Source organism: Scleropages formosus, chromosome 17 (assembly GCF_900964775.1).
Source record: "Scleropages formosus chromosome 17, fSclFor1.1, whole genome shotgun sequence".
Taxonomy (NCBI): Eukaryota; Metazoa; Chordata; class Actinopteri; order Osteoglossiformes; family Osteoglossidae; genus Scleropages; species Scleropages formosus.
Genome location: NC_041822.1, coordinates 8,305,384 through 8,553,549, shown reverse-complemented (window position 1 = coordinate 8,553,549; position 248,166 = coordinate 8,305,384). Strand labels below are relative to the sequence as shown.

At 41.7% G+C, this 248,166-nt stretch overlaps 8 protein-coding genes across 32 annotated transcripts in view; all 8 read left to right on the top strand.

The window, feature by feature from the left end:
• Positions 1 to 3,411: 3,411 nt before the first annotated feature.
• Positions 3,412 to 16,388, top strand: LOC108938480 (ectonucleoside triphosphate diphosphohydrolase 2). 3 transcript variants are annotated; one of them, XM_018759044.2, is made up of 9 exons: positions 3,412 to 3,707; positions 9,888 to 10,005; positions 10,565 to 10,715; positions 11,104 to 11,263; positions 11,409 to 11,636; positions 11,799 to 12,068; positions 12,351 to 12,470; positions 14,572 to 14,706; positions 15,044 to 16,388. In XM_018759044.2, the coding sequence occupies exons 1-9, from the start codon at positions 3,597 to 3,599 to the stop codon at positions 15,251 to 15,253; spliced, it is 1,503 nt and encodes a 500-aa protein (XP_018614560.2). In that variant the 5' UTR covers positions 3,412 to 3,596; the 3' UTR covers positions 15,254 to 16,388. The 3 variants fall into 3 exon arrangements, with proteins under 3 accessions (XP_018614560.2, XP_018614559.2, XP_018614561.2); XM_018759043.2 differs by having other exon boundaries at positions 11,760 to 12,068; XM_018759045.2 differs by lacking the exon at positions 12,351 to 12,470 and having other exon boundaries at positions 11,760 to 12,068.
• A 1,537-nt stretch (positions 16,389 to 17,925) lies between these two features.
• Positions 17,926 to 20,671, top strand: phpt1 (phosphohistidine phosphatase 1). Of its 2 annotated transcripts, XM_018759062.2 has the most exons (4): positions 17,926 to 18,143; positions 19,144 to 19,271; positions 20,118 to 20,183; positions 20,444 to 20,671. In XM_018759062.2, exons 1-4 carry the CDS (start codon positions 17,990 to 17,992, stop codon positions 20,591 to 20,593), a joined length of 498 nt encoding a protein of 165 aa, XP_018614578.1. In that variant the 5' UTR covers positions 17,926 to 17,989; the 3' UTR covers positions 20,594 to 20,671. The 2 variants fall into 2 exon arrangements, with proteins under 2 accessions (XP_018614578.1, XP_018614579.1); XM_018759063.2 differs by lacking the exon at positions 20,444 to 20,671 and having other exon boundaries at positions 17,938 to 18,143; positions 20,118 to 20,426.
• Positions 20,672 to 21,468: 797 nt separating this feature from the next.
• On the top strand, positions 21,469 to 29,758 carry nelfb (negative elongation factor complex member B). The gene is made up of 13 exons (XM_018759050.2): positions 21,469 to 21,695; positions 22,571 to 22,731; positions 22,812 to 22,911; positions 23,034 to 23,264; positions 23,753 to 23,938; positions 24,205 to 24,317; positions 24,664 to 24,766; positions 25,154 to 25,249; positions 27,222 to 27,364; positions 27,660 to 27,766; positions 28,259 to 28,400; positions 28,726 to 28,834; positions 29,010 to 29,758. Exons 1-13 carry the CDS (start codon positions 21,594 to 21,596, stop codon positions 29,166 to 29,168), a joined length of 1,752 nt encoding a protein of 583 aa, XP_018614566.1. The 5' UTR covers positions 21,469 to 21,593; the 3' UTR covers positions 29,169 to 29,758.
• Positions 29,759 to 37,303: 7,545 nt separating this feature from the next.
• Positions 37,304 to 41,164, top strand: LOC108938516 (P2Y purinoceptor 2-like). Of its 4 annotated transcripts, none has more exons than XM_018759101.1 (3): positions 37,304 to 37,368; positions 37,466 to 37,522; positions 39,668 to 41,164. In XM_018759101.1, exon 3 carries the CDS (start codon positions 39,704 to 39,706, stop codon positions 40,745 to 40,747), a length of 1,044 nt encoding a protein of 347 aa, XP_018614617.1. In that variant the 5' UTR covers positions 37,304 to 37,368; positions 37,466 to 37,522; positions 39,668 to 39,703; the 3' UTR covers positions 40,748 to 41,164. The 4 variants fall into 4 exon arrangements, with proteins under 4 accessions (XP_018614617.1, XP_018614616.1, XP_018614619.1 ...); XM_018759100.1 differs by having other exon boundaries at positions 37,310 to 37,368; positions 37,449 to 37,522; XM_018759103.1 differs by lacking the exons at positions 37,304 to 37,368; positions 37,466 to 37,522 and adding an exon at positions 37,665 to 37,752.
• A 3,189-nt stretch (positions 41,165 to 44,353) lies between these two features.
• On the top strand, positions 44,354 to 65,416 carry arrdc1a (arrestin domain containing 1a). Its single transcript, XM_018759428.2, has 8 exons — positions 44,354 to 44,554; positions 59,526 to 59,636; positions 60,446 to 60,496; positions 61,537 to 61,691; positions 62,847 to 63,029; positions 63,173 to 63,349; positions 63,674 to 64,163; positions 64,467 to 65,416. The coding sequence occupies exons 1-8, from the start codon at positions 44,437 to 44,439 to the stop codon at positions 64,568 to 64,570; spliced, it is 1,389 nt and encodes a 462-aa protein (XP_018614944.1). The 5' UTR covers positions 44,354 to 44,436; the 3' UTR covers positions 64,571 to 65,416.
• Positions 65,417 to 68,484: 3,068 nt separating this feature from the next.
• Positions 68,485 to 97,804, top strand: ehmt1a (euchromatic histone-lysine N-methyltransferase 1a). Of its 5 annotated transcripts, none has more exons than XM_018759132.2 (29): positions 68,485 to 68,529; positions 81,177 to 81,267; positions 81,818 to 81,847; positions 82,002 to 82,070; positions 82,836 to 83,278; positions 83,506 to 83,653; positions 84,051 to 84,184; positions 84,858 to 85,031; positions 85,127 to 85,201; positions 85,537 to 85,654; positions 85,868 to 85,990; positions 86,989 to 87,134; positions 87,263 to 87,406; positions 87,631 to 87,857; positions 88,903 to 89,079; positions 89,526 to 89,608; positions 89,855 to 89,961; positions 90,533 to 90,655; positions 91,449 to 91,550; positions 92,231 to 92,335; positions 92,842 to 92,996; positions 93,289 to 93,456; positions 93,697 to 93,841; positions 94,002 to 94,079; positions 94,233 to 94,348; positions 94,673 to 94,759; positions 95,090 to 95,168; positions 96,234 to 96,409; positions 96,671 to 97,804. In XM_018759132.2, exons 5-29 carry the CDS (start codon positions 82,865 to 82,867, stop codon positions 96,855 to 96,857), a joined length of 3,591 nt encoding a protein of 1,196 aa, XP_018614648.1. In that variant the 5' UTR covers positions 68,485 to 68,529; positions 81,177 to 81,267; positions 81,818 to 81,847; positions 82,002 to 82,070; positions 82,836 to 82,864; the 3' UTR covers positions 96,858 to 97,804. The 5 variants fall into 5 exon arrangements, with proteins under 5 accessions (XP_018614648.1, XP_018614645.1, XP_018614646.1 ...); XM_018759129.2 differs by having other exon boundaries at positions 85,534 to 85,654; XM_018759130.2 differs by lacking the exon at positions 82,002 to 82,070 and having other exon boundaries at positions 85,534 to 85,654.
• Positions 97,805 to 105,019: 7,215 nt separating this feature from the next.
• On the top strand, positions 105,020 to 231,388 carry cacna1ba (calcium channel, voltage-dependent, N type, alpha 1B subunit, a). Of its 15 annotated transcripts, none has more exons than XM_029259353.1 (51): positions 105,020 to 106,022; positions 109,858 to 109,963; positions 113,419 to 113,558; positions 150,285 to 150,376; positions 150,867 to 151,019; positions 153,626 to 153,813; positions 164,949 to 165,052; positions 172,440 to 172,555; positions 173,079 to 173,168; positions 175,163 to 175,249; positions 176,482 to 176,691; positions 177,690 to 177,802; positions 177,997 to 178,109; positions 178,419 to 178,550; positions 181,971 to 182,043; positions 182,250 to 182,367; positions 182,563 to 182,630; positions 182,966 to 183,072; positions 184,989 to 185,051; positions 190,906 to 191,673; positions 192,161 to 192,369; positions 192,707 to 192,833; positions 193,312 to 193,441; positions 193,744 to 193,803; positions 194,339 to 194,445; positions 195,960 to 195,971; positions 197,351 to 197,371; positions 200,527 to 200,623; positions 201,409 to 201,569; positions 201,925 to 202,062; positions 203,486 to 203,687; positions 205,719 to 205,883; positions 206,226 to 206,336; positions 207,984 to 208,067; positions 208,745 to 208,750; positions 210,444 to 210,560; positions 210,999 to 211,064; positions 212,417 to 212,508; positions 213,580 to 213,730; positions 214,185 to 214,312; positions 216,526 to 216,622; positions 219,009 to 219,114; positions 220,558 to 220,665; positions 222,455 to 222,597; positions 222,920 to 223,059; positions 223,313 to 223,448; positions 223,625 to 223,735; positions 226,666 to 226,704; positions 227,923 to 228,139; positions 228,964 to 229,172; positions 230,114 to 231,388. In XM_029259353.1, exons 1-51 carry the CDS (start codon positions 105,754 to 105,756, stop codon positions 230,624 to 230,626), a joined length of 7,113 nt encoding a protein of 2,370 aa, XP_029115186.1. In that variant the 5' UTR covers positions 105,020 to 105,753; the 3' UTR covers positions 230,627 to 231,388. The 15 variants fall into 15 exon arrangements, with proteins under 15 accessions (XP_029115186.1, XP_029115187.1, XP_029115196.1 ...); XM_029259354.1 differs by lacking the exon at positions 216,526 to 216,622 and adding an exon at positions 215,678 to 215,774; XM_029259363.1 differs by having other exon boundaries at positions 230,119 to 230,201.
• Positions 231,389 to 238,823: 7,435 nt separating this feature from the next.
• LOC108938514 (collagen alpha-1(XI) chain-like) overlaps positions 238,824 to 248,166 on the top strand; it is a 15,353-nt gene continuing 6,010 nt past the window's right edge. The window contains exon 1 of the mRNA XM_018759098.1: positions 238,824 to 239,080. Coding sequence (XP_018614614.1) covers positions 238,840 to 239,080 — 241 coding nt within the window. The 5' untranslated portion in view covers positions 238,824 to 238,839. The remainder of the gene's footprint in view (positions 239,081 to 248,166) is intronic.

Genomic DNA, 248,166 nt, shown 5'->3' with positions numbered 1-248,166 from the left:
CTTCTTCAGCGCCAGGCCCTTACAGACACACAAAGGAACCGTAGGCGGGGGTGAGCGGGCCGTCTGGCTTCGGAGCTTTTCGACATCAGAGGCATAGAGCGTTTTCTGTGTTACGCTCAAAAAAGGCCCTATTGATCAGCAAGTCGGTCGCTGGCACAATTTCCCCTCTGCCTTCAGACACATTGTACGCCAGTGAAGGAAGGGATCCCCCTACCTTGGAGCAGCTGCTTTCCGCACACTGGCCCATGGTAAGAACCACATTGTGGCAGCTGGCAAGGTTACGGCATACAATTAGGCCCGGAACTATTAATATCGGAAGTATTCGTGCTAGCGTCAGCCGGAGAAATATTTGACATTTTAAATGGTGTGAATGTACATTTTGAAGCTGCGTGCATACTTGTGCACGTATTACTACGCCTGTCCCCACTTTTTACACCTCTGATACAATCGTTCCGATTGATTCGGAGAACATGAACCAGGGTCACGTCATGCAGCACCGCCACGAAGGGCAAAACGACAAAAAGGAGCTGAGACAGAACACAGATCCCATCCACAGAACAGCAGTTGGGCCTTTTTAGCACATCATCAGTGGAAAGAGACACTAACCAGCGGAATTTTGCTTAATGCCTTACTATGCGGGCTAATGTGTTAAATGGAGTACAGATTATTTTCTCTTTAAACAGCAAGAACGTAAAACTTTCTTATTCTGTGTCGTTTTACTGCACTTCTAATGTTAAAATTCTGATAAACTAGGACACCTCGGTGCTGCTATTGGAACCCGAAAAAGAAGAAAAGTTTTGGCCCCGTTTTCGAGCCTGGCATTAGAATCACAAGGCCACATTTGTTGAAAAGCGTCCTTTTTTCTCCGTATTGACTGCAGCATTCTGGCTCATTCAAGTAGGTGTGAATGTGAACGACTCCCTCCTCAGCCTATTACTGCTCAGTAACTCAGTATTAACTGCTTTTCCAAGTCAGGATCTAGAGTCTATACCAGAAACAAAGGGTCCAAAGTAGTGTACACCCAGGGTGGGACACCAGTCCATCGCAGGGTAGTCAAACATACAGTTAGACTCGATTTAGAGTCATCAGTCCACCCAAGTCATATAAACAATAACCACAATGAGGACATGTAAACCCCTCAAAGCCTTAATGAGATTTGAACCTATGCCCAAGCAGAGCTACCCATGGTGCCGCTGTATCACTGAACCCTATTATTTGTAAGAATAAATTGTGTAGATGAAAAGCACCATTCAATAATAACTCTGGGACTCTTTTCTAATGAAGAGATGCAACTAGTGGATAAAATCTGGATGTGTGGACACGAACGCATTTAAGCATGTTTTTGTTAAAGAGTAAATTAATTTATTATGGACACAAAATAAGATAAATTCATGAAACTTCAGGTGAAATCTATTACTTCTCTTGGAAATGGATTATTTTTTCATCAAGATTTTAAATGATCAAAATTAATTAATTTTGTCTGATGTGTTACCACACTTATAATTATCTAGTTTGATTTTGTGTTTTAATAATTGCCATAATACAATGTATCAACAGCTCTCTGCCTGCCAGAGAAGCACTTATAAATGTTGCACACCATCCATTGTATTCTGACTAATTCGTCTCCTTGAAGAACCTTCTTTCACAGGGAATGTTATTGTCCTGTTGTTCATTATTGTCTTTAATGTTTTTCCCCATACTTTATTTCATACCATAAGAAGAAAAGTTAAAACCCTCCAATATTCTACATCACAAATCACATCCAAATATTTCAGCATGAACACATTTCTCAACATAAACATGACAAACCTTAGTCCATCCAAGCATCATCTAGTTTTTCTAACGCAAAGAGTACTAAACATGAAGAGTTTAAAAAGCAGCTTACTTAACACCCCTCAAGCTTTTCATAATCCCCATAAGTCCCCCCAGTGGTTGAACGCTTACATTTCGGATTTTATCCAGAATCCAACTATTTTTAATAAACATTTTCCTGCTCAAACACACGGTAACGCGGGTCGTTACTACGCATCAAATGATGCATTATGTTAAAGAAAACTTTCTTATACAATAGCCCTATTTGAAAAGGTACAGTGTTGTGTCAAGTTATTCAAATACTCTTAAAAAAAAACACTAAAGAAATGGCATCAATGACAGAGAAATGTCTGTGATGATGAATGACTGTTTTTCTTTTGTCTCTTATAATTCCAATTTTTTTCAGCCTGCTTTTATAAATCCTAGTTAATAACGATCAGCAGATTTATACTTAGTTCATCACTGCTATGTGGATAAGTGTGTGGCAGTTAAGGATATTACACAGAAACCTGGAGGTTACAGCTGTTTGTCCCTGATCAAGGTGCTTACCCTGAACTGATACAGTAATAACACACACACACACAATTGCTGAAGCTGCTTGTCTCAAGTGAGGTTGCGGCAAACTGGAGCCTAACCCGGCAACGCAGGGCACAAGGCTGGAGGAGGAGGGAACACACCCAGGGCGGGATGCCAGTCCATCAAAAGGTACCCCAAGCAGGACTCGAACCCCAGACCCGCCAGAGAGCAGGACCCAGCCGAACCTGCTGCGCCACCGTGCCCCCAGTAAGAATACCATCCTGGGTAATTGGGTAAATTACTGTAAATGAGTCTGGATGAACAAGTAAGCAAAAAATCGGTTGCTTTTTGTCAAGCAACCATTAATGACAATTCACATTTACATTTTACATTCATTGGTTTAGCAGATGCTCTTCTCTAAAGCAACAATTTCTCCTTGCGTTTTTTTTTCCCCCCATACTTTATTTGATACCATAAGAATAAAAGCTAAAACCCTTCAATACTTTACATCACAAATCACAAACACAAAATAACATCCAAACATTCCATCATAAAGACATTTCTCAACAAAAAACACGACTCATCCAAACATCTCATTTTACTAATACAAAGAGTGATAAACATCAGAGTTTTTTTAAAAAAAATACAAATATCCAGTATGACAAAAAAACCTGGGACTTTAGAACCCTTAACCATTAGAAGTGTTTTTTTTTATTATTATTATTAAAGAAACATCAAAAATACATGTGTTCCACCCACAAGAATGAAGAAAAGCACCCAAGCGCCCAGGTCAAACTTTTACACTGGTTTTGCTCTGTCATTAACCACCATAAACATTCATATAACACACAACTAAAAATAAAAACATCCTATGGTACAAAATTCTACACGTTCAAAATCGATCGTTCAGACAGTTTTTCCAAACAAAAATCTCCGTCCTCGCAGCTGTGTCAGGTGGGACTCTTCCCCGGCCCCGACGAGCTGAAACCTTCTCCTTTTTTTTTGCTACAGCTTTTTTCTACCGACGCCCATCGGAGAGGGAAGGAGGGGTCACAGGTGAAATGCTGCCGAAGCGCAGTGTGTGGGGGAACTGAGTGTGTGTGTGGCGGGGAAAGAGGGAGGCGTGAGGCGGAGGCAGGTCCCGCTCTCAAACTGAGATACAAGCCCATCTCACGAGCCTCCTCGGCTTCGTTTCGAGCCACACGCGCGCTCGCGCCTCGCACGTGAAGCCGCGGCGGTTTCGCGGCGAGCCCGTGGCCATCATCATCATGCAGTCTTGCGGAATCGTCGCCCCGGTCGCGCTCTTGCTGCTGGGAATTGTGGGCATTCTTTTGCTCGTCATTCCAACACTGGACATGAAGGAACAGCCGGAGTTCTCGGTAAGAGAGTTCGCGCCCTCGCGCTTCCTTCTCGCTCACTGCAGTCACGGACTCTCGGCGTGGAAACGGAAACGGCTGCGCGAGAAATTGAGCGGCAACTACCGCGAATCCGATTTTTGCGAAAACTGTTCCGTGACAATTAATTATTTCGTTAAAGATGCGCGGGGACCAGCCGAAAAAGTACACAAGCAGGCAGCTAGAAACATGATAAAAATGTAAAAAAAATCATGGTCATTCACCTGAGAGGACGGTGCTGAGCTGTAGTCGTTGAGATCAGTCGTATCTCATTCTCACTCACGTAGTTACAAGTTATACTGTTCTTATGCTGCCTGTCTCTGTCAGTTCTGCAACAAAAACACCGAACATCACGACGGTCGAGCTATTAAATAAATGCTCCGCTTAAAAGGCAGAGTTTGTTATGAATATCACTCTTTTTCAGTCGGTTGGTGTGCAATGAACTGTTAACGTTAAACTAGATGCTTAATTTGTTCCCTGAGTCACACAGAAAAGTTTATGATCTGGAGCAAAAAAACCCCATAATCCACCCATGACTTGTAAGAAATATCACACTGTAGGTCACGTAATATTGTATTCTTTCTAAAATCAGTCATTTTTAAACGCATCTCTGTCGCAGTGTGTGCTTCTCTTGCGAGAAACTGAGCAGCGGGTGTGTTTTCATGCCCTACGGACTTCTCCATCATCATCATTCTGGTCCTTGACTCCTTCTCCAACCAAGTGGCTCCAGCATTTCTTCCTCTCTGACTTCCTCTGTATTAAGTGATGAAAGTGGCTCGTTGGCTCTCCTCCACATTGGACTGCTGCCTCGGCACAAACGCAAAGGATGCCAACATCCTCCCCGGAGCCCGAGTAACAGAAACCATTAATTTAAATGTGCTTCCCACTAGAGATTGATACGATGGACACTCATCCCATCCGCGGTGTACCCTGGCTAGCCTTGTGCCCCCCGCTCCTGCTATAGGCTCCGGACCACCGTGACCCTGAGCGCTGAGCAAGCATAGGTTTGGATCCGGTTCAGTCTTGGTGTGTTGCATGTTCTCTTTATACCTGTGTTTCCTCCAGGAGCCCTAGTTTCCTCCCACGGTCCGGAGACGTGCAGTTCAGGTGAATTGGCGACGCTAAATTTCTCTTACTGTGTGAATGGGTGAATAAGTGTGTTTGGCTACCCTGCAATGGACTGGCATCCTGCCCAGAGTGTTCCCCCTCTTGCTTTGCTCCCAGTGATTCCAGGATGGCTCCGGAAAGCAGTTAACCTGACCAAGTCAAACGGTTATTGAAAGTTAGTAAGTACCTACGTGATCCAGCATGGTAATTGCAAGTAAACATGTGTTATAGAATAGGCAGCAACTGGAGGATAAATTTCTTTTTGTAAAGCCACTGCTCATTTGTACATATCAGTCATAAAGGAAATGTGCTGTTCAGATGTACTTAATATATTTTACTATAAAGTTAAAAATATACTTTATTTTAATAACAAATCACACTAAAAATTGGTCACAACTATGAAATTGCAATTCCAAAAGAATGCAAATGCAAAGAAAGGAGTAATGCAGCAAAGGGTGAAAGGTTACTGTTTTTTTTTTTTTTTTTTTTTTTTTTTTTTAAAGCAGGGATGGTCATGTAATACTGTTCATTTTTCCAAAATGTGGCCAGATCCTCTAAAATTTCTTAAAATTATGATACAGGTCAAAAGTTGGCTTTTCTGTTTGAAGGAAGGAGTCTGAATTTTTGTGGAGGAACCTTCTGATGCGGACCATAAACAGTAGGATGAATTTCCAAGATGTTTAGCAATAATCAGCCTATGTTCCATATCTTAAAATCAAAATTTGTGGTAGTTTGCAATATTTTTAAAAAGCCTGCAATTTTGTAAATAACTGGCAACTAGAATATATATTTTTAATGAAAAACATATGTACCTGGAAATGTAATGCTAGTAAAATGATTACATTTAACAGCATTTATTGCATGATACAGCCAAATACTACATACTGTTAAAATGTACATAGGATAATGTGGTATTACTTTGCTAGGAGGTGAACTTCACGGCCTTGCAGACTGACCAATCCACCCGAGAGCGACTGCTTACAGAATTGCTACCATAAATATTTCCTAAATGTGGTTCGTTTAACATTGTGGGTAATTCTTAAAAAAGACTTTATTTATTGATAAATATAACTGTCAGGTTATTAATCTGTTCCTTTTAAAAGGAGAATTGACTGTACCAGATTGTGAATTTTACAGGAAATGGATTTTCAGGGTTAATGTGTTGGAGTGGAAAAGTCCTGCGTCATAATATAAAACATGCTGTAACATATGCTGAGTCGCCTCACGTATGCTTGAGACCCTAGTAACCAGAGCCCAAAATGTGCTGCAGACTGATGAGTGGAACCCTGTCTTTTTGTGTAAAAAAGCACAGTCCGCACTGCTCGGGGAGTCACTCCGCTGCATTCTCTTTCAGCGCTCTGCTTGCCACCATTGTACTCGCCCAAGAATCAAGGCCAGGCTGCACTGAACCCGAGATGCGTGCAAAATTTTTCAACAGCACGTTGCAGTAACGATGGTGAAATCTCACTGTTATACAGATGTTCGCCGTAAGTGTGTAACACGTGCCAAAAATGGACAAAAACCATTTTGAAACGGTGGCAAGCAAAGAAAAAGAAAGAAATGGTGCAAGTGGGAAGCAGCGTGCAGTTCGGTGTGCTACGTTTGGATAACACCCAGCTGAAGAGCGCTTACGGGTGGGTTCAGAGTGACGTTGCCCTGCGAGGGGGGTGGTGAACGGCACACTCGGACCTTCTACCTGCCGTGACTGATAACGCGCGATTTATTGCAGCTCGACTGGCTGCCTTGTCTTTATAAGGACACACGTGAACTGCATATTACTGCTGCCTCCCAATGCTCACCTGGCACAGTCAAACAGCGAACCCAGCATGACTCCATACGCTACAAACTGCCTACAGTTCACAGCCCGTATCCGTGTCCATGTCCTGTCCTGTGTATTTATTTACTGTATTGTACTCCTGTTCCGTGTTGCACCATGATCTCTGGAGAAATGACATTTCGTTCCACTGTATACAAGCTATACGCACACACACACATGCACACATTTGCTGAAGCCGCTTGTCCCAAGCGGGGTCGCGGCGAGCTGAAACTTAAACCGGCAACGTAGGGTGTAGGGCTGGAGGGGGAGGAGACACACCCAGGACGGGACGCCAGTCCATCACAAGGCACCCCAAGCGGGGCTCGAACCCCAGACCTGCCAGAGAGCGGGACCCGGCCAAACCTGCTGTGCCACCGCACCCCCGCGAGCTATATATAAAGGAATGACAATAAAAAACAACTTGAACTTGATATTATTGTACTTTTCCTTTGCAGCCCTCAACTGCTGCACTATATTACTGCTAATTAATATTTAATTAAATGTGGTGCAGCGATTACAGGGATTTGAAGTATCCAAACATTGTTTCAGGCTGAAGAGTTTTTCATTTTTGTAATTTTAATCAGCGTCTGAAAGACGAATTGCAAACCACATGAAAAGTGAGAGTATGGCCTGTATAATAGGGTGTTGCCAGCTGGATGGTTTTTAGTGTCGTGCAGTGGGATTAAGTCGTAAATGTGCTTGACCTGTGCATGTGATGGTTACGTAGGGCAGCTGTGACCCAGGTGTGTAATAATTAATGTTGACATGATGGGGGGGAAGGCTTATTTTTAAATAATGATGTTATGGTTGTTTCATCTCCATGAAACAGGTGTGTAACTATCCTCAGGCAAAATCGTTAATCTTCCCTTTTTTTCAGTAAAACAGGGAATCAAAAGCAGTGATGAAGGTAGAAGAAGGGCAAAAATACTGTGGCATGTTATTACGGAAGAGCAAATTTCCGTAGGCTAAATGTACTACAGTTTAACAGAGTGCGGTAACTATTGTTTGTTTGGCACTGAAGTGTCTCGTTTGAAGACTTGCTTCTATTCAACAGAAAAGAGGATTCCGTGTGTCTTTTTTTGATGTTGACCAGCGATGTGCAGGTGATGCCATAAAGTTATATTTGCTGTAATTTGACAAGGAAAATTCTTTCCGGTCGTTGTGTTATCACATTTAAGATTTCACATTTGTAAACAAAGTATACACAATGTAAACAGTCTATCGGGCTAGTTTCATTTGTAGAATTTATTTTCTAGTTTATTGCAACAATTTAAACCACTTCAAAGTACAACATTCTGTTATGGTTGCATTAAAGAAAGATACATTAGCACTCCACACATTTTCAGCCAGTCATTAAGTAAAGGAAGGAGAAAAAATAAATCAATGTTCATTCTGCCAAAATGAATGTATATGAACAATTTTTATTTGCTTCTAATTTATCAGGGACTATTGGTTAGTAGTGGATTGACTTCTACCTTTGCACCTAAAGGTTGCAGGTTCAATTCCCACCTTCAGCTGTAGTACCCTTGAGCAAGGTATACTTACCCTAAAGTGTGCCAGTAAAATTACCGAGCTGTCTGAATGACTAAATAATTGTGAGTACCATAACATTGTAAGTTGCTTTGGAAAAAAAAATCGGCTAAATAATAAATAAAAGGGCAGCACGGTGGCACAGCAAGTAGTGCTGCTGTCTTACAGCTCCCAGGTGGTGCAGGAGGACGTGGATTTGAAGTCTGTGTGGAGTTTGCATGTTCTCCTCGTGTCTGCGTGGGCTTCCTCCAGGTGCTCTGGTTTCCTCTCACAGTCCAAAGATAGGCTGTTCAGGTTCCCCCATAGCGTGTGAGTGACAGACAGTGTGTTTCACTGATGTATGGATGAGTGACCCAGTGTAAATAGTGTATCTTGCAGTGCAAGTCACCTTGCTGAATAAGGTGTGTGGACTCATAACACTAGATAGTTCATTGGAAGTTGCTTTGGAGAAAAGCATCTGCTAAATAAATGTAAATATGTGTATGCATACATACTTATGCACAAAATGGGTCAAAATGGAACAAAAGTTTATTTCCCAATGCTAATCAGAATATTGCCATGTTACAACCCCAGATACAGACAGTTCTTCTTTAGGCGGCCAAAGAATTGTTTATGTCTGCATTATTGTCTACTAAGCATGTATAGGTCATTTTGACCCATGTTGTGCTTTCTAATAAGTAAATAAGTTGTCTGTTTTTTGTGTCCCATAATTTCTTCTGGGTCCATTAAAAAAGAAAAATAAACTTTAAACACAACTTTCAAATTCTAGAATTTCACTGAAAGCATTTTGTTCTTTTCATCCTTTGTTTGAGTCAAACTCTCATTCCAGCTGTTATTATTAGCTAAGATAACAACTCGGGGTCTATATGGTCCGTCCATCCATCCATCCAATTTGAATAACTGTTTGTCCTGAGCAGGGTCGTGGTGAACTGGAGCTTATCCCAGAAGCATTGGGTGCAGGGCTGAGTGGGGCTGGACAGGATGCTAGGCCATCGCAGGGTAGCCAAAAACAGTCACTGAGCCGTTCACCCACTAACAGTAATTTTAGCATCACCAATTCACCTGAACCGCATGTCCTCAGACTGTAGGAGGAAACTCGCGCAGACATGAGGAGAACATAGAAGCGGCCATTAAAACCACATTTTCTCGCACCGCCCAGGCACCGTGAGGCGGCAGCGCTGCTCGCTGTGCCACCGTACTGCCTTTTTTTTATAGACCCCAATAAGAAATGTATAAACTACAACAAATTGTTCTGCATATGAGTATCCACACACACACATACACCCATCATTTAAAAAAAAAAAAAAAAACTTAAAGCTAACATTTATTTTAAATTGCATTCAAAGGTCTTTGAAAATATATGTACTTTAGCAGGGCACAGAAGTCTCTGCAGGTAGACGACAGCGTAGTGAAGGGTGATGCCCGAACTCTTGTTGAAACCTGTTAGTACACAGTGTGCAGCATTTATGTAGGGTGGTGTTATGTTACATTCTTCCTGTAATTAACTATTTATTTCCATGCTTCATACCCTGTGCCTATAAGGCTCCAGACCATCGTGAACCTGCACCAGACACATGGTTATAGGAAGCGGATGAATGGATGTAATGATGCAAATTCCTAGATCTGGCTCTTCATATGTGTTCTATAGAATCTCTGTGTCTTGATGTCTGTCTTTATTATGATTTTTTTTGCCCTCTTTTGTGCTTTCGCAGTATGGCATCGTCCTGGATGCAGGTTCTTCGCACACGGCGATGTACGTCTACAAGTGGCCCTCAGACAAGCAGAATGGCACAGGAATCGTTACCCAGCACAGCGAGTGTCATGTAGACGGTGAGAGAGACTTACTACCAAGTTAAAAACCCATGACCTTGGTCACCATATGAGCCATACTGCTCTGGATTCTGTCACCGAACTTTGGACTTTTCACACTATTTTTCCATAATAACATAAGTGACAGCTCAGTTATAACACTGTCAGCACTTTGCAAGCATTTAGGGGAAACTAATTCGCTGATGCCAGCTTGTCTGGCAGGAACGAGGGTTGTCCTCAGAATGTGGTGCCTTTGCAGCAGATATGTATTTCAAAATTGATGCCATTATATTTTTAGGTTCCTGTTTTTTGAGGTTGTCTGAACCCCTCTAGCCCTTTGTGGTCGTTCCCCTTTTTCTCTGTTTCTCTTTAAATGCTCCACGTTTCTAGGGATGTGCCAACGAGCGTTGTGTATAAAGTGTATGGTTTTGCTGTGCAGGGATGTTTTTCAGCCTTGCAAGCTCAGTCTCGATTGGTTTGAAGCTGTCAGCGGTTACAAAACCTGTGTTCTGAGTGTTGCAAAGTGCGGTCACACAACGAGCACATCCTATTTCACTCGCTGCTGTATGGCCCTGGATAGGAGGTGGCATCTCCAGCTATGCAGGAACTCCAGATGGTGCTGGGGCCAGTCTGGAGACGTGCATGAAACAGGCTGTTCGAGACATTCCGAAGTACCGGCACCATCTTACTCCCATTTACCTGGGAGCTACCGCAGGCATGAGGCTGCTAAAGTGAGTTGCTATGCCTGTCGCACGAAAGAGCCATTGTCATGTTAGGTCTTCGGACAGCTCAACGATTAATTAAAACGGGAGAAAATCAGCTGAACGTTATGTGAAAATTACAGTTATTCTCTAATTACAACACCTAGGCTGAAGTGTGAAACGATCATGCAAAAATGTCGTTAGTTCTTCAAGGTGATGTGTTTATCCTGAAAACCGGTCCAAAGGGTGCACAACTTTTTTTTTTTTTCCCATAACCTCTTTGATTTTTGTTGGTCGTATGTTGTAGCAGACGCACAGAATCACCTAATGGTGCCGAAAAAAAGCTGGATTTTATGTGTATATTTATTAATTGATCATCCAGTGTATTTTGTCTCCCTGTCATTCTTTTTCCCCGAAGTATGACGAGTCCAAGTGAGTCGGACAAGATCCTGCAATATGTGAAGGACAAAATTCGCTCGTATCCGTTTAGCTTTCGTGGAGCAGCCATCTTGACCGGACAGGAGGAGGGGACTTACGGCTGGGTCACGGTCAACTATCTACTGGAGAACTTCATCAAGGTTACTCAGTTGTCAAAAAAGACGTTCAGATTACAAAGCAAAAGCACTAAGTGCTACATTATTTATAGCCCCAGGGTATTTTGGCAGTCTGTGTCTGATGTGTCTCATTCCTCGAGGTGTTAATCTTTATGGTTCTTGTCCCCAGTATGACTTTGTAGGGCGCTGGCTGAGTCCAGGCAAGAAGACGGTCGGTGCCCTGGATTTTGGAGGGGCCTCCACTCAGATTTCTTTTGTGACCGAAGATGCGGTGGAGGATAAAAAAAACAAGATGATTCTGCGTTTATATAGTCGGAACTATACCCTGTACACGCAGAGCTTCCTCTGCTATGGCCGAGACCAGATGCTGCGCCGCCTTTTGGCTTTTTTGATGAAGGTATGGGACACCCTGAGCCACAGATATCAGCTCTAAAACTTTACTTGGTGGTGCTCGTATTTGGAGCGTTATGATGTACATTAAAATGAGTGTCAGTAGGTCAGTCTCAGTCTGTACTTACAGGTGCTAGTGCCTTCCTCTCTTCCGTCTTCTCCCATGCAGTCTCAAGAGTATCGCAGCTCCATATTTCACCCCTGCTATCCAGCAGGGCACAATGTCTCTATCACCTTGGACAAAGTGTTTGAGTCCCCATGCACGCTGAAGGAGAAGCCTAACCCCTACAACCCTCACGCAGCTGTAATAGTGATGGGCACTGGTCACTACCAGCACTGTCTAGGCAACGTGAGCTCCATCTTCTCCTTCAGCAGTTGCAGCTTCTCCAAGTGCTCCTTTGATGGTGTCTTCCAGCCGAAGGCGACGGGCAGCTTTATGGTAAGAGTCGATGGTTGGCAGGTCATGCCTTGGTCCTAGCTGATTGCGTTTTGACCAAAATGGGACTGTCTTGCTGTCCATTAATGAGAAACATCCACCTTTTAAACCCTGCAAACTGCACTGCTTAAAGTTTACAGATATTTTGTTGGGAAGAGAAAACATTGCTACCCAAAGATAAGTGCAATGCCAAAGTGATCTGAACTGCATGTTGTTCCTCATGGCAACTAGCAACTTCTTGGCACAGAAATAATTTTTTTTTCTCTCTCCCGCTTTGCCTGTCAGGCATTCTCTGCCTTCTACTATACTCACTACTTTTTGCAGCGCACCACAGGCATCACAGCTGCATCTCCCTCCCTCCTGGAGGGGGCATCCCGTGCCGTCTGCAACATGACCTTTGATGAGGTACATCTTAGACAAATCTGTAATTGTTCGCCATTAACGCTGAACAATACATTTTGCTGCACTGCTTTCATCATTCCTGCTATATACATATTTGCAGTTGTATTAGAGCTGTCATGGCTGAACTCAGGAAACCAAGCTGACGGACTCAAGTGCAGGTGCATTTATTCCGATAAGGGGCAGACAAAGAGCGTGGTCAAGGACAGGCAAGGGTCGATCGATCTTCAGATGTCGTTCGGGGAGCCTCTTTATACCCTGCCTCCTGAATTTTCCACAGGTGTGGTCATCACGCACAGAGTTGGGGGCGTGACAAGAATGCAAAGATTTATAGTGAAATGTAGTTGCTGGTCTGTATTATCATCAGAAGAGTCACCACCCATTCTTTGCCTTTGATTTAAAAAAAATATATTTTAACTGTAGTCAGATTCTCTTGCTTTGTACAACTGAGTTCAGTTTCCCATAGAAAACTAAGGACTTTGCTTGTGTTGGTTAAGCTATGCAAATCCTTAGTAAATATACCTGGTTTAAATTGGTGAGGTTATAGTTACACTAAATTTGTGTGAGCATTTATCATCAGTCTTGGGAAGGGATATAACTTTTTGTTTTCATGTAAAAGTTATACCAGGATGTTCATATTTATTATAGCTGCAAAGTCAAATTCCTAATCTTTTAAATCTAATCTAAATATAATCTACATGGTCATGTTGACATTCTGTTTTGGGAGAAGCACAGTTTTCTGCACCTGTGGTTTCAGAAATTATAAGGACAAGTTGTTATGGAGTGTACAGTATATGTCAGAGTCCACATACTGGCAGGCCTCATGCACACAAGTATTGCTGCTCCATTCTAAAGTGTTTTTTTAACTCTCATGTGAAGTTGAAATGTTCAGAAATGGGGACAGGTCAAAAATATCATAACTGTAAAGTGGCCTCCAGAATTATTTCTCACCCTTGGTAAAGATGAACAAAAAATGCTTGATAAAATTCCTCTATTGTTTATGAATGTTCAGCGATATGTCAAAATAATATTGATGGAAAAGCATAAATTCATTGTCAAAGCGAACAGAGGACACGAAGGAGGCTGGACCCAAGTCCGGGATTGTTTATTTAAATCCGAAGGGTTAGACTGGTTCGTGTGGTTGGGGACGATGACGAAATGGTCGGTCGCTCGGCGATCAGGGCTGGAGCGAAGATCCAAAGTCGAAGACGAGGAATGAAGCGAATAGTTGGGACGAGGGAGACGTGAAGGTGGGCTAGGGAGCGAAGAAGAACAGGACATGGAACACAGTAGGCTCAGGGGCTCAGAGGGGATGGTTGTCTCTAATGAGATTCTTCAAAGGGTCGGTGGTAGACTGGCTCCTCTTATACCTGGTCATGTGACGTTATTGTGGGAGGGAAAAATAATTCATGTTTTATTTATTGCCATTACTCCATTTAGTAGGTTGTGCACCTTCCCTTCGCCAAGATTGCAGCACTCAGTCCTCTTCTCTAATGACGATGCTGTGGGAGAACACATTACAAGAGATCGTTCCGCCATACTTAATCTCTCCATCTTTTTTAGACTCGTCACTTGTGGACTCTGCTCTTCACCTCATACCACAGATTTTCAGTGGGTTCAAGTCAGGGATTATGGACTGGGATGACCATTGCAGAAGCTGATTCTGTTGTTGGGTGTACATATTTGTGTGGATTTGGAGGCATTCTTTTGATCATTATCCAGCTGGAAAATCTACCCACAACCCAGTTTTAGCCTCTTGGCAAAGGCAGTCGGATTGACATAAAATATGCAGACTTTGATGCAGTCCATACTGCAGAAAGAGCTCCAGAAAAAGAGCTCCACAACATTACAGATCCACCACTGTACTTCACTGTGGGCATCAGGTTCTTTTCTGCATCGCCATGCTTTTTTTTTTTTTATTTATTTAAAATTAACACCCCAAACTCATCTCTGGTATTTATTGCCAAAAAACTCTTTTTGTCTCATCATGACCGTTAAACTTGGTTCCAATCAAGATGATTTTGCAAACTCCAGGTGCTTAAGTTTGTGGTTTCATATCAACAGGGGCTTTCTTCTTCTTCCATCTGTTTCTCTCCTTGTTTGTCAGATGCTGAAGAAGGCCCCGGACCAGGAAAAGCGCTTGCAGGACTACTGTACAGCCTCTGTCTTTCTCCAGGTGCTGATGGTGCGTGGCTATGGGTTTGACGAGTTCTCTTTCCCGCAGGTCTCCTTCCAAAGAAAGGTGGGCTCCTTGCACTGTCACAGACGTATATTCAAACCTGGTTATCATCAGTTTTGAAAATTAACTGTTTTTACATTGGTGTGTCCTCTTACATACAGTTTATTTGCTTGGAAGATTAAATCTGTTTATATACAATGTAGGTTTTTTTTTTTTTAAAAACCTCATAAGGCATCAGTCCTGAAGAATTGTATTCTCCTCGTCTTTTAGTTGTAGTTGGAGGGTTTCCTTCCTCATTTTTGCCCACTGGTTACACTTTGCACTGCCCTTTGGTTCATTTCCGTGCTCATGACACTCGGTGTGTATGTGTGTGACTCTGTTGTGTGGCTGTGCTGTGCAGGTGGGGGACACCTCCATAGGCTGGGCACTGGGCTACATGCTAAGCCTGAGTAGCCTGCTGCCAGGGGAGAGCGTAGCACTCAGGAAGGCGCTGCGGCCGGAGGCCTGGGTTTGCCTCCTCTTTATCTTCGCCCTACTGCTCCTCATAATGGTGATGTACCTGCTGTCACAGACCTGCCGCAGGAAAAAGGGCAGCAGCAATGTCATCTAGGGGCCAAAACAGCTCATTCCTTCATGCTGAGCTGCTGATGTTAGTGTTCAGCATGTCACAGTTCTTAACCAAGTCCAGCACTGACTGCCTAATGAAGATTCTGATCCAGGAGACCCGTCACGTCCCTTTTGTTTGTTTTTTTTTTCCCTAGCTCATGGCTGTTATTAACCTCATGAAAACAGAAACCTTTATCAGGATGGTGAATAACTTCAGGGAGTCTTTCTATAATGACACAACTCCGCTCTACCGCTCTGCTTCACTCTCCTGGGCTCATGTTTACTAAGGTTCACGTGTTTACTAAGTGCGTGCTCTGAATAACACAGCTGTTCAATGCCTACACACACATACAGCATGTGTTTGCATATACATTTCTGATCAATCTGTTTGTAACCATCCATTTTTGTGTCATAGTTCAAATCACTCTCAGTAAGTGACTATTTTGATCAGAAAAATTATCAAAATTATCTTGCAATAAGGTCTCACACTGTTATCAATGGCTTTCATAAGTCTTTAAACGTTTTGGCAAGTTTACATTTTCTGCATCCTTGGCAATATTTTGTGGTTTGCTACCAAAATCCCAGTGTCAATGTAAGATACAAGGTACTATGAGTCTGTTTTTAGTAAATACTGGATCCTCACACTGGTTTTTGTATTTGACTCTGTTTTTAATAGTTTCGTTTAGTTTAATCCTGTCTAATGCCTTGTCCTGCATGGTGTTATCTACATTTAGGATGACATTGTCATTGGTACCGTGTAACCTTGAAGGTATTCTCTATTACTATAACCCTGTCATTTCACAATGCCTTGGAAGTTAAGTTTTCTAATATCTAACATTTTGGCACACATTATTATTGTTTACGTGTAGATCGGTTATGTTTACAGTTGTAATGTTATCATAGGTGCTGACTGTTTACTAGAAAAACAGTATAATCAGCAGTAACGCATTATGCATGTTACGTCGACTGTAACCCATAAGGGATGCAGAAAAGTTGAGAGACAAGAGTGAGATTTGGGATACCACAGTATTTCAAGCATCACCTTTATTTTGTTTTTGACAGTTTTTGGGGAAATGCCGTTTAGTTTGAGACAAGTTGTGTTTGTGTCATTCTTTTCTTCTCTTAACTGCTGGTGTATTCTTCAGTGCTAATTTCCAAAATATTTACTATTTTAAAATGTTATTTTTTAAATGTGTGTACAATGAAATACTGTTTTTAAAATATCTCCTGGCCTGTCGTTTAAATTTGCACCGTTATGTTTTTTTGCTAACTGGTATCGCCTTCTCACGTTACAGATCTCGGGTTACATGTGCCACAAGACAACTTGGAAGCATAACAATAGTGGTCCTGCTGAATTTCCAGTTTCTGGTGCACATTTGAAACTGGTGGTAAAAAGCACTGCAATAACAAGATAATCAGATGGCTTTGGCTGGCTGCGAATATGTATTAGGTCGTGTTTTCACTGACTTGCAGGTTAGTTCAGAGGCGTGTATTCTTATCATTTGACTGTAAGCAGATCAGTAGGCCTACATCACGTTAGCCTCAACTCCCACACACACAAACATCTTTCCTGTGTGTACTAGCATCAAGGTCTCTGTTCCGCTTTGTTTGTAGAGTTGTTTTGTGCGCCTTAGTGGTAACCACCAAACAAAGGGATTGCTCAAGCAAATTTTTGTTGAGATAGGTTTGATTATCTTCCTCTTTCAGAAGAAGTAATGCCAAGGCCATCATACAGTCACTGTAAGGTGGAGAGAAGCAGTAAGACTTGGGCTTCAAGGCTCGGTCTTTAACCGCTGCACTACCTGCCACCCTGTATGCTTGTGACTGGGCTGTTTGCTCTATTAGTAACACTTACATCACATTAAAATAGAAACTTCAGCCAGAAGCTCACGAAGATCTCCGCTGGCTACGAAATACGCCACCCGTTGCTGTGAGAACACAAGTCAAAAAATGATCTTTTTATCTTCTGAAACAAAACACAGTTTGCTGTTGTGGCCCTGTGCTGTTTATAAAACCAATGTAGAAAAAATTATAATGATTACAATGACCACATCCTTTCCTCGGTTGCTTGGTACGTATTCATCAACCTTTTTAAGTCCCAGGTTGATGCGTTCTCTTTCAAGCTTTATAAGTGATCACAAAGGAGGCCATTTTATTTACACAAAAACACCTTTAGCGGTTACACCCACACAAAGTATTAGCCTGCTTGAAAGTATGTCAACCCTGTAGGGATGGTCATCTTGTATAAAATATTACAGTAAACTTAACTGTAAATCTAAAATGAATAATAATGATTTACACACATGATTTTAATTACCCATTTGGTTTAACCAGTACAACTTGGGGTTCACTTATTTTTGCACCTGCACTATTTCCCCTCATTCGACTACACACACCATTTCCTGTAAAGCAACATATTGAACTGGTCCTTGTACGCCTTATGTCACATGAGAAACGCTTCTCATTAAATAATCATTTCGCGGTAAAGCTAAGACACAAAAGGAGCTCATATACTTTGAAGCAGCGCTGAGTACATGCACACGTACAACAATTTTATTAAACTAAAAACTGGTTGAGCTCTGAGTTGACGTTTCTATTTCTGCAGTACTACTCCAGGCCACTAAGTGTCGCAGCACGTTTTCCCTTTATTGAAGTCTGTAAATGACGACGGTGAAGAGAAAAGAAGAAGAGGAGGCGGAAGACGACATCCACGACCCGGAAGAGGATTCGATGGACCATCATGGCTGCCGCCGCGCGATTAGCAGCGGTTCCCGCGGTTGACATCGACCCGGACGGCGTGTTTAAATATGTTCTCATCAGGGTGCACAGCACGGAGGAGGGTGACGATTCTAGTGTCGATATCGTGCGGGGTTATGCGTGGGCAGAGTACCATGGTAAGTAAGAGTGACTGAGTAAGTGTTTCGAGAGGCACCATTTTGAATTGGCACAAAATATATATAATACTATTATTACTCCTAGTTATAGGTTATGTGTTGTAAGGTCACTTACGATAATGAACTTAGTTAACTAGGTTACCATGATTTATTATGCTGCAAGAGGTAATTTTTATTGTATCGATTGGTTGTAGCCTCCTGATCCACCTGGGATTAGAACCCAGAACCTTCCGGTCGTAAGTGACAGCACCCAGTGCTGGCTCAGAATAATATAAAACACGTATTGAAAACTATAGTTAACATACCATTTTTGATTTAGAGGAGTAATGGTTAAGAGCGAGAGTAGTAAAATCCCAGGTTGTAGCTTGATTCTCGTAAGCCCCATGGAAATCCAGACAACATATTATCTTTGTTCAAGGGAACTACAAGCAGTAGCTGGAATCAATTTAAGTCTGCAGCATCGTGTCCATCATGTGCCTCGCAGAGTGAAAGACCTAGGCAGTGATCAGTGAACTTCTTCTGTGTACCATGATGAACATCAATGAGTCAAATGATGAAAATGTTACTGTGCAGAGCCTCTTCCGATGGGGTCTCGTACCCTGTGGTTCTAGGGTAGATTCCAAACCGCTATGATTCTGTTTGGGACAAGGAAATACTGACAATGAATGAGTTAATGAAAATATAGCATTAGAGGTTAAGGTGAAGGTCATATTTTTGTTTTGAATATCATGAAATATGTTGGTGACTGTTTTCATTTAGGAAAAAAATACCTTTTATTCTGTTGTTATAATAAATTTTACATGGCATATTTTTCATCCAGGAGCCAATACCCCCATAATAAATAATGATACTTTGACATTTCACATTGGGACATTGTCCAGGTGTGAAACCTTATGGAACAGGGTGATTGTTCCATAAGGTTTAACACTTGTATGAGGAATGGATGTGTTTTTGAATAACTATTTGCTGTTTGCTGTGCCTCTGTGTTGGTTCTTTCTAGCGGATATTTATGACCGGGTTTCTGCTGAGCTGGAGAAAGGAGGGGCCCTGGACTGCATGTGTTTAGGAGGAGGCAGAATCAAGCATGACAGCAAGGCTAAAAAAATTCATGTTTATGGCTACTCTCTGGTGAGTGTTTCTCCCAATCCTCTTGGTATCAGGATTTGTCTATCCTGTGTTTTATGCACCTACTCGAACGATGAACCTCAGTGCAGCAAGTGGTAGGTAACCAACTAGGTTTATTTGAGACTTTCATGTCTGCAGCTATGTCTCTTTCTCAATGTAATGCATAAATTGTACTTTTGCTGGGATGTACGTCGTTTTGGGCAAAAGCGTCTGCTAAATGAATAAATGTAAATGTCCTTGGGAATAAATGTCTTAGCACATTTCAGCACAGCAGAATATTTTAAACAACCAGAAATATACAGCAACAATTGCTATAGCTCAGTTTTAAAGTAAAGAATAATGTCACTGTTAATAGTGTTGTGGGTGATATTTCTCTGGCCTTGATTTACATGTGCATTTCACTGGGCATTAACTATGTAGACCTAACAACACTGATGACAGAAATGGCTTTTTCAAAATGCATATTTAAAAAAAAAAAAAGTGTTAATGGTTATTCAGTTGTCTGCTGTACTTAAAGTTTGTTGTAGTCATTATGCCACTGTCTGTCGAGAGATCTGTTTGCATCTATCCTGTGTGTTGGTGCAGAACTTTTCTGAATGGTCTAAAATGTATGACTTTAAGAAGCAACAGATATGCCTTTACACTTGACATCTAATTTTTTAATGCGTGAAGAATGAAGAAGCTATGTGGCCTTTAATTAATCAATTTAGTTTTGAATTATAACCAGTCAGCAGGATCAGAACATCTGGAATAATCCCTTGTCCTTTGGGAAAAGTTCTGTAACTGGCATCTAAATCGAACTTTTGCAAACTGTCATTGGCAAATAACAGAATTTTAACATTTTTGCAGGGCTTTGGGAGAGCTAATCACTCAGTTTCCACTGAGAAATTGAAGATTCGGTATCCTGACTATGAGGTGACCTGGGCAGATGAGGGCTACTGATGCACTGGGAAGGGTGGGAATGGGCCACTTGCAACTAGTTCTCTTGAAGCGCATAGAGATCCAAACCAGGGGTCTGGGAGTGCACTCATTGCTGAAGCCTTTACCACTATCGAATGATGACCATTTTGTTTATGACCTTGAGATATTTACTTTTTTGTCACTAATTTTAGGTAGGGATGAAATAAAGCATTTAATGTCTAAAGTTTTTCTTCTGCTTGTTTTTCATTTAACAGTCATCATTGAGGGATCATGTGGCTGACAAGAAGATGCTACACAGCCCAACAGCCAAAAATTGTATTTTACATGTTAATATGTTAGGTCTTTTTAAAATGCATGTTATTTTTATAGACAGCAAGGTACGTGTGGCAATGTATGACTGCTGAGTATGCCATTAAGATGTGCTTATAGCCTGAAGCAGGAATTGGGATTTCTTGCTATACCTCAAGCACACTGAAAGTAATTACTGCTTTGGAGCCTTAACCATTTAGACTCCCTTTGCCCTCTTAACCAAACATGTTCTAGTTCATAGAGAACTTCATGTCAGCCTTTGGGAGAAACAGGCCTGTTGTGACCAGCAGAAATGGCCAGTTCACAGCTGAAGGCATTTCTGCCACAATATATTTCTGAAAAATACAAAATAAGAAAAAGCTCAAGTGCTAAAAGGATTACAATATACTCTAATATTTTAGCAAATGTTTACCAAATTTCTCTTTTTCTTACCAATAATTAAATCCTGACTGCAACATCAACTGACATAAACTGCAACTACACTAAAGTTGTATTTAATTTTCATTTAATAAATGTCTGATTTATACTAAATGCAAACTGTACTAATGTATTTTAAATCTCATATTTTGTTCATGAAGGGTATGGGGGGCTTTTCATTTGGTATAATTGTATATTTTGTTTGCTCTGCTCTTCGTGCCATTATTTTTACTGAATTTTTTTAACACCTGTTACCATAATACACAACTACCATGTTTACTTAGACTAATTTAGTAGGATTACAGTCATGTATTAGTATAGGGGTCACTAAATTATAAAATTACATGAAAATGCTATTTAAATTTCCTGCAAAATACACGTATTTCAGATATCTACGTATACATGATTAGTTGTTTTGCATCAAATAGTTTGGTAAAACTGAATAAAGAAAACACGCAAAGCAAAGCGAAGTCAACTGTCCAGTGAGAGGCATTCAGCCAGAGCGGAACCAATATTCCGACTCTTGTTTCCGCCCTCTACGAGGGAATGTTTATAGCAAAGCACACACAGGAAGTGGCACAGCTTCGGGCAATTTTGCTGTGAAGTTTGAAACGGTGCTGCTGTGGAAGTGGCGGCGAGCTGCAGATCGAGCGGGTTCTAAGTGTGCGGCAGTGAAACATGTTTGCGGGTCTGCCGGAGCTGGGCATCTCCAACGGGGAGGACCTGAAGGAGACGCTCACGAACTGCACGGAGCCACTGAAAGCTATCGACCAGTTCCAGGTGCGCGTCCGGTCAGTGCACAGCCGAGCGCCAGCAGCGTTCCGCCATATCGTCACACACGCACGGCTTACGGCGCCTGCTGTCAGTCATGGAACACTTGTTTCGCGCGCCGCATTCGCGCTTCTTCTCGCACGAGGCGGCGCGTGAGGCGCGCTGCAGTGAAGGAAGGCGCGCGGAACCGACTGCTGTCAGTCCAGCTCGAGCGACGTTCACCTATTTCAGTTTTTTTGCGTCAACTATTAATAATTGTTCACACGAATCTTAAGCAGTCACCTCGTGTGAATAGTTTTATTTATTCGTAATTTATTGTCTCTCTGTGTTTATATTGTTGATGCAGATAGTCAGTCTGATAAGTTTTATGTTATGTAGCTACTGAATTATGAATATCGCGGAGAAACTAAGAAAAGTTAAAGTTAAGAATCACACCCGTCTGCATCTGCGTCTGTCTGTACGCATTCACATTTTCTATGAGATGTAGTACGTCGCTTTGGAGAAAAGCGTGTGTGCTAAATCAATAAATGTAAAGTATAGAAAAGAATGAGGTAAATAAAAGGAAGAAAAAAATAAAGTACAAAAACTAAAGGTATGAAAACAACAACAGCTGAGGCTCAGCCTGAGGTGATTATTTACCGTTTTTTGTACCCGAACGGTGCAGACAGGTTCTGCGTTCCTGTTTTCCCTCCACTTCTGTTCGTAAGGTTTCCATTAGAGATTTACATGATAAGTGTTAGATTTAAATGTTATAAATGTTGCTTCTGTTCCCCGCTCAGGGTAAACTGTGCACCCTTCAGCCCCATGTTAATGTGTGTGGTGAATCATGTGGTGGTCTTCACCACGGTACAGTGAGATGTGTTTGCGCTGTGTGTCCTGCCTAGACGGAGAACGGCATCCTGCTGCCCACCCTCCAGTCCGCGCTGCCTTTCCTGGACCTGCATGGCACGCCGCGCCTCGAGTTTCACCAGTCTGTCTTTGACGAACTTCGGGATAAGCTGATGGAGCGCGTTGCCTTCATCGCGGAGGGGAAGGATGAGGACCGGTGAGATGCGTTCCCTTCTCAGACAGGAGCGCTCTTAACTCCTGTTTCATTCCTGATCGCTGTTTACTCTCCCTCCGCAGGTACACGAAACTGGAAGAGCTGCTCGAGAAGAGCTTTCCTTTGGTTAAGATGCCCTCCATCCAGCCTGTGGTCATGCAGGTCATGAAGCACCTGCCCAAGGCAAGACCCCGTCTGGAGCCGTTAGCGCCTTATGTCCTCATCTCCCTTGTGCAAAACGTTTTTCATCAAGCGTACCTTCCTCTATGGCTGAGTCCTTCCTCCCCTGTGCTGCTGCTCTCCAGGTGCCAGAGAAGAAGCTGAAGCAGGTGATGGCTGACAAGGAGCTGTACAAGGTGTGCGCTGTGGAGGTGAAGCGACAGATCTGGCAGGACAACCAGGCCCTGTTTGGAGACGAGGTGTCTCCGCTGCTCAAGCAGTACATTGTGGAGAAGGAGGCTGCCCTCTTCAGCAGCGACCTCTCTGTACTGCACAACTTCTTCAGCCCCTCACCCAAGACACGCCGCCAAGGAGAGGTCGGTGCACGTAGATCACAATGTGTTTAAGTCAGAATTCTGCTTGTAGCTGTAGTGAAAATAACAATGATATTACTTATAAGTTAAGAGCAGGCTCCTTTCCAGGAGCTGAACTGACAACCTTGAGGTCCATGTCCTTAGCTGCTACGTACCATGCTCCCCAACATCTCAGGCCTGCCTTTAACAGTTATGGCTTTAGGTCAATATAAAATGCACATTGGATTGTGGCGAGTGATCAATAAGTTTCAAAGGGTGTGTGACAGACGTTTCTTTAGAAATGCTGTTTTATTGACAGTTGGTAGTTCAGAACAGCTTAGCAAATCAGCTTTTACATCTGTTCATCTGTGGCTACAGATGTAAGGACCAATAGTCTCTATCCAAGAAAGAAGAAATGTCTTGCTAATGTCAGTCACAGATGTGCCGGTTGAATGGGAAAAGGACATGTATGTGTGCTGTTGTGGCTGAAGTTCCTCCGGTTCCCTCCGTAGGTGGTGTTGAAGCTCACGCAGATGATTGGCAAGAACGTGAAGCTCTACGACATGGTGCTGCAGTTCTTGCGCACACTTTTCTTGCGTACACGCAACGTCCACTACTGCACTTTGCGTGCAGAGCTACTCATGTCCCTCCACGACCTGGACATCAGCGAGATCTGTTCTGTGGACCCCTGCCACAAGGTGGGTCCTGTACCTCAGTAACCTGCCCCTCCTCAGCTGAACATTGCCAAATCAAACTGACAGAAAGGCAGAAGATGCAGGACAGTGTGCTCGAATGTGGAAGTGCTCAGTGGCATATAGACACGCAAACTAAATAAACAAATTGTGGCAATCTTGGAGCATTCATTTAATTTTTTTAAATCATATGTTTGTATTAGTTTTTGACCTTTAGATTTTGTTTTTCTGTTTCAATATTTGACTGTATGCCTCTTTTCTTTCTTTGGTAGTTTACCTGGTGTTTGGACGCATGCATTCGGGAGAAGTTTGTGGATGCTAAGCGAGCCAGGGAGCTTCAGGGTTTCCTGGATGGGGTCAAGAAAGGCCAGGAGCAGGTGCTCGGGTGAGCATTGTATGAGGAGAGATGGAGAGTGGCGATGAGTGTGGAATATCCTCACAGGTCGCCACTTTAAGTTGCCCTGAAGGGGTGAGCATTAACTGGTACTTGGACCCCCAAAGTTTTTGTCTCTTTCTTTTTGGATTGGGAGTTTTTTCCTTTCCGCTTTTTCCAGTGGGCTTATTCCGTTGTTAACTATATCTGTTATACATGTATAATAGTGTGAGAAGAGTGGTCCATAAAAATGAACTGAATTGAATTGAAAAATTGACAAAAGGAGGTGATTGTCTTTGCAGATCAGACACCAGCTGGTGGTGAAAGTTCTGGTTGTGAGTGTGTGTACTCTTCCCAGGGACCTCTCCATGATCCTGTGTGACCCTTTTGCTAGTAACACTCTGGTACTGAGCACTGTGAGAAACCTCCAGGAGCTGGTGGGCCAGGATGCATTGCCAAGGGTGAGAGACAGCGGAAGGTGCAGCTAGCAGTGGCCTTGTGTTCACTGGCATGGATTTATTGGGCTGCAGGAAGGTCTTAATCTGCTTATTAATTAAATATCGTTTGTGGTAGTACAGTAATTCTTCATTTTGTTCACGTGTAGCAAGAAAGTCAGTATAAAGGAATGTTACCAGAGTAATTTACATGATTTGTGTAAAGTGAAATGTGATGGGTAGGATGAAGTAGAAAACCGCTTGCTTATTACACTGTTGTGTGTGTTTGTGTGAATATATTATGTTTGTGTGTGTGTGTGTGTGTGTTTGTGTGTGTGTGTGTGTGTGTGTGTGTGTGTGTGTGTGTGCGCGCGCGTGTGTGTGTGTGCGCGCACGCACGCACGCATATAACAGGACAGTCCAGACCTGCTGCTGCTGCTGAGGATGCTCTCGCTGGGCCAAGGTGCATGGGACATGATTGACAGCCAGGTCTTCAAGGAGCCCCGACTGGTATGCCTATCAAGAGGTTACCCAGCATTCTGAGGGACAGCCGGTGCCATAGCTCACACCTGATATTTGTGTACATTACGGGTTGCACAGATTAGTCGACCAGTTGATTTGTCAACTGCTCTGCGATGACTCTTTAAGCTTGACGTCAACTAGTCACTGATCATGTGATTAGGACACTAACAACATGGATGCCTCCGAGAAGACAACAGGTGAGGAGCTTGGTGGGTCATTGCAGCAGACAAGCAACGGTTCATCAAATGTGTGGAAACATTTCACTAAAGATGAAGCCTGTGCTACTGTCACTTGCAAAATATGCAAGTCCATCCTGAAGTGCAACAAAAGTACAGGTGCAATGTACACACTCATCTGAAAATCCGCTAACACTAGCAGAGGAACGATCCAAATCGGTCCGTGTACGTTACGTTAATTTGTTTTCTTACTCTAAATGGAAAAAACAAAATGTGAATTATGATGCCATCATTCGTCTTTTGTTTTAAAAATGCAGAACAAATTATGAATTAACTAGCAGAAAAAAAAGAACGGCTTTCTATTGTTTAAGCACACACAAAAAGAAAGCAAGGTCTTGTTTATTAATTTTCTCTTTTTGTTTAATCATACAAAGTGTACAAATCAAAATCTCACAATACCAAGCATGATGAATGCCCTAAAGTGCGCAGTATTTCCAGTCTAACAGTACGGTGACACAGCGAGTAATGCTCCGATCTCCCAGCGCCTCGGTGGTGCGAGAGGACATGGGTTCGATCTGTTACGATTCATTCGTATCAATCCATACGTTGTGTGGAGTTTGCATGTTCTCTCTGTGTCTGCTCTGGTTTCCTCCCACAGTCCAAAGACATGCTGTTCAGGTTCCCCCATAGTGTGTGAGTTACAGAGAGAGAGTGTGTTCCACTGATGTATGGATGAGTGACCCATCGTAAGCAGTATAAGTCACCTTGGTGAATAAGGTGTGTGGGCTGACAACACTACATAGAGTTCATTAGAAGTTGCTTTGGAGAAAAGCATCTGCTAAATAAATTAATGTAAACGTCTAATAAGTAGCATAACCTGGATGTAAAAGTGAGCTTTACTTGCAGTCTGTTCTTCGGAAAAAAATGTTCACTCTGGAGCCATTTGCACAAATGATAAATACTACGAACTAGAGCAGCATATTCAGAGATTGCAGACAATCTAGTACAACGTGGTGCTGTGTGGGGTTCTTCTACAATGAGTGTATGAAGATTTTGTGTGCGGCACAACATTGTAAGAAGAGGACACACTGTCGCTGCTTTTGAAAAGCACCTAGTGACCCATATTAACTTATGATCAATAACTTGGAGCAAAGCCAGCATGTTCGATGAAGCTACTGATGGATTATGTGCGGTTTCAATTCGTTTACATGCGGGTTCTTCAGGAATACCACAAAACTAAATAACTTAAAAAAAATAAATGAATAAAAAATATTATGGCAATAAGCTATAAATGAGACATATTTTAAATATTTTACATTTTGATCAAAAAATAGTTTTTAAACAGTTAATTCATAATTTGTTTTTAATTTTTAAAACAAAAGGCTTTTTTTAACCCAGGTACGATGTCCCATCTTATCTGTTTTTTGTGTGTGTGTGTATATACATATAAAGCATATGTATGAGCTGTCTGTTGTCAGCATATGCATTCAGTTAGAGAATACAGATTGTCAGTTGTTGCAAAACATTCCTTTTTCCTATGTTTTTATTCATGATGTCATCAGCGACTAGTCGACATTGACTCGACTTTCCTCGCATAACTGTCGACTTTAAATATTCTGAAGTCGTGCAACCCCTAGTGCACATACCTGACCTTAGCTGTTTAGACAAGTTAGTTTAAACCACTATTCCTACCAAGTAAACAAAATATTTTATTACACTTGGGGGCTTTCATTTGTGGGCAATTTGTACTTGTGCATCCCTGTTATTTTTTTCTTCTGCTTCAGGATTTGGAGGTGGTGACACGTTTCCTGCCTGCCATGATGTCAGTGGTGGTGGATGACTACACTTACAATGTAGAGCAGAAGCTGCCTAGTGAAGAAAAGAGCTCCCTCTCCTACCCCAGCACTTTGCCAGATGCCTTCACCAAGTAAGTAACCAGAAACAGTGAAAGCACTGCAAATTTTGGAGAGCATTGGACTACATTACAATTTCAAATTGTTTTACGTGTGAAATGTTGCACATTTTATAATTAATCATGTGGTTGCAGTCCAAAAGCATGTACACATACTTCATATTGTAAATGTCTGCAAATGATGAATTTGGTTATTGAACATGGCTTTAATGAAACTGAAGGATAAAATGGGGATAAAAAGCATACTGCTGCTCATGATTTATTTGTAGACAGTGTGGTTTAACTTGTTTGTATTAATCGCCCTGCTCAGGTACCTGCAGGAGAATAGAGTGGCCTGTGAGATGGGCCTGTACTTTGTGCTTCACATCACCAAACAGAGGAATAAAAATGCCCTGCAGAGACTGTTGCCTGCGCTCGGTGAGGGTTTACCCTGTGTGTCACACTCAGTATTGAACCCGAATCTCAGTCTGTGTACTGCTGGGTTTCATATGCAGCCAAAGTCTATGCAACACTGTAGTCGTTTCGATTCTCTGCCCAGGTTCTGCTCAAAAAGAAAAAAACTCACTTGGTCTCTTGGAAATTTTTCTCACTTGGTCATCAGCATGTAATTGAATTTACCTTAATGTCAATAACAATGCCATAAACTCAGTACCAGTTGAGTTTGAGTGCTGCAGCAGTTTTCAGAGACATAGGACACTTGTGAGTAGCTTTGCTGTCACTCTTGTATGAAACAGTTCAAACAGAAATGTTGCCCAGGTGAGCAGAAACTTTTGACTGGTACTGTGTTTTCATATAGTACATATTTGGAAACCATGATTTGATAAGATATGTTTTGAATGAGTTAAGTGTTCAGTCACTGTGGTAAACTTATGACACTGACATGACGAGGCTGTCTTTTTACTCTCTCAGTGGAAACGCACAACGATGCAGCATTCAGCGATATCTTCTTGCATCTCCTCACGGGACACCTCACCCTTCTGTCTGATGAATTTGGTACCGAGGAGTTCTGCTCGGCCGTTTTTGACAGCTTCCTCCTCACCTCCTTTTCCAGGTCTGACTGTAGAAATAAGTGATAAGTGTTTTACCTTTCTCTGGATGGTCTGAAATGGCTCGAGTCATTTGTGAGCATGGTGGTAATTCGTTGACGCTCGTGAAGTTGGTGTATGATGATCATTTAGCCTTGCAGCATAACCAAAATGTCTGAAATCCACGTTTGCATCTATTGTGTGGAAGTGTATTTCTTGAGAGCTTCTCTCTTTGTGGAAGGTACACAATGGTGAAAGCCAGTAGGTTTACATAGGTCACATAAGTTGAAACCTTTTTGTACTGTCTCCCTTACATTGCAATGTGTGTCTGTTGTGCTTGGCTTCTTTCAGTAAAGAGAATGTACACAGACACACACTGCGCCTGCTGCTGCACCTCCACCAAAAAGTGCTGCCATCTCGTCTGGAGACCCTTGTCAAGACCCTGGAGCCCCCAAAGCAGGTTGGCTGTTTTGGAAACCTTAGTTTGATCAACCAGTAATTTGTGTTAGATTCATCCAAGCTTTTGGAGATGATATTGGGGTATTTTCCTCCAGGTAACTAAATCTGGAGGCACTTTAACTCTCTTTAGAGATGAACTGTTGTTATGACATGCTATATGCCATGTGTGTCCACAGAGCAGTGATCCTGTAAAGGAGCTTTACACCCAGCTGACAGAGAAGCTTGAGGCTCAGAAGAAGAGTCCCCCGCAGGCAGCCGATGCACCCTCCCTGGATTTGGGCCTGCACCCGGTCACGGTGCCCACCACGGCTGCCACACCCACCACACCGCTCTGAGGGCCATGGGGTGGGGGTCACTGTGTTCTGAACTGTGTTGTGTTACATTATCCCCCACTTGTCTGCTCCAAGTTCATAAGTTTCTGGGTTTGAATGAGTTCCGTACAGCATACCTTTCTTCGAACAGATTATACACATGGCCACAGATGAGTACCTTTTTGCCATTTTGAAACATGACTGTCGCGGTAGTACTCAGACACCAATATTTGATTGTGTACATTTTTTTCAGAGAAAAACAGCCTTACTTAAGTGGACAAGTTTAACATTTTTTCTATCAGACTGAATGTGAGAACCATAGTTAGCAGTGTGTCTGTGGTTAGGCGATATGTAAATAAAGGAATGAGTAGAACGTGGTTGACAAAAACTTTTCTATTGTGACTTTGTGTTGAAAAGATTTTCTGTTGGGAAAGATTTTGTTTTTCATACTGTATTGTGCTACCAAAAACAAAGTTGTTGAGCTGGGAATGGAAGTTGCTCTCAAATGTACAATCTGTTGCTGTTTGTTGAAAGTAGAGAAAACAAGGAAAGTAAGGGAATAAATTCTTTGGTAATCATTATTACCTTGTTAGCTATAAAGGGAGAGTCTAATTGCTCATACACCAAAACTGTACTTGTTTTAGAATTAAAAACTACAGATAAAAGCACATTTTAGAGACTCAGTCAATGTAGGTGTATATGCCTCTTATTCCTGTTTAGCATAAACCACGTTTAGAAATGAATTGTCTAACAGCAATTACAAGCAGTTCTAATGAGCCCTTAGAAACGATCAGCAACTCAAGGTGTTGTAGTTTTTGTCAAAAACTAGTCCATAAAACATTGCATGTGTTCGGTATTTCGTTATGCAGCGTTTACAGCTGACTTGTTGCAGAAAGGCAGCATGGTGCTAAGGTAGGTGAGGGACCTCTTCTCACTATTATTCAGGTACTCCAGAAGAATATTGTTCAAGTATCTGAACTGCTGTTCTTTCTGGATCATGTTTTCTCATTGTACCTATAGGAGGCTGGAGTATTGTAGTCTTTGCTGATTTTTACAGGATGACTTTTGAGAAACACGTACAGAAGCCAGAGCACTAAAACCATTGAAATGGTCTGCATTAACAAGATTGATACAAATCTGCCACGATGAAGTCAAATTGTGGATTTGGAAGGATTTCCACAATCATGTCACAGGCATTTATACTATATTTAGGAAAACATAAAAATATCACATTTTTGGCATGTGGAACTCTTACACATTCATACAGTATGTTGATATAATCCTTTTCCAAGTTACTGATTCTATGTGTCTGTAACAGGAAAAGGAAGGTTTCCAAGTGCTAATTCTGTGTGTCCTGACTTTTGTGCAATTAAGACATTTAATAAGGATTTGGTGGATTATTTATAAATGCTTGCCTAATTATGACAGACTGCAAAATAAGTATATTGTATGTGTCATATTTTAGCTTTATTTGCTTCATTTATACCCTTACAGTGATTCAGTCAAACCCAACAGTATTAGCAATGCATTAGTTCCTAAGAGGGGGGTGCGGTGGCACAACGGGTTTGGCTGGGTCCTGCTCTCTGGTGGGTCTGGGGTTCGAGTCCTGCTTGGGGTGCCTTGCAACAGACTGGCATCCCACCCTGGGTGTGTCCCATCCCCCTCCTGCACTGCACCCTCTGTTGCCAGGTTAGGCTCCAGTTCACCGCAGCCCTGCTTGGGACAAGTGGTTTCAGCCTGTGTGTGTAGTTGCTCATATTTACTCTACAATACTTGCATAAATTGGGGGGTGCGGTGGCGCAGTGGGTTGGACCACAGTCCTGCTCTCCGGTGGGTCTGGGGTTCAAGTCCTGCTTGGGGTGCCTTGCAACGGACTGGCGTCCCGTCCTGGGTGTGTCTCCTCCCCCTCCGGCCTTACGCCTTGTGTTACCGGGTAGGCTCCAGTTCCCCGTGACCCCGTATGGGACAAGCGGTTCTGAAAATGTATGTATGTATGTACTTGCATAAATTAGTATGCGAGCCACAGCATACCTATCTTCCCAGGTTAACTTTTTTCCTCCGTCTATATGTTGAATATTGTATGATTTGAAATAATATATTGCTCATAAAGGTAAGATTCTAAAATAGGGTTGCTGTTTAGCCATTCAAGAATATCTAGGGGAACATTACCATGACGACATTATACCCTAGCAACGTCAAGTGTCTCCATGGCAACATCCTCTTGGAGTTTTCATCAATGGTACATCAAGCTTGTTGGTTTTCTAAAGTACACTCATTTATTTCACTAGCAAGCATTCTGGAAAATGTTTTCTTCTTCCAGTACCATCCAATGTAGCCTGTATTGGAAAAAACTTAGAAATGCACTTTGTGTATAGTTTTAAAATTTTCTGTCATTGGAAGTAGGTAATCACATACAGCTATATGTAACAAATATGTAATCACATACAGCTATCAGAAATCAAGCAACCAATAAGTTAGCTGTGTTGAATAATATATGCAGTTCATCAGCTGTATTTTTCTATTTGGTTGCTATAGTGACAGCATCACAAACAGAAGAAGCCGCTCAATAATTGTTGACAAAGAGATAAAATCGCTTACTTATAAAGAGAAATTTTTATTTTAGCCAGGCATCCCTCTCTAGGATGTAAATGCTGCTCTTCCCACGCATTTATAATTCATGCAGCTCTTCATTCCCCTTCCTTTCAACCTCCCTCCCTTGCATCTTCAGTCTGTCCTTTCTGTATGCTTTCGAAATCCATCCAAGCGTACAGGATGGATCCTGCAGTGCTCATCTTCCTCCTGTACGTTATGATAGCGCATGAGCTGGTATGCGGCTGGATACAGTATCAGAGAGAGGCGGCCAAACCTCGGAAACGAGCCAGCCCAGTGTGGAACTCGAGGTGGGTGCTTGCTTACTATTGGGCTGTACTACAGTACAGCAATTAAAATTCACATTATATTATATTAATACTTTTCTAAGAAACTTTCTGATGAGCAACAAAGTTCTATGTTTTTTTTTTTTTATTTTATTTTATATAACCGGCATTTTAGGATTTCAGGTAAGAACCGCTATCGACCTCTTTTTTTCTATTTCCACTTCCGATGGTCAGCTTCCACATCTGTCCTGGCAGTCTGAGGGTCAGCAGCCAGCCTGTGAGGATGGAGAGACTCAGAGACTGGAGAAAGAGCGGGAGGATTGTCAGGAAAGCCTAAGAAAAACAAAAGACAAAGAAAGCAGTGGCGTGAACTGCAAAGGCTCAGCAGAAAGGACCACCTTAGTCTGGAGACTGTTGCTAAAGGGCACTTAGCTGAGTGCTGCATAAAAGTCCATGTGATTTTTGCAAGTCATCTGCGAGATACTTATACTTTTAGGGAACAAAGCCATGTTCCTTTTTTCTTTACCTGGAACTCATGGACCTTGTCTACGATCCACAGCCCTTACGGTAAAACCAGGCACTGAGTAAAATATAGACGGGAAGGATCAATCTATAGCAGATTCAGACCCTTACCCTGGAGCCTTTCACACAAAGGACCCAGGTTCGAATCTGTCCTGTAGTACCCTTGAGCATGGTACTTAGCTTGAAATGCTCCAGTAAATATCACCCAGCTGTATAAAAGTGTGAACAGTTGTTAGCGGCTTGGTATACAGACCAAATATTGTAATTCACTGTAGAAAGAGGTGTCTGCTAAATGGCAGTAGAAATAACAACATACAGCGTATGCTATTTATGACAATGTTTTTCTGATAAGGACTGAACTTATTAAAAGAAATACTAAATTAATGTAATATTAACTGTTTATAAATACCTAATTTTCTTGGAAAAATTGTCATCTTTGGTTGTGACCTTCCCTGAATGTTACATGAATACATTTGTACCTCAGCTTATGAACTTCATTTAGGAATGGAAGTCTGTGTGTAATGCAAGTCATCTGTAAATTCAACCGCTGTGTCACAATGTCACACTCACTTTTGTTAACTGCTTGTCTGGGGTGGCATTGCCGCAGTTTGCAGGTCATCCCAGAGGCTCAAGGTGTAAAGCTAAGGAGGAGGGAAGGCCAGGCCATCACAAATTAGCTGTGGGTGGCACAGCAAGCAGCGCTGCTGTCTCACAGTGACTGGGTGGTGCGAGAGGATGTGGGTTTGATCCCCTGCTTGATCTGTGTGGAGTTTGCATGTTCCGTCTGTGTGGGTTTCCTCCCACAGTCCAAAGACATGCTGTTCAGGTTCCCCCGTAGTGTGTGAGTGACAGAGAGAGTGTGTGTTCCACTGATGTATGGATGAGTGACCCAGTGTAAGTAGTGTATCTAGCAGTGTAAGTCACCACGGTGAATAAGGTGTGTGGGCTGGTAACAATACATGGAGTTCATTGGAAGTTGCTTTGGAGAAAAATGTCCCCTTAAATAAATGTAAATGTAGCCAACCACACACTTCTTAAATTTAGATTCACCAGTCTCCTTAACACATGTCTTTCAACTGTGGCAATAAAAGGGAAACCCACACAGACAGAGGGAGAACATGCAAACTCTGTTCAGACTGAGCTGGATTGGAACCTATGCCCAACAATCCTAGGTATGATGAAGCCGCAGTGTCATCAAGCCACCAAACTCAATAATACAGCTTAATCCATACATTTATTCATGGGTTAGGTTTTGTCAAAATATGACATAAAGCTATAATGAATGAAAAATTTGGTGTAAGATCTTATTTATTCTTATTAAAAAAGCTCATGCAATACAGGTTCTCAGTGTTCCTCGATACTACAAACATCGATCATGAGACTGGGAGCCCTATGAGCAGAATATTATAAAAGGTATCTTTTATTAACATGATGCAACATTAATGTCTATTTGAATTAAAAACTGAAAAAAATATACAATGTCCACAGCCTCCTATTCAGCGTGTTTTGTTCTGCTTTATATGTATATGTTACTTCCGAGTGTGGGGGGCACGGGAGCATGAAACAAAGGAGGGTGAGGTGCAGTGCAATGGAGGATTGTGTAGGGAAAATATTTTCAGTGTTTCAAGGTGAATGTCAACCATGTGTCTCGTGGAAAAGTTCCACTAAAGCGGCTACAAGGAAGAGACAGATGCATCTTTGTCAGTATCTGGTCAATTTCAGTTTCCAATCAGAAAAGAGTGAGAACAGACACATCTCTGTTCACTGGGTAGCTTTGTTACGAGTGTGGGATACGCCTATAACAAATAGGAAAGACAGTAGATGAAATCGATGCTGGCCAGCTTTGTGAACCTGCTGTCCTACCCGCTATGGAGTTTCTGTTCTATCTCAGCGTTTTTCTGCCATCTAATGATGCAAAATAGAAATGCTGGCCTTTCTTATTGCTAGAGAGAAATGTTAGAAATGGAGTTGAAATGTGCAGTGGTTTCCAGTCCTGGTCCTGGAACGCCCAGTGTATACTGGTTTTCGTTCCGGCACAGCCTTTAAATAGTCTTAACTGATCTGTTCACTATTGACTGTTTTATATGTGCAATACTTCAATTGCTGGCAGGCGGTGAGCTTATGGATATAAGTTTAATTGTCTTAATGTTAACTTTTCTGCAAATCTATATATTCTACATGTAGCAGTCAAATTTCACATGTGAAGACTAATAAAAGCATTTTTCTGTTCTGTTTGTCAGTTTGCTTTTTAAAACTATTCCTTGCATTTTACATTTTTCATAGATTCCTTTAGTTTTTGACATTTGTTCCGTTTATAGACAGTTTTTTCAGTAGTTGATATAACTTCATTTTTGTGAATCTCATGTTTTTTCAAAGGGAAGCACAGTTTAAGTTAAAATAGTATGATGTTAAAAATAAGAGCAGAATAAGCAGTAATTCGTGTTTCAGATAACTGAGAAACTACTTTTGCAGACAAAAATTTTCTTAAAATGTATTTCACTGAAAGCAAGACACAGTGAAAAGGGTGAAAAGCCAAAGTGCAAGTGCTTTTCTGTGTTTTACTTTTCTGTGGTTTACCTTCATATTATACTTCAAATGTGAAAAATTGCAGTCTGTTTGGTAATGATTGTATTTGAAAATTCTTGCACACTGATATATTGTCTGATAAATCAGCTGTTGTTAAAATGAGTACCCTTCAATACATAAATTTTCAAAAAGCTTCACACAAAAAGTAAAAACAGGGAAATATGTAAATACAAATTTTGTCCCCATTTAATGTTAGGCCTTGTTTGTGAGTGTTATTAGATTTACTGAATTTTATTTTTACAGTGACATATTTTCAGTATAAAATCTAGACAATCATAAAAATGTCTGGCCATTTTATACCAGGTCATCAGTGAATACTTGGCAAAAAATTATTCAGCTCTCCCTGGAAATACCCTCCAGTCCTCTCCGGTTCCTGATTTCTTGACTACAGGGGTACCAGCTTTCTGTTGGTTGAGCCTCTAGTTTCACTTTACCAGCTGAACTTCCGCTGCAGGCAGCAGGAGAAATCCTCTAAAGATCCATTGAGTTGGACGGAGGTTTAAATAGCTCCACTCTGCTGCCCAAGCACCTTGTTCTGCTGTATAAATAGATGATTGCGGGATGTTTATCCATCGTAATCCGGCTCTCTTAAATATGACGAAATGCCTGGTAAGCTGGAGTAGGGGTATTAAATAAATCTTATTGTAAAGTTAAATTCTCATAACTCACATGGGTATCTCTGAGGGTATGACTGTATATGTAAACCACTAACACAACCAGGAGAAAACAGGAAACAAAAAAGAGACCTGAAAAATAAAGTAATAATAAAAAAAGTACCCAATGCCAAGAAGTGAGTAAACCTGGGAATCATGGAAACTGAGCTCAATTGTTCCCAGGTTAAACAGTCTGGTGAAGTGGTTTACCACCAAAGTGGAGCTATGGCGACTGAAAAACCCTAAATGGGCCACGAAGACGTGGGCAGCCAAGGCCCGCTGGCCTCTCGAAACAGGACGAAACCCTACCCAATGTGCCTCCCGAAGGGATCGATGTAAAGGGCATCATCTCAACATTGAGAGCTAAGAAGAAACTACAACACTGTCCAGATCATGGAATTCAGTAGGCACCCCAAGCAGGACTCAAACCCAAAACCCGCCAGAGAGCAGGACCTCGCCAACCCGCTGTGCCACCGCGTCCCCCAACAACAATATAAACTCTTTGAATTCATAGCCATGTAAATATTTCTGTTTTTAGATCATCTCCTAAGGAACCTTGGTGATTAAGGTGTGTTGGCTGGTAACACTACATAGAGTTAAGTGGAAGTCGCTTTGGAGAGAAGCATCTGCTAAATAAATAAATGTAAATGAACAAAGAGGTTTACATAAACGTTCTCTTGTCTGAAAACGGGTTTTCCTGGGAGTATTGTATTTATTCACATCTGTTTTATTATTACTTTTGAACTTTTTGCCTCAGGTTATGTTGGGAATTAGAGAATGTCTGTCAAATGTTGCGTGTGAGTTTGTACTGAGTTCAGTTTCTACACAGTCCAGAAGCTGAAGTCCAAATAATTGGAAATACAGTTTTTCCAAGTACTAGTAAAACACGTATTTAGTCATTTTGAAGTGAATGAAAATCCTTTACAATTATTTTTTTAAATTAAATTTGACTAGTAGATTGATGGGATGGCATAAGACACAATTACTAAATAAAACAAAATTACAGAAATTATATTTTGTCAAATATTCATTTTCATTCATGGGAAGCGCACACTTATTGATCATTTGGAACTTGAATACTTTAAATATGTATTGAACATCTTCACATTTTCAGTGCTGTATTGTATGGTATGTAGTAAAGATGAAGCTGGTGTGCAAGCAACCGTCTGAGAACAGTAAACATGACAAGTAAAATTGCAAAAGAAACAGCTTGATGACCTTTATGATGCCACAAATAAATCATGTGGAAGAATTACAAGATCTCATGGGTTGAATTTGATTATGCATGCCATGGCATGTTAAGAGAAGTTTATTATATAAATGAATGAACGTAACTTTGTACTGGTATTATATTTTTAATTACTTAGGGGTAAGGGTTAGGCGAAGGGTTTCACTGCTCGCTGCAGACATTGACGTTAACGCCTCAGTCAGACAAAAATCTTCTTCCTGCGAACGACGACAGCTTGTTCTACTTCTTAAACCCACATGTGACAGTGCAGTGGGTGTGAATGATTGTGACGAGGCCGAAGACGTTTGCGGCAAAGGTCAGCCTGAGCCGTCGGCTACAGCGCGAGGCGATTCACCGGTGTAGGTCTCGCGCGTGTAGCTCCGGTGCACAACACGCATGTCCGTAGCATGTGCCTTTAGTCTTATGGTCACCTATGCAGAGTCCCGTCTTTTCCAGATCAAGTTTGTGACACTTTCCGGATGCTTCTCCCAAGATGACACTGCTGGAACTCAGGTCAGTGCCTCTCAAATGCGTTTTGAGACACAGCGGGGACGGGCACGTGCTGGCGGTGTGTGTTTGTGCCCCCCAGCGCGACGCTGTGTGTGCTCTACATTTTTCTCCCTCAAACTGAAATCTCTCACAGCAGCTGCTTCTCCACGATCATGGGCGCATCCTCCGAAAAAATGACTAGAGAATCGCAGGCGTTACTTGCAGGTCCAAGTAGCTGTATGAGTCACGGAGAAGTGAGTGAGTCAGTGTGCTCGAAAGCCCTATTCTATTCGTTTGTGTCACATACATTTATTTGCATTTATTCGCGTTAAGCTGTTAAAAATACCACAGTTTTTTATTAGATGTGCCCATGCATAAGGTACCCGTGCAGTGAGCGCAATTAAATGAACTGGACTACTTCCACACTCGTTCGCGCCGTGTGTGTAAAAAGTCGCACGCGCACGCCGGGTGCGCGAGCTGTTGGCTGAGCGCTCCGCTCTCCTCTTCGCGCCAAGAGCACAGAGCGCGCTTCTCTTCTGCGCGCACATCCCGGGGCGGTACAGAGAAATTTCGTGCGTTCAACGCCGCTGAAGAGCTCTCTCTTGAAGCGGGAACAGATTTTGGATGTGAATAGCTGACGTGAATAAGGGGGCTGCTGGGAAATGTAAATAGTCGTGCAACCATAGACTGGTCTGCTATGTACGGGAAGGGGGTCTGAGCGCTTGTGACTTGTAACGTTATCTCTGGTAAAATGTGAGTTGTAAGTGTGAGTTTAGGAGGAAGTGGGGGAGACGATAGAGTTTCTCAGAAGAAGAGCATTATCTTCTTCTGTAATTCTGTACTAAAAAGAAGAGCAGTCCTATATGACCTTTTAGTTCAAATACCCTGACAGTGTGATGTCATAAGTCCTTTAACAGTTTTTGTTCTTAATTGCCTTTGCATCTACCGGTTGCCTTGTTTATTGACCCATCACATTTTGAACACTTTATCAAATAGTTCAGATGTGCAGTGCAACACCTGAACACATACAGTATGTAGCCAGTTCATCCATTGATCCATGATATGTTTATATTGAGGTGCTGCATGCTTTATGTTTAAGTTAAAGAGCAAAACTAAGAATCTCTAAACTCCAATTAGACTATAAAAACTGTAAACACATCTGTTCCTCACATAATGGTTTTAATCCAATTAGTGAAATGACCCTGTAAGGCAAATTCCCACTGTGACATTAGATTCAGCTAGAAAATCGTGACATTGAAAACGCTGAATGTCAGAAATCTTATGGGTTTGAAAAACCAAGTATGTATCTGTCCCAAAACGTCTAACGCGAGTAACAGTGCCATTGTGCGTCTTTGGTGGAGGTGTCAGAGAGGAGGATGCTGAGGAAACTACTCAGTATTATGGATAATGCCTCTCATCCCCTGCATGCCACGTTAGAAGTAGAGCAGAGCAGCTTCAGCCGTAGATTAAGACTACCGAGGTGTACCACAGAATGCCATAGGAGGTCTTTTATACCAGTGGCCATCAATTTGTATAACTCTTCCCCCTTCTGTAGGGAATAAAGTGGTAACATCGAGACATTGAGTGTAATAGTATAATTATTATGTGCAATATCATTACTTCTTTCAACATTACTAGCAATATAACCATCCAATATCATGTGCAATTGTTTCAAATTTTAATATAATAATGTAATATAAGGTAGTGGGGGTGCGGTGGCGCAGTGGGTTGGACCGCAGTCCTGCTGTCCGGTGGGTCTGGGGTTCGAGTCCCGCTTGGGGTGCCTTGCGACGGACTGGCGTCCCGTCCTGGGTGTGTCCCCTTCCCCCTCCGGCCTTACGCCCTGTGTTGCCGGGTTAGGCTCCGGTTCCCCGTGACCCCGTATGGGACAAGCGGTTCTGAAAATGTGTGTGTGTGTAATATAAGGTGTAATATCATGTGCTGTGTCACTTTCTACCTTCCACTTTGCTTTCTTACTTTTTTGTGTACTTTTTTATTTTTTTACATTTAATTGTTGTGGTTAATCTGTTTGAGCAATCTCTGGCACAAGAATTTCCTTCGGGATGAATAAAGTTCTATCTTTTCTTATCTTATCTAAAGGACAGGGTATGGAACCCGCTTGTACGAGGCCTGTGTGTAATTCCTTTAACCTTTCCTCTTTCCCCAAAGGTGAAAAGGACGTTGTAATCCTGAACTCTTTTCAAGATGAACGGCTCCAATCCTCCGTCCCTGCAGCTCGTGAACAATGCAACAAGCAGCCCCAGCAACGTGGAATCCTGTCCGATCGAACCTCAACACCTCTCCATCACTGTGTTCCTCTGCTTTGTCTTCCTGGGTGGCTTTCTACTCAATGGCTTTAGCCTGTGGGTCTTCTGCTGCCGCATTTCCAAGTGGAGCTCTGGCAACATATTGCAGTTTCACCTAGCCATGAGTGATGCCATTATTGCCCCAGCTGCGCCTTTGATTGGGGTCTACTTTGCCATGGGCCAGTGGACATTGGGTCCCTTTCTCTGCCAGCTGAAGATTGCCTTGATTACAATCCACTTTTATGGCAGCATTTTGTTCCTCATGCTCATTAGCATCCATCGCTATGTGGCTGTGGTACATTACAAGAAGTCCACGCCCATGCAACAGACGAAATTTGTTCATAAGCTTTGCGGCGGAGTTTGGCTTCTGTTGCTGACAAGTGGGTCAGCTACCTTCGTCCTCTTCCACGACAGTCAAGTGGGCAACCACACCTTGTGTCTTAGCGTTCACCAAAGTGAATACATAACAACCTACTTCACAATTAACTTTTTCCTGGTTGCACTTGGGTTCCTTGTACCTTTCTTAGTGTTAGTGGTATGCTACACCAGCTTGGTCAATTCTGTTTCTCGCATTAAAACTAACACCGCCAAAGGCCAAGCCATGAAGTCCAAGTCATGCAAGATGGTGGCAATGTGTTTGGTAATATTTGCAGTCTGCTTCATGCCACTCAGTGTGGTTCGGTCTGTGTGCCTTGTGGTCAAAATGTTTTTCCCCAGTTATTGCACAGTTCTTTTGCATTTAGAGACCGCATACTATGTCTCCTGGATCCTTGCAGGAGCAAATTGCTGCCTGGATCCTCTACTTTACTGCTTTGGATCAAAGAATTTCAACAAGACTATGCGAAGATCCCTTAAAATTATTCCCAAAAAAGATGTCTCCAATGAACAAGGGCAAGACAGTCAGGACTTGACAAGGGTTACCCATTCAACCGCCTCAGTTTGAAATAGCAAAAGTTTGAGCCTCCAGATCCTTATTTTGAATTGTTCAAACGTGTTCAAAACCTGTACTACCTATACATATAGAGGATTGTGTCAATGCACGTAATGTACAAACGCTTGAAAAACTAGACAACCACAATGTGCTCTTATAATGCATGTTTTGTTTTCTGTTCTGCAAATGATGTGCAGATGATGTGCCTCTTTTCCTGTTATATAAAACATCTTCTTGTTTAGCAGATTGATTTTGTGTTTGCCCTACTTCCTACATACACCCCTTTGTGACGAAGGTAATGTTTTTACACACAGCTACTAGCTGCAGTATATTGCCCCCTATTATGTCACATGGTAGTATTTCTGTCAAGTACTTAAAGATTTTAGGGTCAGTAGTATTCTGAAATGCTCAGGGGTTTTAGAGTCAATAGTACTGTAAAGAGTGTTTTTCATAAACAGAGGATTTATAATGACTTCCATGGTTTGTTTTGTCATGCAACAGAAATTCAGCAAATGTAATAGAAAATGTGTTTTGTACTATGTTACTGTCCTCACTACTTTCTCACTCTCTTCTAATTAGTATGTTGTTGAAAAAGGTACTAGTTTACCAGTTTGTTGTATACTGTACATACTGTAGAATAGTTCTACTGCAGCTTTGAGTGTAGACATACAGATGTTGATGTTGGTATTGTGTTCAAACAGAGCATGATGTCTGCATTGCTGTGTCAGTTCTTATGGTACTCTGGGGGAGATATAGGGAGTATGAGCTATCATGACTTGCAGTAATGTTGAATGGCTTTTCACGGATCCTCAAGTTTTCCCCATCTGCTTCTCTCGGCAATGAGGAACAACACATTAACGTTGCAGAATTTAACCACCTCCACTATGCCTTCAGAGGGTATTTATAGGCACAGTCTAAGGTGTGGTTTAAATGTAAGGCAGGTCTTGATAGCTTGAGATGTTTATTTTTGGAAGGTGATGGGATAAAAGCTTTTTAGAACAATATTCAGTTATACAAAACATCACTGAAATAAACTTTGACTTGTCCCCCTTTATATTTCTGTTACATCACAACCTGTTTTTTGACAAAGCTATAGAAAATATGTTGATCTGTGTATACTTGGCCAAACATTTTTCTTTTGCTATGATACACTGGTACCAGAAGCTACCGCCTATATGTGGTTCGCTCAACAATCTCTTCCAGTAGAAAAGTTAATTGTTGACCTAAAAAATTTTGGAAGATTTTGTCACCTACAGATCCTTCATGACCAGTTCTGCTGAGTATTGTTACCTTTTGCATCCATTCCATTTTTCATGCATTACGATTTTTCAACATAATCTCAAATTCTTGCTCATTCTTTTGTAAGCTGTCCAAATAAAGTGTCTTCTGTCTTTTCCTATTATACTAATTCTGCCAATTTTGTTGTTGTTGCTGATACGTATTGTTAATTAAAAGTCCCAAAGCTTCTTTTGATAAAGGAAGCTCTATTTCCCTTGTATTTTGTGAAAGGGTTAATATGTTCTAGAAAAAAATTAATAAAACTATAAAAATTATCTATAGATTTTCACATAGTTTTTAATTTTATTTTTTATTGAATTTATGAGCAACACACAGTCATACTATACAGGTAGAGACAGTTCACCAAGGGATTGAAAATATGTCCACGCACATATGACTAGGGCTCAAGGTCAAAAAGTTACGGTATGATCACAGAAAACTCCTAGAAAGGTGTCCGCACACTGCAGGATTCATTAAAATTGTCGTGCAAATCAAATGTCAAGATTTCCTGTGGAAGAAATGTAAACATTTCAGTCATCCACATTATTTCAGAAGGAATTTCTGGGCTGGGCATACATGTCTTTGCCATATATGTAAAATTAGTTATCCTAAGTATGATAACATCAGAAAAAAAAAGTGCATCGTGATTAAAAAAGGAAATACATGGAGACGAATCAAACGTTTTGTTAAGGCTTTTTAAAATGTTTGGGTAAACCCCATTCCAGTAAACCTTTATTTTATCACATTCCCAGGATGAATGTGTCAAAGTGCTTAATTTCACACTTTCTTAGTCCTTTAGTAACAGTACTTGAATTTTCTTGGACTTGCCTGCTTGGCGCTTCTGCAACTGTGAATTCACAATCTGAGCTGTAAGAACATTAAAAGACTTCTAAGAGTTCTCAGTATACAATCTAGATAATGATTTTTCCCGACAAAAATAAATCATCTCAAAAGACAGATTCTGCTCTAAGCCTCTGTTCGTTTTTACTGACCATATTATGCTGAGTTCTGGGATCTAATCTAATAGCACTATTTTAGAGAAATTGTGTTCAACTTCCTTCCTTTTTACAGTGCTATTGCAGGTGGTAATTGTGTGACATAATCTTACAGCAGTGAAGGGAATTGTTTTAAATGCTTTAACCAATTAAAAATGAATTTTTAACAAAATATTATCAATTAGACTGCCGCCCTACCGCAGCCACCAGAGCGATCAAATCTGACAGTGACCTATAGATGGCGCTGTGAGCGCACTGTGGATCACAAAGAAGGATGCGTAGTTATTGAAAAAAATAAAGATGCATCAAAACAGAACTGGATGGTACTGGAATATGTTATAGGACTGGCTCTAAAGACTTTACAATAAGGGCCTCCATATACTGAGTGAACTAAAGAACTCCATAAATCCTACATAGCACTGCAGACTACCAATAATCTAAAACATTGTTAATATTGGATCCTTTGAGAAAGACAACTTTCTCGCTACATAGCAGAAATGCAATGAGAAGATTTGATCTAAATAGGAATACAATGTTTCTAGGCATCTCATATATCCTTAAAGTGCACTTTGAGAGCCAGTGGGTGTAAGGCTTCAGAAATGATCCTGACCGGCAATATTTCACAGGGAAAAGTGTGTTTTTAATGCACAGCACGCAGTGATGCCGGAAGTGGATGGTAAACCAGCACTCAAGAAAATGAGTTTGCCACTGTGGTGAAGATTTACCAGCCTAAAATGCTTTGCGTACCACCTCGACTCCTTTTTTTAGCCCATAAATAAAGGTGGTATAAATAAGTTGTGCCTTTGAGGAGGCAAGCAGCTCGTATGAGTATATGCAATGTTCTGGACACGGCGGGTTAAAGGCTTAGGCAACTTGTTTGCCATTTGGTCAGTAACCTGTCGTCCTTCTGGTGCGAATGTACTCCATCACTTACAGTACCATGAAATGATGTACAGGACAGACTGTCACCTAACAGTATTAGCTACCCTACTGACGTAATTATAAAAACAAAATTGTGTCAGTGTTTCACACAATTAAAATGATATCAGGGCAGCGCTGAAAATGTGGTAATAAATTAGTACTGTACCCTTTAAACAAAAACGAACGCTCCTGTGCATATTTGCACTCGTTAAAAAGGTCAAACAGTTGCATTATAAAGAGAAATATATAGTCTCTTTGCAAGTTTCTCAAAAGAAACGCAGGGGGAACAGAGGTTTCATCGTTTTGCAACAGCAGGTGGCGCAGTGGTTAGAGGCTGGGCCTCGCAACGTGCCCCGTAAATGAGAGCGCGAGAGAAGAGGGTAGCCACACCCACTCTGTGACGTCACCACGGGAGGAAGGCGGAGGCAGCAGGTGGGAACCCGGCTGGCAGAAGGACTCTCGCTTTGTTTGTTGCGCTTCGTGGGAAGCGAGAGCTGCGGGAAGGCGATGGGGAAGCTCCAGGAGTTCGGCATCTCTTTCACCAACAACAAAACTGTGTACAGCCCCGGGGAGTCCATTTCTGGCTCTGTGAGGATCGTGTTGGGCCAGCCTCTGCAGTGTAAAGGTACGAGGAGGAGGAGGAAAAACTCGACTCGTGTCGTGTGTGTTACTTTCCCCGGAGCAGGCAGTTCCGCCTTCAGTGACACAGTACATGATCATAATGTCTTTAATTTTCAGTGCCGTGCGTTCCGCATTCCTCCCTGAGTAAAACTTAAGTTGGTCGTACGTTTTGTGAAAAGAGCCGCGTGTTGTCGATCTGAACTTAGCGAGATCCAAGAAGATGATCTACACGAAAGCGTGTTTCACTTTTAAAACGGAGCACGTGTTTTCTAGTTCTTAAATTACTTAAATTAGTCAAAAAGGAAATACACGGAGACAAAAAAAAAAAAAAAAAAAAAAACTGAATATTCCTGTAGGAGCCCGACCGAATGTGAATGGAGCTACATCATGATGTGCTTCGGCTGATGATCGTGTGAGCAAAGGTCTCTCTCACACACACACACACACACACACAGCGATCATAGCTGTTCTCCCCTCTCAGCGCAACGTGTCTCACTTTTTCTGCCTGACTGTCCTGGAGTCCTTTCTTTGTGTGTGTGTGCGCTTTGTAATAAATTAGATGTCCTAAGTTAGTGTGTGTCTGTGGTCTGTGGAATCTTTTGTGTGTGTGCGCTTTATATTAGTCCTCAGTGTGTGTGCTTCATAGGTACTTTCTTCCTCTTCAGTGCTGCAACTTCTCTCTTCTGTTTACCAGCTTCTCATCCTAAGCAACAAAGCAGCCGATTGTGATGATGACGACGAGCTTTGTACCCCACGGCACCCATCACAAGTAATTAAATCCCAGTACACGTTTTTTTTTTTTTTTTCGTGACATGTTTTTATGAAGGAAAGTATTGATCTTTATCCTCGGGGGCCTCTGCGGTTCCAGGCACGCGCCGGTATCCCAGGGACGTCCTCCGATGCCCGCAGACAGCACAGGCTTGAGGCTTCTCGTGTTTCCGTGTTACTAGTTTATGAAGAGTTCATGATTGCCTTGGCTTTGTGCTGCAAGAAACTGCTCTGAATGTTTGGCGAAGAAAATTGTTCCATGTTTCGTAACTTATCATTTTTTTACAGTTTTGCCGGCTCCTTCTTTCTAAATAAATTTTGTCGATGTGTCCAGCAGGTGTTTCTTCGAACCATTTCGCGTTAAGCGTCCAGTTCAAGATTTTTGCAGTAGACCCGAAACTCACCTTCCAAGTTCTGAGGCTGTGGCCTTGACCACCCTGCTACTACTAGCCTGCCTTTCGTACGTGGGAATGCACATCTGTTTTCAGGTGTATTCGAAGCCAGGCGAAGTTGTCCTTTGAAATGCCTGATGTTGCTGGAAAGAATGTAAACGTTGCTTTGGTATCAGCAGAGCTGGTTTTCTGCCCGCAGGACAGGATCGTGCTGTGGAACTTCTAAATGTGTTTTGCGTTTTTGCTTGAAGGCATTTTACAGTTGTGTGGTCACACTGGCAGTTATTTATGTTGCGCGATCGCTTACTGAAGTCTGCGGTTAATGGGTTGTCTATTATAGTTTGTAAAACCGGAAATGAACTGAGTTTGCCTGTCGATGCAGGCCTCGCCACTATTCAGTTTACAGGCAGTCCTCGAGTTACAAACGTCCGACTTACGTACAAACTGTAGTTGGGAACAAACCCCTTACTGACCCAAAGTTAATTTTTTGTCACCCTTCAGTAAAAATCGAGCGAAAACTTCATAATGAAGCCTATTCAAAAATTCGAGTTACTGTACGTACCATGGTTCGTAATTCCAAACAGACGCTACATTGCGGCGCGCATTAAAATTGCACGTCTGCAGTGGTTCGTTGGCTCTTGGGTGGGGCGCGTGAGCCCGAGGTAGGACAGACTTCGTTCTTTTCCCGTTAAGTGTCTTGTGTTGCTGTATTTGGCTTTCATTTTTTTGTTGTTACCCACCTAACCGTGGCACCAAAGAGTAAATGTGATACAAATGATGGTGATGCATCCAAGAAAAGGGAAACGATCACGATTGAAACTAAAGTGGAAATAGTAAAGCGAAAGGTGAAACGCCAACGAACACTGGAAAAGCGAACATTAAAGTTTCTTTAATATTTTGCGCGTGCACACTCTCTTTCTCTTTCCCTGAGAGAGCACTCACCTAGACACTTCTCAACCTCTGTGGAAGTCCTGTCCCTCATCGTTCTCCAGTCCCGTTCCACGTCTCTTTGATAACGACCGCCACCTTGTCTCTCGTCCGCAATTTCGGATCCTCGTCTCTGTTCAGTTTGCTGGTTGATCGACCGTCCATTTGTTCGTCCCCGACCACAAGAACATGTCTTATCCTTTGGCTCTGAATAAACATTCCTGCACTTGGGTCCAGCCTCCTCCGTATCCTCTGTTCATCATGACGGTAGTCACATTCATTATGATCTCGTTGTATGTCTCTTTCTATTATAAATACTGTATTTACATTTATTAGTTATTGTTGTTATAATTATTATTACATTGTATTATTTTTATTGTATTGTTATATTAAAGTGTTTAATGTTTTTTATGCTTAAAAAGGTATACGATATAGTAAGAAACATTTGACCAACTGATGTTAGATACCCACCACATCTAACTGTTCCGACTTAAAGACAGACTGAGGACACGGGACTTGTTCGTAACCCGGGGACTGCCTGTAATTCACTTCAATCTATTTTTATAGAGTGCTCTTCTCACGCAGTGACATAGAGCTCTGAACAAAGGCATAAGACAAACAAGACAGTTGACTTTATACTAGAGTAATACATTATCCATGCAGTTATTAAAGTTTTAAGTATGCCTACTGGCCATGGAGGAAAGGAACAAAAAACTCCCAACTGAAAGCTGAGGGAAAAGAAATCCTCTGGGGGTTCAAGTACCAGTGGCTGCCCACCCCTCCTGGGCATTCTCGATTAAAAAAGACTTAAGTCAATTTACATCTAGTAATCACGTTGTAGATGAGCGTTAACTTCATGTCTCAGTTCACATAGACATGTCACGTCCATCATGGCAGGCGGTCATCAGCTTCAGTCAGCATGGAGTGCTGGTATCACGGCTGGCTGGCCTCCTTGTTGAGTGAAACAGTGCTCAACAAGAAGGAAATTGATAGTAAATGATGACTTAATATGGTTGGAGAGGTTAATACAGAAAGAAAAAAGGACAGCCAACAAGAATTACACTGGTTATTTATATGCCACAGTGAACATGTAAGTCTGTAGCCTGGATTTAAAGGCAGAGACAGACAGGGCATTGCTGACAGTAACTAATAGACTCTTTCAGAGTTTAGGCATTAACCATTAAGGTTAGTGCTCTTTAAACGCAGGACAGAGAAACCCAGCTGACTAAGAAGAAACTCATAATTTGCTCCATGGCATGATTTGTGAATTTTACAGCTGGGATCTGAGTCACCTTTCCTGTATATTCTTGGAAGTCAAGGACCTAAGACCACAATATGTATTGATAAAGAGGGTAAGGTACACCAGGTGTAGCACGTCATGATGTTCCTCTGCATTACGGCTTCCAAGTAATCTGCCGACTGCCAGTCATAATACACAAACAAAAAATTCCAGAAACACCTTCCATGTGTGAAGAGAAAAGGATAATCTGTAAGCTTTTTTTTGTTTCAGTTAATCAACCCAAATAAGGCAATCTTCTTGTGAAACTCTCTTTGCATGTTTACTCGTGTCAATTTGAAGAACTCGTGGACTTAATGATTGGAGGAGAACAAAGGATGGAGAAAAATCTAAAATTGGTTCTAGTTTTCCTTGCCCACAATTCCTTCTCTGCACTGGTACAGCAGTGTGGTATATCACATTTGCGTTTTAGTTGAGCCTGCTGCGTATGCGGTTGGAAAGGCCGCTCAGGATGTGTTTGTGCAAGTCAGTTCAGAAGTTATGTTTTTAATCCTGGAAGTAGGCCTACAAAAACCTTATCATGTCAGTACTTGGTTTCATTCCTAAAACACACTGCTGGATTCCAACCTGTGCCGAGGCACCTTATCTGTAAGTACATTGAGGAAGAACTGAATTGTTGTTTGTCTAAAAGCCAGTACCAATTTCCTGAGTTTCACATGTGACTTGAAAAGCCGAGACTGGATGGCTGACATGATTTCTAATTTGAGGTTTCACAGTTCTGATGTTCTGGTTGCAGCAAATGCTGTTTGAATGCAGACTATATGGTTGACATTACTTGCACTGGGTCACTCATCCATACATCAGTGGAACACACTCTCTCTCTCACTCACACACTATGGGGAACCTGAACAGCATGTCTTTGGACTGTGGGAGGAAACCAGAGCACTCAGAGGAATCCCACACAGACACGGAGAGAACATGCAAACTCCACACAGACTGAGCGGGGATCAAACCCACGTCCTCTCGCACCACCCAGGCGCTGCGAGACAGCAGCACTACTCACTGTGCCATCCCATTAAAGCACGTTTATTGGAAATGGAGGAACGTGATTAATTTTGAAACCCTTTGCGCTGGCACTGTCCACTGCGGGGATGTGGCAACGGTGATACATTTATATTTATTCATTTAGCTTCTCTCCAAAGCAAGACAGATTTCGGAAAACGATACAAGAGCGCATTACACCGACAGACGGAGAGGTCTACATGCAGACACGTGATTCTTGAGCACAGTCAATTTGTTCTTGTACCACCTCGTAAACCAGTACACATCACACGAGCAGGCACATACAGTGTTTTTTGTCAAAAGATAACATGTTTGCTCAGCACGTACGTGATCAGGGAAGAAGCGAGTCCGAAAAAGATGCATTTTGAGACCCTTCTTGAATGTTTAGAGATTCAGCACATCTGAATGAGAAAGTGAGATCATTCCTTTGGGCTTTTGATTTGGGACCACCATGTGACCAGAGGTGGTGGTGTATAGCTGTCTGGCTGGAGCATAGCGCAATTGGTACTCGTAGGTATCGGGAACCGGATCCATTGTTGATTTTGTAGGCCGTAACCGGAGTCTTGATCTCCATGTGGAGAGCTACATGAAGCCAATGGAGAGAGACGAGGAAGAGGGGTATGTGGGAACTCTTCGGTAGGTCGAACACGATTCGTGCAGCAGTGTTGTGTATCAGCTGGGGAGGTCTGATGGCAGAGACGGGAAGACCAGACAGGGGAGAGCTGCTGTGTTCCAGACGGGGTATCGCCTTGGCCTGGACCAGGAGTTGTGTAGAGTTCCTACTAAGATAAGGGCAGATCCTGTGGATATTATGCAGGGTGTATTCTCGGGATTGGGTTACGACACGATGACGTACTTTCATGCAGCGAAACTCGCACACCCGTTGAACCAGTACAAACTGCAAGTTGTTGCTCCGAGAAACCAACTTGCCCAACAGTGACTCAACATTTTTTATATCGGTGGTGCCCATACTTGCCGCGTATACCTTGTAATCCTTGTGACACCTGAAAATGACTAAATGTTCCTGAACTGCAGTGTGGTATTTTCTGTCAGGTATTCTATATTCTGTGGAAACAGCTATTTATGTTCACTTTTTTTAGTCTTAATTGGCTGAAATGTCACACAGTTTGAACAGCACCATACTTACACTGGAATCGCTCTTAAAAGGTAATGTGTCCAGCCAGGATTCGGAACGTCCGTCGTGAAACTGCAAGAACTCTGTGTGGAAGTGACTGACCCGCAGACACCGGTGCTGCTCTCGTCATATTCTTGTTGGCGTTCGTGTGCTAGAGCCACTAAAACTGCTTTTCCCTCAGTTGTTTCGAAACACCGGAAGCATTAATCATGCTGCACTTTATTGATATTTACTCCTGCAAATCATGGCTGATTGTGTCTTCCAGTTATCACCTTTGATTATTATAGGTTTATTGTCCCAAGGTATGTTTGGAGCCTGTTGATGAAAAATTTTTTCCAACAAAAAACTTTTTTAAATTAATACATTTATAAGCACTTCAGCAGTTTCATCAGATGAGCCTTGATTCATTAGCTTCTCACCCAGTTTGAGTCCCCCCCCCCCCCCCCCCCCCCCCACTGTTGATTTGGTGTTAAGGTGTTAAAGAGATGATGATTTGCCAGTGGCTCAGGGCCACTGTGAAAATAGAGAAGTTAACCTTATTTGTTTGGCAGGACAGCATATAAATAGAGTTAATGCTCCTTCATGAAAATAGTGATGCAATTCAGCTTTCTTTGCTTGCAGAAATCTCCTGAAAACATCACTCTTTGCTCCTAGATTTTATTTATTCATTTAGCAGATTTTCTCCAAAGTGTCATATAAGTCATAGAATATTCTCGCAGATTTTATTTATAGGTTCTTATCATATTGTCATTCTTTATAATTATATTACGATTTGTCAATCAGTCTAACAGTCAGGGTAATTGCTTTCAATTATCAATATTGTAATTGGTTTTGAGTGTGTTTTAGTGGAACAGCAGCTGCATAGTGTGATGGGAAATGGTGTTAGTGTTACAGAATACATTTTCTATTTTCTGTGACTTGGATTAGTTCAATGCTCTAATAAGAAGCTGTGTATGTGCCTTGGTTGTTCTCAGTCTTTTACCCATTAACAGCACACAATGATTTTCAGTTCCTGGATAAAGTCTTTGTTATTAGTACATTTATTACATGTACATTTAATCATTTAGCAGATGCTTTTTTCCAAAGCGACATACATCTCATAGAAAATACAACGTGATCATTACATTAGGAGAAAGAGACAAAGCTGCAGATGTGACTAAGTACAGTTTTTCCATCACCATAATCACCGATGTTCATCACACAAGTTGCTGCATAGAACTTTACCAGATATGTACAGTTTTACCGGTTTTTATTAAAACGGCAGGTTTAGGCCTGTAGAATGCACCATTGTAACCCATCGGTTTATGGCATTTGATATACAGGTAAAGAGCAAACCAATTAAATATCAAAGTATTAGTGCCGCGCTAGTGCTTGCACTCGGTCAGCTCATTAATGAAAATCATTCTTAAATGTGGAGATGTAAACAAAGTAGTGGTTGTTCGTATTATTCTATAAATATTAAAACGAAACCCACATTTGTGTTGTGAAATTTCGAATTTTGTCTTGGTGCGTGGTCATAGGGCAGTTTTTTAGCCGCTGTGTTTGTCAGTGCACGTAAGACACAGGCTACCTGCCCTCACGTGTTTCTTGAATGTTGAGTCGTGTCGCGTTGAGTGCGAGAGCGCAGATTGCTGGAGATCCCTCCATTGGGCCCATGTCATGGTGAGCGGTGCACAGTCCTCAAGCTGTGTGGGCACACCTCTCTCCTGGGTCCGGCTGTGGTTTTTGTGGTCATTCCTTAATGTCGATGAATTCAAGTATCGCCTACTGCGTGTCCGACAGCTTGCTGTAAAACCTTGGACCGCATTCAAGGTTCACTTAATTGCCATTGCACACTTCATAGAAATGTTCCGAAGAGAACAAAGTGCACTACCTCCTGGGCCGTGACGCAACGGACTACTTGATCTGCAGACAACATAGCGTCACAAAACCCCACGGAACGACAAGGCGATGCGGTCAGTCGGCAGCGGTGCTGAGCGCAGTGCGTTTGTGCTGCACTCATGTTTAAGACAACATATATGCATATTATGTCTAAAGGTTTTGCATTTTTATTTGCTTTCAGGTTCATTCACTGGTGCATTTGAAGTTGGGTGACGGAATACGGTGACCATTTGAATGTTAGCAACCTGAGGGTTGCTGAATAGGCCATGTCACCGTGGCTGACGATCAATGTTCCTTTATCCCCCCACATCAGGTTGCTCCCTTCACAAAACCTTTCCGCTTTCCTGCTTGGGTTCGCAGGCTTACAGAGGAAAGACATTTTCCGAGGTGATTTCTCTCAGTGGTCACAAAGTTGCAGTCTTATAGCATTTTGGATCAAAATGTCAACTCACTGAAGTCCATGGCTGACCTTTTGAGCACAGAATATTAGAAGGTATTATAGAGCCCATGCTATTTTTGAAGGAAGGCATGTATTGATGGTGCGATCTGAGAAGGTAGTGGATGGGGGTTGGGGGGGTGGGGGGTGGTTTCCATGCTGGAAATGAACTCCAGTGACCTTTCCTTGGCAGCTGTGCAGTTTCCAGCTATAGTCGTAATCCTTGCTGGGCCCTGGCCACCATGACGTGGGCCCAGTGGAGGGATCTCCTGCTGGCATTTGCCTGCAGATCGCTGCATGTGTGCCATCTGGGGAAACCCGCTTGAATTTTGGGTGCACCTTGATTCAGTGTTTCTTCTGAACTTCTCTGTTGTCCGTTTTGGGGTCTCAGAATGCATATTGACTTCGTTCATCAGAAAAAAGCAGTACGTTGCAGGAGTTGTTATACACACACACACACAAGTATGACATTGAAAGGTGCCATATCTTCATTAACTAAAATGGAAATTGGGCATCAGGGTTGAGTAGTAGTGATGCCAAACAGTGGTGTGCCAAACAAATTCCTGAGTCTGCTACATATTTTAGGTTTCTTAATTTTTAACTTGCTGTTTCTTTTTTTCTGCTTGAATATTTGACTGTCAAGGGGGCGCAGTGGGTTGGCCCGGGTCCTGCTCTCTGGTGGGTCTGGGGTTCGAGTCCCGTTTGGGGTGCCTTGTGATGGACTGGCGTCCCGTCCTGGGTGTGTCCCCCTCCCCCTCCAGCCTCATGCCCTGTGTTGCCGGATAGGCTCCAGCTCCCTGTGACCCCGACGGTGTGTGTGTGTATTTGACTGTCATAACAGCTCTTTGTTTAACATTTAATTAATTCATACCCTGTTGAGGGTGGACATTTGGTGTTAGTTCCCACACAAACAGTGACATAGGTAACCCCGTATGAAAACTATTATTTGTTTTGGACACATGGGAAATCGGCATGTTTGTATCTGTGGAAATGCTTGTAGCCACAGCGTATATAACCTCGTTCTCTCGCTCACTGTTGATAACCACTTTAAAAAAGGTAGCAACACTTTCTGCCTTCTAGTCATTTCCACAGGCTTAAGTGACCCAAGCCATCCGAACACTTCAGGTTCTACATCAGTGCAGCTGATCCATTGCAGAGTCACCGTGGTCCGGAGCTTATCCATAGGGTCCTGGCTACACGGGGCGCACTCTGAATGTGACTCCAACCCATCGCAGTTTATATCACCTAGATGTGTTAACTCTGATGCTAATCAACAGCAAGCGCTCTTACACGAGAACTCGCCTGCCAGTCACAGTGAATAAAACTCTTTTCTTGGCCAACTGAAGGAAGTGTGGTTAAATTCAAGCTTAACGGCAAACACTTTGCAAACAGTATCAGACAATGTTTTTGTAAACATCATGCATGGAGAAAATTGTCTGTCTGGCATCCTTAATTTTTTTGCAATTTATTTAACGTTTTGGTCGGAGATTAGAATGAATTTAACTAATGTAAAGCCAGAGCGTGATTGTCTGTCTGTGCCTAGGCGCAGAACGTGGTAATTTTGTTTAGTCTGCTGTGTGGATTGTTGTAAATTTTGTCTGAGTTGGAAATGCCTGTGAGCTGCTTGACCCTCCATTTGGAGATCTGATGCTAGATTTCAACAGAAGAGGGTCTAGTAACCCAGCCTTATGCCTGGGGTGTCATGTAGTTCAGCAGTTTTTTGGTTGTCTTCAAAGCTTTCTGGTAGATGGTTATCCAGACGATGAGCCACATAGCAACTCGTACGTTTTTCTCATGGCTCTTTACTTCCTCGCGGACTGTTTCCGGTCTGAAAGATTGCCGTGACTCCGCTCCACAAGCCTCAACTGTGCGGTGGTGGATTCGGGTCGGTTTTATGACGGTGCCCTGGTTCACCGAACTGTAGCGATGCGTTTGCATTTTATCGTTTTAGCCTTTTTTTGAAAGAAAGAAGCTGCCAGTCCCTTCCGTTGCTCTTAGCGAATGTTTAAACCGCCATGAGCTATAGCTACTTCAGTAAGTTCAACACTGGTGTCTGTTGCATCTGCTCCGGTCTCTGGGTGTTTATAGCGAGATCTTTTGGATATAAACGCTTTCTTGAGAAAAGGAAGTGCTTGCTTGGAGCATAACACATGCCGCACTTGGCGACATTTGAAATGTTTAGCGCGTCATGTAGGCTGGTTACGTGTAATTTTTAAGGCCCGGTTTGCGTGCGGCTCTGCCGAGGGGAAAGAAACACTGTTGGTCGATGCTTGTGCCGGCGCCCCGGACAGTGCGCGTTGGAGAGGAGCGCTGCTGCCTGGCACGTTTGGTGAACTTGATGGTTCTAGTTTTCAGATGACTTGGAAGGAGTCCGGGGTGTTGCGCGGGACGCGGACGCAGCGTCTTGCCGCTCGCTGGGCGGGAGGCCGCACTTAATTGAGAAACTTCTTAAAGCTGCTCAGCGTTAAATAAGATTAAATAAGATTGAAGGTGATGCGCAGCGCTCTTTCTATCAAAGAGCCAAGTGAAAACGGTGCCAGTTGTAGTTCTACCGTAGTCCATGGAGGTAGCAGTGCTGTGCAGTTCACTGTTCGAGGCCTCGCAGTAACTGATTCTGGGTTTTTTTTGGAGAATCAAATGCTATCTGGAAAGAGAGGAAGTCGCAGTGGCAGTTGTTTAAGGGTGTGGTGCAAACGGCTAACCCAAACAAGTAAAACGTAACCACTTTATACGGCTTCTGTTTGCCGTGCTGCTGTTGCGTGGTCTGGGTGCACAGCTGGGTTACGTCGCCTGTGTAGCTGCTAGTGTTGCAGTACTGCCTTTACCCCATGTGTTTATAGTAACGGCACTCATTTACTATACCTTAGATGTTGCCGCCATTGTCTACCAATTTCTATGAATTTTTTTTTCTCTGCTGTTATGAGATGAATATCCATTTTTCTTCTGTTCCCCCCCGTTCTGGTTTTGTTCATTACTGAATTGGCGTTATGCAGCACTTTTACTGTAGTCGTTCCTCTCACGGGCGTTAATTCGTTCAGTGAAATCACTCTCGTTGGACAAATTCCTGTTGTGAAGGTGTCAACTTTAACCATTATTTGTTATGGGGGAAAAAATAGTTGCTAAAAAGATGAAAAATGTCACTTAAGATCAGTTAAAATGCAAAAATGAAATATATTTTCATTCATGACTATGAAAGCACTAACATGATTTATAATATTGGAAGTAAAATTTTCTAGCTTGCCTTTAGTTGTATATTTTGATTCGTTCGTTCGTTTGTTGATAGTGAGCACTTGTCCGATGCAGCGTCACGGTGGTTTTGAATTGTGCCCCGGGAGGCTAGGGTGTGAGACATGGTATACCCTGGATGGAGACATTTGATCAATTTGGCGCATGGATGTTTATGATTTAAAGTTAATAATAAGATCACTGCCTATGTCTTTCACTTAGGTAAGGTTTAGTCGCACGTGTTTATTGGTGCCGTACAGACATCTTTGGCTGAAGGTTAGCTAAAGGACTTTCAACACTGGAACTCTGGGACTTTGGGCTGAGCTCTTGGCCTGACTGTCGATGTAAATAGCTGAGTAAATACTTGCGTGTTTATAGTTTTGTAAGGATGCGGAGGACCCAGGTTTGAATCCTGCTCCTGCTGTAGTACCCTTGACCAAGGTACTTATTCTCAGTTGCTCAAATGAAATCACCCAGCTGAATAAATCAGTTAATTGTAAATAGCATAAAAACTTCTCATTGTAAGTCACTTTGGAAGAAGCTAAATTAATAATAGTAGTAATAGTAATAATAATAAAGTTTTCAGGAGGAGTGAATCTGTTTTCTGTGTATGTCAGCTGTTAGTGCTTCTGTGTTCCATGAACACGGGTGTGAGGTGTGTGCTCTTACAAAAAATAATTTTTATTTTATTCTGCCTCATTGGTTCAGTTTCAAAAGGCTGCGGGAAGGACCACCAGACCCATCTGTTCTTCATGCGCTGTCTGACTGGATCGCAGCAGTTTCTGCTCTGCTGCTTTTAGAGTACACAGTATACCCTGTTTATTTATAGTGAAGGCAACAAGCTGGAAGGTAATTAACAGCTTTAAATATGTAACATTTCTTTTATTAGCCTACTGTCTTGATGGGATATTCTGACCATAACTGGTTGTTTGACTACCAACCAGCTGCACTGATGTAGAATTCAAAGTGTTCAGATGGCTTGGATCATTTGAGGCCTATGGAAATGACTAGAAGGCAGAGTGGTGCTCCCTTTTTTTTTTTTTTAGCTGATCATCCCAGAGACACGGCATCCTGTGCCAAGCCTTGGCAGCTTCTCAGCCAGCAGAGCGGGTCCCCCTCCGTGCTTTGTGTGGCTTCCGACCCCTGCAGAGATTCCCAGTACAGCTGCAGTATGGGGCGCCACTGTTTTTGTTTACTGTGTACTTTGAAAGGTCCATTCAGCAGTGTTTGTGTTTCTGAAAAATAAGACCAAGAGCTTTGGGCCAATTCCTTTTATCCAGCCCAGCTCTACTTTCTAATGGACAACTTTAAGAATGGTTTCTAAAGAGACTTTTCATATGTTTACTTATGCATAACCTTGTTTGCATCTGTAGTATATATGCATATATTTTATATAGTTCTATATGTCATATACGTATAATATATAGTGTGCACTATATATGTCTTTTTAAAAAGAATATGTCGAAAGTTAAAAAATTTTGCTTCTTGTGTGTTCGTGCTGTTTTGAGATTTTGTTTTGCGTTGCCATTCTGACCTCCTTGAGCGACAGAGGAAATGAGTGCAGTTATTCCGCAAAGCTACACAACATCCGACACCCCGTTGCGGTTTCGTGAAGATCGAAGCAGCGGGGATTTACTTTTGTTTCACAGCACTTACGTTTCCAGATAAACTGCTGCTGCTGTTGTAAGATCATTCATGTTTCAAGTTGTTTTGGATTGACTGAATTGGTATTAACACGTTTATAATTTGTTTCCAAAATTATACAATTATATGACGTGCGGTTTCGGTTGTCAGATAGCTTTTTGTGTTTGAGAAAGAAAGATTGCTGCGCTCGGTAAGGGGGATAGCGTGAGGAAGAATGGCGGAGGATTTTTTTTTTTATAATTTTTTTAATTTATTAAATAGGGGTGTGCATGTGGTTGTTTTTCTAATAAACCTCTTTAAAAATATCATCCCTCTCCATCCAGTACCAGCATTACAATGAACTAACCTACACTCTGTGGAACCCTGAATTTACGCTTATTTCTTATTACTACTACTAATAATAATAGTATTTAGCTGACACCATCCAAGGTGACTATGATAGACACATTACAGTAAGCGACTTAGTTATGCACCCACCCACCCACAAAGCAGAGCAATGTAACCCACGCACTTGCACTTTATGAACCATTTAGCCACATATCCACCCGAAACATGTCTTTGGCCTGCGGGAGGAAACCAGAGGATGGTTAGTAATGGAATGTGAAAACTGGGTTAAAGTAGAAATTCCGTTGTAGACTAAATTGGGTGGAGCCCACGTCCAGTCACACAGCCCAGGCCCTCGAGGCTCCGCCGTTACTCGGTGCAGCACCCGAGTTCACTGCTGACCGACTAAGTGTGGCTCCTGCTTTCGGAGGGTCACGTGAGCGAAAGAGTTCTTGCCTCCGTGTTCACGTACAGTGGCACGTTACGGTGTCCTTATTGTCTCCCTAAAATCCTGCCTCTGGAAGCTGGAAGGAATGACCGTGAATGCACCGCTTCGCAGGGAACGTTTGATGCGTTGTTATGATGGTCCGAAGCATGGAGCTCTCTGAAGATCGTAGAGAATATTGGTGGTCTTCATAGCTCGGGTTGATGGTTGAGCTATCTGTAGAGCGCTGTGCAGCGCTCAGACTGCGGCACCAGCTTTGCGTCAGCCTGTCGTTTGGAGCCGAAACCTAAATGAGTCGTCCACGCGAAGGCCGCGATGATCGCTCTCGCGCGTCGGCTGTTTTCTTCAGTGGTCAGTTTTGTGTGTGCGTATGCGCGTTTCCCCCGCCCCTCCCCGAGATGTGAACTGTAAATAAAGAGGTGGGCGGTTGTGCCGTGATGCTGCTCATGTGCTCAAGGTTTGCAGGGGTGGAAATGGGAAAAGTGTCAGAACCTGACAAACCTCTTAATTACCTGTTCAGCTCATCCACTCTGCAGTGAAAAGAAAATTTCATGGAACGGCTCCAAAATGAATGCAAATCACAGGAAACTAGATAAACATTGTCAGGCACTAGTGAATGAAATATACCAGTGCAATAAGTCTTTATGTGAGATGTCAATCAGTGATCTTATTTATTACATTTTAAAGCTTCTATATACTACTGTGTGGGACTTCATTTTTTTTCCTCTATTATTTATTATTAAGTAAAGATATAAATAAGTGTTGCCTTTGATATTTTTGTACTTTTTTTCCCTCTACTTTCACAAATAGTGTCAGTAAGGAATTGATGTGCTGGACCGCATTATTTACACTGTCCACCTCCACCGAGTTAATAGGGAGGAGGACCTGGAATGGTTCACTGAACGTGTTGTTTGCTGTTGAAATGTATCTGTTCGGTGAAAGTTGAGCTCACCCTGAAATATTAATAATCATTTGAGACACACATATTTGCTCTGTGCCTGCACAGCAATGACCATCAATACCCGTTGACTTCTAGATTTAGGAAAGTCTAGTATGAGGGGAGGGGGGTGTGATGACGCAGCGGATTTGACCGGGTCCTGGTCTCTGGTGGGTCTGGGGTTCGAGTCCCACTTGAGGCGCCTTGTGGCGGACTGGCGTCCCGTCCTGGGTGTGTCCCCTCCTCCTCCAGCCTTGCGCCCTGTGTTGCCGGGTTAGGCTCCGGTTCACTGCGACCCCTCTTGGGACATGCGGTTTCAACGTGTGTGTGTGGTATAAGGGGTTTAAAAATTTTAATTCTCTCTTCAGTGCAGTAACCTTCTATTACACAAGCCCATTATAGTTAGGGTTTTTACTTTTCAATCAGTATTGTGCTTTTGCTTATCTAAATATATGTGCTAGAATGACCTGGAAAAAGCATGTATCTGAATTCAGTAAAAATACTGGGACTAAGAGCGGTGCTTTCAATGGGGGGGTGCTGTAACCTGTGTTTCTCTGTGCAGCTGTCAAGGTGAACTGCCTGGGCACCTGCGGCGTGTCCAGCCGGATGAATGACACCACCTGGGACCTGCAGGAGCAGTACTTCAGCAGCACGCTGTCATTGGCGGATAAAGGTAGGTCGTCCTGTCGTTCAGATTGGCAGAGGCGGACGCCACCGATCAATTGAAGACGTCTGTGGAATGCATTACCCGAATTGAGACAAGGCGATACACATTTTCAGTTATACCTGTCATTGTTATCACCTGTTTATACGGGTAGATATTTTACTGGAGCAAATTAAGTTACGCACAGCAAGAGATCTGTAGAAATTTGAGCTCCAGGTCTACATCATTAGCCGCCGCATGACCTGTACAGTTAAGCTCATTCAAAATATTTACAAGAAATTTCAAGTTTGGCATTCAACTAGCTGTATAGGAAGAAGAAAGGCGTTTCTCATGTGTAAAGAATAATGTTTATTTCCTTTTGAGTTTTTTCGGCAATGTTTTTTTTTTTTTTTTTATTATTATAAAGGTACACAACTTGTAGAGATTACTGATTAACCTGGAGAACAGTGTATATTTTGTCATGATTGTCAAGTGTCATCTCAATTCTCTGGGGTGTTAATTTCCTTTCTTGCTCTGTTTCTTTCAAACTTTTCGAAATTTAGCTAACGGCATTCCCCCCCGTGTTTCATTATAAAATTATGAGAAAACAATCTCTGGACATGTCTGAGTCATTCAATTTCAGTTTATTTTTATAGAGCTCTCTTCTCACACAATGACACAGCGCTTTAACACAAGCATAAGGCAAGAAAAATAAATCAGAACAAAGAAACATCTTACCTAGTGCTGTCATTAATAGAGTGAAAGCCATATGCTGATAATCAAAGACAAGAGTTTTCAGGCTAATTTTTCTTCTTTTCTTATTGCATTGTTCCCTCCAGGCACGTTAACAAAAGGAGAACATAGTCTTCCATTTCAGTTTCTCATTCCAGGTGAGATGATGTTATCTGATACGTCTGGGCAGACTTGTTCTTCTGCATTCCCCCTTGTTAAGAAGTGACAGTGTCTCGTGGTGCCGTTGACGGGAATAACTCAATTTCTGGCAGAACCGCGTTTCACTGGAATAAAAGAGGCCCTTGTTCCGGTACTGTGACAAGTCAGTCGGTGACTGTAACCGAAATTTATCTTTAGCACTAAACCAGCTTTTAGTAGTTAGAATGGATTTAAAATAGGTCTACGTGATGTTTTTTACAGCTTGACATTTTTGCCTTTAATAGAGGTGGGTGGTGTTTAACCACTGCTCTTAGTGAGCTTTGGCCAGATGTTTTACATGACTGTAGCGCGGGTTAAGTGCTAGTTAAGCTATTTGGCTAATGTTTTTCTCATAGAGAGAAATCAGCTCGTCCTTTTGGATAATGGACAGTACAGTAGCTGACCCCATTCGATCATGATAGTTGTCATGTGATGAGGTGATGTCTTACACCTTGCTGGTTTCTAGTTCTTTGTCAGTCGGCATTGTGTAAAATATACAGCCATACACCACATGCACAATACTTTTGTAAAAGTGTGGATTTCAAAACACTTTAAAGCTTTTTTTTTTTTTTTGCGTATAATACTAACCAAGTCAAGTGGTGGGCAGTCAGCTGCCCTCTGACCCCCAGAGGCTGTTATCCTGTGGATTATTGTTATAACTAACACGAACGCATATGTAACATGTAGTACTTTCTGCTCTTACATCTAGTTCTCTGAACCCGTCTGAGAAGGGAACGTAAAGGGCAACACAACAGACTGCATGTAATTACTAATAAGTGTCTAGTAGGTTCGTTTGAGAAATATAGACCTTTTAAAAGTTGGGAAAAATACTGTGTTTCGTGTTTCAAGTGCCGTCTTTCGAAACGTTACGTGCGTAAGACATTAGAGATTTGCCAAACCTTTAAGAGGGTTTAGAATCATAGTGTATACTGTGTATTATGATGAGCTGTGTCTAGTTTCCCGTGTGCCAAGATCTCTTGTGTGTCATCTCCACATCTAGTTTCTGCTCCAACGTCCTATGAGGGGGCATTTGGAAAGATTGTTTACAGACTGAAAGCCACCATAGACACTCCTCGCTTTTCTAAGGACTACGAGACCCAGATGGTCTTCTTCCTGCTCAGGCACCTCAACCTCAACGAAGTGGCTCACATTGAGGTAGTAGGGTTCATGAAAACACCTACCTGAACCTACCTTTGCGCGGTCCTCAGATTTCGCCTTTAAAGTCTTTTCCAGTACCTCTGATATTCTAACACAACTGGATTTTACATCATGTAAAAATGTTAGTTGGTAATTCAACACTTCTGGCAGGACAATTTGAATAGTGAAGAATACCACAGTATTTCCTAGTATTCTCTAGTAAATATAGAATAATGCAGAAATACTATGCACTCGCAAAGATTGAATTGATGGTTTTGTATCTAGCAGGTTAGACAGTTGGGAGAGAGGAAAAAACACTTCACACGGGACTATTGTAGTGCTCCCATAATGAAGCCCTACAAATATGGAATGGAATGAACAATAGGAGCTTATTAGTATTAGAAGGAGCTGTGCTGACATGCAGTTGGACATCTGGAAAGTGTGCTGAGAAGATCTGAAAACACTTATATTATGGTGTAATACATTTACAGTAAACGTATAGGAAATGGCAACTTTTCACTTCTGAGCTCTATAAAATATATGCACATTTAATTTTTTTTAATGAAAAATTCATGCAGCTACAGAATCACACATACAATAATTTATCGTATTTTTGCAAATGTTTATATGGTATCAAAAACATGTGAATGCTTTGTTTTTTAACCAAAAAAATATTATGCAGCTCACAAATCAGTTACAGTAATACAGGGCAAAAAAGTCACAACAGTGGACGTACGTATCGGTACCACTTACGTGGATTTCGTATGTTTGTTCATATGTTTCATATGATGAGCGCAAACATTTTAAATGGAGAATGAAAGAGATAAAGATCATTGTAATAATGACTTGGCCATTCCTTTAGATTTTCCATCCAGTTGCCAGCCTTCTGCTCAACTTGTCAGCTTGCAGAACCCATGACTACGTTTTGAACCACACTAGCAATTTCTTAGGCCTGACTATTGATTTTTGTTTTTTCTTTATCATCAAAACTCTTATAGATGCTTACGCTATAACGATACTCTATACTCTCACAAATAAAGGTAAACAAATTGATTTTTAATATTAAGCAAAATGCAACCAATTTGAGTGTTTGGGAACCGGCATGACACATGCTCAGAATTGTGATTGGTATTATATTCTAGCCTTTGAGGATATTTCTCCTCATCTCTACAGCAACCCAGCTCGGCTCAGACAACAAAGAAGTTCACGTATCTTCTGGTGAAGACGGGGACGATCGTGTTAAAGGCTCAGAGTGACATGCGAGGCTACACTCCTGGCCAGGTCATCAAACTGACTGCTCATATTCAAAACATGTCTGGCAAGGACACGGGCTACATGGTAGCCAGTCTCATGCAGGTACGGGCTCATAGTGGACGTTTAAAAGAATGCCGCACTCACGGTGTCCTGAACTAGATGAAACCGAGAGAACTGCACAACTGGCAAAAATCCTCAGCGTCAGCAGTGTGTTTCGACCTAATGTCTCTATAACTCCCTTGTAGAAAGTGACTTACAAGACTAAGCGTCCCACCTGTGATGAGAGAATGGTCGCGGAAGTGGAGGGCGCAGGGGTCAAAGCGGGCAAGAACGTCGAGTGGAAGGAGCAGATCATTGTGCCAGCCCTCCCCCAGTCAGGGCTCGCGGGCTGTAATCTCATCACTATAGACTACTTCGTCCAGGTCAGCAGTGTTATTGGAAAGTGTCTCCTGTGTATCACTGAGCACTAATGGTTTCTTTTTTTGTTTTGGGGGGGGAAAATTGCAACTTATCAGTTCATTATGAAACCTTATGTATTTTGGATTTCAGCTGCGGTTAATTGCAAAGATTACACTGCAAATTTGCATGCCTCATTTTTGTAAACTACTTTGTGTAGTGTTGCTCTCGGTGCCTGTTTTTTCTTATGTAAACTGATGATAAAAATTCAAGGTGAATTTTATATTACAAATGACATTTGAAAAAAATGGTTTAGTCAGAGAAAGCTTTCTCATTCTGCCCCCCTGCAGGTGTCTGTAAAATCACCTGAGGTGTCAGTAAGACTTCCCATCTATATTGGAAACATACCAGTCTCCTGCACCCCCAGGACTCCCGTGCAACCAGTCCTACCCACCCCGGCCCCATGCACGACACCAGCCCCAGTTCCACTGCCCAGGTCCAGGTCCCATGGGGTGGCTCCCACTGCCCCCCCCGCCGAAGAAGCAGTATCTTTAGTAGCAGCGGGTATCGCCACGCAGGAAGTCTCCACCAAGAACCACTCCCAGCAAGACCCCTGGGGCTGCCAACCGGTCATGTCACCCAGCTCTTTCACACACACACCCAGTCAGGTTTGCACTCAAGCCCAGCTGCAACGTGGCACCTCAGCCACCTCTGGGCCCTTGTCCCACGTGTCCACGGGACCCACCGCGCCAATCTTCTCCGAAGGGAATTCCACACCCGTCCGCACTGTGAGCCCACTCATCCTGCCTCCGGAGTACAGCACCGCGGGGTACCCACAAGGTGACTTCCTTAGACATCGCATTGCTGTAGATCAATGAGAGAGTCTGCAAAGTAAAGTAGTGCATGCAGTCTTCTGTCAAGCACACTGTGCAAAAGTTAGTTTATAGGAGAGCTCAGTCTCACAAAGTTGTCCATTCAAACCAGTGGTAGATTAGAACGCCATGACAGGTCAGAAACAGAGACTTTGGGGTTTTGCTCTGGCAGATCTCCTGCCCCGATGCTTTGGATGGTGGTAAGATTGTGGAATTGTCCTTGTTATTCCCAGTTGGTTTTATGGTATAATGTATGTGCTCCCTGTTGCAGAGCCCCCTCCCACGTATGAAGAGAGTTGCGACAGCAACGGTGGTTCTGGCATCAACGCAGGAGGGGGACCGGCAAGCCGGCAGCGAGAAATGAGCCGTAGATGATTCACCAGCGTAGAGCACCACTACTGGAGAGTTCGGACAACGCTGTTTCCTCTTTAGTTGGGGAAAGGATACTGCGTGTTGTTGCCCTCACCTCCGTTTCTGTGGTTTCAAAAGGAGCTTGAGTGATTTTTGCTGCCGCCCAGCCTTTCCACTTGACAAAACACGCAGGTGTACAAAAGTCACAGAACTGGAGCTGGACTCTGAGACTGCGCAGTTCATAGAATGTACAGTGTATACTTTTTAATGCACTGCATAATAGCATCTGTGATGCATCAGCTCTACTTTTTTAATGCCCAAGGGTGGCCTTTACATCAGGTGTTAAAACCATCTAAACCTATTTTATATATGATTAACATATCCAGTATAACAGCACAAACTACCTGCTTTGCAAAACAGAATCTCATCTCTATGCCTTTGCTCCAAAATACCTTGTTGCAGCACTAACTTTTGTTCTAGTTTTACTTGGACATTCTCTAATGTGTCTATGCTTACTTTTCTGTCGCAAGAGCCATTTAAGTAAATAGCAGCCAGCTGATCTTTATGCCAACTTTTGGCAAAGGTTTTACCAAGGAGCATGAGTCATTAAGTTACTTGGAGTGATGTGAGGTCTAGAGTGGTCATGAGGCTGCAATAAAACTGATTGCTTTGTGGATACTGATGGCAATACCTACATTTCGGTCCTGGGACTGTTGGACTGAAATGGAATTGAAATGAACTGAAATTTAACCTGCGATGGATCGGAAACGCCACTTTTGAATAAGGCCCCAGTCGCGAAGCAACGACCATCAATGCCTTACATTCTTGCAAACAGAATATTTTTTTTTTTTTTTTTTTTGTCTTTTTGTCTTGCACATTTTAAGCATTTTTTTTAAAAACTGGTATCAAATTGAATTTTATAGGTATTGCTTTTGTTTGTAGTTACAAGAACAGACCAAATAGCACTTTGAAAAGATTAATAAGTTTTTAAGTATGTTGAATTTGTCATTGTTCCTGTGTTACTCCTGTATTTATGAATAAAGTCACTGGTGGTTGGGTTAGTGTTGTCTTTTAGGCTGTTATACAATATTTAAATGACCACTTTTTGTGGGGAGAGCACAGGTTTCGTTTTATCGTATTTCTGTGTCACACTAACCACTATCTTGACTTCCTGTCTGGTGATTTCAGTTCTTCTCTACTCGTTTCGTATTTTGTCATACTTTAATCAACCCCCATTTTTTATTATTATTATAAATCTTGTGACTCAACAGAACTGGCAACAGAATGCTTTGATACAAAAAAATAACAATTTAGATTTTTGACAGATATTCATGTTTTAAATTTGACTTAATTCATGCATCAGTTTCAAGTTTATTGTCATAGATACAAGTACCATGTACATGTATCATGAAAATCTTCCCGAATGCTTCTCCTCAGACTATGGGCAAGGACAATAGAAATACTGCACAGACAAATTACAAACAAAACTGTGTCAATGACAGTAAACCATATGGTTAAACTTGTTCAAAACATTTTTGTTTAAATAGAAACTAAAGGGTAGTAAATGTTTTACCCAGGCATGCCTTTAATTAGTACCTTTATTTGTTTCATTTTCCTACACAAATGAGGATTCCATGGCTTTATGCACACCAGCTTGTTTTTTGCACATTTTTGCTTTACGGTACAGTTTCCGGTTCCCCGCGACCCTGTATGGGACAAGCGGTTCAGAAAGTGTGTGTGTGTACATTTTTTTTTTTTTTTTTTTTTTTTTTAAACCCATTAGCAGTCATGTTCACATAGTGTTGAGATGCATCTAGCCCTATCATGAATATTCATATTGTAGCATTTCAAGTTCTGTAGTTCTGATGTTATCCAAGTTGGATTTGTAGTGTAGAAGATACTAATATTTAAAATATAATTTTAAGTATATATTATGTATTCATACTTGATTTTAATATTTTTTTTAATTTTGTATGAAAAGTATATATTTCTATTAAAATTTACATTGTAAGAATTTTTCCAGTTCATACAGAAATCATATGCTTTAATGACAGATAAAATATATAATTATTCAATGCATATAAGACATTCTATCTATGCATTACCAAGAATCCCTTTCAAATAAAGGCAGTATTTCAGGTTAGTGACTACTTTTTTTTAGTTTTTCATAAAAAGGGGTTTGGAGATCGTTGTTAGCATATAGTATACTAGATGTAAAATAATTGTCATATATTTGTAATGATTCATTCTTTTGTACTTCCATCCATCCAATGCAGAGTTATGGTGATCTGCAGCCCACTGAAAAACACAGGATGGGAAGCAGGGTATGCCCTGGATGGCCATCACACGTCAGTCACACACTCATTTACTCATGCATACACACAATTTAAAGTCATCATATAATCTGAAATATGTCTTTAGACTGAGAAGAAGCAGGAGCACCTGGAGGAAAGCCTTGCAAATACAGGGAGAAGATGCAACCTGCAAAGAGGCTGACCTGGATTTGTACTGGTCCTACAGACCCATCGATACAGGTCCTCTACCACCACATTTAGACTGCCCAAGAGCGGTGCTCAACTAGTGGCACATAGACCAGCAGAGGTTCACTTTTCCCCCTTTCTGTGCAGCTGGGAGTTTTTTGTTTTCCTCTCCTCAGCTGTCAGCTGACTTACTTGTCAAAGTGCCACACATTATCGCTACTCTTGTCACTTTCCTGCTTCCTGTTGTTCAGCACTCTGAGTCACTTTGCTGAGAGGAGTGGTTAAGAAGAATAAATAGAACTGAGCTGAATCTGAACCAACTGGCGAGAAACCTGCTACGGGACCGTCACCTTGGTGTGGTGGTACAGCTAGCGTGTCTCCGTGAACCTCAGAGCTTTGGCTGGAGCCTGGTGCTGGGGGCAAACAAGTCTGACGGGAGAGTCTGGACAAAGCATGATCCATTCGTTCATTCCAGCCTATTATCCCCTCCTTTCGCACATATGTACATTAAAGACTCTGGTTGTAATACCTCACAAATTAAAAAAAAAAAAAAATATATATATATATATATATATATAAAAATCAGGGTTAGGTTTCCCCACCAAAGGCCAATAAGAACCCTAGTATTTGTCATCAGTTCACTGCCTTTCTCATTGATTATCACGTTACTTGTCCTAGGGCAGGGTCGTTGTGGCCCGGTGCCTATCCCAGAAGCACAAGACACGATACCCCCAGACGGGACACCAGCCCGCCGTGGAAGACCCAATTTTAAAGATAAATAACCAATTTAAATATTTTGTTCTAATAATTACTCCACTAATATTTGGCATTCGCTTTAATTTATTTGCCGTATGCTTTTTTTTTTTTTTTGCGTTCTTCCTTCCTTTACTTTCTTTTCTCCTACTGCCTCCCAGTGGTGGAATGACATGACTTAATTTCGTTTCATATATATGTATACCTCGCGTTTTAAATTTGTAAAATGCATCGTAACACACATGATTATAAAACCATAGAAACGTTTAGATTTACGGGAGTTATTTGTTTCAGACGTTGCTTTCCTGTTTTTCTGCACAACTTCCAAACTTTTTACACTGGTTGCTCCACTTCCTAACTGTATTTCCGACACTTGAGCTGCTGAAATTAAGCAAGTAATAATTTTATACACAGACTATACTGTACAATAATACACTCACTACTCATATACTCAATATAGTTGCAGAACACAGAACTTTGTAATCATTTAACATTTGCACCATTGGCTACATGAAGTGCACTGCAAGCTTAGCTAGTCGCTTGGCGTTATCGGAGAAACTCTCCACAAAAATCAGACATTTGCGGTTATATCAACGACTGGGACACAAAATATGCGCAGAAATTCACGTTTTTAGCGTCGATTTCTGATTGTATCGCGTACACGAGGTTGGCGGATAAACGTTGTGACGTCACGGACAGGGGGCGGGACTCCGTGTGGGCTGGGGAGCAATGGCTTCAGTGGAAGCGGAGGTAAGGCGGAAAACACAAACGTTAACTTTATACACTACTTTGTTTTACAGCTTTTTATGGCCTGCGTTTGATTTGGAACGTCGTAGCGCACTCCGAAACACGTTTATTCTTGAACGGATGCCATGAGCTGGGTTGCCTGAAGTATTTCTGCCTCCGTTCGAACTACCCGCCTGCCTTCCTCAATTCAAGTGTCCCCGCTTTGTCCGTGCTAGGCTCCGGGGTCAGCGGTGAATCCGTGCCGGAACGGGGCTGGCCTCGCGAACGAGCAGTTTCAAGGCAGGGCCCCGTCATCTGTATAGGGCATAATGTGACCGTGTGTTTATACGGAGACTGCTGCGGGCATACAGAGTGCTGGGCCACACACCACCACTACCCGGCTGTGCACTTTCCCTTCTAGTTTCAGTAGAGTTGCTTGTGCACGGAATATTCATTTTTAGCGCGTTCGCTCGGCCGTAACAAGACCCGGAAACGCGTTTTTAAAACTATTCTCGCTGTGCCCGCAGTCTTGTTAGCAGAATCCAAGTTACACAGTTTTGCCTTGTAAAAAAAAAAAAGACTGAGGGGTCTGCTCAGCCTCAACTAAGCTAAGGGCGACGGACGTGGTGGAGTTGTACTGTACCGACTAGCCGAGGCAGTCATGGACACCGGGGGCCGAGAGTGGACCAGTTGTGTGGAGGGAAACCCTTGTTGTTTTCCAAGCCAAGGTGTGTGTCTGAGTGAAGTGTGAGCTCGGCTTTGGATGCGGTTCCGCTCTTCACGACTGCAAGGCATCGACTGTATCTATGTAAATCTCCCAGAGCACGCGAGGACAGCGTCCTTATTTGGCTAATTTGTGTTAAAAACTCAAAGCAAGTTCACACGTTCCAGGGTTTTGTGTTAAAAATGAAACGTGTGCCGAAGTTTGAAGCCTAGCTTAGGGACACTGCTTCGTCAACAGGTGGCGCCTGTGAGTCGCAGGAGAGCAGTAGTACTGTAAGTACTGGAGCGCGTGAGGGAGGTAATGGTGCCGACGGAGTGAAGCTGTTATACTTCACGCACTATGTGAGCTTCAGTGCGCATGCGCAGAACGTCGCCGTTTCACCATAAGCGAGGGGTAACAGGTATGGCAGTATGTACTGTACCCCGGTATGCACACACTGTCACTTATCCGGGCTTTGACAGTTTATACCATCATCCTGCTATAAGGACTCTCCCCAGTTATTGTAAGAGTTTGCTCCTTTACTGTGCCAAAGGTGGGCCCCCCTGGTAGCTTCAAATTTTAGCTCTAGATGAATAGATATTTTGAAATTAATCCCTGATGCATCTAGGTTTTAAGAAAGATTGTTCAATTTATCTCCAGTTTCTGAAAGTCTTAGCATTCACCGGAGTGAAACAAGTGGAAAATGAATGAATTTGAGTAACCGTTACTGCTACACGCATTGAGTTCTCCTGTGACACTGGAGCCTTTGTTTGCAGTTACTGCACAGATGACTAGGTTAGGAGCGACTTTGCGTGGTCACTTTACCGCAGCACTTAAGAAATATGTGGTGGTTCCTTTTAATGCCTTTGTGCATGTGTTTTGTCTATACTACTGCTGTGTTTGAACTCCTTTGCAGATTTAACTTGGTATAAGCTTGTTATTAAAAATGACTACTTTGCTTACACTTTTAGAATCTGAAGGCATTCGGGTTGTTTACAGTTCATTTGTACTGTACAGCTGCAAATGCGTTAAAGCGTTTCAGTTGGGTGTTTTCAACGTACATTTATTAATCTAACAGATGCTTTTATCAAAAGCAACATATAACTGAGTGTAAACAAAAGCACATTCCACAGCACATGAGGAGTTATAGTCATAGAGGAGTTATATACATGACTTTCAGTGCACAGTTTGTCCAAGTCCACTGCTTTTGTCCCTCGCTTGTTACACAAGTACAGTTAAGCCACTTGCAGACGATTCACTGGGTTATATTTATTAGGGTTTTTTTAGTATCCTGGCCTTCAAAAATAAAGACGGAGGAAAAAATTGACTTAAGAGCTAAATAGTGCAAAATTGAATAGAATACACACACACACACATCATCTGAACCGCTTGTCCCATACGGGGTCGCGGGGAGCCGGAGCCTAACCCGACAACACAGGGCGTAAGGCTGTTGGCGGGGGGGACACCCAGGACGGGGCGCCAGTCCATCGCAAGGCACCCCAAGCGTGACTCGAACCCCAGACCCACCAGAGAGCAGGACCCGGTCCAACCCACTGCACCACCGCACCCCCCTGAGTAGAATACGTAATGTGGTGGTAATTTCACTGATTTGTTTATTTAATTGGCTTAAAGAAGTTTAGTACAAAATGCATAATGTAACATTTTTTCAACAAAATTTGATAACCAAAAGGATTTCTTATTGTTTGGATTGTTTAACATCTCTAAGTTCTTACAAGAAAGTGATTCTACAAGAAGGTATTTGTACTATTCCAATTCACTGTAAGTGTCTTGTTCAAGGGTGCTGCAGCACAGTAGGGCATGGGGGGGCTTGTCTTTCTGTTTTAGTGCTTCCTTACAGTGCTGCCCCAAGAACGTTGTCTTAATGACACCGCAGTGACTGCTTGCTTTTTGAGCCAAACTCTGTCCTACACACATTTCCTGAAGCTGTCAACTTTGCAGGAAGCAGCCCAACAGGCTTTTAAACTGAGCTAGTGTAGAGAGGCCCTGAAATGAATACAGGAGTGAGTGCTGTGTGTCAACCTCATTAGAGAACAAAAAGTATTAATAGGTGCACCTTAGGCTTCTTGTCAACAGCACAGCTGCCCTGAGGGCAGTAGCAGTGTACTGTGGCATTGTGAACACACCTGGCTCCTGCACAGTTAAGTGCTGAGCGCACTTGGTGAACTTGGGCTGTTCCCCTTTTCTCACACTGTCTCACTGGTACCAGCATACTCCACATTGACTGACACATTTATCTCTTTACATTTGTTCATTTAGCGGATGCTTTTCTCCAAAGGGACTTACAATGTTAAGGTTACAATTATTTACTCATTTATACAGCTGGGTCATTTTAGTGGAGCAATTTAAGGTAAGAACCTTGCTCAAGGGTACTGAAGCTGAAGATGAGGCTCAAACCTGTGACCTTTGGGGCCAAAGGCAGTGACTCTGACTATTACACTACCAGCTGTCCCCAGAGTATTACATCTAGCGTATATTTGCCAAAATCCACATATACATGGGCTGAGAACCAATAATGTAGAGGAACTCCCCGTGGCCTTTACAACTTTTTAGGAGAATAACGTACGGGTGGTCCTCGCTTTACAATGGGGTCCCGTTTCACGAAACCCATCGTAAGTCGAAAATGCATTTAATGCACTTAATACACATCTCTGCGTGACAGAATGAGAGATGCGGATTGCTGCGGCTGCCCAGCATTGCAAGAGAGTATCGCTACGTATATTGCTTTCTTGGGAAAAATTCCAGATTTGAAGTCCTGTTTCTGCTGAATGTCTTATTGCCAGCTCACCATCGTAAAGTCGAAGAAATCATAAGTCGAGCCATCGTAAATTCGGGACCACCTGTACATGTTAGCTGATATTTGACTGCACATGAAGAGTTTTTCGATGTGTGCTGTAGGACTCGGAACTAACCATTTTAGGTCTGTATGAGCTGAGCAACTTTTAGTAGAGATTTATCGTTTATGATTATCTGGATTTGTCTGTCCACTTGAATGTGTTTTACTACACAGTTAAAATTCCTGTGCAATGTAATAATTTTAAGTAATTGGTTTCTCCAATATTCGAGGACAGTTGTAAAAATCAAAACATTATCTAGGTAGTTAATTTATTGACTTTACTAAACATCTTCATTTGGAATTGATATTGTCAAGGCTGTCTTTTTAGTTGTAGCTACCTTGGAAATTTAACTTAAAATTTCAAGCACCATTGAGCTAGTGTTAGTAACCAGAACTAGAGATTTGTAATGTTTGAGCCTTGACTGCTATAGTGATTTTGTTTGTTTAAAAAAGAGGGAGGGGACCATGATGTATTTTATTAGCCACCTCCCTAAGGCTATGCAAGGCAAACGCAGGAGATACTGACATGGTGAGTACACTTTGAATATGAGGTCTGTTCATCTGTGAACGGAACAGTGTAAACAAGTGTTGAAAATGTTGATTCCTTTTTGTCTGTTGTTTTAACTTGGAGAAATATCTGAACCATTGCCTTGTACTGTGAGTCATCAAGTTTTGGATACATTCATGTCATTTGGTTTGTGTGCACACATTTATTTGCAGAAGTTGTGCTGAGGTCCCCAGTAATTTAGGAACAATCTAATTACCTGGGCCCTTTGTAACTTCCTCATTTTCATCATTTATTGTTTCTAGACACTGAACTTTTATGATTAATGCATTTTTTGAAATATTTCTGTAAATAAATTTTATGTCCTGGATTTTTCTTCTGACATTTGTACTCTTGAATCACGTGTCTGGATCCAAATATCTCCTCCTGTTGGTTTAATGCACTCTCTGTATTTTTCTGAGGTGCACGCTGTTTTTGAGAAAAACGTCTGCTACATGAATAAATGTAAATATAATTTTAACAATATAGAAAACACAAGGGCTTTGCTGTTGATGACCACAAGCTCAATCAACAAAATAATGTAGATATATAAAACTGCTGGTACTTCTCACTTTTAAACTAGAAAAAATACACATTGCATGTAATGCAATGTTAGAAACAAGGTTGAACAGCTGAAAATGCATAGCGTTACAAGGGGCCCTTATGGCCAGCACTTGGTACAGGCTCACAGAATGACTGCGTTTATTTTCTTCGGTATGACAACGGCAGTAATGTTTGTGAGCATGCCTAGTGCAGTGTTGGGGAGTTTTTAGCACAGGCCTTAGCCGTGTGACCCTAGCATTTGCTATGCTTGTGTCGAAACCAAACTAGTTAGTGTGGAGCTCTCCTCTTATTTTTGGTCAATAGATTGGTACTAAGTAAAATAAGTAACTGCTGTGATAGTGGAGGAGAACGGTAAAAGGATAGATGATGCGTTTGATTTTCCTCATTTTCTGTCCACTAAGGAGTTGTCTGTAGAGGTGGAATCTGTGTCTTAATTACTGGTCACAGGTCCCAGTATTTTGAATTAGATGGATGAAACTTAGAATTTGTATTTCACAGTCTGAGCAAAGACATACTTAATGTATTGCTCCTGTTTTTATTAGGTCTGGTCATTTGTGTAACTTACAGAGAGGTTTGTATGTACTGTTCTCTCAAACTGATATACTGTAAATTGTTTCTTTGTATTGATTTGGTTTATAGCAGATGGTCTTTTTACCTTCAAATTGTTTTTCTGTTTAAATTCATTGAAGTGCTGTTTTAATAGCAAATATTTGATTTCAGTGTTAATGGAGACGGATGGTTGTACTTGATTCGTAGTGAGTTTAGTCTTGTCTCCGTGGCTAAAAGTAAAAAAAAAAAAATATCCACTGTTTGAATTATTTCTGTAACCGCTGAAAGATTTGAGAGGGATTATCAAACTGCTGCTGCCTGAAATTGGTCTCTGTGATCAGAACTGGAGAGGCTTATGCCACAAATAGTGGAGGAATAACAAAGTTGGACATGGAATCTTTAAAATATCCAGTCTACCAACTGAAGATGCAATATTAGTCTGCTGAACTGCTGAATACAACATTTATTAGGATGGAGCAACGTGATCAGATGAGATTGAAATCAGTTTGGCCTGTTTTTCTTCACTGAGTTAAACTTGCCGATTGACAGCTGCTTCTCTTCTTGTAATGTTTCCAACACTGGGTGCAGACAGTGCAACAATTCAGAACATTTTTTTCTTTTTTGTGTGTACTCCTACTGGAGAGCAAGATTAGGTGATATCTTGTTTGTGCTCCATGCATTATTTAGGAGAATAACTTCCACTTTATGGCCGCGTCAGATTGCTCTCAATGGATTATTTTGCCTCTTTTTTTGAGGGCTGTGTATAAAGAAAGTTTGCTCTTCCAGCTTGGTGGAAATAAGATCAGTTTCTCTTCTGGTAGAAAATGAACCACAATCTGGTTCACATCTTTCACCATTTGCCTGTGAGGTCCCCCTGGGCGCAAAGGAGTGGTCAAAACAATGCAACGACTAGGAATAATTTGAGCTACAATGCCCCATTGTCAGTGACAGTTCTCTGTGCCAAGTACAGGTGGTCCCTGATTTACGATGGGGTTATGTTCCCCAAAACCCATCATGAGTTGAAAATGTCATAAGTCGAAAATGCATTTAATATACCCAATACACACCTCTGCGTGACAGAATGGGAGATGCGGATTGCTGCCACTGCCCAGCATCACGAGAGAGTATCGCTCCGCGTATCGCTTGTTTGGTAAAAAAAAAAAAAAAATCAAAATTCGAAGTACAGTTTCTACTGAATGTCTATTGCCAGCTCACCATCATAAAGTCAAAACAATTGTAAGTCGAACCATCGTAATCGGGGACCACCTGTACAGACAAACCTTGACTTAGGTAAATCGGGATTTACGTAAAAAATTCTCGGCATACACGTTATTTACGGATAGCGCTTTTATTTTATGCAAAACATCTGAAATACGTTACGTGCAAATCAACCAGACAAGGCAGGAAACTGCATGTTCCCAGTTCTTGCGTGTTTTGAGCCATGAACGCATCTCCTCTCCGTAGTGTAGTGCTTTTTTCACATATTTTCTACCCTTTTCATTATTTACACTGCCTGGTGGTAAACCTGCACTTGAAGAAAAACGAGAACTGTCTTCCAAGCGTACAGCAATTCATTTGGAGATGAAATTAAACATAATATGGAAGTATAAAGGTGGACACAGATCATCTTCTATAGCACGGAAACCAGGTTTAGCCATATCGACTGTGAATACGATAGTGAAGGATGCTACGTGTATAAAGGAGCACGTGAAATGAACATCTAGCATGAAAACAGCAACAATAATAATGAAGAGACTTCCAAGGTACAATAACTGAGGTGGAAAAATTATAAATTAACAGCAGCACCCTCTTGTGTGTTAGCATACTACTAGATATAAGGTAAGCACGCACAGTACAATACCATATGCGTACTGCATGCAGTATTTTTTTTAATGTGTGCTTTATGGAAATGTAAAAATTTATTTAATTGACTAGGCCTACATTGGTCAGCCAAAACATTAAAACCCACCTGCCTAACATTGTGTAGGTCCCCCTCGTGCCACCAAAACAACTCTGACCCATCGAGGCATGGACTCCACAAGATCTCTTAAGGTGTTCTGTGGTATTTGGCACCAAGATGTTAGCAGCAGAGCCTTTAAGTCCTGTAAATTGTGAGGTGGGACCTCCATGGATTGGACTTATTTTTCCATCACATCCCACAGATGCTCGATTGGATTGAGATCTGGAGAATTTACAGGCCAAGTCAACACCTTGAACTCTTTGTCATGTTCCTCAAACCATTCCTGAACAATTTTTGCAGTGTGGCAGGGCGCATTATCCTTCTGAAAGGCCAGTGCCATCAGGGAATACCATTGCCATGAAGAGGTGTACGTGGTATGCAATAGTCTTTAGGTAGGTGGTACATGTCAAACTAACATCCACATGAATGCCAGGACCCAAGGTTTCCCAGCTGAACATTGCCTAGAGCATCACAGTGCCTCTGCCGACTTGCCTTCTTTCCACAATGCATCCTGCTGCCATCTCTTCCCTAGGTAAACGGCGCACATGCACCCAGCCATCCACGTGATCTAAAAGAAAACATGATTCGTCAGACCAGGCCACCTTCTGTTGCTCCATGGTCCACTTCTGATGCTCACCTGCCCATTGTAGGCGCTTTTTGTGTTGGACAGGGGTCAGCATGGGCACTCTGACCAGTCTGCAACTTCGCAGCCCCATACGCATCAAGCTGCGATGCACTGTGTTCTGACACCTTTCTGTCATGGCCAGCATTAAGGTTTTCAGCAGTTTGTGCTGCAGTAGCTCTTCTGTGGGATCGGACCAGTTGGGCTAGCCTTTGCTCCCCATGCGCATTAATGAGCCTTGGGCACCCATGACCCTGTCGCCGGTTCACCGGTTGTCCTTCCTTGGACCACTTTTGGTAGGCACTAACCTCTGCATACTGGAAACATCCCACAAGACCTGCCATTTTGGAGATGTTCTGACCCAGTCGTCTAGCCATCACAATTTGGCCCTTGTCAGAGTCGCTCAGATCCTTATGCTTGCCCATTTTTCCTGCTTCCAACATATCAAATTCAAGAACTGACTGTTCACTTGCTGCCTAATATATCCCACCCCTTGACAGGTGCCATTGCAACAAGATAATCAATGTTATTCACTTCACCTGTCCGTGGTTTTAATGCTTTGACTGATCAGCGTATGTCTTATTCCAGTATTTAATGTTTGTTTCAGTTTTATGCACCTACTCGTGCGATGAACATTGGTGCATAAAGTGGAAAGAAAGAAACTAAGTTTACTTAATCACATGCCTGCAACTATGTCTCTTTCTCATAATATAATGCACAAATTGTCTTTCTTTGAGATATACATCGCTTTGCAGAAAAGCGTCTGCTAAATGAATAAATGTAAATGTCTGACATTTACTAGAGAATTATATTGTGTAATTTTTTTATACCAATGTTTGAAATAAATGTGAAGGAATTGAGAAGCCTTGGCTCTGTAATGGAGGGGGAATCCGACATACATAAATTTTGACTTGCGTAAAGGGGTTGAAGAACGGTTTATTTGTGTAAGTCGAGGGGTGTCTGTACTGGTGCTCAAACACTAAACGTACTCCAAATTCAGAATCAGCTGTGCCTTACTATAGACCATGTGCTTATGTCCACAGAGAGCTAGTGTACTCCAAATCTTGGCCAGTGAAGAACTGAAAATGTCACAGTCTCCAATTTTCTGCTTTATGTGTAGATAAGAATCAATTATCCAGATTTTTCATGTGTACTGCCTTATTGTCAGCTGTACCTAGTTTACAGATTTCCTCTAGTCATTAAGAAAAAGCATTCATTGTCCTGGAATGGACACAAATAATCCGATTCTTCAACAGGAGTCTTGTGTCCTTGGCCTAAGGAATGGAGGGAAAGGAAATGCAGACAGGAAGTCGTGAAGGATGGTAAAGTGAGGACAGTTGCTGGTGTACTAGTGGTGTGTGTTTTATCCCATGGCAGAACTGAGGAGACCTTTGGACATTGGCTGTACATGTGGGGTTCTACCCTAGTGCACAGATCGGTCGAGAATATTGCAGTTACTTAAAAAAAAAAAAAAAAGGATGGTGCTCCAAAGACCCCATTGAACTAGAATAAGTCTTTGAGTTCTTACATGCTTTGCCATTTTTTGTTCTCACCTGTGGTACAAAACACCTTAATTCAGCATAGATGTATTAGTTTTGGTCCACTGCATTGCACCATATTTGCAGAACTTCAATCACTGTGAGCCCCTCTGGCTTGTAGGCTAGAAATATGCTTCAGTAGTATTTCTGCAACACGTGAGTTTCCCAGTCTCCTATATGTAATAGAACAATAATCCCAAATGTGTGTTTGCATCGTAACAATGCATCTTTGTGACACATTTTCACTCTAATAGTGGTAAAAAGGATTTTTCTTGATAGAGCATGATTAGTGTTATTACTGTGGACCGCACACAGCAAGGCCTGGAATCCAAGTGCAATTAAAATTGTAACTGTTTCAGACATACAGAGCAGAGGTTATCAAAGTAATCATGGCAGAAGTCAATACAATAGCCTTTACGTCAAAGGATGAATTGGTGCTTGTTTTGAATGGGGATGTCTGGGTAAGCCAAGAATAGTATTCAAGAAACAGTCAAGGGTGTCTGGATTACCCCTTACCATGCCATGAAGTGTAGGCCTGAGCTTACTGTGGTCCTCAGTAGCCCTTTGCTATTCCTCAAGGGGCAGCACACACTGACCATGTACCATCCAACCTGTTCAAAGTACCCAGCAGAGGGAGCAGCTGGGTCACACGGCCAGAGCTGAACATATCCGTGGTGGAGAAGGAAAGAGGAACGATGTGTTTGAACCTTCAGCTCTCTCATCCTTTGTCTCGATCCCAGTGGAAGCCATTAAGAGACAGGAAGTATGATGCTGTCTGCTTAACTGAACTAAGTTGGGACAGAAGAGGTTGGATCGTACTTCTGATTTAACATTTGCTTGATGTTCTGTTGTTCCTCCTTGGTACATTAAGCTTCAGTGTTCCATATGTTCTATCTTTTTTCCCCTCAGTGTGAGATTCAATCTGGTAGGTGACATTTGTTGTTCTGGATTTTAAATTTGCTGGTTTATAGCTTTTGTAGTAACTTACGAGACGTTCTTGAAACCTGGACCCTCTGCATCATACAGTTAAGGTGACAACATTAAGTCTTTGTTTTTGATGCTCTTCGTAAATGAAAAGCCAGAGTGTATCGACATAAAATTGTGGCTGGGCTGGCACCACCACACAGAGGACATACAGGAGAATTGTGGGATCAATGGACATATGAAGTTCTGGGTGGTGAACCCATGAGGGGTTTTATCTCTAGCCTCTTCAACTTTGCGGTCTCCCTTCAGGTTGTAGGTTCTTACCGCTGTCGTGGACATGATGATCTAACTTTCATGAAATGCCTAAAAGTACATTAAATAGGATCAGACATTGTTAAAATACGTAAAGAGTGAGGATCCAGGTCTTTCTGTAGCACAAAACTCAAGGACAAGCTTTGGTAACGTACATACATCTTATGTGAAAGTTCCTCAGTGTTTCAATTTTTTGACCAGCTTATGACAGTATTTTCCAGCTATACAACTGCTCATTGTAATTGGTTTTTCTGCTCTCTTACATGGAATGTTTCACTCTTTACCCTAGAGAAGGAATGTAAGAAGCTAGGTTACCCACAGTATTGTAGGTATACTGTAATGTATGTAAATAACTTATCTTGCTGAAATGTTTTTTCTGGATTAGCTGTGGTTTGTTTTCATGTCTGGTTACTAAGGACCTGTGTTGTAGGTCTCTTTGAGCAAAGGTAGATGTTGAATGCAAGACAAACTGAGTTGTTTGGCTTCTGCTAGCTGGTGTGAAACTGAAGCAGACTACACAAAAGCACTTAATATTTTTTGGAGAATAATTGTGTTTTGGAAAAACAGCTAGTATGCTTGCTGCTGTCATTGTGAAACTGGTATTATTAATTTTTAAAATTACTTTTTCTGACTGAAACTGAGATTGTAGCGGGGAATTTGTGACAGAGCAGGTCTCCTACAGTGAAGTGTCTGCAGGAAACTGATTCCAAACTCTTATAACGCACACACTTAATTGGTTATATTGTTGTCATACACATGCACACAAACTGCCATTCTGTTATACTGTTACATTTGTGTGTTATGCTTAATGTGTAGTGTTTGTATTTTGTGTATTGCGTATCCAGTCAGCATTGTTTATTGGTACGCCTTGCAAAAGACATTCAAGTCATATTCATGCAGCAAACAGAAATAAGACTGCCCTGCAGACTTACAGTAAGTGATGCCTGGTCAGTATACCCTTAAGAGAGAGAACTTTTTGTGAAGCATTTCTCTTTTTTTGGCAAGGTATAGCATAGTTGTTTGTCATGAACTGAAAATGCAGAGGTGTGGATTGTACTTGAATAAATGTACTTGTGCTAATCAGTTTTCCTGTAGTCAAATATTGGTTATACTGTAACTTTGTGAATAACCATAGAAAATGCTGCTCTTTTTAAGGTCTCTAAAGAATTGTTTCACTAATCGTTTTTACTGCAAGTTCAAAATGTATAATTTGATCCGGTGGTTAGGGAGGTTTAACATCTGGAAGACTGGACACAGTGGTGTGACACTGATGAAAATGCAATTTTGGAAGAGCTTTTTTTTGGTATATAAATTTGAATTAATAGCTGTACTGTTGCCACTGATCTCTGTAAGGGTCTGTTCATGTTCCTATGAGGAAGTACCCAATCTACCAGTAGGCAGAGGGCCATTGAGAATTATTTTGAGAGTAGCAGCTTGTAACATAGTGGTTAGAGCTGCTGCCTTTGGACCAAAAGGTTGCCTCCAACTTCAGCAAGGTACTTAGCCTAAATTTCTCCAGTAAAAATGCCTGGCTCTATAGATGGGTAAATAATTGTTGGTAGCTTAACATTGTAAGTTACATTGGAGAAAAACATCAGTTAAATGAATAAATGTAACATTTACTCTTTGTTAGTCATTTAAATTTGTTGGTTACAAAGATAACATGAACTAGAGTTAATGTCAATGCTCTGTTATTGTATCAGTTTGTTATGTCCTTGAGCATTTTAAATGCCTTTTTAACTTTGCTGTAATAAAGCATCTTTGGCAGAATTGCTGAAATCACTGTGGTTTTTTCTTGGGATTTGGTGTCCTTCACACCAATGACACATCACCAGAGAGCAGATTCTTCAGACTGAAATATCCAAAGCAGTAAATCCCATCTTATTCAACTGAATGCAGACAAGCTGAGCAGCACCTTGCCTAACAGCTTGAGAAGCCTAATTATGCGATTATCCTAGCTATTCTTTCATAGAATATGTGTTAATTGGATATTTTTGGAGTGTCACCGTCTTATTTGTGAGTTCATGATGTAGCACAAAGAAGTGTATTTATTGTTTGAGCAGTTTCATTCATTTACTCTACCTGTTTCTCTTTCAACCAGTTGTGATTCAGAGAGACCTTTACTCAGTGGATACTCTACAGAGAAGCTGTAGATCCATCTCTCTGTGAACCAGCTTTGTCTCTGGTCATTGGTAAGTTCTATTTCATATATATTATGTCATTTTGGTAAAAATATTGGGTGCTGTTGCTTAAAAGATATGTAGGTTTTAATAGGAAATCCAGGTAAGATTATCTTTAGTGGAGTGATACTGTCTCGATAAAATTTTGAATGGATAGTAGTATATGACAGTTGCAAGGTAATGCAAAGTATATTTCTTACAAATATTTTATTGTTCAGCTGTGAAGAGCAGCCTGGTAGTTCTGTGTAACGTCTCTTCTCCTTGGTCTCATCTTCCTACTCAGCTCTCTGACGTGTCTACTCTCCTTTCCCTTTTCTTTTAGTACTGATGCCTTATTCATCTGTACTGTATTGTAATCACAATGCTTTGTTGCACCAATGTCCCATGGTGCACTTAGCAGTGCTCCAAGTGAGCCTCGCAGCACACTGCTGGGATCAGAGCTGAGTTCCTCTGAAATGGGGTATCGGTTTTGATGGTAGGGCAGTCAGCCAGGTGGGACAGGTTTGTGGAACAGAGGCTTCATATGGCTGCTAAAACTTGTGCGTTTGGTTTTAAATTACAGGGATCCTCTATGTGCAGTACCCCGAGAGAGGTAAAGAAACATATCACAGTGTGTTACAATGTGTTTTTTTTCAGCCTGTGCCCTTTAACTTTCAGCAGTTTTTGGTGGGCTTCCTGCCTAGCTCTGAAACTGAATCTTTGACCTAAAACTAGGCTGTGAACTAAAGCCTTGTCATTACACAAAGGGAATCCCTCTGATTTGCATATGCGGTGGCCACCTGTTTGGCAGTTGGTGGAGTTACAAGTTTTAGAAGGTACATTTTCCTTGTTTAATTTAAAATTGCATTTTCTTTAAAAATCAACTTTTTTTTAAATGTCTTTGCACAGAGAAGTGGAAAAAAAAGAGTTTTTGCAACAACTGACTGGTGGCAGTAAACACAGCCAAACAGAATAAGTGTGGTACCTAACTAACTTCAGTGTTTACAGTTACATTTGTTCCGTTAGATGCTTTTTATCCAAAGTTACATATAATTCAATATATATAAAAGTTAATTTTGCAAGAGACAAAACCCATTAGATCCAAATGCACGATCGTTGAAGTAGTTTGTATGTTACCACTACCAGCTGCCCCTTACTAAATTGAAGTAGAACACACATCAGAGGCCAGTGGAATATGTCTAACATTTGCTAAATCTACCACTCTAAAGGCCAGGATGAGCCAATATGAGCAGAGACTTCTCATTATTTGTAGCCTTTGGTTGGAAGTAGTATTCTGAATTTTGCACTTGGTTAAACCAGGTCAGTCATACTAGTTTGTGCCACAGCCCATTAGTTTGGCCTAGAAACTTCTAGAGTTGGTAGAGCATCAAAGATCACTTTAATTATTGCTCAATGTCCAGGGTACAGTTACCTTTGTTTTCACTACCAGTCATACTAGATTTCCCTTTACCTTTAATTCACATTTTTCCATTTATGATTTACATTTGTAAATTATTTTTGTGTGCCTGCGTTAATTAAATGGGCATGTTGAGTATTTCTTTATGGTTTAGTGCTAAATACAGATGGTGCCTTTCAACCAGGGTGAGGCAGTGTGGAGGAGCCAGGGGATATGTCCAGCAGCGAGGTGCAGCAGAATGGGTCCTGTGATCGAATGAAGTCAGAAACAGGAGGACTGGGCAACATGAGCAGCCGCCTACGAGTCGGAAAGAATGGTCTAGAGGAAAGCAGCACCCCACATGGGTCTGTCACTGGCAGCAATGGACTAGCACTCAGCAAACAGCTTGACGGACTGCCCCCACGCAGGGCCACTGTGAGCTCTTTAACCGGACATGCTGCCAAGTCACTCCCATCTCCTGCCGAGGCTCTGGCCCGCTACCCTGACATAGTCAGGAGGTCTATCAGAGAGACCAGAGTGGAGATTCAGAGTAAGACCACCACAGACCAGGAACCTTTGCCACCTGTGCCTGTATACAGAGCATGGAAGACCATGGCCAAGTCGGCTTCTGGCCAGAACACACTGAAGGTATGCTGTTTGCTAATTTAATGAACATCTCCCCTTGCTGTTTCTGATGGTCTCGTAAGATAATGCTGCGTTATATCGATGGTTTCATGCTGTATGGAACGACCGCTGTTCAGATGTTTCCGTACATTTGCTCAAATTTCGTATACGTCTTTTGAAATATTAAGGAAGTCCTGTTTAAGGTTCTTTGTATTTTACATGTAATTAGTATTTTTTTAATTTATCTGTAGTTTTTACACAAAGAATCAAAAAAGAGTTGTAATGATGAGAGTGGGCATGAGCTGGAACTGAGGAAATCGCAGCAGATGGCCCCATCCCAGCAGCAGCTATCTCAGAGCCAGAACGGCATGAACAGTGGCTCTGCTAAGCCACAGACAGGTCAGTGCTCATGGTGTCACATGCTGAGAGATCTTTTTTCAGGGCAGTGGTCTGTGTCATTTTGCTCTCAGGTCCATGAGATGGTGTGCAGTGTTCCATCTCATAGAGAGTTTTTGAGTTCAGTCCACATTGCTTCTTTCTGGGACTTTAAAAAAAAAAAAAAAAAAAAAAACATCAAATATTGTTGTTTAGAGTAATGGCAGCGCTTTTTAGAAGCTACATAAAGAGTTTATTCATTGCTTTTGGTCTCGCAACAAACGGGGGAGTGTTTAATTCATAGCTGTACATTAGTTCGATTTAACTTATCTTTTGCTGAGAGAGATTTTGTCGTTCACAGAATCTCTTGGAAGGGTCTTTTTAAACTTGTCTTCTTTTCAACCACTCTTGGTCTCATTAGCACCTGTGATTCGAAAGAAGAGGAGGAAAATGGGGACATACAGCTTTGGCCCCAAGAAAAAATCCAAAGGGCTGAAGCAATGCTCCCTAATGGAGATCTTCAGTAACATCTCTCAGACCAGCGCAACAACTCAGGTCTGGCCCCAAATCAGTTTCCTTGTTACAAAATTTCAAGGATAAAGATATTTAGGTTTATTTTTAAATGCACTTTTTCCAAAACTTTTTCTCTCTTTTCTGTAAAAGCGACCTGCGTTAATTAGCTGAGCTGAAAGCTGTCAGTAATACCCAACTAAAATAGCAGTTTCGGACTGTATTCAGCTCATTTTCATTTTTACAGCCATGGACAATTTAAAAAATGAGCAAATATGCATGTTTGTGAAACAAATCAGTCAACATTCAGCACTTAACAGTGTTTCTGGAGACATTTTCATGTTTTCATTTAAAATTAGTTTAATCTTTTCAGCGCAGCTCAAAGTTACTCAAAATGTTTACTTTTTAAAATAAAAATTCTTACAAAGTATTGGTTTACTGTGGCTATATAGAAGACTGTTACAGAACCTAACCAGGAACTAAATTGAAAGAGATCTGTGTTAAGTTTTTGGTTGCTTTACCTTACCATAGTGACTTTAGTAAGGAAGAGTGACTTCAGAATTTCAAACAGCAACAAAACTGATTAAGAAACAGACTTCCAGTCCCAGTTGATGAGCCAGTGTACCTTAAAACTTTGGTTTCTAGGAGGCTGTGTTGAGCTGTCATACTTATTACCTGCCATTGATTTTTTTTTAAAAAAAAAAAAAACCTCTCCCAGAAAGAGAGCCCATATGTGAATGGGAATATAGGGAGAAACGACTCTGAGGAGGAGTCTGAGGGCGGCAGGCTGTCCGATGATGGAGAGCAGAAGGAGGAACATGTAGGAGCTGGTGGAGAGGAGAGGAGCACTGCTACCCAGGAAGCCAGGACAGGGGATAGCAGTACCCTTCAGGTCAGTTAACTTCACTTCCAAATGATTTTGACCATCAGCCCCCAAGTGCTGAATGAAAACAATGCAATTGTGCCTTATAATTCCTTACTTTCCAGGCTGAGTTTGGGAAAGGACAAAGATCAGATGAATCAACTGAAGACTGCAATGAAACAGGAGACCTCTTAGATCTGGTAAGGTTTTTGGAGCTTTGTATATGTATTCTCTCTGGCAGAATCCATAAGTTACAGCAGATTTGAAAATCAATGTGTACATTTGAACATAGAGATGACATCTTTCAGCTTTTAGCCTTCCATGTTCTGACTTGTTTGCCTTGATGTCTTCCTTTTGCAAAGGGTAGAAATGAGGCAAATGGAAGGAAAACTGGTGAACTATGTTGAGTTCACCTGTCTATTTTAAGAGTAGAAGATTCGAAGAGGCTAAGAAATACTCACTATGTGAGCTGCTCTTAGTATTATAACTTAAGGAAAAAAGTGAAAAGTACCACATCTTCTGTTGACTCCAGCAGAACTCAGAGGTGGTGCTGAAGGACAGTCTGAAGACAAAGGGAAAGGGTGACAACCCCTGGGTCAGATCCCCCAGGAAACGCAAAGGAAACACAAAGTCTAAGGCTGATGCGATAGCTGGTAAGAAGAGATCTCTTATTTACTGTGGCATTTCTGTAAAGGCGCAGTTTGATATTTTTTTATTTTTGATATTTAGTGTTGATTACTACTATTGGCACAACTTTCAAATGCCTTTAAAAAGGCAGCTTTGCCCAGTGGCTCAACTCCAGTCAACTAAAGTTGTTACAATGCCAGGGAAGTGTCCCAAGTTTGTCTCTCTTTTTCTATGTTCAGTCTTCGAATCAAAAGAGGCTGAAACTCACATCCAAGCTCTTAGAAATAAGGAATACACTGAACTGCCCCTGGATTCACTGGATCTAAAAACACAGGAGGAGCTGTTTTTGTCCCAACACACAGGTGAGAGGGGGCCCAGGGGTAATGTTACAGCACACACCTCATAGCCAGTTTCCCTTGAGGCTCTTCTAGTTGCCTTTATTATGTGTTGCTGAAACAGATGATTTGCATCATGTCTTTAATTTACATTTGTTCATTTATTGTTCCATTGAACATTGTGTAGTTGTAACCCTAAGTGTATTCGTCCAAGGTGATTTACAATGCTAGATGCTCTACTTACCATGAGTCACTCATTCATATACCTGTGAAACACTCTTTCTTTCTCTCTCACACACACACACACACACACACATCCACCCACTATGGGTGATTTTAGGGTCACCAGTCCACCTGACCAGCATGTCTTTGGACTGTGGGAGGAAGCCGGAGTGAACCCATGTCCTCTTGCACTAGCAGGCACTGTGAGACAGCAGCCCCACTCACTGTGCCACCGTGCTTTAATTGGGTTTTTTGGCCCTCAGAAGCCATACTGTCTCAATAAATGCAAAACTACCAGCTTATGTCAGTTATTGCTCAATTGCAGAGTTATAGACAATTCTGTCTCTATTTAGGGAAGGGAAGTCCTTCAACATGTCCAGGGATTTTATCATCTTGCTAGATGATTCTGTCAGTATCATCTCTGATTATAATAAAAGCAACATTGTATTAACCAAATACATGACACGTTAAACATTTGGATGAATATGTGAATGTATTCTGAAATGCAAACAAAAACAATTTACTTGCACTTGTAAGAAAAAGAAAGAGTTTGAGCTCTACCGCTTACATATACACTCATATTGATTTCAAGGTGCACAGAGCTTGTATGCCTTTCCTACAAGAAAGAAAAAAATCCACATCAAACAGTCGGTAAAAGTACTAGTGTTTTAGGAGATCATGTGGACATTAATAGTACACTGACCACTTCCCGATAGAATTAACACCATCTGATCTTGTTCAGTTGGGCAGAGACTGATATCACTTTGCTTTTTTATCCATTCATTTACATTGCTTTCTTGCAGATGTGTCCTGTAACTTGGAAGGCGTGGAGACTGATTTGGTTCATGAGCTGCCTCTGTGTAGCTGCCGCATGGAGGCACCCAGGAGCCGTGAAATTCTCATGATGGCAGACAGGAAGTGCATGGCCACAGAAAGCACAGACGGGCAGGTAGGTAACGTCCTGTTGCTGTTGGCCCTAGTGATCACCTGGTTTTTGTCTACCGCTGCACTCTAGCAGAGTGTAATGTCTGCATAACATAGTCTTTGTTTCTCTCCCTCTCTCTTTGTGCCTGTTAGCTTATTTGCTGTCAGAGTAATGTAGTCAAGCATGAGATGATGCGACCCTCCAACAAAGTCCAGCTCATGGTTTTGTGTGAAGACCACCGTGCTGGGATGGTCAAGCATCAGTGCTGCCCTGGCTGTGGATTCTTCTGTAGAGCAGTGAGTGGGAAGCTGTGACCAACCAAGTGTTTTAGTCTTCACCATTGCTTATTACTGAAATCCATTTTTAAGGTTACTGTAATATAACTTTTAATGTTTTTTTTTTTTTTTTTATTTGTGCTTCCATGGTTTTTTTAACCTCTGAACTGGACATTTTTCTGAATTACAACTCGGCAGATAGGAATGTGAAATTAAGCTCTTTGCTGATTTGTTGACTGACACAGGGCACATTCATGGAGTGCCAGCCTGACAGCAATATCTCACACCGCTTCCACCGGGCCTGTGCTTCCTCCATGAACGGTCAGAGCTTTTGCCCCCACTGTGGGGAAGAGTCCAGCAAAGCTAAAGAGGTCACCGTGGCCAAAGCTGACACCACCTCTAGGATGTTGTCCACCCCGAGCCCAGAAGCAGTGTCCTCCTCTGAGGGCAAGGCTGACACCACATCTGGAGGGTATGTCTATTCAGGATTGTACATCCAAGACATCATAATGCTTTACATATTGCATCAAATCACAAAGAAGATATTAATATAAAGCATTTACAGATTTACCAAATAACACGTCAAATTATTCGAAAATAATTTACTCCTGAAAATGTGTGTAATGTGTTCCTACGCCTACTCAAATTCACTTGAAAATGACCGAAAATGTGACCCAAAAACATGGACAGCATATAGTTCTAAGCTTTGCGAAGAAGAGTCTTCCTTGTCAAGCTAGTTGTTGTTAGCAGTTCCTATTATAGTATCTCATAACATGTTGCATTTGGTGTATTTTGACATGACTGAAGTTGGTGCGTTATGTATATTCTTATATTTCAAGATAATTTTCACAGTTCAATGGAAACATTTCCGCAAGACCAAATAGTAATAGCTGTCTTTATTAAGGAATGTATTAGTGTAATAAAGAAAATTGAAATTGAATATCAAAGTAAGGAATAGAAACCCTGCACACCTGCTTTTTTTAGGTCCACGATGAAGTCAGAATAAATTCAAAGTATCCACTAAAAGCTGTGAAAATACGGATGTGCGCATGAGATCGCAATGTATTGTTCCCTATAAACACAAATTGAGACGACACCCACACCCATCATTCTTGGCCTGTTTGTAGTCATCTGCTGGGGCTAGTTACTAACCTGAGCGAGTTACTCAAATGGTTTACATTTATTTATTTAGCAGACGCTTTTCTCCAAAGCGACTTCCAGTGAACTCTATATGGCATCAGTGGTCTGAAATTGTTCACGCCAGATTGGGTGCACTTATTAGACAAAAAAGTTAGGATCACCAGGGGATGGAGTCCTCATCCCAGAATGAGTTGTACAGATTCAAGTTCAGATAAGTGATTGTCTATATAACGAGTGTCCAGTCAATGGATCTATGTTCTTTCCTTCTGTGGTTCTCAAGAAAGTTTCAGATGCCAGTTGTTTCTAAGCCACTGTGGCTGGTTAGTGTTGCCAGTTGGCTGGGCTGTTATGTGAGGGCTGTGTTTGTTGTGTCTCAGCCTGCTTCACCTTGGAATACGCAGTGAAAAAGCAGATGGCTCTTTGCCCAGGAGCTTGGACACATCACACACAGTTTCTCCCAGTGGGTCAAACATGGGCCCTGCAGCTGTTGCTTTGGGAATGGAAGCAGCCAAAGAAAATCTGGAGACTATTCTCATGTCTTTGGATGCTGAAAAGTAAGACTGTTCATGATCACTGACATGGAGTGTAACTTCTTTTCTGCTCTGTTACAGTCTTTATTAACAAAATTTACTCCACAGTTTTATATACCTAGCGCATAATCCTTTCTAAATTCAACTGATGGTTTCTTTTGGACAGTAGAATATACAAAATTTTAAATGAATTTTCAGGTACTACAACTAGTAACACTGTTCACTACATCCAAAACAACTCAAAAAAAAAAAAAAAAAAAGATCAGGTCATAGATATGTTACAAAATAATGTAGCAATACAAATATTTTTTATTGCAAGTAAAGTAATGGGCTTGTAGGTAAAAAGTAATGGGAGGTTTCAAGTTTGTCTATAATCTGAGCATTGATGCATGTGAAAATTGTGCCTACTACAATTGCAATTTGATGCCTGACTCGACGGCATATGTCCACCTTTCTGTTTTCCTCTGTAGACCTAAGAAGCTCAGGTTTCACCCGAAGCAGCTGTATATCTCTTCAAAGCTGGGAGAGCTCCAGAAGGTCATACTGATGCTGGGTAAGGCCACTGCTGGGCTCTGCAATCATGCAGCCACTCCTTGCCTCAGCCTGGGTTTTTCTCAGCAGTATTACATGTCTTACCTCAAGTTAAATGGTCACACATGGTCTTGTGCTCTGATCAATTTATAATTTAGTGTTATGATTTTTATCTTAAATGTTCAGTGGAATGCATATCAAAATGTAACACAGCTTATAGTGACCTAAATGTGTTCGTATGCTTCAGAAACTGTTCATTCCTCTCTAGTTGATGGAATAGATCCCAACTTCAAGATGGAAAGCCAGAGAAAGCGCACACCCCTACATGCAGCTGCAGAATCAGGGCATCGAGAGATCTGCCATATGCTGGTTCAGGTGAGGGGGCATACCTTGCTATGTTTTGGAGATGAATAGCATACATGCCACTGTTTTCAGTAAAGATAAATTTACTGATTATTTCAAAGCTAATTGAAAATGTTAACTCCTCCTGTTGATGTAATGCATTCATTGTATATTTCTCTGAGATGCACATTGCTTTGGAGAAAAGCCTCTGCCAAATGAATAAATGTTTCGTTTATTTAGAGTTTCATAGGTTCAAGTACAGTACGTTTTAGTATTTTGAGTTAATTTTCAACTGTATCATACTGCTTTTAATCAGGACTTCTCCACTTTACTACAAGTGATTTTAAATCTGTGAAATGTTTTTTCAGCTGAGCCTAACTCAGATTTGCATTTACATTTATTCATTTAGCTGGCCCTTTTCTCCAAAGCAGCTTACACGTCAGAGAAAAATACAAAATTCACTATAGATATTTATAGAGATTGTTGGATTTAGGTTTTGCTACGTTCCTAACATTGATATGAAATGTAACCTGGCTCATTTTCATTCTACGTACGGTACTTTCATATACGTTTTTAAACACTTGGAGTTCCTTGTGCTGCTTAGGCTGGTGCCAACCTGGATGCGTGTGACGATGACCAGCGAACACCTTTAATGGAGGCCTGCGAGAGCAGTCACTTGGAAACGGTCGAGTACCTGCTGAGGGCTGGAGCTATCATCAAGCACAAGGTTGGTCTCAGTGACCAGAGTTGTGTTACTGCTCTGCCTCCGTATACAAGACAGGTTTGCTCTTATCTTACTTTTGCTTCTAAACATTATAGGACTTCAGGCCCTTCCTTTTAAGAAGCTTCTTCTGTACTTAAGCATTCAAGAGTAGTGAAACCTCATGTCATTCAGGTCCCTGTTTTTAGGTGTAGATTTGTGTGAGTTGTTGCTGGGTCAGTACTGACTCCCAGACACGGGAATTATTGTGTTCTTGGAAAAATAGTGCCTACTTTACCCGTTTTATTTAATGTTCGTGTGGAACTGGAAAATACTCCCATCAGAATTTGTATCATATCAATTATTTAAGAGGACAACACTCTTAATGCATTTGTTATATAACAAGTAATACCTTCAGTTCACTTAAGGATTGCCACAGACCATTATTCAGATACGCCATTGCGACTGAATAGTCTGCAAGTGCACAGAGTAAGACAAGTTGCCTGTACCAAGTCAGTTCCTGAGTGGTAGTGTCAACTAATTTTGTTTCTGCCTGAATAGCCAGTCTGGGTCTGAGAAAAGTTATAGCCTCTACTGTCACTCCATCAAGCATACATCATTGGCAGCTGCACACAGTGGGCTTAACAGGTTTTATATGTATTATAATTGTGATAAAAACATCAACAACGTTAAGCCCGTGCGCTGCATTTGTACCGAAAAATAATAGTCTAAATTGTCTATTGTATGAGCTTTCAGCCCAATTGCATACAGACTCTCTGTGAGGGAACTGAGTGAAATATTCCTGTTGCCCTTATTCCAGGATGCGGATGGTTCTACTTGTTTACACCTGGCTGCTAAAAAAGGTCATTACAACGTAGTGGAATACCTCCTTTCCACTGGACTGATCAGCATCAACTGTCAGGTAAATGGATTTGTTTTCAGTATGAGCCTTAGTGAATAATCAAGTGCAGTTATAAAATGTGTCATATTCAAACGCCGGCATGTTTACGAAAACTGACCTGTGGCTCAGTAGGCAGGTTGTATCCCTATGATGTGTAGAGAATTTTGGGTCCATGGAAATGTTACCACAGAACTCTGGTGTGCCAGCAGGGGTCTCTCTAGCCCTCATTTTGTGCTGTGGGCCTGGGTTGGTACAAAGAGTTCTGTGCAGAGTCCAGGTTTCTGCACTGGTCCAGACTCTGTGCTGGGCGTCTCCTTGTTGCGGGGAGCCATCTTTCTGTGTCATCGTCAGCGCCAGGGTGGACTGCTGGGGTCTTGGCGCAATTAGTGAAGGCTGTAGAACCTGCTGAGTGTGTTTTGACATGGATCTCTGCCCAGCTATAAAGGGAGGAGGCATTAATGTGATTTATAATTTACAAACCACACTTATAGGTTTTAATGGTTGTATCATTAGATTTACCAGCTTTTCAAACTGAAAAAGTCAACTTTGCATAGTATGCCATTAAGAACATTAGTGTGGTGGTTTTTTTTTTTTTTTTTAAATATGTTTCACTTGACAGCTACAAAACACACTGATTTTCCTAAATGTTTCAAACTGGAGAACATGACTAGATGTCCATAAAATCCACTGTTTGGTTTCAGGATGATGGTGGCTGGACCCCATTGATCTGGGCTACAGAGTACAAGCACAAAGAGCAGGTCAAGCTGTTGCTCTCTCGAGGGGCCGACGTGAACATCAGAGACAAGGTCAGGGCCAGTGAATGCCCTCCACAGCCCTTATAGCTGGTCTGTTCTCAGTCCAGTTTCTTTGTGTATTAGACAGTAGGACTCTTCTGCCTCGTTGAATGTTATTTCAGGAGCTGAAAGTTTGAATCCGATCAAGAAAACTACTCTCTTCCTGTAACTTATCTGTGTAATTCATATTTGCAAGAATGTCTTATATGTTACAGTCCCCCACAAGCATTTGCAAGCAGATGATTTTATTGCCCACAACTTCATGCTTTAGGGGTAGTGGTGTACTTTGTGTAAATGCATTGTGCAGTTTGTGCATTATTTAACGTACTTTTTTTTTTCTTTTTTTTTTCCCCTTGAAGAAAACCCAGCTGCAGTTTGTTTTGTGACCATGCAGATTTTTAGGTTGATTTTCTGTATATTACAGACTAGCTTTTTTTTTTTTTTTTGGGAAGTCTTTTAAGTATAGCTTGTGGTGATTTTTGATCAGATCATGTTGATAGTATTAATCTCCTATGCAGGAAGAGAATATCTGCCTCCACTGGGCTGCATTTTCTGGTTGCATGGAGATCGCCCACATTCTCCTTGATGCCAAATGTGATCTCCATGCAGTCAATGTCCATGGGGACTCGCCCCTGCACGTTGCTGCACGGGAGAATCAGCTGGACTGTGTAGAGTAAGTGCTCTGAAGGCCATGGGGTCAGGACATCATCCCAATGTACTTCACACTTACAAATCGTTCACAGAAACAGTCTGTCTTCATACATTGTAAACCACTAGATGTGATAACTCCTGCAGGCTTTAGGGTCTAGACCTCATGTGAATCTCTTATCAATTGGATAACATTGAAATTGCTGACATAGAGTAGAGTGAAGATAGGAAACATTCTGATACTGATTTGTTGTGTGACAGGAAGGTATATACCTACAGAGACTCATTAGGCTCTGGTGTTCCCTTTGCCCTGCCAGGTTATTTCTGTCACGTGGGGCAGATGTGAAGTTGAAGAACCATGAAGGGCAGACCCCTTTGGAGTGCGCTAGCCAGAGCTCCAAGGTATGGGCAGCCCTGCAAACTAACAGGAAGTTGAAGGAGGCTGGAAGCATTCTGGGACAGCAGTGGGAGAAGCTCCTCAGCAGGTGACCACATTTTTGCCATGGGTTAAAGAAGGGACTTCTCCCAGTTCCTATATATGGCGCCGTTTCAGCACACATTGATGATGCTTGTGCTGGAAGTAGCATTGTTGGTATGATAGTTGAAAATTATTCAATGGCTTCTGAGTATATAATACTGTACAGCTCAATCTTTATGCATCACTGGGTATTCAGGGTTTTTTTTTTTTCTTCCTTATTTTTAATATTCTTTTGTGTTTTTTTCAGGGATATCTCACGGGGATACGAGAAGATCCCAATCCCGTGTGTGAATGGGGTGGATTGTGAGCCCTGTCCGGACAACTACAGATACGTCCCGGAAAATTGTGTCACCACCCCTCTGCACATTGACAAGAACATCACACACTTACAGGTACACCAGCACCATATATGAAAGCAATTCTTCTTTAAGAACTTATTTCCCACATTTTGCATGCATTTACCCAGATAAGATGAGTGTCAACTTTTTAGGAATTTTGTGAGGAAAATCCTGCTGTTCCTCTGATTTACTGGTGACACTCTCCCCAATACAGTACTGCACGTGTAAAGATGAATGCTCATCTGCCAGCTGTATGTGCGGCCAGCTCAGCCTGCACTGCTGGTACGACAAGGTAGGTCATAGTACAGATGTGCTGTCTGCAGTGTGTGGGTGCAAAGGGGAAAATAGAGAAGTACTTGGTACTCAGTGGTCATGAACACAACGGTAATATGATCTGCTCTGTTTGTGCATATGTGGGTGTGCGTGTATGAATACGTGGGTTCAGGAAGGGTGTCTGCTCCGGGAATTCTGCCGGGAGGAGCCCCCCCTTATCTTTGAGTGCAATCATGCCTGCTCCTGCTGGAGGACTTGCAAGAACCGCGTACTACAGAATGGGCTGCGGTAAGGGGGCCTTCTCAGCCTACTTCACGTGACACAGACATGGTTCTGAAAAGACTGATTAAAAGCTTTGACACTTTGGCCGATTTTTATGTATTTGCATATTCTCAAAATACGTATTTCTAGCATTGCATGTTTTGTTAGATTATCCATCTGAAATGTTCTATGTTACAGAATAATTGAAATAATTATATAAACTAAAGCAGTGTTTATGTCGCAACAGTCGGGATAATTGAACACAAGCAGACAATACAAAAAACTGAACGGAAGAAGTGCAGAGACGGAACAGTGCTGATAAAATATAACTGTGACTTATTTCACCCCCAGGGTCCGACTGCAGCTCTTCCGTACCCGAAAGATGGGCTGGGGAGTGAAGGCGCTGCAGGATATTCCCGAGGGTACCTTTGTGTGCGAGTGAGTCCTAGCTCTGCTTGCAAATGGAGCTTTCAGATGGAATCTATGAGTGTGGTGGTCTCGCCATAGTGCTGACAGTTAATTACCTATTTGCAAGCAATAATGATTCTAGACAAAAAGGGATGCATTTTTAGAAATTTACAGTTGGAATATAATGTTCTCATCCTGTAGCCCTATCGTGTCTTTTGAACTGAAATCCAACATTTGAATTAGCAACTCGGTATATGAGATACAGGAGTACGGTATGATAGAATTATGAATGCTTCAAGAAATGATGATTCTTTTCTTCATACTTTGCATTTAAACTTAAGATTTTTCCCATCTACGTAGGTACATAGGAGAGATTATTTCTGATGCTGACGCAGATATCAGAGAAGATGATTCCTACCTATTCAATTTGGACAATAAGGTAATACCTGTTGTGAGAAGTTAGGATATAACATATAAATGGTTTGCAGACTGTTTAACATGGTATTCCTGTCCATGTCTTATTTTATATCTTCTTTATTATGAATATTTCAGTTCTCTTCTTAACAAACCATTTCCTGTTGAGTTTTTGTATTGCACTTTCAGCCTCCGCATTAATTTCAAGAGTAGAATTAAACCTTGCTAACACTTAGATTTAAGCATTTTATGATGTGTACATCCTGTGGCGTGGGATTGAGTTGTGGCATCGGGTCAGGCCCTTTAGTCCTCAAAGACTCAGTCCCATACATTTCAGAGTACTGGTTTACTTATGGCTGATATACACCTACAGCACAAGGTGAAGGGTTGCTACCAAATTATTCCTTTAGTGAAGAAGTTTATTGTTGAAGTACAGCGAAAAACCAGAATGTATTAAACACCAATCCTGCTTCAGCCTGTGGTTCAACTCCGTTCAGGCAGATCAATGTCAAGCATTAATTTCTCAGTCACTCCGGACTGTGAAGGAGCAGCAAGTGAGATGTGTGGAGAATAGGTATCAATTCACAGAGGGTAAACCCCCCCCAAAAAAGGACAGATTTGCATTGACAGGAGCTGCTGGCCAGTGCACAGGTTTGCCCAACACACACTTTGGCTGGGTTGCTTTTACTAGTACTAGACTATCATGTCATATTGATGTGGTCTGCTGGTTCCTTTCTCTCACACAATACATCCTTAACTGATAGTGTACACATGATTAATTTTTAAATAGAGGTTTTCCTCAAGATAACTAGGCTGCTGTAAAAAGGTATCTTGTTCTTAAGTTATCATATGTTCTAGGCATTTTGGGGCATAGGTATTAGCACAGTGGTACACAATGAAGATACATTTGTTGTACAAAATGATAATCTGCTGAATCATACTCCAAAACATCTCCATCTCTGGTGAAGAACTGCAAAAATAGATGGGACTGAAGGTAAAGCTGAAAAATGTCATCAGGCTTTCTTTTAATATTTTTGGAAAGTCATTGTAGTTCTGGAGATTTTATATTGCTGTATGCACCTTCTCACAGGTGGGTGACGTGTACTGTGTTGATGCCCGATTCTATGGCAACGTCAGCAGGTTCATTAACCACATGTGTGAACCCAACCTGTTTCCTGTCCGGGTGTTCACCACACACCAGGATTTGAGGTTCCCCCACGTTGCCTTCTTTGCCAGCAAACTAATCCGTGCAGGAGATGAACTAGGGTAGGAGTGAAGTCTTCTTTCTCTCAGCTAAGCATGGTCTTTTTCACAATTGTTGTCTGTTCAGAAGTCTCTGGTATTACTGCAGCCAGGGACATACAGCAATTTAATGTTTAAATCTGGAAAGATGGCTAAATACCTTTCTTTCATGTTGCTTATCTCTAAATCTTGGAGATGCTGAGTGTGTTTGAACTGCTATCTATACATTACTGAACCACTTGCTACAGGCACCATGTCTGACATATCTGTGTTGCTTCATGTCAGGTTTGACTATGGTGACCACTTCTGGGAGATCAAAAGCAGGTACTTCAGCTGCCAGTGTGGTTCACCTAAGTGCAGGCATTCCCTAGCCACTGTGGCTCAGAGGCAGACCAACAGCATGCCCGGGAGCCAAGGACCCAGTACGCTGCCTGACACCAACTCTTGCATGGTGCCATCCAGCCCCAGCTGAGGAACTCATACTCTAACAGGGCTCAATCAGGCCCTGCACAAGACGGGTTGGACCTCTACCAGTCCCTCCACACATCTTGCCTTTTGCTACACTTGCCATCCAGGTTCTCCATGGATGTGTGATGTGCACTAGTATCGCTGACAGTGACAGATTTCTGGTGCCCCCCCACGGATCACAGCCTGTGACGTCATCTGCTCTTAGTCTTTTCAGAGTGAGAAGGCTACACTTTTATTCTTATTTTGCTTATTTGAATTTACTTCCGCAATTTATTCAAAAGATGTTTTTTTCACTATCATTCCTGCTGGAAATTACTGGATGACAAAGTATTTTTTTAATGAACAGAAATGAAATTTCACTGCATTTTTTTTTTTTTTTTTTTAAATCCACTGTCACACTTTCCCAAATTATTGCTGTAGTTCAAGGGTATTTTTAAAAATACATCTTCCATAAATTTTGCCATTGACATGTATGGAAACTGTTTTGACTATCAACAGTTGATGCAAGTCACATACAGTGCTGTGAAAAAGTATTTACCCCATCCTGACTTCTTTTGTTTTTGTGCATATCTCATGCTAAATAGTTTTAGCTTTTCAAACGAAATACAACATAAAACAAAGGCAACCTGAGTAAACACAGAATACAGTTTTGAGCTTTTATTTTTTTATTGAAGCAAAAAAAAAAGCTTTCCAGCACCTACCACCCATGTGAAAAACTAATTGCCCCCCTAAAATCTGGTTGTGCCACCTTTAGCAGCAATAACTGCAACCTTATGCTTCCGATAACTGGAGCTTAGTCTTTTGACCCATTCTTTTTTTGCAGAACTGCTTTAGTTCAGCCACACTCGAGGGTTTTTGAGCAAGGACTGCCTGTTTAAGGTCCTGGCACAGCATCTCAATTGGATTCAAGTCAGGGCTTTGACTAGGCCACTCCAGAACTTTAATTTTGCTTTTTTTGAGCCATTCAGAGGTGGATTTACTCCTGTGATTTGGATCATTGTCTTGCTTCATAACCCAGTTGTGCTTGAGTTTCAACTTATGGACTGAAGACCGGACATTCTCCTTTAGGATTTTCTGGTAGAGAGCAGAATTCATATTTCCCTCAATTATTACAAGTTGCCCAGACCCTGAAGCAGCAAAGCATCCCCACACCATCACACTGCCACCACCATGCTTAACCGTAGATATGATGTTCTTTTTGTGGAATTTGGTGTTTGGTTTACGCCAGATGTAACAGGACCCCTGTCTTCCAAACAGTTCCACTTTTGACTCAACAGTCCACAGAACATTCTCCCAAAAGGTTTGAGGATCATCAAGGTTTGTTTAGGCAAAATTCAGACGAGCTTTAATGTTCTTATGGTTTAGCAGTGGTTTTCACCTTGTCACTCTTTCATGGATTCCATTTTTCCCTAGTGTCTTTCTGATAGTGGAGTCATAAACAGTGACCTTTATTGATGCAAGAGAGGCCTGTAGTTCCTTCGACATTGTCCTTGGCTCTTTTGTGACTTTCTGGATGAGTTGTCGCTGTGCTCTTGGAATTTTGGAAGGTCAGCCACTTGGGAAGGTTCACTACTGTGCCAAGTTTTGCCATTTGGAGATGATGGCTCTCGCTGTGGTTCTTTGGAGTCCCAGAGCCTTTGAAATAGCATTGTAGCCCTTCCCAGACTGATGTATTTCACTCACCTTCCTCCTCCTCATTTCTGGAATTTCTTTCAACTTTGGCATTGTGTTACTGGGTAAGACATTTTAACCAACTTCATGCTGTTGAAAAAGTTCTATTTAAGTCTTGATTTGATTGAATAGGACTGGCAGTTATCAGGCCTGGTTGTGTCTAGTGCAGCTGAATCCCATTATGAATGCAGTTTCATAGATTTGGGAAATTCTACTACTGGGGAAATACATTTTCACACAGGCCCAGTTGGTATTAGATAACTTCTTTGCTTCAATAAATAACATCATTTAAAAACAATATTTTGTGTTTACTCAGGTGGCCTTTGTGTCATGACGGCTCGGAGGCAGGACGGACTCAAGCGCAGAGTGCGGTGTGAGAGAGGTTTATTAGTTAAGAATCGTTATCCAAAGGCAGGTCGTGGGACAGGCGAGGGTCAGGCGATCAGCAGACGGGGTACAAAGGGCGAAGGCAAAGATCAGGGTCGAATAGTACAGGCAGCGGTCAGACGCGGACAGAGTTCACGGGTACACGTCGTTTGGGAAACGAGGCAAAAGCTAGGTTCCGCACCCGTTTGCACGTCGTCTCCTTTTATGCAGCTTCCATCAGGAATCTGCAGGTGTCGCTGATGAGGTGGGTGCGCGGGGCGTGACACTTTGTTAGTTTTAATTTTTGAAACAATTTAGTATGAGATATACACAAAAACAGGAGAATTTAGGATGGTGACATTCTTTTTCACAGCACTGTAGTAGAAGTCACAAGTTTACATACACTCACCATATGTCTAACTCAATACCATCCATTCCACATACTGTATACTGTGCTGCCTGAAGTAACAGAACCACTTTCATAATGCGCAAGTACAAAAAGCACAATTTCAAAATGTGAAACTGAAGATGAGGCAAATCTTTATACCATTTCAACTGAAAATGCTGTATAAACTTGAAAGGTTAAAGATTGTAGTGCTGACAAAGCAGTATTTTTCGTCCGTTGTAAAGTCCACTTTTAACATTTATTTTTTAAAAACTTAGACTTATGGAACATATACAGTTGCTGTGTTGTCAAAACCTTGCTTACCTACTTTTTCAATTCTGTATGTGGTTGTGTGTATCATGCAAATTTAAGAAGAAAAATAAAATGAAATTTCTCTAAATTGTCATTTATTTCATGAAAATGCAGTGATGCTCTGAGTGAGCTTCCCCCCCAATAACTTTCCCTACCACTGAAAGTTGTAATCCAGAGCAGTAGCACATATACAGTACAAGGAGGCGCAGTGTGGTATGCTGCAAGAAGGAATTTATTTTTACGCAGACTCCTCAGCTTTTACAGTTGGGCTGGACATCGGTTCCTAAGTCGACTTGTTTGTAAAAGTTGCATTTACCACTAAGTCAAAATCAATAAAAGCTTAATAATACAGATGTCCCTTGATTTATTTATTGGTTGGTACTGTAAAAGCATTTGATGTGGCTGCGTATAATAAAAACGTTGTAATATTTTATCTTTGAGCTATTGTAAAATTTATTAAAATGTCTCTACAAACAATCTTGATTTTGATTGCTTCATCCTCTAAATATTTGTACCATGTGTCACTTTATGATCACCAGCATTCACCAACTCCAGACACAAGTGTAAACAGTGGAACCGAGTTGAATGAAGCCAGTCCCACAATCCTGTTTATTTCAGTTTTGAGGAATGGGTAAGCAAGTTCCCTCCCCTACAGGTTTTAAGAAAATTGACTTTTTTTTTTTTTTTTTTTTGGTTTTCACACATCTGCATGTTTTGATTCTTACAAAATGAATGATCTTTGTGTTGCCCGTAGCTTAGATGTTTGTGAACTGCGCTAACGGCTGTCATTTCCACATTCTCAGCGGTTTCACCCCTCTGTGCCAGCTGCCTGGCACTTTGTCTTTCCAACTGTCTGCTGTGCACACAGGTGGCCTTCAGGGGGAGTAACAGAACACTTCAACTGTACATCTCCTCTTGCATAACTACTGTTAGACTGGTTTGCATTTTTTTGTAGGCTGTGTTTCAAATGCGCACACAATGATCTGTTCAATATACATGCTTTCCTTCAATATGGGGAATTTCTTGAAAATTAGTCTTGTGTTTGCAGAGTTCATTGCCGTCGTAGGGCGTAATGATATATTTACTGGGAACTTGAAAGACCAGTGAAAACGAATGAACCAAAAGAAAACAAGTTTTTGTATATCTCATGTGGGAATATAAAAATGCTCTCCAAAATTTTTTGCATGCAGTAGACTGTTTGAACAGGTTAAAACGAGGAAAGGGGGTCCACTGCAATTTGGCTATTTCAACAAAGCATTCAGATCTCAGAAATAGTACAAATAATGAAAATTATGACACTGTACTGCAATAGCACACACACACACACATTTTCTGAACCGCTAGTCCCACACGGGGTCGCGGGGAACCGGAGCCTAACCCGGCAACACAGGGCGGAAGGCCGGAGGGGGAGGGGACACACCCAGGACGGGACGCCAGTCCGTCGCAAGGCACCCCAAGGGGGACTCGAACCCCAGACCCACCGGAGAGCAGGACTGCGGTCCAACCCACCGCACCCCCTACTGCAATAACAATGGAGTCATATTAACTAAGTCTCTTGCCTGAAATTGAGAAAACATGGAATCAGCAGTTTTTAGCTGTTTTTTTTTATCCAAGTCTGTTCCAGTGTGGTCCATCGGTAGGTTAAATTTACTGTATTTCCTTATGCGGATATAAATGTAAAAAAAAAAAAGGGTTTATAGCGAGGTGATTTGCGTTCCAAATAATTTAGGTGCAATCACGATCGGATGTACCGCACATCCAGCACAGCCTGAATATCTCCGAGGACGGAACTGCTGACCTCTGGCTTAGGTCACAGAGTTTTTTTTTTTTTTTTTTTTTTTTTTGCCTGACTTCATACAGAACGGTTGACCAGATTTTTCCGGTAAGCTTCCATAACTAGCCGAGTACCAGTGGGAGTGTGTTCTTTCTGGGAACGTCCATTAGGTTCCAGCTGGTGCTATGCCCAGACTGAGTGTGTATCATCCTAAAGTGGGAAGCTCTTCCTTACCACCGAGTTCTCTCACCTTTCAATTTGGTTATTCGCTCTCAATCAATAGCAGCACTTGAAGGAAAAAGCGGTGTCCGCGCCGGGCAACAATTTTTGGAGTAATAACTGCGCTCGTGTACTAGGAAGTGAAACGAAGAACGGCCTCAAAGCTGAATTGTGCAAACTGTTGTTGGAAATGCTGCGAAGCGACCTCTTGAATTAGACGTTAGGGAAATTTTTGACATAGACTGATGATACGCGACCCATTTTATATTTGTTGCAGGGCACTTATGTAACAGTCTGTCTCGCATTGGATCAGACTGCCTTGGCATTGATGCTCTTTTTGTATTTACTTCATACTGCATCTTAAATAGTTCTGATAAGTTCTCTCTGGTGGCTTACACCTTTCTGTGCACTTCTTATTGAGCAGCACTCAGTTAAAATGTACCGGTGTGGGTCTGACTATGGTAAAACCAAACCCATGTTCTGTGTGAAATTAACGTTGTTCTTGAACCCAAATGATCTATGGTTTGGCAAACGAAAAAAAAAAAAAAAAAAGGAGCCACGCGTGTGCTGTGTGGCTCACAGGCTGTGCCCAACACTTTGTAACATCTTGTATTCTGGCTCCACGACTCTCCGGAGCCTTCCGTCTCCCTTTCGAAGGCGCAGCGAGCAGATGACTCATTGCGCTGAGGAGCAGCGCGTGAAAGGGTGTGAGCGAGGCGGTCGAGGTACTGAGGCTGCACTCAGTTCCCCCAGCGCACTCATCGGTGGCCTCTTGGTGACATAGGGTGACATCTCCGCTCCAGTGAAGGCAGCACAGTCCTGCTGTACATTATGTGGGAAGGGTCTCAGCATCGTTTAAGGTGACTGTGATGCTGAAAAGTTGCTTTTAATGCTGATGTACTAGTGATTACTCTTTTGCGTTAAATGTTTTGTTTTATTGTATTTTCATTTATTTATGGCACGATCTCTTGGTTGTAATGCAAATTTCAGTGATTTTGGATCCAGGAAAAGTTGTGCATAATGAGCTTATGTACTATGTATGTATGTTGGGGGGCGCAGTGGCACGGCAGGTCCTGCTCTCTGACGGGTCTGGGGTTCGAGTCAAGCTTGGGTTACCTTGTGATGGACTGGCGTCCCGTCCTGGGTGTGTCCCCTCCCTCTCCAGCCTTGTGCCCTGTGTTGCCGGGCTAAGCTCCAGTTCGCTGCGACGCCCCTTGGGACAAACAGTTTCAGACAGTGTGTGTGTGTGTGTGTGTGTGTGTGTGTGTGTTTTCACTATGTGTGTTGACTATGGTGATCACGCCTGAAGGCCGACATCAGCCAGACAGGTTAAAACCCATGCTGCTTACACTTAGAGTATGAGTTTTGATCAAGTGGTAGTGTCAGTTCTTTAATTCTTCTTTTTTCTTAAATTCTTTATTCTTTAAGCTGTAGTTTTTTCATTCTAAATCAGCATGTAGCTTAACAGTTAGGGCTGTCGCTTTGCATTAGGAAGGTACCAGCTTTGGATCCCTGCTGCAGCTCTAGTGCCCTTAAGCAAAGCACTTTCTTTCAATTGATAAAGTAGAAATTACACAACTGTATAAATGGTTAGGTAATTGTTAGTACCGTACTTTAGTATTCAAACCTAATGTTATAAGCTGCCAGAGACAAAGACGTTAGAAAAATAAAATAGGCTAAAATTATTTTAATTTTTATCATTTTTCAATTATAATAACACTGGGCCAACAGTGAAAGTTATACATTCAGGAAAATTGCATAAAATTCTGTCAGGTATCTTTTCTCCCATGGCTTTAAAACTCAGGAATTATACTTTGGCTGCAATTTGTTTTAAACAAAACCTAATTCTGAATGAAACTTACAACATTTACATTTATTCATTTAGCAGATGCTTTTCTCCAAAAGTGACAAACAAGTCATATTCAACAAAAGTGCATTTCACAACAGATGGAGAGACATGGACACAGACATGAGAAAGTACAGTCTGATGTCACTGTTCAGACCAGCATACAGCTGGGAGAGAGTACAACTTTTTAAAAACAGATATCATTTACAATAACATTAATATGAATAGCGCTAATAGAATTGATGGGAAATACAAACATTTGTGACAACTGGCACAACGTACATTTATGGAATGGGGGGTGCGGTGGTGCAGCAGGTTTGGCTGGGTCCTGCTCTCTGGTGGGTCTGGGGTTCGAGTCCCGCTTGGGGTGCACTGTGACGGACTGGTGTCCAGTCCTGGGTGTGTCCCCTCCCCCTCCAGCTCTACACCCTGTGTTGTCGGGTTAGGCTCCTGTTCGCTGTGACCCCCACTTGGGATGGCTGGCTTCAGACTGTGTGTGTGTGTGCCTGTCTGTCTACATTTATAGAGCACATAGATCTGGAGGGAAGTGAGTCCATATGAGGTGTGTTCTGAGACTTTTCTTGAAAGTGTAGAGAGATTCAGCAGTTCTGAGTGAGAGAGGGAGGACATTCCACTACATTGGAGCCAGAATGGAGATCCTTCATGCTTTTGAAATTGGACCTCTTGTGCGTAGGACCAGCATGCGGGCAGAAGTGGAGAAGCGCAGCAGTCTTGCTGGAGGGTTTGCTGTGAGACAAGGCCAGATTCTGCAAATGTAATACAGGATGTATCTACAAGACCAGGTTCTGGCATCAATATTTTAAGAAAAGAGTAGATCTGAGTTACTCCCAGGCTCTTAACCAACAGAGTAAGTGAAATAAGTGAATTGTCCAGTCTGACAGTGAGTTCCCGACAGGTGAACGTTGAAACCATTACGTAGGTACTTTCTGTTATTGGAAATCTGTCTTACCTTAATATTGTTTCTACCACATAAAAATATGTTTTTTTTTTTAAATATGTTTATATGCTTCCAAGAAGGAGAAAAAATTTACTTTGAATATAAGTAGTTACATAATGCAAGGTTGCTTCAAAAACGTAGCAGTGGTACTCAGTGGATATGAAATACTGGGGGGGGGGGGGATTAGACTTGCTTGGACACTGGGGGGGGTCATGCCTTCTTGCACCTCCCTTGTTTCATCTGTGGTAAACTAAAATAAAAGACATATTCCACAGGCCAGTGTAACAGAAAATACTGATCCTGACAAAAAAAGGGGTAAATATCGACATCTAAGTCTGAAAGATGCGATTTATTTATGTATTTACACCAATTTACCACCCCCTTCCAACTCGTCATGCTCGCAACGTTTGCGGACTTCACAGGATCCGACACAACCTTTCGAAAAGTGTCCCGAGAGCCGCGGCGAAGGGGAAAGCGCGCGCGCGCGCGCTCTCCGCGAGGACGCCTTTCGCAGCCGCTCGAGGGAAACGTGCGCGTTCTTCTCGCTCGAGACCGAGCGTTCCGTAGCGGCACAGGTGGCGCAGCTGATTGGCCCGCGTCGGTCACGTGCGCTAATTCATAAGGAGCAGCTGCTGTGGAAACTGGTTACATTTAATATATCTGTACCCAAGGATGAGGGAAGTGGCGGGAGCGGGACTTCCATTGTTTTCCTTTTGACAATGTGCGGGAGAAAGGAGCAGATGGAAGAAAAGCCCGAGTGGTTCTCGCATTCGCCCGGAATAAAGCGGAACGACGACGAGAGGAGGGAGAAGAGCTGGAAGCCCCGTCCCAGCGGCGCTCGTCGTTCTGTTGTGAATTGAATGATAATTGTCAGATGCGCGTCAACATGCCGCATGCACCTTGGCTTGCTCGTGTTTGCTTGGTGCTCTTTCGGTAAGCGATGGGCCTTTTTGTGATCTAGGAGCAGGGATGAAGAAGAGTTCGTCTTCACCCTGTAGCCCGGAGCGCATCTTGCGAGGATTGTATACAAGAAGAATCTGAATTTTAAACTTTTTCTCCTTTTTATCAGCCACGACTTGGGATCACGCAACAAAAGAAGGGAGCTATATAGAAGAGTGGCGATTTTCCAGGTGTAAAAACAAACAAACAAACAAGCAAAAAAAAAAAAGAGAAAACGTTAATAAAACTGAATACAATAATTCGTCCGGTGTAAACGAACAGTAGGTTCTCTGAGCGGACAGGGGCACACAGTGACACACCGATGCGGACTGCGAGCTGGGAAAACGGCGCGTGTTGTGATGCTTCTTCTGCCTGTCGTGTCTGATGTCACATTGCTGGATTTCTTCTCCGGGATCTGCGCGTTTCTAGAATGGCTCGTTTCGGAGACGATCTACCCGCCCGCTACGGAGGCGGCGGCGGCGGCGGTCCGGCGGGCGCCGGCAGAGGGGCGAGCCGGCAGGGAGGCCCCCCGGGCGGCCAGAGGATGTACAAGCAAACGATGGCTCAGAGAGCCCGGACAATGGCCATATACAACCCGATTCCCGTCAAGCAGAACTGCTTCACCGTCAACCGCTCTCTCTTCATCTTCAGCGAAGACAACATCATACGGAAGTACGCCAAGAAAATAACGGAATGGCCATATCCTTTACTGCGCTTGTGAAGCGTGCGCTCCCGACATTACTGATCATTCATTATTATGTGTAACTGTGTCTCATTGCACTTTATTCTCAGTTTGCATCTCTTCAATAGGCGCCCTGCATCATCAGTGCAATAACTTCCCCTATTTAGCAGCGACAGCCTCATCGAAACACGTGCGGTAATTCTGCATCCCCCCCCCCCCAGTGCCACTTCCTGAAAAGAAAAGGTGTCGTTGCTTTGGTGCAACTTGCTCTTCTCACTGTGGCACGATCCTTCCAGGCAGCAGTGGAAGAAATGCGCAGGGAAACAGACGACTGCGCAGTCAAGTTAAAGGGGGGGTGGAATCTGTTTGGGTGGTGGCTGTGCAGGTAATTTCATTGGGCACAGCGCAACACTGCGAAGTGTGGTTTGGCACCCAGGGGTTTTGGGCATCACACAGTACGCATCGCGCTGGATGGCCGGGGTGGTTTCCTTCGTCTCGCATAGCAGCGCAAGCGCTTGCCTATGTGTGTGATTTTAATGTACTTTGTAAAGCCTAAGGGCTATAACTGATTTGTGATGTGTTATAGTGTATATGCTTGGTTGTGTGTCAATATGTACACATATGTATTTGTGTGTGTAAACAAGTGTGTATATATAGCAGTACTGGGTGGAGGCACATGTCATAATGTTCTCTTGTTCTGGTCCCCGGGAGGCTGTGGTTTTCTTTCACATCCGATCACTGCCGTATCGACCCCTTTTGTATTAAGCAGCGGGTCTCCGGTCGCTCCTAGCAACCGACCTGGGCTTGCAGGGAGCGCTGCCACTCCTGCGTCTGCGGCCAGCGTCTCGAAGGACAGGGGATGGTCATGGAGAAAAGACCTGCAGCGCTCTACTCTTGCCTGGTTCCACCCGTTGCATCTAGCTCGTCGTGTGTACTGTACTGCTGCTCTTTCCACAGAACCTCCTTTGCGGCTGAGCAGCTCAAAGAACCTGTCTAAGCTATAAGTGATATTGGAGAAATTTTACCCCGGATATATCAGACCAAATAATCAGGTTTCTTCTCATGCTGCATTAAAGTAGACCAGCAGAGAAGATAACCAGGACCTTCTTTTGCAAATGACTTACTAGCTAGTGGGTGCAAGAGTATTTTTTTTTTTGTGTCTTTGTAGTGTGTGTGGCCGAGTGTTTTTCACTTAAAATGGAAAAGCATAGAAAAGACTAATTTGAGGGAGTTTTAAATTTTGGGTTGCCAAATTTTATCAAAACCCAAAGTACCTCCCAGCACCCCCTTCCCTTGCTTTCCAGGCGTTTCAGAATGTTTTATTTGGAAAAGCATCCACACATACACTCAACATCCACTAAAACTCACAGTAAATGATAAGATGGCCTTCAAGAATGTTATCCAATGGTCTTTGGCACACAAGTTGAGCAAGAGTGACTCTTTGTGACAAAATTTGACCCTACAATATGTTTAAACTCAAAGTATGTAAATATCAGTCTAGTTTTGCAGTGAACCATTACCTTGATTTACTTTTCACATTTTTGTTTGTATTGTTTATTTTTTGTGTTACGGGGAAAGTCTAATCATAGCTCACCAATGCCAAGAAATATATTTCAAACAGAAGTTAATATTGCAGGTAATATTCTCATTTAGAGGCTTCTCTGCATTTCTCAACTTTATATTGCCTTTGTTCCCATCTAGGCTTTCTAGAGTATGAGCACTCTCCAGGGTCCTGAACCTTTCCAGAGTGCCAGGTTCTGGCCAATTGCAAATGGTGAGAGACAGAGACTTCAGAAAACATTAAAATTACAAAAATTGAGAGTAGATAGTTTTTTGTTAGAATTGTACTCACCTCAGTCTTCAAGAGGACATAAAATTTTACTGTACAGTATCTGTTGCCGAGGGGGTGCGGTGGCGCAGTGGGTTGGACCACGGTCCTGCTGTCCGGTGGGTCTGGGGTTCGAGTCCCGCTTGGGGTGCCTTGCGACGGACTGGCGTCCCGTCCTGGGTGTGTCTCCTCCCCCTCCGGCCTTACGCCCTGTGTTACCGGGTAGGCTCCGGTTCCCCCGTGACCCCGTATGGGACAAGCGGTTCTGAAAATGTGTGTGTGTGTGTGTGTGTATCTGTTGCCTTGTGTGAATGCTGTGTTCCATATGGACATTTATGCTTTTGCTCTGTATTTTATGACTTAATCGTGTAGAAGTCACTTCTGACTATAGATGGTGATTGGAATTTTATCATTTAAATTATTTAGCATTTATTCAAAATGAAGTACAATGATGAACTAGTAGTTAGCAGTAACCTTGGTCCAAGGTGAGTTAAAATACTGGATATACTACACTATACTCCCTACAGTCATTCAACCATTTATAGAGTAGAGCCTGAATGGAACATGAAATGTGTTTGGAGTGTGAGAGGAAACTGGAGTACCCAGAGGAAATCCATGTGAAGATGAGGAGGACATACAAACTTCAGTCAGAGTAAGCAGGATTCAAACCCACATCAAAATATTTTGCATTTACAAACACGTGTGGTTTTTTTTTCCTTTTCCTTCAGCTAAAATGCATCTCTAAGAATCATTTTAAAAACAATTTTTCTTTTTTTTTTTTTTGAGCCATTATAGCATGATCCATTACTGTCAGCTGGCTGTCTTTTAGAGGTGCTGCTGCAGACAGTGAAAAACCCTGGCCGAGCTGTTCTTACTGCTAACAGTTTGCATAGAAAGAGCAACACTCCCTGCCAACACACTTGAAATAAGATGACAAGTAGAAAAAGGTTTGGGAAACCGTCCAGCAATCTGCAGCAGGTAATTCCTCAAAAATCTCAGTTCCAACTGGATTCCCCTTCCCACTTATGTAGTTTAGTGTTGTGTTAGAGTGAAATACACAGAAAAATTTGGAAAAAAATTAGTAGACAAATGTCAAATTATTTTTGAACTTTGAAAATGTTAATATTTTGGAAGTTATGCCCGATGTCGCACTAAGTTGTTCACCTATTGATTGTGATGACATCATAGTCTGAATTGTTGCTCTCCATGAATGTCAAGTTTTTGTGAAACTACCAAAATTAGCTCTTTAATTGACTGTGACAAATAGTCTGGTTTGTTGAACAAAAGCACACTGGCTCAAAGTTTCTCGTTTCAATTGGTCTTTCTTCTAGAACTCCACCTTGGTGCTAAAGGGCTAAAAATAATGTTATAGCTGTTAAAGCAAGGCTTTAATGGTCACCTCCTATATTCGATCTTTTTTGTTATACAGGGAAAAGAGGAAACCACTTTTGTCATACATAGTTCTAGATGAAAACCAAAGAAAAGTAATGGCACATCTGTGGCAAACCGTACTTCAGAAAAAAGGAAATAGAACTAGGAGAACAGGGGAAGTGACTAATGCTTTCTTTGGCCTAGGATGTGGTTTTTCCCCTGAATGAGTCTGTCGGAGATAATTGGGAGCGGTGGCCAGTTGGGTACCTGTCACAGGCCGCCCTCTCCCAAGATGTAGTACATCTGCCTGTCCTAGTGCCGTATAGGAATCTTCTCTCTAATTTACCACCTCCTGAGGCTTCAGTATGTGGGGTGGGGTGGGGTGGGGTGGGGTGGGGGGGAAGCCTCCACACCCAACACAATGGCCCAAATACACACATGTGACAGGGTAAATGCACTGCAAAATTGTGCCTGGGAAAAATGCAATGAGACAATAATACTGCAATGGAAGGTACGTATCTGAATAATTTCTTTTTTTTTTTTTTGTCATCATAACCTTTGCAGCCAAACTGTCTAAGCCCATATTTTTTACGTGCCTTGTTTTAGTTAGTATGGATTTCAGTGTGAGAATTTGCCTTCCTTGACTTTTACACTCCATTTGAGTACATGATCTTAGCCACCATCATTGCCAACTGCATCGTTCTGGCTTTGGAGCAGCATCTACCAGCCAATGACAAGACCCCCATGTCAGAGCGCCTGGTGAGTGTTTAAGATTTCTTCTTGGCATCTTGATGTGTGCACCTCTGTCAGTTTCCATTTATGTCTTGATGGAGAATAATCGTTTTTTTTTCTTTCTTATTGATGCATTTCTGTCTTTGTCAGTATGACGGTACAGGATGAGCAACAGCTGAATTTACCATATTCAATCAGAGTTTCTGTCTTGGTTCAGAGTTCAGGATTGGTTGTTGCTGTACAGACATCTGACAGCTAAGGAAAGGTGATTTGTTGGCAGAACAGGTAGGGTTCAGTGTCATCGTAGCTGTAAATAAAAAATGCGTGTCAGACATGTCCGTGTCTTTGCATTATAGCCAAGTGGTTATGTAATCTTTACAATGCTCAGCGTGCTGAGGAGTTTGGACTTGTTCCTTTGGCAGGCGGGGATCTTGCACCAGCTCTGCTCTGTAAGTCCACAAACCTCAAACACAGAGCTGGCTTTGATCCCCCCCCCCCCCCCCCCCCCGCTATTAAATCTACCAATTCCTCTCTGTTGTCAAGCGGTGCCACGAAGGGGGTAAATGCTTGTGAACCTTCTGTCCAGTCTAAGAGGCTCAGCAGCTTGTGACTGGGCCACATTAAGAAAAAGGAATGGTGTGTAGCACAGAGGCCACTACAGCCTGCCTGGCTTCCTTGGCTTTTTTATTAGCTGTGACAGGTGTGCTTGATTTGACATTTCAAAGGGAGTAAATAACAGGTTTCAGTACTGTGCTTTTTAACACAGTTTTGCCCAGATTTACCTCTGTTGTTTTCCTTCCCAAAAAAAAAAAATACAAAATTAAGAATCCTTGCATCCAGAACTGTGAGGTGCTTTGTTATTGATATCTCAAAATATTGTCACAAAAATATCTGTTGAGCATTGCTGCTTTGTGACTCTTTCAGCATTCTATTTTATCCTCATACTTGGAAAAAAGACTGTTAATAAGCCATTAACATTTTTCTAGGACTTTGCATAATTAATAATAGATAGTCTGGATACATTACAGTAATTGATTACATACAGTGGAGAAGAAAATTAGGATGCCTTTTTGCATTTCACATATTTAATGAGATTTGGTTGCTGTATGAGGGGGTGTGGTGGTGAAGTGGGTTGGACTGGGTCCTGCTCTCCGGTGGGTCTGGGGTTCGAGTCCTGCTTGGGGTGCCTTGCGATGGACTGGCATCCCATCCTAGGTGTGTCCTCTCCCCCTCCAGCTTTACGCCCTATGTTGCCGGGTTAGGCTCCGGCTCCCCATGACCCTGGATGGGACAAGCGGTTTCAGACGGTGTGTGTGTGTGTGGGGTTGCTGTATGTGCTTCCTCAAATACTAAAGATGTAAAACATAAAAAAATTGGTACAGTATTATCATTGTAGAGATGTGGAAAAGAAAGGGATCGGTCAGGTACCTTTTGCTTTCAATTCCTTTTCTTTGGCATTCCCCCATGAACTGAAGGAGGAAAAGGCAGAAAACGTCTTGGTTTGTGGGGACAGAGAGAGGGGAGTATCCTGACAAATGGAAATGAACAAAACTGTTGTTTGTCTGCAGTTTAAAATGGGAAGAGTCTTGAGGGTAGAAATGGCATCGGGAGGGAATTGCTGTGGTTGGAGATAAATAGGATTTTAGAGAGTGTTAAAGAGTGTTTCTTTGATGAGATTCTAATTGTTATGATTCTACCTCTTTCTGTGAAAGTTCTGTAAATTCAAATAACCGTTATGGATAGTGTAAATCAAAGGAAATGGAATTAGCTGTTTTCTTGTTCAAGGTTCACGGAATAATTTATTTTCCCCATCCATGTTGCTAGAGCAGTGGTTCGACACTGTCCCACATCCGCCATAAATGCATTAGATCAACTGTGCCTATCAAAATGCCACATGCTGTTTGAGAAAGCAGGGAAAATCCACCCTGCCGCTTTAAGAACAATGGCATTAAGAGTCTAAAAACTACAGTACCCATGAGACATTGCTGCGTGAGCGGCCCAGCACCAACAGCCAGCTCAATTTCACTTTGGCGAATGGGAGCTGCTCCTTTTGCAGCTTCTGCTGCTGTAGAAGCCCATGATCTGCACAGCAATGTACAGTGTTTGTGGGTGTAGTTTGGGGAGCCTCTTACTAATGAATACTAATACAAGTTAATGACCATTGCCTTTGGACTGTATGTGAAGGTCAAGATACAAATATAGTTTTATGGATTTTCTGTTTACATGCTGAAAAAATTGGTTAATGGCATTTTTGACTGCTAATAACGGAGAGCGACACTGTATTTTTCAGTTTCGAGTTGTGCTCCACCAAGACCTCCATTCTTGTGCCTACAGCTTGTATTTCTCAAAGGCTTCTCTTTAAGTGCTTTAGTAAAAGTGAGGCTCTGATACCGATGGAGTTGAAAGGCAGCATTTTAGTACAACTGAGACAAACCTATGCATATAGATGGAAGATTTTGCACTAAGGTCCAGCTATTAAAGTATTAGATGTTCGGAAACAAAAGAAAGTTGGGTTTTATTTTAAAAGGTTTTGTCCTCTGTTGGCACTTTACTTCATTAATCAGATCATGCTAATGAATGTTCTGGCTTGAAATTTAGTTTAATTTGTATTCTTGGCTTGATTTTAGTCTTCTCTCATTGATTATTTTTTTAAAGTAACCATTTGTGCCCAGAGCCTGTGTGTCATCAAACCTTAAATGTATTACACAACTGAAGGCTAATATGCCAGTTAATTTCTCTTGTTTGACAACTAGTTAGCACCTTCTGTGCACTGGCGAAATTATGCATGCAAATCATGGTTGATCACTGATGCTTAAGGACGCGCTGTAGAGAAAGTTTCCTGTAAACGGTTGCTCCGTGCGAAAAGCATATCAGAAATAATGGTGTAGTGATTCCCTTGTTGGAAAAGCACAGAAGACCGATCACTGGAATCTGCTTGTTTCTCAGTAAACACTGCGAGCTGATGGAACTACCGTTAGACAACACAGGAAAGAGTATGACAATGATATTAAAAAAGCTGTACTTGATTACCATAAGCACACATAATGCGTTTCATTGATTATCATAAAACACATGTAGGCATACAGAGACATATATGTTGTGCTTTTCATGGATGTTCTGCATAACCATATATGCAAACAAAGATTTGGTAAATACGTTCGCTCAGGTATGGTTGTGATATTGACAGATGAAGAGAGGAATTACTGTTGGGCGATTTCCATCTGCCACTTCAGTGATGGAGGCTGTTGCTGAGGTGTCAGACCTCTTCATCACGCCATCATTAAATTCTTACAGCATGAGGCTGCCTTTTCACGTGTGGGTAACCTTGCTCTCACTCTACTGCTTTGTATCTTTCTTTTTTCAGAAACATGCTCATGTTTGTCTGATGGTTAGACTTTTTTTTTTTCTTCTCACCCTGAGCTGGTCCTTTCCTTCACTCTGTCTTTTTGTTTTTACTGAATCGATGCTTCTTTTCCTCACAGGATGATACAGAGCCCTACTTTATTGGAATATTCTGTTTTGAAGCTGGAATTAAGATCATCGCCCTCGGCTTTGCATTTCATAAAGGCTCATACCTCCGAAATGGCTGGAACGTAATGGATTTCGTGGTCGTCTTAACAGGGTGAGTCCCATGAAAAGAAATTCACTGGTTGCTGCCTTTGACTAAGAAACTACATGGTTAGTGACATCATGAACTGGACTGCACAAAGAGGTTTCCCATAATCATAGATGCCTAAGATGAAAGACAGAAGATGTGGTTTCAGTACATGAGAATAACACAGGAGACAGCAGTAATGACTCTGCCTCTACTGGCCAGGCAGTATGGTGAGGTGAATTTGCATTGAGGGAACTAACTGCAATACTTCACCGTTCCTAGAAGGATCCATACTACCCTAACTTACGTATTAAAGGAGATCAACACTGATAGACCCATGGGTAGAATAATAAATCATTCTGCTATTCGGAGGCAGTTGGGAGGAGCTGAGACTCGGATGCAGTATTGCTGCAGCTCATGGGTTTCCCCAGTACATTTACATTTACATTTATTCACTTGGCAGGCGCTTTTGTCCAGAGCAACTTACAATGGATACTATGTAGTCATCAGCCCACACACCTTATTCACCAAGGTGACTTACACTGCTAGATACACTACTTACAAGGGGTTACTCATCCATGCATCAGTAGATTCCTGGTAGGTTTCTGTAGTATTGCCCCAGTCCCAATGGCCTCGTGATTTATATAACCCCTCTGTCTTACATCAGTCTGTTGCATCATGTTTAGGATGAAGAGCAGTTTACATCAGTTTCTACATAATCAGGTCTGCCTTGTAAAGGGAGAAGCAATGATAATACTGATAATTTCTCCATCTTTCACACTGTTGTTTTGAGTATTATTTGCAGTTTTACACTTCAGTTTTAGTTTATGCATCTGAACCTATTTACCATGTGAATTCATGGTTTGAAAGATTGTGATTTAAAATATTTTGTTCATAACTCAATTTAAATTGCTGCTTCTGCTGTAGTTTCACTTTGACTAAATGGGTTGTTGTTGCTTCTTAAAAATAGTATTTCATAATGTGTTAATAGCTTTTAGGATCACGAGGAACCTTTAAGTTTCACTAAAATGCTTTTAACATGATATTTAACAGACTCATCAAACTAGAAGGACTGAACTCTTTTGAGTATGTTATCATTGATGTGGGATATGTTGTAATTTAATACCCTTCAGTTGTTAAATAACTGGCAAAGACCCAGTGCTTAGAGCATCTATTAATTTTAATGGAATCTGCAAAATGCCTTGCAGCAGAATGATTATTCTGGAATACTTCATGATGATTCTGTCCTTTCACCCAACGGGAAGGCTGTACTTGGTGCTGTTGTAATGGGCATGATCCCCAGGAAGCCTCGTTGCTAAATTAGTTTGAGAGTTAATCTCTGTCCTGGAATGCAATGAGATGATTGAATGAGTTATTTTTGGGGAAAACAAAGCCAAAGTTTGAAAATTCCTGTGTCTGACCGGTGGAGCCCTGTATATGTGGATTCGGTCCTTGCCCTTTAACGTGAGATGTTCTCCCGTACTCCCTACCTCTGCTTCGTTTTCATATTCATTTTGGCAGCAACGAGCTGTGCTGGCTAGCGAGCTGACAAAATGACACTAAAGCAGGGCCAGTTTGACACGACATCATTCAGTCTTGGGTGAAGCCTATTACCTGGGTGCCTATCTGCCCATTAATGTTCCAGGTGTCATGTGGCAGTGATTGATTGGCTTATTTGTCAGTCCAGTGTGGCTTTTGAAAAACTATGTGCTGCGTGTGCACCAAAATGCTGCCAAATCATTCCTACTCAGACTTGGGCCGTTCCCAGGAGAAATGTGTCATGATGGTAATTACCATTGACCAAGAGGTTATCGATACACTCATTCAGGACAAGCCCTTGGAAGTAACACGGGCAAATTTAAAATGTTCTTGCTCAGCTGAGAAAGCAAAAAGAAACCCGAGAAAAGGAGGAAAGATCAGACAATAGCCTCCAACCTTGCAATGGGAATGGTGGTGTGATGCTAAGTACAGTATATATGAATTTGATTGCTCAAATGTGTATACAGCACTACTTGAAAGTATGTAAACCCTATAGGGTTGGTCATTATTCTTGTGCAAAATGTTAAAATAAAATTTAAATCTTAAAACAGTTATAAAATGAATAAAGAACTGATTTGCCCACCTAATTCTACTTATCTACTTGGTTTAACCAGTCCATCTTGGGGTCGCTTATTTTTGCACCTGCACTGCTTCTGTTTTTATTCTACACGTGGTTTCCTCTCAAGTAACACATGGAATTGGTGATTACACACCTGTTATGTCATATGAGAAAGTCTGCTTCTCATTAAATAACCATTTCGTGGTAAAACAGAGGGACACAAGGGGTTCACATACTTTCGAGGAGCACTGTATGTTAACAGGAATTTGCTGAATGTCGTTTTGTTGACCTTTCCTTCAAAGACATGCTCAGAACTTCCTCAGGGAATATTGAGTAATCATTCAGTTTTGTAGGTTAAAATTTATTTATTTAGTTTGCTTTTTGCTCAGTGACACAGGTACACCGGTGAAGCTGCTGATGCAGTCCTTATAGTCTCCCCAAGTTGTTAAAGAGAACAACAGAAAAGACTGCAGCATTAATTACATAATATTCAGACTCATGTTGCATTCATATAAACTCATCTTGTTTGTAGTGTCTGTTTCCATGTTTTGTCCACAAGACATTTAAACAGTTAGCCTCTTCTTTGAACAATTACATATTCATCCTCCTTAATGCATGGGCTTTACATGATTGTGTCCCCCCTGGCAGTAGCAGACCTTTAATCTGTCCCAATCAGACATTAGCAGTGGCTAATAAGAGAATAAATCTGTCCCTCTGCTCACAACTAGATCAATACTGCTCTGAGATAAGCTCATGGGGAATGGATCTCCTGCACAATGCCAGTTTTCCTCTTTGCTCTCTGGGGAGATGAAATGGATCACTCGGTAGCTCTGCCTGGAAGGGTGCATCTACATTCCCTCCCCTTTTCAAGTTAAAGCAGCGGTGGTTCAACTGTAGACTGGTACTGATGGCTAATGGGGAAGGGCTTTCATAAATGCATTCTCAAGATCCGTCAAGTAGACTCTAGTCTCATTTCATTTGGGTGCTCGATTCTATTGCTTGCCCTTAGTACCATCATCTGTATTCGTTGCAGGGAAGAGTTGTTAGTTATAAGCATACGAGCCGTTGCTGTTACTTCAGTTGTTATCTGACGCGAACATTTTTTTTATTGATCCAGACTCGGCATGCGGCGTGCAGAAATCGCTATGCAGCAGACATCAGACTTAATTTTAGTTGAAAAAGACACTAAGAGAGACACTTTGTGTCATTTAAGCCAATTGACCCCGAATCTCAAATACAGAGAGACACTGGTCAGTCTTGTTTATAAAGATACCTGCAGAATAATAATGTGTATTGTATGCGAAGGCATATAACACAGCATATACATCATTTTTTTGATAATGCACTCTGTGAAATGGCATGCTCATACAGCCAATCAGTCTTATTGCATATTGAATGTGGGTTTGAATTTTGATACCTTTTACAGTCTCTTAATTATAATATTTACAACAATTTGGCCGTTGCACTTCGACCCCTGATGACAATACCCTTTTTCCTATTTTATGGTGCTTGTCATACTTCCTAGGGCAACAAGTGGTCTGTTCACAAGTGTTCCTGCCTTGCATTCAAAGAATCCAGGTTCGAGTACTACCTCCTGCAGTACAGCTCGAGAAAGACACTTACCTTTATTTGCTTTGGTGAAAATGACCAATTTATAAATAGGTATACCATTAGAAGTATCTTAATATTTTAACTGGCTTTGGAGAAAACTGTCAACTTAATGAATAAAATACAAAAATCATGATGAGGTCTATTTCTCTTGTTATATCATTCTAAGAAAGAGAATAATGGCGCAGTTACTGAGTGTGTGTGTATACACACATTACATTTATTGCATTGCTAATAAATATAAAAGCTGGACACCGGGCATCCAGATCACTTTCATTCCAGGGTTCCTTAAAAAGGAATACAATAATAATAGTTGTCACTCAGTCTTTAGCTTAATGTAGGGTTTCCTTTCTAGACTTCCTGCCGTGTGCTCATCAGGCCACACATTTCGCAGAGGTATGTCCTTTCTTCCTTGGAATAATCCATATTCGCTAGTGGGAATGGATATCTGTACTCTTTAGAACATGTATGAGCCCTGGTACTTGATGCCAAATTCTTATCCAGTGAAACGAGTGGACTAAAGATGAGGTGGTGTTCCCTGCCCACACGAAACCTTGGATCAGTGGGCCGATTTTAGCGACTGGGGGAGGATGCTGGTCACACTGTTTGCAGCCAGAAGGCGGCCTGAGCTCAGCCGGCTTTCCCACTCTCTCCGCTCGCTCCTCAGTGTATTGAAGATAGTTTGTGGCGAGTGGAGTTAGCCTTTTCCTGCATGTAAAAAAAAAAGAAAAAAAAAAAAGGAGCCTAGAAGTGTGTGTCAGATCTGGCGACCCCCTGCACTGAGCTCACTCCTGTTTTCTCTGACTTCGCTGTCTGTCTCAGATGTATGCGATCTGATCTGTGCCTTGTTACAGTCCGTAAGTTTCAAGTTTCATGAACGGGAAGTATATTAACATTTTGAATTCTGACCAGCGTGTTACAGGTAATTAAAAATAGCTATGTATTTCAGAATCATTTGAAGGACTTTAAGCCTTTGAAAATTCTTTAATGAAAATTGTTGATTGCAGCGTGCAAGTCAGCATAGTGATTCTGTTGTGGTAAACATGAAGCTTAGACAAATGGCATGGTCTCAGTAGCCAGGTTCTGTGTTCAGACCCTGATTTGCAAGAGAACACGTTGCAGACAAATCTCTCTAAAAGACTCTGCTTTTATTCCCTGGAGTTGAACATTTTACATAAACTGCTTGGGTAAATATCCTCTGAGCAGCTGTGTAAATATGGATGAATGCATACAGCCACATATAAATAAAGAACTGTAAACTGCCCTCGATTTAAATGTGTGCTAATGATATAAATAAATAACTCAATAATTCAATGTACGGATTCTGGAATTATGTACAGTACTGCTCTGTGTACTTTGAACATATGCCAACACTGGTATCTGCAGAGAAATGATGTGAAAGATTGAACTTGTGATCTTATCAGATTAGTCACCTTGGAAAGATGGTCTACACCAGTCTAGAAGTTGAAGGGCAGACAGGGTAACTTTTTTTAAATAAAACTCTTTTACAGTCTTACCTACTTTTGCTGTGATCGAGACGGGGTGACCTGAAGAAGATGTTAATCCACTACTTCCATGTGGAGATAAAGGTGCCCAAGCAGTCTGTGATGGACTGTTGTCCTGTCCGGGGTGTACCCTGCACGGTCTCGTGCCCCGTGCTTCTGGGTTAGGCTCCAGACTTCAGAGACCGTGACTTGCACAAGCAGTTAAGGACAATAATCCATTTTTTTGGATTAAACCATTTTCCACCCCCCCCAAGTTAAAATTTATGCCACCACCCCCACATTTGGTTTTAATCCAGCACTGGGATACTTGCTGATCTGTTTACAAATATCACCTTGCCTTTCTTATTGTGTTAGAGAAGGATCTATATTTAAGACCCGTCCCTCTGTGCAAAGGTGCTAGTGCATCCAGTAAATAGTTGCTTGGGATGGGTTGGCACATGAGTGCTGGCTAAAAGGCACCCTGTTAGCAGAGGACTTGTCTCTGTGCATTTGTATAGTAGCACCTGCCCCAGTGCGAACACCAAGAGCAGGTGCACCTTTGTTGAGGCTCATGCTTTTTTTTTTTGCAGTGTGACGAATTATAACGGAACCTGGCTCTTTGATGCCAGTGCGGTACAGTGGAGTGTTTGCCTTCTTTCATTGTACCTTGTAAGTGGTGGCTGGTGCATAGCACTGTAGCAGAACGCTGAAATCCCATCAGTCAACATAGAGCAATAAGGCAGCTGCTTGGGTCATTTCATTGTAATTATGTGTGTGACCATGCTGGAGGTTGCGGGTTCAACCGTTAAGATACGGAAGAACAGCAAGGCAGTTTAACGTTTCCAGAGTTCTTTACTGGTATGATTCATCTAGAAGTGTGTTTCCAGTACAATTCCCTTAAAATTAATTATACAGTAAAGGAGATGGAGAAAACTATTACTGGGGAAAATATTTTTAAAATTTTGTTGCGATAATTCAGCTGACCAGGTGGTATGATGTGCCAGGAAATGGCTGGCAAAAAAAAAAAAAAAAACTGCAGAATAGTTTAAGGGTGGGAGGTGTTCTAAAACAGACAAAAATACACACATCAAAATGAAGCCTAAGCTTTGCTTGCAGACTTTGTACATTTGAAAGCTTCGTATTTTTGAATGCAGTTATTCCGAAACAAAATTAACTGATTGTTCCTTTTAGGCAGCAATGCAGTTGTATGGAGTCTTCAAAGTACAGATTTTCCTTAAAGAAAACACTTTAGGCATCTTTACAATGCAGAGTGACAGTTTGAATAATGTGTTGGGTCAGAGAATAAATCAGTTTCTATCTGAAGCAAGAACCAGTAGGTAGATACAGGTAGGGCAAGAAGATGTTAGATGGATTCAGAGTAATTGATGGACTGGCTTCAGTACATCTTGCCGTTAAGAAATGGAACTGTGTTCACTTTGTTGCATACTTTGAGAATCTGGATTATTTTTGGACTGTATTCTTGCTTTTTCAAATCTTTGCCAAGAAATCAGGTTAATGACCAACAGCAATTTAAAGTTGAAAGTACGTGGTGGTGTAGCGTGTAGCACTTTTGCCACCCAACTCCTGGACGCTTTCCTTCAAGTGCCCCAGTTTCCTCCCACAGTTCAAAGATGTCTTTCATGGGAATTTGTGAATTTAAATCGCCTTTGTTTTTGTGCTTGTTAGTGTGTTACTTTGCTCCGTTGTATAAATACGTTAATGATTGTAGGTAGTTTCCTATAATATATCTAGCATTGTAAAATGGCCTGGACAAAAGCATCAGCTAAATAATAATTAAAATAATTTTGAACTTGAATATTCCAGTTTCTGCCTCGCTTTCCAAAGTATATCATTAGAAATGTGATTCAGCAAATTTAAGTGGAACGTTAGAGACACTTCTGCTGGTAGGGTAGCAGTGTGAAAGGGCCCTTCCATTATAGTTGACACTGAATAATTACTTTAATTAGACATTTCAGAAAATGAATCCCACCTCGTTTACAAATGTTCACATATTATATCACAACAAGGTTTGCCCTTTCAGTTAGTGCATTCAGACTTTCCCTTTGGCTCTGGGCTGGATTGCTCTACTGAATTATCAATGTGTTCTGTGATGAAAATGCCACCTTACAGAATTAATTGACAGCGCTGTAATTACCTTTGTCATTCATGTCAGCAGAAAATCATGTACATATCTAGGTGCTATGGAAATGATCAGCTCACTGCTTAGTTTCTGTACATCTTGAAAGGTTGAAGATAAACAGAATGTTAAAACGATTTGAGATAATGGATCACCGTCTTTTCCACTTAAAGTAGAGGGATGAATTTTCTCAGCTCATGGAATCGTACTAGAAATGATATGTTTTTCCTGTTTGCAAAATGCGTATTTTGATTACTGCTTTACTTGCAGTGGCTGATATAGAACCATCAGTCTCCTGTGCCATCACTGCGAGCTTCTGAAATGCAATGTGTATGTGTGCACATGTGTGCTAGTACTTCTGAAAGCTGTCTGTTAAGATTCACAGTGTGTGACCACGGTTTTAGAAGAAAAGTTTACCACTGATCGCAGTTCTATTACATTTGCGTTTCTCCAATACAGCAAACAAAATTCCAGCACAACAATCAATCTAAGAAACTGTTTTTCTGAAACATAAGCTCATAAATTGTCTCTTTTTCAGTATATCTAGAGAAATCGGAGATGATGAAATGCTTAGTTGTTCCATCTTAATAATTAACCGAGACCAGAGGATGTCAGGTAACTGAAGCATCTAAGGCTCTGAGAAAGAAACCAATTTAATGTCCTGTTTAGTGGACATAATTGTTGTGCACTGACGCCTTTTTCTGAACTGGTATCAAAGTTGACACGAGCCGAGCAGATGGCAGGTGTCAAAACATGAGTTACCGAGTTATCTGGAGTGAAGAAGCTGATTTATCCTTTCATGTCTATGGTTGCAGCAGAAAGGTTTGGATTGCTGAAATCTGGTATTTTGTAGAAGTGTTGTCATCTAAACATGCTATTGCACTAAAATGTCGACCATAAGAAGTGATTTATGTCTTTAATATAGATTATAAGTAGAACATAAAGGCTTCTAGTCCACCTTGACCCATAGTTGAGAGCCACTATTTGGTAGTGACTATGAGGCTCGATGAGATCATCTAAATCTGTTGATTTAGGTATCCATTTCTGAGTTGCGTTCATATCCTCAGGTCATTCCAGCAATAAGGTATGATGTACAAACTTCATCTGGTTGTCTGTCTGCTGCCAAGCTGATATTGCCCTCCTGTATGATAAAGGAGGGAGTGAGACTACAAGGAAGCATATCATTTGTGTGCAGTCTGGCAGCGAGGGCCTTGAAATGAAGCACATGGCTGGCAGGTCCGTTTTACACATGGTTGGTTCAGATTATTGAAAATGGGTGTCACTTTTAGGCAACGAGCAATTGCTCGAAATGTCAGCAGTACAGTAGTACATCTCCGTGTGGCCCCAAGCATTCAAAATTTTGCAGAAGACATTAGGAACCTAGGTAAGGAGGGATATTAACAAGTCTGCTGGAAGAAGTGAATGGATCAATAAATGAGTACGTGAAGGTGTTGGGCTACATTGATTTAGACTCTGCTTTGGAACATGAATCACGTTGGAAAGGAATCTGTCATGGGCATGTCCACACTGCCTTCCTGGCAATTTAATAGCATGGAATTTTTGTTTCTTTCAGCCTTTTTTTTTATGAATTTCAAGTATTCAGATGCCAAGTTTTGTGTTAATACGTTATATTTTAAGACAGCTGCCAAGATATTGAGGTACTACAAAGAAAATTAGTGCAAAATATAGCAGAACCTCTGGAGAGTGAATTTTTACGGTGTTAACACTGAATACAAGGCAAAAATATGACATGACAGTCTTCTAGGGCACTGTAGGCAAAGTTTTGAATCTTTCTCAAGATAGATATGACAAGTATATGGAATTATTGTCATTACATTTAATGTAATTTTCTACAAAGGCATAAAACTGATGTTTTCAGAGAGAGTTCTGGCCTGATTTGAGCCAGTATCCATCAGTTTATTTTGCTAACAGTACATGGTGTCCTTACAAGTTCCCTGCAGCACCATGGTTCACAAAAGTCTTTGTTTTCTGATCCAACTTTCACATAAACGTCGTATTATAGAAAATACGAGTGCTTCGGTATTTTTGATCTTTGTCTTGTGGACACACAGCACATTTGATGATCTTTTTTTTAAGATCTTTCATTGCAGCTGTGCCAAGTGCTAGTGGTAGAATCTGGAGCATGATCTGAACTTGTCTTTCAGTAACGATGACTGGCTCTCAAAATGCGATAAAGTTTTTTTTCCACTTCTTTTTGTGTCAAGGAACAGAATTTTAATCACGTTCAGGGAATCTACCTTACTCCAGTATGCCTTCACAGCAGGGCCTTTTCAGTTATGCATGAAATACTGCCAATCATGGTACTTTTGTACATTTAATCTGTTCTGGGAATGGGATATGACAAAAGCTTATTTGGATGATATACTTTGTGCAACTGCTCATTATTAAAAACTTTTTATTTGTCCTCTTACATATATTTGATAATACACAGTTCTGTTTTTTTTTTTTTTTTCTATTGTTTTTTTTTAATGGGCCATGGAACGTATGCTATTTTCCTTACGTATTTGGCAAAAAAAATGTACCTTATTGCTATGGTCCACACCAGAAAGTACCTATATGAAAACAGTATATTGTTGGCTCAGGTGATAAACTTACTTTGATTAGAGAAGACAACATTTGAACTGCATCATGTTTTTGAGGAATTGTGGAAGATCTTGCCACATTTTTGGAAATTCTTTGTGCTACTTGACCTCTGTGCTAAACACTGTAACCGTCTGCCCTAGTGCTGTATTTACTTGTATCTGTAGTTATTGGCATCTTCTTGGTACACTGATTATTCTCTATTGTTGTGACCCAGTTCTGTTCAGTTGTTAATGAAAAATAGTGTTTTGTGCTCCTGGGCTGTGGGTTTGGAAATGAATTAAAATCTGGCTCAGCATGTGTGGAATTACATTAAATTACATTTAGCTGACACTTTTCTCCAAAACTACTTACAATGTTAAGGCATTCAGTTATTTTACCCATTTATACAGCTGGCTAATGCTACTGGAACAATTTACATTAAGTACCTTCCTCAAGGGTACTGCAGCCAGAGGTTGGGATCAAACCTGCAACCTCTTGGTCCAAAGGCAGTACCTCTAACCCTACTCTACCAGATGTTCCTTGTGGTGTTTGCATGCTCACATGGGTGTCCTTCAGGTGCTCCAGTTTACTTTGAGTCCAAAGATGTGTGTTTCAGGTGAACTGATATTTTGTGTGTGTGTGATTTTGTGTTACAGTATTTTCCAAAGTGTGGAAACAGTCAGCACTGGTATTTCATCCCAACTATGATGCCTAATGTCGGTGTTCTTGTTGATTGACTCTTCAAGGTAGCGGCTCGTGGGGGGATGCCAGCAGTTCGGTGTGATGGAGAGATTCTGTGGTACTTGAAACAGCTCCCTAATGGCTTCCTACTGGGTAGCCGGCCCTTGTGGAGCGTGTCACCTTTCAGCCAGGCCACATGGCTGACAGTGCTGTGCCCTCCCACCAGGCTCACACCCTGTTCAACACAGTGATGTGTGCTCTGATTAGAGTACTGTGCACTCATTAAAAGAGTAGTGCAGAAGGCTCACCCTCACACTGGGGTAATCCTAGTTACAGCAACAAGTGCTTCCTATGGAGAGAATGACTATGCACACCTGTCACTCATGTCAGCAGAAAGGGATGTTACTGAATATTTAATAAGACAATAGGACCCCATGCTTTGGGGGTGCCAGCAGCTTCATCTCCTGTTGTACAAGAGGAACAGAGTGAACTACAGTAGCAGAAATACCACATGCCAGTTAATCCTGTATACTTCTGAAATACACACAGGTGATCCACCATATGGTATTTCTGTGGTTTAGCCATTTTAAATCTATATGTACATAAGTTAAAATCCTTTGGCTCTTAATTTGTGTGATCTTTGGTCTGCAGATGATGCTTGGCATATGTGAAGTGAATATATATTCATTTAGATCATGCTTTTCTCAAGGCAACTTGCAGTATCAGGTTTGTATATTAAGTGACTTACTATTGTTTACCCATTCATGCAGATGAGTAACTTTTACTGTATCTGCTACATGTAAGTTCCTTCCTCAAGGGTACCAAAATAGAAGGGAAATTTGAACCTCAGTCCTTTAAGTATAAGACAATGGCTCTCACCAATAACAAACCCATTTCTGTTGAAACTGCCAATTTTACACATGATTGAAAATACCAGATAATCACTAACACAGATGAATTGAAATGATTGAAATGAAGTCAGGCAAATCAGACTGGAAGTGATCACTTACTAGATCGTTTAATCTTAAATCTGGTAGTATGGTGAAAGAGCAAAGATCCATGAGTTGTTTCTTATGGTTTAAACAGGAAAAAATACATTTACTACTTTTCCTCCAGTTGGTATTCAGAAGTTTTTTGGCAGCTTCCCCACAAGTATACTTTTTTTGCATTGCGCTTGACAGCTGATTTCTGGATTCAGGATTGTTATGTTGGAGGGGTTATGGCATCTGTACCAGAACAGAGATAGCTGACCTTATCCACATGGACTTTTCAAATGTCATGAAAGCAAAACAGACAGAATGTATACAGAGTAGCTTCACACAAAATGTTCAATTATTAAGTGGCTGTGAAGTTCTGGCTCATGAAACACCACTCAGAGGAGGATCGATGACTGTAGGCCTCCCAGCCCACCACTCTCTAGGGGCGGTGATTGATTTGGAGGTGCTGCTGGAGAGCGTTGCAGTGCTGTGGTGAAATGGTGGCAGTCACATTGCTGCTGCAGGGACTTGGTACACAAAGCAAGCACAGGGTATCAACATATTGTACTGGGGGAACTAATAAAATAACTCTGAATTAGAAAGTTCTCAAGATATTTTAACTGTGTCTTCATGAGTTGTTAATAAGGAAACAGTTAATTGAAAGGATAAATCAAGAAAAACTCAGTACAGCTTTCTATGTTAGCAATGGGAACAGCAAGTGATCCAAAGACCATTTTTGGTATCTGCTTAACTTTTGGCTGTTCTGTGTTGTTTTGTTCTATGTCCATGTTAAAATAGAATGCGGAGTCTGCGTGTTTAGTCTGAATCAATTTTCAGATATTGTTCCTTATTGATTACGCTTCAAGTTACAATCCCTGTATAAAATGCTAGTCAAGTTTTTTTGACATCTGATATTCTTGGTAACTTGTCAAACATTACAGCTCGGTTCAACCATCACTTTTATTTTTGGATCATATAACTCGTGCGCAGGTGACTCCAAATGCAGTTTTCAAGATGAATAAGCATGGCGAAGAAGAGAGTCTGATCTTCCGAATCGCCATCTTGTATCACTTTCAATGTGATTCGTGTATACCATAGAACCTACTTCAAGTTCTCCACATAAGCGTTGTCTTGCCTGCCAAGACGCAGATTATTTTAAGTTGCTGAACGGATTCCAATTTTCCTTATGCATGCCCAGTTATCTGAGCCATGCAGGTGATGTAATTTGCTCGATGTGTGTTCCGTTGTGCAGGATTGGGTGCATTGGTGGTTTAACTTTCCCAGAGCAGCTTGGAAACCCACCCAAATCACATTACTAAGCATCTCCTGCAGTTACTGACACCACGATCTAGACAACAGTTTTCTCCTTGCCCACTGAGCTGGTACAGTTCATACTTGCAAATTAAAATGCTGACGCCGATATCGAAACAAAATCCAGTCCTATAGCTCTTTATACTGACTGAAAGGAAATTTTTCATTTTGATGAGAAAGTGTATAAGTTGGTCGTTGTGTTTTTGGTTGAATGACGCAGCAGTACCAAAATGCAGTGTGTATTGTCTCTGCTTATATGAAGAGTCAAGCCAGACTTATAAAAATGCATTTAATTCTGACATTTCCCTCATATTATTCTGTGCTGCTTTCTTTTCTCTCTTTTGCTTCTGTCTCTCCTACTGTCACATTGTAATGAGACCAGTGGAGGCATTGCTGGTCTGCCCTCTTGTTTCTATGGTGATGTAGTGGAAGTGGTTTCCTCTGTGGCTTCCCCCTCTTAAAATACATACAGAGACACTCACACACACACACACACACCCACACATGCGCACGCACACACAAACATCTACTGGTTAGCGCTCTCTTCTGACGGGGGGAAGCCGGGCTTTGTCTCACACTGGCCTGTCCGGTCACTTTTGCCTCTGCTAACACTGAATGTAGAGAAATTCATGAGTCATTTGGCCTGCTAGGTATAAAAAAAAAATGATTTGTAAGGAGAGCGTCTTCTTTTTCCAGTTCTTTACAGACAGTTCATTATGTTATTACATATTTGAAAGAGCCATAGTTTGAAAAGGTCAAAGCCTAGAATTTTTAGGTAGTAAAAGAATTGTATGGTTAATTATCACTTTTAGTAGTACATATATATTCTGACTAATTGGTATCTCTCTTACTGATGTAGGGGGGCGCAGTGGTGTGGTGGCACAGCGGGTTCAGCTGGTGCCCGCTGTGTGTTGGGTCTGGGGTTTGAGTCCTGCTTGGGGTGCCTTGTGATGGACTGGCATCCCCTCCTGGGTGTGTCCCCCCCCCTTCGGCCTTGCGCCCTGTGTTGCCGGATTGGGCTCCGGCTCACCGCGACCCCGCTTGTGACAAGTGGGTTTTGACAGTGGGTGGATCGTACTGATATAAAGCATAGTGAGAAATTGTCTGAACTGTTATGTGCAGGGAATTACTGTAACGCCTGGATGCAACATGGACGTGTATTACTGTAATATCTGGATATATATGTAAAGCGTGAATTCAAATGCAGAGTTTATATACAAGTGCACAGTGCAGACTAGACAAAGTGCATAGATGATATGACGAACATGAGAGGAGGAGAAGTACAGAGTCTTCTCACAAGGACAATAGGTGGAACATGGGTACAGGACCAGAGGTAATGCACAGAGGTGTGATGTATACAGGGCTGGAACGTAGGACCTGGGCAGAAGCATGCAAGACTGGTACAGACAGGAGAGGAGCTCAGAACCGAAGGAGAAATACACTGGGAATGGAACTTCGGCAAACAGAGTAGTAAACAAGTATCATTCGGTTATTCCAGGCAAGGCTGTAGAGAGCTCAATATTAATACACAATCTGATGGTACTTCTTCAGCCCTTTTATAGGGCTGGGAATTAGACTGGGGGTCAGGTGCACTGAGGAAGCTGGGTGGACCTAGAGCGGTCCCTCTCATGGTCATCTGAAGTATTATTCCCCAGTGTCATGACAATTATATTAACAAGAATCATTTCCCAGATATTTTCCATGAAGGCTTCCTCCAGTTTAACCCCACTGATAAGCTTTGTCAAAGCAGACTTTAATTGCACAAACTCTGAAGGGGAGGATGAACTCAAGTGCCCAGTTTATTTAAAAACTCAAATGTAATAGTAATGGTAATGATGCAGATATTCAAGTGTAAATGAACCTCTTGACAGAAGACATACTAAGGAGCAGGATCAACAGATGAAAGATGCCTAAGGACAGGGGAGCAGCTCAACAGGAGCATGGCCAGCAAAGTAAACAGTTAAGACATTGCAAAGATAGCTTCTGACAGGTTCCTTTTAAAGTCGGTCCTGATGGGCAGATGTGGGTTAGATGGGGAAGAAGGCTGCAAGAATGCTGGAGAGGGGGACCTCCGATCTTCTCCCAGTTGTAACACACTCAGGTAGAGGTGAGTGTTTGTGCTGATGTGTATGCAATGTTGGTGAAGGGGGTACTTACTGGAATAAGGGTTGCCTACCCACACATTCACTTCTAGCAACTAGCTGCCTGCCACAATGTCCACTGACTCTCTGCTTAGTGTGCTCTGCCATATTTGCCAACACTCCATACATCTTCATGAAATTCTAATCTCGCTCATTTACAGTTATTTTCTGATTCTCTAACACTGGGAATGAACATTTTTGCAGGTTGTCAAGAAGTACAATACCATGGTACATATTGGGTGGAATATATTATTTCTGCTAAAATACAGCAGATTTATATTATACGCCGGTTTGTTTGGTTTATTATGTAATGTTGTAATACCTACATTTGAATGACATTTAAAATATGTGTCAGCCCATACCTTGGTTTTGCTTCGAAGCACGACGGTTCACTTGCGGTAGGCAGAAAGAATCATACACTGGTACAGCTTTCCAGAATTCCAAATTAAAATGCATGTATAATTGCGTATAGGTTCCGTACTGTATGTACAGAATTGCTTATGCATTCGTTCGACTGCTTGCGGTGTTCAGAATATAACAATGAATTATAAATGCCTTGTGCTAGGTTGGTTATAAACCATTCTTATTTCATTCTTGGCAACAGGACCCTGCATTTGAATCTGACAAGTTCATGTGCTTTTTTTTGGCAAGTTATGACCCTCGTGCTAGAATGAGGCACATTTTGTATGACTAGACTCTAGGTTGTAAGACTGGTTTCTGTTAACGTGTTTGCCACCTTGGCCAAAATGTGTGAGCTCATGTACTGCTCCTATGAATGGATCAGGACTCAGACCTAATGATCAGCTTCAGGAGATGGTACTTTGCATGAGTAATAGGTTTCCGTAAATATAGTATGATGGGTCAGGTCACCAGGGCAGTCTGTTGTATTAAACCTGTGAGTTCTGTCATCAGGGAATTCATATAAATATAAATAATGACCTGTGAGAATAAATTAAGTTTGTGTTGATTTCCTCAGTGATTTTCAAGTTGAGCCATACAATTTTCAATTTGAAACAATTTTCCTCAATGCCACGGTCGTCCAAAAGAGACAGTATATTGTATCTGCAAACTCTGCGTAAAATCCATCAGTTGTGCTTTGTATCCATATCTTTCATGCATAGTCAGTAACCACTTGTGCAGATGAGAGCTGTGGTGGTCTGGAATCTATCCTGGAAGCAGAGGGTGTAAGGTAGGGCACTCACTAGACGGGAATCACTCCATCTCAGACCCACACACACCATAAGGGCAATTTAGAGTCACCAACTCACAGCTTCGATTGCGGGAGGAAACCTGGGAGAACAGAGGACTTCTGCATACATTTACATTTATTCATTTAGCTGATGCTGTCCTCTAAAGCAACTTACAATTATTTACCTATTTGTATAGCTTGGAAGTTATTCTTGAGCAATTTAGGCTTCAGGTGGAGGTGGGTTTCAAGCCTGCAACCTTTGGGTCCAAAAGCAGCAGCTCTAACCACGATGCTGCCAGCTGCCCCTACAGAAATGGTTTCACACTGTGAGGGGTTTAAAATAAGAAAACTGAGCAGAAATGATAGTATGAATTAAATATCCAACTGATGTGTTCTGTAACTGTTGCAGAAAGCCCATTATTTGACAAGCAGGAGTGTATTGAACTTAGACTCAGTTCAGACAATTACCAGATGCAGGTACTGAAGAAAAAAGAAAATAAAATACTGACAGCTTTAGTGGATGAGCTGAAGGGGTGTAGGGTGCCTGCTTTATGATGCACATACCTTAATTTTTCTACTACATTTCCTATAGGCTAAATCAAGTAACAAATCAGAGGTAAACACGAGCTGAGCACGCGTTGATCATGCAGAACAAAAGCCAATGAGAAATGTTACCATATATGTAACATGCGCTTTTAGACCTATAAACAGTCATGTGTGTATTGGATGCCCGGGGCAACTCCCTAGACTCTGACCCTGGGGACAAGGGACTCTCCCTCCAGCTGGGGTGAAATAAAGTAAGATACTTTCTCCTATCTTGGGTTCTTTGCGTTATGTCGCATTTCTTCCATAACACCCATGGCAAAACACACAAACCAGGAGTATGCAAGACACCAGGTATATTGACTCCACCACTATGCCACCCTATTTTTAATCTTGTCTGTATATAATAAAAGTCCTTATCTGGTTGACAGGGTTGAAATGCATTGCAGATAAATTTTACTTACTGGATATTTAGTAGATGTGTGACCACAGAAAGAAAATCTACTAACGTAGATGTGGGGGCTCCGGAGGGAGACGAACACTTCCTTGATCTGTCTGCAATGAACCGGTCACCCTGGAATATCTATGTTGATCCCTGGAACTCTTTATGGAAAAGACACCACGTCAATGAAAGGGAGAGTGCAAAGAACGGGGAGACGGGGTTATGCGGTGTCTAGAAGCAGTCGGTGAAATCGGAGGGGATCTGCAGACTAAATCTCTTGCTCTGGCTAGTGGCTCTTACGTAATGGTACCTTTCCATGTAGCTAAGTGCGGCCGTCTGGTTGGAGCAAAGGGGTCAGGCCTGTACAGGGAGATCTTGGCAAAACGCAATCCTGCCTGCTTTAGCTGTGGTTCTTCACCTCATTTTCATCTGGTTTAGTTCACGCTCCTAAGTGTTCGGCGTGACCGTGAGGATTCCGTCTTGAAGTCTGCGAAGCGGACCAGAAGAAAGGGGAGCATTACAGGAGAAACTATCGAAGAGTGTGCGTTTGTATAGGGCCGCATGACAACCACAGCTGTGCAATTAATCAACCAGTGAACTACCTTTTGTCAGATGTCAAAAATGAGTTCGTATAGCTGTTTAACGTGTTCTTAGAACCACAGACTTAAGTTCTTCGTAGACAGTCGTTTCAAACGACAGCTCAAAGAGATTGTATTGCCGCATTCAGAGACGGTCTATGCCAGGACTCAACAGAGGGGGTGTACTGAGTGGTGTGTTTCATTAGATATAATAAATACATACTAGAGATGTCATTCCATCCTCGTAAGGTCTTTTTTCAAAATTAGCTGTCTTGATGTTAACAGCCTCGAAAGAATGAAGATTTAGAGGAATGCTTTGTCTCTGCTCAGTACCTCTTAAAGCTTGCGTTCATGCTGGGGCAGCACTGGGACATCTGGTAGTGGCCCAAAGGTCATAGGTTTGAATTCCACCTCCAGTAGTACCCTTGAGTCACGCACTTACCCTAAATTGTTCCAGTAAAGTTACCCAGCTGTATTAATGAGTAAATGATTGTAGGTTGCTTAACAGTGCAAGTTTATTTGGGAAAAACATCAGCTAATGAATAAATGTAAATGCTGAAACTGTAGAAATAGTGTTCGCCGCAGGATCTTACTCGTAGTGGTCTGTATCGCTTCACTAAGCATCTACTAAGACTTAGCCTTCATGTGTATGACTTTCACTAAGTTTGTTTTACAGTGTACTTTATTTGCAAATCATCCATCAGTTAATTATCAGTAATTGTCTGTCCAGTTATGGGTTGAAGTTTTATAGAGCCTGTTTGGGATACCCAGGGTATGAGGCAGGTACACACTTGTCACAGTGCTTTTCCATCACAGGGAAATCACAGCCACACATGATAGACAATTTAGAAGCACTGGCTTACCTCAAACACATCTTTGGACTGGGAGAGGAAACCAGAGTACCTGTAGAAAACCTACATAATTACTGGGAGAACATAGAAACTTCTCAAATTCTGAGCTGGATTTAATCCCTTGTTGGAACCCACAGCCCAGGAGATGTGACACAACAATGCTACTTTCTCTGCCACCATGCCACCCTTAATTACAATATAAACTACACCAGTTTATTTGTGGTATGGATCTTAGCGTGTGCATTCATCTCCAGTCAGAACAGTATGTTTTTGTTCAGTTTGACTAGAGTTCACAGTGGAATTAACAGGATTCAGAAGCTAGAGTTATGGCATCACTTATCTAGAATCACATGTTTGCATCCAAATCTCTCCTTCTGTTGATATAATGTCGTTTTTGTTTTGTCTTCTGAGATGTACGACGCTTTGGAGGAAAGCGTCTGCTAAATGACTAAATAAAAATGGGCGGCACGGTGGCACAGCGCCTGGGTGGTGTGAAAGGACATGGATTTGATCCCCTCTCAGCCTGTGTGGAGTTTGCATGTTCTCCCCGTGTCTGTGTGGGTTTCCTCCGGGTGCTCTGGTTTCCTCCCACAGTCCAAAGACATGCTGTTCAGGTTCCCCATAGTGTGTGAGTGACAGACAGAGAGAGTGTGTTCCACTGATGTATGGATGAGTGACCCGGTGTAAGTAGTGTATCTAGCAGTGTAAGTCACCTTGGTGAATAAGGTGTGTGGGCTGGTAATACTACATAGAGTTCTTTGGAAGTTGCTTTAGAGAAAAGTGTCTATTAAATGTAGTGTAAATGTGTGGCACTTGAATGTTTATGATATTGATGAATGTGTATGAATTGTGTACACATTTACATTTTCATTTATTCGCTTAGCAGACGCTTCTGTCCAAAGCGACTTACAACGGATACTATGTAGTGTTACTAGCCCACACACCTTATTCACCAAGGTGACTTACACTGCTAGATACACTACTTACACTGGGTCAGCTACTCACTGTGCCACCGTGCCGCCCCAATCATACATACACAATCATATATATGCATGTTTATACGCAAAATGATTTCCTTCCCTCTTTCACTAGTCTTACCAGCAGTGAGGTGTGCTGTACTGCCATACTTGTCAGCAAGCCATAAGTGCATGTTCACAGCCATCAAAAAACAGGAAAGCTCATTGATGCTACAGTCCCTGCAGTGATTTTATATGACCAAGAACGTACGTGCTGTGCGAGTCATTCAAATACATGACTAATGATACCTGTACTTTAGCATCACGTAGTTGCTTTAAAGACTCTGGGGAAGTTGAAATGCCTGTTTCCACCCTCAGTGCAGATTTCTTTTAAGCAAAATGTAACATTTATTCCATCTTTCATTAATACATTCCGTTAAACTGAAATACTGATGGGTGTTTGATCTCAGTAATAACAAATCATTAAATACTTTACTGATGTCAAATTCTGTCCATGTAGCTCTTGCTGACTGGTTTTGGATTTATTTAAACCGTTCTATTGACGTCAGTTGCTCGCAATGTTTGAACCGAAGGAATGCAGCTCGATGAAGACATGTTTCTGCAATGCTCTCCGAGTAGGAAGAGTGCTTTACGTACATTTAATATTGCTTAAAGAAAAAGGCGAGCTCCACAGCCTACCCTGAAAGGCATTAGAAATGTATAATTCATCAGTCTCAGAAATCTAATAAATTAGGAAGCTGGTGACTATATCAATTTTCTGAAACCCTTGCAGCCGACCATATTAAATTAATTGCGAAAAACGCTGGCACTGCACTTTTTCCACTCTTCTTCTGTTATTGTTGTTTGCAGATGCTTGGAACCTTTTCCATCGCGTCATATGTACGAGCCAAAAATCAATCTAACATAGCTGCCAATGGAGTTTTAGCTAAATGCTTTTGATAATTCAATCTGAGATTCGCTCCTCCACTTTGAGCCTGATGGCCATGTAGCATTTTTCTTTGAGAGCATCAGTGGTTTATTCTCTTGGCCTCTTTCAAAATTCCACTTAATGAACACGGTGCATCGGGTGCAAAGATAACTTATTTGCTGAGCATGCTGCTGAAAGTAAGATGTGTGAAAATGAACTTTTCATGTTGAATGGCTCCATGCTTTGTTCATCTATGCAACAAAAGACAATGTATTTACAGCCTACTGAACCACCCACACACACAATGTGTGCATCTACTTGTCCCGATGAGCCGGAGCCTAACCCAGCAAGACAGGGCGCAAAGGGGCACACCCAGGATGGGACACCAGTCCACCGCAAGGCACCCCAAGCAGGACTCGAACCCCAGACCCGCCACACAGTGGGCACGGGCCGAACCCAGCGCACCACCCCATTAGTAAAAACACACACACACACACACACACACACACACACACACACACACACACACACACACACACACACACACACACACACACACACACACACACACACACACACACACACACACACACACACACACACACACACACACACACACACACACACACACACCTTTTCAGAACCGCTTGTCCCATACGGGGTCACGGAGCCTACCCAGGAACACAGGGGCGTAAGGCCAGAGGAGGAGGGAACACACCCAGGACGGGACACCAGTCCATCGCAAGGCACCCCAAGCGGGACTTGAACCCCAGACCCACCGGACAGCAGGACTGTGGTCTAACCCACTGCACCACCGCACCCCCCCATTAGTAAATAGTAGTTAGTTAAATTATGTGCAAACCTGTATAATCTGTCATTGTACTAGGGAAGTAGGGAAAAGGCCTTTGGCACCACAGGTTCATGGGTTCTTTTTATTGTTGTTTGATTTTTGAAAGAATTTTAAAATGAGTTCTGAGTTGTTGAAAACAATGCAGCACAATATATTCTATTTACAATTGTGCATGTCTAAATATTTTTAAATGGCTTCCTCTCTCCCAGATGCAAGCTTTAGTAGTAGTATTATTACGAAATGTTAGTGTTCTTTTAGGGAAATGTAAAAAAGAAAACGGATCAGTATGATAGATGAAACGAAAAAAGCAGCTTGAGTGTAACCCGGTTGTTGCTGTTTCGCAGAGAAGTGGAATATGTCCTCACGTGGCTCAGACACATACATGATGAATTACAGTGTCATGTATTGCAATATGTTTTGCATTTATAGTCGAGCTATTCAGCTACACTCCTGGAGCTACAATCCGAAGAGTGCTTGTTACAGCTGAACAGATGAGCTCTAGGTTCAACTTACTGTCTTTACTGAACCCATTAACCCCTTTTCTGACCTCCTGGAGTCCAGTGAGCCAATGCTGAGATTTAATTGCAGTTGTTTTGGCTCCAAGGGGGTGCGGTGGCGCAGTGGGTTGGACCACAGTCCTGCTCTCCGGTGGGTCTGGGGTTCGAGTCCCGCTAGGGGTGCCTTGCGGCGGACTGGCGTCCCGTCCTGGGTGTGTCCCCTCCCCCTCCAGCCTTACGCCCTGTGTTACCGGGTAGGCTCTGGTTCCCCGCAACCCCGTATGGGACAAGCGGTTCTAAAAGTGTGTGTGTCACTCTGGTACATTCAGTCTCTGTGTTAGCAAAAGTCTCTCTGCCCCTTTCCTAGTCTTTCTCCCTGGGACCTGTTTCTTTCTGTTCCTGTCTCTCTCTCAGTATGTTTTTCTTTCCAGTACCCATTCCTTTTTGAGGAATGGTCAGTTTACCAGGAATGGTTCTCCTTTAGTCCTTTAGGGAGAGCTATTTTCATAATCCAGCGCTCAGTTATCCTTTCCCCCTCGGTACACATCTGAACACTTCGTGCAGATGCTAGAACGTACTCACTTTTGGTGATGTAGTAAAATGTAGGGTGATACAGGGCAGCAGGGTGGCACAGTGAGTAGTGCTGCTGTCTCAGCGCCTGGGTGGTGCAAGAGGACACGGGTTTGATCCCCGCTCAGTATGTGTGGAGTTTGCATGTTCTGTCTGTGTGGGTTTCCTCCAGGTGCTCTGGTTTCCTCCCACAGTCCAAAGACATGCTGTTCAGGTTCCCCATAGTGTGTGAGTGACAGAGAGAGTGTGTTTCACTGATGTATGGATGTGTGACCCATTGTAAGTAGTGTATCTAGCAGTGTAAGTCACTGCGGTGAATAAGGTGTGGGCTGGTAACACAAAATAAAGTTCATTGGAAACTGCTTTGGAGAAAAGCGTGTGATAAATTAATGTAAAACAGAAGTGCCAGTTTGTAGCTGCTTACATGATCATTAGCACTATGCTCTTCCACATCATATGGAATGAAAGCCCTGGTGATGTTAAGGCATTTGCTTTTCAAGATCGTTTACACAGTGTGCTCTGTTTTCCTCAGCTATTTACTCCACATGGTAGGGGGAAGGTCCTCCCATTTCAGCATGCTCAAGGGATGCAAAACGCAGACAGGATGATGATCCGGGCTTTCACGCTAATGTGTTTGCCTTTCAGAGATCCATCTTGCATGTTATCTAAGTGTTCTCTTTCTTTTTTGATAAGTGTCTTGACACATTTACAAATAGATGTAGGGTGCAGGGAGTGCGTTCTTACTCGAAACATGGATATCCCCCAAAAAGCACACAAACACATATTTTTACATAATGCATTTGCCAAAGTATCATTTTAACGTCATACTTCTGCACACAGTGACACACATAGTGAAATCTTACCCACACGACTTGCATGTGTGCTTACCGGCGTAATCAACATATTGTTATCCATAACATTTTATCTGCCATTCCTATTATAGGTAGTAGAATATCAGCATAATTCTACTTTTCACAATTGTCTTAAGAGTGTGTTGTGTGTGTCTTGTTTCTTTTTAATTGGCCCTTTTTTAAACATTCAGTTTTCTCATCTGTAGAGGCTCGCTACGTTTATTTCCTCATTTTATTCTTTCTAAGTGGATGAGAAATATTTGCCCCATCCATATATAAATCCATTAAGTTGTGCATGTGCATAGAATATTACGAAGGGAGTTGAACTGAAGTCTTTTTAGTTGTCCTTCTCCTTCAGTTAATCAGAAAATTGTTCTCCAGAAATGACGACTGTCATACTCAGAGAATATAGAACGCAAAACGTAAGATATTCTCTGATAGCAGGGTTTATGCCCTTGTCATAAACACACGGTAATAAAAGGACTGTCAACTAGGAGTACGTCGCCGCAATCAGGCAGCAGAACATAATTAAATTTTAGCAATAATTAAAAAAAAAAAAACACTTATTTTTCCTGAGATCCTTCAGACAGTGACGTTGATTCAAAATATCTGTAAAGGGCATCCTTTCCTGTAACATATTGGGTGTTTACTTTCCTAATGCCTCACTCACATATGAGCAAACTAAAACATGAAAATCAATTTAGTGGTTTGCTTTAAATTGCCTGGCTGCAGATGCAGGCAGAAATGCAATAAAGGAAATGATGGGGCTCGTCTGTCTAAGTTATCAGAGGGTCCATTAAGTGACTAATTTCCTACTATAACCATGCGCTTCTGGGTGGAGAAGGTTTCTTTGCTCCGACTTTGCACAGCTGTTGTCTCTTTGCACAAAGGGATGACACAGCATCCATCACAAAACTGCAGTTCTCAGGAATATTTAAGAAAAGCCTCACCTCAGGAGCATATTTATTTAACAAATAACGCAGTGAAATATATAACGCTCTGCTCAGTTGCTCAACCTAGAAGCCGGAGGTGGATCACAGCTTTATGAATAGAGGTTACGTTTAGTTTTGTCTTAGGGTTTTTCGTGGTTGTAAGGTTCACGCTACAAGAATACGGGGGCAACGATGGGTGCAGAAGGTACGAAATGCTAAAATTAAAGACATTTAATGTAAGAGCTTCTGACAAGACTTCCCGTGCGTAGTGCTGAAGACGCAAAGATTTCCGAAGCCACAAATAATTCCCAAACTCCACAAAGCATGTGTGGATAATTAAAAATCGTAATCTATATTCAGGCTCACAAGTCTTCCGCTACCTCACCAAGCAACAGTCCTCACTGGTTCCTCGCCTGCGCTGGCATTACATTTTTTAAATCAATATTTCTCTTGCATTTGTCAGTAGCGAATACACAATGACACTGTATTTGCCATTTTATGTCCAGTTAAAATAATAGAAATGAAGCGACAAGTCTGTCCCGCAGATTTTCCGAACTCGTCATTTAAAGTCCAATTGCAGATAATCATTTCAGCAGCCATTTGTCCAGTTCATGGCAGGGTACACACTGTCTTGGATACCAGGTAAACTCCCAAAAGGGTCTGCTTCAAACCCATATCCTAAAACACAGCCCAGGCATTGTGAAGCAGCAACACTTTCTCCTGCATTGCCCACATAGCAGATACCCAGACATGCAATGTCTACAACTGCTTGTCCCAAGCGGGTCACGGTGAGCCTAATGCGGCAATGCAGGGCGCAGGGGGGGACCAGTCTGCCGCAGGGTATCCCAAGCAGGACTCAAACCCCAGACCCCCCACAGAGCAGGCCCAGCCAAACTTCCTGTACCACCACACCCCCCCATACCAGATACCACTGAACAAATTTTATGTTACTATTTGAAACCTTTGCTGAATTCTAAGATGATTCTTTACACATCAAATTGCTGACACTTTTCTCCAAAGCAACTTACAATGTTAAGGTTAGAATTACTTACCCATTTATACAGCTGGGTAATTTTACTGGAGCAATTCAGGGTAAATACCTTGCTCAGGGGTACTGTAGCTGGAGATGAGGCTTGAACCTGCAACTTTTGGGTCTAAAGGCAGTCACACTAACCACTACGCTACTCTTAAATTGCACAGTAATTACTCCTCCATGAAAAACCAGCCTGCAAAGAACTGAAGCTGCTTTGCATTTATGCTTTGTTTCAGTAAAGTTGTGACGTGTTAATGTATTCTACTGCCACTTTATATTACCATGACAGTGCAATTCTTATGTCTTCTGTTCCCTTCCGAGCTAGAAAAGGATTGTCGATTGGTACACTGTGTATTAACGACGTCTTGTGAGGGCTGTGTTTGTTGGGTCTGGCGTTATGAAGAACCCAGTGACAGTCTAGAGCTGTTCCTCTACTCTGGGTGTCAAGGATGTGGAGCAGGTGTAGCAACCTGTGTACCTTCATAAATCACATGGCTAGGCCGTTTTTAAAATCAAATTGCTGAGCCTCTGAACTCTCTCCTACGGCTTTAAAAGCCGCATTACCTGCAGTCCCCAGAAAACCCTACATGTGCAAGCTCTGGGCTGGTGATAACATTTAAACAAGTCCAGAATGGCCTCTGAATACTTGTGGTCTTTGGAAATTGTCAGGGGTCTTTAAGGGGACACCTTATTTTTTCCTCCTGTCAGCAAGCCAGCTTTATTCGTGTGCTGCCTTCCAGATTTCTTGAACAGTGACCTGCTAATGAGGTAATGGCACCACAGCCGTTCCCCAAGGCGATGTCTGTAGAAATGTGATTTGTGTCTGAGCCTGGGCAGTGCGGTCAGGGAATCTTGGCTCTGGAGAGCCAGACTTTCCACGTCACTGACAGTGGATGCCGATCCATTACATCACATTCAAGCACAATGCTGCTTTCTGCATACTGTAGCTCGAAACATGTGCATAAATGTGTAGTGCTTAAAAATGCCGACTGTTTTGATTGGTGAAATAGTACATTTTTAAAAGGTCAAGTAAGCAACTAAATAATCATCAATATTTCTGAGACTCACTACCTCCTTAGGATAGATTACTTTTGGAGAACAGCTCAGTGATTTTTTTTTTTTTCTTTTTTTTTTTTTTCCTTCTGAGAAATCCCACATTAAACTTAAAAGAAAAAGAAAAATAAATAAAAATCTTGGCAGGTGTTAATTGCTTTTGCACTTTCAGTGCTTTTACAGTGTAGCATCATTACAGGTAATTGTATGAACTAGAAGTGACTTTTAAAATGTATGACTCAGTTCTTTTCCCTCTTTTTTTTTTTTTTTAAAAAAACTTGTGCCATTAGCACAAGATCAGCTTGGGATGCATTAGTCGACCAGTGCTAATTAACATTTACGCACGGAGCGAGGGTGTAGTGTTTAGCAGTTTTAATTGACTCAAATACCACACATGGAGAAATGTAGGCTGTTGTGCAATACAATTTACATTTAAACCCTCTGAGAGTGTGAGATTAATATGAGTAGAGAGTAGTTTAGGATTGCTTTATGTAGTTTTGTGACTACATATTGCAGTGATTACATATAAAAAAAGAGGATCAGCAACATAAAATATTGTCCAGGTTATCACAGGGTATTTACTAACTTCGGATAATTTGCAAGGCTTCAGAATACTTGTTAGGTTATTCTGTTTAAGAACCCCCTCACATAAGATCAATGGGTAGTCTGTTCACCTCTCTTGCCTATTAATGATATCTTTTAGTACATTATTTGCATAGCTCCATAGTATATTTTGCTTGCACCTTCCATTAGTGCCTGGTATATCTTGGCAGTTGTCCTACAGTATATACATTTACATTTATTTATTCAATTAATTTTTTTCTTCCTCCAAAGCGACTTACAATGGATACTATGTAGTGTTACCATATACCTACAACTGATATCCTCCAATAGTATAATCTTGTGTGGAGCTCAAGATTATACATCTTTGATGTCTGCTTTTAGTATTCCCCAACATCACCTCTTCCAGCTACTACTGGTATACTGTAGTACTTCCATTGGAAAGCTCAGAAGTATACTGTGTACATGTAGTGGGTACAGGCCAGTATTGTAATTGTTCTGGGCTGCCCTGCAGTACATACCTATGCTGAATGTGGCTGTTCTCCAGTGCTGCCCCAGACAGATTAGCCCTTCACTGTTTTTGTTACTAACTCTCTTGTACTATGGTCTCACACACATAGTGACTGAAACCGCTTGTTCCAAGTGTGTTTGCAGCAAACTGGAACCCAACCTAGCAACACAGGGTGCAGGGCTGGAGGGGGAGGGGACCACCCAGGATGGGACGCCAATCCATCACAACACACCCCAAGCAGGACTCGAACCCCAGACCCACCAGAGAGCAGGACCTGGTCAAACCCACTACGCCACCGCACCCCCTTTTGTACTATGCTATCCTTATTAACTTGGTTAATTTATTAAGAATTTAAATAATTGTTACTTACCGTGACTTTGCAGTTTTTGAATTCTAATAAAAAAGCAATTAATTATCCTGAAGAAAGTTATAGTTTTTCAGTTCATTGCCTCAAATTCCAGTTCAGTTTTAAAAGAGTCAATGTGAAATTAAATCCATGCATTGAACTTACTTGATCGAATCTATCATTCACAGATTGGGTTTAACTTCTTTCAAGGATCCAATGGAAAATGTAGTTCTGTTTCCTTTGAAGTTGGTTTACATCTACATGTATTCATTCAACACACTCTTTTCTTCAAAGCGAAGTACATCTTAGAGAAAAATACACACACACATATACACACACACACATTTTCAGAACCACTTGTCCCATACGGGGTTGCGGGGAACCGCAGCCTAACCCGGTAACACAGGGCGTAAGGCTGGAGGGGGAGGGGACACACCCAGGACGGGATGCCAGTTCATCACAAGGCACCCCAAGTAGGATTCAAACCCCAGACCCACCAGAGAGCAGGACCTGGTCCAACCCACTTTGCCACTGCGCCCCCCCAGCTTTTGTATTATTATCCAAATTATCATACAATTATTAAACACAAACACACGTTTATCCTGCGCTTCTGAAATCAGGGGAGAAGTGAATCCGAAAGAGCTGAGTTTTGAGATTCTTCTCAAATGTAGAGAGAGATTCAGCAGTTCTGAGTGAAAGGGGGAGGTCGTTCCACCACATCGGAGCCAGAACCGAAAATCTTGGCAGAGGCGGAGGAACGCAGCAGTCTGCTTGGGGTGTAGTGAGCGATCAGATCTTGTAGATATTGGTGAGCAGATCCATTGATGGTTTTACATTCCGTAACCAGAGTCTTGAATTTGATCCGGGTAGCTACAGTTTTGTGACTCCAGAGGTAACAGAATGAACTTCAAGTTATAAGGCTGTTAGTCATAGGTAACTCTTATTTCCTGCTCGTTGCCCCTGGTTCTGTGAGTGCCAGACTAGACTACAGCTGATTATGGCTGTTTGTCTGAGTTCAACAACTGGCTTGAGTTTGGGGTTATACAAACTTCCAATTCAAAATGGAGTGAAAAACATCATGTAGCCTCAAAACTGCATCCCTTTCAGAGCTAAGTGACCATCAATATCTTCTGGCTGCCAAAATCCTTCAGTCACATTTGTTTCATTTCCAGTCATCGTTAATAGAGAAGATGGACTCCTGAGTGATAAATTGTAAGACTTAAGGCACTGACAAGAGAGACCATACCGAGACCTTTAACTAGGATTGTTCACAGGTTAAAAATCATTTACATTGCCGAGTTGTACAAGACATTGTTGACTTTTTATTTTTATTGCCATCAAATTTGAGTTGTCTGGTGTCAAAACCAAGCATGTTCTTTGTTAGAAGTTCTGCTAAATTTATTCTCTACTGTTAACTGGTACAGCATTGTACTTTTGTCTTTGAACCCTCAATTCATAACCAAACTCTGTAGATCATTGAGGTTGAAGTTATAAGGTTGAGGATCATGGGACAGAGTGGACATGTGAGGGTGGTGGTCCATGCAGGTCGGACCGCAAGGACTGGGCACAGTTGCTGCGTAGCTAAGCCCCATGGTGTCTGGTTGATGAGTTTGCCTCTTCATAAGAGCCAAATGCAATGAAGGTGTCACGCTGAACTGAGGGAACTGGGACGGCTGGACCCAAGTGCAGAGTCGTTCGTCTGGATTCAAGGGATCAGGCAAGCTCTCAGTGTCGGGTGAATGGTCGGTCAATCGGCGGTCAGAGTCAGAGCGAGGGTCCATGGGCTTGGTCAGGGGACAAAGCAAAGGGTCGGTCAATCGACGGTCGGCGTTGGAACGAAGATCCGTGGACGTGGTCGGGAAACGAAGCGAAGTGTCGAAAACTGGAGGACGAGAACTGAGAACAAGGGTTGCGTGTAAACTGGACGTCACGAAGGAGGGCGGTTGTCCCTGACGAGACTCCGCAAAGGTATGGGAGCTGAGGAGGGTCTTTTAAAGGGTAAGCAGTTAGTCAGGTGCTAGACTGCAGTCAGGTGCTGTCGATTGAGTTGTGGGTGTGAACGTGACAGAAGGGAGTGTTGAGTGGCAAGAGCGCTAGCTTTGAGTTGAAGCCGGAGAAGCTCACAGGATTGTTTATGTGGCTGTGTCACACAGCAGAAGTGAGAATGTCTTGCGCCTTTAAAGCATATAATTTTCTCACCTCTTCACGAATTTCTTGACCTTATGTCTCCCGCTTAAGAAAACAACGAAATTGTTTGGTTTTTTTTTTTTCTTTTCCATGTCAAGGCCAATAGATTCAACAGATTGTAATTTAAAGCCATGAGTTAATACATTAATAAATGAAGTTAAATTAATGGAATGATCTCGCTGTCTTCAGTCTTTGGCCTTAAGCAGTCATAAAACTAGTACTACGGTCAGAATATTTCTTGTCCTCCTTCATGGTTACACTTTAAATTCAATGCAGTATTTATTTTGCACATCAAAATCTTTGAAGCTGATATAGCAGTAACTTAGCCCCCAGTGACAGGCCAAATAAGACAGAAATAAGAAATAATCTACAAAATGTGCTATAAATTTTACAGCATAAACTGAATTTATTTTCTTCAGACTAATCTTGTTTTTTTTCTAAACAAAAGAGCAGTAGTTAACTGTCACCAGACTGGGATACTATAGCCAGACAAAGCCTGTCTGTTGGGCGGCACTGGGTATTGCGGTTGTTACGTTCATTGTCTTGCTCTCCAGAGGCTCACAATTAATCCCCCCTCGTTTTGCAATATCCTTAACCATGGTACTCACCCTTGTTTACTCCAGTAAGAATACTCTGCTGTACTGAGTTGTCGGGACCACACGGACACAGTGGGCTCTTGAAGAGGTGTATGAGTGTGGCAAGAGACTGTATGATGAGTCACATTTCACTGTGTCAATGGATGTGCGTTTGTGTAACAACGGCTAGAGCAGCTCCGGGCCCCTGGGCGCGCGGCTCCGGTGTTAAGAGATTCTTGTGGTCCTGTAATTGTGTGATTCCTTTTTCCGGCTCCACCCTCACAGGCAGGCAGAGCTAATGCAGCACACCATGTTATTCTCTAGGGTGACCACTGCATCCCACTGCTCACCATTTCTTTCCTGCCAGAAGAGAACTTCCGTTTTCATCTTTGGATCGCAGTTTTCGACACACCATAAGTACTTGCTGAAAAGAGTTACAAGTCAGCATGGGTTGGTCTGAGACAGGACAACCTTTTTGCTATGTTAGTGTTTTTTGCACTGGAAAGCTGTTTGCTTCACAGGCACTGGCAGGATGTGAGCTGACCCATGCCATCCATATTTTGAAGGGTTGCATTTATTGCATTTATCTCAGGTAGGTAGTAAGTATTATTGCACAGGGGTGTCTTTGTGTCCACGCCAGCCCCAGTGTGACATTGGAGTATTTGTGACACATTGTCTAGCAATGTTGCCTGTTATATGTGTATTTATTTATGCATTCAGCTGATGAGAGATTAAACTTTTTTCTTAGTTACATATCTAGAAAGGCGTGAGAATTGTGTGTTTATATTTTGGCATGAGAACAGCACATACGCTTAGGAACAAACAAAACCACCATATTTCTAACATTTTACATAGTTTCAGATCCAGCGAAAGACCCGTGGAAGGCTTAATGCCAGATTCCCTCTAACAGTTGCTGACCTGGAAGCTTTTACCACAGTACATAGGTGGCCGCCTCTAAACTGCTGTGATCAGCAAAGTACCACTTCATGGCTTATATTAAGGCTCAGCTGCAGTGTTTTTATTTGTATGTATTGTCATTGTGGAAAGAAAATAGAATAGTGAAGGAAAGGCTATGAAATGTAAATAATTTTATTTGGAAATGGTCAGATCTTGGAGAATCCGTAACTTACAACGTACGCTCGTAAGTACCAGTGTACAGTAAAATAATCTTTTCGCAGAGGGGTATGAGTGTCATGCCCACGGCCTTGCGCACGACACCCACGCCTGCCTCTGATCAAGGAGGCACGGTATACAGGGGCCGGGACTCCACACCTGCTCACGGAGCCTCATCTTGAGCAACCACCGCGTGCTTCGCATCATCGACTCTCTCTTGCTCTCTGTTTCCTGGCTTCCGAGCCTGACTGTGTGTTCCCGACTACGTCCCTGGCCTCATCCTACGAAACTATGCCCGCGCATCGCCTGACCCACCCCCTGTCCCCGACCACGGTTTTTCCCTGCCCTTTCGGATTTGTTCGAAATAAACGCAGCCGTGATTAGGTTCACCATAACAACTCCTCGGCTTCCCTTCTTCTGAGATGACAATGTGATTCTGTTTGCCTAACCCATAGTGCAGTGCTGCAAAACCGGTCAGTGGTTTGTGCTGACATTTAGAAAAATGAATCAAATTAAATTTTTAAAGAATTTTTTTTGCCAAAAGACTGTATGCATTGTCAGATCTTTAGTATGGCTGCCATTTCATCTACTGTGTAACACAATTTTCTCAGTAGGACTCAGTAGGTGAGCACACATGTCCAGATGATTCCTACAGCTCAAGCGACCTCATCTTGTCTATGGGCCAGTCTTGTCAGAATTCCACCCTCGTGTCCATTCTGGAATTTTAGCTGTATCTAAATGATTTCTTTCGTACTCACAACACATGTGCATGTTCCAGACTCAGGATTACTCCTGTGAACGGAGCAAATTGAGAACTTTCATTGCTCCACTTTTAGCTGCAGGCTGGGGAGAATCTTGTTTACTGGGCCTGTTTTTTCCTCATCGGGACAGTTTAGGCATGGTCCTCCTAATGAGAGTGAAGGAAGGAGAAGGGAAGGAAGGAGGGCAATGAGCACAGATGGAGTGAGATATTAATGATCTTTACTAGGCTGTTGATTGTGAGGTGATTAAACGTTCTGGTGTCAGCACATCATCTTTTTTTACTATGACACTTCAAGTTGCACTCCTAATTTGTAAACTTATCCAAAACTAACCAGAAACATTGCATTAACGTTTGTGTTATTCTAAAAATCTAAGCAAGAGTAAGCCATATATTCACAAAATCACAATATATTATCAACGGCTTAGTGTACAAGTGTCCATTCATCCATTGTTGTTGTTTTTTAATCAGTTTTTGTTGTTTGTTTGTTTGTTTGTTTGTTTGAAATTTCAGTCAGGCCCTGGGTTTAGGGATTATTTTTTCCAGTTTTCCTCATTTGACTTTGGGTTTTTTTTTGTTTCTGGTGCTTTGATTCACTCTGGAGGAAAATGTGCTCGAACAAATACGTAACTGATTAATTGATGTGCAGAATAGGAAACTGGTGAGAAGAATCCTCTCTCCCTAATTTATATTCTTGCAATGGTCAAGAAAGTATGGTGTAATTAATATCCCCAGGCTTTGAGTACAGCTGCAATCTGGACAGTGATTCTGGTATTCTGACACCGAAAACAAACAAATTGGATATTTTGGAACAGACATGAGTTACATTGATGCTGACTGGCCCCTGATTACAATGAGCTCCCTATTGGCGGATTAACCTGACCTCAATACTTCAGTTGGTCTAGAGTAAGTGGAAAAAGAGCAATTTTTGGCCATGACGAGTCACCACGGACCACTCTGTTATAATCCTCTTCTTCACGCCTGCAGTGGAGCCTTAATACACCTCATAAATACTAAAGTTCCAAACCATTACAATTGGCAGTTCCATTTGTCAGTAGCCCGAAGTCCTGTAAGGAATATTTGCAGTTGTTAAGTCAAGGGCTGTTGTGCTGATGTCTGAGAGCTTTGTAATACTTTATTATGACAACCTTTCACTGCAGTGTTGCCCTTTATATTGCAACAGAGGTAATTGAGAGCCCAAGAGTTCTCAGTGGCCTTTCAGGGATGCTCCTCCTCTTGTTTAATGAGGTTTACATGCACTTGAAGCTCATTGATTGTGTGCGTTAATTCCTTGCAGAGTTCCACTTGAAGCAGGGCACAGATAAGAGATAAGTGTTTCTCTTCTGTGCAGTTCTTCGTATCACCCTTGGTCGGTAGCCAGGCTCTTGGTGCTCTGTGCCCAGCAGAGGCTCATGATCAGAACTGAAGAGCTGACTGAAACCTTCAAAGCCATTGTGCGTGATGACAATAATCCTGTGATCAATGATGCAAATGACAAGAGAGCATGTGATGGATGAATGCTCATTGCTGGTGGTTTTACGTTGTATCTGAAGGTGGTTTTATGTTGAAGGTAAAGGATGTGCAGCAGCCATTGCTCTTACGACCTGTTCTCACTCTTCTAGCTGCTGTGGTGGGATTAGGCATGTGTGTTCGGCTCATTTCCTTGCCTCTCACGCTGTGTCTTACTCGGGCATCTGTTTACTTCAAAAACTTAGGAAACACACAGCTGCGTAGCTGCTTGTGCCCTTTACCCAAATGAAATCGTATACAGTATGCAACATGCCTGAATGATAATTTAACACTGGTCTCCCTTATTCTGCTCTTTTTTTCCTTCACTAATGCAGTTATTTTGAGCAGACTAGTTCCTTTTTCACAAATACAGCTCAAAGTGCTGTTTTTGTTTGCGTAAGTAATCAACATTATGGATGACAGATGACGGCGTCCCTCCTCGCTGTGGCTGCAGGGAGTAAATCACAGTCAGCTGGCCATTGATAGTTCCTGCTCCTTTTCATTTCTATGGGCATATACTGTAAATTCTGAATATGTATTAATCATAAAAAGACAAACAGCATTGCATTGTCTGTTATCTCTTTGAGTATCAAAAATTAATTTGTTTTTATAGCAATATGTTGTGATCCAGTTAGCATAGCACATGGTGACGTAAAGAGTAAACAGACGATGTGAAAACTGAATTGGTGTGAAGATGGTCCAAGATGAGACAAGCGATTAAAACATTAAAAAAGTCATTCTTGGTTTGGCACTTCAGAAAGCAAAAAGTTTGAAATATTGACTCCTTTTTCTGTATCTGTTTGTATGCAGTTTGTATTGTAATTTTTCTGAACATTCTGCTAAGACTCACATTAGTGAGTGTGTCGCTGCTCAAGGCTGGCGATTTGTGCTGGTATGCATGTGTGATGCTGAACGTGCTTTCAATAGCCACATACGTTCCTGTAGCAACAGCACAATTTTCCATGAATGTACCAGTATGGACATATTGTCAAAGCTGTTGCAATAAATAAGGGAAGGGATAGGTGACATTCTAAATAATTTAACAGGTCTCCAATGGGGATGTCCCTGGGATACCTATTTCCTCTCAGTGAGGATGTATTTTTTTTTTTTTTTTTTTTTTTTTTACTCTGCCAGTCTGAGTTAGTGTTTGGATGTCCAGTGGTGCTAAAGGTGAATGGAAGAAGAAAAGTAAGAGACAGGGTATAGCAGAAAAGGAAAAAGAGCTGTGTGAAGACATCCTATCATTCCTTGCCATTAAGGAATACGGTTTTCATTGTACAGTACTGTCCACAGTGGTACGATTTAAAGTCTCATGTGAACGTAGAGCTTAGTAGTGAGTGATCAGGGAGGCAGGTTGTACAGACATGGCTTGTCTGGGATCTTAGGAGACAGCTCTGTTTCCTCTGCTCGGGCCAGCATCTGTGTGCCAGAGCAGAGCTGAGACCCGTCCCTGTCACTGTCTTGAGTACCGCTGAGCTAAATGACCACTGACGAGGGGGGATTGTGAATGTAATCTGAAAGTATGGGATCTGATATAAAAGGAGCTTAATTTTAAATGTGTTTCAGTGCCATGGCCCTTTTTACCCAGATTTCCATCAATCAGCTAGTCATCCAATGACAGAAAGACACTCTGTTTCCCACCCTTTGAGTGTTATCTGCTCTGTTGTTCTTATCCTGCTTATTGTTGCACATTTTGGTTATTCTGCTCCCTTTTATACTCGTTTCGTTTCTGCCACCACCTGCCTTCTCTTCCTACTCCCTCACCCCCTATTTCTTTCCCATGCTATTCCTCTCTCCTCAATCCATTGCTTTGTCTGGCACAGCCCTTACCCTCAGGCTGCTCATGCGGGTGGGACACCATTCTGCCATTTCGTTTGGCAAGGAGGACTGCAGAAGCAGCCAGTGCTTGGCGGGAGGGCCCAGACAGGCAGGGACCTGCTGGGCAGACAGTCCTGGGTGATGGAGTGCACCACAGAGATGCTCCCCCCTTCCCTCTGCATTCCTCTGCTTCTGAAGCCTGAGTGCTGACATATTAGGCTGTTAGCGATGAGGACTGGAACTGTTAAGGCCTAAGGCTCATGATTATGCAAACTCCAAGATGGGGAAGGAAGATGCACCAACTCATTTACTAGGGAAGCCCACCTAGTTTCAATCATTGATGGTTTTCATCTTAATTTACTTTAATGAGGCATTGCAAGAACTGATACTCCACGTCACTATTCATCTTGAGGTTCATCTGATCACAAGTCCACTGTTGCAGGACATATATATTCTCAGTATCTGCTCCCACATTAATCTCACCCTTAATCTCTGTGACAGGCTTGTCCTCAATGACAGCTCATAGCAGAGCTCTTCACAGGGTCTTTTGTCTGCTCATGACTGATAATCAAGTTTAGTTTTGGAATGTGTTGGGATGAAGACAGTTGTCTGACACAATTCTGTCTCTTTCGCATTCCCTTTCCTCTGCACTTCTTCACATTGCAATGGTTTGTCAACCTCCAGTTGTGACTTTATTATTCTTTTTGGTATTAAACAATGTAAAGAAGGTGGCATGATGGCCTCACAGGTCCTGGGTTGTGTTTTTGAGTCTGTGTAGAGACTGCGTATTCATTTTGGGTCTTCCTGGTGCTCTGGTTTCCTCCCACAGTCCAAAGACAGACCCATGTTTCAGGTGAATTAAAGACTGAATTGCCCTTAGTGTGTGTTTGTATGGGTGAATGAGTGTGTGTGACTGCCCTAGATGGTCCATGGTGTATCCTGCCTCAATCTTTCCTCTTCTAGGATAGGTGGTGACCCCATTGACATTGAAGTTGTAAAGTGCTTTTTGGTAATGGATGGCTGGATGGAACAATGTAAGGTTTCTTTCAGTTTTTAATGTTTTTTTTTGCGCTCTTGTAGGATTCTGGCCACTGTGGGCTCTGACTTTGATCTGCGGACCCTCAGGGCTGTGCGAGTCCTACGTCCTCTCAAACTTGTGTCTGGAATTCCAAGTGAGTGATATTCATATGTTCCAGCATAAACTGATTAATATTCAGTATTTAGTTGAATGCATTTATATAAACGTGCAAAGTTCCTGAAATCACATTTATTGATTTGGCTAATGTTTTTCTCTGAAACGACTTACATTATTCAGTTACGTAGAATTATTTACCCATTTATACAGCTGGGTAATTTTACCGGAGCAATTAAGGGTAAGTACCTTGCTTAAGGGTACTATAGCTGGAGGTGGGATTTAGACTTTTGGTCCAAAGGCTGCAGGTCTAACCACTATGCTATCAGCTGCCCAGTAACACTTGTTCTTTCCATTGCGTGTGTTGTTTACCTAGCTGTTTATTATTTAGTAATCTCCCCCCCCCCCCCAAAGTATTGCCCTTAAAAATAACATCTGAACTGGTTATCTTAATTTTTGCTCAGGAAATAGGAATGCCTGTTGGCCTGTTTCTTCAGTTGGATGTTTTCATCTTCTCTCTCTGCTTTCAGGCCTCCAGGTAGTGCTGAAGTCCATCATGAAGGCCATGGTGCCCCTGCTCCAGATAGGTCTCCTGCTTTTCTTTGCCATTGTCATGTTCGCCATCATTGGTGTAGAGTTCTACATGGGCAAGTTCCACTACACCTGCTTCAGGATTGACACGGGTATGAACTCTGTCTGTCACATTATAAGGATATCCAGATTTTCCCACTAATACAGTAATGCTGAAGCGTGGCCAATTTATTTTTTTTTTAAATGTTTCCTGTAATATTTTGCGTTATAATAAGGTTGAGGTGAGTATTGAAAAAATGCCAATGTGACTATATTTTTGTATGTATAAACATACATTGTGGTGTTAGCGATCCCCTGAAACTGTTTTTAGTAGTAGCCAAAACTATGTCCTATATTTCTCACTCTCTCACACACACACACACACACACACACACACACACACACACACACACACTGTCTGAAGCCGCTTGTCCCTACTGGGGTCGTGGTGAACCGGAGCATAACCCAGCAACAAAGGGCGTAAGGCTGGAAGGGGAGGAGACGCACCCAGGACGGGACGCCAGTCCGTCATAAGGCACCCAAAGTGGACTCAAACCCCAGACCCGCCAGAGAGCGGGACCCTGCCAAACCTGCCACGCCACCGCACCCCCCTGACTATATTTCAGCTTTTTTTTTTTATAAAATTTATTGATTAGTATATACAGTGCCTGGTTTCCAGTGATATTCTTATTGGAAACAGAAAACAACAGCAGAATGTTTAGATACACTTTTAAATGATCTGTTTGTTAAACAAATTTAAATCATATAATCAGTATCTACAGTATATACTGATAATATATCTATATCTGATATCAATATCAGTATCCATATATTGATAAATAATTGAGTGGCAGATTTGTACTGAAACTGTTGGCACATTAAGCATGCGTATGTACTGTAAATGCTGCCTTTGTTATTTTCAGGGTTCATACAGTATTTGTATTATCCTGAAATGGGGAAAGCTGTTTTCTTTAAAAACTGAACCATGTGAGGAAGGGAAGAAGATAGCGGAAAACAGGAATATTTATTACCTTTGATGTGCAATATTTTATATATTTTTCTGTATCTTATTTTGAAAAATTCATTGTAAAGGTTGTGTATTTTGGAGTTTGTTTACATTAATAATACATCAGTACGAAGATTTAGGACACCAGTAGGGAAATTTGCACTGCACTGTTACAGATACTGTAGTTTGGTGTGACTAATTCAGATTTAGCTGTCTGCATGGCAAAACTGAGTTTATAAGTGTGGATCTCATTGTATGTGAACATATATAATTTTCAGATAATCAAAAGAGGTAAAAAGAGGAGAATGGGTGGCTTTGATACGTTATGCTGTCTTCACTAAATAGGTACAGATTTTTTGTCCAGTTGTCCCAGACATTCACACATACACTTGTGAATGATGGACCCTGCAGTGTTTACTGTTTGCATCCAGAAAAGGAACAGTAATACTCCCTGACCTCCAACATATCTTTAGGATGCACCCAAACATACCTGCAGACCGAGCATCCTTTGATATATTATAGCACTATGTATATAAGCCTGACTATATACCTTAAATTACATAAGCACTAATCGTTGGAGCGCTTACATAAGAGTCTAGGGAGAATACATCCAGTAACGTCAGCAATATGTACATATTGAACCCTGTGTGCTCAGTGGCCCAAGGAAACCCTACCAAAACACCTGACAGCTATATTATTCCAGTGATCTTCTTCTGCCCCACCTTGAGATCAGACATCTATGCTTTAGGTCTTAGCATGATGGTAACCATGATATCTTTTGACCATTGTACAGGAAATGACCAGCACTCAATGCCTCTCTCACAGGTCTAAGCTAGGCTAGATGGCTGCTCATCTGACAGACGGCTGGAGACTTTCAATGATCTGATAGACAATTAGAGACTAGTTGCTTTCATCTGGTCTCTACTGTGGATCCATTGCTTGCTCATTATAGGAGTTAGAGATCATATTGAAGGAACTATCAGATGTGTGCAGCATATGGAGCAGAATAGCAACCTTCAGTTAGATGTCTTTGGAGACCTCGGACTGGAGAACCTCCTTTGGGAGTTGAAAACTGTTCAAGTATAATCCCGTAAGATTTTCTTTCCTCATGTATACAGTAAAACTATAGTACAAGAAAGGTATGGAAGATTCCTGAATGCTGTAACAGAAAGTTGCATGAAGGTGGAGAGATTGTTTATTTGCAGTCATTTTAGCAGCCTTTCTAATTACAAGCATAATTTTTAAAAGGTGATCCCCTTCGGTCTCCCATTGATTTGAACACTCATACAGCTTCATACATTCAGCTGACACTTTTCTCCAAGGCAACATACAGGGTTAGGCTTACAATAGTACGGTGCTTTTTCCTTTTTACATAGTGACTATAAAGAGATAAGTGATGGTAATAATCAGGTTGAGACAATGTGCTAAAGAAACTGCTGGATTGCTGGAAGATTCATTTCGCAGGCAGCATGTTCTGATGAGCAGAAGCTATTAGCCAGCAGACAGTTGTATGGCAAGACTTGACAAATGATGGTCCTAGTTTTGGATCTGGACCTCAGATCAATACATTGTAGAAAAAGAAAAAAGAAATTTGTTTAGTTATATGCTGTAGCACTTTATGGTAAACACTGACACAATTGTATGTCTGAAAAACAAAGTTGTGCATCCCATTATGCTTCTCTTCACCTGGTTTTGCGTGATCTGTGCTTGCAGGAGAGCAGGTGGCAGACTTCCCTTGTGGCCAGGAGCCGCCGTCCCGGACCTGTTCCAACGGCACCAAGTGCCAGGAGTACTGGACTGGCCCAAACTTTGGCATCACCAACTTCGACAACATCCTCTTTGCAGTGCTAACCGTCTTCCAGTGCATCACCATGGAGGGCTGGGTGGACATCCTGTACAATGTGAGTTCTGAGTGTCTCCTTCAGTCCATACAATGTCACCCAGATCCATACAGTCAAATGCAGTTACTCATGGGTTGGAAATGTTATATTATGTTATTTAAGTTAAACACACTGTATATTTTTACATCAGACTTTGGAACAATTTGGAAATTGCACAGTCATCTGTTGCTGTCAGTTATTTATATTGTATTTGTTTGTAAAAGATTTCATCCTCACAAGGGGCAGTCTAAATTTTATTTTGGCACAAAGTTATTACACATTTGAAATCATTTCATGAACATGCTTTTTTGCAAGATTTCTTTACACAGGTTGACTTTAAATTTGTTTTGAGCAATCAGTTTCAGCTCAGTTAAAACTAAATATGTTTGAAGTTTTCAACGTATCCCATATATACCAGAATTTCCATAAGACAATTATATTTCTTTTCCAAGGGAGACCTGGTCCAGTTGTATGTTTCATGAAACTGTAAACTACATCTTGACACAAATCATTTGAGCTCCTGGAAGAGAATGGGTCTAAAAATTCATCAATAGAAATGAATGAAAGGGGTAAATGGCTCAATTAGTTGGCTGTGAGTTATGAGGTGTTCACTTGCATTTTGGTGTTGGAATCAGAAGATGCTGGTTTTATTGAGAACCTTTTCCTTCTGTGTCCATGATATCTCCTCAGGCCTTTGTTTCCCCTTTTGCACCTCCTTTTGGCTGACAGGTGTCTTGTGGAGGGTGATAGTTTGATTTGCCAGAGTTTTAACTTTCCTTGTCTAATGTTTCAAACTGTTTTAATTTATGATGTTTTCGCAGACATAATAGAATATGCTGACCATCATCTCTGAGGCAGTCTTACGGCGAATACCTTGCTGTACTAAATTGCTATGTTATTTTAATTGCTTTCTGTGTTCTATGTTGTTCCCAGTGTCCTATCACATTACATCCCATCATTACCCAGTAATTGATCTCTGCATACTCACTATAAATGCCTTTAGTTCTTTTTTTCTGATTTCTCTGAGTAATGCATTAACTGGAAATGCATATATCCAGCTCAGCATTATGTTTCTGACTGAGATCTTCATCAAGTATAAAAACACAGTGAATCAGTTGGATTCCCAACAGGTTTCTGGGAGTGGACTTCGGGATAACTGGTTGTGGCCGCTTCCATTTTCTTCTGCCAAACAGAAAGAGTTTGCAACTGAAACCTTAATGTATGGCGGATGCTGAGTTCTTTGCTCTATACCTTGTGTGTGTCATTTCATGGTTGCCTGGCTGCACAGGGGGACGATGACCTGGGTTCCAGTAGCTTTACCAAATGTAATTTGAAGTGTCCCTGATTTGAATGGGGCACGGGGAACCATCTCGTCTCTGGCTGTTATTGTTCTGCAACCACTTTATCAGTTCCCACCTTTATCTTAATCTCATAGCAGCTGGTAGCTTATGGGAAAGAAGAAGACTGCTGGCCGTGCACGGCTCTGATTACATCTAATCGCTTTTTGGGGCATAAAAATTGTAGGCGTTAAGAGCTGTTGATTAGTAGTAATTATTACAAGCAGTAATTAAAAGCTCTAATTAGACCTGGTGTTGTGCTCTGTTTATAATTTAGTTTACGCAATATACAGTGTGTTGTCTCTTTGTATACTGTGTGTACAAATACATTCATCCAACACTTTTCTCCAAAGCAACGTACAATGTTATGCTAGCTACAATAATTTACTTATTTATACAGCTGGTTAATTTTACTAGAGCAATTCAGGGTAAGTACCTTTCTCAAGTGTACTACAGCTGGCGGTGGGATTAAAACCTGCAGCCTTTGGGTCCAACGACAGCAGCTCTAACCACTACACTACCACCTGTCCCAATATAGAAATGTACACGTATGTGTCATGCACAAATGCACATGTAATTGGTAAGGCCGTTGCATGTGTGTAAATCAGTATACAATCCCACTGAAAAGTGTGAGTACATGTGGACAACTTAAGCAATATTTGTATGGTGCATCAGTGGTGAAAACAAAGGAACATACCAACAACATCTCTGACATGTTGGCTCATTTCCTGCTCACACGTATGAGCTGCCAAAAATCCTCAAGGAGAAAAAACTTTTTTTCCCAGCAAGTGTTATCAAACTTTTGACTGGTAGTTGTATGTTTATGTATACATACCACTGAATTTTTTAAATTGTCTGTATTGGCAGCAGTTAATTGGTGCTAGATTTATGTAGTAATATTATGCCACTTTAGGGGGTGCGGTGGCGCAGTGGGTTGGACCGCAGTCCTGCTCTCCGGTGGGTCTGGGGTTCAAGTCCCGCTTGGGGTGCCTTGCGGCGGACTGGCGTCCCGTCCTGGGTGTGTCCCCTTCCTCCTCTGGCCTTACGCCCTGTGTTGCCGGGTAGGCTCCGGTTCCCCGTGACCCCGTAAGGGACGAGCGGTTCTGAAGGTGTGTGTGTGTGTATTATGCCACTTTTTGGGAACAACAAATGAAAGTAAGAGGGGAATATAGAGGTATTGTTATACCGGTACTTTCATTGAAACATTGCTGGTGTTATTCTTTTATGTAGTTCTTAACTGTGTGATCATTCATCTTTCAGCAGTAGAGAAACATTCTCTCAATCAGATTGCCGAGCACTTGATTATATGTTAACTGGTAGGTTGGTGCTGTATGTTGAACTGCTTTGCTTGTGAAACCCCAGGGTGCTGGTGAACAGAGCCACTATTATCATTAAAGTAGTGACTTAGTTGTTTTTCTTCTTCAAGGTATGACTCATTTCACCCTTTCAAACAATTTCACAAATTTTCCAAATATCCTTAAGATCATTTCTCACTTTGTCCTCAGTGTGCCCCCAAGGTGCTACATGTAATATCACTTCAGGTCTGTTATTCTGACGTTTTTTGACAGTGAACAGTCAAATTATGACATTAAAACGCAGAAAGATGCCATTTAAATTCAGTATGTACAATGTTGTATTTGAATTTAAAAATGTATGTATTTGAGTGTATTTGAATGTATTTAAATTTAAAATACTAGCAGGTAGCATACTGTTTACAACGGTTACCTTGCAACTAAAGGCCCTGGGTTCATCAACGCTAGTGCTCTTGTACCCTCGAGAAAGGAACTCGCCCTGAATTGTTCCAGTAAAAATTTCCCAAGTGTGTAAATATTTGTAAGTTGCCTAACATCTTGTAACTTTTGAGAAAAGTGTCATCTAAATGAATAAATGTAAATAAATAAAATAACGATAGTGTTGAGAGCAAGGTCAATAGCTGGTCCTACGATCCTCTTTTAAGGTGACTGTTAGGGTCCGAGAGGTTAACCTCAGTGTGCCATGAGCTCTGTCCTGTCGTCTGTGTGGGACTACTGTAAGGGGATGGCTCGGAGCTTGGTTGAGGTGCACACCAGCTGTTCACTAATCTTTTGTCTATGGTCTTTTTTTTTTTTTGGCTACCTGCCCTGGTTATTTAAGGGCATATAAACCCAAACAATTCCATAGATAATAATGCCAGTGTGACAGGCTCTTTAAAGAGGAAGCATGTGTTTATCAGTGGATGGCTTCCCTAAGTAAAGATAGATAAAGAATATTGGTTTTTTTTTTTGGTTTCCCTCATATGGCCTGCAATTCAAAGATTCCATGATGCGGTAGAATCGTGGAAACAAGAGCTTACATAAATATGACAGAAACTTGTGTCAAAACACCAGACTTGCATGGGTAAGTGCTGACATTCATAAATGACATTATTCACTTGATTCCCCTGACAGACACCCATTCTGTCCGCTTCAGTCGCTGTTGTAGCGTAAGATTTTGCTACAACTGTACTTCATAAAATGCAGCATGTTCACTCACTGCTGTTTCACATAATTCCGCTTTCCTGGAGTTGGTATGTTTGAAGAGATTATCTGCGTTAATTATAAGGGAGAATGGAAACTGATATAAGAGCCATACACTTCTATCCTTGCCGCCCCCATGACCTGCATTACCTGTCGCTCGAGTTTGCCCACTCCCTGGAGGTAGGCTGCTGTCATTTGACCCATTGTGCTCTTCTTTTCTCTAAGCACCACAGAGGGTATAACATGACTCAGTCTGATGAACAAGTTCATTATTGAATATTCTCTTAGTTGAAATGGAAACACAGCATTGACTAAAGGTATGCGTAATATGTTCATTTTAGCTTTATTATCGTGTCCTGCTGATGATAGCATCAATGTCTTTGAAAACCTGTGCATAATATGTGCACAAAGTGTTCTGGCTGCAGTAAATATACATTTTATTGATAATAGAATTATACTTCTTCATGTGTCACAGAGACTAAATTAATTTTCAAAAGTTGTGACGGAATTTATTTAACGATTTTGAAAATTTATTTTGTGGGAAATATAGGTATACATTTAATATGTGAAGAGGGGCCATGGTGGTGTAGCGGGTTTGGGCCGGGCCTGCTCTCCTGTCGGTCTGGGGTTCGAGCCCTGCTTGGGGTGCCTTGTGATGAATTGGCATCTCATTCTGGGTGTGTCCCCTCCCCCTCCAGCCTTGTGCCTTGTGTTGCTGGGTTAGGCTCCGGCTCACCGTAACCCTGATTGGGACAAGCAGCTTCAGACAGTGTGTGTGTGTGTGTGTGTGAAGGAAAAAGACTCTGAATCATCTGAGGTGATTGTAAGAAATCATTTGTAGCAATTATCATAATGATCTACAGAGTTACAGGAACATAGTATTGTACAACTTAGCAATACAAACGATTTTTAACCAGTGAATAATCCTATTTAAAGGCATCATATGGTCTGTCTTGTCAGTGTCTTATGTCTTATGATTTAGCACTCAAGAGTCCATCTTTTTTATTACTGATGACTGGAAATGAAACAAATGTGACTGCAGCATTTTGGCAGCCAGAAGATATTGATGGTCACTTAGCTCTAAAAAGGGATGCAGTTTTGAAGCTACATGATGTTTTTTACTCCATTTTGAACTGGAAGTGTGTGTTGTAGGAAGGGTAGAGGCAGCCAAAAGTGGTCTACTAAAACTGCTCACATGTAGCTGTCATTCCATTTTCACTACTGTAGTGATTTTCTAGTAATTTCCTGGTAATTCTGCAGTCATTTTCAAAATATAAGATACCCATGCATGTCTGTGAGGGACCCTCTTATACAATATGCTTGTGTCCTTTGTGTGCTGCAGTGGGAACTACATTTATAGTATATAAACCCAGGTCATTATTACTATTCTGACATTTTAAAGCTTGATTACAGTATTATATTGATTTCTCATCAAATAATTTCTGTAAGTATCAGATATATGTTCAGTTAGCAGTTAAATGTCAACGATCAATCACTGAGGGATTTTGCGGGTAAATATGGATATATTATCATCACACCTTGTTGACTGATATAAAGGACTGCTTGAAAGTATGTGAACCCTATAGGGATGGTGGTTAATATTGTATAAAATATTACAATTGACTTGTAAAATTTAAATCTTAAAATAAACATAAAATACACAAATAATTATGATTTACATACCTGATTCTGTTTACCCATTTGGTTTGACCAATGCAACTTGGGGTCACTTTTTTTTGCACCTGCACTGCTTTTGTTTTTCTTCTGCACACATGATTTCCTCTAAATCGACATATGTAATTGGTCATTACACACCTATTATGTCAAATGAGAAAGTCTGCTTTTCATTGAATAATCATTTCGTGGTAAAACTAAGGGACACAAGGGGTTCACATCCTTTCAAGCAGTACTGTAAATGGTAAACTGCCATCAGTGCAGTTACTAACGGGAAAGATGTTTTAATGCACTTTTTTCACTTGATCTACTGTCTTTGCAAAAATCTTTCCTTTTTGTGTACAAACACAAGAAAATATTAACATCTATTGCTTAATCTATTAAACATTTTAACGTCTGTATTGCAACAATTTAGTTTTTTTTTTATTTGTTGATCAGCTTATATTTATCTTTCCTTGATTTTAATAAATTATTTAACATCAGTAGTTTCTGGCTGCAATTATATTTGAAGCAGAGTTCATGCTTGACATGACCTACGAACAGGCCCTGTGTCAAAGCGAGTACAGCCGCTCATTTACAGCACTGGAAACAATAACAAAACTCCATCTAAGTCTTAAAAGGCAATTCTCAGCATTTAGCCTTGAGGATCAGTATATTATTCTGTGTGGCAGTGCAATAATCAGCAATGATATGTGTTATCTGTACATTTCAGGAATTTGAATTTGTAAATTTTGTAATGATTTGGCTTACTTGTTATTAATTTGTCTCGTCAATTTCAAGCCATTATTTCTGCTTAATAAGAATGATTTCAAATTGTGTCGTCTTTGTCATTTGTTGTTTTGCCTCTATTTTCATCGTGCTGCAGAAGTCTGATAATTGAAATAGGGTGATTAGTGCAAATATTTGTGACAGCTTAATTGTGTGCCGAAAATGATGTCCCATGCCACTAGAAAGCAAATGCTCAGGGAATAGGAAAGGAAATGAAGAAAAATGGCAGGTGCCAACTTAGTGCAGGACATCAGTTTTGCTATATGGTGTGTATGTAGCCAAAGCAAGCATTATATAGCCAGGCCTTGCAATCCAATGTATTTTCCTCACATTTCCCCTCCTTGGAATCCAGTATAATCACAGCTGTGAATGGACTTATTAGTTGTTTCAATTGGCAGGCAAATATGCTTTAGCTTAAACTAATAATGGTCGGTTCTTAGTGGGTGGCTGCTGTCCGGGGTGCTGAACGCAGAAAGCCCGTTTGGTGTGCTGGGGCTAATCCTCAAGGTAATGCAGTTGCATCCGTCTTTGTTATCACTAACAGTTTCTTGGAATTTATAAAAGGAAACGGATTACACCTTCCTTATATTTATACCTAGCTTTGTACTTGCACTTTACAGGTGAAAAGCTGCTGCTGGCTAGTTTGTCTCAAAGGAGGCCATTTTTTCTTGTGACATGTTTTTTTTGTAAGTGTCCTCTGACTGCCTGGCTCTTGGGTTTCTCAGCTGCTGGAGGAGCAGTAGTCTTCATCCATGATGAGGTGCGTAATGAGAATGACACGGCCCTGCATTATCCTAGACACGCTCCCCCTTCCAAAGAAATATTGCGGTTATTATCAAGACAAGAACTTCCCCTATGTTGCCATCTGCTACCTTAGAACATCAGTGTTTTATCTCAGCCTTTTCTGTACATTAATTTAAGCTTGTCTGGTATAATATAATAAACTGATACCAGCTGTTGCTTTACTGTGCTTTGTAATCACACTTTTTATTCTTTAAAAACTTTTCGTATACAGCATGGACATATTTACTGTAACCATTACAAATAATATGTCTGGAGAAAGCCATGAAATAGTCTTCCCTGACAGAAAAATAAATGACTGTCAAAGTAGTTTTTGGGAATTACAAAAAACAGATATTGATCCCTTTAGAAAAGCAAGATATGTGTATAATGGGGCATTACACACTTGAATTTAGATCTTTTATATAAGAATCATTAATGACTTTCAATAGTCACTTTTCAAGCATGCGATGCTGTGAAGTAGTTCAGTGTATGTGATTATTTACTCTTTATTCATTTAGCTGACATTTTTCTCTAATTCATGGCAAATGCATGGTTCAGAGGTACCGCAGCAGACGGTGAGATTTGAAATCGTAAGCAATATCCCACCTGCTGCCCCCACATACATGCCTGCATGTTCTCTAAATATGGACCTCTGAACCATCAGTGCTGCATTCTGGGACAGCAAACGTGCCTCCTGCCAAAGAAGCTGGAGCTGCGAGTTTGATGCAGTGGATCTCAGAGCAATTGTTTATGCAAGTACGAACGAAGTGGAGAGAAAGAGGGAGGGAATCTGGTACCGATAGGGTCCTCCCACTGTTAACTGCTCCTTGGGTGTTAGTCATGCTACAGTTTCTGGTTGTCAGACATTGCCTGCTTTATTACACCATAACGCAGCCCTTTCTTTTTTCTTGACTCAGTGTATACCAGCAGAAGAACACTAACAATTCATTGCGAAAGGGTGGTTTATGTATAAGAAATTGAATCGCTTATCCAAGGTGGAAACAACAGAAATTTCTGCTTTATTTGGAAATCGGAATGTCCGGGTCAAAAGAAACACCAGCACAAATCAAGAATAAAACCCTAAAATATTTAAATAAGCAGTAATTAATATGGCAAAAGAGAAAAGTTTTACCTGGACCAGATTAAATATACTTATTTTCTAATGTAACGTATAATATAGGTCTTTAGGAAACAGTTACAGAGGAGCAACAGAATTCTAAGATTAATCTTGTTTTGATCCTGCTTAGTGACAACAGATCTTATTTTAATGAGTATTTCCAATGAAGCAGGAACTGAAGATCACAATAGAGGAATGGACAATGCCCTCATTTGGATAATGATTGTGACATTTGTTATGGCTGCGTTGGCTGGATTATTAAGGCTGCATTCGTTGCGGTATACAAGGATGCGCTAATTATCCGGTATCTTATTCACGTGACTTGAAAATACTTTAAAGGGAATTCGGTTAACAGTTAACTGCAGTAGTTTTAAATGATAAAGAGAATTGAAAAACTACCTGAAATCATTAATAGATGTAAATATTACATATTTCAAATGATACAAGGTGGTAGATGCTGTTTGTTATATATTTAATGTAACTGACATAATAAATTCCATCTATTAAATTCTTGAATGCTTAAACGTACTGTGATCTGGCTTCACTTTTCCGGATGTTTTATACTCCCCTTTTGCTGCAGTGAGGTCATAGCTTCTCTCTGAATAAAATTTTGTACCACCTTCACAGTGGAACACAAGAATTGCTATAGTGATTATTTAGCATTTCTTTATCAGAAACCAGCAACCGCAGTCCTTATTTGCATGTCTGATTTATGTTGTAGGGCATTTGAGGTAAAGTTCCAAGCAGCAGGTTTTCAGCCAGGATCCAGTCACGATCCTCGCATTTAGAGACCGGTGTTGTTACATCTCTGCCACATGCAACCCTTTTGAGCTCCTGCCCGGAAAAGTAATCTGACCTCCCAAAGCCTTATGAGCTAAAGACATTATCTCTGCATCATGGTTTAGCACAGTGTCTTGGCACTCAGAGCACCAATCCTGAACTTCTCAGCAATATTTCATTAATCTGTACCATTGGGACAGGCTAAATGTACATTTGCCATCAACAGAAAGCATTTGTGTGGTGTATCTGGAATGTGAAAAGTGAACAAAAACCTAAGATCAGCCTGCAGAGGGTATCACTTGAAATCGAAGTTCGGCCAGTGAATGCAGGAGAAGATTTTGATTTTGGATACATCAAAGCTCTTCTTTTAATTTCCTTCCTGCATGAATAGGGGCTCAGAGGCAGTCTACCGTTTGGTTTTCAAGAAGTCGTCCTCTTCAAAACAGCTTGCCCTCATCATAAGGACTTTGAAACAGCTCTCTGATGCTTCTGAAGCTGTTAGCCTTACTTGTGCAGTGGTTTGTTGCTGTGCTCTTACCTGAGATCTGGGATGGTAAACTAGCCTCAGTTACCAAAGATGCAATAGGCTTTGTAACATGTAGAGATGCATGTAGAGCCCTCAGGGCCTGTGATCTTTTCCCCAGTAAGGTTCAAAGATAGTGAACATGATGAACTGGCTAAATTATGTGAGGAATACCTTTTGATCAAAACCAAATTATATAATAGTTTTTAACAGACAATGCAAATAAGACTGGGTAACTGGAACTCACAGAAATATGCCATGCTTTATGTTTCACTTTTGTCACTGAGGCCAAAAATAACCTTAAATTCATACGAGTCTGAAAGTTATCTGTATTGTAATAGACAAAGTGTGGAACTGTGTGCCAGCATTTTGAAGAAACTGGTGAAATGCAAGATTACATGTTCGGCCTTAAAACCAACCATAGGTGCCTGAACTGGACTGAAGAATATAAGACATTTACATTCTGAATGTAAAGAACAAGTTGGTATTCTAGACGTTGAAAAATGTAGAAAAAATAGAAAGATACGTGACTCCAAACGAGGATCCCTAATCAGAAAATACCACTTGAAAATAAACATGGACATGTAAGGTAAACATGTGTAGGCTTCATTTGGTGAATCTGTTGCTGTATAAGCAGCTGTGGGGGAGACGGGGGAGAGGAGATGTGCTAAACACCAGTTTGCACACGCTTTCGCCTGCTGAGTCAGCGAGCCCCGAGCCTACTTGCAATCACAAGGTCTGTTCAGGAGCTGCACACTCCATAAATTCCACCGTTTTTCTTTGGCACTTTCCGTTTTGCTGCTGCAAATTCTCTGATGGAGTCAAATGAAGGGAAGAAAATTATATGGTGTCTCCTATCAACAAGGCTGCAGAAGAAATGCAGCGTTAAACATCCAGCACTACCTGAAAAAACCCAACACCTTACTGTGGAATGTAGATACGTCAGAAGATTTTTCTGTGTTTAACAGACACTTTTCGTCTAAAGCGATGTACGACACAGTAAAAAAAAAAAAAAAAAAGGCATTCCACAGCACGTGAAGAGCTTCAGATGCAGACACAATTGTTCAACACGGTTTGTCTGATACTATGCAGATGCACAATTCGCAAGCAGCTGCCTATAGAGTTTTGTCTGATAGGAAATGCTAGGATGATCATGCCAGATGGTGTATTGCAAATTTACCGCAATATTATGTAATAATCTATGCTCTCTTCATATTAGTTTTCTCTGATCTGACTTACCTAATGTGATAGGTCTAATCAGGTAGATCAGGTCTAACCCTGATCTAATCTGACCCATTGTAAGTAGTGTATCTAGCAGTGTAAGTTACCTTGGTGAATAAGGTGTGTTGGCTGGTAACACTACATAGAGTTCATTGGAAGTCGCTTGGGAGAAAAGCGTCTGCTAAATAAATGTAAATGTAATGTATGTGTTGGAATCAAGCATGAATTGTGTATTTCTTGTCAACATAATTCAAAAAAAATTTTTCCCATGTGTGCAGTTTGCATGTTCCCTGCCTGCAGTTTGAGCCACTAACTTTGAAATACCTAATCCAGGTAATGACACCGAATCACAGGCCTTCGCGTAAAAGTAACCATGTCATCAGAATCCCTGAGCCAATTCACAGGTTAACTACTGAGCGATAGTTTGGCTCTGCTGATGCTCCCTCTGTTGTCCGCAGGCCAATGACGCCTCAGGGAACACGTGGAACTGGCTCTACTTCATCCCTCTCATCATCATCGGCTCCTTCTTCATGCTCAACCTTGTTCTGGGAGTCTTGTCAGGGTAAGTCCCAATTTTTATAAACTTTGCCAAAAAAAACAAGAAAATTGAAATGCTTCATAAGAGCAAAATATGTTGATTAAAATGGTATAAAGCAGGAAATAATCTGTAACACATCCATTCATTTAGCTAAAGAGAACTCATAGTCGCAGTATGTTTTAACGTGCATGTTTGTGAAATCGGCGAAGCATTTCCGAGTCAGATGACAATTGGCTTCAGGTTTCAGAATTCTGTAATAGAATTAAGAGACAGACCTCATGGTTTATTGTGAGGAAAACCTAACGGTGTGTTGTGAGTCTTTGAATAATAATAATGTTGAATTATATGTTTACTTAGTGCAGTGAACAAATACGATAATTGTTGTGAAGATACACAGTGAGATTTATGACAGTCACCCCTTTCCCTTACTCAAAGAAATTTGTCAGTATTAAATGATTTGCCAATTTAGCTTCAGAACCCCAATTTACATGTATCTTAATAAAGTAAAATCTACATTTAAATATGCAGTGTTTTTGCCAGTGCTGCATAAATGGAATTAGGTTTCTGTTCTTTGTGCTGGAGCCAAGCACCAAAGACACAAATGGTTTTGTCTGATTTGTTGAAGCATCTCCTCCCACTTTCAGAAGTGCAGAGCTTGCATACATGCATACTCACACACACACACACACACACACACACACTATGGAATGCACTTCTCACATGCTGAGCTTAATGGAAGTCATCCTGGCAACTGCGTTGTGTTTCACTGCGGCTTCTGCAGAGAGCCGATTTTATTACTTCCCAGAAATCTAATCTAATTTTTACTGCTTTTCAACCAAAATGCCTTTCTAGCTCTCAGTTGTGTCAGTGTGACATTAAGCATTTATTGTCATGTTCTGTTCATAAATTCTGCATTTACATTTATTCTTTGAGCATATTCTTATCTCCAAGGTGACTTACACTGAATACTAGTGGACATATTTCCATCCAAGGTGGCTTGCATGGCTAGACAGGGGAATAACATGCAAAAAGGGGCTGTGAGACAACAACGCTACTTGCTGCACCACTATGCCTGCAGTGTAGCATTTAATGTATGTATGTATCGACATAGGCAATAGGGAGAGCAGAGAAGCCCAGACATCCCTTGTCCGTTGCGACTTCCTCCAGCTCAACCTGGGGGATCCCCAGCTACTCCCAGGCCAAGTGGGAGGTATAAACTCTCCGGCGGGTCATGGGCCAACCTTGGGGTCTCATCCCAGTTGGCTGTGTCTGGTATGCCTCCAAAGGGAGGCACCCAGGGGGCATCTTTACCAGATGCCCGAACCACCTCAACTGGCTCCTCTCAATGCGGAGGAGTAGCGGCTCTACTCTGAGTTCCTCCCCGATGTCCGAACTCCTCACCCTGTCACGGAGAGTGAGTCCCACCACCCTGCGGAGAAAACTCATTTTAGACGCTTGTATCCTAAATCCTATTCCTTCGTTCTCCTTATTGCCTCTCCCTATTGCCACCACCACCCTAGTCGGACAAGCGGTCAGGAAAATAAATTAATGAACGAACGAACGAATGAATGAATGAATAAATCGACATATGTATTTTAAGTAAGGAAATACAGGTAAAGTTTTATGTCATTCTTAGCAGAATGTCAAATGAAACGGGACAAAAATTGACGCCATGTCTATACATACAGAGAAAACTTTTCATTTAAGTGCTGTACGTCTTGCAGTCAGAATTGAATCTCGGGGACTGTTTTATTGGCTTTTACCCTAGGAGAGGGCATGGAGATTAACTACTGCCTTCTTCCACATATCTTTGGCCAGCGGGAGTAAATCCACATAAACATGGAGATACCATGCAAACTGAGCACAGATTGAGCTCCGCAGCTGTAAGACACCATACCCGCTGCGCCACCTTGCCATTATTGGATTAAACATTCAATATGCAAATTGTTTGCTGGATATGTATTTATGTAGTATGTATTTTTTTATGCATATGTATATATTTCTTTTCCGTCCTTTGTAAAGCCTAATTTAAACTGTCATTTTGTTGTTCATAATGAAGAAACGGGAGAAACTCACTCTCCCTTTGCATGTCTCCCTGTCCTTGATCAGAAGTTAGCCATCTCCTCCTGCCTCACAGCGGGAAATCCTTTCATTTACATATTAGACACTCAAGGTGAAAAACCCCCTGAGAGGTATTGTACTTGCAGGGCTTTCTGTTTACTTTAAAGTGCTGTTAAGATGCTTCAGATACCATGTCTACAGTGTTGTGAATTTTTTCTCATCTTTTGTATGTCTGTTGCTGCATTTTTCTTTGAATATCTGTGTACCTCAGGTTTTACTATGTTTATGTGACATTATATTTTGTCTGCACATTTATGTTTATGTGTCTGCTAGGTGTATGCATGTGTATGGATGACTGTATGAATGAGTATGCCTTCGTGCCATGTTTTCGATGCAAAATAATATGTCAGACTGTGGACCCTCCATCGGACACTTCAGTGGGGCTGTGTGCCCCTCTCCTGTCTCTTACGTTGTTCCACTTTTGGGTTCCATGCTGCAATACATCATGAAAACGTCTGCTCAAAACAGGTGTACTCCCTTGTAGGAAAGCTTGCGCTGACCTGCACATCCCAGAGAGACTGCGGCTGTGCAAGCAGAATAATCTATTTGTCTCACAGTGGGAGGGAAATAAAGATGTCTTGTGCAACAAAGAGTAGGTTGTGTGTAGCAGCCCTGGAATCGGTGTTTTGCTCTTACTTACCGAGCGCATCAAGCGTGCCTTGGTTTTGCAAAGTGTCACCTGCAAGAAAGACGCTGATCGGCAGCTTCATTTGAGCCGATTGTTTCAGTAGGTGGCGACAGCTGAAATGCTCTGCCTTCTTCAGTTGTAAGCCCAAATAACCCAGGCTGTTGGTGCCTGGAGGTGATCTGATCAAGTGACAATAACAGAATGTCACTTGGAGGTGAAGCGATACAAGGCTACAGAACGATTTCCATAGCTGCTTATGTTTCAGGGCTTAGCTGCAGTAGGAAGTACCAAGGAGGGTGAGCGAGAGACTCTCCTCTGGTGAGGCTTATTGTTACACTGGTAGAGCTAAGCAGTACTTCCCAGCAGGCAATACATCGGATCCGTGGAGGCTCTGGTCCAGTTTGCTCTCGCCACAACCAGACATGTGACATTTAGGTGGTGAGGGCTGGGCCCTTGGGCGAGGCTGGAGAGCAGTCCCTCGGTGGGGGTTGTACTCTCATCGTGGTGTGGATGACGTACTCCCTGTCAGGGCATGGCCTTCAAAAGATCCTGTGGCGTCCCTCATTCCCACCGCCCTGAAATGGAGTCTTTGATGGCCAAGCACCCTACAGGAGTGGCGCACACGCGTGCTTAATCTTCCAGTGCATTTGCCCTGTTTTTGCCCCTTCTGATGGGCTTTCTTATGTTTTTTGTCCTTCCATCGCATAAGCTTTTGCTGTGGAGGTTCTCTGTGGGCCACTGGTGCCTTGTGCTAGTGCTCTCTGTCGATGCACATCGCCCCTTCTTCAAGCGGCGTCCAGACCCCTGGGACCTTTCTGTTTCCATGGTGCTGAGCGCCACAGGTGCTGTCAGGATGCTTTATTCAGGCGGGTCTGGCAGGGCGCACGTGTGGCTTGCGTTGCTGGCGGTAACGGTGGAGATGAAAGGCATCCCTTGTGAGGAGGACGGGGCTGCAGACACTTGGGGATCAGAGGAGAGAGTGGCAGGGTTGTGGCAGAAATCGGTGCTGGGCGTTGACCCTTATCACCACCCGATTGCCACAGTGGCACAGAATAAGCCCATGTGCCCCAGGTCATCCTGAAGGCATTTCATAGGGGCAGGATCTGAGTCACTGAGCACTTGCAGAAGAAACAGTAGATGACAAGCACAGATGCTGTTACAATAGCTCAGATACCATTTGAAATATTTTTAATCAACATGCTTGGCTGGAATTTGGTGCGCATAAATCGTTAAAGTATTATAAGTGGCACAAAGGTCATTATAACTGAATGTGCCGTGAGTTGTTCTGCACACCGCATACACACATACTCTTCACTGCTGTATGTCTCGTCTGTAGCCTGGCGGGTCGTCTGTCAAGGGTCCCCGTGGCGAAGCACCCTGCTGTGTTTGTTGCTTGAGAGCCACAGTGACCCAACCTGTGTGCAACAGGCCTCTGTCCCCAGGCTCAGCTTCCTCTGATCTACTGCGAGCGCAGCAGCAAGAGCTCACACTGTGCTCGGCCTTCAAGGTTCTATTTATCTGCATTCACGCTCTTTCATTCATGCTCTTTTTTTAAAATAAAGGTGAATGCATCAAGGACACAACAGTGACATTATGAAAACAACATAAAAACATCGTTACAAGTGCTTTGATTTAGCTCTTAAAACCATGCACGCATCTACAAGTCAGTTACGGCAAGGTAATTGTCCTTCCTCACTCTGCTGAGAGTCAGCTTCTTTGTCTTGGAGAAACTGCTGTCTCCACAGAGCCCAGGATGTTTCTGCACTGGTGCTGTTTTTGCCGCTGTGCCTGGGTGCCACTACTGTGTTGAGCGGCCGCTCCGGGTGCGGTGGGGACTGCCAGGGCTACAGGGAGAGCCAGCGCCCCCTCATGCCACCCTGCCAGGGGTACAGGCACTGCAGTGTGGAGTGGGAGGTTCCTCCAGCTCTGCGTGGGATGCACTTGATGCTAGATTGATGTGGATGTGGGATATTGTCTCTGAGGTGCTTTAGGGCTAATGGCACGGGGAGGTAAAAAGCGGGAAGACGCACATTCTAAATTAGAACGGTGGCTCCAATATGAACATTTCTACATAGGAGTGAAAAATTGAAGTCCCTCATTTTAATATGGCATTATTTAGTTGCTAGGCAGATGCCTTCATCAAAAGTAGCTTACGCTTAATTCCAATTAGAATTGTTTACGGAACCATTTATCTAAATAGAAATAATTTTTTTTTTTTTTTTTTTAAGTACAGACACCCCTCAACTTATGCAAATGGACCGTTCTTCAACCCCTTACATAAGTCAAATCTTACGTATGTCGGATTCCCCCTCCTCCCCCCACCATTCAACATAGACTGGCCGGGTGTAAAAAATTACACAATATAATTCTCTAGTCAATCTTAGACATATCAAATGTCTGTCATATGATTATTGTTGTTTTCATGCTATCTGTTCCTTTCATGTCCTCCTTTATATGTGCAGCATCCTTCTATCGTATTCACAGTCGATATGGCTAAACCTAGTTCCCGTGCTATAGATGATAATCTTTGTCCACCTTCATACTTCCTTATTATGTTTAATTTCATCTCCACCTCAATTGCTGCACCCTTGTGAGATGATTCTCGTTTTCCTTCATGTGCGTGTGTACCACCAGGCATTGTTCTAACTAAATGGGTAAAAAAATATGCAAAAAAAGCACTACACTAAGGAGAGGTCACGGTTCAAAACACGCGAGAACTGGGAAGAGGCACCTTCCTGCCTTGTCTGGCTACGCCGACTTGTACTTAACACATTTCAGATATTTTGCGTAAGCCTTCTTCGTAAATAATGTGTATGTTGGGAATTTTTTTCGCGAATCCGGATTTACGTAAGTCAAATTCACGTAAGTAGAGGGGTGTCTGTATATAGGTGTATTTCTCAAGATGTGTGTGAGAAATAACCGCTGTTAATATTTGTTGCAGTTTAATTTTTTTGATCAGTTATTTACACTGATTTGTTTACCTAATAGTTTCACTGCCTCTTCATGACCTGTAAAAATGTTTAAATAATTGAAGTATTCCAGGGACATCTGTTATAGTTCACTAAATATTGGATGCAAACGGGGCAGTGGGCAACATAGTGCTTACAGCCAACACCTTCCAATGAACGGCCCTGGGTTTGAATCCTTACTCTTGCTATAGTACCCTTGAACAAAGTACCCTGAATTGCTCCAGTAAGAATACCTGCTGTACAAATGCGTAAATAAGTGTAAGTAGGTTAGTATACAAACGTAGCTTTGCAGGTCACCTTGGACTGCAGCATTAACTCTACAGTAGCTAATAAAAGTGATAATATTTTGTTGAAAGAATCACGTTAAAATTTGTGTATTCCTGACTACTTAAATAGCAATTGAAAAGTTCAGAGGCACCCAATGTTAGCTGTTTTCAAGATTCAGATAATGTATAGTTCATTTACCCAAATAATGTTGTCAAAAACACCAACATGTGGTCAAGACCTGCTTCACTGGAGTGTCCTTGAGTAATGAACAAACGACTACGAGATTCTACACGGCGGCGCAGCGATTAGCGCTGTTGTCTCACAGCGCCTGGATGGTGTGAGAGGACATGGGTTTGACCCCCACCCAGTCTGTGTGGAGTTTGCATGTTCTCTCTGTGTCTGTGTGGGTTTCCTCCCACAGTCCAAAGACATTCTGTTCAGGTTCACCCATAGTGTGTGAGTGACAGGGAGAGTGTGTGTTCCACTGATTTATGGATGAATGACCCAGTGTAAGTAGTGTATCTAGCAGTGTAAGTCACCTTGGTGAATAAGGTGTGTGGGCTGATAACACTACATAGAGCTCATTGGAAGTTGCTTTGAGAAAAGCGTCTGCTAAATAAATAAATGTCAATGTACAACAAGCTGAGTGAAACATTTCTCAGTTTATTTACTTTTAACAGCATTTTCTTCAGTTATCTATTTTCTAAAATTTGTTTGTTGTACAGCAAATGTGAGCTGTAGTTATGTGCCCAGTTGACAGATGTTAGCAAAACTCATCCAAACTATGATGTGGGAGTACCATAATTCAGCTCACTTTCTCAGTATTTACAGCTCCTAGCGGGTGTTCCTGAGCGTTGGTGATTCTAATAGCTCTACGAAGAAGAGGTGTACTGTTGCTATGGAGACAAAAGTGGAAATAAAAGTGGTGCCATTTTTACGAACGTTGCACACAGCCTTATGCGATGGATCTGACTACAGTCGACATTGGATTGAATTTGTGGAGACACCATATTTCTATTTTCAATAATTTGAAGTTATTTTTAATCCTAATGTATCCTGAATTAAATAAAAACATTAAAGCGCACGCACACAATGTCTACAACCGCTTGTCCCGAGTGGGGTCGCGGCGAGCCGGAGCCTAACCCGGCAACACAGGGTGCAAGGCTAGAGGGGGAGGGGGCACGCCCAGGACTGGAGCATTAAAGCAAAGTATTTCAAATAATTTTTAAGTTTATTAAAGCTATAATCAAGATTTTAATTGAGCCTAACCACAGCATAAAATCTGTATCATTAGCTTTTTATTCATTGTGACTTACATACAAGATGTATTGCGAACAGACTTATGGTCCTAATTGCGCTCCAAAGGCAGCATACTTGGGACTAAAGGGAATAGCTGCCACTATGGTGAGCGTACTTGTGTTGGCAGAGAGTTTGCCAAGGAGCGGGAGCGAGTGGAGAAGAGACAGGAGTTCCTGAAGCTGCGCCGACAACAACAGATTGAGAGGGAGCTTACCGGATACCTGGAATGGATTTGCAAGGCAGGTAAGGCTCCCCTTCATCCCATCCCATCTCATCTCATCTCATGTTACACTTACACCTTCCTGCGCTGTGGCTAGTGCTTTGTAAGACGTCCCTGGACCTGGCCTTATGGTTTTGGGGGTATCGCTCTGTTCCCATAACCCCCTAGGCTAAATGCAGTCTCTGGCAAACTGCAGTCTATACAAGACCAGTCAGGTGAGCTGAAGCCCCCACATAAGTTACCAGCTGTGAGCTAAACCACTTTTTTTGTTTTCCCAAGATGCCTTAAACAGCAGGTCATGGTCTTTTTTTTTCCTGAGAATGATCAGATAGATATTGCTCTGACAGCCTAGTGAAGAATTTGCTGCTGAACTGAAAAAACATGTATGCTGGAAGTTTCTGTGCAATCACAGGCCATCAGAAAAGTGAATGAGGTTCAGATGAGGCCGTGACACAACGCAAACCAGAAGGATGCTGTGAGCATGATGATGTCCCCTTGACTGGCGGATGAGATTGTGTGAACTCCGCTTTCATGTATTGGCTCCAGAGGAGGTCATGCTAGCAGAGGAGGACAAGAATGCTGAAGAGAAGTCCCCCCTGGATGGTGCCTGGTACAAGAGGAAGCATAACAACCCAGGTGACAAGGCATATGGTTTTGCATTTCTCACCACAGGAACAAATGGCAAAGTTGCTTTTATCATTTCCGAGTAGTCTAAGCATTACCACCCTATATTTTATGTTGCTTTTAGGTGCTAATTGTATGACAAAAATGGCTGTCAAGAAATAATAAATAGGTTCATTAAACATTTATTAGATCTCGTTCATCAGCTCACTTGCTGGAGCGGCGGTCCACTGGGGTAAAAGGAAATTGATTGAATTTGGGAAGCCGGGCTGACACAGAGTGGCGATAGAATCTCTTTCTAGTGCAGCATAATCCAGCTAATTCCCCAGTTCGGGGGTCATACGGCATGTGTGAGGTGGGTGTGTTATGGGTTACTGTGCACATAAAAGTGCCCCGCAGTGTCACAGACACGTAATCTCATCTGTGCTACTATGTGCGCTGAGCTACCGATGGGGAGCCTCGGGTAATTAAGGAATTTAGGATTACAGCTGGGCAGAGCTCATATAGCGCTGTAGTGGGAAAGGTGCCGTTCTGCAGGAAGCCGCATGTGCCTGTGCACCTAGCCTGTCGGAACAGGACCTCTGCCAGTCTCACGTCCGTCTTCATTTCAGCCCATACCCTCTGTGCCGCTGTGAAAGTAGGAAAAGACATTTTCGTGTCTTATCGGCACGTGTAGGAAAGGGTATTTGAATTTAACAGGTTGCAGTCTCTTGTATCAGATGTGACGATCCTGACACCGGCATTGCACATATTAATAGAATGAATACCGCTATATATTACTGTGAGGATTTACTGCGATGCTGAGTGATTTAAATAAAAGTGTATGGGGACAGGGAGAGCTGCTGCGTCAGCCTTTTTCAGCCTCTGGAACAAAATGGCTCGCTTACTTTGCGCATAAGGAGGAGAACGTAGCTGTACAGAGGTGATATATAAACACTCATTTAATTTAATGTGACTAATGCAGGAGGGGGGCGCGGTGGCGCAGTGGGTTGGACCACGGTCCTGCTCTCCGGTGGGTCTGGGGTTCAAGTCCCGCTTGGGGTGCCCTGCGATGGACTGGCGTCCCGTCCTGGGTGTGTCCCCTCCCCCTCCGGCCTTACGCCCTGTGTTACCGGGTAGGCTCCGGTTCCCCCGTGACCCCGTATGGGAAAAGCGGTTCTGAAAATGTGTGTGTGTGTGTGTAATGCAGGAGGTGAAATTAAATTCTTAGAAGACCGCCGTGCAGTAAATGAATCCTCAAATGGAAATCGCATGGTACTGTACATTTTTTGAATATATTCTTCATTTCTTGCTACATAATATTCATGAAACTGATCAGCATGAGTGTGTCTCCCAACTGAATAAACAGTTTTACATTATTGTCAAAATAATAATTCATAACCCAAAAACCCACGAGTTGCGTTGGGTGAACTGCAAACTCAATGTTCTGTATAGTTGCTGCTGTTGCTTGGTTCAAACAAAATGTACGATTTGGATATACGTTGAGGAATCTGACACTTGTGGGTTTGAAGCTAGATGTCACGTGTACTAATGGTGCGTATTCACTTTTTTTCTTTTTTAAATGATTAACCCTTACTTACCCAGGTATGTATTTTTCATGATTGGTTATCCCATCTTACACATTTATGTGTTTTGCGTCTTTTGATTTCTTAATTTGATTGCTCATATTGATGCAACTCTGTACTACTGTAGAAAGGTCAGAGAAAAGCACCCCTGTAACTGGAAGTGCTGTATGTTCAGCATTTTTTGAAAGTATTCTGTCTACAGCTGCTTGATGGTTAAACATGGAGAAGTTCCGTGTAGAATTAAAATACATTTAAACTTTCTTGTTCTTTATCATTAAGTCTTCGAAGAACCGGGAACTGTTTGAAAAAGATTGATTCCTAACAGCATACCTTCGAATAACTGATGATTTTGTTCTTTCTCGTGCGTCAACAACCAGACTTTAGACTGCTTTCGATGAGCTGGGTTAGGAAGCCTCTCTCATTCCTTCATTTTTCTGTGTTCAGTGCTGAAAAGAGCTAAAGCCAAGAAGAGCAATGACCTCATCAGTGCTGAAGAGGGTGAGGACCATTTCACTGACATCTCTTCTGTAGGTAAGGGTAGCTCTTGATTTTCTGTCTTGTGAAAGGTAGCTCTATCCGATCATGTCCTTCTTCTGTTGATGAGTACAGCTCGTTCGACGTACTAGGGTCACACATTAAAAGTACGTAAGTTTTGTGTGGTTCTTAAATACGGACATCTAAGGCTATTTTTGTTTCCTACAGTCAGTGACATTCCAATAAAAGCATGTTGAACTTGATAATTCATTCTCTCAACACCAATAGTAAATTATATGTTCAGTGTGTGATTTCAAATTTGTATCTTTGTGTAAAGAAGTTACTTCTGACTCAGGGCTTTACACTGACTTACAATGGCATGTAGTGCAAAGCTTTGACATTTTGCACTCTGATTTGTTCCTTCAACTCAGAATACTGTTGCATAAGTCATTTTACATTTACTGATTAGATCTGAGCTGAAGTGTCCTAATTGGTGAGGATTTTTCATTTGCTTAAATGACAATCTAGTCAGTGAAGAAGGGTGAGAGTTGGGCCATGATTTTTACTTAGTATATGAAGCATAACAGGAATCTGACTTCACATTAAAATAGTCAAAAAATAATTACCCTCTGTGCCGTTTAGACATAGTAACAAGGCAAATTTTTGTTACATTTATGCAAGATTAATCTGCCAAGTTGAAAAATTAGAATAGCTGTAGGGGAATTTAAGATAGATGGAAGAAAATCAGCAAGTCATGTACTTTGTATACGTTATGATACGCAGTGCATATTGTTAAGTGATCTGTCCAATATCAGTGATGACTGTCATGAAAGATGACACAATAAATACTGGGAGCTTTGAATTGCTTTGGGGGACATCTAAAAATGTTAAAGTGACAGGCCTTACAGTTTTGGTGGCAAATATTACTGTAATGTACAAGTTTATTTATTCACTCACTTGCCAGTGCAACATGTTTTTTTTTTGTTATTACTTTATTTAGCTGATGCCTTTATCCGAAGCAACTTACAGGAATATGTTTATACAAGGCAAAAATTGGACTAGTTCTGCTGAATCCACTCACCCCAGGTACACTGTATATTAACAGTGTTCTTAAGTTTATCACAAAATTATTCTAATAATTTTTTACAGGCCACTGCTTGTGATAATGAATTTCTCTTGGCGAAATAAAGGCTGGTGTTGTGCAGTTAATGAAAAATGAGTGCGGAGGAAGGCTTCGATGCAGAGACTTTATTGCTGGTTATGTGTGCTTTCTCCCACTGCACCCCCAGGGTCACCCTTTGCCCGCACAAGCCTGAAGAGCAGCAAGAATGAGAGCTCCTCCTACCTCCGTCGCAAGGAAAAGCGGCTGCGCTTTTTCATCCGCCGCATGGTCAAGTCTCAGAGCTTTTACTGGGTGGTGCTGTGCCTGGTGGGCCTCAACACACTGTGTGTGGCCATCGTGCACTACGGCCAGCCCCACTGGCTCACCTACGCACTCTGTAAGTTACGCTTATGGGCCCGTGGATAGCCTGGGACTTTACTGCCTGCTCACCTGTTGAGATACACACACTGAATATTGTATGTCAGCAAATCTCTCCTAATGTAATGCACAAATTGTATTTTCTTTGAGATGTATGTGACTTTGGAGAAAAGCATCTGCTAAATGAATACATGTAAATGCAAAATAATGTTTTCCTTCAAATGTGGAAAAGCAGGAAAATGGGCTTCTAAATGCTTGTGTATATGAGTATTCCACTTGTATAAATAGTTGATGCTTGAAGCTGCTTGAAACATTTTGGTAAAGCAACAAATAATAAGTGCTGCATGATAGCAACCGTTGGTCCTCTTAGGAGTTCTAACTAAAAGTTCGGGGGCAAAAGGCTGAATTGGTAAATGCGCTAAAATAATCCTTTATTTGTTGGATGGAAGCCTTTTTCAAAATTTATCTGTTTGCTCGAATAATTAATAGTCTCTATCTATCTGAATCACAGTCCTTACATAAAAATGATAAAAGAATTATTATTGTAATGTTACATCTGTGATTGTGGAAAATGCAGGCTTCGTGTTAGATTATAATAATGTAATGGGCTTTACAATTGTGAAGAGTTACATACTTCTGCATATTCTGAAGTTTTCACTTTTAAAACTAGGCTCATCTATGCAGAATTATTCTGCAAAAAAATAATTGTTTTGCAGACCGTACAAAGTCCAGCTGCTCATGCTACAGCCAGAATTCAGTTTGCTAATCAAAATTCAAATGGAAAAACAATGACATTAAAGCACTTACATCAGGCTTACTAAGGGAATAGTTGGCTCATCACATCGCATCAACAGCTGAGAAAAGTATTATCGTGAAACAGTCTCAGAATGAAATAGAAAAAGTGGTTGTTTTTACTTGGTTCATGTAATCCAGCTGCTGAGTGATGTATTGTCGGATGTACGGGTTTGATGGCTTAAGGGCGGCTGATTCACTTTTATGTGCTGCTTATCTCGGCAGACTTGGCAGAATTTGTTTTCTTGGGCCTGTTCCTGACGGAGATGACCCTTAAGATGTATGGTCTGGGACCCCGGAACTATTTTCATTCCTCCTTCAACTGCTTTGACTTTGGGGTGAGAATTACAGAAGCAGACCTCATCTGGGCTTGTTTACCGCTGATGTTTATCAACCTAATTTAAAGACAATACCTAGAGAACCTGGGAACAGCTAATGTGTCAGAAGACAGTTAAGCGAAATCTGAATTTTGTGGATCTTAGGTTGAAAATGAAACTGCTTTAAAAGGTGTACCTGGTCGTTTGCTACCCAGGTGATTGTGGGCAGTATTTTCGAGGTGGTGTGGGCAGCTATCAAGCCAGGTGCCTCTTTCGGCATCAGTGTGCTGAGGGCTCTTCGACTGCTCAGGATATTCAAAGTGACAAAGTAAGTGTTCCCCATTAATCGTCCACTTAAACTGGAGTGTTCGTCAGGTGCTGTCCTTATGCTGGATCGGTGGTATCCCGGAAACACATGACTCTGTCTGTTATTTCAGTTTGTGGCTTGAAACACACCAATGACTGACACCAAGTCTTTTTGTGCAACCCTGTCTCATCCTACTGCCACTCTTCTCAGAGACCTTCTCTCTTCTTTCATTTCTCCAGAGATGTTTTCAACAGAAATCCTCCTGTCCTTTACCTGAGTACAAGCTTTGCTCTATGATGGCCTCTTTCTCTCACCCTTGTTTCACTGTAGGTACTGGAATTCCCTGCGGAACTTGGTAGTCTCTCTTCTTAACTCCATGAAGTCCATCATCAGCTTGCTCTTCCTGCTCTTCCTCTTCATCGTGGTGTTTGCCCTGCTTGGAATGCAGCTCTTTGGGGGGCAGTATGTATCCTCTCCCTGCCTTTCTGTTATTATTTTTTAAAAGTCTTCGTCAATATATTGTGGCAAAGCTATTGCTTTTCTTCAAAGTAGCATACAGTTTAACCTCTTTAAATAAATCTGTAGTGGAGCAGTTCAAGGTAAATGCCTTTCTCAAAGGTACAGCAGCACTGCCCCACCTAGAACATCAACGTTCAGGTTAGAAATGCACAAAAACCGGTAATAACTTACCTGTATATTAGCTTTGTTACAGCTTAAACATGTAGTTAAAGTGTTAGAACTGATTTACAACACATTCAAAGCACGCACACACACACACACACACACACACACATACATACACATTGTCTGAAGCCGCTTGAGCCAGAGCCTAATTTGGCAACACAGGGTGTAGGGCTGGAAGGGGAAGAAGACACTCAGGACAGGGCGCCAGTCCATCACAAGGCTCCCCAAGCAGGACTCGAACCCCAGACCCACCAGGGAGCAGGACCCGATCAAACCTGCTGCGCCACTGCGCCACTGCACCACTGTGCACCCCCTTACACATTCAAAGCACTGTACCATTTTAATTCTATGGACTGTAGAAAAGGGTAGCTCTCCAGCTTCTGCCACTGTATCTGACTTCAGCCAGTAGTAGCAAATCCTATAATTCTGATGAAAAATTAGAAGAAAGTAGGAAACTTTACACTGTATCACACTTCCTTACATTTGCAAAAAATTGAAACTTATTTGATCCAGCATATGAGAACCTAGAGATCTTCAGTACCTTTAACTGTGAAGAGGTTTAATTGTCCCTCCATAGATAAATTCAGTATGTCACATTGACTCTCAAGGTAATAGGGATTGATACAGAAGCTGGAAGGAATGACTTTCTAAATAGAAAAACTGCACCCTCCTCCCCCCCAAGGGTATTTATCTTTGCTTTGAAGACCTATCTTACTCCATTTCATTGTCTGTAGGTTATACTAGGATTTCCACAGAGGCAGTTTCTGTTTAGTTTTTTCGAAACTCTGGTCCAGAAGGAGTTTGGGGCCAGACAAACAGAATTGTCTTTTGTTGAAGAAGGATTGGTTCATAGCAACTGTGAGTCATTTTATTTTTTTTCTAAGGAAGGAGCTACTTTTGAGCTGCTCATGTGATCAGTCCCTGTTGGTTCACCATGTGTTGCACCGTGCCACAGGTTGCATTTGTCACTTCGTTCAGTGTAGTGTTTGTATAAATATTTAAAGGGACTCCAGGGATTGATTGAGAGTACTTTAAAAGGTTTGACTTTTCCTTTCTCTCTCTTTGTGGCTGAATACCATATATATTGTTCCCAGGTTTGTGGGGAAAAAAAAAAAAAAGACAGCAACAAAAATTATCCAGTAAGTCAGTGGAATAAGACCTTTTTTTGAGAATAGCAGAAATGTATTATATATTACAAAAAAGGTTAATCATTTGAATTGCATATTGCAGTTGTGTTAGCATTAATCAAGATGCTTCTGAAAAAAGATATGTGTGTACACACACACTCACGCTTACTACTGTTCAAAGTTTGGAATCAGCCAGAAATTTTAATGTTTTTCATAGAAGTTTTTGCTTTAATTTACTAAGGTAACATTTGATTGCTCAGAGACAGGGCAGCCGATATCGTGGTGGTTAGAGCTGCGGCCTTTGGATCCAAAGGTCCCAGGTTTGATCCCCCCTCTGGCTGTAGTACCCTTGAGCAAGGTACACACACATTTTCTGAACCGCTTGTCCCATACGGGGTCGCGGGGAACCGGAGCCTACCCGGCAACTCAGGGCGTATTGAGCAAGGTACTTACTTTGAATTGCTCCCTTAAAATTACCCAGTTGTATAAATGGGTAAGTAATTGTAACCTTAACACTGTAAATCACTTTGGAAAGGCATCAGCTAAATGAATAAATGTAAATGATTGTCAATAGATTAACAATTAAACATTTTTATTTCATATAACTGTTCTATTCATCAAACTTTACATTCATCAAACAATTCTCCATTGTGCCAGCCAGGACATCAAAGACTCTGGCTTTCTATTTTTTCAACAAATAAATTTTGAATAGCTTAGAATTATGTTCTGGATTGTTTTCCTGCTACGTGATGAAAAGTGCTGACCACAGGGGATGGCATAACGTTGTAAAATAGTGGTAACCTTTCTGGTTCATTATTCTTTGCACTCTGCTTAAATCTCCCGCCTTACCAGCACCAAATCAGCTCCATAACATAACACTTCCTCTGCCATGCTTGACAAAATGCATCAAGCACTCCTCCAACATCCTTCAACTGCTTTGACTTTGTTGTGACACTCACAGAAGCAGATCTCATCTAAATAAATAAATAAAAAATATCTCTTTTTTTACAAATGTGTTTTGCAATACAGCCTCTGTGACTGCCTTTATACTGTATAAGCACTTCTTGTCACTGGGTTTTGTTTGTACCCCAATGAAACCCCAAAATGAGAATTACTAGCTTTTTAGCTGATACAATGCAGAAAATACAATCTGAAACACTTTTAAATGCACCTGCAGTAAATACTTTTTGTATTTAGCTCTTGAAGTGAGAAACTGAACAGTATAAAACTATAACCTTAGGCTACAGACTGGGCGTTGACAGTGTAGATGACTCTTCGGCCATTTCTTAGATTGCTAAGTCACCGGAAATCAGAATAGCGGTAAAATTTTTTTCAGTGAGGCTAGGTTCACCAATGAAGACTTTTAAAGACAGCACAAATGTTTAAGTAATGAATGAAAATACCGACGCAATGGGTCAGTGTTACATGCTTGTATAGTGAGTGGGATCGTGCTACCAGTCATGCAGATATATTCCTTCAGCAAAGGCAGAGAGCAGAAAGTGGGTTTTTGGCCATGTCTGTATGACAGATAGGTGTTATTACTGATGGCTTCCAAGGCTGGGAAAGGGTTATATCTGTCTGATGAGCTACAGGACCAATTTATTTCCATTTTCTAAGCTCCGAATTCTGCTGCTGAGATGGATCTCTGGAGGCCCTGAAAGAAGGCTGGACCACGAAGACCCCAGTTCTGTCAGTGTTGTGTTTATCAGCTAGAAAGACATCATGATGTGTCTAATGGCTGAAGGAAAGAAAAAAAGGAAGCGTGCTTTTGGTACATTTGCTGTTGCATATTCTGGTTCTCATTCCTTTCAATGACAGTGTCAGAGTAACCTAAGGACTTATTTTGTAGCTGTTTCCGTGTTTATGTGAATACTTGGAGGACGGCTCTGAACCCTGGAGATGACCTATAATGAAATATATTTGCTGGGCATTAAAACATTTCATTTCCCTCATGGAAGGCATTCAGACTAGATGTGAGCTTGTACAAATGCTGTGAAAATTATACGCTTCCAGCTGTTGGGAGCATGGTATGGAGATAACAAGATGTCTTTCTCTCTCTTTCCTCCCCAAGGTTTAACTTTGATGAAGAGACACCTACAACAAACTTTGACACATTCCCTGCAGCCATTCTTACAGTCTTTCAGGTAAAAATGCTAATTTGGGGAAAAAAATTATAAAATTGACAGTGCAACACACACTTGGTTTGGTTTGCCAAATGCTTAATAAAAGCAAACGTGTTATGTTAAGGCCCAGCAGCAGAGCAGAGCAGAATGTGTGCCTTTATGTCCCTTGTACAAACTGTACTTGTCTGTTAAATGTTTAAATGTTCTGGGCCATGTGCCATTTTCAGATTCTGACAGGAGAAGACTGGAATGCAGTGATGTATCATGGTATTGAGTCTCAGGGAGGAGTTCATCGTGGAATGTTTTCCTCTATCTATTTCATTGTTCTCACTCTCTTTGGAAACTGTATCCTATTTTTTCCACTCATCTGTAACAGCAGCCAGCAAATGAAGCATTGCCACTGACTAGATTTATGGCTTGGAGCTCATATAATTTACATTAGGTGGCAGTGAACTTGGCAAGTGTTTACTGTGCGGTTTTTTTCAATTGTTTTTGCTTTTGGGAAGCTGGTTATTTTTTTCTGAGTCTATCCCTGACCAGATACCCTACTCAATGTCTTCTTGGCCATTGCTGTCGACAACCTTGCAAATGCACAAGAACTCACAAAGGTAGGATAATCGATGACTGTGATGTTCCCAACTTTTAAAAGTGAACTTAACCTTTTGAAAAGCATTTATTCTGCCCTCTCTTCATTTGCCGTTCATTCTTTTTCATTTCTTGAGCATCAGTAGAGATACACAGGAAAAAAAAAAAAAGCACTGAAGGCTGTCTGACACTGTTTGGTTTATCCAAGATCTTCTTGATCATTTTATATGGAACATTGTTTCTTACAAAAATCTGCAGAAGTCAGGGGCAATCTTAACCAGATGCAGACTCCCTACATCTAATACTTTGCCCTGTGAATAATTATTACAGTGCCCTTTCTTGCTTTCCTTTTAACTAGGATGAAGAAGAGCAGGAGGAAGCAATCAATAAAAAGCTTGCCCTCCAAAAGGCCAAGGAGGTAAAGGAGGTCAGCCCCATGTCGGCAGCTAACATTTCCATTGCAGCGTAAGTCCTGCGGCTTTTGGCCCTGCAGTCTTTCTGCCCTGCCCACAGCCCCCCGAAATGCAACCCCGAAATAATCGATTCTCCGTCTGTCACCTATAACTACATTGCACATTATTTTGCATCTTCATTCCTCTCTGAGAGAGAGGATCTGTCTCTATTCACGTTTATATTGTGTAGCTGTGTTTAAATGTGTGTGTATTTTGTGCCTACTTTTACCCACTTGTTGGCATTGCAGCTATTGATGTGTGTTGTGCCGTTCCACCTCACAGTCCCCACCAAATGTCTCCTGGAAGGAGGTCTCAGTTGGAGCATGTGTACTCAATGGGTTTCTTACAGAGCGTTGACAGGAGAGTGATAAAATGAGCAGCAGCGCAGGGGCAGCAGACTCACTTGTTCAGTGTCCAGTGTGTTTCCGCTGCAGCTTGGTGTACATGTGATGACAGCAGCGATTGCCTCCGGGTACTAAACAGTGGTGTACAACCCAGGGGGATGCTTGCTACCTGGGAGATAGGAAGAGAATATGAGGGCAGCAAGGACATTTACTGGCTCTGGTGTACACACCATCTGAGTCTTGGTCTAATGCTGATGCCTATGTTACAAATAGATTACAGAGGAAATACACTACAATAGGATTTCTTCCTTCATGTTTCTATTGTGTATTTTAATCTTGAGAGAAATTCAGGCAATTTATATATATTTACATATTTTTTTAAAATCAGAGTAGACATTTTTTTTAAAATATGCATTTATAAATACGAATCTCTGTGTCTGTTTGCCCAGTTTTAGTGTGTTTTAATCAGTCATTTTTGAAAGTAAATTTAATACATTTAAAATCCTAGAAGGACATTAGAAGTCCTTGTCACAGTCCCTCAATAGCAGAGTATCGAACCGACCATTTGGTAGGTTGACTCTAACAGAAGAAGATATTAGGCAATAGCTGGTAGTGTAGGGATTAAAGCTGCTTCATTGGGCCCGAAGGTCACAGGTTCAAATCCCACCTTTGACTGTAGTAACCCTGGACAAGATTCTTACCTTAAATAAGTCCAGTAAAATTTCCCAGTTGTATAAGTACTGTAGGTAAGTAACTGTAAGTAGCTTCACGTTGTAAGTTGCTTTCGAATAAAGTGTCGCTAAATGAATAAATGTAAAAGTAGCATATAAACTCCCATTTACATCACACATCTGTTACCATAACAGTACGTTGTAGAGGTTCCTTTCTCTCCAGTGGTAGCACTGGTTACTCAAAGTACCTGAGCTGGAATTCGGAAATAGGTTTGAATGTGGCTCTTCTTCTAGGAACTTTGTGTGTTCTTCCCACATGTTGAGTTCAAACACATTAAAGGAAGAAAACAGTGGTACCCTCCCTTTTGATAAAACCATCTGAGGGCTCACCATGAGTCAAATTTGACTCAACAGTGCTTAATCCACCTCTACCCTACATCTATGATCTGTCAGAATACTGGAAAGTACCAGAAAGGCCTAAGGATAGACCAGGAGTTTAACTTCTAATGTTATGTAGATTGACATAGTTTTACCATTTACCACATTTAATTTACTCTGTTTCAGTAATTTAGACAAAATTTGCTGTTCCAGCAGCACGGCTACTTCTGCAAATGCTGGCTAACACGAGTTAAAAACTTTTTAATATCCGTTTCATTTTAAGCATTTTCATTTTTACATGTTTTAAATATTTTCCTGTTTATTTTTTTTTGAAGGTCTTTATGTCTGTCGTTACGCTGTTCTGCATTGTTTTTGTTTATATTTTACATCTGAACTTGTGAAACGCAGAAGAGTCCATAAAATGGGCTCGCAGTGGGGAGGGCCAGATGGACGTTTGGCTGCCTCCCTGACGTGGATTGACATGGATGTCCTTCAATCTTACTCTTTTCTCTCACCTTTTGTTTCTGCATGTACAGTTTTGTAAAGCAAAATCGAGGTGCAACCTCACACAGCTCATCTGTCTCCAGCGTTAACTCACCGTGAGTTTTTGCTCTCGTTACAATAATCTAAACTCCCATCAACCTTCTTTTCTTGACACCTCCCCTAAAGTTCTCTTGTCACGCCTCATACCATCATAGTGAAACATGCACTTTCCAAACATACAACCTCTGATTGAGGTGTGACTGTTGCAAGCTGTATTTCATCTGCCCATAATGACACGTGTTTATTTATGTGGCTGTATCTGTATCCAAGTACATTTGACATCTTTGTCTCCACGTCAGTCATGTGTTTGTGGACAGTGTTATGGCTACACTTATAGATACACTCCCTCCAGGCGCATGTGTAGTTGCTCAGACTTGATTTATTCCTAGCCCCGTCCCCTCCCTAACAGTAGACCCCATGCCAAAGCCCTAGCTTTCTTCATCTCAGATTGCCAGTGCATGTCTGAGAGCAGCCTGCCCCTTTCCTGGAGCAATACCTCATAGCAGAGCAGACAGACAACTTGCCAATACTGTTGGCGGCAATCCTGCGCCCCTAAGGACTGGCATATGCTGAAGAAGGATTAGACATGGCTGTCCCACTCCTAATAGCCAATGCCATGAGAATCTGTCGCTCCTCAGTGAGTCAGCAGTTCTGTTTGCGGTGTCTGATGATGGCCACTGCGTGCTGTTAAATCGGCCTGTTATTTGGCGTCTTCTGGGTTATCAAGAAGGTACCTTTTAAAGCACTGGCGGCCAAATGTCATACTTTAATGCTCCAAGGGGTATGTAAGCTTCTCTTCAAGCCATCATCAAGGAAGCAATTCCACTTCCTGAAGAATCTAAACATGTGACGATTTTTTTTGCCCAAGATGCAAGTCTTACAAGGTAAAACTGTGCCTTTTAGATTTTAAAACACATGGTTGCCTCATAATTGAACCAAAGTTTTAAAAATGCCCTGTTGTAGTGAACTGAGGTGGAGGATGGAGTGAAGTGGCATAACCCTGTCTTCGAGACAAGTGCTGGTTAGCACTGCCTTTGACGATCCCACTGACGCCTAAATTGTCTCATGAGGGTATGGACGACGGATGGAGGCAGCAGTGGAGAATTGAAGTAGTTGGACCAAAAAGGTTTATTTTTCTTTACTTAAAAGATGTTCTTCAAAACACATTAACCCCAGCCAAATACAAAAACAAACATTAAGTTACAAAAGAACAGAAGGCTTATGAGCAATGGGCTTAACCCCTTGCACCAACAGCAATACACAACTTTCCTATATATTATGTGAATGCCTGTCTACCTGAGTCTCCTTAAGCTTGCATCAGTTGGCAACCACCCACTAGTGACCTAATACAAGCTTATATAGCAATAACTCTGCCCTTCTGGCTACACCATAACAGCCTCAACAACTATTCCAAAGTACATTTCCCCAAAAATTACATCCAACATAAATACGAACACATACAAGTCATACAAAACATTTCTCTACTATAAATATCCCTATGTTACAACTTCTAAAAACATTTATCCCATTGCACAGTAGAACACGCCTATGAAGTTGGTTGTGCCCAAGGACTCCCACCTAGAAATACCTCAAATGGTTCACTCCATCCAGTTTGCAATACAAGGTACCAAACACCACAGAATGCCCAATAGCTGAATGGTAAGCAAAAGAATTACAGAAATGATTTTTGAAAACAATAAATGTATTTACTTTTAACAACCAATTGCATGCACTTGTCATACTTTTATAAAAGAAATGTTAATAGCTGATGACAAACAAACAGATACCGGTAGGCCTTTCCCGGCACCCAGTCTAGTTCAAACCGAAAATGTTAAGTGGAATACTGGACCAAAGCAAGCAGTGTAGCAGTACAACGTGAAATGCATGTGAACAGGCAACAAGAGCAACAAGGTTCAGCACTTTATTGATGGTATTTTGCCGGACCGATTCTTTGCTACCAACATGCCTGTCACAGCTCAATATGTGACACGTCTCATGAGCCAGTCATGAATCATGATCCAGGTACCCTAAATAAGACCTTTGAAAAGCAGACCTTTTCTGTTTGACAGATTTCTTTTTTTTTTTTTTTGTTATGAATTAATTGCATTTAACATGTTTACAGTTCTGGACATTTGAATAAGAAGCCATAGAGGGTCATGCCACCCTCAGTTTACCAGGATCCACAGTGAACCTGTCCCTCATTAAATGCAATTACCCTTTATATATTTGAACAGGATCCGTACAGGTTTCAAATGTCTCCCAGTGTAGCTAACAATACACCTGCTCTGAATGCGCAATGCAAGATAGGTTCTTCTTCGTGTTGTATTGGCTGTGACTGGGTTCTGTTTTATTTGCCGTCCAGCTGCAGTGAAAAGTGTTCAGGAAAGGACAAGGAGTAGAAAGTGCAGAGGTTCTGAGAGAGATTGATGGGACCTTTTAAAGTGGAAACATGGGGAGTCTGTATATTCATATAAGATTAAACCATTTAATAAATCAGTGAATAAAAATGGGAAATTTCCCGAAACAAAACTGTTCCAGCACCACATGCTGTCATCGCTTCTGTGCCCTGCATCCCATGAGGTCAGTGTGCGTTGAGAACAGATTCATGATGAGCCTGCTGTACATGTGACCCATCGTCTGAGAAGCCCCAGTTCTTGTGTTTTTCATAAATATTCTTACTCTGTTCCATTGCTTCCATTCTGTTCTTTCCTTTTCTCATTCTTATTCAGATTTTTCCATAGACAGCAAGCTTGAATCTGTGCTTGATCCCGACATTTCTGTCAGTTTTCTTACTTGTTTGATTTGATCTGAATCATACAATGTGATGAGGACAGTAATTTCAGTGTGTGAGTGTCAGCCTAGAATCATGCTTGTGGCAGCAAGCATCATTTCGATTTTGCATTGTGCTATTTTGCAGTGACTCCAGATCCAATCCCCAACCTCTTCAGCTGCCTTGCAGTTACACAATATGTTTTCATTCTTTATAGTCACATAAAGAACTTGTTTACATCCGCTCCCAATATTTAAAATGAGCCCATGAAATCTTTTCATGAGCTAAAGCTGTTTACCCACAGGCAGTTTCAGCATTTGACTTGCAACATGAGCATTTTACTCTTCCTGTGTGAATAAAAGGTAAGCAGGGGAACATGTGTATTTAAATAAGGCCTGCAGTTTTCACCAGTGGATGTAAATGCACAGAATCCAAGGCTGCTGTCTGACCTTTGAGTTGCAAATGGTTTACAGTAATAGAGGTTATAGCTACAGTTGGCTGAGTTGCCCCCAACCTCTCTTTTAGAGTGACTGGATCAAAGGTCGTTTGAGGTTTTTGTTTTAAATTCAGCAACGGATCAGTTCCTTTCAGCTGGGGTATGATAACTGATGTCAAGTCTTTGCAGTGCATTGCCAACATCTGGTTGTATGTTCAGAGTCAGACTCTTACTTTTCAGTTTTCTGTTGCAGTGATTTCTGTGTATTTGTCTTGTTCTGTGCTTCTCCCCTTTTTTCTTTGTCAGTCTGTCTGCTGTTCCCTCTCTCCTCGTCTCTTTGGCCATGTTGTACTGACGTGCTTCTGTCCCTTATTAAACTTGTCTGTCTCCGTGTGTTTCTTTGCACTCCGCTGTATTGTCCCCATGTATTTTAGGAGTTTTGTCTGCTCCCCGGCTCGCCACTTCTTGAGCTACAGGTACCATTGGGGTGTGCTGGTTTTAGCTTAGTCATCATGATCTTAATGTTCATGTGTGCTGATATACCTCCATATATACATACATGCATACATATGGTTTAAAAAAAAAAAAAATACTTACTGACACCTTAGTTTCTTAAAATTTATTTCAATCACATTAGCTTCTTGAAGCAGGATAAGCAGAAACATTTTCTGCCCTATCCTGTTATGCTCAAGCCTTGCTCTCAGTTGTCTTTTTGCTGTATTTTCTGGTTGTGTGAAGTGCTTTGATGTTCATGTACTGTGGATCAACAAGGTGATAACAGATCGTGATCTTGGCCAGGAAGTGCCATCCATAAGTGTCATCAGGGCATGTCCAGGAGCTTGAAAGCTTATGATTTTCCTGTATTACATTTTATTGGCAGATTTTGGCAGAGGATTCTATATGAAAGGATGTTTTAGACAAAATATTTCTTTTAATGCTGAAAAGTTTGGACCATGAAGTTCTGGGAGGGCCTGCTCTGTCAGTCATTCATCAGCACAACTGTGCCAAAGAGCAGTACCGTAGTGATGAGGCAACTCAAAAAATTGCGCAGAAAGTAACAGTGACGTTAGCAACCCCAGCTTACAGAACCGCCAAGCTTTTCCTTCCACCTTTCACTTTGCCTATCTCATTTCTGCCAGCGGTGGTCCGTAGCTGTCCGACCATGACTCAGCCCTGAAAAAAGAGCAGGCATTTAAAGATTTGACGAAGTGCCCTTAATGACCCTAAGCATGCTAGGTCAACAGTTGCCTTATGCTCACTGTAGTTTTGCTTTTCTCTAATGCTGAAAATATTCGTTTCAATAAGGAACCATATTGTATACCAGGAACAGATTAAAACATTCTGCAAGTATAAATTAATTCTTACTTTTTTTGTTGAACTCATTCATTACTTCAGTGTAAGATTAATTTTTGCTCTATGCAGAAGGGGTGCGTAACCAAGGAAAACATCCAAAAGCAAGTGACAAATTGTGCCATTCATGAGGTCTTGTTCTTCTCTCAGTTTAATAGCTTATTAAAACACCAACAGACTGGAAGTTGTTGCTGTTAGGTTCTAGAATCCCCTATCATGTCCCGTGTTTCTTTAAATCCAGCCTGTGTCAAGCCAGGGAATTTTTTATGAAAATAATGCAGCTGTACAAGCCATAGTGGAAAAAGATCAATTTAGTTATTGGTAATTGTGTATGGTGTGAAGTCTTGGAAAAGCTAGATTCACAGAACAGGAAGGTACCGTGGTGATGAAGCTGGAAAAAATTACTGTAATCTGCCTGTTGATGACGGAGAGACACTTAGTCAGGGATGGGATGAAGTGCTTCGGGGATCCGCTTGAGGGTCCTGGTCAGAGTCGAATCCTTTGAAGAACTGTAGACTAGGTCTGAGCTGGACATCGTGCTGAATTGACATTTTTCAGGATGCATGGAGCCGTCACCAGTGTTGATCATAGAATAAAAGGAGCATGAGACAGCATGATAGGCTGCAGATTTACCATAGTAAACTTTTGTATGGGCCATCCATAGAGACCTTCTTTTCATAGTATTAGCAAAAACTGCAGCTGTGTGCTGTCTTTTATTGCAGTTCATCATAGAAATGGGCAGCAGACATTTGCACTTACCTTTTAAAAGTATTTAAAGTATTTAAGGCAAGATTAATTTTTCTTTACTCTAACAATTTCCTCAGCCACTTGCAGTTGCAGAAATTGTCACACAACAAAGAACCAAAGTAATAACTCATTAATAAGCATTTCTGGTAAAGCTAAGGGCAAATGTGTTTTTGCTGAGCTGCTCGGTATAATAGCGATAACAAATTTTTAGCCGTGAAACGCTACACACTGTACAATTAACATTAATTTTAATCAGAGTGAAAGAAAAAATGTCTTACTGACTAAAAGAAATTTTAGTCGTATTTGATCCTATTTCAGTCACTTAATCGTATTTGGCAACTGACTAAAAGGAACCTATAGCTACACTTATACATATATAGACACCTAAGCATACATACATAGGAACCTCTAGTTATATTTATGCATATAGACTTATGCAGTCACATATATACTATGAAGTGTAAAGAAGTTATGGCAAAAGGTGGTCCTGCTATGGATGAAGGTGTGTGAGTTATGTACCACAATGAGTGAAACTGATACCCCTAAGGTTGCCATGTCCATTTTGTGACCCGTCCTGTCCCCTTCCCGGCCCCTCCCCTCCACCCAGCAAGGAGCAGCAGAAGTCCCTGAAGATGATGTCGGTGTGGGAGCAGCGAACATCGCAGCTGCGCAGACACAACATGCGTGCCAGCTGTGAGGCCCTGTACAGTGAGTTGGACCCGGAGGAGCGCCTTCGAATGTCCTCTGCCCTCCACATTCGACATGACATGAAAACCCATCTAGATCGCCCCCTGGTGGTGGAGCCCTGCAGCAAGCCTGTTGAGCGAGAGGGGGTTACTCCTGAGGAGGGCGGGCCCCCCACAGAGGCTGTGCCACACCCGCGTAAGCACCATCGCCACAGACAAACGGATGACACCAACGGGAATGGCGACACGGGCAACGGCAAAGAGGGGAGACACCACATCCATCACAGCCGCAGCAAGGAACACGACAGTTCGCGGGGCAAGGAGGGCAAGAGTGAGCGTAGCCGCAGCCGGGAGGGGGGCAGGAGGCACCACCACCAGACATCTGTGGATGAGGGAGGCGGAACAGGAGAGAAAGAACACCGCCGGCACCACGGGCACCGGCACACCCGTGAGGGCAATGGCACGGTCAGCAATGGAGGGAAGGGCGAGCGCCGGGCACGGCACAAGGATGGATCGCGCTCCACCAATCGGGAGGGCGACAAGGGGCCGGGGTGCAGCAAGGGTGACAACGGAGCTAACGGGGAGCGGAGGCGGCACAGGCCTCGCGGCCCCAGGACCCAATCCGCAGTGGAGGGAGAGGAACACAGGGAGAACGTGGAAAGAGAGGACAGCAGGGTCTTTGGCCAGAGGTGAGACCATCCTCTCCTCACACTACTACTAATGACCATGTGTTTTGCAAGACAGCAAGTGGTGTAGTGGTTAGAGCCACTGCATTCGTACTCAGTTCCAGGTTAAAAAACCCACTTCAAGTTCTAGTTCCCTATTGCAATGTCTTTACCCTAAATTGCTCCGGTAAAAATTACCCAGTTGAATAAATGAATAAATCATCCTAAGTTGCATCTGAGAAAATCATCAGCTAAATGAATAAATGCAATACTGGTATCTGCTGACATGAAAAGTATTTCAAAGTGTGCCATGGTCAAGTGATCTTCACAGAACATGAAATATTCATGTCTTTTGTGTAGTGGGTTGAGGTAAACATTTTCCTAAGGAGCTAAATGGTGGAAATTAGGAAAAGTTGCATGAATACTTATGCTGTGTCGTCATGTTAATTTTTTTTTCCTTTTAATCATTTCACCAACCCACTTGGCTCCAATATAATGATGTTTTTGACAGGGACAGACAAGCAGACGTGGAAGGAGACTCACTGGCCATCACCCCTCAGCAGCAGATCCCTGCTGGTCAAAGATGGGTGGGCGACAAGGTGGAGGATGCAGATAATCAGAAGAACATCAAGAGGACGGGTCAGATGGGCATCAACACAAACCCAGTTCACATCCCTGTCACCATTACATCCCCGCCTGGAGAAACCACTGTCTTATCGAGTTAGTGACATGAATGGGGATGGATGATTTTGCTTGCTAACAACGTTTTATTTTTCATTTTTAACACATGAAGTGAAATGTGTGCTTTTTCCTGATACGATTTTAGTGGTAAGAACATTTGACAGATGTAGGGTGATTCGCACTTAAGTGTTGTACTGCATATACAGTTAAATGGGTTTATAGGTCCCACATATTTTTGTAAAAAATGCATTTTGCTCTATTTCTACTGAAAGCCCCAAAAGTTAAACTATAGCTGTAGCTTGGTGAAAAGCTCGACCGCTTCAGACCCAAGTGTGTTCGTCTAAGATGTGGTTCATCTGTGGTATCATCTGTTCAGTGAACAACGTTGATTGTGAGACCCTTCCAATGAACGAGGAGAAGAAGAGCTTGGAGGATCAGACCAAGAACGGACCCAAACAGATTCTGCCCTACAGCTCCATGTTTGTCTTCAGCCAGACCAACCCGTGAGTGTTCTGGGTGGGTGGGCCGATGATGATGTGGCTGAACTTCTGAAGACTACCGATGAATGATCTAAATTGAAAATGCAACATAAATGTCATGATTAACAGCGTTTTTATATATACTGTATATATTTTGAACCCGCAGCTATTGAAAAGAAAAGAGAGCTTTTCATTATTTTTAACATGTAAACCTCTGGGACTATAACTTAAAAATACTGTAAATGCACGTAACTAGATGGTGAAGTCATGTACATATTGTAAATTAAATGGTATGGAAAATGACTCCATGTGTATCGTCTCCATATACATAAGTGATTTGTCTTCATTTTGCCATGCTTAGGTTTCTCCTGATTTGAGTCTCTGTCTCAGGGTGCCATCAGTCTGGGTTTCAGTTTGGAGAGGTTGGCTTTTTGGTCTTGGTCTTGGTGGCGGAAGTTCTGTTCTTCTGTCTTTTCTGCTTTGCCCTGGTGTCGGCCTTCAGGGTTCGCCGCCTTTGCCATTACATAGTGAGTCTGCGCTACTTTGAGATGTGCATCTTAGTGGTGATTGCCATGAGCAGCATAGCGCTGGCAGCCGAAGACCCCGTACATGCCAATGCCACACGAAACAATGTGAGTTCTGGACCATCCAAAGTGCTCTTACACATTCTGAACGACTAATCCGTACTAATTTGTGCCATTTCAATAGAACGCAGGAAAGCAAATTTATTGGTGAAAATTACCGTATTTATAATCTTTCAAAGTCGGAAAACGGTTAATATTTCTAACTTTGGTTAGTTGTTTTATAAAAACATTTAGTTATAAATTCTAACAATCAGTATGTATTTGAGAACCTTAAAAAACAGTGTGAGTGTCCAGTGTGTCGTCCTGCATTTTGTAACAGAATATATGTAAATAATGTACATTTTCTTCAGGTGCTGAAGTACCTTGATTATGTCTTCACTGGGGTTTTCACATTTGAAATGGTGATCAAGGTAAGAAAAACTTTTTGGTGATCTGATCCTGTTGCATGTGATTACTTCTTTTATTTATTTCAAACCCTCTCCCCAATATCACAATCTGACATAAAGTGTTTTCTGAAAACTCACTTGTGGTTTGAATAAAAAAAAAAACATCCTGAAATCAATCACAGCAGACCTCAAATAATCTTTTACTATGTGTCCTAGTTTATCTAAGTCTGGTAAATTACTCATATATTGTCTAAGTGTAGTGTAATCTCAGGTCAAAAATTATGCATCCAAATGGACCCCTAGAGAGTGCTTGCGCCCGTGCAAGTGTGCCACGCTGTGGATCAAATCTGACTCCAAAGGACATAAAAAAATGGCCATCTAACAAGGCAGAGAACACAGTTATATTGCAGGATGTCCTCCTTTCACCTGTCTGGGTCTGGGGGGCAGCCCCATTACCAAACAGAGTAGAGTAGGGACATGAGCCCTGCAGCACTTGACACGGGACTGAGTACCAGTGCAAGTCCTCATTCTGTCTTTTTCTGCTCTACACTTCTCCGAGATGGTGGATTTAGGCTTGTTGCTTCACCCTGGTGCCTACTTCCGTGATCTGTGGAACATCCTGGATTTCATTGTGGTCAGCGGAGCACTCGTAGCCTTTGCATTTTCGTAAGTACTGCATAAGTTTAATGCGTCTTTGCGGTTTTTCTTTCATAGATAAAAATGTCAACCCTATCAGAACGGAATTGCATTTTTTTTGTTATTATCTTCTTGGAAACACAGTTTTTATATAAATATATACAGTCTCGCCACAATGCGAAGTCATAGACCCCATACTTGCAAAGATGAAGCATGAAGTACCATGAATGAGCCTTTGAGTGCAGTGTTTGCATTTTGTCGACCTGCATATGGAGTGTGTTTTGTTTTAGTGGCAGTGTTCTCTAACCGGATAAAAAGTCAGGTATGAAGATCACGGCTGTATGCTGACGCTGCGCTATATCTAAATGCAGATTCAGGTCTTTTTATTATTTAATTTCATTTATCTTATTTTTCCTTTCATTTTCTCTCAGTAAGAAGTAACATACGAGCTATCAACGCCCCCTCCATGAAAATTATACAGACATGCATTGCTTAACGACAGGGATAGGGGATTTTGTCGTTGTGCGAACATCGTAGCGTGTACTTATACAAACCTAGATGGTATAGCCTCGATCACAGTGTACATATACAAAACTAGATGGTATAGCCTCAATCATAGAGTGTACTTATACAAACCTACATGGTATGGTCTCGATGCAGTCAAGAGACGCAGTAAATACAAGATTTATGACACTGCTGCTGGCGTAACACAGCAAAGGCCTACTGTTTTACAATAAACTTTTTTATAAGTAGAAAGAATACACACTAAAATAACAAAGTATTTTTCAAAAGAATTTTTCAGCTCCATTATAACCTTATGGGACCACCGTCGTACCATAATGTGTTCAGTCGTTAAGCAAAACTTCGTTAAGTGGCTCATGACTGTAATGGAGCTGAGTATACATACACGTACTGGTATTTACAGTTTTGTGTTTTTTCTAAAACTGTCAGCTAATTCTTGGAGACTGCTGTTTTTTGAAGAAGTTTTTCTCAGTGCTACAAAGTCCGTGCTCCTCATGGTTTATTAGAGGAAATGTTATTGTGTTTTTCATTGGTATTGTGTTGTAATCATTGTGTTGCTGTGCTTAGCGCAGCTGTTCATTTCACATCTATTGGGTGTTGAGAAGCATCCTATATTTTCATTAATGTGTAAATGTGTAATTGCAAGTTCAGAATTACAAAGCTCTAACGTGTGCATAGATGGAAATGAATAAATATGACTTTCTCTCCACAGTGAATGGGTTTACTCTAGTCACCAACACTAAATATTTCTTGGCGATACAGATAAATTGCTGTTGATCATAACTTGCTGTTTTGTGTAGCATTATGTAGTGCTGTGTGTCCTATTGCAGTCAGCACTGTCCAGCCATCTGTGTATCCTTCTGACTCCTTTCTCTCTATGCTCTGATTAAATGTTGCATCACAGTTGCAACAGGAGTGTGGGCTATGGGGATATGGGTGGGTGGTGGTGGTGGGGGTGGGGGGGTTCTTTGTTAATGACTGTAGCTCTTCCTCTGCTTCCTTGTGCCCGGGATTGCTTGCAGGAGCTTCATGGGGTAATGCCTTTGAACCATCTGTCCTTTTACCTGTCTCTGTGTCAACCAGCAGGGGGTCTATGGAGGCTTATAGACCCAGTGGTGCAGCATGCAGCAAGTCCAGCAAATTCGTTCTCGCTCGCTGTCTGTACGCTTCCATCATTACCCCCATCTCTCTACATCTGTCTCTACAGCCGATTACATCTTAGGTCCTCATGGATCTGGATTGCCAAAACAGATTGTGCCCCCTTGTAACTTTTTCCCATCGAAATCTTATTGAAAATTTATCTCATGGCAGTTGTAATCTTATTGCATCAAGGCAAACGGTCATTATCTCTCTTTATACTGATTTTAAACTGGCCCAACAGCAAAAGTAGAAAAATTTTGAATTTGCTTGTGGAAATCCCAGAGTCTGATATTTAAATGTCCTTTTTAGTGCAAAAACTGAAAGGCTTTTGGTTGATTTTGGTTGCATAAAAATACATTTTATTGACTATGACCAGTCAATTTCTCTTGCAAAAATTATGTCAAATATTTTAACACTTATTCAACCATGTTCATTTATAAAAGAGATGTTTATGCAGTGTATTGGGTTAGTTCAGGCCACAATGATATAATAGGCACTAGGTGAAGAACAAAGGGGCAACTGGGTTTACAACTGTGGAGGCTTTGCCTTTAGAAGTCATTCCATGAGTATTTTCCTGAACAGTTGTGGGTTCCATTCATCTTGCTCTGGTGCATGGCCTCAGTCCACAGGCCACCTGTATATGGCAAGGGGTGTTGACTGTGTAGCCTGCATGTTTCATACCTTCCATCTCCGACTCACTCATAGCTATGCGTCGCATGCAAGAAGGAGTAGGAGGCTGAAGCAGTAGGCATGCCCCTATATGCTTTAGATCTCTAATTTGAACTACCTTGCCACTGATCCATGGTTTTATTATGTGTTCCACTCTTTCATTTGTCTCTGTTGAGCTTTTATCTCTGGCATTTTAAACCAAAGCTCTGCAGATGGTTACTACAAGAAACACTGCTGAATTGTCTTGTCTACTGTAAAAAAAAAAAAAAAAGAAAAGAAAAAGTTGCCCTGTAAAATATTTTTCAAAACTAATTCAGAATCAAGTGCAGCCAATCTTCTTTGCATTTCCTTGCCATACTAGAAGCTTTTAAATTAAACATTTTTTTCCCGCTAATGCATCATAAAGTCATTAACATCATTTCCACCTGCTTAATCTTCACTAAATTAAGAAAATGTTTCAGAATTATTTTAACCGTTACACGAATGCTTCCATTATACAATACTGTGTGATTTGTTTATTTGTGTGTATTTGTTGTTTTCTTTGTCTGTGAAGCGGCCATAAATTCTTCTTCCTTTGTTTTTTGTTATTGATTTTCTTCATTAGATCGCAACAAGGTGTGACCAGGTGGGGACCTCCCCCACCCCTCAGACACAACCTTATCTGACTTTACGCCCTACCTGGTTAGGCCAGGATAACACTTCTCGGCCTTTTCTTCTGTACCTTGTGGAAGCCACAGCAATGTCACTCTGATAGCCTTCAACAGGTAGCCTTTGGGTGGCACATCTCATCCTCCACAACCACAGGGGTGGTTTCGAAAACGTTCTTGAACTCCACTCATAAGTTTTGCTGTATGACCAGAGTTCACTCTGCATGTATTTAACCTCAGAGGATATTCACTGCCTTCCAGAAGATGTCTAATCCTCACAGAAAATACAACCAAAAAAGGTAGATTTATTCAAATGAAGTCCCCCGGGGTCTATCTCTCGCATCTTTTATTGGTCTTGCTTCAGCTCTAGTTTCTTTATAACAAGTCAACCGTATCCAATTAAGAAGCTGATTTATGCTGCACTGGGTTATGATGGGATGGAAACCAGAAGTGTTCTGGCTCCCCAAGGACAAAAATGGAACGCTGATGCATGGTAGCATCATGTATACAGGAAATTACAAAACTTTTGATACATCGAAAAAGTGTCCATTATGCCTTTTACAGTTAAACTTTAGCCTTGCCAAACAGAATACAAAGCCATCATCTTTACGGTATGGGGAAATTATAATGACAGTTTGCATGCTGCTCCTGGGCAGTGCCGCTATATGGTCCTAAATCACTCCTAGTTTTCGTTTTGCACAAATGTGAAGAAAATTGAACCATCTTGTCTGCTCTGTTGGTTTCATGTACCAACACAAAATCTTGAAGACTACAGGTGACTGTTACATCCCATGTTACAACACCCTCCCTGAACTTTTTGAGGCCTTCTTTTGAAAGCTATCAGAATGTCTTGTGCTGATCATCTCTTCTCAACGTGTTCTACTGTTGTCTGATCTTTAACTGGAGGGCCCTTTCTACTATCAGTGCATGCTAGACTAATGTGCATCAGAGCATGACCTGCATGCTAGTGTCTTAGTCTAGAACCCGGAGAGGAAGGAAAAAGTCATGATACCATGGGAGTAGAATGAGTTTTTTTGGCTAGTTCTCCCTTAAAACCAAGGGAAGGGACTCATTTTCGGTAACTTCAGTTTAGATATAAAAACTGTGAAATGCACTGCCACTGCTCCAAATGCCAAAGTGCTTTGGAGTTAATCTAATAAAAGTCTTAAAATCAGTACTGTACAGCAAGCTTTCAGGGTCAAGAGGACTCTATATATGTAGACAGAAAAAGAGACCACACAGGACTAAACAGCTTGTAGCTGCTGTTAATTATTTGAAAACGTGTTTATCCCAAACAGTTTATTTACTCCTGCTGATAATGGGCAAAGAAAGATTTTATGGCCATTAAGTGCGTTAAAGATGTGAACGTTAAGTCAGTCTTTCCTCTGCAGTGTTACATTTCAGCACTGCCCGTCTAGATAGAATGATTTGCATCAAACTTGTTCCCTTTCAGAAATGGGTGCTGAGCATCTCAAGCTTCATTGTACAGTACGTAGAGCTCATGCATATGCAATTGTGCTGGATTTATATAGAGGCGGTTTATATATACCTTTAATGTCCATTGCTATTTGATGCCATATGTTAGGTTTCCTTTTTTACTCTGAACTTAATATGTGTAATTCCTGCCTCCCAAAACCTCTTCCCCTCGAATCCCAAGCAGTACATTGTCAGTTCAGCGTGACTGTCATCCTTGAATAACATCATCATTGCATCCTGTGCTGAGATCCACCTTTTCTCAGGCTTGAGCTTGTCAGTCACTGTGCTAATTATCTCCCCTTTGACAACAAGACACATGACCTGCATTGCAGTATCATGCTGGAAAGAACTTTGAATTCAGGTAGTCTTGGTGCACAGCTACTTTCAGTTGATGGGAATCAGACACATTCCTTTTAAATTCTCAAGGGTAAATTATTCATAGAATAGAACATGTATATCTTGTCCTGAATAAGGTTAAGCTCATATAATCTCTTTTGAGGAATAAGGAATGTGAACTGGTGATATTTAACTGTAAACTGATAACTGTTTGCTAAACAGAAGAAAATATTCACCTGTTATTAGCAATACCTTCTAAAACTTACGCCTGTTTCTGTTATGTTCAACAGCTTCCTTCACACATCCCACCTTTAAAATTAACAGGGTTACATGCAAAAAAACAGCCATGGTTCCTGAAAAGAAACTAATCCCCTTTTATTGGGGGGTTTCTTTTTTGATCTTTTTCTCCCGTTGTTTACAGGCTACTCTACAGAAACACAATGTATAGCAGAAAGAAAGGACTTGTCTCTTTTAGCTTTTGTACTGCGAAAGGAAGACATTAATACCTTTCTGTAGAGTAATCTTTTTATCTGCATGTGCTAATTGCTTAAATATTTAGCTAAACCATGTAATCCAGAATTACATGACCTGTGCAGCAGAATGGTCTGGAGAGGCATGTGTTGTTGTGAGACTACTAATCCTTTACTCTCTGGGAGTGGTAGATGACTGATCTGTATGTGTGACCATTCATATTCACTACTGTAATGTTGTAGTTATTCATTGTGTATGTCTGTGTGTGTGTGTGTGCCTATCGTGATGTGCAGAGTAAAATTTAGAGTTGAGCTTTTCTATGTAACTATGTAACTGTAGTTCTATGTAATTACTTTCTTGCAATAGTTTGGGGTAATAGTGTGTTTGAAAAGCATAGATTGCAAAGGTTATCGCATAAATCCATATTTCAGTAGTAGTAACAGTAAAAGTAATTCAATGTAATGTGCAAGTTTGCAATTCTCTATATAAACAATAATGTGCATAGTTATCTCTAAGTAAATAACAAGGAGCCTTTTAGCCTGGAATATTACATTCTCGCAATCCATCTGCTTATTGCAGTTGTTCCTGTTCACAGTGTAAAATCTGTGTGTGTGTGTGTGTGTGTGTGTGTGTGTGTGTGTGTTCTTTAGCATGTCTGCATTTATTGAGGAGGCACTGGGACATTGTAGTGTATGTGTGTATTTTTGAGTGTGGGACATTGTCGTGTGTGTACGTATCTTTGAGTGTGGGACATTTCTTGTGCATTTGTGTGTCTCTATGTTTGTCTTTTCTTGCTTAATTCCTCTCCTGTTGTGAGCGCGCAGACTGACACTATGCTCGCTCTGTGTAGAGGCACCAAAGGGAAGGACATCAGCACCATCAAGTCCCTCAGGGTCCTACGTGTCTTGCGGCCTCTCAAGACCATCAAGCGGCTCCCCAAGTTAAAGGTACTGTAAGTCAGACATCTCTCCATGGATGTAGAAGCAACATCTGAACAAGTTTGAGTAAGAATCTTGAAATGGTATCAGATTAAAAATGCATGGATTTGAACAGCAGCATGAAATATACAGTATGGCTTATTTTATTCTTTGTGCATCACAATGAATATTTAAAATGAATGAAGCTGTTTGTGTGTTTGGAAAGGGCAGACACCATGTATCTCTGTCATTCTCCCTAATTACAATGTCAGTTACTACTCTTTATTGATACTTTGCCCATTGATTAATTTTAATTTATTCATAACTAAAATACAAAACTTGATTACTTTTTAGCGACCTGCATTTATTTATTTAGCAGACGCTTTTCTCCAAAGTGACTTCCAAAGAACTCTATGTAGTGTTTTCAGCCCATACACCTTATTCACCGCGGTGACTTACACTGCTAGATACACTACTTACACTGGGTCACTCATTCATACATCAGCGGAACACACACTCTGTCACTCACACACTGCAGGTGAACCTGACTTATTTTTGATTTGTGCCTTAAATGGTTTTACTGTTCAACTTAATTTTTATCTAACATTACCTGTGATACCAGGATTCAACATCAAAATAGATGTTATTTTGTAAGATGAAATAACCCTAATCCATAGTTCTCTATTTTAATTTGCCAAAAGTCATGATTCTGAACCTTCTTGAGTAATGCTCAATGTTTTATTTTTATGTTTAAATTAAGACCCAAAAGTGTGTATTTAACATAACCACACACGTGTATATTTGTGTGTCCTCAGGCTGTGTTTGACTGTGTGGTGAACTCCCTGAAGAACGTGCTCAACATCCTCATTGTCTACTTGCTCTTCATGTTCATCTTTGCCGTCATCGCCGTGCAGCTTTTCAAGGGCAAGTTTTTTTTCTGCACTGATGAGTCCAAGGGGCTGGAGAAGGACTGCAGGTACAAGGAGCTCTCAGTCTGCCTTTGTGTCACTCATCACACCCATGTACTGCCCGCATTTACAGATGTCATCCACAGCCAGCTCCCGTGTGAAGCTCTAGACACTTTCATCAGCGTGCGTTAAACGCATATCTCACTGTGAATTTCCTAGCAATGTATTTTTGTTGTAGCCAGCAGAGATTTTTTTGCTACAAGGACACAGAAAGAATCAGCAATAAACTAATTTCGCTATCAGCTGTAAAGACAAAAGTTTGCAATGGCTTTATAGATGTTGAAATTAACTGTATAATTGGTTTGCCTGTCTGCCTCTGTTTGTTTTGCATTTTGACTACATTTTCTCACTCCTCCCTACTAGGGGTCAGTTCCTGTACTACGACAATGACGAGGTTTCTGCTGAGCCCCGTGAGTGGAAGAAGTATGAATTCCACTATGACAATGTGCTGTGGGCCTTCCTCACTCTCTTCACAGTGTCCACAGGAGAAGGCTGGCCAACGTGAGTTTTATTGTGCCAAACAATCTGACTTCTTGGGGAAAATCCCCTGTAATATCCTGTGAACCCATGCTTTGGATATATAATGAGTTCATATTGCCAGCCATCAATCATATGCTTAGGTCAAGAAGAATGCATTGGAGAGCAGGCCTCAAGTTTCTGAAGGCTACTTTAACTCTCTTCGTTCATGCAAAATGTTATATGCTAATTAGACGTGACAAGATTGGGCAGTTTCAACTACTTTTTAGGTTATCTGAACATTCCAGAAGTTAGCAGTGTTGATACAGATCTTTGGACATCCTTGGTTTGACAGCTTCGCACCATACGTAGATTACTAATTATCCCTCGAAATGTAACTTTAGAAAAGGATAAAGGATACCAGCAGAAAATGTGATTAGGAATAAACTGGAAAACATATGATGAACTTTGTATGTGAATGATGTCATTAATATCTGCTGCATTTGACTGGATTTTACATATCAGTATTTGGTTGAATGCTTTAAAGTCTGCTTTAGCAAGAGTAGGGGAATGTGCTGCTTTGATGGCTTCCCTAGAAGAGCCGTGAAGTCCTGCACTTCACAGTTGGCCGTGTATATGAGCTCTGATGGATGCCGTATCCATGGTATACTGATGTTCTGGAACGTTCCTTCCTGGCTCTCACCTGCACCTCCTTCCATGCCGCTGTCCACCCTCACCTGGGCTTCTGGCCTTTGTCTCTCTGATCAAAGAGCTCCCCTGTCAATGTGTTTGAAGTGTTACCCTTTTGAAGGTCCTTTCAAGAGCCACAGTGATAAATACTTACTTACTTTTAATAAAGTCTTTTGAGATGCTGTAATGTGTGTGCATGGTTAGCTGTAGAAGAGCAATGAGTGTGCCCAGAGGTGTGTTTGGAGAACGCTCTATCCCAGGGTTGTAACTGCTTTTGATTTCTATCAAAAATGCAGGTTTGATGGGTCACTATATCAGTCTCTCATCACCGCAGTTTCCATATTACCCATAATTCTCTATCTCTCTCTTCTCCCTCCCACCCCTCCTCAGTTATAAGGACTCAACATTTATTTCAAATGAGAAAAACTGAAAATTTGCTTGCACAGTATTTGTAAAATTGATGCACATACAGCTGTGTAGGGCTAGGAGTAAGTTAAATATCCACAATACCCTTTGGAAGGGCTTGGATTCAAAATTTTAGTAGTACTGATGTCAAACCCCCATTTAAGTCAAAATGTATATTAAACCTTGTTATAAATAATATGACAGAATGATGGTAATCTTCATAGGCAACACAGCTTGCATATGTAGTGCCACTGTTAAAGTAAAAATATTTTATTACAGAGCCTAAATAGCTTATTGGACTGCATTATTACCATGTCATTTCACATATCATCTATTCGTGGTAAACAGCTGCTCTGCCTTGTCCTCTGTCCAGGGTCCTGAAGCACTCAGTGGATGCCACCTTTGAGGACCAGGGTCCCAGCCCGGGCTTCCGCATTGAGATGTCCATCTTCTATGTGGTCTACTTTGTTGTTTTCCCCTTCTTTTTCGTCAACATCTTTGTGGCCCTCATCATCATCACCTTCCAGGAACAGGGAGACAAGGCCTTGTCTGAGTGCAGCCTTGAGAAAAATGAGGTGGGATGTTACGCTTCATCAGGAACCTGACCTTCATCCTTTCTGTCTAGCGAGATGTTTATTTTCTGTCAGCTTATCCTTGTACTAGCGCTCTGCCTTGGCTCTAATACTAACCTCAAATGACCTGCTGCATTCACGTTCAGCTCCAAAGTAGCCTAGCTGGCACCTCTCAAGCATATCACTGGACAGCTTGGTGAATTAGCCTTATCTTAAAGTTCTCATTACTTCCTGAGCGTGGACTTTCAAGTAGAAGTCATACCACCCTTTGTGTAATTATAAAGGGATAATTAGAACAAGTACTCAGTTAAGATTGGTATACATTATAGTAAGCAAATAGATTGCTCTATAGTAGCACATACTTTTTCTATTATTATTGCTGAATTAACGCCTACACATTCACCCCTGGTTGGCGTAATGAAACTTTCCGGTTCTGTGGACACACAACTGGCTGACAATGCATGATACTCCACACTCGAAAGATGCGAGATCCCAGGTGATGCGGGATTGATTACGGTGGCCCCTTCTGTGCCTTCTAAGGGAGCAAAGCCAATGAGCCGTGTGCACCTCGTTTCCACGGTGATCCCACAAGGCTGTTAGTGCCCTCGTGTGGAGTAGGGAAAAATAAATCTCCCTGCCCATATGCTGAGCTAGAATGACTCACCAGCTGTTTGCAAGAACAGAGCCATGAAAGACATCATCAATCAGCCCTCACATATCTGTACATTAGATGGATTCTTACAGATGACTTTCCTTGTTTTCATTTGATGCAAAGGAGTCCTTTGAATCCATTGATATACAAAGCCCTGATATTGTCTTCAGCAAATATGTATATATTTGTTGTATATTTTGTCATTTTAATTAATTTTGGGTACTTGTGCTCTGATTGTTTATTATTTTGCAGTTTATCAAAAAAAATCACTCTGCAATTTAATATGCTCTGGAAGATATTACAGGGCACAGTGATGGCTGATCCTTTAATTAGATCTATCCACTGTGCATACTTGTTTCTATTCATACTCTATATTCTTTCATACGCGATTATTGTTCTGTTGTCTAGAGCAGCCTTTAGAGAAAAGTTCTAGCAAGAGACTATTTCTGGAAGTATGCCATGTTATTTCTCTTTGGCATTAGTGAATGTTTTTGTGCTCCCATCAAAATCATAATCATTTGTACATAATAGCTGTGCATTCTTATTATGTACATAACATAATTGGCTGCCATAAATAGCTGCACTTATCCTTCTTTTCTTATCCTCAAAACAGTAAGGGGAGCACATTCAGCCTGCGCTAAAATGATCAATCGGCTCAATAAGCTGTGCTCTAGCTGAGCTATGTAGCTGGCAGGCTGTCGCTGGGTGTTTGCCAGTGGCATGCAGCCATTGTGGGGCAAAAGAAATATGGAGGGTATGCATACATCACACTCCTCTGGCTTCTACCGATCTGTCAAACAACCTGGGGTTTCTTGGTGGGAGCTGCATTGTTCCTTCCAGTCAAGTCTGTGCACTTCCCTAGAACCCATGTGACTTAAGCTTATGGATGGAATATAAAGACAAGAAATAATTAAAGTTTGGTGAAGATGACAAGAGCATAAACGGCACCGCTAAAATGGGAACAACTTAATATATTGTTGTGGAGATTTAGCTGTGGGCAGGGAAACCTGGTAGTATAATAGTTAGAGCTGCTACCTTTGTATGCAAAGGTTGCTGGTTCAAGTCTCACTTGCTGCTGTTGTACCCTTGATGCAGGAACTTACCCCTGGTTGCTCAAGTAATAGTTACACAGATTTACAAATGTGTTAGTATCTCAGTTACTTTGGAGATGTACAGTACAAGTGTCAGTTAAATGGGTAATACAGGTTTGGTCTGTATTCAATTGTGCTGATAGAAAAATGCATGAAAAAATTTGCTATTGTGAATTGCAATGCGACATCAAAACTGATTGTGATGCTGACCATGATCGCAGAAAACTGCTGAGTGCAAGGATTTGGAAGGAGGGTGTACGAATTGTGTATTTCTATTTTGGTTGTGAGCAGAGAGCCTGCATTGACTTTGCCATCAACGCCAAACCTCTGACACGCTACATGCCTGAGAACAAACAGTCCTTCCAGTACAGGATGTGGAAATTTGTTGTGTCTCCACCCTTTGAGTACTCCATTATGGCCATGATCGCCCTCAACACTGTGGTGCTCATGATGAAGGTCAGTGGCACATCTCACCCAAATACTGTTTATATGTGTGTGATACTCAAATTTGTCATGATTTGGATGATCCCGGTAAAGGGCACCTTCCTTAAAATTATTTCTGGGATTGAATACAGTGATATATACAAAAATAGCAGTGTTTTATTATAGTTGCTTTACTATACTGAAGCACTCAGCTGAAGTTTTTCCAAGTTTTTGCTTTTAGATGAAGTACCTGAATTGTTTGGTAAAATCCTTGGAAGTATTTTTGTATACATATATTTTAATAATGTGCATTCTGTCTTTAACTTCGGAGCTGGATGATTTGAAATGATCTAACAGACTCTATTCTGCTTCTAGTTTTACGGAGCTCCAGAAGTCTACGAGGCCATGCTCAAGTATCTCAACATTGTATTCACAGCCCTGTTCTCTCTTGAGTGCATTCTCAAAATCATAGCATTTGGACCACTGGTGGGTGCCTGATCTATAACACATTATTTTATAGGTATTCATCTGAATGGAGCAAATTTATTTTTTTGGTATTCTCTGAACTTCTAGATATTCCCCAGAACACATTTAAACTTGACTTTTGATACTGAGGCACACTACATTACATGATATGTCTAAAATGTCCATAAGTGCCCAGTGCTGTAAGGGTAAGACATCCTGTGCCCCATTTTGTCATCCGTGCCCATAATTCCCTGTGATGCATTCACATTTCAGAAATTATTTCACTAGCTGTAGGGTTTAGGCTCAAGCTTTTCTGAAGCTGCCAGTTAACTTCTAAAACTGCACAGCCTTGACAAAATTGTCAGATTTGTTAATATCTTTGGGAGTTCACTTTTTACTGTATAAGAAAGTATGGCAGTTTTAGACCTTAGAGCTCCGTGCCACCACTCATGGCTATAGGAACATGTGGAAATACCTTTTCTGGTTCTGTGTTAGGCTTTCCTTTTCTTGTTTCTGGTGCAGCCACCATGCTGGTCCCACTGTCTAAAGCGGAAGGGTGTATCCCTCCTCATACACTGACAGAGTATTGACAGACAGAGGTGTCAAGTGGGATGCTGAGTGTATATGCCTGGTCAATATCTCTAAATGGTGTCACTGAGACTCCATTGTGTAGGTTGTGCAAAAGTTACAGGGTGGAGTTTCAGAGGTCTTTATTCAAAAATATCAAGCAGTGCAATAAATACAAAAATGAAACGAGACAGGAGCATCAGGCACGATCCAAAGCACAGTAAGCTCTGCAGTGCGGACATTCCTGTCCTTCTGTACTTAATTAAAATGTTATTGCTGCACCTGCCCCTCATCGATTCGGTGCAGCGGGTTATCTCAGAATTAGGTGTGGCTATGCTCCTGCGTGGCACACCGTCCTACTGCCAAGAACATATAGAACGTTTCAGTATAAGAGCTTGAGAGCAAAAGGAAATTCTGAGCGCTGCTGTTCCAGACCTTGTGTCTACTCTGCCAAGTGAAGGCAGCTCCTGCATGTTACCTAGCAAATGACAAGACAAATGTGGCAGTGGTGCCAAGCAGGGCAATAACAGAGCGGAGGGCTGACGACGCAGTGAGCCGAGCAGGAATAAATCATCACGCAGCACCACCCATTTACCACTGCTGCAGGGCTCTCCATTACCGTTCCCTCCTTCATCCTTTCAGTTACTCACATACAGTTTAGTAGTATGATGCGACCTCCTACTTTGTGCACTGCCCCCCCCCCCAGCGAGCCTGAGTAAAATTTATTTTCTTTTTTAATGTTTAATTTTTAATTGATTTTATTTCATTTATTTGACATTTATCGTGAATTTAAGAAGTATTTGCCTGTATTTTATTCTGCTTTCCTTTCGTCACACAAATGGCCAGAGATGCAATAGTGGATTGTTGCAAGGCTTGAAAAATGTTTCTGGTTCACGAGATCCACTTCCTTGCAGTTTGGAGCAAATTAGGAAGCACTTCCTCGGGCTGTGGATGGTTACAGTCATTTTAGCGTATAGGGCACAATGTCATGATGTTTCGTTTAAAGTAGTCATTGATTAAAGTGTACGTTGCTCAAAGTGGAATCTTAGCACTGTGGAATACGGAGGCATTGTCACATTCCCCTTGTTTCCTTTGTTTCAGAATTACCTCAAGGATGCTTGGAATGTGTTCGACTTTGTGACCGTGTTGGGCAGTATAACTGATATCTTGGTCACAGAGATCAAGGTAAGTACGGATCACGCAGCCAGCAGGTTTTCGGGTAAATTGGGAGCCAGGCATGAGTGTGTGAGGTGAGCTGGGACTGAGGGGGAGGGCTGCAACCAGGCTTGTCTGGGGTGACCAGGTCCAGTTCGGGAGGGATGGCGGGTGTGAGTGTTGCAAGCAGGCAGGAGGAGAGCGGGAGGCAGCATCACCGAGGCCTGTAGGCTCTCTCTCCCAGCCATCAGTCAATACCTTTGCTCCGATAATTAAAACATCAGGAGCTCTCTTCAAACACACTGTTATACCTCTCCACCACACATCACATGTTTGTGTGGTTGTGCTTTTCAGGGCATGTTGTCAGTATCATTTAACGCACTGCAAATATAAAAATATGTAGCATTATTTCAATTGTGTGTGTTATCACAGATGTCTGTATTGGATTCATAGTGTCCCTGTGCTGCTTCTGTATTGATTTCATTTTAAATTTCCTTGTTGAGAGCTGTGATTGTTTAAAGTGTATTTTTGTGTCTCTCCTGGATTTTTTCTGTTGCTTCATGCGATTGCTGTTGTTTTCTCCTTCCTTTTCTTCTTTTCTCGCTGTTTCTCTTTCTGTCTCTCTTTTCTGTCTTCCTCAATGTCCACACTCAATCTTGGCTGATCCCTGTCGTCCTACCTAAACAACTAAACGGTTGCAATTTTAGACATCGGTAAGTTACTATCCTGCTCAACTGTTGTTTTCTTCACCCTATCTCTGTCTGTCGGGGCAACCGCAAGCTATAGCTATTTATTTACGTTATTTTAAGATTTGTTCTCGGATAATGTCAGCTGGTGCTTCCTGAACCAGCTAAAAGGCAACACAGCATTCTTTTACAACACAGTATAAAATAAATTTTCGTGGTCAAATTTAGGGATATTTTTATGTGATTTATTTGCTGTCAAGAGAGTATTTTAAAACAGTGTTAAAATCATTTTTAGTGAAAGGCTATAATTTTTATTAGGCTCTGGCTCATTTCAGTTTTTTCTAAACTATATAATGTTTAAAAACAATCTATAAGTAGCATCTCAATTTATGTAATTATAGTTAGAAATTGGAAAATATTTTCTTATTCTAAAATGTGTAACTCAGATATTTGTAACACAAGGAACTAGTGTCCTGCTACAGTATCTTCTCCAGAAACATCTTTTATAATCAGAAAAGACAGCTTTACATAAGAAATTTGCAAATATGGAACATGTCTTGCAAAATAACTTATAGTAGGGACCTGCTGTACTTCAGTGTCAGTAAGCATACTTTTCTGTATAACACTAATTATGAAGGGAGTGTTTTGTGCACCAGCACATCCATAATTTCTGTGGCACTGTTTGCGCTATCTAGTCTTGGTGGGAAGATGATGGTATAGGATGATATGAGTTTAAACTAACAGAAAGCCTTGGTTTCAGGAAAATAAAGTAAAGCGATGCATAGTTCTGGGGAAAAACAGTGCCAGTGAAACAGCAGCTTGAAGACATTACAGACCCAATCTCGTTAAAATAGCAAATGCAAAAATCTGATTGCTGGCTGTCGTAACTGACAGTAACGGTAGTTGAAATAGGAAGGCTACAGTAATGTCAGTAAAAATTTGATACTGATGAAATAGGCTCGATGGAAATATCCTATTATGATAGTTTGTCATTAAATTTCAGTCTATGTCATATTGTGCCTATCTGCCTTATTTGTCAGTTACTTGATATCCCAGAATTCTGTTGGTTGCTGTAGCTCATAATTTACGTTGTTAGGTCACAAAGTAAGAGAAAATATGAAAAGCTTGTCATCTTCTACTTGTGAGCCCACCTCATCCAGAGCAACAGGTATCTCGCAGTATTCTATATTCAAACACTCACTTTCATTCAAGTCAAGTTCTTCCAAAATATTCTGTATGTATAGTGTGCAGCTTATACTAAAAGCTCAGAAGGTTTTGATTTTAGTAATACGTTCCCTTGAAGTGGAACTGTATAATTTCAGGGCAAAAAAAAAACAATTAATGACAAGTCTTCTTTTGACTTTTGAAAGGCAGCAGTATTTGTATTTTTTTTTTTATTATCTAGTGACATTAAAAATTATGCAGGCGGAAAAAAGCAGAACATTGTGCGTCACTGTACAAATATTCACCCGCAGGATGGAAAACTTTTAAATATTTTGATTTTAAGACCTGAACGCTGTGGATGTGTTCAGCCCTCAGTCCTCCAGAGTGGTTATGGTACTTGTCGTTATTTTCCAGCTCTCCATGACCATGTGAGGTGATGGTTAGTTCTGAATGATGGGTGTGTTTGCTTTCAGCACTCAGAGACAGGTGTGCTTACCTTGAGCTCTCAGTTACCATATCTGGTTATGGTCATTCACGAGTCTGGCTGTTCTTGCAGCACAAGCTGATCAACCTGAGCTTCCTGCGGCTCTTCAGGGCTGCACGGCTCATCAAGCTGCTGCGGCAGGGGTACACCATCCGCATCCTCCTGTGGACCTTTGTGCAGTCCTTTAAGGTGAGGCATCGCCAAGCCAGGCCCGTCACATATCATAGACATTTTTCACACTTACAAACGGTGACAAAAGGTTGCAAGTTCAACTTCCAGTTGTGGCACTGCTCATTAAACGTATTTAACGTTGGTATTCCATCTCAAGTATCCAGCAGTATGCTGTGAATGGCTAAAACTGTCTGCTCAGTCTACCGCTATAGATGGGCTAATGATCAAGGCAGCAGAGTAATAGTAATCCCGGGTGGTCTTTGACCTTCCAGCTTCCACGCAACCCCCTGAATTACAGTGTGGGCCAGTGATAAAGACGGTAGCCTGTGTGAGAACGGAGGTCACCTACTCGTATATATAATTCATTCTCTGATAAAGCTCTGCTGTTTTTCCGGTTGTGGCCATAGAAACCTCTGAAACCTGCTTTAATGAAAATACTTTGTCTTTCCCTTTTAGGCCCTTCCATATGTTTGCCTATTGATTGCCATGCTGTTTTTCATCTACGCTATCATTGGGATGCAAGTGAGTGCAGCCTGTGTTAGCAGGAACTTAACATGTACAAAATAGCGTGTAACACAATATGCAAATGTTTACAGAATTGAAAATGTACAAATAAATATGTACTAAATGAGTTGTTAAATATTTTGTGCAGTTATATATTATTCTCCGCATTATTCTGTCGGCTTTGTTGCTTGCTTAGCATAATCTGTTTTTTGCACTCCCCTAGGTTGTATGGCGTAGCAATGAATTATTTCCATTATTTGACTTATTCACACTCTAAAATATGTGTCCAGAAGTGGGTATATTTGTGCTGAAGAAGTGTCACATGTACACAATATGTACACCTGTAAATAACCTTTAAAACCCTACACACACTGCGTACGGCAGGTGGGCAGTGCGTACGGTACCACCGCAATCTGAACTAGAAAGAATTTATTATTTCATTTGTTCTCCTTACGTTAATTACAGCTATCAGTAGCTATACTGAAGACAGTGTGTGATCAGAGAATTTAAAAGCATGTTTATTCCCGGTTCGGAACCCACTAGATAATCGCCCTTACGTTAACATGACGCAATCTAACTGGGCCGAATCATTTTTGTTCCGAAACAATCGCAGCTCCTTGACGTCCCACATTTGCGTTACTGTTTTGAGAGAATTTTTTTTAAGGAAATATTTAAAGTACAAAAACCATCCTACGTCTCCAAAAAGTTTATCCTTCAAAACATAATCCTGTGCCTTTCATGTTTCTAAGAATGTGAACAATGCAAAAAAAAAGTTACAGTTGTTAACAGCTTTGTCTTCGCGTTACTGTTACTTACCTTAAAAAAAAAAAAAAAATTGCTCCAGTAACCTTGCCCAGCTGTATAAATAAGTAAATATTTGTGAGTAGCTCAACATACGTCACTTTGGAGAAAAGCATGAGGTAATGTGTGTGTTCATAAATTTGAGATTTTTTTTTTTGTCTGACATTTTTAGATACACTTCATTTACTCTATTTTCATTTTAAAATTCAGATTTTAGCAATTTAATTTATAAAATCTGGCCAAAGGAGAAATAAATAGCGAGCGTTGAATATAGTGTAAAAGAACATCACCGGGATGTCTGTCTGTATTTTACAGATTTTTAGTGTAACCATGAGATGAAAGCCCTTAACAGTTATCATGTTTGCCAAACCTGGCCTGGCTTTGGAGCGCTGTAAATAATTGATAGGGCCCTAAAAGTGATTTATCCTCAACACTGCAGGAGATCCGCCTTTTGTTGTACTCTCTCCCAGTGTAGTTTTCAGCTTTGAACTTCACCGCTTTTAACGGTTTGGCCTTCGACCCGTAGCCGGTATCACTGTCCCTGAACGTGGATCATCCGTCCTCTCCAGGTGTTTGGAAACATCGAGCTCAATGAGGACACGGCTATCAACCATCACAACAATTTCCGCACTTTTCTCCAGGCGCTCATGCTGCTGTTCAGGTAAAGGTGGGCTGTATCATTCTAGAAAGGGGGACTGTACAATTCTAGAAAGATCCATTCGTACATTTTAGACTCGTCTCCCTTAAATGACACGTATCTGTGTAAACCAGCAAATGAAATCGGGATCGCATGGTTTGATTAATGCTAGTTTAGTGTCGCAGCAGTGCTCAAAACAAGCCATTTGCTTCCTTCTGCACTTCTCGCTACAGGGGGCCTGAGCACTGCCTTCTCCACCCATCCATTAATGACTCCTCCAAAGCTGTCCATTTGGGAGATGTACATAAGCTGCTAATTGTGCTAATTGAGGGGTTAAGAGCAGAGGAACTCTAGGCAAAGGCTCCACCCTGATAAATGAAACTCGGGCCACTCGGGAAGGCGGTGGTTCGGTTTACCCACTTCCCCCGTTCTCTGCACCATGTCGTCCCATCTCTCCTCGTATCTTCCGCAGCGCAAGCTGCGCTCACAGTACGATTTGTTAGAGCGCCGCCTGTTTCGGACAGTGAATACCGTACACGTGAGTGCCTGCTGCAGTTCCCGTCACGCAGCGCGCTAGCATAGCTGTTTAGGTGCTTTTTGCACAAGGAACACAGTCAATAATTTCGAGAACATTTTTTCATGTCCATCTCAAGACGTTTGATCCTACTGTGTGTTTTCCAATGATGAAAGAAAAAAGAAATTTGAGGGGGACGGGGCAAAGATGTTAGCTGTGACCTGAAAAACTCTGTTCCACCTATTTTGTCCTAATAATACATTGATATGTGTATGAGTGGGTGTGCATGCATATGTACAGTATACTGTATATGTATGGTTGTGTGTAATGCGTGCGTGCAGGCGTGTGTGGGTGTGTATTTTTGAATAATGGATAAACCTTTGTGCAGCGACTTGTGTGATGTATGCTGGTTCATATGATGGATTCTGATAAATTGACTGTATTCTAGAAGCACGTGTCTGTGCCCAAATCTCTCCTCCTGTTGATGTGATGCACTCATCGTATTGTTCTCTGAGCATCTACTAAATGAATAAATGTAAATGTATTCGTGCCTGCACATCTGCCTTTCTCTCTCTATACAGGAGTGCTACCGGAGAAGCCTGGCATGAAATCATGCTGTCGTGTCTCAGTCACCGGCCCTGCGACGTGGACTCCGGCACCACTGGCAAGGAGTGTGGCAGTGATTTTGCCTATTTCTACTTTGTCTCCTTCATCTTCCTGTGCTCCTTCCTGGTCAGTGCTTCTTGTACGCACAGAATTCACGCCTCCTATGCATGCTGTTCGTACCGCAATGTCTGTAGCAGATGCTGCAGCACCTCACTCAGTTTTCGTAGTCTGGAAGGGTGCTTGGGAAGAGCTTTACTTCCGTCCTGCTGGGACAGCTACATAGACAGTACACCGTTACGCTGATTTCAGCAGCATTGCACTGCACATACTTTTCTGGGAGTCTGAGTTGCTCGTGTTCATTCTTGAAGAATGTTCTTCTCTTATGAAATTCTTACGAGAAACTTCATGCTCGTCCTCGATGAATAATTCAGTACAAATGATCAAGGGGTGAAACACAAAAGAAGAGAGCGCAGGTCATGCCTACATGATGTGTAAAAAGGTTATTTGTATACTGGTTTCCACTAACTAGGTTTCTTGACATGAGGTTCTATGAGATGAAACCCATTTCAACTCGTTTCAGATGCTGAACCTGTTTGTGGCGGTCATCATGGATAACTTTGAGTACCTGACGAGGGACTCCTCCATACTTGGACCCCATCACCTGGACGAGTTCATCCGTGTCTGGGCTGAATACGATCCCGCAGCTTGGTACGTTTTCCCGTCTCCAGCTGACATATGGATAGACCTCATTTCTGAGGGGGTGAAAGTAATGCTGTGTTAGACTGGTCTTAGGACAAAACGAGACTGAGAAATAACCTCTAAGTATTCTTGTGTCCTGTTTCACTCAAGCTCGTGTAGATTTCCAAGACAGTTCTATAATGAGTTAGTACACACAATATGAATGCAGACAATTAACTAACATCTTTCCTTTTCTCAATTATAAAAGCTCCATATAAATTCAGATTTATTGGGTAAATCTGGCTATGCAACCTGCTCAGATTACTGTACCAAGTGCCACTAAGGGCAGTCAGTGGTGCAGGGCTAAAACAACAACCCATTTTATAAAGGAATTAATAAAGTGGATTGATAAATTGCAAAGAAAAGTAGCTTGAACATAAAACGACTTTCTAGTCACGTGTATAGGAGCAGTAGTCTGGAAGGAGGGATTGTTGTCATGATGCAGATGTTTGAATCACAGCTAAATGAAGTGGGATCACAGTGAAAAGGTATTCTTGCCCTAGAGGGAGAACAAAATGAAAAACGGACACTCTCTGTAGATGTTACAGGCTGCAAGAAGAAGCCCTGAACATGTTTAATTTATCTCAGCAGTATAGGGTGCAGTTACTGTCTGGTACTGCTCATTCTATTCTGTTTACTTCATATAACATAACCCATTCACCTTGCTTCACTGAAACCTTAGAATATTATAATTCAGCTGGATTGGTAAAAACCTCTTGACTGTAACACAAAACACACGCTGAACTCAGAAACTAAATATTTGCTGAGATCCATGAGCACAATCTATAAATTAAAATGTTTTTAGTCATTTTGTAGCTTTGATATGAAATATTATCACATGGCTTTGGTGTGTTTTTATTACAAGTTCTATAATTTAGCCATATGGGATGGATATGAACCCTGAAAAGGCATGTTTTCTTTTGTCTTTTGCAACCAATACTTTACCAATTACTTGTGTGATCCTCTTATGCCTTGAATATGCATCTGCCGCACTCAGGCCATACTATTCAGCAAATTAAATTGCAAAATTATATTTTGTGATTTTTAAGGTGTTTCATGTTTACCTTTTCTTCTACTGCATTTTTTGCTAAAGCAGTTGACAGATAATACATTAGGTCAGTATATAATACAATATTTTCACTTGAATCATCAGCCCTAATGCTGCAAGCACTTTTGTGATTCAAAAATCATACCAAAATGTGACTGCTACTGTACTGGGTACTTCTGATGTGTTGGCATTTGTATCAGCCAGTCATTCCTTCCATTTATAATCTATCTTTCTTCATCTGAAGTTGTTCTGAAATTCTGTTCTAAACTTACTTGTTCTTTTTGCAGCGGACGGATACGCTATAAGGATATGTACAATTTGTTGCGCGTTATCTCGCCTCCCCTTGGCTTAGGAAAGAACTGCCCTAATAGGGTGGCATACAAGGTTTGCGACACCAGACGTTTTCTCCACTCGAGGGCACTTTAGACACCTGCCCAAAGACTTAACTTTATGACTATGCTTCAGTGACTTGCCCATACACAAGCACCTGCCCTACCAATTTGACTGGCTTGTGGGAAATGATGCCGAATTGGGCACAAAGCTTTCAAAGTCCTATTTCAGCCCCTATTTAGCTGAATCCAACAGATTAATCAGTAAATAGCTCTCTCCAACCTACGGCGAATGTCACATGGCTACGTGTCATGATAAATTTCAGTGCTTTCTCAGACTTGGTCTTGGACCTGTTAATACTTCAGATGCGAGACTTTTCTATTTCAGTCTGTTTCAGGCTGGCATTGCAAGCTTTGTTTCCAAGCGCCTGGCAATCACCCACTGATGTCTCTCAGCATGCAGAAGTAGACATCTTCAGAACAAGGCAACCATCCTGTCACCCTCCACATCCAGTGTGTCTTCACTAAGACCTTCCATTCCATATCCTCCCTCAGGGATCAGAACGCTCAAGCTCCTCCCCCTGAATTTCCGGATCCATCCCTGCCCAGCATGGGCAAGAATGGCATCGCCCTTCATCTCCTCTCCTGGAAATCTAAATAACTCAGATTTCTGTTTGTGTTCTGTTTTTATTTTGTTTGTTTGATTTCGTCTATTTTTAATTTGTTCCATTTTCTCCCTTTGTTCTCTCTCCTCTCTCTGACTCCCCATCCTTACCTGTTTCGTTTTGGTTCTCACCTCCGTGAAGTGGCCGCATCAAGTACCTCGATATGTATGAGATGCTGCTCCACATGTCCCCACCATTAGGTTTGGGAAAGAAATGTCCGCCAAGAGTCGCCTACAAGGTAGCCGTCCTTTGCCGCCCCACGCTGCTCCTACTGTCCCTCCCTTCCTCCCTCCCTCCGTCCCTCCCTCCGTCCCTCCCTTCCCCATTGGCTTACAGTGGGCCAGTCCCTGTGCTCTGTTGTGGCGGTCCTCCTTTTCTTTCATTGTTCTGTTTTTGCCGCTGTTCTGATCTTTCTGGTGTGGCTTCCCCTTCCTCGTTTTATACTCCACTGCACTCAGCAAGCAAGAGCTGACGTGCTGACAAGCGCTGACAGGGCAACAGGTCTGACAGGATGAGGGATGGCCCCACCTAGGACAGCCGAGACGTGCGCTGATCGAGCAAAAGCTCCCAGGGGATATGAATTTAGGTGAATGATTTCATGCTGGGTCAACTGCAGCAGGTCACTCTTTCATCAAGAGCAGGGCGGGAGAAATGATCCGCTTTTATATTTTAACCTTTGTATTTTGACATTTTCGTTTTTAATATTTGTACACCTGACACTTGATGTTGTCGCAGCTTTCGCTTTGTGTTTTGTGCTGATGTTGTTGAGTCACTTTAAGGAGCTTTTCCGCCACGTTGCAATACAGAAATTATAAAGATATAGTAGAAATAATTATAGAAGCAGCATCTAGAGTAGCACTTAAGAGCCTGGACTTGTAGCCTGAGGGTTACTTGTTCACACCAGGGTATTTCTGTAGCATCCTTGAGCAAAGTTCCTACCCTGAACTGGTCCAGGTGAATACCGCCTGCATAAAGTCGCTTTGAATAAAAGCATCAGCTAAACAACAAATTAACAATTACAGAAACTTGTATCTACAATTGTTAATTTTTAGCAAGGCTTTCTTCACAGGGTATGCTGCTCAATGCAATAGAGCGCGAGCAAAACATTTATAGAATAAAGCTGCAGTCATACAGCAAGTCTTACGAGCCTTTTCTGTTAGTATTTGTTCCTTTTGTCGCAACTATACAGTTTCCATTTCTTATGTGTTTATGGCACCCAGACCTGCTTTCAGTTGTAGTATTTATCACTTTTATTTTCTTTGGAATTCATGTTTTATTTTTTTTATCTTTCTTCAATCAAACTTCTGTAGCATTTATGTTAGGTAGCTGACGTAAGATGCTCTTTTTTACGTTCGTATAACACGTTTTCCACATACAAGTGCTGTGGCTGTTTGATTGAATCTCAAGACTGTTTTTTTGCTAGGTCTTTTTTTCATACTGAGTTGGGGTTGTTCTCCTTCTCTCTTTCCTCCTTCCATTGTGGCTTCTCAGCTGTGTGAGCATGATGATGGTTTTTCTCTCTCTCTCTCTGTGTGTGTGTGTGTGTGTGTGTGTCTGAGATTCCTCATCTCCTCTGTCCCGCCCGTGTGCCGCCATGTAGACGTGTAGGTTTACGTTGTCTTCAAGGGAGCTCAACTCTTCCACAGCGCGGTGCTATGTTGATAAAGACAAGATGCATCCATGTAGTTTTAACATGGGTAACATACATTCCTGCAGTGGAGTTTTCATTTACTTACTTAACCCATGATGTTGCAGATTCTTCCATTTTATGTTACATTTATACCAATGTTATCTCCCTGGGGGAGCAAACAAATGTGTATTGCAGCATGTATTTTGTAAAACACAGCACTTTGTTGTAGCTTTACATGATGCAGTGCTATTTGATGTCGTACTACGAATGGTCAGGAATGAAATAAAGAACAAACAAGGAGCTTTCATTATTCCCTTTCAAAATCATAACTCCATCCCTGTTGCAAAATCATAACGTGACCGCAGACCTGTAATGAAGTTGGAAATTATGATGTGCTTAATAGTTTGTTATGCATTGTGCTGCATTTATTTTATTTGCTTGCATGTGCTTAATATTTGACTGGTTTCAAGATTCCGTGGGCAAACATTATTAATCCAGAATTCTAGCATTGCAAGTTGCCTTGAGCAAAAATGTCAGCAAAATAAAGAATATTAAATAGTAACAAAAACATTCACATCGTTAATATCAGCTGTAGATTTGGGCTCCTGCAGTTGTTCTTCTGTGCATCATAATGGTTATGCGTGCATGCTGACTGTCATCCTTCTGTCTTCCTCACCAATCCACTTACTGTTACAACGCGATATGACCTGTAGCTGTTTGCATTGGATGTGAATGCATTTATACCCTTGTTTTCCTTTTGTTTTTGAGGAATCGTTCTGTGCGCAGGGGCAACATACAGTTTAGTGGATAAATTCCTTAAGCGCGCTTGTGTGTAGTCACACATTACAGGAAATGTAGAAGAGGTAATATAGGTTTCAAATGAGTTGGTGCCTCCAGGACACAGAAGGTTCCTCAGTTTGTGACATGCTGAGATAGTGTCTGGTGATAGGGTGTTTTTGAGCAGCTTCTTGCACCCCCACCCCCTTGCCCCCAGCGGCTGGTGAAGATGAACATGCCCATCGCTGATGACAACACGGTGCACTTCACCTCTACGCTCATGGCCCTCATTCGCACTGCGCTGGAGATCAAGCTTGCATCAGGTGGGTCCAGAGCCTCCCTCCACACACATTCTCTGTCCTGTGCCGTCGCCGTTGCCGTTGACTTACTTGACCTACGGAATCATCTGGAGTGTCTCAGTACATGTTAAACAGTAGAATACTTTACTTGTGTTCACAAAGAAAGTACAACAAAACAAAGAGCTCACTGTGCTCACTTCAGCTCTGCTGGACTAATAAAACTGAGGTTTGAAAACAAAAACATCATTACTGGATTCCTACAAAACAACCAAGTACCAGTGTGCATTCACAGGAGAGTGTAGACTGTATGTATGGCAGCCCAAGCAGAATGCAAATAACAGAAATACCAAACAGGATAATAATAGTGGATTTCTGAATGCTTCTGGAAGTGGTCATGTGTCTCATAAGGTTTTAAGGACATTGTCGTAAAATTTTCTAACAGATAGAGAAATTTAAACTAAGCCGTACTGAACCATATAGCTGCTCAGAATGCACAGCAATATGTTTCATCTCACTGCTGCTTTGAGTTCTCATCACAGATGGTAGTATTGCAGCTCATCTTGTACTCCTAAGGACTGGTTAATGTGTTTTCTTCCAATCCCATTTGGTCTCATTAGAGAGGGCTGTGCAATTACACACGGGAAGGTTGGTGCTGTCCCTATTTCTCCAGATGCAATGCCTCGCCCCTGCCTGTGATGCCCAGGGATTAACTTCAGTCCTTACTGTCAAATTTCTATGTTTATTCTTCACAAATAAGTGTAGAAAAAACCTATATAGTCTGATGGAGCTTTGCATGTGCGTGAGGACAGCCCCATCTGCATGCAGGGGTCAAAACATTAGTGGCAGCAGCCAAATTACCTTAATATTATTGCAGCATGTATTGGAGTGATCTAGAATTGTACAAATAGTTGTAGCAAATGGAGAGCATGACAAACCTTTGTATTCTGCCTTTTTAATGACATTTTGTAATATGTTTTCAACAACCGTTAATGACCTTTGCAGAGGAAAATTAGCAGCGGCTCAGTTGTATGCTAAAGTTCATCTGTTTATTTGTGCGGGATTGCACGTATTATTTTGCAAGGTGCCACTGGATTTTTTTTTTTTGTTTGTTTATTATGAAAGATAGATGAGGATGGTCAGAAATTGTGTGTGTCATTAGGTAATCCATCACATTTTCATGGAGATCTGTGTACAAAGTACCGGCCAAAATGTTGTCATAGAATGCACACTTGTTAGGAACAATACTTTTTTAAAGGCTTCTCTGTAGCTAAACCCAAAACTGGTCCAGACAAAGCTCGGTTGTCACACTAAAAACGTGATGTAGCCTAAACTGCAGCTGAGCAGTACTTACGCTCATATGCCCCCTTATGCTGAAATGCGCTAGAATGAGTGGTGAGAGCACTGACTTATCCATGTCCGGCTGCACTGTGTCTCTCTGTGTTGGTCACATGGTTCTGTTCTCTGCAGGGATGGTGGCACAGCGCCTGTCTGATGCTGACCTAAAGAAGGAACTTGCAACAGTCTGGCCAAACCTATCCCAGAAGACCTTGGACCTACTTGTAACACCACACAAACGTAACATCCTTTCCACACTGCTCTTATCACGTGCCTGGGATGTGGCCCCATCAAATTCAGACTGTTTTCCGTCTGCTGGTTTCGGCCATTTAGACAATAATGTTACTTGCACAGATCATTAAAACCAATGATCCAGGAGATACATTTATTGTTATAGACCTTGGCTTGTTATGGTATGACCCTCACTGGTTTTCTTCAGCATGTGAGCATCGGGGAGACGTTGACCTGCAGGTCATGTTGGAGGCATGTGTGCTCTTCACTATTGTGTTGGGAGGACGTGTTGACTGGGTAGGACATGCTGAAAACTGACCAATGTACTAGATGCATTAAGCTGGTTGCTTCTTCTTTTGGGTCCAACATCTTGCTTTCTGGCCTTTAATGCAAGACACGCTGATCTCATCTACAGATCAGGTCTACAGTCACTCCAAGTCATTGACTGTTACTGTAAACCTATGTTTACTTGCTGCACTATCCTTGTTCTTCACAACCCCCACATTCAAAAGACTGCATGGATGCACTTTAACGGTGCTGTACCTACACTGACATCTGGTGTTGAAATCTCCATATAGCAGAATGTTTAATTCAGTTGGACTCTCCTATTTGCTTTTATTCTTCCTTTTATCACATAAAATCACCTCTGGTTAATATAGGGAAGTGTAAGTGTCCCCAAAGTGGACTCACGGCAATCGCTCACTGGGTTTTGAAGGTAGGGAAGAGTGTATAAGTGGTTCAACGTTACCTTCTCCTGCACATGACTTTGAACTGAGGAAGGGGACACACAGGAATGTGGGGAGAGCAACTTCTGCAGAAATTAGCCTTGAAAAGTCTTGAGAAGTCTATATTTGTTGTGGGGAGGATGGCCGAGACCATCAGTTTCATTCTGTGGTGCAGCCTTGTAGACAGTGAGGGGGGGAATCAGATCCCGTATCTAGACCAGCTTAGTCTCAGTAGTGCCAACAATGTGGACCAGCTTAGGAGCTGAACAAGGCCCGCCATTTCACTATTTTTCGTAGTGCTGGCCATACGCTTTCTCATCATAGAAATAAATGATAAATAAATAAACTGTGTGTCAGTACACACTCAAGACACCTTGATAAAACACTGGTTGCAAACAGCTGCCTAACTGCCTGCCAGGTGGAATTTGCAAGCATTGCCTCCAATTGTATGTGTTTTTTTTTAAAAGTCAAGTCTGCTTTAATAAATTATTTACATTTAATCATTATTGAATGTGAAATATACACTGGCAGTCTTAGCAGGACAACTGAAGGAAGGACAGGAAGTATAGGAGAAGGGGAACCTCTGTTAGTCAGTTTCTTTGACTCAATGCTTTCTCTGCAGGTCAAAATAAAAAGAACACCATTTTGCATACACAAGCAACTGATGTTAATACATGTGGTACTGACATATCAGTGATATTCTGACACAGAACCAAAGTTAAGACCGTCCCAGCACAAAATATGCGTATCTGATTCCTTTTTATCTTTTGCACAATAACACAATATTTTGCTTATGTTTGGAAACTAGGGTGACAATAGTAGTGTCCATAATATGTCAAAAATCATTAACGATGCTTTAAAAGGAGGTTTTAAATTTACCTATAGACAAAAATGTCAGTGTTGTAACATATGGTTACGTACGGTTGTCATGCACAACTGCACCAGCTTTTAGTGTCCCCTTCAAGAACCTGTAGATTTAAATCCCATACCCTTGGGCCATGAAGTCATTGGATAAGACTGATTGTTGGTGTGGATTTTCACCCATGTGCTGCTGTTCCCTGTCTTACTTCCAGCCAACGAGTTGACAGTGGGCAAGGTGTACGCAGCCCTCATGATCTTTGACTACTACAAGCAGAACCGAGCCAGAAGACTGCAGCAGCAGCAGGAGCAGCAGCAGCAACAGCAGCAGCAGCAATCGTCCACCACAGACACTCAGGTTCGGCCAAGGTCCCGTCAGAGGGCCAGCCATGCGTAGCCAGCTGGGAACGCACACTTGTCCGTCTTAACTTGCGCTTACAAACAACATTTAGTTGGTTGCTGTTAAACATTAAAAATGCAATGAACACTACCATCCTGGAAAGACCATGTGTCAAACCGTTGTATATGAACATTTTGTTTCTCAGCATGACTACATGTTAAAAGCTTAAGATTGATTAATCATGAATCAGTTATAATGAAGGAAACTTGGAGAGGGCAACTATCCTACTGTGGTGTTGGAACTGCTCCTCTGAGGCTTTTTTCTTTTCTCTGCTCCCCAGAGTAAAGTTAGTGCCCTGCTCAAGCCCATCCTGTCAGTGCCATTTGTGTCGGACCAGGAGTTACCTGTGAGCCACGCCAAGTCTCCACCTGAGGGCAGACCTCCACCCACCACCACCTCTCTCAACAATGGTGGCACCTTGTGAGTTCTAGGGTGCCCCTCAAGCACACATACTTGGCAGTACATGCTTCTACAGACATTTATAGGATTAATATGTAAAGTTACCAAAATAAAATGAATGTCCAGTGTCCAAATATCTAAAATGAGCTATGTACCCCACTACTTAGATGTAGACACCGAACATCATGCTTGTAACATAAACCTCAACATATACTGGGATCTGAGGTAGTCATTACTCATTACTTTCAATGTAATTGTTCCTGTAAATGATCAGGCAAGGCCAAGACAACGTGATGAAGGTCTCAACTTCTTGGGTTGCGGAAAAGTCGCAGGATTCCCGCAGAACCAAAAATAAACAGAAAGTTCAGAGAGGACAATCAGAGGAAACCCCAAACGCACCCAGACCTCAGGTACTCAATGTGTGTTTGATTGCGTGAGGCTGCAAAGATCTGGTATATTTCTGATTCAGTTTTTTCCTGTTCTAGTGATTAACATATGTATCTGAGTGCACACATGTTGGAATGTGCATCTACGTGTATTTCAGTATGTGTCCGCATGTGCTTCTGTGTACACTTGTGCCTCTCAGGAGTCAGTGGAGATGAAGAAAATGAAGCAGAGTGACAGTGCAGAAAGCCACTCTGGTCTGGAGAGCCAAGGCAGAGCAGCATCCATGCCAAGGCTCAACACTGAGACCCAGGTAAACTCAAACCCATCATTCTCTGTGGAACAGGCAAGTTTCCTAAGTACTTGTTTTCCCTTCAGGGAGCTGCTCACTGTAGTTTTTTGTTTTCTGCCAAAGATGATCAGAGAAGTGCGTTGGACTTGAAGGGACCATCTGTAAGCTGGGCAGCAGCCAGCTAAAATAAAGGGTTGGAGAAGAATCTAAAGCAGATGGCTTCCAAAAGTGGTAGCTTTTAGAGATCCATGCCAACCATGCCGAAGCTGCATTGAGCTGTGGTATAAAGGATGAGAGACCCTTCTCAGGCAAAATGATGTCCTGGCGTTCCTTGTGGATCAAAACTGTGTCATCCTGTACTATAACCCTTCTTGCCCACCAAAAGAATACTATGATTTACCAGGATGGCATTGCATGTTAAAAATTCACATGATGGCAATATTTGTTTTTAAACAGCCAAAAATAATTACTTTTTCACATCACTGCTTACTTGCAATTTAAAGATAAAGGCAGGGAATCATTTATTATCTGGGTCTGAAAAGCCCTCAAACCCTCAAAAGAGAGACTGTGAGGTTAGTTCTACAACGGAAATTAAAGCTTTCAAGAGAGTCATATACAGTAGTTTAAACCCATACTGTGTGCTAGGATAGCGCTGTCAACTCAGCTGAACTGGGGTGCCCTTTCAGCTGCTCATCTTTACCCTTTATTCTGTTATGTCATGTTACAGAGAAGGGTAATCCTTCTCCAGATCGTTTCTGTACACACGACATAGGACACCTGAAATGGAATTAGATGTATGGGAAGTGCATTTACATTTATATGTATTCATTTAACAGATGCTTTTCTCCAAAGTGACGTACATCTCGGAGAAAATACAACGTGTGCATGACATTAGGAGAAAGAGAGACTTAGCTGCAGATGTGTGATTAAGTGCATTTAGTTTCTTTCCACCATATGGACCAATGTTCATCACAAGAGTAGCTGCATAAAACTTAGACTATTCCGGATCACCTTGTTAGTCCTTTTTTTTTTTTTTTTTTTTTTTGAGATACATATAAATGTTTAGGTTACGTTACAGGAGTAGCTATGTCAAGGTTTATCCGGGCATGATCTTAAAGTTATAGTGGATGAACATTTACACCTTACATGAACTTTGCAGATCATGGTCGAGATGAGTTTGGAAGAGGTAAGTTTTAAGACCCTTTTTAAATGTGGACAAAGAATCAGCAGTTCTGAGTGAGAGAGTGAGAGGGAGAGAGGGCAGTAGGTGTTCATTTATTCTACCTGATTGAACATACTTACGCTTTCCACCCCTCCTGGGGCACAGGGCACCAACAAGGGCTCTCCAGGCATCTCTCAAGAGCTGAGATGTCTTGAAGTTTCCTTGTTGGCGTTTCTGTAGCTGGTCTACCTGATTGAAGCTCACCTAATGTTCCTCACAGTTGTGGTTGATGAGAAGAGGACATTAGACATTCATTTTTTGTTTTCACCACTTGATAATAAGCAGGAAATGGCTTTGGTTCTTGTGGTGCAGCTCTGTAGAGTTCTCCATGTGTATAGATGGTGGCAGGAAGGGTCATGCAGCCAGAGATGGCAGACACACAGCATGTGAGCAGAAAACATCTTTCTCATGTTTCTCATGTTCAGTTTTAATTTAAACTGTAGATATTGTAGCAGCCCAGAAGCTACTAGGATTGGTACCTTGTTTGCCACTGAATGGTGTCAGACCTGGTGCTGGAGCATAGGCAGCGGTGCACAATTTCCTCTTCCTGGGGGCATTTCCCAATAAAAGCAACTCACAGTGCTATAACTGCATCTTCCATATTTCCACTCTTGTTTTCATCTTACAACCCTGAGTGCATAAGCACACGGTTTAACAACAAGAAAGTTGTTTTTGTAGACATTGGAAACAAGCAAATCCCAAAAGCGGATGCAATATGTATAAATATATATGAACTCTGGGCACATGGTTTTCTCAGTTATCAGAATTATTTTATGAGGCTCTTCTACACAAAACATGCTCTGCTACTGGAATTCCTTGAAACATTGAAAAGGGTATTTGATTCTCACCCAGCTAACAAAGAATTTCCTCTTCTGTTTAATAATATTCCTTAATGTATCATTGGCTTAGATTTTGTGCTTGTGTTTTGAGGTCTAGTGTTTCTTTACATCTACCATTTTATTTCCCTTGAATTATCAAAATTTTCTGCTTTGCTTGTTTTTCTCTTTAAGTACCATCCTGTGTTGTTCCGCATTTTGGATTCAGTGCCTTCATTTGTTTCTGTTCATATGCTGGAGGATGTGACACTGTGAGCATTTGGCTTTTTCTGACCAGATCAATCAAATGTCCTTTTCATTCATGTGTCTAAATATATGTTTCCTGTCTTGTCTTGTTTTGCTTTGCTGTCTGTCTCCCACTCTTGCTTCCCCTTGTGTGCCCGCTGGTCTGTTGTCCTTTTTCCGATAACCCTCCCCATGTCTCCTTTCTCCTCCGTGGTCTTTCTCACTTCCTCTGCCTGTTGTCTCATTCACCGTCCCGCTTTCCAAAACATGATTACACCGTTTGCTCTCTCATCTCCAAAATCATCATCCTTTCTTCCATTCTTTTCTGTTTCTCATGAGCACATTCTTTGGAACCTTTGACTTTTCCTACTGGTTATGTTCCCCTACCTCCCTGTTTTCATTCCTTTTCTCCCATTTTGACTCCTCACATATGTTTCTTACATTTTGGGCATTCTTGTGCTGCTGTCTTGCATTTTGTGTCTTGCCCCTCAATCCTTCCTTATCTTACACCCGTCTCTGTTGGATGCTGTCTGTCTCTTCTTCCTGCCCTTCGTCCTTCTCTCTCCTCCCACGCCACGTCTCCTCCTCTGCTCGCCATATGTGTCCCCTGTTGTGGCGCCCCCTGTGGCTGCTGTGTGCCAATGCTCCATCCACGTCCTGACTGCCAGTGGAACCACTCCCGTGGCCCCCCGGGGATGTACCTAGCAGTATGTACCGTTGTTCCGCCTTCTAGTCGTTCTCGTGCGCCCTTCATGTTTTCTCAGCGACCGCACCGCACCCCTCTCTCAGAGCTGCTACCAGTCAGGGACTAATCCGCAAACTTACTTTCAACTTCAGTTGTGTACAAGATGGCCAAATGCCAAATGCATTATGGTAGTTGAGAGGCAGAGGCCTCTGATGGTGATTCAGTGGCCAATTTTACAGATCAGATGTTTGCAGCTATGTAGTATACTTCTAGCATGGCCTCTTTGCAGTGTCTCTACAGGGCATAGCAACCCATTGGGGCCCAACCGCTACACAGGCTTTCATTTAACCTGTGCCCTGACAACCGCATACGGACTCCGGGGTAATCACCCCTTCTCTGTATTTGGCTTTAGTCTAGGTGGAAATGTAGACAGAGAAATTGCATTTGACATTTTTTTAAGCACAGTAACCACTGACATTTTTGTAGGTTCACGTATATGTGGGTACTCGAGCGATATGAGAATAAAAGTTATTTTGAAAGTTGAAGCACATCAAGGATATTACTCAGACATTTGCATTTCTTATGTAAAATGAAACAGCAGACATATTAAAATACATATATACTGTGTTTTGCACTGTTTACTGCTGTGTAGCTTTCCAAGTGCATTGGCCTTAAAAGTCTAAATTGGCTGTTAGCTTTATGTATAGCAATTATTAGATTAGTATTTTGCCAGATTAACTGAAAAACAAAATATATCTCTTTTAATGTGAAGCTGCCCTTGTCATTTTTCTCTCTGTGATACAAATGAAATGTGCAAACGGTGGTGTTAACATGATGTTAAAAGCAAACGTGACACCATTTGAATTAGTGATCAGTAAGAATGAGTTTCCCTCTCTTTTTAGAACAGGTGTGTGCCTGATGAAGGGGTCTCCTTGCTCGAAATAATCAGACATTTTAAAGGTCTTTTCCAGCTACGGATGAGGGGTTGCTACTAGTATTTTGCTTGGCAGGAAGGTAGTGCAGACAAAGATTGTCAGCGCCACAGAGGATTAAAGAGCACATTCCTGAATTGCAGGGCTTTGATTTATAAATGCAGGCAAAAAAAACCTTTGCATTATAAATTTGTTTCACATTTCTCAATGCTGTGAAAAGTGTTAAACTCTTCTGAGACATTAAAAGACTTATTGATATAAACAATGTAATGTTAAAAATAACATTGTATCTGCTAATATCTCAACAGCCTATTCCTGATGGCAGCCCCATGAAGCGTTCCGTGTCCACCCTGGCACCACAGCATCACCAGGAGGCCGGCACGCGTGACCCAGGCTCAGAGCGGCCGGCACAGGAAAGACCCCACCACCACCACCATCATCACCGCTGCCACCACCGCAGGGGCAGAGAGAGGAAGCAGCGCTCGCTGGATCGGTCTCCTGGCAGGCAGCAGTCTGGCACGGCAGGTCAGTGAAGGTCACAAGATCCTGGCAGTGCCTGTAAAGTTCTGCTGCGGTACCCATGATTTAAACTGTTCCAAGGTAAAGATGATTGAAGGACTTTAAAAGATGTCTGAAATGTTGGTAAATCTGTATATATGAAAAAAGACTCCTTTAAAGTTTATCAAAAAATTTTTTTTAGTAATTTGTAATCTGTATGAACGTGTATGAGTTTAGACATTCCAGTCAGTAGAGATCAGAACTCTGTAACAACGTTCTTGGAGGACTGACTCCAGGAATCTTCAGTATCCCAATGAATACTGTTTTTCTTATAAGAACTGTACTGATAAGGCATCATCAGTGAAGTGCCAGTGTGTCACTGGTAAAGTCTGAAGCTGTCCGAATCACAACTGGGAGCACGGTGGCGCGGCGGGCTTGGCCGAGTCCTGTTCTCTGGCAGGTCGGGGGTTTGAGTCCTGCTTGGAGTGCCTTGTGATGGACTGGTGTACCATCCTGGGTGTGTCCCCCTCCTGGGTGTGTCCCCCTCCAGCCTTGGCCCCTGTCTTGCCAGGTTAGGCTCCGGTTTGCCGCGACCTCACTTGGGACAAGCGGTTTCAGACAGTGTGTGTGTTCGAATCACATTCCTGGAGACCAGGGTGCAGGTGCTTGTTCTTTGAGACTGCCTGTGAGAACCTCCGGTTTCAACTTTCAGTTCTGACTGAACCTGTATTGGTTCCTTTCTGAGCTCTCAGCAGTGTGAGGAAGGATCAAAACCCATCTGGACTCAGTGCTCCAAGTACAACTGCCCCAGGCCTTCAGATGAAGGGTTTTTTTCTTTCTGGCTACCCCAGGAGAGCCACCAGGAGCCTCTTCATGCCAGGAAAGGGTGTACGACCGAGGCCGTTCCCATGAAAGGAAGCATCACTCCTCCTCCTCAGAGAAGCAGCGATACTACTCCTGCGACCGCTACGGCAGCCGTGAGCGCTGCCACACCAAGTCAGCCACCGCCAGCCGTGCTGCATCTCCTGGCGAGGCACCAGAGGCCAGTCTTAACAAGCAGGTGCGGGGGGCTACTCTCATTGCTGAAGGTGGAAGGCAGGAGCTTGGCTGGGAGGGGGTCAGGATTGTGTAACATTGGCTGTCGGAGAACGGTCTACAAGCAGGAGAGCAGGACTCGGTGAGAATGCCTAGTGCATCAGACAATACCGTTGATCCAAACCACCTAGTTTGCCAAACCTGTCTAAGACACTGTGGAGTGGAGTCTTTTGTAGATACTAGTTAGAGTTCCCTTCCTTTGGAGAATTAGACTGATGGTGCATCAGATTTTTCCCAAAGGAAAAAAACAGCTCTCTTTAGATTTTGTCACAGATTTTCTTTGTAGAGAGGGAATAAGAATAAGTTTCAGCATCCGCTATGTATGCAATTATCATAATTAAGGTACATAGCATAGAATCTGGTTTCATTCTAAATATACGCTGGAAAATATTGTTAGCTTTAAGATGTTAAAATGAATGTGCTGAGTTACAGATAAAAAGACAGCACATCAGGGCTTGATGGCTGGTGGTTGAGAAAATCAATGCTTGGAAATAGACGGGATTCTTTCTTTTCTGACGCATTTATTTTCTTGAGAAACGACGTTCAGTCCACTTACCGCTTGTACGAAAGTGAAATTCAGCTCCCACTGCTTTCAGTACAACAGCTCATGATTGTTTACTTTTGTTTCCACTCTTTCCTCCACCATATCCCTGTGCATTTTGTCTGTTTATTGTCTGATTTCTTTTCTCTGTCCTTATGGCTCTTATTGCAATGTTTGCATCTTGTCTTGTCTCTGCGTGCCTTCTTTCCTCAACTGCTTTCACTGTGTCATCCATGCTGTGCCCCTCTTATGTATCTGTTCATTTCCAACCCTCTGCCTTGACACCTCGGTCCCACATCCTTCCCCTGTGTGTCCTCTTCATCTTTTTTATTGTTTTGATTTGCTTTGTTCCAATTTTCATGTAGGGCAGTGGTTCAGCTAAAGGGGGCCCTGTGATGCTGACATCAGGGGGTAGCACTCCTCGTGGACGCAGACAGCTTCCCCAGACCCCTCTTACCCCTCGCCCCAGCGTGGCCTATAGGACCGCCAACTCCTCCCCTGTGCAATTTGGCTTTGCCCAGGCCGGCCAGCCCTCCCTGTGCTCGGGCAGGCTGAGCCGCGGGCTGTCGGAGCATATGGCCCTCCAGCACAGTGGCTCGGATCAGCCCTCACCTGTGTCTCGCATTGGCTCTGACCCGTACCTGGGCCACAGTGATCAGCAGGCTGAGCTGCACTCCGCCCTCCCAAAGGAGCCTAGCGTCCCCATGGATGAGCCCCCTCCGTGGACCGGCACTCCTCATGTTGTGGCCCTACCCCCACCCCCTCAGGAGAGCCGCGGGGTCCCCAACGGATACCACTGCACACTGGGACCCACCTCATGCTCCAGGTACAAGGGCACCAGGTACTACCAGAGGGGCGAAGAGGACGACTGGTGCTAGCATGGCTTTAACACGTGGAAATGCAGACAGATGTTTTAATGCATTTTCTGGGAAATGTGATGAGTTTTATCATCTTTGCGAAGGATGTAGTTTACAGTCTTGCTTGTGTGTGTATACATCTATTTTCAAGGAAAAGAAGGGGGAAACGTGCATACAGTAAAAAGTGTGTCCTTTCTGAATGCCATAAGAAATCCTTCCAGATGCATTTCCAGATGAATTTTTTTTTTTTAAAATCAGAAAATATTCAGCCTTCTTGTTTTTGTCTTTTTTTTGCACTGAAGGCAAATGGAATCTGGTGATGTGGGAAAACCGAGGAAAATGTAGTGCATGTGAGGTGTCTGGCTTCATACTCAGCTCTGCGGAGACGAATAGTAGGAGGAAAAAAGGTAAAAATTCCTACTCCAGTGAAAGTGAAGGCGGCGGGTCCTCCATCCACAAAACTCAAATAAAGGGCCCCTGCTCTTCAGTGTGTGAAAATGATCAGTGTCCTGCTAAATATACTGTCACGTTGATGACCAAGTCTAGAAACTGCACGCTGTCTTACATGTAATTCGTCTCAAGAGACATTTTTAGTGGGAGCCAGGAAACTCGAACAATACTGAGAATTTTGAACATGCACTACTACTTTACCCTGCATTCATTTTGTCCACACTTCAGAATTTTCCTGTCTGTATAAAAGAAGTAATTATCCTTATTACACAAGAACAATTACAATACAGTTGGAACAATATTCATCAGATTACATCCTGAGATGATTCTTAATTTGCTGCTATTGTTTATATTTTTTTTGCAGACATCATCATTACTTGTAATTTGCGTATTTTAAAAAAAAAAAAAACTCTTGAGTGTATTTTTTAAGCTATAGTATACAGTTGTATTTCATTGTGTGCTTTTTGTAAATTATAAAGAGGAAATGCATTTTATGTAAATTGCTTACAGTTCACTATCATGTCAGGTCTAAAGGTTCGTATATGTACTGCTCCAGTTGTCAATTACCAAGTGCCTAACCTTTTAAATATCTTGTAGTAAGGATGCAACCTCAGCCTTTTTTCAGTGCATCGACACATGAGGGAGGGAGGGAATGGGGTCACGGCCACAAGGCATATGTATTATTATATCAGTTATGCCTATTGATGGTAAAAGATGTTGGGTGCCAGAGGAGAACTGTTTAATGACTGACATCTAGAATTTAAACTGGATTTTACGACAGAAAACATGGGGTTTTTTAACATTTGTTTTTATTTTTATTAAGGCAAAATAGGAGAAAGGAATCCTGACAACACTATATATAAACATTTGAATATAAAACAAATATAAAAACTGCATTAGTTGTATAACAGTCAAACAGGAACTATTATGTAACCAGAGTAACACAATTGCATGTTTGAGTCTTTAACCCGTTTGTCAAAGGTTATGAACACATATAGTAATGATGTACATTTCTTTTTCTCATAAGGGTACTTGGAGAAAGGATTGCTAGCTGTTGTTATTTATTTCAATGTTGTATTTTTAGAGTGCTATACCACAAAGGGAAAAATGTGTATGCAATTTATGGTGAAAGTACTTTGTGAAGAAGGTGATGCAGGGCCCTGGCAGAAGTGTGCTTTCAGTGAAGGCCCTGGCACCAGCATAGTGGACCCGTGACTTAGTCGGAGTCTCTCGTTTCCAATGGCACACAGTGAAGTGTACTGCAGAGTTTTCCAAACTGGTTTATTTCTACCAGGCAGGCTTACCTAAGTCTTCCCTGGTTTATAGGAAAACATTTCTGTGGACACTTTTACACTGGAGACTTGGTAAGATTTGTAAGGGATGACAAATGAATTGTAGTCATTTTAACGATGTTGTTTAGGGTAAAATACTATACAAAATCGGCTGTAGTCGGATTTAGTGAGGATGTAGCCTTATTTATGTCTGAGTATACCTAAAGCGCTCATGTTTTGGGAATCTACTGGGGGAATCTGTGACCTCTAGTTTTGCTGTCCAATGCAGTTGTCACACCATGCTTGTCAAAAGAGTATGCATGTGGTTACATCCAAAAATTTTTCACTGCTCTTGAGACAGATTTCAGTTGTCTCTGTCGTTACAGTTTTGGCAATCACAGCCCTTGCTTTTTTCTCTTCCAAGTCCACCTTCCTTTAGGCTTTCCCTTAAGGGGAGGGTAATGGGGCAGCTGATAGCACAACAGTTAGACCTGCTCCCTTTACATTCGAAGGTTGTCAGTTCAGATTTCACCTACTGCTGTAATACCCCTGAGCAAGGAACTTACCCTAATTGCTCCAGGAAAGTTACCCAGCTGTACAGATGGGTAAGTAGTTGTAGATAGCTTAACATTGTATGTCGCTTTAGCTAAATGAATAAATGTTAAACCTAGAGGGAAAAGTAGTAGAACCAGCTGTGAATGACCACAAACTTGCCAGGGCTCCAGAAAGTTCTGTGTGCAGCTTTTCTATGAAGGTAGGGCTATGCAATGAGATGACACTTTGAAAATTAACCTTCATCCATTCTGTAGCTTTAAAGTACCAGTATCTCCCAAATTCAGGCTTCAGCATGATTGTGACCAAATCTTTTTATATGGAAAAAAAAAATTGTAAAAAAGATATAAAGTGTAAAAAATACAAAAAGGCATATTTAGAAAAAAATAAGACCTTTTCCACAAGTTGATATATTTGAAATTGCATGCCTCAGATGTAATTATGTTGGCTCCACCAAAAGAAAATTCTGAAGAAAGTAGTCATGATTTTTGGCTTATACCCTTCCAGGCTGACCAACCAGTGGGTAGTTTATTAAAAGAATGCATATAAAACTGGATTTACTTATGTAATCGGGACTGAAGCTTTTTCTTTGTAGACACCTTCTTGGAAATTAATTTTCCTCCTTATATCACTGCCCCTGTGTGTTGCCGTAAGCAGGCAGAGTCAGTACTCTACTTACGTAACATTTTCATTTCATGTTCTGCCTGTGTCATTTTTACAAGGAGGGAAATAACAATTTGGTCACCGTTTATTGCCAAATGTTAATTTGCTCCAGTTTGTTTTTGCATACTAATTCCAGTTGAGATGTGGCTGTTTTTCATTAGAAAGTAAAAGTCTGCATGTGAAACATGTATGTGCATGGAAACAAGAATATTGTTTAAATTCGTACTTTTTTGATACAATGTATTTCTTTTTGTTGTTCATTTTTAATGACCTTTGATATAAATAAAGGGGGTTTGTGAAAAAGAAAAAAAAACTTTATAAAACCAGTGTTGAACGAAATTAAAGTTCCACTCATGTAACAGGTGGAATTGATGCCATGTAGGTCCTGGGATTGAGTCATTTGCTGCCTGTTTTCTGTTTATTGGCCAGATTTTGAATTCTGCAGTTGTTTCTACAGTTACATTTTGTATGAAGCCAACAGTCCTTGAACTAAAATAAACCAGGATATTTAGGAAAAAAAATGTGTCATTACCTTCTCTAAAACTAGATGTAATGTTTTTTTAGTAAATTATTTCATTTGCTTTTCAAATTAATTTAGACGGAGTAGAAGTCAAACCAACAGAACTATTTGCATTTCAATCTTTCTTATACATTGCTTGGCTCCTGGGAAGGGGAAGAGGAGGTGGGTACAGTAGTAAAAGCACTGTTACTTAAAAAAATCACTATGTTCATTCCTGCTAAGTAAAATTAAGTACAAATACTCCTACAAAAATTTACCTGAGTAACAATATCAAGTTACTTTGACTTACTTTGATTAAAGTTTTTGTTGTTCTGATCCACCAGAAATGCAGTTTAAGTCCATAGTGCTCCTGGGGAAAAACATGCAGTCATGTAGTATATCCTGTTTTTTCCCCACCTTCCTAAAAACACTTTGTAAGGTGAATTGTCACAGCTTGAAGATGTAATTACCATTATGGTGAAAAATTTTTTATGTGTTTCTGAGAGCATTATTTTTTTTTGTGACACCCATTAGTGCTTAAATATCCCAAATATCATTAAAATGGACAAAAGTGATTAATTCAGTATTAAACATGACAATTTCTGTTCATTTTTTTTTTCTAACACTGTTTACCTGCACTTGTTCAGCTCTTATGTTCCTGTTGCACACTGTACATCTAAAGCAGGGGTGTCCAAACTACGGCCCGCGGGCCAACTGCGGCCCGCGGGTCAGTTTTTATTGGCCCGCAGCAAATTCTGAAAATATAATTGAATATGGCCCGCACATGGCGCTTGAGCTCAACTCTGTTGCACTTCTCAGTTTCAACACTAGATGGAGCCACACTTCCCTGCGCTGTCTGAAATCAAGTCTGCTTTTCCAAAGGCAGACCTTTCTGCTAAAAAGGAGAAATATGCTTCTGTAATTACATCTCTCGTGACAGAATTCAACCAGCGTTTTCAAGATTTTTCTGTCATTGAAAAACAAATCAAGCTGTTCTCGACCCCCTTCCTGGTGGATGCAGAAGAAGTGGAGGAGAGTCTGCAGTTAGAACTGATTGAAATGCAATGTGATGATTCTCTGAAGAGTCAACATCAGCTTCTCTCCCTCCCTGACTTCTATCAGAGTTTGGATCATGCCAAGTTTCCTCTGATGAGACGCCACGCAAAAAGAATGATGAGCCTGTTCGGCTCAACATACATATGTGAACAAACATTTTCTCTGTTAAATCAGAACAAAAGCAGACTGAGATCCAGAATGACTGATAGCCATCTCTGTGAAGTCCTTCGTGTCTCAACCACCAAACTTTCTCCTGACATCCCAGCCATCCTTCAATCCAAAGGACAGCATCACTGCTCCCACTGAGAGCAATGTTCTTCACATTATAGGTGAGTTAGAAATACACACAGTAATCATGTGTCAATATGTCACCTCTTGTGTGTGGCCCGGGCCTTTGCTTATTTTTCTGTATTTGGCCCTCACCAAAAAAACTTTGGACACCCCTGATCTAAAGGGTGGGCTTCCTTCAACTGCTCAGACTTCCCCAACAGGCCACAAGTTGTTTCAGGTGCATTGGTGTCTCTATATGCCCATTTTGTGCGTACGTGTGCGTGTCTGTTACGTCGCTGTGCTGTATACATATGAATTACTACATAGTTTAGTGGATCTACGAATAAGTCCCCTTGGTATCAGCTAAATATTATATAATCATTATATAATCATTTTATATTGCTTTATAAATAAATGAAATATCTTACCCAACCTTCGGGAAGCTTGTAAAATTCAAACACAATCACAGCATGAGATAGCAGCAGGGTTATTAAATGAAACTCCCTGTAAACATGAATTTTCGTAACTCGAATGGCATATATGGAGGATAACTGCATAAGATGCGCGCGCGCACACACACACACACACACACACACACACACACACACACACACACACAGAGGATTGTTTCAATAAATCTGCTGTATTAATGAAATTGTGTTGGCAATTAGACAACTGAAATTCAAAACACAAGACAACTTTTTCCAAGGCAGTTTGTATCAGTTTTGTGCACTTTGCTCTTGTTTAGCCATTTATACAGCTAGGTGATTTCTAATGGAGCACTTTAGGGTAAGTATATCGATCAAGTGTATTACAGCAGTGCAGACTTGAACTTATGTCCTTCCTTTGGATAGCAAAGCAGCAGCTGTAACCACTATACGGCCTACTGCACCGAAGGAGCAACAGTTATTCATTTATCATTTGAACAGTTACTTAATGATTCATTTAGGACATCAAATCTGGCAAGTAACAAGCACTGGCTTGAACGCAAATTATACAGATAGTTTATTGCAACTAAATAAATGGTGTCTAACTTTGCTAATTCCAGCTAAGGGCCTTGCGTAGCTACTTAAGTGAGGAGCTTTGCTAATGCTGACAACGTCTCTCTGCATAGAAAGCAGGCAGAGCTTGTTACCTAATTAGTGGTTAATAGTTAGCAAGGCAGCTACACAACAAAAAAAAAAGCAACTATTTACCGTAACATGTTCGGTTGAGTGGATCACAGCGTACACTGATACGGATCACAACACACGTGTGAAGTGTTGCTGCGTTTACAGTCAATATGCCATCTAAGGTTAGGGTGGATGTGTAGGTAGTACAGTGCCTTTACATTTGTCTGCTTGGGAGACACTTTTCTCCAAAGCAACAACATGCGTCGCTTTGGAGAAATGTCTGTTAAATGAATAAATGCAATGTAAATGTAAACGTGGTGCAAACAAGTGTATTCCACAATAGGCTTAAGATGCAGACACGTGATTGTCAAAGCACAGCTTGTTCAAAACCACCATTTTTGCCAGTGTACATTAATACAAATACCCGCCTATATAACTGAATAAAGTAGGAAGTTATCAAATACAATGATGATCATGACAGATATATTCTATTTCTAGGGGTTCTATTTCTTGTCTCTTCTCAACCAATTCTAAATGAAACTACTTGTATAATGTATGCTGCTTAGACTAGCTGACTATGTCGCATCCGGATGAGAGTCCGACACGGATGCGCGTTGCCGTAACGTCCGAACGCGGGCGTAAAGAATGATGACCCCACGTGCAGTGTGTATAAGTGCACAGTGCAAACTGGAAAGCACAGAGTAGAGAAGGAGTGATGGACACAGGGACATAGTGTATTCTCACAAATGTGAAAAGTGAACCAGGAATCCGTGAGTGAGACTAGACTGGAACACTGAACCTGGACAGGAGCACAAAAAGGCGGGAATAGATGGGACAGGCACTCGTGACTGGACCTCAAACACCTATGGGACAAGACTTTGGGAAATAAGTAAACGGCTACGGTTTGCAAGGAAAGTCACAAAATAACGCCGATCGAGAACGTGCAGTTTCGCCTCGGTATTTGCTGCTTTTATACGTGACTGATCACCAGATTATGAACAGGTGCACAACAAGTCTGGGTTAGTGGCACTGAGTGACATGTCCTAGGATTATTGTCCCTGTGGGTTGTGACAAACCATATGTAAAGAATTTTGTGTCTGCGTCTACAGAATATCTCTCTTGATGGTATAATGCACTTTTTGTATTGTCCTCTGAGTTACACATCAATTTAGAGGAGAGATTCAGATAAATAAAAACTTGTAAATGTAATGTCTGTCTGACTGCACTTTGCTCCCCACTAACAGCTAGGGACAAAAATGCAGGTTGTCTTCACTCTGCGCAACAGAACCTTTATAAAAGCTGCCATTTACTCAAAAATGAAAGCACTATGAACAGTGGTCAAAGTCAAGAAATTCCCAGTAGTTTCTGTAATTAATCTGCAAGAAACTGCCAACAGCATAAGAGACATATAAAACAGGGTGACTGTGACACTTCTGTGCCTTGAGTTACTGTAAGTATTTCCTCTTCTGTGTGACTGTACAAAACCAGTTTTGTCCAAGCCTCAGTCCTCCTGTAAATTTAAATTTTATATTTATAGCAGAGCAGGACCATTCTTTGGCACATTACACAAGCACTATTTCAGTATGCATTTGAAGCTAGCAGTAAAGCTGGGGGCAGTTCTTGGTCCTTGTGGGTTTTTCTCTATCTGTCTACAGCACAGTCACATTTGACATACAGTGAACTTACATGGTCACAGCAGCACTCCAGTATTTTTTATTAATTCTGTTATGTTCTCTCCCATTATTATACCAACCATTTGAAAATTGTGTTACTACTACTACTATTAGCTGTAGTATTTTTAGGCAGAAGTTATACAAAACTGTGTAGATGGCATTATCATTGGTGTTTTTATTTTCTTTTTAACTTTTTTAAAAATTTTTTCTTATAATTACACTATATTTTTCACAAAGCACGAACTTGTTTCATGTGCCAGAACGAGTTATTTACAGTCACGACAGTTACGTTATTGACAGAAAGCCTCTTTTGACTATTTTTTCTTCTATCCTGCTGTTTAATTTTTTTCCCTCCTTTTGTGGGCCCAAAGTGCACTGAGCACCGAACCGACACACTTCCTCAAGGAGAAATTCAGTGCCGTTTTACAGCTCTTGTCCGGTGTTCTGCACTGTCAATGATCAATAACAAGATGCTGAACACCACTCTATTTACTCAATCAACAGCCAGCAGGTTGTATTTTTATTTTCAGTCCTTTTTATTAAGAGGTTCTCCCTTTCTGAGAGCCCATCGGCATCGTGGGACAACGCGTAACGTCGTTGGTCTGAGATAATCGAGCGGGAGGAGACCGCAGAGCGCGCGACCCGCTGGTGTGCGCGCGCCTGGTAGCAAGCGAGGCAGCGTTCGGTGATGGCAGTTGACTCTTGCAACAGCACGAATCAGTTAAGGGTTTCGAGGCAGTTTGGCAGCTTTAAACTCTTAACAAATACCGCCTGCTGCGATTTTAGGTGTCTGTACTTTTTCGAAAGAAATCGAGTCATGCTTGTTTGCGCGGCGCTGCTGTTTCCGGTGGTAGCGCTCGCGGCCGCAGCGCGTGGCGCTCTCGTTCGGAGACTAGATGCCGCGGAGGGGTCGGGGACAGCGCTCCCAGGTAAGGCCACCTGTCTGCTCACCGACACTTAACCACGGACAGCCAGGTGAAGGCTGAGCTGTTCCCCTTCCTGCGTTCTGTGACGTGCCTTCGCGCGCACCGACGGAAAAGCTACAAGCGGGGCTGGAAGCTGAACCGCGAGCGCTTCGCTCGCCCGAAAAACCCGCAGTTTTTTAACCTGGTTCTGCGAAGGCGGTGAAATGACCCAACACACACAACTTCAACTTGTCTTTCCCGGGAAACCGTTAAAAATTACATCCTCCACGTCGTGTCTTCTGCGCCTACACATTATAATTAATTTTTTTCCTGCTGAATAAAACCACAGACACACACACCACAGCGCGTCTACAAAAACTAACTTGGTAAAACATTCTGTAAATGTCTTCTTAGTCACGACCCGCATTCTCTGTTTCACTCGTAGCAAAGCTATTTTTAAAGAGAACACTAGATTCCTGAATACGCAGTGAGTACCACGGAGGCGAAACATACACGGATATGTGACACCAACAATCGAACTGAAACTGGAAAGCAGCAGCTGCTCCACTCGTTTTCTTGAAGCAATTTTTTTTTTTTTTTTTTTTTTAAAGAAGTGTAGTATTTATTTCTCAGAAACCGGGACTCATACCTGCTGCTCAGACCCCATCATGCCAAGCCATTCGTGTGTGTTGTAATGAACACTCAGTGAACAGTGAGTGATGCCCCAACTTTTCCAAGAGTGGGGATGTGGGAGAGGAGCAGAGGGAAGGTGGTCAGGCTGTCGATGATCCCGGCACCAACTTGATGAGCAGTTGTCTGTGCTTTGAGGTAGATAACATATTACTTCCGTTGTTTTTAAGGTTGTTTTTATTTTTTAATCATTCGTATATTGGGTATTTGTGAATTTTGTGTGTTCTGTGGGGTAAAAAGAGGGGTCCGGAAGCATCAGGTGAGCACCGATACTTAGATTTTGCTCTGGGCTGTGATTCTTTAGCTTTCTTATTTACATTTACATTTATTCATTTAGCAGACACTTTTCTCCAAAGCGACGTACATCTCAGCAAAAATAGAATTTATGCATTACATTAGGAGAAAGAGACATAGCTGCAGATGTGATTCTTAAGTAAATCTAGTTTGTTACTTTCCACTTTATGCACCGATGTTCATCACATGAGTAGCTGCATAAAACTCAGAAGAGGCGAATCTTGATCACCTTCCTACAATTTTTTATTTTTATTTTTAAAAAGGTACACAAACATTTACATACACTACAGGAGAAGCGGCTGTGTAAAGGCTTATTTGGGCATGATCGTAAAGTTACAGTGCATGAACATTTACACCATACGTGAGCTGGAGAGATCTTGGGCGAAGTGAGTCCGGAAAAGGTGAGCTTTCAGACCCTTCTTGAATGAAGAGTTTCAGCAGTTCTGAGTGAGAGGGGGAGGTCATTCCACCACGACGAAACCAGAACTGAGAACCTCCATGCTTTACTTTTCGTGTGCGGGACCACCATTTTTACACACACACACACACACAAACACACACACACTGGCTGAAGCCGCTTGTCCTGAGCGGGGTCGCAGCAAACCGGAGCCTAACCAAGCAACACAAGGCTGAAGCGGGAGGGGACGCACTGCAGACGGGTCCAGGGGACTCCTGAAAACAAAAATTGTCAAACTCAGGCCCATTGACTCAGGCATGTGCGGGAGGTGTCCCGGCTCACCAGAGAGAGGGCCTGTCTTGCTGCTCGCTGTCCACGATCTGCCGAATGGGAGAAAGAGACAGTCCACTGAGCCATTCTCCTCACATCCAAAAAACCTTGCTGTTGCCTTCCTACGACCTGAGCCGGGCAACAAGGGAGCTGATCTCACATGCAGCACACCAAGACAGGGTTGCTAATATTTACATTACATTTATTCATTTAGTAGATACTTTCCTCGATAGTGACATGAAACTCACAATAAAAAAAAAAAAGTGCATTTCTCCAACATAAGGAGAGATACAGATGCAGGCGGTATTCTTGAAGTACGGTCACTTAGTCCAATATGACCACGTTTGAATTAGTGATGAGTCCCTTACAGGCCTGTGTCACATTCAACTTACAAACTTTTCAAGTAACGAACCAGCTCTCCCAAAGTTGGGAAGTAACTGTATACCAAGTGACACAAGAACCACTTAGTGGGCAGGTAGCAGTGGTGCCTCACAGTTCCTCTGAATACTCTGGTTTCCTCTCACACTTCAAAATCGTGTGTTTCCAGTGAACTGATGGCTTTAAATTGCCTGTAATGTGTGTGTATATTTGTGTGATGGATTAGTGTCCTGCTGAAAACATACCATGCCTCATACCATGTACTCCTTTTCCCCCATAAACCTTTTATGTTGAGTCTAGTCCTTTTCTCTCTTGTGGTATCCTTCAGAATTCCGTTAGATGGTCTGTGGCTATCTGCGAAGTACTGTTCTATAAGTCAAAGAAATGTGAAAGAATGGTATCTTGATTTTTTTTTTTTCTGACCATTATTTGTCTTAGCATTATCTGCAGCCAAGGGCACTCATAATTACTGTATAGAAACAGAATGGTGCAATTCTGGACTTAGCAGTGGTGACGCAGTGGGTTTTGCTGGTGCCTTGCTGTGTGGCAAGTCTGGGGTTCAAGTCCTGCTTGGGGTGCGTGGCAGCTCTGTGTTTCTCACTGCGTTTGCCTCCTCCGACAGGCAGAGGAAGGTTCCTGGCAACCCACCTCTTTTCCTCCCTTGACTTGTCGTGAAAACCACTCAAGCGGTCGCTATGGGTCAGGTTTGACTCGGCACCATGCTTTCTAAAATCACAGTATTGTGTATGCTACAAATATTTAAACTTTTATATTTAAAATATCACAAGTATAGAAGCCATACTGACCTGTCCTCCAGTTTGTAAGGTTAAAGAATTAGTGTAGAACTGTTTTTAGAAACAATATGAGATGGAAACTACCTCACTGAAACTGTTGCCTTGTGTAGATAATGTTATTCTCAGCGTAGATGGGAGTATGTGGGAAACCCTATGTGTGATACTAATCACTCCCTAGCGACAGACTCTAAAACAGACTTTCCATGCAAGGACTCTGTGTTTTCTCCTGCTGTGAACCATTTGCCGATATGTCTTTTTCAGAGTAAAGCCTGTTTGCAGCAATCCTTCAAGTTTATTTTTCTAAAGAAAATTCTTCCAGATAGTACACAATTTTAATGGTAATCCCTCAAAAACTGAGTTGATAGCAAGTGAAAATGCCTCTATATGTAGTGCATTTAATGTGAAACTGAGCCGAACAGTAGAGCTTTGTAGCCTTGGCAGGAAGGATTTCAGCACTGGGACTGAAGAAGGCAAGAAGAACCCATTGGCCTCAGTGCTACTGTGCTGGTGTTATGCCCAAGGTCATTTGGGCTATGTCCTGACTGCTTACCGAGAATATAAGTAGGGATTCACTGTTGCTGTAAAATGGCACTTCCTGGGTGCTAAAATACTTCTAAGAGCTTGGAAGTCTGTGATATAAAAGAAAAAGGCTGTGCTCTGAGCTTGCTTCACTTTCTCTCCCCATGCCAGAAGAGAGGGAGTCATTTGTGTCTTTTTTTAGCCTTAGCAATAGATATACTGACAGCACCACTATTTTATTGCAGAAGCTCTTCAATGTACAACATTATATTTTAGGTATAAAGAGAATGGGGATTTAGTGCATTTCTTATTTGACTTTCTCCAGCATCGAAGGAAATTCTGCGTGGAATGCAGTGCATTCCTTGTTTCGTTTGAGAAGAATACATAAATGAAGACTCAACCGGCAAAAGATAAAGGACTGATTAAATGGCAAGGGCTATACAGACACTTCTCGACTTACGCAAATTGACCGTTCTTCAACCCCCTACCCAAGTCAATCATCATCAACCGCTACACCCCAACCAGACCGCTTCGCTCATCTACTTCTGCCCACTTGGTGGTCCCGCACACGAAAGGTAAAGCACGGAGGTTCACAGTTTTGGCTCCGTTGTGGTGGAATGACCTCCCCCTCTCACTCAGAACTGCTTAAACTCTGTCTACATTCAAGAAGGGTCTGAAAGCTCACCTTTTCCGGACTCACTTCGCCCGGGGTCTCTCCAGCTCACGTATGGTGTAAATGTTCATGCACCGTAACTTTATGATCATGCCCAGATAAGCCTTTACACAGCTGCTTCTCCTGTATTGTATGTAAATGTTTGTGTACCTTTTTTAAAAAAAAAAAAAAATGTAGGAAAGTGATCAGGATTCTTCTATCCTGAGTTTTATGCACCTACTCGTTCGATGAACATCGATGCATAAAGTGGAAACAAACAAAATTTACTTAAGAATCACATGTCTGCAACTATGTCTCTCTCTCTCCTAATACACAAATTGTATTTTTTCTGAGATGTATGTCACTTTGGAGAAAAGCATCTGCTAAATGAATACATGTAATGTAAATGTAAGTCGAAATTTACGTATGTCGGATTGCCCCTCCCCCCCTCCGTTACAGAGCCGAGCCTTCTCATTTCCTCTGCACTTATTGCAAAAATGGGTATAAAGAAATTACACAGTATAATTCTCTAGGAAATGTCAGACATATTAAATACTGTAATAAGACATAAGCCTAGTCAATTAAATAAATTTTTACATCTATATAAAGCATAAATTTAATTAAAAAATAGACTACTGCATATGGTACGCATATGGTATTGTACTGTGCGTGCTTACCTTATATCTAGTAGTATGCTAACACACAAAGGGTGCTGCTGTTGCATAATTTGTAATTTTTCCATCTCAGTTATTGCACCTTGGAAGTTTCTTCATTATTATTGTTGTTTTCATGCTAGCTGTTCCTTTCACATGCTCCCTATACGTGCAGCATCCTTCACTATTGTATTCACAGTCGATATGACTAAACCTGGTTTCCGTGCTATAGATGAAACTTTGTCCACCTTCATATTTTCTTATGTTTAATTTCATTTCCAGATCAATTGCTGTACGCTTGCGAGATGGTTCTCATTTTTCTTCAAGTGCAGGCGTTGTAAATAACGAAAAGGGTAGAAAATGTGCAAAAAAAGAACTACACTAAGGATGCGTTTACGGCTCAAAACCTGCCTTGTCTGGTTAGGCCAACTTGTGCTTAACGTCTTTCAGATGTTTTGCGTAAGCGCTATCTGTAAATGATGTCTATGCCGGGAATTTTTTTTTTAACCGAAATTCGGATTTACGTAAATCGAATTTACCTAAGTAGAGGTTTTTTTCTATTAAACAATTCAAACTCTCACACTACAAGAACACCAATCCAGAACAATAGAACCTAGCCAGGGGAAATAAACAGACTAAACAAATAAAGAAAAAATGAATACACAAAAATTACAAAACACTACAATAACCAGAGACATTACATCAACACCTTAAAAATGTTACAATAATGTACAGTCTTAATGGTCTTGTTATTATTACAGTCCTCAATAGTGTTAATGTACTGCTTAAATTCTTTAAGAAAAATGGAAAATATAGGTTTTTATTAGCAAATTTAAACCTGTGTATATGATATTTGACTAAAATGATGAGTAAATTTATGATATAAGCCAAGAGCCAGTTTCTGCCACGAGGGGCTATGACACCATGCACCACCCCACCCCCTCCCGCCACCAGCTATACATTGCACCCAGCCCCCATGCTGGACCTTGCAGGTGGTGGGCCCACATGGCCCCCCCACGATGCCTTTTCGGGCTGCCCGGCCACCGGGTGCTCGCCTAGGAACACTACCCCCAGGCCTGGCTCCAGGGGTAGGTCCTGGTGACCCTATTCCAGGCAGGGTAAACAATCTCCTGTTCACTTTTTCCATGGACCAGCTTTTTAGCCTCTCACAGATAATTGAAGGGGCATGGGAATTTGCTAATCCAGTCTACGTGTGTTTTGTGGACTTGGAGAAGGCCTATGACCGTGTTCCCCGGGAAATTCTGTGGGAGGTGCTTCAGGAGTATGGGGTACCGGGGCCACTATTGCAGGCCATTTGGTCCTTCTACATACGGAGTAAAAGCTGTGTCCGCATACTCGGCATTAAGTCAAGTCTGTTCAGTGTGGGTGTTGGACTCCGCCAAGTTTGTGCCTTGTCTCCACTCCTGTTTGTGGTTTTCATGGACAGGATATCAAGGCGCAGTCGAGGTCAAGAGGGCATTCTGTGTGGCAGTCGGAAGGTGACATCTCTGCTTTTTGAGAATGATGTTGTCCTTTTGGCACCATCACATGGTTGCCTCCAGCACACACTGGAACGGTTTGCAGCCGAGTGTGAAGCGATGGGGATGAGGATCAGCACCTCAAAGTCTGAGTCCATGGTTCTCTCATGGAAAAGGATGGTATGCCCCCTCCAGGTAAGGGGAGAGTTCAATTATCTTGGTGTCTTGTTCACGAGTGAGGGAAGAAGGGAGCGTGAGATAGGCCACAGACTGGGAGCAGCGACAGCAGTAATGCGGTCGCTGTATCGAACTGTAGTGGTGAGGGGAGAGCTGAGCCATAAGGTGAAGCTCTCCATTTACTGGTCGATCTACGTCCCTACCCTCACCTATGATTATCAGCTTTCGGTGGTGACTGAAAGAATAAGATGGCAGATACCAGCGGCCGAAATAAGTTTTCTCTGCAGGGTGCTGGGACTCACTCTCTGTGACAGGGTGAGGAGTTCGGACATCTGGAAGGAGCTCAGGGTAGAGCCGCTACTCCTCCACATTGAGAGGAGCCAATTGAGGTGGTTCGGGCATCTGATAAGGATGCCCCCTGGACGCCTCCCTTTGGAGGTATACCAGGCATGGCCAACTGGGACGAGGCCCCTAGGTCGGCCCAGGACCCACTGGAGGGATTATATCTCACAGTTGGCCTGGGAAACGGCTGGGGATCCCCCAGGTTGTGCTGGAGGAAGTTGCGGGGGACAGGGGCAGCTGGGCCTCTCTGTTCTCCCTGCTGCCACCGCGACCCTTTTAGGACAAGCGGGACAGAAGATGAGATAAGAGATGAAATGAGGTGATATAAGCCTGTTTCTCTGTACTTCACTCAAAATGTAAGAATCATAACAGTACATATTCATAGTGCAAAGCAAAATCCTTGCACAGTTTATCAATAATAAATTTAGAGACATCTCTCCATAACTTTTTGGTATAACGACAGTGCCAAAAGAGGTGAGGCACCATCTCTGGGTGCAGTTTACAAAAAGAACAACTTACATCAATCCCATCCTTGAATCTTCTGAGAAAATGCTTTACAGGGTAGAATTTGTGCATAATCTTGAAGAGATTTCCTTAACCTTGTTTGTTAAGAAGTATTTGAGTCAGCAGCCAAACTTTATTTCATGGGACATTGTTAACAAAGGTATTCCAATAAGCAGTAACATAAGATAAGGTGGCAACCTCATTCTGAAACAAAGAATGAACAGCTCTGTTATTCTTTCTAAAAGACCGTGTAAAACCGATCCTTCCACAATGAGTATCGACTGGATTCCCTATAGAAACAACAGCAGGGTAAGAGACCTCTCTAAGTAGAGTCATAGAGCCATTAGGAATAGCCTTCATTACCAGACCAAACTCTTCCTTTGTGACAGGAAACCCAAAATATGACACAAATTCAGTGTAACTCATAAGAACTCTAAGGTCATCAACTGGCCCACCAGAAGGATATTTCTGTCAAACCAAATACTAAAAAAGATACTCCTACCCTTAGACAGGACCTCATCATTGTTCCAAATATAATATTGATGTGGAGAAAAATTGTGCTTGTAAATTAATTTCCATGCCAACAGAGCCTGTTGTGAAAGGCTGACAACTTAACTGGTAATTTCTTTATTTTGTAATTGTACATCAGAAGGAATGAGAGACCACTGATTTGGTCAAAAACAAATTATGGAAAGAAATTCCAGATGGAGACATCATTTCTCAGAAATTGCCTCATCCAGTTCACTTTAAGAGTCAAATCCAAGGTAGTAAAATCCAAGAACTCAAGCTCACTATTCTTATATGAGTTGACAGCAACAGACTTCCGGGTACTCGGTTTTTCCATGTATAATTGTACTGCAACTTAAGTGAGCCTGGAAATACCTTCTGCTTTGGACAGAATGACCCACCCTTTTAAAGACAGGTCCCTTTGTAACCAAAGATTACATTTTTTTTTGTCTTATCAATCATGGGACTGGTTTAGAGCGATTCTGTCCAGTGGATCCTTAGTTATCTTCCTAAATAATTTATTTTCTCTTTAACAAGGATGCCACTAGTTGATGTTACAGGACAATCCTTCAACGCAAGCAGCTCACATTTTTAAGGTTAAGGCATAAACCTGAAGCTTTCAAAAACACTTCAGTTAACTCAACAGCAGGCTGTACCTGTGAAACATCTTTCAAGAATAAAGTTGTATCATCTGCCAACTGACTTATAATAATACTTCTTCCTGCAACGGAAATACTTTCCAGACTACTTAACTTAATAAAGTGACAAAAGACTTGAGCAACAAGAAGGAAGAGGTACACAGAAACTGAGTAACCTTGCCCAGTACCTCTTTTGAGAGAGAACCTTTGGGAGGTGCCATAACTTAACTTCACAGAGCTGTTAGCATTTGCGTAGAGGGTTTTCATTGCGCTACAGAAGTAACTCTTGAACCCAAAACTTTCTAAACAGTAAAAAATAAATGGGTGCTCAACAGTATAAAAAGTCTTGTACAAATCCAAAAACAATATAAAGCTATCATCTACAATGAAATCAGAATAATCAATGAGGTCTAGGACCAATCTTATATTATTGAAAATATGCCTGTTACTAATAAATCCAGATTGATTTTCATCAATAACTGAATCTAACCTGTTTAAATATGGCAAACACAATGGCAAAAATTTTATAGTCATTGTTAAGTAAACTAAATGGTCTCCAATTGTCAATAAAGAGCAAGTCTTTTTAAGACTTAGGAATTAAACAGATTATGCCTTGCATCATGCTAGCGGGAAGAGCAGTTTAAGCAATGCTCTCTGAATAAATCTCAAACAAAAAGGGCACAATTAACTCAGGAAAGCGCTTATAAAATTCAGCAGTGATTCCATTATTGCCCGGTGACTTATTATTTCTAAGACA

Excerpts from the sequence above, each read along its gene's own strand:
- LOC108938480 (XM_018759043.2), top strand. The coding sequence starts at position 3,597 with ATGCAGTCTTGCGGAATCGTCGCCCCGGTCGCGCTCTTGCTGCTGGGA. Across the intron at positions 12,471-14,571 it reads GCAACATGACCTTTGATGAG|ATGCTGAAGAAGGCCCCGGA; the intron begins GTACATCTTAGA and ends CTTGTTTGTCAG. Across the intron at positions 14,707-15,043 it reads AGGTCTCCTTCCAAAGAAAG|GTGGGGGACACCTCCATAGG; the intron begins GTGGGCTCCTTG and ends TGTGCTGTGCAG.
- phpt1 (XM_018759062.2), top strand. The coding sequence starts at position 17,990 with ATGGCTGCCGCCGCGCGATTAGCAGCGGTTCCCGCGGTTGACATCGAC. Across the intron at positions 18,144-19,143 it reads TGCGTGGGCAGAGTACCATG|CGGATATTTATGACCGGGTT; the intron begins GTAAGTAAGAGT and ends GGTTCTTTCTAG. Across the intron at positions 20,184-20,443 it reads TTCGGTATCCTGACTATGAG|TCATCATTGAGGGATCATGT; the intron begins GTGACCTGGGCA and ends TTCATTTAACAG.
- nelfb (XM_018759050.2), top strand. The coding sequence starts at position 21,594 with ATGTTTGCGGGTCTGCCGGAGCTGGGCATCTCCAACGGGGAGGACCTG. Across the intron at positions 24,318-24,663 it reads GGCCAGGAGCAGGTGCTCGG|GGACCTCTCCATGATCCTGT; the intron begins GTGAGCATTGTA and ends TACTCTTCCCAG. Across the intron at positions 25,250-27,221 it reads TCTTCAAGGAGCCCCGACTG|GATTTGGAGGTGGTGACACG; the intron begins GTATGCCTATCA and ends CTTCTGCTTCAG.
- LOC108938516 (XM_018759101.1), top strand. The coding sequence starts at position 39,704 with ATGAACGGCTCCAATCCTCCGTCCCTGCAGCTCGTGAACAATGCAACA.
- arrdc1a (XM_018759428.2), top strand. The coding sequence starts at position 44,437 with ATGGGGAAGCTCCAGGAGTTCGGCATCTCTTTCACCAACAACAAAACT. Across the intron at positions 63,030-63,172 it reads TGGTAGCCAGTCTCATGCAG|AAAGTGACTTACAAGACTAA; the intron begins GTACGGGCTCAT and ends ACTCCCTTGTAG. Across the intron at positions 63,350-63,673 it reads CTATAGACTACTTCGTCCAG|GTGTCTGTAAAATCACCTGA; the intron begins GTCAGCAGTGTT and ends GCCCCCCTGCAG.
- ehmt1a (XM_018759131.2), top strand. The coding sequence starts at position 82,865 with ATGTCCAGCAGCGAGGTGCAGCAGAATGGGTCCTGTGATCGAATGAAG. Across the intron at positions 83,654-84,050 it reads CTCTGCTAAGCCACAGACAG|CACCTGTGATTCGAAAGAAG; the intron begins GTCAGTGCTCAT and ends TGGTCTCATTAG. Across the intron at positions 93,457-93,696 it reads TGGGAGAAGCTCCTCAGCAG|GGATATCTCACGGGGATACG; the intron begins GTGACCACATTT and ends TGTTTTTTTCAG.
- cacna1ba (XM_029259353.1), top strand. The coding sequence starts at position 105,754 with ATGGCTCGTTTCGGAGACGATCTACCCGCCCGCTACGGAGGCGGCGGC. Across the intron at positions 202,063-203,485 it reads ACAGGAGAAGGCTGGCCAAC|GGTCCTGAAGCACTCAGTGG; the intron begins GTGAGTTTTATT and ends TCCTCTGTCCAG. Across the intron at positions 223,060-223,312 it reads CTCAACAATGGTGGCACCTT|GCAAGGCCAAGACAACGTGA; the intron begins GTGAGTTCTAGG and ends GTAAATGATCAG.